This window comes from Nyctibius grandis, chromosome 1 (assembly GCF_013368605.1).
Source record: "Nyctibius grandis isolate bNycGra1 chromosome 1, bNycGra1.pri, whole genome shotgun sequence".
NCBI lineage: Eukaryota > Metazoa > Chordata > Aves > Nyctibiiformes > Nyctibiidae > Nyctibius > Nyctibius grandis.
The window spans coordinates 50,745,928-51,034,285 of record NC_090658.1 but is presented as its reverse complement, the minus strand read 5'-3'; the positions used below and the strand labels follow the sequence as shown (position 1 = coordinate 51,034,285).

General features: G+C 39.4%; 1 protein-coding gene across 1 annotated transcript; it reads right to left on the bottom strand.

The window, feature by feature from the left end:
• Window positions 1-64,013: 64,013 nt before the first annotated feature.
• Window positions 64,014-268,894, bottom strand: PDE10A (phosphodiesterase 10A). The gene is made up of 22 exons (XM_068402835.1): window positions 268,045-268,894; window positions 178,881-179,009; window positions 144,479-144,507; window positions 134,775-134,895; window positions 132,803-132,852; window positions 118,096-118,236; window positions 115,718-115,873; window positions 112,894-112,944; window positions 110,928-110,986; window positions 105,925-105,976; window positions 102,222-102,364; window positions 99,929-100,021; window positions 99,091-99,277; window positions 97,510-97,652; window positions 95,430-95,513; window positions 93,277-93,427; window positions 90,025-90,180; window positions 86,630-86,802; window positions 84,034-84,145; window positions 79,451-79,531; window positions 75,410-75,498; window positions 64,014-69,211 (listed from the first exon to the last, which is right to left on the bottom strand). The coding sequence occupies exons 1-22, from the start codon at window positions 268,892-268,894 to the stop codon at window positions 69,094-69,096; spliced, it is 3,168 nt and encodes a 1,055-aa protein (XP_068258936.1). The 3' UTR covers window positions 64,014-69,093.
• Between the last annotated feature and the right edge of the window lie 19,464 nt (window positions 268,895-288,358).

Here is a 288,358-nt window from a genome sequence, read left to right as displayed (position 1 = left end):
ACCAACGTAATTTCAGCTCAGGTAGAATCTCTGGTTTTAAAAGGCTTATTGCTTCACTGTTTCTGAGTCATGTTATTATGAAATATCTTTCCACATATAGAATTTTCAAAGCATTCATCAAATCCACAATAAGCATCAGATTTAGTATCCGAGTGAATTAGTTATTCATCAGTGGAGAAGGCTTTTCCAATCTAAACCCTTTGTTGATCTCTTTCAATAATGAGCATAATGGGCTACTTTTTCTTCCAGCTCATCCCACTCCCACTTCCTTCTAACCCTTGGCAGAGCTGCCTGCAACGCTAACATGGAGAGCTCTGAAGACTTTGACATCTGGGATAACCTGAAAAGCAGAGGAAGATGGAAATATTTAACAACAGCAGCTGCATCCCATTCAACTGGCTTGTCAAAGTACATCCTGATTGGAATAAATTACATCTCAGCCTCTGAACACTGGAGGGGAAACAAGGTGTTTACAACATAACACCTAGTTGGATGAATTCCAAACTGTGACATATGTCACACAAAGTTGCCTTGATGGAGCTAAGCACGGGTTTCTTTCCAAGGTTGAAATCAGCATATTAGCATTAAAATGTTGATCTTAATTTTGAGTGACAGCATCATCACATTAGCACATAATCAACATAACCTTGTAGAGAAATGCAAGATTATGTTGATGCAAGAGGGGGATACATCTTGAGGAAATGTGTTAACACTTAAACTGAATAAAGCCTACAGAAAATTATCAAATTCCCTAGATAGGATACCATTTTCCTCAGCTACTATAACATGGTCACTCTTTAGGGGAATGGCTTTTGGAAAACAAAGAAACAAAAAGTTAAAATATAAATTCTGCCATTGGTAGTAAGAGCAGTTCAAATGCCAGACTCGATCCAAGTAGCTTCAGTGAAATCCAGCTGCAGGCTTTCAATGCAAGTTTCTCTTCCCCTCCCTCCAAAGTAACAAGTGAATTTTGTGACTTGTCAAACAAAGACTAAGAGTAGACTGGAAGTTAAAGCCAGAGACTGCCATGCTACATGAATTCACCATAATATAGCTCAAGGCAGACTTCTTGCATCTTTGTTAGCTATATGTTGTGCCTTTGCTGATCAGAAGAAAAGTAGAGCCCCACTGCATGTAAAACACACAGCTATGCCACATGAACATAAGGAAGGTAGGACCCTGAGACAGACAGGTCTTACATATCTCCAACTCTTGTTTTTAGGACTATATTAGAGTATTAATCATAACAAACTTAGCAATGGTCAAGCACAACAACCTCTGCGCAAGTTGCCTCTGCTTTGCACACAGACCTCAATCATGATCAGCAAAAAAAAAAAAACAAACAAAACAACCAACTAATTCTTATGTTACAGCGTTACAAACGTGCGTGTTTTTTCCTTTGGTGCAATAAGGGTTTAGTACATACTTCAGGTATTTTACAGTCACACTGAAGAGCTGCATCTGCTCCAAGAGAAAAATACCATTTCTTGTGACAGAGAATTTAAAAGTTGGAAAGGAGAGAGACAAATGTCATGGAGTCTTCATTTCAATAGATTTTTAGCACAACAGTGATAAGATTATAGCATTAACCAAAGATGATGTAACAAAACAGAGGATCAGGTCCTAACCCCAAGTTACGGGGACTTATATACATTTGACAAGCAACATGAGCCAACACTGAAAAATCACATTCCTTCTTCCCTACGCCCTCTTGACATTTATCTGGTAATTTTTGGGCCCAAATCAAATTTGCTGGAGCATGTGTACAAAGGTGACATTAAGCAAATGTAAATTAGTAGCACAAAAAAAATATTGGTTTTTTTTTAAGTTATTTATCACTTAGCTTTCTAATTGCAGAATTTTAATACTAATTGTTATTTGTTCCAGGGTGACAGCCTGCAATGCAGTCCAACTTCCTCAATTTTGAAGGGCAGCTCATGGCTGAGACTGTCATCTTTCAGCAGTGCACAGCCCAGCTGGCTGCTTTCCCCAGTACTCTTCCCAACAGGTAGTTAAGATTATGCAATAATGAGTGGTTTTGTGCTGATTTGGTGTCCAGGAGGCTGTCTCTGCTCAACAGGGACAGTTTTATCACCAGTCCTTTCAATCCCTAACTCAATTACTGCAGAAAGGAAAATTCCTCTCCGTTTGCTACATCAAATGGCAGGTTATGGCAACTACCCTCCTGTCTCCCCCTCTCCCAGTCTCACTCAGACCAGTTTTAACAGTCAACTTCCCACCCTCTTTCTGGACCCCAAGCATTATCAACAGTACAAATAGACCCCCTGACCTAACCCTTTTGCTTCCCCTGCATCATTGGGTTGCTTGCTGCATTTACAGATAGGCAGCTGAATAAATGTATTGAGCTGTCTGCATTTAAGCAGAAAATGACACTGATTGTCACTAAATATAATGAGTGCCATATGTATGTTTCATTGAAACCACAAGCTCAAATTAGCCTGTCAGAATTTGACTGTACCCTGATGCCAGCCTGTCAAGTGACACAATTAGCTCAAGAGAATAAAGAAAAGGCTTGTCAAAGCCATCAAGGCCTTCCACTTGCTCAAGTCCCATCCCTTTGCTCACTGCCTTTATTAAATCTAAATGCATTTCATATTTGCAGACAGGTAGATGCTGTCTCTTTGCTCCCTTTTCCTCAACTCCCTCATCACCTCAACTTTCTTACTAAAAACCCATCAAGTCTGTGGAGAGGAAAAGGAAATAATTTCTTTACAGGTCCCTAAAGTCTAGTTTTCTTACAGTGAAAGGAAAAGTTTACCTGTAGATAAAACCTTATCAGTGGCTCAACTTTGTTTTTCTTGTAGAGCACTAAAAAGCATTAGGATAATATTGGATTTAGGGATGAACTGAAAGAGCAGAGACGTCAAGCAGAAGAGCTGTCTTATAATTTTATCTTTCCCCACCAGCGCATACAGAGGTGCAGCATTTCTTGCCACAGAGATCTCAGAGACCAGCAGAAAAAAAGTGAAATCAAGCTCAGAATTGCTATCTGTTTCTTCAAGGGCACAGCCGTGCCTAACGTAAACTGCAAACTCACTAATCCTAAGCATGTCCAAAACTGACTCAGAGGCTGGCAACTCCAAGCTGCAGTTGGATCTACAAAGCAGGCAGCCTGTTCAGACTGCTCTTTAGCAACAGCACTTGTGTCTTTTCCCGAGGACCCCCTCTCAGCCCCTTTTGGCCCTGACTCCAGACCACCTCTTTGTAATGCCAATGATTCCATAAAGATACCAACTCATCAACAAAGAGGAGAAAAAAAAAAAAAGAGAGAGAATGATGGGATGATCTATCCCCTTAATCAGTATTTTAGTGGTTTTCCTCCTCAGACCATGGGAATATTCATATTTGTACAATTGTTTAAAAAAAATAAAAAGGTATCCATGATCTCTTTCACAGACTAGACTCAACCACATTCACTGCTGATCATGAAGCCAAGGGCACCTTGTAAAGTGCTTTGGAAGGCTGCCCCAAGCTGCCTAGTGCCTCCAAGGGTATAAAGGAGTAGGTACCTGTGTCCTGGTCTTTCTGTGCCAGTGGGATCACAATCCAACAATGCTAGTTCCTATACTGGCCTTGTAGCTTGGCAGAAGACACTTTCCAGCCCATTACACACTTCTCTGAACAGTTTTCCCAATGATTATCCTCTTATCACTGTATTTGGAATGGTTTCCTTTCAAGAAAGAAACACCCCAAATGTGTCATCTCCTGTTGGGGCCACCTCCAGCAGAATCTAAGCATTAAAAGCTAAATTGGTTTCATTAAGGAAATAAAATCAAACTTCTAGCTCTAAGACTGAAAACCAGGTTACAAATAAAACATAGCACCTCACACCAAGATCCAAGTTTGTGCTTACAAGAAGATGTCCTGCCAGGTCCTGACTCTGATGTTGAAGTTCCTGCATGCCAGGGTAGGGGTCTTTGCAAAATAATCTAACAGTTGTTTTGAGAACCACATATCATAAAGAGGTCGCACTAACTTACACGCTGTTTGAAGTGCTGGTGCGGGAAAGTACCTGCCAGCAGAGACCAACCTTCCACTTTAATGGCACAGCAACTGTACTGTAGTGGTAAGAGAGCAGCTCTTCTAAGCTGATACCCAAAACTTTTAGCCAGTGCTCTTGGCCTCACCTGTTGTGGCTTGGCTTCCCCAGGGAGAAGGCGAATGAGTACTCTGGCAAGTCTGGGCTCAGTGGCTACTTCAGCTTCCCACTGGCCCCTTTGCTGAATCACTGGCCCCATGGCAGCAGAGCAGGGCACGCAGCAGTGCTTCCACTGCCCCAGTTTGTCAGCTTGGCATGCCAGCACAGGCCCATGGTCCTCAGCAAGTCCTCACTCGCCTGGTGAGGGTAAACGGTAGAATCAAAGGTACTACAGATCCACATATAGACCATAGACAGCTTTGGGGATCCAGGCAGAAAGCTGAGAAAGAACCAAGTCACCTCCTCAGCTATCCGCTGGTTCTGTGACCTAAAGGAGGTGGGAAATGCTGGCACTGAACTGCTTGCTTTGCATTTCAAAGCACCACCTGATCACAAACACAAGCTTTACTCAGAGTCTAGCAAGTTTCCATCCCCTTCATGTACTGACACAAAATAGTGCCAAGAGCAACCAAATGCACATATGGTAAAGATGAGTTGGCCTTATATTGATGGCCTCTCTTGAAATATCTTGTGTGCTAACCTTTCAAATTAGAGAGTTTTCCTCCTTATACTTTTTCTTTTATTTTTTTCCCCCCAGACAGGCCTTCAATACTTGCCTAATACCAGTGAAGTCTACTCTTGTGGCTGTCACCATTAAACTCAGCTCTCCTTACAGGGGAGGCTTACATCTCATGCCCTCTACACAACTCTCACTTAAATTTTGTATTTACTTACTATTAGACAATTTACCAAGTTGTTGCCTATGATGCAGGCAGACATTGCCTTTGGAATTTCAGTTATGTGAGGTTGCCATTTTGCAGCTATCACACAAGAAGCTTTTACCCATATTCTTCTACCCAATAAGTATTTTTCATAAAGGTGATGTCTCAGAGAAGAACCTGCCCCGTCTAGCATGTATGCACTATTTAATCAAAGGCTTCACCTGAAGGAAGGTAACAAATGAATTGGTGAAGCATCTAGGACTTTTTCCACACTTCCAAGATATCTGCAGGGGAGGAAAAGATAAACAGTGAAGAAACAGAGAAGGGAAGAGAAAGGTTGTGTGAAAGTTTCAGAAAGGAACAAAACAGGGCCTTCCTATATCTTAATACTGCTTTGGGATACTTAGGCTCCTTGATAGTATCACTACTTGACATCAGTGTCTATCAGGGAAAGATTGCCCCTGTGTCTGCATGCCACCAAGGGAGGACAAGAGTAAATTAACTGATAAAGCAGCAGTCACCCCCAGCAGGACTTCTATTCCATTCAGATGGCATTGTTTTGCACTTGAAATATCTTTTCACCCAAAGACACATCGGGTCTTATTTTGGTAATGACAAGACTCATAGATGAGACTATGAGAACATGTCATCTAGCTCAATCTGTATTTTGTCTATACATTGCCCAGCTTAGAACCAATATTTCTGCACTTTAACAGATAACAATTGTTCAGCTTAAAGGCTTCCCCTTCGGTTTTGCTCTTGAATAGAATAATATGCTGTCAAGTGCAGCATGTCTTTCAGGAACTAAAATTCAAGAGGGCATTAGAAAACTTGCTCCAGTGCACACCTTTAAATGCTAGTCAAGGCAAACCAATCTTCACTGCTTCTGTAGGTATGCATGAAAATGCAGGTCTGAGGGATGCAACCTTCTTTAATACACACATTACCTCCCAAACCCTTTTCTGTGTATTTTTGTGGTGATACAAAATAGCTCATGCTCGTCTGTAACAGAAAACATGACCATTCCTCATGAACCTGACTTCTGAGGTATCTCAGGATCCTCAAGTCTACACCAGGCAGCCTGTTTACTCTGTTGTATGGTTTGTTGAAGCAGACCTTCAAACAAGGTCTGCTAAACAAAAAATTTCAGTTGCATAGAGTAAGAAACAAAAGAGCATAACTAGTGCACTAACATTTAAATATTAATTAGACATGACTGGAACATGGAAACATTTAAAATAAATGTTCTTGGTGGTATTATTAAATGTTAAATTTTATGCATACTAAATCATTTTGTAGCCTGATAAAATAGCTTCTTTCTGTGGCCTAGGAGATGCATAATTAATATATATTTTCTAGCCATCAGCGTTTAATTATTAAAGAGTTTGACTAACATTTAGATGGCAAAAGTATAAAAGTCCTTTGAAAAAGCCTAACATTTTTGTGAAGAACATGACTGAGATAAGTCATTTTTATTAGAGACTTTTTATTATAATTCATATTAAAATAGCACATACTGGTCTCTTTAGGCCCTTCTGAAATCTGGGGTAAGGAGAGGACTTTTTTCCCCTCCCGTAGTTCTTCAATATATAACACAAGCATTTTCTTGTTGCACTGATGAACTAGTGCAAGGAAGAGCTAAATAAATGTGAGAAACTAACTTAAAAAATAACGGGAATTTTTATGCTTAGGTTGTCTTTGTATTTGATATTAGCCAAAATTGAGACTTTTAATAATAGTTAACACTTTTCACTACAGATTTCCATTTATAAACCTATATTCTGTATATTTTATAAATATATCCTGTATAAAAGAAATCAAACATAAGTTTATTAAGACAATAGACAAAGACCACATGAATTTGCAAGACTGGGAAGGGAATCCAGAGCAGTGCTGCCTTGTTTGACAGGAGGCATAGGAGGGTCCTGGACACTCAGCATACAAGGGCAGAACAAATCTCTGTAGGGCAAGTACTGAACACACAGCTGAGGGACACTACTGCTTGCACCACACAGCAAAAAGAAGCCTTCCATCTCCATAGCATCTTGGCACACATCTATTTTAAACACCTATCACAGAATCATTTAGGTTAGAAAAGATCTTTAAGATCATCAAGTCCAACCATTAACCTAACACTGCCAAGTCCACCACTAAACCATGTCCCTAAGCACCACATCTACACCTGGAGGTCTTTTAAATACCTCCAGGGATGGTGACTCTACTGCTTCCCTGGGCAGCCCATTCCAATCCTTGATAAACTTTTCAGCAAAGAAATTTTTCCTAATATCCAATCTAAACCTCCCCTGGCGTAACTTGAGGCCATTTCCCCTTGTCCTATTGCTTGTTACTTGGGACAAGAGAGCAACTCCCACCTTGCTACAACCTCCTTTCAGATAGTTGTAGAGAGCGATAAGGTCTACCCTCAGCTTCCTTTTCTCCAGACTGTATGAAACTAAGTACTCATATAATGAATTTTATAATATTAATGGTGTATCATTGCCTTTTCTGGATCTTAATATATACTGAAAACACTGAGCAAAATGAAATTGCTAGATACATAACAACAAGTGTCACGGTTTAAAGCTGGGCCGGCTATTAAACCTGTGGCAGATGCTCTCTGTTAACCCTCCCCCCCCGCCCCAAAGGGAAAGGGAAAAGGGAGAGAGACTTAGGGGCTGGAAAGTTAAAACAGTTTTAATAAACTATAATAATGAAAAAAAGAGTATAATAATAATATTGGAATAATCAAATATATATATAAAAATATATACAAATATATACAAAACCAAGATCAAGCTCCCCCAATGTCGGCCATGTCACCACCGGCACTGCAGGGCAGGCTGCGGGAAGGCCCAGGCTGGGCCCAGCGACTGTCGAGAGCTGGATTCAGGAATGCACGGATCAGGATCGGGGGCAGCAGGAAAACGGACAAAGTCCTCTTCGGACACTGGCCATAGCAGAAAGAGAGCGAGACCCTTGTGATCCCCCCGCTTTATACTGAGAATGACGTGTATGGGATGGAATACCTCGTTGGTCAATTTTGGGTCACCTGCCCTGTCCGCTCCTTCCTGAAGGTGCGACCCCCCTTCGGCTCTTCACTCGTAAGCAGGGAGGAATTTAGCAGTGACCTTGGTTTCTCTAGGAGTAAGTCCAGCAAGAGCCTTTCTGTATAACATCCCTACCGGTGCCTCAGTGATAACTACAAACTTTGAGCATTATCAGTCCTGGAAGCAGACACTGTCTGCAAAACATGCAGTTACTTTCAGAAAGTGCAGTTACTTAGAAGAGACTTAGCTGAAAGTAAAAATCACTGAAAGGAAAATTGGCCTGGTTTAGGCCAAACCAGGACAACAAGGCAGTGGATGGATGTTTCCTAATAGCTGTGGTACATATTTCTTGTCTTGTCTTCACACACCAACCTGCTGGTTGCATGTAACAGCCCATAGCATGGGCAGCCGAGCAAACAGAATATCAGCCTCCAAGCTTTAGGGTCTGAACCCAAGTGAAGGGGTATGTGGGTGTCCTGTTTTAATTTTCCAGCCCAGAAGTCTCTCTCCCTTTTCCCTTTCCCTTTCCCTCTGGGGGGAGGGGGGGGGGGATAACAGAGGGCGTCTGCCGCAGGTTTAATAGCCAGCCCAGCTTTAAACCGTGACAGTGGGCAAGGGTCTGAAAGCAAGGAGAAACCAGAGCTCAGCATCACAGCTGATGCCAGTCCATTGGCAGCCCAACCCATGGCAGCCCATCTCTCAGCAAGTTTCTGGTAGGTATCAGGGGAGTTTTAATGAGAATTAGAAGCAGGCATTTGAAAGAGAGCAATGAGGTCACTTCACAGTGGTGGAGGAGAGCACTGGAATTGCTCAAGCACCTGCGCTAGCAGGACACAGCACAAAAGTACTTGCCCGACAACATAAAAAATTAGGGTGAAAGCATCTGGCACTTCTGGTTCCAGATGGTCGAGCTCTCAGGGCTGGGAGAAAGGATAGTTAGACCTTAAGAGAAAAGCTATGGCTTATGTTTGACATGACACAAAGAGAAGAGCAGAGTAGTGAAGAATGATGTGTAATACAAATTAAGATTGCAGCAGCAGTATATAGTTGTATCCTATATGGAAGGGAAAAAAATGGATTCTTGGAAATAGCTTGAAATGGAAAAGGAAGAGCAATTCAGGGGAAAAAAAAAAGAAGTATTTTTTTTTCTGGGGAAAGAAGACCAAGTTAAATGACTGTATAGCTGGGAGTACAGATTTCAGCATAAAAAGAGACAGAGAAACAAAACATAACTCTGCAGTAACTTTCTTATTCCAGGCTAAAAGCTGATTCCTCATTTTCCTTGCTCTTCAAAATATCACAGCACCACCATTTCATGAGAGTCCAGCAAGAACCAGCCAAAGCTTGAATAAATGCAGCAGGAGCACTGCTACTTTACAGCAGGCTTTTCTGGAGCTTCCCCCCACACACCCCCTCTGAAGGAATAAAACAAGCTGATAGCTGAATAATGTAATCAACAGCAATTCACTGCTTTGAAATTTGGTAAATAAGCAGAAAATATGGACTATGGGGTAATGTACTTTAGAAAAAATAATTGTAAAGAAGCAGACTGGAATTTCTTGTGTTAACGAAAATTTTACATACTTTGTACTTTATGGATACACAGTTCAAATGCTATACTTCTGAGGATATATCATGATAGGTATGGAGTTCAAAAACATTAATGAGGATTCTGGTCAAATCATATGGGTTTTGTTAAATGATGTTTTGAATAAATGTGAAATTGCTAACCAGGAAAGTTTAACTCCCATCCAGAAATCAATTAAACGCCATGTTAATTACAAGCAACTTGTTTCACTGAAAGCAGCACTTGTTCTAAGAGGGTAAAAGATCAATCTGCCTTTGCTCTCCTGAAAAACACCAATGATGACAACTCATAACACAATATGGTTTTTTTGAGTGCCACAGCTGTTTTCTTACCATCCTGCTATACCCTACCTGGCAGGAGGGTAGCTTTGATGCCCTCCTGCTCAGGTTTCCCACTGGCAGAACCTTCCTGGGGTGGCCTGCCCTGTCCCGCAGCTCACTGTGCCAGCACACCCACCTAAGGGAAGTTCTGGGCAGGAAAATTTAAAATTTCCCCAAAAGGGTGGTGAGGAGAAAGAGTTCAACAACTTCTAAACAGAACGAAATGTATTTGATATGAATGGTCATAGAGGTTGCCCCCCTGTTTGGCTGACACCAGAAGTACTTCTGCCTAATAACAATTAGTGGACTAATGAATGCAGCCTATTCAGAAAAAGCCTAGGATAGTAAACACGTGAAAAAAAAGAAGTCTACATGCTTTTAGTGTAAGTAGCAAAACTATTTTATCCACAAAACTGTAAGGCATTGGTTACTGAATACAAGCTAATAGACATATAGGGAGTTTCATCTGAAATATAGTTTATAAATACCATTTCACCACTGATTATATGTCATACACTTCCATAAGCACAACCCACATGAATCTCTGATAAACATTTGCAAATCGACTCCCTCAACCTCTTAACTGAAAAGCGTAACACAGCAAAAAGACATCTTTTAAAAGAAGCTGAAAGCATTCCTCATCATAAGCAATAATGAGAAGGAACAAAAAAAAAAAATCCAAAACCAAAAAACCTACAATCCCCAAAGATTCTACAGAACTGCCAGAACGTTTTGGAGTGTACTCATTCGGGTTGTGTAACTCCAGGACAAAGCTGACCTGCCATCACAGAAGGTTGCACACATAGGAAGACCACTGAAAATACAAAAACAACAATGTAAAACAAAAAAAAAAAGTACTATTTAACTTTCTCTCCACTATCCACATTCTTCAGATGTGGAAGCAAGTAGTCAGCAAGTAAAATCTGAAAGCAGAGGAGGACACTGCTACATTGGAAAAGAGGAAAACAATGAGAGAAATAATCTTAACCTGGAAAAGCAGAAAAACTGATTCAGAGGGATCTCCCATTGTAAAGCCAGAATCTAACATGATTATTCATCACAGATCTTTTTTAATTCTTCAGTTAGGCCCACCAAAGTAAGAAAACGGAAGAAATCTGAAGTAAAACTGCAGAGTTGGGGGGGGAGGGGGGGGCGGTGTTTTGCATTCATTCTACATAAGCACCCAACAGTCAATAAAACTCAGACTCTCCTTATGAAAGAACACACACGGCATCTAAAAATTAAAATGTTACCTTTAGAAATGCAGAGTTCAGGCCTGACGAGCTGAAGTACTCCTTTCTTTCTGAAATGCACTTTGTATCATATCTGGATATCGCAAGCTAACTACTGTCAAGTCAGAAGTATAAAAGAAAATCACAGAAATGAGTTTTCCAATGCAAGAGGAATATTTTGGACTTGTTGAGCGTTAAACAGAGGTTTCATAACTCAGATCAATATCAGTTTGCTGAGAGCATTGGTACAATTCATTACAAATGCTACTCCATAAAACAAGTCCCTCAAATACATTATTTCACTCTGACCCTTGTCTTTGAGAAGTTGGTCTCTGTAACCTCTTGGCTTAAAACACTGCAAAAAAGGCATGCAGCCACCTTCTCAGGGTGGGTAGTAGAGGTAACACACTTAGAATTCTTGTTTTGTGAGAAATGTTGATGTTCCAGAGTAGGTTTCACCACAACTGAAAGCGAAATAAGTATTTCTTATTCTCAGCAATAAAACACATTTTGAATTTTCAATATTTTATATTGCAAAACATTCTAAACAAATTATACATTTCATGATAAATCAGCAGTAATGCACTACAGAATTTACTACTGCTATCAATGACTCCGGTTGACTTAATAACAAAAGCTAAAATACTTTCCCTTCTAGTTAATAAGGATTGAAACATCTGCTTCTTCATGAACAATATCTCCTGCTTCCATTCTTGTGGAATATTTTGACAGAAGCATTTGATTGCTTCATTACAAACAGGAGAAAATGTGAACAGGATTATATTCCATTTATTTTTTCACCTACAGGAAAGCTGGAGAGGGGTTTTTTATAAGGACAAGTAGTGACAGGACAAGGGGGAATGGTTTTAAACTGAAAGAGGGTAGATTTAGATTAGATATTAGGAAGAAATTCTTTCCTGTGAGGGTGATGAGACACTGGAACAGATTGCCCAGAGAAGTTGTGGCTGCCCCCTCCCTGGCAGTGTTTAAGGCCAGGTTGGATGAGGCTTTGAGCAACTTGGTCTAGAGGAAAGGTGTCCCTGCCCACAGCAGGGGGGTTGGAACTAGATGATCTTTAAGGTCCCTTCCAACCCATACCATTCTATGATTCTATTTCTACGGAGTGGCCTCCTTGATTGTTCAAGTAATTGTTATTTTAACATCCGAATTACACCTTCTGAGTTTTAGCTTTCAATAAAGTCTTCAAATACAATTAAAACCCAAATATGATATTACTGAAATATCACTAACCACCCAAACTTCCGAGGACAGAAACATGAAATTTCTAGGACTCCAAAGACTAGCCCAGACATAATCCATACCCACAAATAGATGCAATATTGTTTTACATTGGGTCCAAGGGCAAAGACCTACAAACCTTACCAGGGAAACTTCCCATGAAACCAGGCCAGGAGTTTTCTTTTCAGTTGTCACTATGAGGCAAGTGCCCTGATAAGACAACAAACCTGATTTCTGCTTATGCAAACATCAGCCTCTGCAGAATATTAGAGTGACCCTGGAGTAAAACTAAATAATATCTTTAGACATAAAAGTGTGATCAGTGTCCTCTTCACTCCATTCCTCAGATGTCTTGAAGGTTTTGCCTATACACCCTGTGCAGAGATATCCAAGCCAGCTCATAGCCTTCTAGTAGGACAGTTATATTTACTTGATATTCAGCCTACACTTGTCTTCACTTGTCTGCCTTGCTTAGGCAGAATATCATTTAAAACAGCTACCAAAGATCCAGATCCAAACCAAGCTTTAGCACCTCTAAGAGCATGAAAACAGTTATTCTCAGTTAAGTCAGAGATCCACCTAGTCCAGTACCTTGTCACTGACAGTGGCCATAAGCAGATGCCTTGGAAGTGGTACAAGAAAAGAGGAAGCACGTATGAATCACAACATCTCTCGTGCCTTCCCACTGCTCATGATGGGGTAGTTTCCCAGCCACATGTGGCGTCCATGTCACTGACATCCCTCAACGGATTTCTCTTCCAAGAACCTGCCCTTTCTCCTGAACCCCAAGACACTCCATCATTTAGCTTACCCATACGCTTTTGTTTCTTAAGGATTCATTGCTACAACTGGTTCCACAGCCCAGATTCTTACTAATTTGCCTTGCATGTAAAGGACAGCATTACTACCTCTCATAATTGGAACTCATTCAATTAAAACTAAATAACTTGTTAATAAACAGGCTACTGCAAAATGCAAGTGAATAAAGGCAGCTGCTTAATTAAACAGATGTTAAGCCATAACATGGATATTTCTTTGACACACACCACCCACACCTGTACCTGTAGTTTTGGATGTGAAATCATTTCTGCACTTAGGAAAATATATGAGTTAATAATATTCAGGTTATAAAAGAAATTGTTACGTTAAAAGTGTTGCTTTGATTTCTTTTATTTTCCTTTTTTTTTTTTTCCATGACATCCTCACCACACCAAAGGTCCAGAGCCTTCAGATCTGGAGCTGGCCAGGGTACACACTCAGATCCAGCCCCTGCAGCAGATCAGGGCTCAGATGTGCTCCAATCTTCTCCACTAAAATCCACATACTAGTCATCCAAGGAGAAAGAGAACATCTTGGCTGCAGGTGCTGGTACACTAGAGGCAGGAGTTGTAAAAGGTCCTGGGAAATTATTTTCTTACATTATATAATTTTTAAGGGTTTAATGCTACTGAAGACATGATTAAGATTAAAGCAATGTCCTTCTGAATTCATGCAGTCATTCATATAATCATTTCCAAAGAGGAAAACAATACTGCTTTGAAACTCCACTTGTACAAAAATGCAATTATATTACAAGGCGGGGCGGTGGGAGCTATGGCTATGAAGCATCTTGGCAAACAACAGGTATTTCAGCATGTATTATAAAGAAATAACATTGTCTTGTTCTAACACTTAACTTAGTTTTTCAGATACATGCACACACGTATTGGAAGGGCTATTTTCTGCCAGAGTTTTTCACTAATACAAACCCTGACTCCACAAGTCTCAGCCATGTGGATAGCTCTTACAAAAACTGTTCATGTGAGGAAGAAGGTAAAGTATCAGCCCTGCTTAGTGATTTACTTATTTAATTATACTTTACAAGTATCTGCAGTATGGGTGCTAGTCACCTGTTGAACTCAGCAGAGCCATGTTTTTGCCAGGAAAAATAACAGATCAAAGAAACAATTACGTGTGTAAGCTAACACATTTTTCAAATACACTGACTATTCCTAGCACTGGGCATGCAGATCCCCAGTGAATATTCAGGCTTTTCTCAGGTTTTACAACAGGATTGTCCTTCCCTTCAATTCGGCTTCTCTGGCCCTTACAAAATCACTTGTAGATGGTTTCCATACTTTCTGTCAAGGTCTCCTGTCGTCGTTAATGTGTGGGTTTTTTACTGATTAAAAATGCTTTCAACCATACCGATTTCCAGTTGAGTATGTCCATGTAGTAGCAAGAAGCAGATAAACTTCCCATATTTGTTCCCTTCCCAAGGGAGATCAGTGCCAACCACAGCATTTTCCCTTTGAGGCTTTTGTGTTCTCCTGCTTAACTGACCTCACTTATCTCTCCTTCTCCCTCGTCACTCTACAAGTGCGATTTATTGCAACCAGTATGAAAAGTGTGCTTTGAGACCTCTAATAGCAGGCTATGCCACCTGTGACATGAAATAGAGACACTTTGAAAACATTACTGCTACCTGAATTAGTCTCTCCTTTCATTTTGAGCTTCATTTTCAGCAAATGTAATCATCCACCCCAGGCTTTAGAACATTAACTTCTCTGACTTGCATTTTCAATATTGAATATCCCCATCAAGTTTAAAGATGAGTAAAGGAAAGAACTGAAAAAAAAAGATTTTAATTGTTCTCACTCCCAGGTCAATAATAAGGACTGATAAGGGCAGGGATACCAGGAGAGAACAGGAAAAATGGCCATGGCTTGTGAATGGTACCTTAGACCAGCAGTCTGGAGTATAATAGTCCAAATACTATTTCATAATTGCTCTGCCTGTGGAACTTCATTTCTTTTTCTTTTTTTTTCTGCCCCCATAATACCTTTACACTAGCAACCGAATAAACAACACACAGTATTGCCACCCAGGAGCTAGACGAATTCTTCTACATGCTACTTATTTCAATGACATAGAAAGGCATAACCTATTTGCCCTTAAGCTGCTAAAGCACGCATGCATGCATACACAAGTGATCGCCATTACAGTTCTGACACTTCTCTTTCTGCTAGACATGGTGAGAACACTGCAGTGACATTATTTACAAAGGAAATTTGCAAGTTTTTAATTGAATCCATGGGGTCTGTTTATATATACACTACAGAACAGACTTGGGGGGGGGGAATAAAATCCATCAGAAAGCTGAATTTTCCAGTCTGCACCAAAAATGAAATTGTTTTCATGCAGATGTTGCCTGCTGGGAGTTTTAATTAAGCACCTTAGGGGGTATCCTCAGCAGATAACTGTGTTCCTTGGCCAGACTGCCTCCGTTCCCAGCATGTCCTGCCATTTCCACATGTAACAAGTATATGACCTTCATGAAATGTGGGATCCTACTCCTGTTGGGAATGTCCATACCAGAGGAAAGTGAATGAGGGGAAAAAAAAAAAAAAAAAAAAAATCACAGCTTCCCGCCATGACATTGCCAGGTAGCCAAATAGACGCATTCTAGCTGACAATACGCATTTTGAGGAGTATTTCCTTTTTTTCCAGAGAAAGTTTGAAGTTTTATCCTGAGAAAGCTTGAAATTTTCTCCTGAGAGCGGGCATTTTTCACGCACCAAGTAACTGAGTGAAAAACTATTTTTCAAAACGAGAATTTACTTAGGTCTAATAGACACACAAAAAAAAATGTGTCTCTTCTAGAGAGCATCGCTGGGTTTTGTAACAACATAGGTGAGCTGGGGAGAGGAGTGGAAGAAAATTAGTCAGTTGGTTGTCAGGTCTCAGGAAAAAAAGAAAAAACAAGATTACCCCGGTGCAGACTGCTAGCATAATGCTTGGACACCACTGAAGTCCTACTTAAAATATCAGCATCAGTTTTGAGTGCATAGTGGTCCTCTTCAGAGGGGTGAAGATTACCCTCAACTGAGATAATAATATCAACCAAAATATCTGCACCTGCATCTCTCATGGTTATAGCACTATCACTTTTCTTTCCCCCACCACTCTGTGGCCTCATCGTACAATTTACTATCATGTAAAGATGTTTGTTGCAATTAACTACGTTGGAGACCTACTTTCAAAACTGTCAGAAACAGAATTTTGCCTAGTTCCCTATGTCACTGCAAATACTTTATCTGACTCTAGACATAACAACAAGTTTTGTTCAGCCATCTATACAATACAAAAATGACAATTAGTTGAAACAAATAGATGAATATTACCATAACAAAACACAATTTCATCCTAGTTCCAGGCTTCAGTTCTGTGTGAAGTTAGAAGTTCAAGAGAGCGATTAATTTGCTTAAACTTTCTTATACAACTATAGGCAAGTTGTAAACTAATTCCTTTTTTTCTGAAAATACTTTTCAGCTGCAGCTTTATTGTCTTTCCCCCCCACCCTGCAGCTAGTAGTTTCAAGCAGGCTGTTCTTTCCATTCCTTTGTTTCACAAAGTAAGTCTGTGAGACTGCAGGTAAAAATTCTGTTTCGAGAATGCATTTTTATTATTTCTCAATAAATACTTTATGCGTCTCATTCCACATCCAGCAGTACTCTGGTCACAGGGGTTAATAACAGAAGTCCACAATTATGCATGGAGGCTGGTTGCTTAGGCTTTACAGCCTTAGAAGTTCTCCCTGTGGTTGCCCCAAGATGACAGAAATATGCTGTAAGTGCCCTTATATTCATATATACTTTGACTTTGCAGCAAAGACCAACATTTGTTACGATAACAGTGTGGATGTATTTCAAATAGTATAAGATGTCGTTCAAGTTCACACAGAATTATGGTGAAACACAACACATGCATATTAAGAAATAAATTATTTTGTATGTTTAACGGTGGTAGTATATTTTTTAATAACACTTCGCCTCCATGCATGTATACACTTCAGACAAATATACAGGAACTCGCCCATCCAAGACAGAGAAACTGTGCACTGAGTATTTTCTTTCTCCTGGAAGGGCTAATCAACCTAATTTCCATGCACAACATCAAATATCCATGCCACCATAGTACACAGCTTTCAGAGGTAAAAAAATTTCTGAAGCAATAGGATAATTTTTACAAATAATCCTATTTCTTGGAGCACAGAGACATGCCCTTGCTAACCCAGCTAGAGCAGTTACAGTAGCAGTACCACTGTTTGTGACTTACATGTTCCCCAGTCTGTTTTTTTGCTAGGTGAAAGAATTTAAAATAGCAATGATGAAGCCTCCAAAATGGTATGATCAGAAGAAAATACAGTGGTTTCCTACATTTTTCAGTTGCAGATACAAATAATCCACCAAGTTAATTGTGTCCACATCATACTAAGCAACCTCATTATATCAAAGTGATCTTGGGCATGAAGTACCTTGATAGCTACCGTCTAGGCCTGGGCCATGCTAGCATTTTATTTTTCTGAGTGACGAAACAGTTTAGCTTAACTCAGATAGCAAGGATCAACCCAGTTACATAGCCTGAAATGCACAAAATAAACAAGATGATCTAGAGGTTCCTGTAGCCTTTTCTAAATAGTTTTAAAGTGCATTTCATCACATTACTATTATCCAAGTTCGGGTTTTGGCATGCCTATCCTACTATTTTTACTCGTCTTTTCTTACTATCCACAAGATTATAATTAAAGAAATACAAAGATAAGGATTCCAGCTGTTTTGCTGAAACCTCAAAGTGTAGTGCCGGACAGCGCACACTGCTGCTGCAGCCAGTCTGCAGCCTCAGGGAAATACCAATCCACTCTTGAATGCCAAAGGCACCATTTAGGAAACTAGTAAGTGCCTGTGTAGAAGAGAGTAACCAAAAATTCTCAGTAATCCACTTAGGTACCTAGGACACCAGAATTTTCTAGAAATTCAAGCAAAACCTGAAATTCTGCTACCCTGCAAGCCGACGACACCACCACCTTGCATAAGCAGATGCCTAACTGCTTACGTCAAGAGCTTGCAAAATAGGTGTTCACACATCTGAGAAACACAACCCAACAGGCATATGTAACACACAGAGAGATGCATGGGGAAGAACCCTGAGTAGTATCCACTGTTTGGCTAAAAGGAGCTTAGCAATTACAGGCCAAGGCAAGGAAGTTGGAGGCTAGATGTAAGCTCCATCCCCTGCCTGGACAGAGCTGCATCAAGCACAGAACAGGGACATGTCTTAGCCATGGCAGTGCTCTCTCCTGTGCATGCTGCTCAGATGAGATACTGAACTGTTCACCAAGTGTGGGAGAGAAGAGTAAATAACTGATCACTGTGACACTCAGCTGGGAATTGGGACACTTGGATTTTGGTCTTCACACCCAAAAATATTTCAGTATTATGCCCAAAGTGGAACAGTCCCCCCAGAAAAATTAAAAAAAAAAAACAAAAACAAAGCAAACAAAACTATGAAAGCAATTGAGGCAGAATACCCTACAATACAGAGCACTCACCTGCAAGGGAAAAAAAAAAAGAAAAAGGAGTGCAGGTGTCTTTACTCCCTTGTTCAGAGCAGGGATCTGGGATACAAAAACAAAGCATACTAGTGGTTGGAAGGTCTGTGTTTCCTCTCCTCAACTAAGCAATAATAACAAAAGGCAACATTTAGCAAGACTGACTACAAAGACATGGGAAGTTCTGACAGCAATGAAGGGAGTCTACTAAATACCTTTGTTTTTACACTGAGACAATATGTAGGTATAGATACAGATGGTAGCATTATACATGTGCACATTTGCATGCTACAGAAATCAGGTCTTAGCTTAAAACTTATAAAAACAGTGAATAAAACAACATCTGCAGTTCTCCATCCAGTGGTAGTGTTAGCAGTAGTATACACAGAACAGTATTACTCTATCACTATAAACTAAGCTTTAATTCCAAGTTGTTAGGTAAACAAGTGGCATAGTCATGGTTTACAGAAATTACCATTTCCTTTTCACAGAAGGAGGCAGGAATTCATTAATTTCACACACACAGGTAGAAAGCAGTCCCTCAGCACCAATCCTTCTCCCAGAAGAGATCTCCTGAGCATGTCTCCAGATGAGAGACTCAAATCGGTCATTTACAGGTCCTAGACAACTACTCAGAACACACAATGACTTTTAGAAAGAGATTATTCTTCCTAAAGAACCAATTACACTCAATGTTGTTCATCACTTCACCTTGAATCACTTATTTTAAAAGTATTACCTGCTTCACTGTAACCAACAGCCCAGAGAAGAACTGGAAGGGTACTGTAGGAGGCTCCTGGGCTATTTGGCAGCCCACAGGGAGACCCTTGGCTGCCTAGAGAGTACTGTGACAGCTCAGCAGCTGCCAAAAGCCAAAACATGCAAACAGCTTATGGCAGACAAAGAAACACCAAGGAAGCCAATAACCTAGATCAGATGCGGCAGGTACACACAGAAATCCTAAAAGAGGCTACCATCTAGAACACTACAAACAAGCCAAAAGCAATATACTGTGGCCAATACAGATTTCCCCTCTCACACACACTTCTGCCCCATAGCGAAAGGAAGCTAGGAGTTGCTATCTTTTAAAACAAAATAACAAGAGGATACACAGGAAAGACCTCTTCTTGAAACCCATACCCTTGCGGAACTCCAATACAGAGCTACAATTCAGCCCAAGTGGGTTTAAATCCCTGCACATCAAACTGGATATAACACGCAACTATAAAATGGTGCAGCACCACCTCCCCATGTCATCACTAAAAAGATTCACACAACCCATCACCAAAGAACTTCGAGTACTTAAAAACAAATCCCAAAGAGAAAAAAAAAACAGGTTTGCCTGTTTTTTGCAAACAGCTTCAGATGTCCCTGCAAGGCGAAGGCTTCTCATTTGCTGCCCTGCTTACACCACTTGCTGCCACTCTTCTTCCCATTATGCAGACTGAAACACACCACACCTTATTTGCATAGGTTTTCCTTTTCTAACTTGTTTTTTCCCTCCCCAGTACTTTTGTAGCATCTCTAATTAAAATCTCAGTAATTCTTTGGCACCTGAATAGTAGCTAGCTCACAAAGATTTCAGAACATTTTTGGATCCTTATTTAGATTTGAATGTCTCCCCACTCCTCTCTTCACTTAAGAAAAATGAGACAGGTTTATGCACAAACACTCTTTAAAACAGTAAAGCATACAAGTGTACTTACTCTATATAAAAGCCTACCTCTTCCAAAAAGCAGCTTTCTACCTTGAATTTATATTACTTCAGCAAGCTATGGATGTTCTCATTAGTGCATCTTGCTCTTGACAACTACACATTTTCCTCATTAAATTTTTTGTGGGATTAGCATACCTCCCCAACAAAGTTGTTCTCCATCTTAGTCCTGTCTCATAACAAGATCACATTTGCCAGACATACTTCAAGGGAAAACATTGTTACAGCCTTAAATATATGCTATGCAGGCCTAATACTAGGCAACACTGATGGCAATCACACAACTCTTCCTCTGTGTTACCGTCTTCCCCAGGTGCTGGTGCCCTTTTATCTGACACAGCTGCAGCTTCTTGGAAGGAAACTCGTCTGGAGCAGACCCAGGCCGCAGGCCCACTGGAGGTACAGGCAGCCCCAGCAAGTAGGCAGGATAGTAGGCTGCCTGTGTGATACCTGAAATGGGGAGGAGGGGCACAGCGAGCAGAAGGTGTGTGCGGGTAGAAGCGAATGTCTGCGTGGAGAAAAGTTGGTTTGCAGGTATCAAGAGGGGCTGTAGAGCAAACGTTTTAAAACTCAAATAGTTGAAGGGGAGAAAAGGGGGAGGGCAAGCTAGGAGAAAAGAAGAAGGGAGGAGGAGACTTAACTCACAGACCTCAAAGGTCCCATTAAACCATGTGATTTCTATCCACAGCTTTCTAAAAGCTGTATTATCTGTTTTTATACACTCAACCTTTCATAAAATATCACTAGCCATTCCCCCACCAAGCCCTTTGGCACTGCACCAATTCTTTCCATACCCACCTATAGGTCCCGAAATGTCCAGACTGCTCCCAGCTGTTACCCTGATGCCAGGATGTCCTCAACTGGCTTTACTCCACAGAATCCTGAAGAGCACACAATAGTATTTCCTAGTCCTCCCTAGTATTTCCTAGTCAAGACATTGGCCCAAAATACTGTGCTTTATGAGAACAAGCAAAGAGATAAGGATGATTGAGATTTTAGATACTTGAATCTGCTCCTAATTAGACGAATGATGCAATGTAGACATTAACAAGTGCATCACTTTGTTCACATCATCAAACAGCCGGTGGTAACTTAATAACTAGGTCTTCACTGCATACACAGACAGCTTTACATGTTCTGTTCTAAATTCATTTAGGCAACTGACTAATTTCATCATATGTTTGGGTTCTCTTTTTTTTCAATTAACAGAACTAAATGTTAATTGCAATATCTTACTACTACTACCCACTTCTTGCATTTCATTTATTGGAAAAAAATAAAAGAGTTTGACTACACCAACTGTTCGAGGTTAAATAATTTAATCACTTTGGATAATGGCTTAATTAACTAGAAAAACAACATAGAAGAAACGCATGCCACACTTTGATTGTATGTCATGTCCAGATTTTGTAATAACTGGACATAAGTATCCCATTCCTGGCAGCTAATAATGGGGAATTACTTGCTCATTTGAAGCAATATTGTGCTGGAGTTGCAATCATATAGAGCAGGTCCCTAGCAGGGGATAGATAGACATTGCAAAGATCTAAGGAGTTGAGCTCATTTGCTTTAATGTAGTAGAGAATAGTAAGCCTTTTTTGCCTACTGATGGTAATTTGCCATCCTGAAAGTTACCTCTGTTTCCCTTATGAGTGGAAAACAAAGGTTGCCTGAGATAAATGAGCCAAGCAATCCAAGAGAACTGCAGAACTGAAAAACCATCCGTGACATTGTATAGTCATGTATAAGGGCAAGCACTATGTAACATGAAAGGGGTAACAAAAACCCTTCCTGGATGGTTACAAAATGAATACAAGTCGATAATCCTAGAGAATGAGCCATCAAAGGAGACTTTCTCCACTTTCTAATGAATCCTGCCCACAAAGGTCTTCCTCACTCCAAAGCTCTCTCTGCGGGGTTCATCCCATTGGAAGCAGATGTTCTCCATGTTTTTCTACGTTTACCTCTTATAACACACAGTCTGGCAATAACCACAGTCTTCTCTCTGCATCATTTGGCCCATGATACTAAACTTGAGAATGAAATCGTAGTACTGCTGGCATGGTGGTGAGAATTTTGCCACTGAAAGAGTTCTGCTTTTATTTAAGACAAACTGCCTATTGCCGCTTTTGTGTTCTTGTGAGTATTCAGAAGGCTTGGTCCTTTTTGATTTAAATGACGTGTCTTTTAGTGAAGGGCACAGTCTTCTCTTCCCCCATCAAACTGCATGACTGAAACCTCCTTAAAAGGTAATTCCCCTTTCAAATAATGCAAGAAGAAATCAGGCAGATGTGCTCCTAAAAGGACTTCAAGTTGCATTTCAGAAAACTGTTCTAGCCTTCTAACAGTCAGGAAAGTGAAACACGAGATGAGGCAAGCTATAGAGGGTGACAATCTACTTCACCTTCTATATTTTTAAGATTTTAAGAACAGGTTAGACAGGTATTGGGACTCAGTTAAGTTTCATGTACACTCTTCCAGCACTGTGTTTCTGTGATTGAGGCACCCAACTCACTATTTTGATTAAAAAACTTAGCAAATTTGAACTTGCCGAATAAGGACAGTTTGATGTATCAGAATAGAATGGGGTAAGGAAAAAAAATAACCATCTAAGGCTGTGTCATCTTCATTACGACGCAAATAATATTGGCTTTAAAGATCATTCCTTTTCAATATAATTTCTGAGTTTATGAATAGAACAGGAACAAAATAATATTTACATGGCATTTATAATTGATTTTCAGACTGCAGGAGAATGCATCTCAGAAGAAAGAAACAATTCTGCTACTAAAGAGAAATATCTTCATTTAATAAAAGTTCCAACAGTACCTCTTTAAATACAATTAGGAGGTCTGCTCTCCTGGGACTTAATGAGAGAAACATTCTATTTTAAGGGTCCTGTGGACACTTCTAACCAAGAGCTTGAGGGTTCACTAGTAGAAAACATTAACCATATAGGCAAAAGGACACCTAATTAAAGACACTTTATAAGAGGTACAAGCATATGCAAAAGAAAAAAAAAAGTAAGTCGGTATCCTAGAAATAGCATCTGTATTACAAACACTACTATAAACACCATAAGCACAGTAGGAAAGAAGAGTGCCATGTCCACACCCAAGGTGGCCTTACATTAGTTTCTTGGCTCACCATTAAGGTGAAGAAAACCATCTAGACTACACAGAATTTACTAACTGTTCATATCCTAAATGTCACTCAGTTTTCCAGGGACTGTATCCACTGTGGTTGCATCCATGTTTTAGAACATGGATGGGATTTCGATCTTAGTTCCTTAAACTCTAACACTTGGCTTCAGGCTCTCTTCTGCTAAACTGCTTCCAGGTCTGTAAGATTTCTTGCTTGCAGAATGCATCAGGGCAGTGTCTTTTCTCTTTTAATACTTCATTTAATATCCTCTACTTCAGATTGTTTATTCTTCCATTCTTACCTTTTTCAAAAAACCTCTCCTCAGCGTATCCTCTCTATCTGATGTCATGAATCTTGTCTTATGCTTTCCAAGGATAAGAATAGCTTTTTTTTTTCCCAGAAAAGGGAGTAAGTATGACCGACTTAATTTTGTAAAATTGTTTGTAAATAATTAAATGTTGGATACCACCAACTTCTTTGAGGATCAGGCTATTCTATACTTAATACTGTTAGCCAAAAGAGGCTTCTTCCACACAGATCTCTATCATCAGCCTGCAAACTGGCCCATGCAGCTGGGCAGGTGCTGAGATTCCTTTTGGAAACGAAGAGCAATAGATTTCCTGGACATTGGGAAAAAAAAAAATCCTGTGGTCAAGTTTAAGGTTCCCTACCCAGAAGAAGTAATTGATCTTGGCATTTGCCAGCACCCTGAAATCGACCTGAACTAAAGTCAAATTAAGGCAAATGTAAAATAAACCATTTATTGACAGAAGCTGAAGAAATGCATCACAAAATTTACAGAAAAAATTAATAAAACATTAAAAGAAAGATTTCTACTTCACTCAGCTCTAAAGGTTCACATGGAAAACACTGTTAGACACTCAGAGCTTAAGTCCCAGCATCAGGTTGCTTAGTACAATCAAAGGAAATAAAATTTTTAAACAGAAGAGGACTTGATTTGGGATTCTCTACTTTCTGCTTCTCCCTAACCCCTCAGATCTTCTCTTTCAAATCTTCTTTTTCCCATCACTTCTTCCTTCAAAGACATCCCTTGATCTCCCACCCTCTGGCTGCTCCCATCTGCTTTGGAAACATTGGTCTCCCCTGGGCATGATTAGATGTGATTATCACTTGCCCAAATGGCAAGCAGTCAGCTAGTGACTGCTGTGGTGGCTTGACAGACTGCTAGCCCCTTGTAAAGCAAAAGGCCAGTCTGGGCAGTTTCAAATCCTTCTTCATGTTATTAATTTATATTCCTTTATACACAGGTAACCTTGCTAATCATGCTTTATACAGACACGCTGCTGGGATTAATGTATGCATCATATGACTGGATTTCATTTGGGAACAGACATAACAGTAACCAGTCACTTCAGGGTGATAACAGACCTCCACTGACTGCTCCCTAAGCCAATACTTGAGGTATCATCTCACATAGTTTTAAACAATAATGCTGCTTATTATAAAGAGAATTATCATAGTGTACCTACCCATCTTTTTTAATGGTTGTCCATCTCAGTGCCAAAATCAGAAAGAACAAGTTGGCATTTCTAAATCTCATAGGTTAGTAAGGATGGCTTTTGCCTGAGAGAATGTCCCTAAAATTTGGAAGTTATCACTATAGTAATGTACCAAGTTTTCTTTGGCACCACCTCCTCTCCAGGAGAAATATTTCCACAGCTTCCAGTAGTGTGACAACAATGACCCATTTTTCACATGGAAGTAAATCCTCCAGTGTCATAGAGTGACTACTGTAGTAGTGGTCCTTCTGCCTTTATAATTAATATCACATATAAAGAAGAACTGAGATGACCTTTAAAAAACACCCACGGAAAATTTTAATTACCTAGAGCTTAAATGGAAGGAGAGCAAGTGTAAGTACTAGAAGCTTTCCCTTTCTACCCACAATTAGATATATCACTTAGGTTGAAAGGGGCTACCAACAATACAGGAAGAAAAACTCTCCAACAAAAAATAAATTTAAAAAAAAATAAATAAAAAAGGAAGTTGTGATCAGTCCAGCTTAAGTGAATAACTGTATAAGAATCCACAAGAGAAAAAAAACAGCTCCTCATCCTCTTGGGCATGCCTCATCAACCACAACCATAAAAACATTAGAAAATGGAAATGATCTGTGCAACGAAAAATAAAACTAATTGAGGAACTGGAGAGATCAATTTGTAACATGAGCATGAGGAACTGATCCAAAAGCCACTGTTCTCAGTCTTAAAAGGGAACACAAAAAATTATTTGTGCTTTGCTTGCTATCCAGTGCTAGCAGCATACACAAATGTTAGAAGCAACCAAAGGTAAAGATAAACATTATCTTTAAGTATAAATACCAGCCTGAGTATGTGAAAGCTTTATTAAAAGAAAATGTTGGCAAGTTTTGGATGATTCAGAAGAAAAAGAAATGGCAACTTAGTTAATTAAAAATAGTCTCAAAATATAAATAAACTATGTGGCAGCATGCTTACTGGTTAGACCTGAGTGATGGACTGGGAGACAGTGTGAGAACTCTATTCCCAATTTGCTACATGATCCAGGCCAAGTTATTTAGCTCCTGTTTGTTTATCCATCTGTAACATGGGTGTAAGAAAAGTTATTTCCCAGATGGCAGCATGGTGAAACTTAATTGATGTTTGTAAACTTCTGGCAGAGTCCCTGATGAGAGGTGAGCAAAAAATAATATTGCATTCATCTTCTGGGAGCTCCTACATTTATTTCATAAATGTAATAAAGATAAAGTGAGGATTACAAGAAGAGAATTATTAAAAATCTGCTGTAATAATTAGTGAGTTCAAAACGTACATTCTTGTTCACAGAATACTAAGTACTTGTACATGAGTATAGATCAGACTTGGGTAATGGCTGTTTCATATTGTGAGATGAATGCATACATTGTCCCGGAAGAAAGTTCAAATCACTTTCCCCTGACCTGATTTCACTGAAATGATCAGATAGGCTCCAAACCAAAAAAAAAATAAAACGAGAAAGAGAGATTAAATATGGAATTTGGGACTTTGTGGCTATAGTATTTTAAGTTACCCTCACAGAGTACACTCCTGAGCAATCGCAAATTGCAGCAGCTCTCCATTTTCCATCTCTAAAACAGGACATGGGAACTGGCACCATGGGCCCAAATTCAGAAAGTATTTTCCACAGAATGCTGTCTCCAGCAGCAAGCAGCACCATATGTTGCTATATGACGTTCTCTTCCTACTCCACAGATTAGATATTACTGAGGGATTCTGGCTTACTTTCAACTCTTTTTCTGTTTTAAACAGTAACTGTTATAATTCTGACTACTCGTTACCCATAGAAAATCCTATCCTTCTCACTTCTTGGTGCCAATGTCATTCTATAGCAGGTTTCCACAGCCAAACGAAACCTTGGGCAGCAAATCACGGAGATAATACTACTGTCTTTGTCTCTTCCTTTTTCATCATAGCTTCTTTATCTGCTCTTTAGTAGTACACAGATGGCAGAAGATGGTAGATTCAAACAAAAACCAGTTCACCAGAAGCTGGAAGACACTGCTAATTCCCTTAATCACCCCTGTTCTTGTACTCTTCCTCAGACGACAGGATAAAGGGGCTACAGGTCTAAAATGAAAAAAAAATTAAAAATTAATTTAAAATACACCTTTTAGGACAAGCTGGAATCATGCTCTGACATGTCTATGTCTAAGAAAGGGACAGTAATGACTCATTGGTGGATCCCATGGGAGTCCAATGCAAGTGAGGTACTGAAATGCTGTGAGACCACAGGCACTGCTACAGTATTTGGACTTCATGTGTCTCTCACCTTACACAGCAGCTTGAGCCAGAAGGAAGGTAGAGGAAGAAGGCTAAGGATATTTTACTTCTGGCAGCTACAGGTTCTCATGGATCTGCACCTAAAACAAGGCAAAAACCTAACAAGTCAGCTCCATGAAGTAACTTCTTCAACTTGATGTCTTGCAATGTCATCTACTACAGTGACAACCTGTTTGTGAAATTTGATGAAATCACCTTATTAAAAAAGTAGCAAAAAATAACTGAAATAGCCTTTTAATTTTCCCAAATAAGAAACAACTTCAAGGAATTCCAAGACCCCTGTGTTGTTGTTGTTTTTCTTTTTGGGAATGGTGGGTTTGGTTGTTTCTTGTTTAATTTGTTTTGTTTTAAAAAAAGACTTCTCCCAGGTTGCCAGCAGTAGATTATGTACCTTGGTTAAACTGCGATGTACAGTCTATGAGTCTCTCAGATTGAGCATCCCTCCAATTAATGTAAATACATCCATTTAACACATTGTCATCTCTGAGTTTGTCTTGCTTGCAGCAAAGTGTGAATCTTCTCACATCCCCTTTCCATTGTATTACTTATTAAGTTGAAAAAAACATTCTATTGTCCCCATGTTGATCCTGCATGGGCCAAAATAAGATGTTCCTTTAGGAGGGATACAGCTACGCAGTTGGTATAATCTCTCTCCTTCCTACTTTTCTTTACATTCTTTCATAAACATAAACAATCCTCATAGCAAAAGTTTAATTATGGGTATATTCACAACAACACCCATTCCAGTTGAAAGGACTAGTTCTCTTCTTTGACCTGTTTTTTCAGGCTTTCTGCAAAATCTGGCAGATGCTTCCACTTGATCTGAACCCAACTCATGCTTTCAAAAAAATTCTGCAGCCATAGTCAGATTTCATAAAATGAAATGCAAAATTTGGGAATCAAGAAAAGACTCACACAAGCAATGTTCGTACGCCAGTATGTACCACCACAGTTCAAGGCCTGATTCAAGACTAGTATACGTATCTTATTTAGAAGATGCAGCTTCAATTTACTTAAATAACTTCCACTTGTGAATTCTGTCCTGCGAGTTTAATTAATACCTTCTGGTGCTCCCATAAGGAGAGGAGCCATGACGGAATGAGGGCAGGTGTCTACTAAAAACTGCACAGAAGAACACAGCTATTTAATATAACAATTATTAGCACTAGCTATTTTCAAAAAATGTTATATGAAAATAACTCTTTATGCAGACAGTATGGCTATCCACAATAATGTATGCAAAAATGAAATCACATTTCTGATTTTGAAGTTGCATTATAATATTTGATTATAAGGTCCAACAGTAGCTTTTCAAGCCTGGATTCCACTTGCACAACTTCAAGACTTTAAGAGTACATTTGAAGTGGTGAGTATTTATCTTCCTTTACATCTTTCCCCTTATTTTCTTCTGGATTCTCAGAAACTCATTCTTCATTTTCAGGTAACAATACTGTCTCTATTAGCTACCACACCTTCCTAAAATAAGTATAGCATACAACCAACAAAATCACTCAGCAGAAAATGAGATCTAAGTCAGTGACAGCCAACACCCCAATGCAAACACAGGCAGCACTGGAGAGTCTTCCCATTATAAGCCATACAAAAGGAGCTAAGACCAACTCATCTAACTTCAGGTACTTGAGGTTGCTTATAGAGACAGAAAGATTCATCTCCAGAGGATGATTCATCCTCCCTAACATCTTGCTGGATGATTGAAATTTGTTGGAATTGATCTAGGCATAAAGCTACCATCCACCTGCCTGTTCTCAAATGGATGCAGCAGCTCTAGAATGTAAAGATATGCTGTTCCCCCTCTACACCTTTCTAAAGAACAGAGATTCTTTAGAAAGAGAGAGACCTTTTCTAGATCTGGTATTAAGCACTGAAAGTAAAGATGGTTTATATTCATGGCACTGGTCCATGAGGTTTTATAATGGTGAGTATGGACGTCACTGTTACCACAGCATAGCTTGCTTTCCTGCTGCCTTCCTTTCCTACAATGACCTAGACATGGATCAACTAGAGCTATTAAGACCTGGCAATAAATACAGGGTTTTTTTTTCCTCGTAAATATTTACTCATGTTAAAAAGAACGTATTTGATCACATTTTGTAGTTGTTTCCTAGCCACCTTCTACAAAGTCCTGAGAGAGACAGTTAACCAGTACAAATGAGAATGGAAAACTAAGTCCAAAAGGAATTTCACTACTTCCACTAGAGCTGTGGATACAACTGTCTAACCAGGAAAACAAATAAAACCATATGACTTAATCCATCCATTTACAGCTAAACAATAGTGTTCAAACTTTTGTATTTTGAATATTTTTAATTTCTCAAATGAGCATTTAAAATAAAAAGTTTTTCATCAGATAGCTGCTAAGCCTGAAGAAATCACATTCTTGCTGCAGAAACAGTAGAAACTTGGCTAAGTAAATTGTTTGCTGCAAATTATTTGTTTAGCTGCAGACACAGGCTAAATATTTGCCCTAATTCACTGGACAATCTCTTAGCACCTGAGGGAAGCTTCTGCTGTAGATATTAAATAAGTATTAATCCATGCTTTGCCTCTAATTAAATGTCATCTAAGTTATCTTATGTGCATTAAGGGCAAAGGATGATACAGTTTTGACTTCAGATAATTAGACAATCTCCTTTAATTATGCCTCAAGATAGACTTTGATTCAGAAATCTCATGCTACTGTTAATGTTTCGGTCTCCCTGCCCTGTCCTGGACAAAGAGAATAATGTCAGCTCTAGGAATGTGACTCATAACATTGGAGGGGAAAAGGCAGAATTTTGGACATTCGTTTTGTAAAGCATCTTATTATGCAAATATGCCAAGACCATGTGCATCTTTAAAAGGTTTATACATAAGCCCCCTGGAAGCAAAATGTAAGAGTCTTTCTGTTACATTTTTTAAAACATTTAGTGAGAACGCTTCTGTAAGTATCCCAGGGCTGATTACTTTTAATTATTAACTTCATACAAATGAGACTAATTAACCTTGCATTCAACTGTATCTACTACTAATTACCTCAATGTTTTATTTCTAATAGCTTTTTGGCTGACCAACTATTCCATGTTAATAATGTTCCCAAATTCTAACTTTTCACAAAATATACCCTGTTATCCTCTCAGCCAAAACTGTGCTTTGTTTTCTTCCAAGTTTGGTCTGTCAAATGACATTGACTTTTATCTGTTAAGTTCCATACCTGACCTGCAGGTCATGCAACTCTCATTTCAAAATCAAAGAAATACCAGAAAGTAGGTTCATGCACAGTTCTGTAATTTCTAAGCAGATGCAAGTGTGATCATGGTTTATCATCCTGTTTGCACCTTTCCTGTTGCACATGTTCTTAGACCATGACCCGTCCATATATTTTTGAAGGGAAGGATCAAAGGACTCTCCTATTCATACAGGTCCTTTACGCCATCCTTACCACCTCAGCTACTCTGACTTATGTTCACTTCCTGAAGGGAACATAACTATCAGTAACCAACACACTTTCATGTAATTTTTACATAATTTTGTAATCACCCATAAACTTGTAGATCTACTAGCACTCAGCTCTATCAAAGCTAGTCTTGCAAATATAAGCAGAAGGCCAGATATATGCCGTTGTCTAGTCAGTGCTCTCCATGATGCTTGTGGGGAGACTGTTTATTTAGATTTCATGCTTTGCTTTACTGTTGTTCTCTTCCAATTCCTCCCCTTCCCCTCATTAAGCTTAATGAATGCATCCATCCAGGAAATTTTAACAACATAATATACAGTAACTTCATACCATAAAGCAGGTTACTTCCCATGTTCATGAAATTATCATATATTAGTGGTCTTAGATCATTAGGTAGCAGCTCCTGAATTAAGAGCTATTCACACTGCCACCCTCCAGCAAAAGTCTACCGTAACTGTACATACCACCTTGTGAAATCTTATGTTGGCAATTCTCAACTTAATCAAAGAGCCAGAAACAGTAAATTAACTGAAGCTTAACCTTAATTTTAAGAATCCATAGACTCCTAGAATTCATCATTTTCTTTTTTAAGCTAAAGTTAATTGAAAATCTTTATATCTCATAGGATCTGGGTTCAGGGTTCTCTTTCGCTAAGACCCATGTCTTATTTGAAAAAAAAGATTTTTCTTACTTTCCTAATACCATTTAAAAGTAAAAAATTCTGCCTGTGTCAGCAAATAAAACGTATCCCCTTTAACAACAAATGTTGACAATAAGATGAAAATAGAATCATTCTTTTCTATATTAATGGATTTTGTTCTTTGGAGTCTGTAAGTATCATTTTGGATTTTTACCAACAATCTCATAACTGTGCATGAAAGTGTATAGCTCACAGACAAACACAACGTGAACCTGCAGAGAATGTTCTGGGCCCTATGGCACAAAACACCACCTTCATCTAAATTTGAGAAATAGTGTTGTGTTAGAACAGGAGACAACTCCATAATGTCTGCCTAATGTCTGAAAACCTAAAAGGCTGGCCCAAAATGCACTAAGGTCAGTGAGCCTTTCTGTGTGTTGCTTAGGCCTTTTACTAACCTGCGATGTCCACCTCCAGCTGATAGATTAAATCATTTGCATTTCATGTGCAGATATAAACTAACAAATTAGGCATGCAGCAAACTAAGGAATTAAATTGATTGCAGCCTGCCACTACCTGGTTTGCCTGGATGCAGTGATTTCTTATACCGATAAATAGTATGTGCAAAGATGTCTGTGGACAACAGCAGGGCACATGAGTGAAAAGCTAGTTTCTGTTCTGACAATAAACTAGACTTTTCAGCTGTTCTGTGATAGTTTTTCAACTCATATGGAGCCTTAGTTACAGCTGACACTTGCTCAATTTTTGTAAAACTTTGTTGCAGGTATGAAAAGCAAACCTGTGAGCACCACTACAAACTCACAGCCAACCTGAAGATACGCCACATATGTTGAAACCTATAGCTACCTGAGTATGTGCATTTCATGGCATTAACAGTGGATAAATAAGTAGAGACAGGCTCTCTTCCATGCTGTTTCAGCTTGTATGGCTCCTCCTCCAAGGCTTTGAAACACTAAAAACATAGCAAGAATAAACAGTCTTGGGCTAAACCTAAATACTGAAAGCACCACAGCAACAAAGGTATTCAGTATTTACTTCTGACAGGCAGCATCAATAATCAAAGCTGCATGCTTTAACTTCTTAAAACGTTACCTCAAAAGCTTGAGATGATCCCATAATCCATCCCTTTCCAAGAAAAAAAAAAAAAGTTGTTTATGTGAAACAAGTCTAGGAATCTCAAGCCAGTTCCCAACATAAAAAAAATTCCACTTCACAAAGACGTTAACAAAACTGGCATGAGGGAGCAATGTCAGAACAAAGGACTGAACTCCTCCATGTCAGGTGTGAAAAAACATCAGGAGGACACTGTCAGAAAACTTAAAAGGCTTTAACAAGTACTTTAACAATGTGTCTGTTCTGTAACTAAATAAACAACTGAAGCAATCGGAGTTGTTAATCAAACACTATGCGTAATTCCCATTGTTAATTTTTCTTATTTAACACTCTGGGCCATATTGAATTCGAATCTATAATATCTGATTATGACTCCCAGCTGCTACTGCGTGTGCTCTACAACCAGCACTTGAACGCAGCTGCTATTAATAACTAATCTGCCTTACTTTGGCCTAGCAAGTTGTTACGACAGGCATTTCCATCACTCTAACACTTTCTGTGTAACCACACTGACATAGGTATTTGAACATTTCAGACTCACCTTTGATTTTCCTGAATGATTCTCAGTTTATCTAAAATTTCTGTGGTATTTCCTTCAACTTCCTGAAAAAAAAAAGACATAAATTTTGAGAAACATTGAAATATCCTTCAGGACATAAGAAAAAATCTGCAGTGATACTAATTGCCAACATGTCTGATCAGCATTTAAAATACTCCAATACTTTTTACTCCATTAACCTTGACATAAATTATAGTAAGTAGTTCCTGTGTGACAGGAGTTTTAATTTAGCACTACATCTCAAGTTACACACATCTTTGAGTCTAACATAGAGCTTCAGTTCTTGCCAGTTCTTGTACCCTGAGGGAAACGCAACAGACAGTAAAACCAGGTCTTACCATGTAAACAAGGAAGAGTGTTTATAGCACTGCTTTTGCTAAACCAATTACTTCAGTACAAATGGCTTGATTTTGTCTTTCAGCATACATGTCCATTTCTGGCTTTTAGATTGAGCTGCTAGACGAAACTCTGTTTGGATGCAAAGAGCTTTGTACCTCACGTTTCACTAACATCTGAAATGATGTTAGTGAAACTCTTTTGGCTACTAACACAGAGCTTCAGACTTAAGTGTGCAGCAGAATATCATCTGAACCAGATTGTTTTATTCAAGCTATTACTCACTTTTCTTCTCTCAAGACATCTGTTAGTTCCTACATTTTATAGAAGTCTTTCCAAGGTTTTCTTGCTGAGCTACTCCATGGATTTTATATGTTGGAAGTATCTACCACAGGCTCTGTTACCTCATTTCAGTGCCTTCAGCACAGCTGGAAGCAGGGAGGTTTGCAGCTTTGATTTACATATTTAGATCAAAGTACCCTGATAGCTCTCCACTGTACATTAACAAAAAAAAAAAAAAAAAGAGGATGTGGAAATATATCTGGTATCTTTCGACTTTCTATCTGGAAAAGCACAGTAGGCCTAATCTGGAACTTGCTGAAGCCAAAAAGAAGCTTTCCAGTGATTTGGGATTAGACCTAAGTGAAGGTAACTCATGTATAAACTAGTTTGCATTATGTGTGAACCACAGTGGGTTGTAAGGAAATCACTTACTTTTATTTGGCCTTGGAGAAACATGTTTGATGAGTTGATTTTCATAGTTTCAGCCTGAAAAGGCAGTAACAGATCAGTTAAATTGTCACGCAACATTCCAGCAAAAGCAAATGCATCAGACCCACTTATCTTTTTAAAAATGCAATCTGTGTGGGAAAGTACACATTGTACTTATGTAGTATTATGAAATCATGTTTTTAAAAAAATATGGAAATGCACTAGTTTAGTTAGATTGCTCTTCTTAAATGATAATGGGCTTACCCTTTCAAAAGAGGGGCTTTAAATGTTAAATTGCTGTTACAAATAGTAATAAAAATTCAGTAAGCCTACATAAGCATTCAGACAAAGTATGCTTGGAGGGCCAACTCTCCAATGGCCTGGAGAGGCCACTCCATTTTCCCTCATGACTACTTAAGGAGTATCAAAGGTTTCCCTCCCTTGATGTGGTTGGCTCCTGCTGGAATAACTATACAACATTGCCATCTGCTGCCTGTCCTTTTTCATTACAGTACAAAGCCCAGCCCGAAAAAAAAAATCCCACTCTAGAAACCAGTAATTTATATTTAAAGATCTTCTGAGTATTCATATTTGTTTTAAAAAAACAAAGAGAGGAACTTCTCAGAGTGGCTATTTTTTCAGAGGACCAGATTTCATATACTCGTTTGTTATCATGCTGTGGAAGCATATCTTACAGAGCATACACAGGAACATTTCAGAAGGCACATGGAGCCTAAGATCTCCTTTTTGCCAGCAAAAAAAAATGAAGTTGTCATGGCTAATTGCTGCTATTCACTGTTTTAATATCTTGATACCAAGTAAATTAGTCTAACTTAACAGAGTTCACCTCCTCTCCCAAAGCTCTCTGATGCTGGAGGCCTGCTATTTGCTTTAGAAACAAGTGACAGACTTCTGTCTGGTACTCTTAGGTAGCAGTGCAAAGGATTGGTTGAAAAATTTGGCAGGAAAAACAATTATTTTAAATATATCATTCAATTTAAAGGCAGCCAAGCACAGTACAAGAACACAAGGGCTGTACCTGTACCTGAACTGGTGAAACGAGAAATACAGACTTTGGGCAATTTTCATGTTATGTGTTTTTCACAGGTTTTTTTCAGCTTTCCTGTGACTTTCTGTCAGCTCTGTTTTATTCTTAGCACATTAATTAATTGATTTGATGTCCTGTCAACAGGAATAACTCTGCTTCAGGGTCCAGAAAGTTTGGAGAAATATTTGACCTTATAGATGCTTAGCCAAACATAAGCTGTGCATAAACAACTGCTGTTTCCCCACCATTAAGAGTGACACATTATTCCCTACTCACACTGACTGTACTTTTAGCATCTATTTAGCTGCATGAAATTACCTCCTCACTTCACACAGCTGGAACACTTATCAGTGTAACTAGTGACAAGGACAGGTTAAAAGTGCCTTCATTGGGATCATGTGCTATTTCTAACTGCACAACTGCCAGGAGAAAAGGAATACCGTTTTTAGATGCTGAATGCACTAATCCTGTAGAAATTTGAAAGCATCTAACTCTTATAGTTTAAGCGGTCCTCACACAGGCCACTCTCAGTGTGCAAATTTTAACACATAAACAAATCTCTGCAAGTTCTGTACCTTGGATTGCACAATATTCGATACAAGCCTGTCTCTCACTGTTTGCTTTGTACAACACCAGTGACAATGAGAGCTCAACCAATAATGATGGAGCCTAGTGAATTACAAAAAAAAAAAAAACCAAACATTTTTCTGTAAACAAGTATTCATGTTAATATTTGTAATTATATTAAAATCAATTATTTGGTATCAACAATCCATCATAGACTTCTTTTTCAATCTAGACTTAAACCTGACCTTCCTGTCTGTGTCTTAGATGTGTTCACAGCTATGGTCATTTATATACCCCAGTGAATAATCTGCAGTAATGTTCATTTATTTAAGTACCTAGAAATGGGATTTCAAACGGAATCAGGACTGTCCTGTATCTTGCACTTTGAAGTTACTAGGCATCTCAGTATTCATTTCAAGGGTAGATGATGCCAACTTGGAATACTTGAAAATCCCACCCAGAACCATCCCATTCTCCAAGCCAAGAAATACAATAGGTTAAAAATAACAGTGCTGTAGTTGTTTAACGGATATTTGATTACAAATCCCCAAAATTGGAACATGAATGCAGAAATAAGCCCTGTGTCTGTAGGCCATCATCTGACACAGTGAGGATCAACCTACAAGCCTCCTATTGCAGGGTCAGAGGCTGGACGCTGTGGTGATCATAGAAGATGCCTGGACTAGGCACATATTATGTTCTCAGAGGAAAAAATAAAGACTGCTGAGTGTCAATCTCAGTGCTAAAGGGTCCATCATGGTAGTTCCTGGACACCAGCACTTCTCAAGAAACCTTGCTAAGACATGTTTAGAATCAATAATTTCTTGCCTCTATTTCTTTAAGAGTGTTTTCCATTATATCCACCACCCCAGCATAACCCATTGTTTCTTTCTTCTCAGTCTCTAGTATGTTCATTTCCTCCCATTGATCGAGAACTTTACACCTCATAGATTCAAGTTGTTCAGAAACAGAAAGCAGTTTTCATGCTGTCCTCTTTGTCTCGTGTCTGCTGCAGGGTTCTGGAAGTATAAAAATTACATGCACAATTTAAAGGACAGGCTAGCAGTGGAAAGCTAATTGGCTTGTAAGGCTGTGTCCGTAGCGCTTTCAGTAGGCATACAAGTTTGAGTTAACCAAGCCAAGCAGTACAGACCAGGAGCACACATTGCCCTCAGTTGCGCTGGTACACACACCCACTGTACCCAACACTTCATTTCTACCAGTCTGAACACTGGCACATGAGCTATGCCACTCACCCTTCACAGCCACTCCAACCAAGGCCCTTTAGCGCTTCATGCAAAAACACAGTCAGGCTCTAGATACAACGGGAACACAGCCAAGGAGGAAATCACTGCATCCCAGCATGGAGAACAGATAACAGCATGCAAGGAGCAGAATAAACATGTTGTACTCCCTTAGGAGAGTCCAGAAAATGCACTTCGGAATTTTACAGGCCAACTTCACTGCCACCTCACCCACTCACCTCACTAAAACAAGTCAATAACATGATCCTACAAGATCTTACATGGCCAGCTCACACTCCTGCCCAGCCAGGGTCTTATTCGAGTCAAAGACCTTTTCAGCTTTTCACAGCTTGTCAGCGAGCTCATCTGCAGCCTGTCGGTGTTCGTGCTGCTGCAGCTGGAGCTGTATTATGGGGCCTTGCCAGCTCTTCATCTGGGGAATGAGGGGAGCTACATGCACAGACTAATAATGCTCCTCACTCCAAGGGTCTGGACTAATACAAATAAACTACCGTCTTGCCTGCTGACAGTGCTCAAGGTCATGCTGTTTCATCTGTCTACCATGCCTTGGTTCACCTCTTGGTGTTTGTTCACAAGGGGAGCTACAGAAAGCAGAGCAGACAGAAGAGATGGAAGGGTGCAGGGTTACACCTCCGAGGCTCTGCGTTTGCAGAGCAGGCAGAGAGGGGAAGGAAGGAGGGAGGGGAGGCACTGGCAAAGGGAGTGAGAACAGGGAGAGGAAGAACTGGTCTCTCTCTGCTGTGTGAGAGCTCCTTATGGTGTGGCCTGGCTTGTCTGACTGGGGCAGTGAGCAGGTGAAGAAAATCCTGGTGACTCAGGGGCTGTCCTGGAGCTGGGAGGGGCTTTCGGAGCCTGCAGTGGTTCATCAGCCACATTTGCAATGTAACAGCTTTGTGCCATGCTGTCAGATTCAGGACTAGGCCACTATGTTGGATGGTGACAATGTTTCAGCAATTAAAGAATGCCTGTTGGGACCCCAGGACACCTAAATTTCCTACTCTCCAAGCAGCTTGTCATGGGCAGCCAGCCCCCTCTGCCTCCCCCTGGTCTGCAGTGCAGTATCAGTGTGCAGTCAATAGGTCCAGTGAGAGACGACAGCTTTGATGAAATGCAAGGCAGACTGGTGGAAGAGACCGTGAGCCTGACTGGAGTGATGTGCTGCCTCATGTGGGGAACGAGCCTGACTGTGTTGCCTGCTGCTCCTCATCCCAGGGGCTAACAGCCACTAGCTTTTCAAAAATCCTGTCCTTTCGCGTGAGCCACTGAAAATGATAGAGAGCATATCTCCCCTCTGTGGATCAGGGTAGCTACTGGTCTAGAAGGACCTTACAGAAACGCTACCTGGAGAGAAGTAAATAATGCCTTCTTTTTTAGAAAAGATTAAGAAAATATTTTATTCCATTTTAAAGAATAATCAGGTCTCCATTTTTTCCTCTGAGAAAACCACGAAGTTCTCATTTCAAGTTAACTTGGATTAATTACTTTTTAAATTGCTTAGCACTTCACATCACAAAAAAAACCCCTCAACAAACAGTATTTGCAGGGCCTTGTTCCCTATAGTGCCAGCACATTAGCACATTTGGCCCACGTTTCTCGGCTTGGGTTTCTAAATACAGCTGTAACACAAAAAGAAGAACAGCAACATTCACATTTCTCTGACTTGGCTGGTTTTGATTCCTCAATGTGTAACTGAGGAAGGTAGGGAGGGGAAGTTTGAGGTTAACTGAGTAAGTATTTTTTAAATTAGAACCTGGTAGGGAGTAGAAGGGGAAAAACCTTTACCCATTGTTTAAATGTCTTTTAGCTCATTTTATGCAAAACCATTACTCAGATATGTCTCGGCCTAGAGAGTTCTGATTGTTTTATTCATTAATCCTGTGGGAGACCCAGAGCCAATGACTGATTTTATGGGTTTTTTTTAGTGGTTGGCTGCAAAGCTCTAGAATTCCAAACCTGTACCATGCTGTAAGAACAAACATAATCAGGGCAGCTGCATCCAGGCATACATTCATTGACGGGAAGACAGTTACACTAGGGAGGAATTTGGGCCAGTTTAATTGCTCAGAAGAAAAAAAAAAAAAGCAGAAGCTGATTTGATTGTTCAAGCATTGTTCCTGCTGAAGGTGTGTTTGTAAAATTGAGTTAGAGGCCAGTGCCAGGAGTTGCCCATGGTGAAGCTAACAACTGCCCACAGCCTGGAGCCGGACACTAGGACACTGAGACACTTCACAGAAAGCAGATTTAGATCTTCTTTTTTCCTCAAAGAGGAAATGCAAAAGGCATTTCATATCACCACTTAAACAGCTATTTCCTTATTTACTACATTACAATTTGATAAGTGGTACCTTCTTATGATCTGGAAGAAAACTGTGTTTTGAGTACAGGTTCTCAATGAAGGCATAAAATGCAAGCGTATTATGGTCAGACTAGTTATACTGTACTATGTACAGTACCTAGGTACTATACTGTACCCTGATCACATTTCACAGGATTTCCCAGTTCATCATCAGTCAGCTTTTCTTTTTGCTCTTCCACAACTTTCCAGGTTTATATATTTTATCTTACTCAAACGTCCTGACCCAGATTCCACTGATTCCAGGCCTTATCAAAAGACATTCCTTTCTCAAGCAGTACATAAATAAACTGTAAACCTCATTGCTGCTACTGAACCAAAGTACCCAGCAGGCATCCAAGAGGGACTGGACTATTTTATGGATAACTAGCATCCAGGACTGATACAGTGAAGGCTGAAAAGAAGCTTAGGAAGGGCACATGGAAGCACGTGATTCAGGGCTTAACATACTCATGATAAGCATGAAATCCAGTTATCGCGTTTCTGCCAGCTGAAGGGTTTCATGTACCATCCCCTGAGACATCTTTAACACACCGGAGTGCTGTGACTCTGACAGTGATAGAATCAGTCACAGACTCATAGAGATGATTTGGCAGCTCCCTAGGTTTCTTCAGCATTAGAAAGTCTCCCACTGACATCTACTGGTTTCAGATGAGGCCAGGAGTGAAAGAAGTATAAGAAAGATGTTATGTGCCTGATTGCATTAGTTGTCAGCACATTTTTATCATACTAACAGGAAAAATCTCAGCAGCTGAGGTAATTTTTGGTTGGTTTTCCTTCTGACCCTTAAGAACACCTTATTACCATAATTCATGCTGTATTTCTTTTCTGCTTGACTCATAACTGTTCTATCACTCACCTGTTTTATCTTCTGGAGTCTGGCTCATCTGTAGCGCCATTTCTAATTCATTCTTTGGTCTAGAATAGAACAAAAGAGAACAGTTTCACAAATATCTTTTCGAGATCATATACAAAGTTAGATGTGAGCAAATAGTTGTTACATATAATGAAGATTATTACACATGTCCAGAGGCCAAATGTTGCTTTAACAGGGCATAGGGCAAATTCAAGCTCACTGAATTACAGCAAAGTGACTCCAGGTCTGAATGCTCAGTGATGTAAAGGAGAGAAGAATTGACTCTCTGTGAAGAGCTGATAGAATTCAAACAATCACCCTCTACTTCACTAAAACTGCAGCTTCTTTTCCTAAGAGGGGAAACCTCTTGTTCACTGAATGAAAATACTGAAGCAATTACACGTTACTTAGACACATAGGTGTCACAATAACATAAGTGGACAGCTTAGTTCTTTGCATATACTTCAATATTCTTATTTCCCCTCTCCTCATCAGATCTCAAAAATCCTAGCAGATATTCTAACATCTACGAACCAATGTTATTTTAAAAAAGACATCAGTCTTGTATGAAAATCTTTTCCTTTGCCTACCCTCCAAGAATTAAACAACCGTAAGGTCAAACATTGAGGGTGGCAAGTCAGATCAGAGCTTGTATCAGGAGTAAGGAGATTTGGAAGCTGTGATATAAAATATTAGGGGCACACAACAGAGGCATGGAAACACTGAGTCAGTCCAAAGAAGACAGGGAGCCTCAGAAGGTTTGAGAATAAGCTAGTCAAAACAAGGAAGTCAAACCAAGCCCTGTCTTAGAGGACTGGACACAGGCAATCGAAAGCATAGGCTTTGTTGCCTCTGTAACAAGGAACAAAGACAACATCCCAGCAAAAGTGACACAATCTGAAATTTAACAATGCAGGCTGCAGCCTGTGTGGTCAGGAGACTTCTCTGTGATGACATAAGCTCTTTGGTGGGGGTCAGCTGTGAATGGCAAAAGAAAGCCCTTGTCCTGCTCAGAGCTAAACCATATCTCCCAGTGTGGTTGGTACAAAAGACGGAGGGTGGGTGGATCAAAAATATGTATTAAGAAATGAGAAAGACTTTTGCCTAGTCTAGTTGACTGATGCTGTCAACTGTGCCACATTCATCACCACCTTTCATTTTCATTTCAACATATTGTCAATATCACACAGGAACTCCCAGGCTCAATGCCAAAGAGAGAGGCTAACTAGGGTGAAATCCTCAGAGCAAATCCAAAGGATTGGCTGAGGATTGATGGAGAACACAGGCCTAAAAAGCTATCAGGAGCGGAAGGGGCTAGTTTTGGAGTAGGTGAAGTAAAAAGAGAAAGAATACAAAAGAGGCAGGGACTGACAGGTCCAAGCTGGGCTGAAATGGGGTCCTGTGCCATGGACAGGGTGGGAAGAGGCTCCAAGGGGGCTGGGCAGGGCCAGTCATGGACAGCTCTGCCCTCAGGGCTTGACATCTCCTCTGTGCTCCCCTTCTACTCCCATAGTCCATAGTTGAGCACACCTTTCCTGGCACGTCTTCCTTTTGCCAGAAGTAAGATGTCACCAGTGGGAGAGGCAGGGGGAAGGTGTGTGCGCACTATTCCTGGCAGCTGAGGCCAATGTCACCCTCTGTACAGCAGCACTTTTGCAGAAGATAGCACAAGCCTTATGTGGCCCTACCAAAGAGGAAACACAAGGACAATAGGTTTGATACTTCTGAAATCCAGCACAGGCTATTCAGTGAATGCTCTGCTTATTCTGTAGATTTCTCTACTGTGGGTTGCTCCTACAGAAACTGTTGTAAGCAATGAAGCAAAGGGAGCACTAGATCTCCTGTGTTAAAGGTAAGTTCAGGAAGTGGCCATATCTGACTTCAAATACTTAATTTCTCTGTAGCATCACCAAGGAAAACAGCTAATATTTTCAAGCAAATAGTGCCTGTTATTGTGCTATAGGCAGAGTGTCCAGAAGCATGATAATGTACAGCTCGTACTCACTCTAAATAAATTGAGAGGAAATAAGATAATCAAAAAATGTTTAACACAGTCCAGAGAATAGAGAGTCTTGTTTCAGTTTGGCTCCAGGAAAATCATACATTTTGTGCTGTGACAGAAGGTTTACTTGTGCTACCACACATGGGTCTGTTGAAAACCCAGAGATGATTGTTTGGATTTTGACTATGTCGATGTCATTCTCAGCATAGTTCACTTACCCAACTAGCTCCTCTTCCTCAAGGATTTCTTGCTTGTAATGCCTGCTCCCTCTTCCCTTCTCTTGCCTACAAATGCTGGATTTTAGCGGGTAATTATTTTGTCAACAAATATGGAAGAATTATTTTTCCCCACCTTAGTTATTATTGGGAGAGTCACTGTAGAATTTCTACCATCCCTAGTACCACATCACAGTGTACATAATCAGACGGCAACTTAATTTTTCGCTTATAATATTTCAGTTGTGTTCCACATGCAAATCACTGTCCTGAGTGCCCAAGAGGAGAAATAAACAGATTTGGTCCCCAAATAAATGATTTCAAGTGTCATCTTTCAGCATAGTGAAAAATCAAAAGGAAAAAAAGAATAAGAAAATGTCTGATAAGTCAGATAAGAATTATCACTAAGAATTATCACTCCTCACATGTAACTGTCAAAGTCAGAGGTGGAAAAATAATTCACCAGTAGGTTACAGTCTGGTTTTTTTTTTTTCCCCAAACATTTTAAGGATTTTAGAATTAGGGCTAGTGTTTAAAAAAAAAAAAAGTTAGTGAAGGTTGGGATTTTGAGGGGTTTTGGTTTGTTTGTGGAGGTTTTTTTAGTAATGTTTTTATCAAAGTGCTTAAGTGGTAGCCAGATGTTTGGTGTTTGTTTGTGTAACTCACACAGTACGTTAGGTGAAATCTGGGAAAGAACTCATACATCTTTCCCAAAAGCTGTTTGCCCTTCTGTCCTGACTATACAGAGACACCCAAGCAAGTGCAAATGAAGTATTGCATGTGATGCTGCTCTCTTGTATCCTGGGGCACACTGCAGGAAGAAAGAGTCATGGCTTGCTGCTATATGGTTAATTAAAAGGCATAAAGTCACAGCAGGAACACTGGGACACAGGAAAGGGCTTGTTGTCTCACCAGTAGGGCCAGAAGCAGAACTGGGAACACACTAAAAACAAAATCACATGGCTTTCATAGCCATGCAGTTTAGTTTGCTGGTCAGCTATGAAAAAAAAAATCAGGGAAACACTTAATGTACCCACAGTTGTGGCCCTAATTTGAATGAATGAAATCAGTGAGTGAAAACATGGCCTGCTCCTGAACCACAGAATATGAGCAATTTCCAATTCACCTTTCTCCCCAGTGCTATTTCCCCCAGTCTTGTGGCCTTTGCATCTGCAGACAATTTGCAGAGGTGTGATCTAGGTATAGGGATTGAGTGCACCCTCAGCAAATTTGCAGATGACACCAAGCTGGGTGGGAGCGTTGATCTGCTGGAGGGTAGGAAGGCCCTACAGAGGGATCTGGACAGATTAGATAGATGGGCCAAGACAACGGCATGAGGTTCAACAAGAACAAGTGCTGGGTTACACTTTGGCCACAACAACCCCATGCAGCGCTACAGGCTGGGGGAAGAGTGGTTAGAAAGCGGCCCGGTGGAAAGAGACCTGGGGGTGCTGATCGACAGCTGGCTAAACATGAGCCAGCAGTGTGCCCAGGTGGCCAAGAAGGCCAATGGCATCCTGGCCTCTATTAGGAATAGTGTAGCCAGCCGGACTAGGAAAGTGATCGTCCCTCTCTACTCGGCACTGGTGAGGCCACACCTTGAGTACTGTGTCCCGTTCTGGGCCCCACACTTCAAGAAAGATGTTGAGGTGTTGGAGCGAGTCCAGAGGAGGGCAACCAAGCTGGTGAAGGGTCTGGAGGGTCTGACCTATGAGGAGCAGATGAGGGAGTTGGGGTTGTTTAGCCTGGAGAAGAGGAGGCTCAGAGGTGACCTTATTGCCATCTACAACTACCTGAAGGGAGGTTGTAGTGGAGTGAGAGTCGGCCTCTTCTCCCAGGCAACTAGCGATAGGACAAGAGGACACAGCCTCAGGCTTCGCCAAGGGAGGTTCAGGTTGGACATTAGGAAGAACTTCTTCTCAGAAAGGGTCATTAGACATTGGAACGGGCTGCCCAGGGAGGTGGTAGAGTCACCATCTCTGGATGTGTTTAAGAAAAGACTGGACATGGCACTTAGTGCCATGGTCTAGTTGACGTGGTGTCAGGGCAATGGTTGGACTTGATGATCCCTGAGGTCTCTTCCAACATGATTGATTCTGTGTGATTCTGTGTGATTTCTCCTTTCTCCATTAGCATGATGATGCTTATAGATTGGAATGGTGTCAGCTCAAATCACTGAGCAGACTGGAAATCAACCTTCTGCAGAGGCATATCTCAACACTTCTATTCTCTGCTCTTGGTTGCTTACCTGTGTACAGTGGGAGAAGGAGCAAATATGAGGAAGAAATCAGCCACCCCCTTTGAGACCACAAGTGATTAAATAAAAGAAACAAATGGTGCTATGAGCCCATTAATTTTGTTAGGTGTGTTTGATTTTAAAGTGTGAGCAAGGGGGCTGTGAAAAGTCTTCTGAAGAATATAAATCCCCCAGAGAATCACTTCCCTTACTGAAGCTAAAAAGCGTTAAATGTCCCAGAAGCACTAAGAAAAAAATTGGCAAAAGGGCACTGAGAGATAATGCATTTAAAACAATAGTTAAGATACATCTAGCTTACACTGTGCTAAAGATCAGGAATATTTCTTACCTTAATTTCCTTCAGAAAATCACCAAATATGAGAGAGCTGTTGCATATATCTTCAAATACTTCCTCAACAACCTGTGGTCACTTGAAATGGAGGGGATCACAGCCACAGATTTTCTGGGTCTCCCGTACAATCATCAAAACGAATGACTGCACACCTGCATGTGCAGAAGGTCTAAAATAGTTACTGTCAGAATGTATTACTTTGTTCAAGTTCATGCCGTTTCTCCTGACAGTATGCAGTAAGAAATAACATGAGAATCCAGATCCAGTCATGGTCATATAGCATGAATTCTCTTCCCTGGTCCTGCAAATACCACTGCTTAATTCTCTGTACAACACTCCTGATAAATCCACCGGCATCTTACAAAGGTTGAAAAATCTGGCCATAAGTACCACAGTGAGGGATAAGGTGCCAAATTCTTTCAAAAATTACTCTCATTACATGAAATGAGAGTTCTCCAGCCCACATTAGCCTAGCCATTTCTTAGCTTACTGACCCTCAGCTGCTTTCATTAAGTTCCATCCCTAATTTCTATGAATCCAGTATCTTACTCTCACTCCTGCATTTGGCTCTGAGTGCTGATGAGATTTTTAGTGCTTCCCTCAGGGCAGCAACTCAAGCAAGACAAGCAACTTCTTCAAGGTGTGTGTGCTCTACTCACCAAATTCACTCCCCATCCAACCTATCATGAGAGGCCAGCCAGAGTCCAGCAACTGTCTGTGTGTAAAGAAGTAGTCTAGAGTAGACATAGAGAAGGTAACTTCTTTTACAAATTATCTCAAACATGCTGCTGGACAAGACACTGAATATATGGTTTCTGTAGAGATGCTGACCAACAGTGATTTCTCCCATACAGATCACAAGCTTGCAAGATCCTGCTTTAGTGTGTACTTAACACAACATTTAGACATGGCAATGGAGGGAAAGGTAAACAGACGTATACATCTTTGAACTCAGAGTTTTGGAGCACGTAGTAGATGTGTCTTACAAGTGCGTAACCAAGCAAACACGTGGGATCATCTCTGACAAGAAGAGAGAGGTGATTTTCACTAAACCCATTCCATTTTCCTGGAACACACATAACCTATCCATCCAGAAAGATAATGCAAAATTTACCTTTCCATCAACTTGGGGACTCTTTTTCTTATCTTAGCCAGCTTGCTTTCATTCTGCTTTGATACTTTGTTCCCTGTGAAATCATTCTGTAACAGTTCGTGCTTTGCTATGAACTCCTGCTGGAAATGTAGGAACTTGTTAAACTTCAGTTTTAGTTACACCAGCCAAGTATGATGGTATGAACTGGTATTCCTCCTTGGCAAGCTCCATAAGACACTGTCAGCTGTTCTTAACTGGTTTGTTTTTCAGCACCACAGTCTCCAACACATCTAATTCACCTTTTTTGAGACAAATATGGAGTCTGTCAGTTCCCTCCTCTACTTTCTTTTTAAGCATTTTCAACTTTAACATTTCCAGTGGAGTAGAAAAACCTGCTGAGGCAGCAACACCGGTCACAGGTGACTGTGGATGTCTGTTGTTAGGGCAGGAAGATTCAGCCTGTGCTGGAAGCAAAGGGATGCTGGAACAAAAGTTACCTGAAAATCTTTCATCCTGTGCTCTCATTTTCAGCTGGGAATTGATTTCTTTCTCTTGTGAAACTAGTTTGTTTCCTGACAGACTACCATCATCCCTGTTTTATTTTCTCTGAAGCCTTGTAAAGCTTGTTATGATTTAAGTGTTCAGAGGTGCAAAGTTCAACATCTTTTCTGTAGGCCGTTTCCACACTATCTAAGAGACGAGCCAGGCTCCTCACTTGACAGTTTCTCTCAATGATGAAATGGATTGCTGTAGCACACACTAAAAGCAGGAGGAAAGACAAAATACACTTAAAAATGGGAAAACTTTAGATGACAAAAACTTTCAACACAGAACAAAACTCTTCCACTTCTAGAACAGCGTATTTTACATAGACATGGCCTACAAAAATATGCTACCTTCCTTCTTATTCACAGCACTATACAAGTGTGTAAGGTGCAAAGTGTGTTTGAGTTCCTCTGACCTGAACATGAATGACAGAACCGTACATGGCATTTACTCATGTTCCCATTTTTAAGTGTTGAGCCAGTTTGAGTGATTGTAAATTAAAAGGACTTTTGGTTCAAAATGAAGTTTACTTATTTGAAAGGAAAAAAAAAATCTAATTTTCTGCCAAACTGTCATGGTTTTGGATCGAGACATTGGGTTAGCATAGGTCTGACATTGCCAGAACAACACTGGCAATGGCATCCCTGGAGCATATTAACCAAGAAAGGATGCCCATACCTACCACTAATATGCCTCAGCCTTAGACCATAGCTCCTTTGGGATGAAGATGGCATAGTCCATTCTGTGTCACTCTCATGACTCAAAAGACACACAAACATTGCAACTGATAAGTAGGTGATAATCGTGGTGGTAATGACTTTGTCGTCCATATACTCACACAGTGTTAAATAATGCAATAAACTCAGGTAACATCAGTATGTTACCAGGATGATCCTAACACTTGAGGAAAATTGTAGGCTGGTTTTCCTAATTTTTCCTGGAAGGTGAGTCATTGGTTGATTTTTTTTTTTTTTTTTTTTTTTTTGTTGGATAGGAAGTGAGATGATTGCCATCAAAAAATGAAAACTTTTTAGTAACTCATGATATTATTGCACTCTGGCTCAGACTGACCAAATAAATGGGTCACTGTTGCACTCCAATTCCAACAATATTTGGAATTATTTAGGCTTACTTACACAGATACTCTGGTCCTGCAGGACCTTGTTTTCCTGGGGCGTTGAGGCTATGAAGCCCACAGAGCAGAGTTAGTAGGACAAGAGGTTTATGAGCTGTCTCCAAAGGAACAGGAATTTGGAGGAAAACAATGCAGCTCCTCTCAATGCTGCACTGAGACAAAAGACCAGGCAGCAACTCAGGGGCAGGTTGGTGTTTAAGCTAGCTCTCCATACCTCAGGGAGCCAGACAAGACCTTAAAACAGCTGCACACCCTGGCAGACACCCACACAACATATAAAAGACACTGGAGCCTGCAGAAAGCCATACTAGAAAATCCGGGCACAGCCCAACCTCAAAATCTCAATCCCCAAAGCCAATGGCAGCCCATGAGAAAGCTACTGAGAAAGGCAAGAGTACATTTGCATTAATTGTCAGTGTGTGCCAAGATGTCCAGGCGGCATCTGCTCTCAATACTAGTAACAGGAAAGGCCAGCTTCAATGACCTCATATTTCCAAGTGGCTCTCACTTTTGACTCCTTAGTACAGCTTGCTTCACGTCCTCAAGACGGTTACAACCTAACATGGCTAAACCAGGTTCCTCTTAGCCCCTCCTGCCTCCCCAACAAAGCCAGTTTGCACGTCTGCTGTATTAGCAGCACACCAGTGCTTTTCCTGGTAAGCTGACCCTACCCAGTGGTGAACAGGGAGGGCTTGTAGCCAGGGAAATCTTTGATCCAGTGAGCCAAGAGTGCTGCTACAGTGACAACCTGTGTCCAGCAGTTCTGAAATGGGGGGGACATGTTTCTTCATGAAGGGATACAGTCCCTCCACAGAAATGCACGAAACCACTGCCTCTTCATTTCAAACTGTACAGGACACCATGAGTCTTCCAACCTGACTGATTCTGTGATTCTGTGAGTTGAATGCATAAACGTTCATAGAAAAAGGAAAGAAACGTGGCCACCCTGCTCAATACAGAAGGGGGCAGAGGAGGCCAAAAATGCCAAAAAGTGAGCTTTTTCCTTCACTCATCATTGAAAAGGTGAACAGGTGGCTGGTACAGGTAACATCAGCAAGAGAAGGGTAAAAAATGTTAAAAAAACCTAACAGCCTGAATGAGCAGATTAGACAGTACTTAGAGTAATGTGTTGCTAATTTGGCTGAACCTGATGAACACCTGTCTAGCATGTGTGAAAAACTGCCTGAAACAGTCTCAGATGCATTAGCAGTCACTTTCGAGAAGGACAGCTGGGGTCTGGTGAGCCACCAGTGATGGGAATAACATAAGTACAGGGTCTGTGTTTAAAAGAAGTGGGGAAGGGAGAAAGTTGACAAGTAAAAGCTCAGCAACTTTACCTTCAACTTCCAAAAAGAAAAATACATCCTGGAAAAAAGTAAACTTGTTCTAAGCATGGAGATGAAAAATAAGGAGCTGAGTAACAGCCAGTATGACGGTTTAAGAGTGTTAGCGCAGGGCAAAAGCAGTAGCTATTGCATATTTTGACTTTACCCTAGGTTTTTGGTATTGTCTTGTGTAGCATTCTTATGAGCAAGCAAAACAAAACAAAAAAAATAAAAAAAGAAAAATCATCTAGATGGAGATATGCTAGCATGGGTGCAAAATAAAAACAAAACAGAACTCTGTAAAACTATATTCAAAGAATTGTTATAAATGTTCCCTGTCCAAATGGAAGAGGTACCAAGCAGTATTATATGGAGATTCATCCTGAATCCGTACCTAATTTTCTCAAGATTTTTGTTTATACTGTGAATGATGGAATTCACAGTATGCTTGCAAATTTGCAGATGACATTAAATGGAGAGGGGATGCAGATATTCTTAGGATTGGAACTGAAAATGCTTTCGATAAATTGGAAAATTCTGAGAACAGCTGGATGAACTTCAATATGTGCAGAAACAGTCAGCTGCCCAGCAGTCAGCAACAGCTGGCTCAGTAGAAAATTATTTAGAAAATATCTGGGGAACATGGTGGATGACATGGTCAGCACAAATCAACAGTGTCAGTACGGCGAGTAAGAAAAACGCCATTCTGGGATATACAGGCTAGTGTTTAACACATAGCAAGTGGCAATACTCCTGTCAGTGTGCCCAGCATAGAAGAGGCTTCAGCCAAATGTTATGCCCAGTTTCAGGCACTGCTGTTCAGGAAAGATTTAGGACAACTAGAGGGTTCCAGAAGAGAGTGAGTTGAAACCATTAATGAGAATAAAATATATGTGGTGGAAGAATTTAATTTAGCCTGAAGAAGAGACCAAATGAGGGAGATATATCAGAAAACATGCTTGTAGCATGACTGCAAAGATTTTAGGAGTTCAGGTATAAAAAAAACATCTCCAGTGCTACAAAGCATGCCTTGCTTTTCCTAGTTTCCAAATGAGCTGCCTGGGGTGGCCAAGAGCAGACCCTGACTGCTCTTGCTGCCCAGGAAAACAGACTGAGGGCTGATAGACACAGCCAGAAAGTCAAACCCTGACCTCTCAGCCTAGACAGCATGATAACCCACAGAATCCCCTCGCTAGTAAATGGTATTTGAAGCGCATATCTAAATGTGATGTAGTTGGAGTCTTGATTTACATATCAAGGAACAATAAATTTAAGTGGGATTGACTCACAGAAGAAGGACCACTGTGGAGAGGTAGCAGAAAGAGTGCGGATATGGGTAGGTTTTAGGTAGCACAGAGTAAATTTTATAAACTTACATCTAATAAGGCAGAGCTATATTATTCCTTCAACAACAATATAATACAGGGAGCAAAGTGGGGGGGCGGGGAAGAAACCATTTAATTTTCCCTTCCTGCCACTCCATTCTTATCTCTGTTTCTTTTTTAATTGTCACTTCTAATTCCAGAAATGCTTAATTGTGCCCATGATTGACTTGTGCTGGAGGGATGGAAATGAGCATGATAATAAGGTCGTGATTTTTTTCATAGAAACATGCAAGAGAAAAAGCATATTGCAACATGTTGAGTAGAGGAGAAGCAGCAGCAGGAGCTGCTACTGAGACGGATCTGCCTAGCCAATTATATTTGCTCCTCTTTTCTGTCTTTAAACAGATACAAAATCCTCTTGTGGAGATTGCCGTTATTCATTCTAGAAATGTAACAGTAGGCTGGCTAGGTATAGGGCAGAAAAGGAGACTAATTGTGTTTTCCCATTCAGAATGTACCCTGGGATGGCCCTGAAGGGAAGTCTGGAGTTGGGTTGGGAGAAGTTCATACTCAAATGCTGTCCTTTCATTTTCTCTCTGGGCAGATCACGGTAGTCCAAAAAACCTCAATACAAAAGCAGCCATGAGCTTAGTTCTCATTTAAGCTGAAGCTTTAAGGTCTAAGTGGATAGGAGACGAGGCAAAGTACAAGGTAAGGCATGAAGCAAAAGAAAGCAAATTGTCTGTTATAAAATGGTTTTCTTGAACAGTTCAGGAGCAGAAATTCTCTAATTTGTCACCTTAGTGACTCTGTCAATGAGCAGATAGCAAAGGTGAACACCTCAGGGCCTGTGTTTCCTGCTAGGGGGTAGGTCTGCATCCTGTCACTACCATTTCTGGTGCTAAGTGGGAGGCCAATAAGAAAGTGAAAGTTTCCAAAGGCACTGGGCAACATGCTGGGCAGCACAGGTCCTTCCCTCTCCAAGACTGTACCTCCACTGCGAGTAAGAATAGTTTGCTTCTAAAATCCCATCCTACCATGCCTCTATAGTCTATAATAAAAGAAAACACTGCTCTGAGGAGGAAGTAAGTCTTTGAACATGTCTGTATAGCATAAACACAAGCACAAGACGATGGGAAACTACACGCTTAACAAAAAGTAGGGGATAGAAAAAATAGCCTGAGAGACCTTGACAGGCTGGAGGAATGGGCCAACAGAAACCTCTTGAAGGACAAAAAGGGGAAGTGCAACGTCCGCAACTGGGATGGCCTAACCCCACATAATTGTACGTGCTGGGTAGGAACTGGATAGATAGCAGCTTTGCTTGAGGTATCCTTTTGGGCAAGTTGCACAAGAGACAGTAGTGTGCCTTGCGATGAAGGCAGATAACCACGTACTAGGCTACATAAGGAAGTGCATAGCCAGGACACAAAGGAAAGTGCTTATTCCCCTCTACTCCACACTGGCAAGGCCATGCCTGGAACATGGTGTCCACTCTTGAGCCTTGTAAGGCAAGCAAGACATTGACAAACTGGAGAGAGTCCAGCAGAGGAACACTGAGATTGCTGAGAGGCTGATGCACAGATCACCCCAGGAAGAACTTTTTTGTATAGCTCAGAGATGAGACCACTAAGGAGAGGAAGGAAAGAAATTTCAGTTTACCACTGCAATGAGTGGTAGAGAAGAGCGAGCCTCTTCTCAAGGGTGCACGGTGAAAGAGCAAGGGGCCACAGCTGTGTGTTGCAACAATGCAAAAATAGGTTGGATGTAAGGAAAAAAAAAAGCGTCACAGCAAGAATGATTCAGCACTGAAGCATGTGCCCAGAGAGGCTGTGAAATCCCCATCCATGAAAGTACCTGCAACTTCACTGGATAAGGTCCTGAGCATCCGATCAAAATTTCTTAGTCTAGCATAGAGGAGGGCTGGACTGGGTGACCTCCAGTGGTCCCTTCCAACTTAACTTTTTCTATGTTTCCATGAGCATCTTTAAGCTTGCAAATTAAACACTGTAAAGTCCCCTCATCCTCTATCTTGTGCATTCAAGCTGTTCACTGCAGGTGGCAGAGAAGCAACAGGAAAGAAGTAGCAGCATTATTGTAGTCACAGTGCCTGAAGGATGTAAGTGAGGCAAGGTCTGTAGTAAGAGGTAATTTCTTTTATTAGACTGACTGATATAGTTAGAAGAACTTGGACAGGATTTCAGGCACATAAACGCTTCTTCAGGCTGAAAACAGAATCAGCCAACTTCAGTGCTAAACGCAGGTTGAAAACAGTTACTATTAATTTAGCTAGCTATATTTATCAGCTAGACCATCTGAGAAAAAAACCCACACAATTGGCACCTGCGGAGCGGAAGAGATGTTAACTACATTTTCATCTCTCCTTTCGATATACCTCCTGAGGGAGGCAAAGGGATATTTTTGCCTACAGAACATAAGGGCGGAAGAGAGGTTTGGAGCGTGACAAAGCGGCTCAGTACGGCTGAGCACGGCTTCCTGGGAGTCAGGGAAACTTGGGCTGCACATTGCAAAACACATACATGTGCTGGAGCCCAACGTGAGGTTTCGGACAATGCCACTGAGCAGGGGCAGCCCCGCAGCGTGTGCCACACGGATCCCCGCTCGCCAGCATGAACCACACAGGCGATGCTCGGCTTTTCCTGCTGCACGGAGAGTCCGTGCATCAGCCGGCAGGCTGGGTGAAGGCCTCACCTGCTGTATCCCTCGTGGCTTCCTCACTGTGCAACAAACGCCCCAGCTGGCCCTTCAACATCTGCTTGACAGGAACCAGTGCCTCAGCCCTGAGGCGCCTGCCTGATTCTCCTGCTGCCGCCAGGCCCTGGCAGAGGCTGGGGACTGCACCCACCACATGCCCCATCCACCACCACAGACACCTGCTGAGTGCCAGGCCCCCACCCAGCACCGGTGCTGAGCCCCTGGGCCTGAGCCTCGCCTTCCCTCAATCACCTTTCAGCCTGGGATGTAAGGCCCAGCCTGGGCTTGGTTTGGGATCAGCTCTGTGAGGTGCTTGTCTGCCACCCCCCTGCCCCCTCCGAAGCCACAGCAGGGCCCCCAAGCCCAGCCCGAACTTACCGCAGGAGCCCATTGCTCCTTCTGAAGCATTAACCTCCAGTTACGAACCGTCCCCTCCCCACTCTGGGTCAGCCCGACACACCTCTCCCTGCCGGCAGCATGGCCCTCCTGCCCACCCCTCATGGGCCCAGCCGCGTTGGCCGGGAGAATGGGTGCTGGGACATGCAATGCACCCAGCCAGGCTTTTGGGCTAGCCCCTCCAGCTCCCCAGGCACTTCTTCTGCTAATTACTACTGCTTCTGGCACCAGTTACTGTTTTCTCCACTTTTCTCTAAGAATGGCCTGACTGACACCATTTCAAACCCCCACAACCAGCATCATGCATCCCTTGTCTAAAAGCATTAGTTACCAAAGGAAAAAAAGGGGGAGAGGGGAAAAAAAAAAAGCATTTCTTCTGGCATGTCCTATTTTTGGTAAACTCCCCCCCACCTTTCTGTTCCCTCCGTGCTTAAATTAGATTTACTTTCAAAATTTGACCTGAATTTATATGTTCCTTGTGTAACTAAAGGTCAATTAATTTGGACACAATGCCTAGCTATTACTTTTTCCCTTCCTCCTCCTCTCCCCTGCTATCCTTGAACATGGGTGGCACGTTTGGTATTTTCTAGCTTGGTGATGATACCCTTCATCCAACAACCTTTTTTAAAAAGCTCTCGGGCTTGCAGAACCATGCACCAGTCCTTTCGACATCCATGCACCGCAACCATTCAGACTCCCCAGAGGCAACCTGAGCATGGATAAGCAGCTGTGGTTCCTGTTCAGACAAGGCTGACTCCTTTCCTCTTGACTTGGTCTCTACCCCTTCTCCTCCTGCCTCCCTCTCTTCTCCACTCACCCTCATTTGCCTCCTTCCACCTCATTTACAGAAAAAGCAGTGGCAAAGCAGGCTCAGCTCAAGGCCACTCAGGAGCATGGTTGTAGCAAATCCGAGGCACCCAGCACCCGCTTCTGAAGAAATTCCTGGCTCCTGGAACATGCGAGCATCCACCTGCTGCTTGTAGTAGGAGAGGCTGTGGAGGTCCCAGGCCAGCTGCAGGGAGCCAAGAGGAACGCCTACACCAAATGTATACTTAGTTTGGATATTTCCTGCAAATCTATGACACTGATTCTCTTCCCACTACTTAGCTCCTACTGCCCTGCTTTTCTTTCACTCCCTCACATGATTGCAGATGCTTCTTTTTCACTGGTACAATTTCCTTTCCAAGCCTTGCAGCAGTCTTCCTGTCAACGTAGGAGTGCAGAGGACCTCAGCCACCACCCTCACCTCCTTGCAGGGTGAGGTTTCATCTATTTCTAAAAACATCGTGTGACTCAGGTATTACAAACACAAGGGAGCTGAAGGACCAAGACCTTACATCTGGTCCTCCAATAACACTTGGGTTTTCCCTCCGCATTAGGGTAACCTCCAAAAAACATAGTGCTCGTCTGAGATTTCTTTCATTGACAGAGCACCAAGTCTTTTCATTATATATCAAAAACATTCTAATCTTTAAGAAAAGAGGGCTTTCTGCTTTGTTTTCCTGACAGCAGTCAGTGACTGAAGATTTTTAGCCTTGAATTCAGCTGAGGTGTTGGGTGGCTGCAGCGTGTCCTAAGGACCAGCAACAGGCCTAACCCAGCACAGCTGAATTCCCATATCCTCACGCAGCCACACCAGTATCTAGTGAGAGGCCAAGAAGCAGGATGAAGTCAAAGCACGAGCCTCTCCAGGAATTTGAAGTGGGTGAGAAGGACGTGACACATGGGAAACAAGCTATAGGCAAGTCTATACTAAGATTCATGGATGAGTCTGTACGCTTAAATCAAACAGGGGTCCAATACTATACAGTAAATGGCCTGCGGAAGAGGTGAAAGAAAGTAAGTGATAGCAAGTCTTAAGAGCACAATGTCTAGCAAAGCCCCAGCCAAATCAAGCCTCTGTGAGTGTCAGACCAGACTTCTGAACCCACGTCAAGTTGTTGAATCAAACTGTAGCCAAGCTGATGACATAGTGAGAGTGCATGAGAAATAAGATGGAAGATGCCTTTCCCTGACAGATAACAACAAGCACATGTCTGGCTTTAGGACCATGAGCAAAGCCCCATCTTAGCACAGTTGTCCCATCACACATACGTCAGCTTGAAAATCCCATAATTTGTTCCCAGTGCAGGTAGAAAGGAAGAACTACCAAAAATCCAAAACCAAAACCCAACAACCATACTAATGCCTGTACATTAATCCTACAAGCATACATATTAAAAGCCATTTCTCCTGAAGCTTGAGTACTATCAGACTGCGTGCCTGATTTCTGACAAAATAGATGACAACCACTTTAGTGAACATCGAGCACAGCACCAGTCATCACACCTGCCTGACTCAAAAGGCTGTCCTTAGGCTGACAGCCGTCCTGCAGATTGGCACACAGCAGCCCAAACCCCTCTTTCCAAAGGACCTTTGTTTTTTTCCTCAGGAGTCATAAAGCAGTCGGACCCAGTTATTGTTTAGAATAAACATGACACCTCCCATCTGCACCCAGCAGCGATCATTCCCAGCCAGCATTCCTACGTGCAGTGACCACAAACCTAGCTAAGTCAATATAGCTTTGTTACTAGTGAAACATGTAGGTGCCAAGCTACAAAGCCTCTCTTACCTCTGAGCTATTGCTCCTGCTCGTCAAACTATGTTTGTGTAAGGGGAAAATAAGCGGCAGCATTCCTTCCATTACTGTTGGTGCTACAGTGGGACTTTTGTTTGCAATGAACAACAGAAAAGGCTGCCAAGAAATCAGATCTACTGCTACAAGTTATCTTTCCCCTCAAATGTCCTGAAATGCAAATATCTTACGGTTGTTACATACTTCGTCACAGTCATGAGTTCCATTTACTTTGATTTCATATTATCCATTTGAAGGGTCAGAGGTATTTGTTCTGCAAGCCTCTGTGAGGGGCCCAAACCAGACTACTGCAGCTGGAGTGACGTTGTGCTCAGATTCGTGGAGCAGCTTAGAGGCTGCATAGGTCCGTTGTATTAACCATTGCAGAGGCAGCCCTGTGGTGTATGGAAGAGGCAGAGTTTGCCCTCATCCTGTCTCGGTTACCTCCAGCACAGAAACAGGCTGGACGCTGTGTTGAGCCAGATATGTAATCTAGGCCATGTAACGGGCCTGGGCACGCTCAGGCAGGTACCTGTGTCAAAGGCAAGCTCCAAAGCTCAGGAAAGGGGGCAAACAGCATTTTCGTTATTAGGGTAGGTCTTCTGAGGTCACTACCAACCATCACTAATTACACTGCTACCTTTCGAGGCTAAATGGACATTGTATTTTAGGGATTGATGATGATTCAGACATTTACACCTGTCCCAACTCCCCTCTAAGACTGGTCTTTATGAAAGGAGTCAGCAGGAGCTTTCTGTGAAAATCCTCCATGAACTCAGCCAGGATCCAACTCCAATTTTTCCACATGGACCAGGACAGAGCTGAAGGCTCTAGGGTGCAGAATGGAAACAGCAGGAGGCTGAGGGAGGCTTACTATAGCACTGGGATAAATCAAATCTGTCTGCTGTGCAGGGCAGGCTTTATACAAAGTACAAAATGGAGCCCTTAAATACAGCCTATGCATCAGAAAGTGTTTACAGGATCTGGGGACAGCACCGCAGTCCAGCTATTCAGCAGTCACAGCATTCAGTCTTATCAGTACCACTGGGAAGGCTGGTGTCAACACAAGCATGCTCCAGGATTAGATTTAAGAGAGTTTCTAAACTTAAATCCTTAAACAAAACCAAAAGTCCTTAACAAGTAAAAATCTAAGATAATTTTTAAATATGTGCTACTTAGTTATTTGTCTCCATCCCAGTTTCATAATCACACTTTTGTCCCAGAAATAGAACCTGTACGTAGACCAAAGCATAGCTGCACTCAAGGTTGAAACCCAGACTTATCTGTTAGGAAGCTTTGTTCCACACTGCAGACAGAGGTAAAATATCTCTACATAAGGCATCTTAAACAGAAAAAAACCAAGATAGGCACAGACTTGTTTTGAGATACTGCAGGCAAGTTGCATTTTTTAGTTTGTGTATTAGCAATGCCAAAAATAAAAGTTTGCTGGTATTTATACAGTATGTGGGGCTTCAATAGATCTTATTCTTTTACCATAGTTCTGAAGTCAAAGTTTAAGCTGTAAAGCACAGTCTGGTATCTTAGGTGGCTTTCCAGCAATGTCAGACTAGACCTCCCACTCCCTGGCGCCTTCATTCTCCTCCCATAAAGCTTTTGAATGTATTGGCTGATTTCATCCAAACTTCAGAGGGGAACAGTCTCAAAAATAACAAAGTTCCATGTTCTATAAAACAGGTGGCTGTTTACAGAGAGGACTGGAGTCCACCCCGTAACTTTTCATTCTGTTGGCCAGTTTCTACAGAATATGGGAGCCTGTGTATCACAGCCAAAGCACAGCAAGAGATGGATTATAACAGGAAACAGAGAAGAATTTCAAAGTTATGTGTGAAGATAGATAGCAGAAAGCCTAACTTTATTTTTTAAACATAAGAATAATAATGCAAACCCATAGGAACCCAAGTGTCATCACCCCCGTGGGTCAGAGAAATAGCTGTTTGGGAACACCGTGCTGGTTCAGGCCCTTCAGGTAGGATTTCACATCAGCTCTGCTCCTGCAGATTCTATCAGTTAATATTGCTGGCAGATGAGTAACACCATGGACTCCTGTCCCAAAGTCTTTTCTGCACAGGGGTATATTTGGTTGTGTCTACTGCTTGTTGTTTTGGTGACTGGCAGAGATCACCTTACCACTGGTACTTACCTCTTCCTTGTCAAACAGAGAGAACTCACAGTCACACTGAGCACCTTCTGATCCTGTTAACGCAGTGCCAGTGATGTGCAGAAGAGTTTCTGGGTTAGATAGCTCTAAACAGCCAATGCTAAATGAGGTGCAGTATCACATAGGTGTATGTGACTACAACAGAGAAAAGAGACTGCAGCTTTCCTAAGGCTTTCCCTGCCCTGCCAACATCCCATTTCCAACAAGCTGGGAATGTGCCACATGCTAAAAGTAGTTGAGAGTTATTTCTCAACATTTCAGCATTTTAAAACACCAGTGTTTTGCTTTTTGTAGTTTATTTTTCATAGTTATTTATGAAGTCTGTTTCTACCATAAGTTTGAGATTATATTATTTTCAACAAGCATAATAACTATTTGGAGTCTATATAACCCGGAGAAGTAGTATCCAGGCAGTTTATTATCAAGTTAAATGCAACTATCCTCAGAGTAAAAAAGGCTTTTTTCAAAATATTAGTCTCTCTAATGGAGTTTTCACAAGCACTTCCCTCTCACCATTTCTTGGCCTGTAAAATTATAGCATGTCACATTTTTCTCCCAGGCTATTTGTGTTTGAAAGGGACACTGAATGCAATGTTGGTATAGTGCTGGAGAACCATACAGGCTGTGGGATAATCACCCATTTAAAAAATGTGTGCTTCTATGTACATACACATGAAAAAGCATGTGAAAGATTTGGGCCAACCTTGTAGGGTCATGTGGAGAATTACACAGTTCATATTTGGTTTGTAATCTTATTGCAGAATGTGGCATATTCTATTTTTTTTTTCCCCAAGGTGAAAGCAACACTAGTGAAACTGATGTTCCCAACCAGTGTATCTCCACAACAACTTGACGACACAAGCTCTAGAAAGGAAGAGAATTCAGTTTGTCCCAGCCCATCCTCTCTGCTGAGGTTACCAATATCCCCCTCAATTCAGGATAAGCGTGGCAGTAATGTCACTTACAGAAGGAGAGAAAATGGTTTACAGCCATCAGCCTACCCTGTAAAGATCATAGAATAGACGCTTTCAGACTGTGTCAACCTCACTAGCCTTGATTGTGGTAGCATAAACATTAAATTACAGCATTCTCAGTCACAGGACTTTCTTGTTTAAAATGTAGAGTTGTTACTAAAACACAGCAAAAACAGTGACAAATCATTGACACAAAGCCTTCCCACATCTGCAGAAGAAATAATGTTCTGCTCCAGTCTTCCCATGGTGTGGTTTATATTGACTGACTTAACCGAAAAAGATGACACTGATCCTCTCTTGACACACATTCCAGTTGAAAGAATGTGGAAAAATGTCTTTCCTGTTTACCATGTGGATGTCTGCCATGACATTTCCTGTAGCATCAGTATTCCTGGGGAGGGGAACTCTACCAGTGTCAGAAGTGTTTTGCCAGACTGAGGTCAGATACCACACAGAAAATGAAGCTCAAGCAAAATTCTGCAAACTCTGCTCTGTTTTACTGTCACTATAAGCTGGCAGTAAAAAGCAGAACATACACAAATGGCTTCATCTGTGACGTAGGCTATGCAGGATCAACTAAATTCAGGAAATTGGTAAAAGGTCTTGCAAATGGAAAACCCTCTTGATCTCACTCTGTAGTCCTTTCTTGTCACTTCCTAATATAGCTTCAGCTTCAAAAGAAAAGCACCAGGATCCCCAACCACATTCATTTCACCTATGCCAACTCTGCATAGAGACACTGTCCAAAGTACTTCAGAAACTCTTCTGCGTAAGTATTACACGACACTGCTATGAGGCAGAGGGTGATTCTGTACGAGGCCTTTACGCAATTCAGGGCAAAACTTACTGTGCAGGAACACTGGGGAGCTGAGACTTCAAATCAGCCTCCCTACTTTAGGCTCGCCAGTAGGTGAGAGAAGCTTTCCCTCAATGCAGAGCTTGTCTTTCATCTTAGTTCTGCCCTCACTTTACCCTGACATGCCACAGCATTTACTTTGTTCCAGGCTTTTCAGTATTACATTTTCATGTAATACTGCATGCAAATTATTACTCTCAGGGCAGAAAGAAACTAAGGTCTCCTTTCCACAACTCCAGCCCATTAACTCAGTATTTGGTACACACCCCGTTCTCTGTGCTTTACATAAACCTTGGAAACATAGCCCTGCAGAATAGTTTTACACTTTTAATTCCCAGTCACTGGGAATTAATTCAGACCACAGAAGTAGAGAGGGTAGAAGAGGCTGTAGAGATGGCAGTCTGTTTTACTCATGCTGTCCTCAAACGTGAAAGAAAAAAAGAAATCACTCCACCAGGAAAGCAAATTCATACGACAAAGGAGGAGAAAGGAAAAAGGCAGAAAATGAGGAACCTGTCAACCTTATCAGCAAATTCTATTTAATGATTTCAAGGAATTGATTTAGAAGCTTTCAGATAGCAACTACTGAAGTCTCTACTAGGATGTTAGTTTTCCTGTGTGAAGCTTTAAGTCTGCAGTACAGTATGCCTTGCTTTTCTGGCACTGTGACAGCTCAGAAGTTGTTAAATATGAAACTATAATATGAAATATATGTCAGCTTGAAAGCTTGCACTGTAATTTCTTAAGACTCCCCTCACATCTGGAGAAGATGGAAAAGGAGGTACTCATCTATGGTACTCATCAGCAGCATATCTGAGGGCATCAGAGCTCTGTGATATTTGTCCTCACCTGAGAGGAAAGTGAACACCATTATACATATTATAAAGTGATCACCTGAATGCCTCTACATATATTTTGAATTCTGGACTGCATGTAACCAGGGATATTTCCAAACACGCATAACACAAAAAAAGTGTTCAGAGGCTTAAATAAGTTAACAGAAACCAAAACCATCCAATGTTTGGCAACTTGCAAAAGGTTATAATGGAAATCTGTCATGGAACAACTTGGTTCCCTCAAGTCCATAAGTAGCATGTTAACAGATGTCCATTGTCTTTCCAAATGTACTGTAAATATTCTTCTCTGCAAGCATCAGTACATTTTCATGTTAAGAGGAAAGGCACAGGTCACTGGTCTTTTTCCCAGGCTAGTCACATGAGAAACTACATTTTTTTTCAGTGAGGTGGGACTTTTTTTTTGTCACAAGATGTAAAATATACCCTATATTGAATACTTATTTTCTCTCCACAAGTCAGCAGCAGAAAACAACTTGGACTTCACTAGTTGGAAACTAATGTTAGTTATCATACTGCTTCTCTTCTTTTATGATGAACTTGTCCATCAGCACTAACTCCAAACTACCCGTATTCACCACTGCACCACATTCACCACTGCTACTAACATTGATGGAAAAATTTTCAAAGGCTTCTGACAGATACTGACTCTCTTAGGTATTTCCAAAAGTTTCTTTTGTTGGGGCTTTCTTCTGGTATTTTACAAGCCCTATTTTTTCATCTCCATATGCTTATTAGTGTTTATTAACAACTTATGTTGCTTCCATAAGCAGCACAAATACAGCTCAAGGAACAGAAGTAGCTCTACAAACATCATCTTCTCACCTATATTCACAGGGTTTACACTGCTGTAAAAAAGAAAAAATAAATAATGCCAGCTGCATGTTAACAGAGTATGTGGTGAAAATCATTTAGCTCTTCCAGCAATGTTACAAACAAAAAAAAACATGAAAGGAAAACTTTACCTGGTATAATTCATTCTTTTCAAAGTTCTTGAGTCTCAGGTTTCCGCTTTCTTTTAGAAGGCTTTTAAACAACAGGTCTTACGCACACATGAACTATCTTCTGAAGCATTTCTCTAACTCATTCTTGACCCAGAGACAAAGATCTTCATCTTAGTAAGCAACATCCACAGTACAGGTGGCTCTTTCTAGAGTACTACTGAAACACATTGAAAAAAACTTTTCTCCCTAATCTGAGGAAGAGGGACTACAGATTGAGGAAGAGGAATTTCTCCTTAGCAACTGTCTTCAGCAAAATAAGTACAACAAAGTAATTTCCAACAGTTGTTGAGCAGGTCCCTTACAATTGACTCAAATGAGCACAGGATTTTACAGAGCACTTGGATACCTTCAACTAAGCCTAATTCAAAGTTCCTCGAAACCAACAGAAATACTCCTCTCCTCCTTCAGTGAGCTTCAGTTAAGGTGCTTTTACATTTATATTTTCCAGTCTCTGCAAGGGAATATATTCAGGTGTTGATTTTGCAAGTCTCTGATTATGTTTTTCAATAACAAAGGGCTAAAAATGTTAAGGAAGGCATATCAACTGGGCAGAGACCATCAGTGGCAAAGCACCATGCTGTGCTACAATAGCTAAGTCTGCATGACAAGCAGAAAAATACGAAAAGGCATGTGATTGACTGCCATTAATTTGAAAAGCTTAACCAGAAAGTCATTAATTGACTTCAGCCTACAGTTCCTTGCCAGCAAGCAATACAGAAACAAGTGGAAAGGACCAAATTAATAGTATTCACAGAAACATTCCTTTTCTATTGCCTGTCCCTCAAAATAATTCAGAAAGTTTTAACTTAAATGAATAAACCCTAAAAAATGCATTAAATGCCAGTGCAGTTTCTGTTTCATCACAACAGTTAGCCTTAGCAGCACATTCCTTGCAGCAAACAGAGCTTCCTGGAAAGGCTGGTCGCAACAGCACAAACCCAGGTATATTTTGTAAAACTCGTCTTTGACAACTGTATGCAGTAGTTAAACTGCAACAGTTGCCCTGGAAACATGCTTCTGTCCAAGTTGCCCCAGCAATGCTGAGTTCCTTCAGTGAGGAGGGAGACCAGGAACATTTGGAGGCCACGCTGAGAACTAGAAACAGGGCTCGGGTTGAGCTCTCTATCCCGGGCTCAGTATCTTTTTCTGAGAATGGAAGGGTCATGCACAGTCATAGACACAAGGGCACTTTGAGGTCTATAAATGGCCCTGTTTACTGAGCACAAACAGTGCAAGAGATCTTTGAAGCAAATCAATGTACTAGGTAGATAAATACACAGGATTTTTTTTCCTTATTTTTTTCACCTATTTTATAAATATCTGCTAATGTGTTGTTCAGAATTTTGCTTTACAGTTCCTTGAACCTACCTTGTGTTTTTGGGCTATTAGCAGCTGTCAAAGCCGTACATCACTTTGGACTAGCAAACCTTAAAAAATTGTGTGCGGGATTATTTTCCTACAATTCAGCATCTGAGTATCTCTGTAATTCCCAAAAGGTAGCAAATGATCCTGCATTAGCTGCACTGACGCTTGACAGTAGCAAAGCAAGGATCTGGGTGGAAGTATCTGGCAACAGCAAGGTAAGCTCTCTGGCAGCAGGAGGGCAAATGGGAAAGTGGATGCCTTTACAGTTTGTGACAATGTGAACTTGCAGTAGGTGATAAATTTTTTTTTTTTTTTTTTAAATAGAATGAACTTATTTTGGGAAAACATACCATAAGCAGTAAACTGCAATTACAGGGAAAAACAGGTGCTACCTTTTTAAAGGACTCCGTTATGTTTTGGATCCCTTTCTCCTGTGGTTTACTTGTGGTATAACACACATATACGCACACACCTTCCCATCTCTCACTTCCACTCCCAATAACATCAAAAATAAACATGAAAAATAATATTAAAAAACTCTGTATTCAGTAATATTCACACCAAAGTATATGTATAGATATATCCATTAAAATTATGAACATTTCTAAATATATTTTATGTATCATACATATATTTATATGTATAATTACATATCCACAGAAGTAGTCTTGCTGTGCTAAAGCCAGCAGTAAAAGCAAAAACAGGTTTCACAATAGGACACCCATATATGCATATGTACTGGCTGTTTGGTTTGTGAATTTATTTACAACTTAATTATATCATAATAAATGTTTACTGTTCTATTGTACAAACGTAATAGTAAAGGTTTAGGTTTGTTTTTTAAATACAAAGACTGCAAATGAATACATGAAAAAAATTACACACCATGTACAGTATTTATAATTTATAAATGCAAAGTTAAGACCTCTTTAAATTATTGCACTTGCATATTTTTTGTTTTTTTTTACAAAGATAGTTTATATGTATCCCACTCACTGCTATGCAAAAGAGATGCTCTTAAGCCTCTCAGTCCAAGGGTTGGGTGCTCCTAGGGCAGGGGGTTGCATGGGTTTTAGTGGGCACAGCTCTACAGCATCGGTTGGACATGACCATTTGCAGTTCCCGATCTTGAATTATGTCTGTCACTTTCCCCAGGTTTGAACAAGTTTGTGTGGCCATGGGGCTGGAGGGTTTCCAGCCCTGGTCCACCTGTAGGCTCATACACTATTGCTCCCTCCAGCGCATCCCTTAGGGATAATTCAACAGGGCTTAAGCAACACACTTTCCACCTCTTCCTTGGGAGTGTTGTCCCATGGACTTGAGCTTTTAAAAAGATGCTTTTGTCCAGGTGTCATCCTAAATTTTCTTTTAAACCTTTATTCCCCTACTCCATTTCATTCTTACCTAGGCTGCGCCTTGGATTAGCCAAAAGTAGGCCACAAGAAGTGGATAACATGCAGATAATAGTTTTAACAGTTGCCTTTGACCTGGTCATTCCATTTCCTCTCCCATTGGGACCAGTCCTCATATGTCTGAGTGCTCTTCCTCAGCTCCATCACCGTCTCGAAACCCAGTCGTTCAATATGTATCATATATATATATATATATGTTTGTGTAAATATATATATATATATAAAACAAAGTTTTCAGCTCACTAAATGTAGTAAAGTTGAATGTTGTTACCTTGAAGTTCGTTCTTCACATAACAGCCCAACCCGAATTTTGAATATATATTAATCTACTCTACAAATCAGTTTGATCTACCCTGGAAAGCAGTCTGTTATTTTAGGTTTTTTGACAGAGTATACACCCGTATTACAATCGAGCACAGTTTTTGGTCAGAAAGCAAAATAAGAGTTTTGATGTGCCTTTGCTAGACTGGGGTATATAACCTAAAGTTTGAACGTGAACTTCCTTATAGTAGTGTGCAGAAAGCCTTTTCTGTGGTTAGAATGAACAAATTAATTGTTCCACTTCACAGAACTGTTCCTATATCACAGTGTTTGAGGCAAATGCATTATTTCAAGAGGATCATAATTGTTTTGAGCATCTAACAATCTCTGCTTTTTAATATGAATAGTGCTATTTGCTATCCCTACAATCTTAACACTAAATGTTCTAAATGCAGTCACAGCAGTGATCACACTGTTTAAACACATGAAAGAAGTCTGTGCCACATAAAAAGATGAATTCTGCACTGCATGTCCCCTCCAATGTAAATATGTTTTACCATATACTCCAACTAAAAAATGTATTGCATTTCTCTAACGTAATAACTAAATGGCCACTTATAAAAAAAATACTGCCATGAGTTGAACCATTACAGCACAATGTTGTACTACTGTACAAAATTCATTGATTAATTATAAGAGTGGAGTTTCTGTCAGTGCTGTAATAAAATACGCAACATCTCAGATGAGTATCATGCTATGTCAACTATTTTTCTCACTTAGTGCATACCTTTCAGGCATCATTTAATACTACATTAGAAATGCTCAAATACAGCTTCAAACACTCCTTTTAGCTTTACCAGGCTTAGAACAGAAAAGTAATTGGAACTATTAACAGAAATAATGCAGTTCTGGGAGTATAAAGTCTCACACTTCTAGGAAAGGAGAGATCTGTTAGGGTTTTTTATACATTCTTATTGATCTTGGGCAAGATCAGTTTTAGCAGGATAAAAATGCAAGGAAGGGCTTTTGGTAGTTTAACCTCATGAGCCTGATGTCTTACAGCTTTAGATGTCTTACTGCTCTATTTGTGAGTCCAAGTCCAGAATTTTGAACAATTAAATCTCAACATGTACTTGAGCCATGAAATTCAAATGTAGCTTCAAAGTTTTAATTTTTGGTGTTTCGACTTTGGAAGTGTGGGTATGTTTGTTTCTACAAAAAAATTACACATCTGAATCTACACTTTGTAAAAGCTAAGACAGACTAAATTTGCTTAGAAAATACAGCCCGTTGTGGCTATTTTTGTTGGTCTAGGTGCTAACAAAAAGTAACATTTTGTCATGACCTTTCTCCTTTTACACACCAGGAAAACAAAACAAACCACAACCACTGAGCCAAAATTTTTAACTCTAATGGACATTATTCTATAGCAAACATTTTTATGTGGTTTGGATAGTTCTATATTAGAAACAACACCTGATTGACTTGAGACATTAATAGAACAACTTATTGCCAATTTGACAAATTTGTTAGGGAAACATAAACTTCAAAACATAAAATATTGTGATACTGCCAAATATTTTGAATGGTAACAGAACTAGTGAAGTTATCTTTACTGTCAATGAGTAAAAGATGAATTAAAAGCCTTCTGTAACACAGACACAGTGTGATAAGGAATACTTTTGCAACGCTTGTAAGATCAGCATTCAAAGAGGGAGAATAACAGCAGATATACTTAACCCATGAAGGAAAAATGTTCCATCCCGTTGTTGGGGTATCTGAATTTCAGAGAGTATTCTTGTAGTCACCACAGATTTGGATAATTTTCATGCAAATATTAGGAACCTTGGTTTGTGTCTCAAGTACTTAGTGAATGAAAGGTTGCATCTAAAAGATTTAGTTAAAACAGAATTGCTAAGGAGTAAAGCAGAGGGGACAGCATGAGATTCTACTTATTCACAGCATTCATTCTACTTTAGTGCAATTGTTTCCTGGCATTTTTTTTCATTCCAAAATAGTTTGCTGTGGTTAACAATGAATTTCTGCACCTAGAATTCGCAAAGAAACTGAAAAAAGATATAGGGCTGTTGCTAGGTACCCTGTATCATACAAATAAGATAACTTCATATTGAATTCTCAACCTCTGGGATGTCTACGTACTGCAAAGGCTTAGGTGCATTTATACATTTTGCAATTATGTATCACATACTGTACATATGTACAGATACTGGTGTGTGCTCGACCATAACAGAAGGCAAAACTCAAGAATCCAAATAATTTACACAAAACCCATAAGATGGCATGCTTATTAGAGCAATACAGCTCAACAGACACGAGGTGAAAAAAGAGAACCTGTATTCTGTCTTTAAGTCACTACTATCATTCGTTGCAGTTACACAAATGGCCATGTTATCACGGAACAACTACAAGAGTGTATTATCTGTGAAAAAGCATATAATGCAGTATAGGCTGTATGTGAAAGGTATGCAAAGACTGTTTTCACCTACTGTGTGGATCAACATTAATATTTTTTTCTTATTATTTTTAAGAGAAAGATGAAGGCAAATTATGTGTTGTTGAAACACACTCTGTACAATTGCACTAAATTTAAAAGAGTGGCATTAAATGTAAGGTCTTAAAGTCTGTGCATAAGTTCGTAAGGCTGAAGCCTAAGTCAGCACAGAGCTCTAAACACAATATTTTAGAGTACTTTTCTTCAGTCAGCTATTCTTTCATTGAGAAAGGCAGTTCCAAGCCTGGAAATTTTGCTGAAGTAGGGAGAAAAAAGCAAACGCACAGATGGAGAAGTTTCCTAATTTCACTCCTCTTGGGATGGGGGAAGAGAGCAGTAGAAGACATGCAGTGTTACTGTGCAACACAAAAGCTAGTCAATACAAAAACATTTTTGATTGATTGTGATGGTACCACAATCCCTCTTATCAGTCCTGACTTTTCTGACAAGCCTTTTGTTCCCAGCAGATAGCATACTTCAGGTATGTCTCTAATACCTTTTAAAATACAACTCAGCAGGTAGAAATCAAAATGATGACTTTACTTAATTGTGAGCTAGGCAAGGAAATCTTTGCTGTCCCATTTAAATTTTAATCTGATACTTCTGTCACTATGGATACAAAAACTCCAACCTGAAACTCTCTCTCATATCAGAGATAAATATCCAGTACTTCCAGTGTTTTAAGGGAGGAGTTGTCTAGGTTTATAAATCATTCTGAAGAACACAGCACCATCACTAGTTCTTTCAACGTTTGCCTTGTGAGTGACAGAAAATTTGTATCATGATGCTTAATGAAGTACTTTAAACCTTTAACCTGAATGTTGGTTTTCCTTCAGTTTGCAGCAAGAGAATTCACTGTAACCTAAGCATGAATTATAGTCTCCAAGGATTCTGCTGGAGTTCAAACTGATTACAAGTAGGTCACACATCAACATTCACAATAGCAATGGGTATATTGTTCTATTTATAGCCAAGAACTCCCAAGTGACACTGGTGTTAAAGCCAGCCACAGTACGGTATAATAAAAGTACCATTGAAACCCTTACTAGAAAGATACAATTTAGAAGTACCCCCTAAGGTTCCCCCCGCCCCCCATCAGTTTTAAATTAAGGCCTCAGCAATGTAGCCCATGAGATAAGGCCCGTCTTTTATATTCACAAGTTGTAAGTTCTCTTTCGATAGCTGATTCCAAAACATCTGGGCTGTCATTTTCCCCTCTGTTCACGTTGTGTCACTGGTGTAGATCAGGAGATTGGCTGCCAGAGTCATTTAGCTGAGGTAACTCCATGGGTGTTACCTTTCTAGGCAGATCTGCTTCTTAGTTAGCATTTCGTAGCTTTTCTCTTTCCTTTTTTTTTTTTTCCAAATAAAAATGAAACAAAGCAAAAAACAACCCCCAAAACAAGAAGGGATGCTTTTTGGGTTAAAGCAATCTGTTGCTGCTGTTCAGTCATCGATCTTCACAGGAAGTGAATCTGAGGTCCCAGGAGCAAGAGACTGGGAGGGAATCCATATAGAGGCTTCCTCACCTCTGGTTACTTTCTCCCATTGGTTGAGATTGTCCCTGGAGATGCAAAAAGTCAGAGGTAAAGCACTGTTCGTAAGTTTACTAGGATTTCTTCCTAACAATACTGTCTGCTGTACTATACTTTGAGATGTAGCTTTATGCTGTATATAAGTACCTGTATGTCCTCAAGCTTTTATCATCTTTACCTTATTTCATCCTTTACCTTCAGTTATCCCATTCTGCAATTCTGTGTGGCTCGTATACATGTTGACTATATGTAAGCCTACAGCATACCTTCCCCAGAACGAGCCCTGGAGCTAGAGACTAGCACCTGCTTCCATTACAAATTTCTAGCCCGTGTGGCTGTGGAGAAAACCCAGCTGTGTCCCAAGAGACATGTCTGCAGAGACTCTGAAACAGCAGTCTGGAGACAAGAGCCTTCGTCACTTCAGACTTCAAGGATTTTACCACAGCATACTTTGGCCCTTTTCAAAACCATCACAGAGATCAGGACTTCTGCCAGTAAACTGCCTTCACTGGAAACCACAGAAACGCATTAAGCCTTCTGAAACTCTTGCACATGGGCTGCCTGACAGTGTATCAAATGTTGCACGCCAACATCACAGTATCAACTTTCTGTAACTAATGTGGTGATCATAGTTATCAATCTACTACATTTAAAGAGTACTCCTCCCTCGAGATAGATAGAATTTTTTTTTTTTTTAGTGTCTCACAGCCTGGCCAAGCCCCAAGCACAATTTTGGTTCACAAGCTGTAAAATGATGAGTAATGTTCTAATGATCTGAAGGGAGTACAGACCCATAATCTCACTTTCTGTACACTAATACCACTCCAGTGACTTGGAAGTCTATGCTGATGATATCCAACAGCGGACCATACTTGCAACCTACAGCCAAATCTAGCATTCAGTCTTCAAAGACAGAAAGAAAGAGAGCAAGCTCAACTGTTTCAATTTCATACCATCAAGTACCTAGTTACTACACCAACAGTTCTTAGATGTCTTCAGTAAACAACCAGGATGGTAAAAGCACTAAGGTCTTACATGCTATGTGTCATATTATTGTATTATGTTGGAATTTATGTGGCAGAACTCTTCTGATTTCTATGTCACAGCTTTGCTGAAACAGTTGATAAAACAGCAAATAATGAGCTGAAAGCGCAGTGAACATGTAAGAAGAGAAAATGCAGCATTTTCTGTGGATGGGGGAAGGCAGGATCTGATGGATCTACAGAAGAAAGCTGGTGCCCTCTAGGGGAACACAGACACCTTTTGCTGCAGGCAGATGGAAACCTGCTTGGCCAGTGCACCAGGCCAACTGGAAGTCATGAAGCCAGCCTTGATATGATGCTGAATCTCAGCTAATACAATCAGGCCCTAAGGATCAGAAAAACTGAACCGTCACTATCTCCAGGTCCCTCTCCTGAAACTGGGAAAGGAATGAGAATTGCAGCCAAAATATTTTTAAATTATATCAATTTCAGCAAGAATTGAGAAACCTGAAAGCACATGAAAAATTGTTTAAAATTATTTGGTCTGAAATAAAGGCAAAAATAAATCACTTCACCTCATCCTCAAAATAATTATACTATCACAGATTTGCCACTTTGGTAGGCCTACTGAGTACATGGGCTACAAAACACACATAGTAGTTGTTCTGAACACTGTAACACAGGTGGCTGGTAGTTTTGATCTACACAGAATGACAAAAGAGTATTTAAAAATGTGGAATAAATGACTGGACAAGAGCACCTTCTAGATTTTTAGCTGCTACCTTACCTCAGGGAAATCAGTGACTGATACTTTTTTTTTTTTTTTTTTTTTAAGATGCAGATAATAGGATTCATTTGCTTTTGTGCTCCCAGTGAAGCCCTGGCTCCTAAGTGTCTGGAATAAATGCCCAGGGGCTCTCAAAATAAAAACCTTGATGCTGACACGCTGCCTTGGCTGCTTCTGCTGCTATTATTTGCAGCTGGTGTCTGCGTTCCAAACAACTCAAGGACACAGCAGCTTAAACACTGCGTTCCAAGAACAAGCACTGTTGGTGAAGGGGTGATATCAAAATCGGTTCGGTCAGCAGCTGAGGCAATACCAAACAGGAAAGAGGCTGTATTCCTCTCATCACACTGAATAACAGTTACCCGTCAAAAATAAAAGGGAAAAAAAGTGTAGTGCAAAATCAGCTATTTGAAACCCTCTGGAGTAACGTAAACCCTGCAATAACATACATTTTAGTAATTGGGTAGTTGAAGTTAGATCTGTGCTCTTGATTTCCAGCTCTGCATCTCCAAGTCTGAACTCTCAACACTTCCTCCTCAACCCCCTCAAACAGACAGGAGAGGGTAATTTCAAGGCTAAGCTAAAACTATCTAATCGCTCGTCAGAAGACTTTCTGCGAGGGTGTGGATTTTTAGGAAGCTCTTTAGTCTTACGGAAATCTTAAACCCCATCCACACATCTATGACCCAGTGCTTCATCAGTGCAATCTTAATTAAGGAATGCACAAGAGCAGGGTGGGGAGCTGTGTCTGAACAGAGCTGTGCCCAGTCTGGAGGTTGTGCCAGTGTAGCTTTCAAAAGTATTAGTATTATAACTGTAATTGGAATTCCAAACAACAAACATAATTTCTAGAATAGAAAAACTTCATATAACCTCTGCCAGGAGTCTGATTGCTTTTACTTCATATATCACACCTTTTGCAGAGAAACCCTTTTGCAGAGAAATATTGTGTCCAGTTCTGGGCCCCTCAGTTCAAGAAGGACAGGGAACTGCTAGACAGAGTCCAGCGCAGAGCCACGAAGATGATTAAGGGAGTGGAACATCTCCCTTATGAGGAGAGGCTGAGGGAGCTGGGTCTCTTTAGCTTGGAGAAGAGGAGACTGAGGGGTGACCTCATTAATGTTTATAAATATGTAAAGGGCAAGTGTCATGAGGATGGAGCCAGGCTCTTCTCAGTGACATCCCTTGACAGGACAAGGGGCAATGGGTGCAAGCTGGAACACAGGAGGTTCCACATAAATATGAGGAAAAACTTCTTTATGGTGAGGGTGACCGAACACTGGAACAGGCTGCCCAGAGAGGTTGTGGAGTCTCCTTCTCTGGAGACATTCAAAACCCGCCTGGATGCGTTCCTGTGTGATATGGTCTAGGCAATCCTGCTCCGGCAGGGGGATTGGACTAGATGATCTTTCGAGGTCCCTTCCAATCCCCAGCATTCTGTGATTCTGTGAACCCACTCGTGAAAAGATGTTCATGCTTGATCTTCAGAAGCATGAAGAACCTTTCATCTAGATCCCATATATATGTAGGTGCTTCATACTCTACAATTCAACTTTAAATCTCCTCAGCTGTGTACTGAAAGATGGACAATCAAGTATTACAAGTCACTTTTGCAATAAGCCTCATTTGGATATTTACGTGGCTAGAAATCAAAAGGTATGGGTCTTCCCAGACCCCTGCTCATGAAAAAGATGCTGTGCAGTCTTAAGCACTCAACCGAGCCTCTCTAAGCCTCAGTTCCCATCAAGTGGAATAACAATGCTAACTTCTTATCAGAAGTAGTGGCAGGCTTATGAAAATGGTTCTACATTAAATACAAACCCATTTTTAAGACCTCCCTTTGATTGTGCTAGTAACAGAACTTTCCTGACATCCAGTGCTGAGGTTACTTTATTAATCATACAGACTCTGCATGACATTTTCATGTTAAAAGCATATAGATACTGATTTGGGGAGTAAAAGCACACCCAGATGTTGACACATAAGTAACACAAAACAAAATAAACTTTCACATATATAAAGCAGTTTGACAACATCTGTCAGCTTGAGTAGAAACAAGTAACCGGAAACACTCACGATAAGCATTACTGCATTTCTAACAGTGGGTATTATAGTTGATGCTGTTTAGTCCATGTAAACAGTATAAAATTCTTTCTGACTGAAAACATGGTTATGCAAAGCACAACCTGTGTTCCAGTTACATGGATCGAATAACCAACCATTTAGCTTTCAGCCATCAATACAGTTGAAACAACATGCCTTTAAGCAAGGATTACAAAGAGAAAGAAGTTAGAAAACTTCCAAGATTCCAGACTACCTCTCAGTAAAGCAGTTGAATGACTCATGACCTTGTAAAGACTGAAAGGATTAGAAGCAGTTCTGTAGTACAGTTCATGTTCTCTGATTTCACACTGAAAGCAACTCCTTTTTATTTGTCAGAGTACACATTATTCAATTACCTATAATCAAACTGTCAACACATATATTAGGTCAACACGGCTCAGGGAGTACACATTCCTACCCCGTACTGTAACTCCGAATTCCAAAACAGGATTTGGACTTCGATACCATTGTGATAGTAACTCACTCTACAACATTTTGAAACTAGAGAAGAGTTTAATGCTATATTGTAACTGATGGAATCACTAAAATATGCACTTATGAATACTTCCACATTACTCAATTTAGGATAACAAATTACTGCCTATTATTTACCAGACACTGTTACTTTCATAACTTCTAAGAACAAAAAGACATAAGAGTCACCTAGCCTGACTGCCTGGAAAAGACAGGCCTTGGTAACTTCATCAGTCACTGTGCCTCAGACCTGTATCCCTTTTACCTCTCTCTTTTAAAAAAGTATACCTAGCCTTGGTTTAAGATCTTCAACTGACATTCCAAATGCTAAAAAAGACATTCACCATATTCCTTGGTTAAACCTTTGGGCTTTAAGTAGTCTTTACCTGCTAAATTAATGAGCTTTGTCTAATCAGAAAACATACTATGGAGACAATTACAGATTTTGCTGAAGTAATTCTCTTGGATAAACTAAATACATGATGTCAGATTTTTTTAGTCTCTCACTACTAAGACCTCAAAACATTCTTTAAGCTGTTTCTTAATCTTCTCTTATTTGCTCCTGTCTTTATTTACTCTTCTTAAACCAGAGACGCTAAACAGGATTCCAGCTGTAGCCCCATTAATGTAATAACTGCAGACATATAGTCTCTAATCCTGCTTAATATTCCCTCCATATCCATCTAAGGGTTGCACAGCCATGCCCAGCAGCGGGAGCTTAGAGGCAGCTGACTATTATTGACGGCCCCTAGATACTCACTGTTTTTTGTAAGATAGTCCTCTTTCCCACTGGTACAGACCTACATATTCTTCTCATAGCTATGTGGAACAGTGTTTGGGTGAGAATGAAATTATTTTGCTGACCACTACATTAAATTTCACGGTGTTTTGTATACATTGGGCACCCTTCTGTTACTTCACACAGATCACTTAGCCCACAAGATCAGGAAAGTGACAGAGGAGGTAGATCTCCCATACAGGACAAAGAAAAAGTTCAATGCAAGCTAGAATTTAATGACCACAAGAGGAAAAAAATATTATGAGAGAGGTGCTAGTAAGAGCATAGAAAACAAGCCCTCTTTTCCCTGGATGTGACTAAAGATTGCTGGCGTTTTATGAACCAACTGTTTTTCCTTAAAGAATATTGACTAACCTGAAACTGGAACATTTTCATGAAGCATACTGGTGTCAACAGAAGTTTTGTTAGGAAAGATTGCTAATGTCCAGAATATAATTATTGGACAGAACTACCTACAAAGAGATCCACCATCATTCCCGGGTAGAAGCAGCCAATTGGTTAACGACCCTTGACTCTCCTCTAGAAGATCCCAATCCAACCAAAACTATTCTATGATTCTATGATTAAAAGGACAAAGTTACATTTGCATCTCCCACATCCCAGTGGTACTACCCTTATGCACCCAATTACTGAGTGTTCTGGGGATCTTTCTTTTTCTGCTTTTTAATAAAAACGTTCTGACGTGAAATAAAACCACATGCCAAAACCACATTTTTTAAATGAAATCAAATTCTAGTCAATCTTAGTTGTGAGAACCATGTTGAAGTAAAAAGGACAGAGAGGGAAATTGCACTGAACTAGCCTAGATAGGGATACATAAGCACTGAATCTGTTTCTCTCTAAATGCTTTTGGCATCAAACACATTTTAATCAGCTGTGTCTGTAGATCTGCACTGGATAGTCCCAGCCAGTATTACTGCCTCTGGGTGTCTGCATAGATTAATGCGAGATGCGTATCCCTGTTTATCTGCATGCAAATTCTAAAATTAAAAGTCTGTATTTCCGGACAAACTTGCAAAGCGTGTTTTCTTTTTTCTTTAACCAAGTTACACGCTGTGCAAAAACTTGCACATTTACTCACCTACATGCTCGTAGTAGTGGCCCAGTTGGAGGAAAGATCTGTGCAAGTGTGGTGTAACATGGGATGGCTACAGCATTGTAGAACCCAATCTATGAAAAACAACAATGAAAAAAGATAGTTAAATGTTGCCAAACTACAACACTGAAAGTTAACAGCCAACTAGCTCAAAGCTGTTGACTACTTACTTAATTACTGCTTACGTTAGTACTTCTTACTTCTGCATCTCCTCTTAATATCCGAATACTTTAAAATTAAGCACTAACAGTGAAGTCCCTGGCAATTAGAACTTGGTTACATGCCTCACTTTTTATGACTAATATGGCTGCTTCAGCCAGGATTTCCTACAGGACCTTTTATTATTCAATTGATTCAGTTGATTTGCTTAGGATCTCTCTGGCTTTTTTGTGTCAGCAGTGGCAGGAAGTAGGTGCAGATGGCAGAGCCACTTCTGCAAACATTATTCTTGTGAGGAATTTTTTTTTAAAGGAAAGTTGTTCAGCATTGTCAAAATACAGTCAGATTCTGGATTGTTCTGATGTCCTCCAGAGTATGTATTCCATAGCTCAACTTACTTGAGATGCTAGAGGCTTTGCATCTTTGGAAAGTTTCTAGAAGGTGTGCACTGTGATCAATAATTGGTTTGCAATTTCTTTTCATGTATGTGGTTCAGTGATATATTTTTACCATTATCATATAAATCTATTTAGAGAATATCAAATGAGCACCTTTCTAATGATACCTTATTCATACAGGCTTAGGGGCCTATGACAGCTACCACGTCACAAGCGAATTGTTATGACACAAGCGAAGTTTTAGAAAATGCTACTTATATATTAGCAAGGATGACAGGTTAAGTTCAGATCCATTATAACATCACTCATTTATCCCAGACTCTCATGATAGTTACAGTAGTGCACTATGATCCCTTTCTTTGGGCAGAGTTTTTAAATGCCTTTTAATGAAATACCATGTATTGTACTGTGACCAAAGTATTTGATAATAAGTCTCTTTTTAATAGTCTAAACATTGACCCTTAATCAGAAATTGAAGAGTAACTCTTGTCCTCACCTCCATCAATACAGAGATTCCTCCCATACTGCTATGTAACCAAGTCCATAAAATAAGATACATTTTCTGACCTGAGAACCCAACAGTCTGATTTGAAATAATCATGATGTAACTGACAGAAAGAAACTGCAACTGGTGAGAAGGCAAGGCTGCACACAGCTGTGACAACTGTTCAACAAAAAGTTTGCTGGTTTGCATAGTGCATTGCTTTCTTCCTATGTGTTTTTTCTTGTGTTTCTCTTTCTTGTTTGTTTGTTTTTAAGGGGGAATATTTTATTTTGCTGGAAAAGAGCAGATTACTCCATAGCTATCAAAAATCAAAATGGGACCTTAGGTACAGTCACACTGTAGACTTTCCGGCTCAATGAGAAGTGTGTTGCCATTGCAAAACATAAAAGACTTCAACCAAACCAAGTTCATCTGCAATATATTCCGAACAACCTTCTCTTTGGAACCCCGGTACTCAAAGTAAAATGTGTCCTGTAAAGTCCTGAAAGCTTTTAAGTTAAAATGCACATCAATCAAGAATGGAAAACCCTAAAAGGCTCAATGGATTTAGGTTTTGAATAAAGCCAAGCTAATTAAAAACATTCCTTCGCAAAGATTTCCATTTCTGACCAGAGCAAACTCATACCAAACCCTGTTGTAAAAGGTTTAGGTTATCTGAATAAATTATTCCAGACTGATTCTTATGTTGCTGTGGCCAGCCAGAAAGCCTAGAGTTCACTCAGATATGAGCAAACTATTGAAGTCACTGCAGGAAAGGCAGTGTATGTATATCCTAAGATGCATAAGAAGGAGGAACTAAAGAACATCTTTTGTTTCTGAAATAAATTGTTCCTGTCTCTTCAAACTGTGCATCCTAAACATACTGCTAGCTGTAAGAGTTGTATCTGTAATGATGGTAATGATGATAAACCTTTTATTTTCAACACGAAAACTGTATTTCTGGGATAACATTTGAATGGCTGAAGCACAAGAACTGTTCCTTCTCTCTCCCTTCATTACTCAGGCTGGCTTGACCTGTTTATCAAAAGGGCTTTCAGGTCACTGCATAGTTTTGTCATTTCTATTTTCTTCACAGGTTCCAAAAGGAGGTGCAGAAAAGAGGGTGATCTGCAGTGCAGGCTCCACAGCAGGAAGACACCAAACTCAGAAACCTTACATGAGTTGTGCTGCAAAGAGTGTAAAGCACAACAGAGACCAACTGATCCAGTCAGCCAAGTGAGAGGAAGAGCTAAGTACAAGCTATTCTCATCAAAGATGAGCACTTGAGGCAGAAGTAGGAGAAGTTAAGTTTTTTCAGAGATTACATGTTTATACAAATCCTTATTTCCTAAACATCATTCGTCATTTAAACAAGGTATTAATGCCTTAATTAAAATCCACATAGAAATACCCATTAATGCTTCTTGTTAGAGTCCAAGGAAATGGATGATAATGCTTTATTAAATATTCTTCAGTCTCTACATAAATATAGGAATGGTTACTTTCACAGAATTATATGTCCTAAATCTCACATTTTGCTGTAACATTGTTGTAAGATACAGCAACTACAACTATACCACTGAAGTTGGCTTTTAACATCCTATTTTGCTTAATATTTTACTGTTATACTGTTAAGAAGCATGAAATGGAGCACAAAGTAGAAAAGAATGTGATGAAGACAATACCTGGAACAATACTTACTGCGTTTTAAAGGGAAAAAAAATAGCTTACTTCTTAGATCCATGCTTTCACTCCATTAACTCAATTTCTTTCACAAATGCCAAGATAACTACATACTATAATACTCTGTACTTTTCAAAATGTTAAAAGATTATTAATTTAGTGTGTGGAAAAAAAACAAATGCAGAAAAATGTTTCTTCTCTTTTTGGGCTTATACTAAACATACAAATTTAGTAAATTAACTGCTAATTCCTCACTATAATAAGCGTAACAGTTTTTATGCTAAAATATGACAGAGCATATGGAGTAAAGTGTCAGAATATAAAAATTTCCACAGTCTTGCTTACCAAGTAATTAATCTACAGTAATTTTGAGATACTTTGTCATTTCTAATTTATTTTAAATATTATGCTTAATTTCAGAGTTCGTTAAATGCTTTGTGACAATTAAAGCATCAGAGGCCATTGAAATAAAAAAAAACCTTACACACATACATATATGTACATGAATGGACAATGGACAATTTAAATTTCTTTTTCTCTGCTCAGATAATCAAAGGACAAGCTACCTTTTTCATTTACCCAAAAAAAAGTTAGTTCAAAGACCTTTTTTCCCTCTCGAATTTATGTTTACAGAATACCTATTTTCCCTAGGGAAAGCATAAAAAAAGCAGTAATTTCTGCACATTTGTGCACAGGAAAATCAGTACTCAAAGACTTTGAAGAGCAGACAGTTGAGGCTCTTAGAAATACACCTTTTATTGCTTATCCTCAAGAAACTCTTCACATAATTCTTCTTTTTTTTTTTAGGAATGTCAAAAAGCAGTGTTTCAAAAGTTAGTTATTCAAAAAAATAAAGAAGTAGTACTGGTCTAAAATTACAAATATTTCAAAATCTGAACCTGGATATTTTAACCAGAAACAGGAGACGAAGTTCATTTTGAATTCAGGATAAAACAGTGAAACCTTTTAGCTAAGGGCTGAAGCAACCACTTACTAATTCGAAAAAGTGTTATTGACACTTCTCAAAATCACAGGTGATTGTGGTTTTAGCTAGAGTTCCAATTACAAAGAATGGAACAGGTGACAACAGCAAAGAGCACATTGTCATTTAAGTCATGTCTTCGAAAACAAGTTTTCCACTGCTACTTAAAAAAATTAACCCTGTTTTGCATGCAGAACATAGAATTCAGCAGTCCACATACCCTAACATCAAGTGAAATATTCACTAATATAAAATGTTTTTTCCATACATGTTTTATTAACACTATAAAACATGTATCATTTTACAGAGAGAGTTCATACCTGACCCTGAGGGACTTCATCTTTCTTGTCTCTGTCCATCATAGGAATAGGTTGAATACCCGTTTTCTTCATTTCATCACCCTGGAGAAAAACAGAGCCAGAGATCAGGAAAACAAAACTCAAGACTACTGAGATCTGAATTAATTTCTATCTTCTATTGTATGTCAATCTAAAAATCCAGAATTTAAAGTAATGTGTGGTACCAGTCTACAGCAATCTCAGAAAACTGACTAAGGTGGGGCTCATTTTACACATTCACCTAAATGATAACGTAAATACCAGATCCTGAAATCTTTTGAGTCAATGTACACTCATTTTCCTTGTTTCCAAGGGCGTCTTCATAATAAAAAGCAACTGGAAAAATAAAACCAAATAAATAGTTTTGTGCTATTTTGTTTTGTTCATAGTTAGTCTCATCTTTCAAAACATTACCTGTTTAAAGCACTATAATACAATGACCAGTAGAACACAACTCACCTGTTCAAGGAAAAGCTGAGCAAAACAGACAAATTTACAATGTGCCCTCTTTGTCAACAATCCAGTCTTTCTGACCATGCTGCTTTGAAGAAGCTGCCTGTCCAACAGCCTTTTCTTTAAGTACGTTATCCCTCTACGTTCATAGGAGGAATACTGGGAAAGATGCAGTATGTCCGAAGACCAGATATATGTAATGTACGAGAGAAAACAGTCTCCTTATATTTCACCCATTACCAACAGAGCAGCCAAAACACATTTCTGAGTACTAATACTATGCCTGAACACAATTACTCCACAAAAATCTGTTAAGTACCTGGCTACTTTCTGTAACAAACTGAAGTTTTCCAAGTCTTATGCCTCAACTGTGTTGTCAAAACACCACAGATGTTTAATCTTGAGGTTATAAAGGCAACTACAGCCGTAGCAATGTTGCTTTTTGCTACTGCTCGTGTCTGAGATTCCAAAGTCAATGTGATCTTCAAACTGCTAACCTTATGCATCGGGTTTGTGTGGTGAGGTTTTGGTAGTGGGAGGGCTAGGGGGGTGGCTTCTGAGAGAAGATGCCAGAAGCTTCCTCCATGTCTGATAGAGCCAGTGCCAGCACTGAGGACTGCTATGGGGAAAGTTAACTTCACCCCAGTCAGACCCAATACACCTTAGTTAGGGAGAAAGTTTATGCAGGATAACTGCTCGTACAGTATTTGCTTATCTGTGTCCTTTAATGTGAGATTCAGCTTACATTAAAGGACACAGGTTTAGCTATCTGAAAGCTTGGGATGTTCCCTAAATCCATGTTCTATGTTTCTGCTACAGTTAGCGAAGGCATCTCCAGAAGACAATATATTACATCTTTCTCGTAAGATTTTATCAAGCCACGTTTCAAGTGTCAACATGCCCTTCCAAGTGAGTATTTTGGCACCTTTACTCAAAGAGAAGCTTGCAATATAATAAATTGATTCTGGTCTGAGCAGAGCATCTTTTTGTTTGACTGCCTTGCAACTATCTTGAGTGGAGAAAAGATGGGGGCTTCTAGAAGTCGATCACCTCTTGCATATTTGGCCTCAACATCACATATTAACTATGATCCTGCTCAATTAACCAACAAGAGATGTAATCAGGAAGCTATTTTTGAATTGGTGTCTGTACTATTCTCTCATATCACATATTTCTTTCACCAAGTAGTTAGAGAGACTAGAATCATCAAATCTGTTTCTGTTAGACATTTTACTGTTGAAAGAAACAAAAGGAAAGATCTCCTTCCTCAGCTGATAAAAAAAGATGCCTGTAACAATTCCAAGCACAGAAATTCAGTGGATTGTTATTTAGGAACTGTAATCAAATTTTGGTTTTATGTGCCCGCAGTAAATAATATTTAGGGTTTTTTCCATTTGCTTGAAGTACTGCAATTGATTGATCCAGGACTCTCTGCAGCTAACAGTCTCAATGGTAAGAGCCTCAACACTAAACCATTTAGCATCATATGATTTTAAGCTTCTTGATTAACATAATATCAAGTGCCTGAAAAACAGGCTTTGAGGAAGCTGTCCAGCCTCTAACTCATTATGCCAAAACTCAACAAAGCTCAGATTTATGTTCACCTTTTCACCTTGAGAGAAAAGGTATCACAGAATCACATAATGGTTTGGGTTCGAAAGGACCTCTTGGGATCATGCAATCCATCCCACACACCTACCCCAGCAGGATCAGCTAAAGCAGGTGATCCAGGACTGTGTCCAGTCACATTTTGAGTGTCTCCAATGATGGAGACTCCACAACCTCTCTGGGCAACCTGTGCCACTGGTCGACCACCCTCACAGTAAAGAAGTATAACATTTAGATGGAACACAGCACTAGAAACACAAGTGTTTTCTTGTGTTCAGTATGTGCAACCACATACATGATACACTGTTGTAAAAAATACTGCTTTTATCCTCATAGTTATCATCATGATCAGAAAGTTAAAAGTTGAAATTTTAAGCAAAGAAGTTTGTATCATGCTTCCAGTGCAGCTATAATAAGTGGCTTATGAGTCTCTCAAAAAAATACTGCAGGAAAGGTTTTAACAACTGCCTACTGTCTCATACGTCACAAAAAAATCACAGCAGACAAATCTTATACAAGCTTGTAATCCTATATAATTGATCACCAAACGTATTATTTTGCTGGAGTTGTAGCACTGTGGGAAAGCTTCATGCTGAGTGATATCAAGGTAGATCTTAGCTGAAAACACTAGCTATACTGGGCTTTGTTCAATGAAAAAAGATGAGTGCGATATACCACAAAATTGCTGAAATCTCTTCTGCAGTCATTGTTTAAGTTAATGATTACACAAAGAAGAAATATTATAAAAATGTTCTGATTAAATCAACATATTAAGATTATGAACTCAAGTAGTAATTCGAAGCAACATTTTATCCTACTTTTAGAACTGTAACCCAACCATTCAATCTAGTCAAATATACCTTTCTAGATTTTACCTTTTTTCCCCATTAAGTAACAATTTCTGCAGTGAAACACAATCTAAACTTCCTATTGGTTTAGCTTTCCTAGGATTTTCTCTACATGTGTCTCCAGCCTTCCAGGGTCCAGAAGCATTTAGACCTGTAGCTGGATTTGTCAGCCATCCTGACTGGATCACAACACAGCCAGCTTCTGCCATGCATCAATTCACCTCTTCGTTAAGATGATTCAGTAAATCACCAATTACAGAACTAAATTTCTGTCAATAACTTCTAATTTACATTTGCTCCATGAAGTAGCAATATAACAAGATTCACCTTTATTAACTCATCCTTGGATTACAAAACAGGTTAAAGTCTGGGCAGGCTCAGTTATGTCCATAATTCCATCTTTACTACTGTTGAGTCGGGAAAATAAGTTTGATCCTTCCTTCTCCACTAAATTCACAAGTTTTGCATTAAAAAGTCTTTACTTCTAAGCAAAGAAGTTAAGTATGTAATCAGTGAGGCACATCAACATTATACCTCCATTATATCACTCATAAGAACACTCACTTTTTTCCAGTGCTGACATTTTAGAAAGTGAGTACTGAACTAGATCTTTGAGCTTATACCGTCTGTATTTTTCAAATATTTTTTAGTAGTCTGAGCTGTTCTTAATTAAGAGAACAAGAACACATGAATACAAGAAACACCCACATGCTACGCACATCTTGAATTTCATAATGAACATGCAACAGGCAGGACAACAATCTCCACACTATATGCATGCTACATCAACTCTGTGGGTCTGATTTCCATTTTATACCTATGCAAAACAGAAATGAGCCCACTGAATTCTGCAGACTTCCACAGGGCACATAACAGAAAAGAACACTTTATGATACACACGTGCAATAGTAGTTCTGAAAATACAGTGTATCTTCTAAAATTGCATAATTCAACTCTATGCAACACACTCAGAATTTATTCCTTATCCCTAAAGTAGTCACTTCCACATTAAAAATTAAACTATTAGAACTTTCACGCCTCAGCGTAAGACACGTGAGAGATTGCATCTTTATTTATGAACATGATTACATTAGCACAGCTCAATGCCTCCGCATCTTATCTGTGGAGTAACTTTCAGTATATGATAAAATCAGCTCTCTCTCAGACCCAGTTGTTGAGCTAACTCACAAAGAAGATTCAAATGGTCGGATCAGAACAGTTTTACAGTTTGCCATATTTGCTTTAGCATTTCCTGGACTCATAGTACAGCTTTATAAGTGTGTTTCAAGGCAGCTGACCTGGAAGCTGGTTTCATATTTTGGACTTCTAGAATACAAATAGATCCTTCACAAAACTACAGTTAGTGACTCAAAAATCCTTACAGATTTTCTTCTGTGTTCTGTTGCTTGGTCACTTTATCTTAAGGCATACTTTCTAAATTCATCTTTAACAGAGAGAAAAAATGCTGCCTGAAAATTAGGAAGCTAACTTAGCTCTTTAAATAGCTTCAGAGTAAACAACAAAACACGTGCATGCAGCAATGAACACTCTTTAAATCAAGCACATTAAGGTATTGATTGAAAAATACTTATGGTTGTTTTTTTCTTCCTACGTACTTCCATTTATAAAGAGAGTAAACAAAAGAAACACACATACCTCAGCCCAGAACTCTGCATATATATCATTGGCCGTCAGTCTGGTAACTGGCCACAACTTCGTTACAGAACACAAATCACAAGCAGTCATCATCAGACCGATCACTCTATCTCTAAAATAAAATAACATTAAATTGTAAGTTTGGTAAAGAATTAATGATCACACTGCGAAGTTTTTATTTGCCCTTCCTCAGTTCAATCAGCAGCGAAGTATATTTACTACAAAATTTCTCCCACCTTGCTTGTTCCTTCCTCACTTGTTTATGATTCATTGGTAAGGCATCACACAAATTGTATATTATATTCCCTCCAGTATTCCCTGCATTGTTTGCAACCAGAGTTCATTGACCATCCTCTGCACAATCACATCCACAGAAAAGCACACAAGAATGCCTGACTGTTAGAACACTCACATGCCCCTCCTTAATTTTCTGAAAATAGAATACAAGTCTATAAAAAGAAAGATGGCATATTCTGTTGCTGCATTTCTTTCTGTTCCTTAAAGACAAGAGGAATACATGCTCCAGAAAGAGGAAGAAGTAGTTCTGAGTCTATCTCAAGGTACTCTGTCATTGCTTTGTTGGAATGAATTCTAACCCTGAAAGAACAAGGATCCTACACAAAACTCTGTCCTATACACTGACAAACCTGTTCACAGAATAACTGAACAGCATCAGTAGGATTATAATTATTAGAATAATGCACATACAAAAAAAATCTTATTTAAACAGTTTTCTAGCACTTGTCTACTACCCGTACCTATGGTTTATGAATCTAAGTTTTATAAAGAAAAGTGGCAATTTAATGAATGAATTCATGTGTTTTTCACCCAATGAAGAATTTAAGATGACGCTTAAGGACATCTGCATCTTTGTTAATAATGCCTATTCCATGAAAAAAGCAGACAATTTGCTAACGTCCATGCCACTGTGATGGCAGTCATTAAAACTGTACCAACAGGCAAATATATCAGGGAAAGTACACAAATACACAATATAATCAATAAATGGCAACGTGCAATTCCCCCGAGTTAAGCAAGAGGATTCATCAGCTATGTAAGGGCCAACTTTAGCATTCCACTGCATGTACAGATACCAACTAGAGGCCTTGGATTCTTTAGGTACATTACAAACTGATGTCCTATCTTTGGGCACATGGCTTTGCACTGAAAATGCTTTGAGGGCAGGTAAGATAAAGAAAAAAATAAACATAACTGAATATTCAATCACACACTAAATATTTGTGATACTATTTAAATTTTGTAAACCCTAAATTCAAGAGTTCTGTTAAATTTCATTCTGAGATTATCAGGAGCTACTACATCTTTGTCTTTTTAAGATGTAGGGGTTTATTCACAGAATCAATCAGGTTGGAAGAGACCTCTGGGATCGAGTCCAACCACTGCCCTGACACCACCATGTCAACTAGACCATGGCACTAAGTGCCATGTCCAGTCTTTTCTTAAACACATCCAGAGATGGTGACTCCACCACCTCCCTGGGCAGCCCGTTCCAATGTCTAATGACCCTTTCTGAGAAGAAATTCTTCCTAATGTCCAACCTCCCTTGGCGAAGCTTGAGGCTATGTCCTCTTGTCCTATCGCTAGTTGCCTGGGAGAAGAGGCCGACTCTCACTCCACTACAACCTCCCTTCAGGTAGTTGTAGACTGCAATAAGGTCACCTCTGAGCCTCCTCTTCTCCAGGCTAAACAACCCCAGCTCCCTCAGCCGTTCCTCGTAGGTCAGACCCTCCAGACCCTTCACCAGCTTGGTTGCCCTCCTCTGGACTCGCTCCAACACCTCAACATCTTTCTTTCTTCATTCAAGGCTGATAAGCTTCAGTTCTACTCTGGGAAATAAGCTTATAAGCTTTTAAAAACTGCCCTTCCTACATTGTTGTAATAATTTATTCAAAACTACTGGCAAAATCCTGTAAAACTCCTCAGAAAGAATACCCAAGTACCAAAGTTCCTTTTGAAATCAGTCATGACTCAGTATTTTCACACATTACCTCTCTCATTTTTCCCTGCATTAGATTAATGACAGGATCCACTTTCCAGTAAAGAAGCTCTGAAGGGCTGCAGGAGCACTTTAACGAAGCCTGTTATGAGACACATCTCTCATCCAGCATGCACTATGTTTTGCTTACGTGGACCGAGAGCATCATGTATTTATGAATAGGAATATATGCACTTGTATATTTTTAAAACTTAGAGCTATCTTAATTCACAAAGGTTGAGATCTGAACAGAATTCTTTCTGAAAAAGCACGCTGACAGAATGATAAAAATATTGACACAAAAATAAAACTAAGTAATTATTGCACTACACCTTGTTCCCCACCACCTAACTGCCTGAGCACTACCTTTCCTCTGCAGATGATCTGTCACTGAACTGTGCAGATGACATCCAAAGGCAGTGACATGCAAATATAAAACATTGGAAATTACTGTTACATACTTGAAATTTTACACACAGCTGGTCTTAGAAATCTCATATGTAAGAAAACTACTGTGTACACGGAATTTTTTTTGCAAAAATAATGTTTTTCATTCTAGGACTAATGCCATAGTGAACTAATACTAGTTTGCTGCTTTACCTGTGTGCTTGGTTCTTAAGGTTTAATCCTCCTGTCTGATGCAGCTCTTCAAGCTGTTTTCTATTTCCAAAATACAGGGCAAGGTCTGTGGCAATGATGGCTTTCCGGATGATCTCAAGTACTTGCTCATATTCGCTGGAGCTCAGATTGGAGAAGACATTGTGCCCTTCCAGCTATGAAAAAGTAAAAAACCAATAAAAAGCACAGGCTCTAATTCTGAGATGATTTTAGTCTTTACTTCATCAGACAGGTCACAATGGTTTCACAGCCCAATGAAAATTTTTGTGGCAAATTCAAATGTTGACAGCCTGAAATGCCCATTTTTATCTTTCCTTTTTAAATACTGTCATGAAACCTACGACTAAGCCACTGATTTAGTTTCAGGATTGCTCCTTCTGAAGCCTAAAGGTATTAATAGAGAAAAATGCTAGCTTTTTCTTCTCTAATTTATAAGCACTACGGACACAGCACTTCCAGACAGTATAGCTTGGGAACTTGTGATTCAATCCTGATCCAGAGTACTGCATTGCCAAGTTGGTAAACTGAATGTCTGATTCACTCAGAAGTACAATTTTGATACTGCATAACACATAATATGGATAAGGAAATATCCAAGTTAAAAGTACTAAAATAATTTTGTTTTTCATAGTGTTCCAAGTGAAATGTGCCTGAAATTGTTGCCTTTACTGATACAATTTTCTCTATAGAAATAAAGTTAATTACAGTATTTTAATGTATGTGAACATTTAGGGGGAAAAGCTGCTTTGTTCAACCATGAGTTGACTGACTCATAAACTAAAGACAATAGTTTTCACTATGGAGGCTCTGGCAACATGCCACTGTCATCCCTGTTCAATTTCCATTATGTATTATTGCGCATTTAACTGACAATATCCATGTACTGTGATCGCTCATTAAGTTATATCACATTTTGAAAAGTCAACACTATTTGCTGTCTCTAAGATTTGGAAAACAACTTGTCAAAAATCTTCCCAGTGTTGAGAGGAAACAGAGAAAAATAAGAAAGAATAAGCTAGCCATGTCAAGGTGTGCACATTCACAAAGAGAAAATACTATTAAAATATATCATATATAGATGTGTTTTGACATTTAATTGGCATTTGGGCTGAAGCTCCTAAAAAGTTTCCCTGACTTTTGTCAAGCATTTACATAATTTGTTCAAAATAAATCGCCGTGGTACAAACAGGCTTGGTTTCTCTCACCATCCGGAATGTAAATGTCATTTTCCAACAGTTTCACTTGGACAAGTAGATTTATTGTGAATAATGAGTAGAAAATACAATCTGTCTATGTCTCAATGCTCCTTTGACAGACTCCTAAGTCATAGAACATGATATTTAAAAAAAAAAAGTTCAGAACACTTTAACCCATCATCAACACTTTGGGAGCAGGAAATGACTACCACTAGTTTTCATTATTTAGGCTTTTGGGGACCTTCTCTCCCTAACCTTGCTGCCTAATCCACGAGAACTGGCTATTTGTCCTAGTATTTAAATTATTGTAGATTCTGTTCTGTAGGCTTTAGAAGCTGCACTATCAGACAGACCACTGTGTCAGCTTCTGTTCATACTACTAGAAAATAACTGATTCTGTCAAGCACTGACAGAAGCTGCCATTTCTGAGCATGTCACTTGGGCTTTTGAGTAGTACATACAAAACACAGCTCCTAAGATTTTATTCTTTCCCGGCTAAACTAAAGCTATTGAATAGAATCCTCTGTATTCATAAATTTGGTGTACACTAGAACTGCAGGTGGATGAGCAAAGCAGCTACTAAGTTTCAAACAGTGAAAAATTACTGAAGGTTACTAACATAAAATTAAAACTAATTGAGATAAAGCCTAAAGGGTTTGGTGGGTTGGTTGGCTTTTTTTGGTAACAGTCCAAGAATTCAGTAAGGCTTTTTGATTCAAATAAAACCAGCAAGTCCAAAAGGCTGCTCTAATCTGCCCTTGCTGCCAATCACCACCCATGGGCACCTCTATAGCCCCGACCACCTATCTGCCTTTCCTCACTCACACTGAAGGCCAAGGCTAGGAGGTAGCAGGGAAGCAAAAGGGTTCCCTGCCGTCTTGGCAAATGGGACTTTCTCCGATTACAACATTTCTGCAGGAAAAATGCAAAATGGTTTTAGATGAATGACTAAAGTCTTCTTCACATAGTCATAGTGGGACAGAGAAGTATTAACGACTGAGGAACTTGCTCACTGTGAACAAACTCACATGAAGAATGAATACTAGAAATCTCATGCCATACCACCACTGAAGGATTCAATTACATCCTCCTACATGGAGGAGCATTCAGAGATAGAGCTTCCATTCTCTGATGAAATGTATATGATACCTAAAACCACAATCACAAGATGTGCTTCTGAATACACTACAGAATATGTATTTTTCCTAAAAGGTGATTAGGTATTTAAGAAAATAAATATCTTCCCCCTGAAAGACCAGAAAGAAAGAAAAGTTAACAACAAATTAGTGGCACAGTAGCATGGACAGGCTGTGCATTGAGCGTGTGCATGGTAAACTAAAACCAGTGAGCACAAGTATGGTATGGACTGGCAGTGATTTCATAGGTGAGAGTTCTCACTGTTCTAATTGAGCATGAAAAAATCTTCACTGGTGAGAAAATATCTATGTGTCAGTAGCACACTTGGATTTCCCAAAACGTGTTTGCCTGCTTTCTTGTAGTTTTCTATTCATTAAACATACAGACACATTACCTCATATTAGGAACTCTCTTTCATAGAATATTACCTCACTCAGGTTTTTTTTTATTTCAAATTGCTGAATAACAAAAAGCACATGATAACATAATGAAACAAGTTTAAACTTTTCATGCGTGCAAAATTAACATTTCCTTCTTCATGCCACACATTTAATGTTCACAGAATTTATTACAGCAGGTTTTCAAGCTTCTCATACAAACTTTTGCCAGTACTTGAGTTTTTATTCAGGATGGTTGAAGATTTCGTTGAAGCACACTATGCTGGACATATCTAAGTAAGTGAGAAACTGATTTTTCATTTTCAAAGTTCCTAATTCCATATGGCTATAGGAAAACCCCTCATTGACCCAGAAGCTAAAAGCTCCAAAGGAAGGCCATAAGCAAAGACCTTCAAATACACAATACTTTTTATAACATCAAGATTTTGGGAAAGTCATGTTTTGCATGATTATTGAATTCTTGGCTTGCTAATTGTGGAACCCGGCTTGCTGTAATAAATCTTCCACTCTTGTAAATGAGCACTACAATCCAGAAATTAAATTAAGCATGCTTCACAAAATCAACCGGGTAATGATGCGACTCCTGTTTCCACCACTAGGCTCTACTGCACAGACGATACAATTTCAAGAATTGAAATTGTCCTACCTGCAGGATGGACACAGTCTGTGAGAAGTGGTGCTGTTCCATTGTTGACGTGGAATAGAGAGCAGCTAAGGGGTGATCAAATTTCTGAAGATAGCTGTTGCTGTAACCTCTGTGATCCAGGTCATGACACAAGCATGCAACTAAAAGACCTTTTCGCTACAAAAAAAAAAAAAGAGATAAACATGAAAAGTAAGATGTATTTCCTGCCCCTAGATGTCACTCTCTTCCCAAAATACTGTAAGAGTAGTGCTATGCTTACACTGCCTTCAAAAAGCACATGGAGAAACATCCTTAAAATTGCGAGAAACACCAAAGTGAGGACATGCTGAATTAAAATTCTCAGTTCAATTGTAATTCAAACCTTTTATATATTATGAATTTAAAAAACATTGTTGCACAATCACATCTATTGGAGGGATTCTGCTTCAGGAAAAAAATCTGAGTTTTAAACAGATTGTCTGGTCATCCACTGAATCCTTACCATGTTTATTTAAAAAATTAAAAGTGCAGTTATTGAGGGAGAGGAAACAAATAAGATTGTTTGATCTCCTGGTCAAGGCAGCTGCACCAAAGTCCAATGCTAGACCTGCCTCTGCAACACTCCTAGAAGACACTGACCAAGTCTCCCAGGTGAAACTTTTCCTAGGAAGTCACGAATGTGAGCCACAGAAATGCTGGACAATGGCAATTGCAAACAAAGTAAGATGGTAACCAATTTTTTTATTTAATTAACTCTTAATATCCTGAAGAAATTGAGTCCCTGAAATCTCTCTTTCAACACAGAAAATATGTGAACATTTGCAAAAGTTTTTCACACAGCAGGTGCGTTTTGAAAACACATTCATTAATGTTTGTGAAGCAGTCACTGTTGGCATGGAATATCATGAAAACGTCTTTATAGACTTAACAGCTCTGTCCTATAGTTGTTTCTGATGAGTGTTCAGTAAACAAGGACAAGGCTATAAAATGAAGCAGAAAAAGAATACTGATTAACCACCTATTAAGTGAGCAACATCCAACCTGTATACTGTACTGAGGAATGTACTGAGGAACATGATTCTGTGGTAAAACAGCAAACAATGATGCAACTAAAGATTTTACCACAAATATACAATGTGCAGAATTAAGGTTGTAGCAACCTTAACTGTATTCCTGATTTTAAGACCTTCACTTTAATTTTAAATCCTTCACTTTTATTTTTAATGATGTCTTTTCAATATTGCATCTTGTGAAGTACATTTTTAAAAAGCACATAATAAAACAGATGATGCAGCAGCACACGTTCTCACGAATCCTCAGCACAAGTGGAAGCCTTAGGAACATAACACACACCTACATTACTTGAAGTCATGCAGTAACAGCTGTAGGAATCTGGTATCCCCTTTTCACTACTGTCAGGAGGGGCAAGACATGTAACCAATAAACTTGAAAAACAGTCTCTGACAGCAAAAGAAAGATGAGTCTCAGAATCTTTTGTGCTACATGTTAGATCTAGTGGGCATAAGCTTTTCTGTCCTTCCCACACAAGTTTAATTCTCCTGTTGCATCCTTTACAACCTGTGTTTTTTCCAGTCTTAAAATTCTCACCAGTCTGTCCCTTGAACCAGATGATTCTCTTGTCCCAGTCTCCACGCCCCAGGAAGTCATTCTTGTCTCAGTCCTTCAGGATTATACAATGTCTAATCCCAGTACTCTTGACCTTGTACCCATTGTCCCTGCTTGGATCACAACTCTTTGACCACTGCAAACTGCTGGATCTATTTGTCTTTAGATCAGAGTCCTCTTTACAGTGTTTCATGCTTCTCTTCCCATCTCTAAGTCTATCGAGGTTCATGTCATCATCCCTCACCTGAGACCAGCCCATCCTAGTTCCCCAAACTTTCCTTCAGGAGTTTCCTGTGTTCTTGTTGGATTCATCTCCAGCCTCAAGAAAGGAGATTGATAGAAAGAGCTGGAACAGAGACTGAGATAAGGCATTCAAACAGGTGAAGGCTGGCTGGAGTTTGGCAGGGAACAAAGACTGTTCCCGCCTCTCTTAAACAGCTGCCTCTTTGGCTGTCCCTGTCTTTCTTAATCTGCATCTCCAAAAACATGGGGCTTACTACTTGGTTATTACTGAATGTTATCACGGCTTTAAATATTCCCTGAGGCTGCAATCCACAGATTTTTGCTGTTAAAGGAATACTGATTTTTTCGAACTTGTACAGCTTTGCCAACTTTCAGCAGATGCCTGGCAAATGCCACTTTCCTATTTCAGTGTCAATTTTCAAGTCCCTGCTTTACAGCAGAATAAACTAGACCTTTTCAAATGAAAGACCATCAAATTTTATTTTACTCTTATACACTGAGCAAAAACTTGATTTCTCCTCGCATATTTCTTTAACAGAGCCAAACAATTTTGGCTGAAATTTCCCCAAATGAATCAGTTTGAGGAAGTCACAGAGCTTGGAAAATAACAGCCCAAATGGCTAGTATTTGGCAAAGTTATACACAACTGAAAACAGGTTCTCCCAGTCAGAAGTTTCAGGTAGTATTAACAGTAGACAGCACTCCCAGTTGCATCTACCATAATTCAGAAAAAAAAACAAGTGAGTTCTTCATAGTGTATATTAACACTTAACCCTTCTAAGCCTTCCATTTTTATTATTACAACTTTTCCAGTTAGTAATCTAATTAAAGTCTCTTTTTTTCCCCAATTTTTTTAAACACTATGCATTTATCTTTAAAATATGTACACGAATGCTAAGGAAAACTGTTGTATAATGAAAGTTAATCAGTGAATTAGCACATTTGTTTTCCTTCCATCCTTTCTACTCTTCTCCTTTACTCACATCTCTGCAACACCAAGTCCTTCTCCCTTGTCCTCCTATTCAGGATCTCCCAGATCGCACAGGGTTCAAGATCCAGAGTGTTTCCCTCCCCTCAGTACAGGTATGACAGTTAGTTAAATAATTGAAATAAAGACTGTGGTTGTAAGCGAGCAGGGAGAACCTCAAAATGTGGACATGGACTTGTAGTAAATCTGCTACTGCTTCTTCAGTTTGCAAACCTGAAAAACGTGAAGGAAACACTAGGATTAGAAATCTGAATAATTCTCCTTCCTCAAGCTTTCTACTCACACACATTCCTCTGCAGGGACCTTTATATACACTCTGCCCGACGGGACAGCAAAACTCCAGCATAGAAAATGTACTTCTACAATGGCTGATACCTCTGATGAGGTCTAGTAACTGATATAGTCATCTCACCTACCTCTAGATCAGTGAAAAGCCCCTGGTTGTTCTGAAGTATGGCATACATGCAATGTGCAACAGTAACTGCATGCTTCCAGTTGTGGTAGGGCACACGGCGATAATTCTTCTTTACGGACATAGTAAATCGGCATAGCTTTTCAAGTTCAAAGCTAGAAAGAAATTAATTTTGTCAGAGACAAGAAATAAGAACAGGAAAAATAACCAACAGAGGAGAAAAGATGCTCTTTGATTTACTCTTCTTGCTAGGATTGACTCTCATTGCAGATGACTCATTGATTACAAGAGTCATTCAAGTTTTGGCAAGGACAGAGGAGCGTGAATACCTGACAATGCTCTTAGTTTAATCTATGAAGTTCTGGAACATAAGTCAATCTACCCAGCTCAGGCAACACAATTGCATAACCTTCCCTGCTCCCAGAAACTTGAAGTGGGGTTTCTTTAAATCGTTATCTATTCAACCTGCCAAACAGTGAAACTTTGTATCTAATGGACAAGTTGAAACCATCATTTGTGATCAAAACAGAAAACTACTGTTTTTTAAGCAAATGACACAGAAGAAATAATCCTGTTTAAATTAAAATTTCAGTCAAATGCTAAATGCATAAGTTGTTTTGAACAAAAGAAGTTGAGATGCTCCATATTGACATCATGAGAAGAAGAAGATTTTACTTTTTCCAAGATTTTAAGATTTTCTTCCAGTTTGGCCAAGTGAACAGAAATTCACATTTCACTGTTTCTTTATTTTTCATCAAACAATATTTTCTAAGTAATTGCTGGTCAACCATGAAAATGCCCCAAATCTATTGCATTTATGAGATTATTTCTTAAATAATTATTTTAAATATTTTTGCTGTTAATATAGATAAGTAAAACAAATTTATGATCAAGAGTATTTTCATTAAGGTAATACTAAAAAGCGGTAATAAAGTAATTGTTAAGTTTGGTTTATGTGCTCATCAAAAACACCTCTGAGAGAGTTCATATGCTGTAGTACCTTACTCTTCAATACATTAAAAATCAAATTTTAGTCTTAAAATAGTTGTACTTGTTTCAGAGGGTTCAGAAGTTTTGTTCTTTCAGAAATTAAATACAAGTCCAGTCCCAACAGCCTCTTTTTCAAATATTACTCTCACTTTTGTTTCTTTAACTTTATATGTGAAAGCTGAGACTCATTTGAAAACCGTGAAGTAGATATCAATTCTTTCCCATCAAAGTTAAATCTTGAAAGAAAGAGACTGGGAGATAGACAGGGAAGAGAACAGAACTTAGCTGGAAATTTGAACCCCAATCCAGCATCCACAGCCATTCATTCAGGAATGGAAACAAGCTATCTACACTGAGTGGCAGAGAACTGCATTTAGAACAGTCACCCACTTAGCAGTATTGAAGAAGACAGGAGAAAAACTCTCAGGCTTGACTGTATGCTTTGAGGGCATGGAGATTCATCCAGTTACTAAGATGAAACAGTCACTAGCAAATGTTTCCCAAATGTTTTTCCTTTTTGCAGGGAGATACTTTCCCTTTCAATTGCCCATCTGTAGATTTTTTCCATAATTCATAGCAGCTCCTTTCTTTCAGCAATGGGACAGACTTAGCCAAGAGACTACTGATCTTAGTAATGATAATGGACAATGAGAGAAAGGACAATAAATGAAACATTTCATCTGAAAATCATTCACTTCCGTAATTAATGCACAATGATGTCGATAATTGATTTATTTAGCAAGATAAGATCTAACCTTGGATTCTTTTAACCATATACTACATTAATTTCAGCAACTATATATTTGAAAAATCAGTATTCATGGACCTTCTCTCCTTTTTTGGCAAGAGTGCCTTTAATATCTTCACCATGTTCTATGTGAAAAGCAATCTCATCTCAGAATCAAACAATACTTCTATATATTGAAAGGACAACTGTTTGGATGATATCATTAGTTCTTTCACCTGGCTGTTCCCAAATTTTATTAACTGAAGATTAAGAAGCTGGGTCAAGAAATCCAGCCTGCTTATCATAGCCCTGTACAGACCAGACATAGTAAATAACTCCAAAGACAATAAGACCTTGAATTAGAAAATAATGATCTCAAGGTTTCCTAATAAACAAACACATAAATAATAGAATTAAAGCATAAATTGTGTACTTCATACCAGGCTGTCCCACAGGACTGGTGAACCATGTAGACAAAAATGGCAGGCCAGACATCCTCATACGGACTGATATCAAAGTGGTATCTAAGAAGAAAGTTTCAACTTAGTAAGGACAAACACCTTTTCATTCATATTAAAAGGAAGTGAAAAGGACTAGGTAATGTATATCCAACAGCAATCACTTGTTTCTGAATATACACAGAAAATTGACTTTGCAGGCTATGTTTTCCAGCCTTGCAAGTGAATGTATTTCCGCTAAGGTCAACAGAACTACGCTGACAGAATCACAGAATCATTTAGGTTGCAAAAGACCCTTAAGATCATCGAGTCCAACTGTTAGCCTTTGGCTAGCCTTTGGCTTTGTGTAGTTAACAAAAACTTAAATCTTTATTTAAGAATCCAGTAATGTACAAAAATCTTTGTTCTACAGGGATAATGAGAGCTTTGCAGGCACTCCTAAAATATTCTAGACTTTCCTCCCAGGAACTGTAAAGATGGTGTCTCTAATAATATATTTACTGGCTTTTTTTCAATAATTTCTGTCATGAATTCTGTGAGATTCGCTCTAATTTTCATAGAGGAAAAAGTCAACTTTTACTGGCTAATAGAAATTAAGCCCAAACTCCAAAAATAAAACATTTAATACTACATTTTTTTATGTTTCATTAGCTGAGGACTTCTCCCCTCTCCCAATATCAACATTTAGGCCTAATATTATGGACCCACTCAGCAGAACTGTTTGTCCTTCGATTATTAATTAACTCCTTTCCCTGCACCTGCTGTGCTGCAAGTCTTCTATTTACTTTCCATTGAACCCAGCTAAACGCTTGCACGTACGTGCCATACTGAACAGAACAGCAGGTGCAAGAGAGCTGAAGGTAGCTGAATTGCTTGGAAAATGGTTAAATGTATTCAGATTGCTCGAACTAAAGGATGTTAATATAATTTAGAATGAAACCTGTCATCTTGGCAAGTAAAAGTCATTTTTGCTGAGGAGGTGGGTTATATAATATCAACCAACAAAGCACAAGAAATTGTATTGCAAAGAATAAGCTTCTATTAGGGTGTAATCCTGCAAGCTGCTAATACTCTGCCTTCTAAGCAAATCACTTCAGCATGTAATGAACTTTAACTGTAAGCAGCCCCTATTAAGCATACACTTGCATGCATGCTTTCCTCGCTCATAGCTACAATGCTCAGCACCTGACAGGAGTGAGGGAGCTCTGGAGATTAGGTTTACAAAGACAAATTAGATTTTGTGACTCAATATCATAGAGTTTTGATTTTAGGCACCTGGTCACTACAGTAGAATTTATTGTCCTGGGCCAGAAAGAGTGATGAAAAAATGAGACGAGTCCCAGTGTTAGCGTTGAGTGGAGACTGACTGATAAAATACAGATAGAGGTACATCTTCAGCACACCGCAGACCCTTGAGAGCTGAAAGTAATTGAATTATTTCAGAGAAAGCCTAAGAGGCTGGATGGGAAGTCCTCCTCCAAATTTAGGCCGCAAATCTAAACTCCCGCACCTGGGATTTATAACCCTGAATTATCTTCAGAAGTTGAGAGATCTACATCCATTTTCCAAATCCCAATCCCCCTCGCCAAACCCAAACCACACACAACCCAAAAAATCCCACGAACGAGCTGAATCGTTTATTCTAAAACATATACAAGGGGATGAGATCATGCATTTGGTCTTAACTACTGATGCTCCAGCTCAGCCCGCTCTCTGGCTCCGAGATGTTGGTGACTTGGGACTATTTGAAAGAAAGCTCATCTCTACAATCCTTAGATACAAACTAATGCTGCTTAAAGCAATACTGTAGCTACCCATGCCTGAGGAAAATGCTACCATTCTGAGTAAGTATTATTTTACATCTTTGATAGGTAAATTTTGTTCACAGGTCATTAAGTATAACTAAGTCTAAGAAAGCCACAGATAAACCTCTATGATTTCGAGACAGTTCAATAAAAAAAGTGCTGCCTACAAAACCCTCCACTACACCTAGGAAAAAACAAATTTTTTTTCCACAGACTGATACAAGATGCAACTGTCACTATATGAGAAAAATACTTACAGTTCAATATCTTTATAAATATGTGGAGGCAGTGTACAGTGCATGAGGTTTTGCCACTCTTCTGCTGTACAAACACTGTGGTAGGATAGCTTCTCCATCGTCACACGGTAAATACACTCTGAATGGCGAATTCTGTGGTACATCTGAAAAAGGGAAGTCATTCATTAGTGTGAAATTTTAATAAAGGAAAAAACATTTCTCTCATGTATTCAAGCACTTATTATTAACATACACATCTGCAAAAATGTTAGTGCTTTTGGCTGCTCAACTTCACACATCAGAAAAGCGACAGATTATATGAAATTCAGTACTTCTGGAAAATTGGGCCTTCTATCACATCATTCTGCATCTACTTTGTCAGGTAAATATCTAAGGCTCAGCTGATTTTTCACTCCATCTGAGCTCTCCCAAGAAAAAGAATCAAAGTTCAGGAGTTAGAAACAGAGCTCAGTCCCTTGCAATACGCTAACAGAAAGAAAACGGATAACAGGGCACAATTCATATTTTGTGCCAGTGCATGAATTCAGCTATTAATTGGTACAAATAACTGCTACCTATGCACAGTAAAAAGTACATGAGATGTTTATCATACCTACATTACTATGCAATAACTGTGAAAAATAAGAACAGTTAATTATTGTGAGGTTCAGACAGCTATTGCAGACACGGCATGGTTTGTAAACAAGTGAGGCCACGATTTTGCTAGTAAAGATAATCCTCTGAAGCAGTATGCCCCGAATAGTAACATTCACCATCTAAAAAGAGTGAACTCGCACACAATTGAGTGATTGCATACTCCCAAGTTTCATTTCTATGCAGGCCTTTCTACTTGCCTTGAGTCATGTGGAACAAGTTTAAGCAATTGTTAGTAAAATTTGCTGCCCCAGTATACTGACAGCATGATGCTGGTAAAATGGCTTACTGTAAATCACCAGGCTTAACTGGCATTGCGTTGTATCTTACCTCCCATGAATATGACACATTTCTTCTGCATTGCATTTTTATTGCATTTATTGCATTTTTATACTTATATAGTAACGATCATTAAATTGTTTATGCTTCCTATAGGAATAGTAATTTTTGTGATGATAAAGGGTTTGAAAACAAAAATAGCCATCCACTCTTATCTAGCAGCATGGATAATTATGAGTATATAGCACAGCATATAAATGTATAAATTGATAACTTTGAACATTGAGCATACGAAATCGAGAGAATATATAACATCTCCATCCCCCAATTTAACTTGTAAAACATGTGATCTGAATTTATAAAAGTAAAAAAGAGTTATACTTTCTAATGGAAAAGAGAAGACAGATATCATTCACATTTCAGAGCTTGCTTTCTCAGTTTAGCTACACGAAATTGATGTATCCAGAGTACAATTATTTCAGAAAGCATCAAATGAATCCCTATCATCCTCTTAAAATACAATTATTCAGCAAAGAATTCAATTATTCCTGTTTCCTCGTTAATTCAACGAAACAGACTTATGAATCACACTAATAATCTGGAACATCAAAATCATTCTAAGTCTTCTGCTTATAACCAAGGGCTTACAAAACTGTAAATAAAACTTACATTAGCACAGTGTAAAGCTAAAGCACAAAAGACTGCAAACATTTTAAAGTTGTTCTCATCAGTTTTAGAGAAGGCACTTCCACTTATTTTGTTCACCATCTGCACAACACCTATTACACTTCCTCGGCTTACAATAGGCATGCACAGGATATTTCTCGTTGTGTAGCCTGTGTAGAGGTCTACTTCTCTGGAGAGACAGAAAAGAGAAAGGAAAAAAAGAAAAGAGTGAATATTATTAATTAATACCTATTCCTTGATTCTCAGAAATGTTGACGTACAATATACTAAATAGTTTTAACGTAGATGTAATTAGTACCTGCAAGAAGTTCGCCTCCAAAGCTCTCAAATATTTCCATCTACCGTGTCATATTTAGAAAGAACTTTTTAATCCTTTAATCTCCATTTGCAAGATAAAGAATTAATACTTCCTCAAATGTACAGTCAGCTTATTCATAAAATTAAAGCATACATTCAGGTACTTAGGCATGCTATTTGTTAGTGAACTTTTTTTTGTCCCCTGAAACTAATCAGAGCGCAGGGAGGCTAATAAAGAAAATTAGCAAAAGAAAATTAGCAACAGTCTACCTAACCAGGCAAAGTTCCATAACAAGAAAAATAACTAAACTCTTCTCCATTATATTTCTATTTGTTAAAAATAATACTTTTTATTTGTATCTTAAAAATACCTCCAATGGCTAAAGCATTTAAATAGATACCTATAGGTTTTCTCCTCATCAGATGATCACAGCTCCATGAATGCATCCTAATATGAAATTTAAGTAGTAAATTTAAGTAAGTTTTGGTGAGCTATCTTCCCCTCCCATGAATAACATCCTACCTGTTAAAGCGTGGATCTGCATAGGCATCAGGGATGTTAAGGACTTCTCCTGTTCTTGCCACTTGACCAGCTATTCCTTTTTCTATAGAAAATCTGCAGAAAAAAAAAAAAATGTGTGTTAGCCACAATATGAACTATCTGTACAAACATTTTTCCAGTGGAGTCTGTCTTGGGCATGGTAATGGATATTTGTTCCCAACCAGCGTCATTTTGAAGCTTTCAGGAGAAAAATCTTACAAGACAACAACTAATAGTAAATGATAAAATAAAAAAGCACATACTAATAGATACTTTCTGAAAACATTTAATATAGCTACATAGTTTAATACAAAATATGCCATAATATGACCATTTTAGTGACAAAAATTTGAAGTCTTCAATAACCCTGGGGATTATGCCTAATAAACATTACATTTGTACAGAACCTGAGACTTTCGTTTACCTTTACAAGCTATTGATTTTATCGTTGCATTTACATATTCATTGTTTCTTTAGACACAGCACAGGCACTACAGAGCTTGTTTCTTCAGGGCGGGGGCAAGTGGATTTGGTAAAATAAACTTTGGAAAAAGACCAGTAGAAATTTCAAAGCTAAACATCATACGCTTTGCCAGGTACACTTCAGAATAATTAGTTTGTTTTATCTCATGACATGCAAACAGTGCCATGGTACTAACTGCATTCCTTAACCACCACAAGAAAGTTAAACAGAGCAAATACATTCTGGAGTTGAACCAGAAAAATCTACGAGTCTGTCTTGCGAGGAAATAATTTTCAATTCTTTGACATAAAACAGTTATGACATACAAGCACGAAAGAATTTGTGGAGAAAAATAAGTAGGAAGAATCACACGTGGAACACTTTCATATCTAAATGTACCCTGGTTGTATCCTGCCCCCACTGAAGTTAGTGACAAAGCTGACAGGATTTCACCCTGTACACTCAATTTTAAGTTAGTTTCTTCTGCTGCTTGTTATGATAGATATGTACATCACATCAACTTAAGGCTCCTTCTTGATGACTGACTCATTGTCACTTTCTTACAGATATTTAAGTTGTACTTCTCTTTCATTATATAGCACCCGTTAAATGGCTCACACCCTTGCACTCAAGAGTCAACGTTTCAATAATTTTCATACAGAAAAGACAGAAAGTTATAAGCAAGAAAAACAATTATCAAGGAGTATGAATGTGTATGTTAAAGGAGGACACCTTCTTTAATTTACACCACCTCCTTGCTTGTCAGTATGTAAATTGCACCAATTTTGACTCCTTTCATTCTCACTCACACAATGTAGTAAGTGGGAGTAAGTTTGTCTAAAGGAGTCTAAGTGAAGACATGAATCACATCTCATATTGGCCTAAAACTTTAAAAGTCTAAGGAGGAAATAAAAAAAAAAATCTGAGAAAATCTATGCTGAGTATTTTCACAAAATTTTTGTGCAGGATATTTAGTCACGCATTTCTTTCTTTTTAAGAAGCTGCAGATTTAAAACTTGTGTGTCTTTGAAAAATCTCGATCTGTATCTCTTAAGGATTCGTAATTTTTGGAAAGTAGAAAATATTATGTTTACTTTGTTGTTTTGCTTCTTTCATTAAAAAAAAGTGCTTATGTGGAAAAATTATGTGCTTGTAACATGAAGCAGCAACACACATCAGTTTTAGACAGAGAATCCTATGTATTCATTACGAGCCCATCTACATTTTCAAATTCATCACCTCATGCATACTTCAGAATCACAATTATTTAAAAGTTTTGAAAATATTCTAAATTCACATGAGAGAAAGTAAAACTAAATTACTGGACTTGAAATCTTCAAAATCAATGACCAGTCCATACTAGATTCTACATATGCCTAATCCATCCGTAAGAAGTAAAAATTGTGATTTCCTTGCTTTGGATGTGCTTGAATCTCACAAATTTCAATTCCTCTTGGGAACCCTCTTGGGAAAAAAAGTCCCATACTGACAGACTATGGATTAGGTGCACCTTTACCTGCACCTTTACCTACCTCAGACACCTCTGTTTTTTTCCCAACATGATTTCCAAAAGGACCGCCTCCGGAAGACGGCATTTCCAGGAGTGACGTTATAGCTTCAGAGACGTTGTTTCGATGGCACTGCAATGTCATTCCCAGAAGTACTACCTTCTGGAGGCGGGTCCTGGTGGGAATGATATCACAGTATGACAAGTATTGTCAGGGTACCTGCAGATAGGCACAGAGACTGGGTAATAAAATGCCTGCACATCTGTAGTTACAATGAAACTGCATTCTTCTGCTAGCTACTCACCTTATTTCTTTGGTCTTCTTGAAGACAGGTTTCCCATCATTTTCTTCTCCAATATCAAAAAGGTCTGAATACAGCTCCCTATTTTTGTGGTCAACCTGGAAGAGTGCACACCTATCTGCATTCACCAGGTTTTTTGCATATATCTATAGACAAAAAACAAAACTAGAGTTAACGGTCATGAGTTAGATTATCTTCAGTCATTTATCTGATAAAAACATAAGTCCCTAGAAGAAAAAAGTTTTGAGAAATTACTCAGTATGAAAATCTGTTTGAAGGAGTAGCCACCTTCACAGCAATCTTTTAGGGTACAATTCAAAATGAAAGTGTGTCTTTTATTCAATATTTTTTTTGTAAATTAGAGTGTTGTTCTCTTTGAGAAACGTGTGAATATCTTTAGTGTCTTGAATGTTTGCTAAAAGAAAAAAGGCTTTCCTATTACACTGTTTTTCAAGTACAAGGAATGCTTTTCAAAAATGGTACCTTTCCTCCTTCTATGTTTAGATATTATTCACCTTTACTTGATTTTAAATGGATAGGATTTAGCAAGACATAAGAACATTTTTGGGCTTTTGTCTTTATCTTCAATGCAAATATATTGGTATGGAATATCCAGCAAAGAAAGCCATAACAGAGAGCCTAGTGTTTGTTTCTGAAAAAAAGCTAAATGTGCCTGTAATACATAACAATGAACAAATAAGGAAGATTAGAAGTGTCATTATGGATTGCCCTATGCAGCAGTATAGGTAATGGCTGTGCCTTCCTGATGCTAGGGACAGCTCTTGCACAAAAGTTGAGACTTAGTTGTACATGAACTAACCAAAGCCCACAAGATACCACCCCTAGCCAAGAAAGTACCACAGTACAGCAATAGACTTGCATAGTCTCCAGACTTTGAACCAGGTAGTTTTATCTTAGCAAAACTAACTGCCAGCCAGCACTGATTGTCAGAACAGAATCTTGTCCCAGGAACACAGCAGCTCTTTGCAGAAATGTTTCTCAGACATATAATAGACTTTCTGAGAACAAGAGGAAAGAGTGAACCAAAGTTGAACAATGATCACTGTGTTAACTTAAGATGTCATACAGTCAGGTTCAAGAACCTGCTCTACCCAATTCAGATACATCTCCTATGTTTCTTATCTGCTCAGAAAGTATAGTAACCGCATGGCAGAGCATGATCGGAGGTAGATCTCGCTTAACTTCTTAAAATTGTGTATAATAGCTATCTAGTGATTCAGCCACAGAAAGAGGCTGACTACATCTTGGTGGTCAATGCATGCAGGTTGCACGTCTTAAGAATTCTCAAGACTTCCATATGAATGAATTAACTTCCCCCCTTGTCTCATCTTTCAAAAATAAAAACAAAAACCTAAAATATTTCATTTTGTATTAATGCAAATAGACAAATGTTAGACCTTGGCAGAAAAAAACCTGTAAGACAATAAATCATTAGTTAGGAGACTCTAACCCTGTGTCGTATGAGCTGTGTAATGGGAACTGCACAGAAACCGTTTAGACCAACTCTACAAAATTTGGAGGGCCCTCCCCTACTGACAGGATCTGTGGCTGGAAAGATTCTGTTGCTTTCTACTCCATTTGCTTCATCAGAGGAGTAGAAAGTCAGGGAGGTTGCAAGCTAAGAGGTAATTTTTGTGAAATATTTCCCACTTTAAAGATCTCAACCACTCACACCATCTATTCCTTTGCTCAAAACACACTGAATATGAACTGTGCCAAAAAGGACAAAAGGTCCAGGTTCAGAAACTGTATTAGATTTCTTTATAAAATCAACAGCACAGTGTTGATTTTATACAATTAAACTTCTGTGTTCTAATGCATATGACTCACGAACCTACCTTGGTCACAACTCCTGCTTTTCAAAAATAACTGCTTAAACACTACTAATTGAGAGAAACAGTTAACAGGGTGAGAAAGTCTTACTTCTCTAAAGCCCTAGCTCAATACCAGGCCAGTGGCTGAAGGGGAATATCAGTACAAAAAGTACACTTTGTATTGTCAATAGGGAGGCCAGGGACCACCTTTTGGGGAGGTTGCTTGTAACTACTCCAGCATATTGGTAAGAAAATTGGCAAGGCAACTTGAACTTCTGCTTCCCCTCCCTGCATCTATAGTCAAAAACACCCTTATACCACTAACTTTGCTGAGGGATTTTAATGAAAATAAAAATGAAAAGAATGATAAAAACCCTGTACTTTTTTCTTTATAATTACAAGAACAAATCAAACTTCAAGTGCAATCACCAAAGGGTGAAGTAGTGAGGAGAAATTGAGTTCCACTCTTTTCTCACTGAGACACACAGAATAAACCACATAATGATAAAATTACACTCCCATAAAATGGCAGTAAATGTGCAAACATGTAATTCAATTCATTGGCCCAAGAAACAGCCAACTGCTACAGCTTAAAAAGGAAGCTGAGTACGAAACAGTCATGCAGGGTTAAAATGCAGAATCATGATGCAGCCAAGTGTTGGAAAAGAAGAGGAAAGAGTAAGTGTATTCTACTGCCAAGTGTGTTTTCCACCAGACCTCTATTCATAGGGAAGAACAGGGAAGAATATCAATATTTGTTCTCAATGCCATATGTTATATTACAGTAGTTCTTTTAAATGTTAAGTTATTTTTAAGTAGTTCATTTAAATTGGAAAAGTCAATGTTCAGAAATGTGTCCTATGTGCAGAATTCTTGACTGTGTACTAACTAGAGTAAGACAAACACTGCAGAGTATTTTCCATTACTAATTCAAATTTCTAAATAAAACCACTTTGTTTGCATTTTAAGTTTGTTGTCTTTGAACAGTCTAGCTGAGAATACCACTTTGAAGATTGGAACAAGTATCGCAGTACTGTTGGAAAGTAAATTTTTTAATATGCAAATTGAAACAATAGTATCACAGACCCAATTAAAATTTACATTCAGGAAAAAGAAGTGCAGTATGCAATGAATGTGCCTAAAGCTAATAAGCATAACTCATATATCAAACACTCAAAATGTGCTATGAACAACCAGTCCATATGTATTGGTAAACACTATTCAGGGAATAATTCTTAATTCAAAATTATTCAGATTCAGAAAATTATAACCTGTCTCTGAACTGCAATTAATTGATCAGACAGTCTTGGTTATTTCAATGGACTTGGCTTTAGAGGTTTTTATAAAACTTTGACTGACTCTGTCACACTAGTTATGGGTGTAAATACTTTTGCAAAGCAAAAGGGATGTCATGTCTTGCACATCTCATTCAGCAACTGGAACAAATACTCTGCAAGTGATGTTTCACCTCTAGTCCTTCCTATAGACAATAACTTCAGGAGTGTTTTGCAGCATGTAGCAAATTGAATTTAGGAAAAAGGAATCAATACAACAAGCTGAAATGAAAAGAAAAACCAGAAGCCTTCCTGTTACAATTTTCAAACCTTCTCTAAAACGCAATAGTAACTATTTAGTTCAGAGACAGTCACATTTCATTACTTATGAAAGCTGTGAAATGAAGATGTTGCAACAATGAAAAATCAAGCTGACCTTTGCCAGTTTCTTCCATATAGAGATGTTAATACCGTTCGTATTACGTGTCCATTATAAACAACTCATATATTTCGATGATGTAATACCTTACTTCAAGGAAAGGAGAAAGACTTTAATAATTAAGACTAATAAACTTAGAAGTGAAAAAGACAACTTACCATTATATGTTCAAGTAGAGAATCTATTGCAACTATATTATCAAAATACGTTCTGCAGAGAAAGATAAGTCAGTAAATATTAGCATTTAGTCAAACACTTCTCAAATGGTCCTCGTGGGCTCTTGTTTCACAACCACTTAACAGTGGAGCCCAAATAGGTGAGGACAAACCTGTGCATCTTGAAAATCACTGACTGGCTTGCTATAGCACAAGTGAATTGAGAAATGGTGCCAGCTCTGTTTCTTTAAGCTATTATTCTACAATGACAAAATTGTAGAATATTCTCTATAATATGTAGAATTTTCTCCATAGAAAAGGAAAAGCCTTCCAAACATTGCCTGCCATGGACTGAATAGGCTCCCGCTGAGCAACACCAAGAATGTATCAAAATGCTTTGGCACCCTTTACACACTGAAAATTTTAAAAAGAGAAGAAAAAAAGGAAAGGAAAAGCAATCCAGAAGATTAAAAAAAAATTTATTTCTTCCATTGTTGATATATATTATCTACATGCGTTCAAAATACATTAGGTTTATGCATAGAGGACTATGTAATGAGAACTAATGAAAACTATGTATTGTAGCTAAATTCACATCATATTATCCAGCCCTTAACACTATTTAAAAGGCAACAATTTATAAAACTCTTAATGAGTCTTCTCTATCAACCCAGGTGTAGCATGTTGAAGTTGCAGAAAAAGACTGACTTGAAAAAAAGAAAAGGTATCTCAGTTTCACAGCAAAGTGGTAACTGTCCAAGGACATTCAAGAACATTGAAAGATAAAGGTCAAACTTTTACTAATAAGAAGTCTAAACCTTCCACATGCCAAGTCTTAATAACCCTCAGATTACAATGTTCCCAGCAGACAGAAAGACATTGTCCCATGGCCTTGAACATATACACAGCTCAGTTCTGTTTAGGTCCACTGGAAAGGAAATATATAATACGCTAGTCTTACATTGTCAGGGACATGAAGAGGTGGAGCACTGCATACTATGCCCTTTCTAAAATGTTACAGAACATGTCCCAGTGACATTGCAGGCTAACAATTTCCTCACTGAATAGGAAACCCTCCTTCCATGTAAGAAAAGGTACAGACCATTTCTAAGAGGAACCTAATTATCTTCTTGCTAGTGCAAGTCTTTACCTACATGAAGTTCATAAAGTTGTTATTAAATAATATCCCAATTTTGTGGCTCAAAACATAGGGTTTCTTTTTTGTTAAAACTAAACAATTTTAGCAACTGATAATGCTGCATGAGAGGTATTTTCTTATAGAAATACGTATTCAGTATTTCTAGTATTTATTGTAATTTTTATCTTAAAATTTTAAAACCATTACAAAGTTCTTTATAAAAAATAGTAAACTAGCTCAGTACAGACATTAGCAAAATAAAAGCACTCTGGAAAGAAACATAATGGCGCAAGACATTGCAGCAAGTGGGCAGTTCTGGCAAGGGAATGACAAGAGTGCCCTTTAGGAGACACACTCTGAACCTAAGCTGAAATGAAAAAAATAAAAAAAAAGGTCATCCCTGAGGAAAAAAAGCTAGGAAAAATGTCTGGATACAATCAGCTTGCCCTCCTTGCAAGGGGTAGACTCCTCCATGCAGTGTATCACTCCCCATTCCAGCCAGGTCACAGAATCACAGAATCAATCAGGTTGGAAGAGACCTCTGGGATCGAGTTCAACCATTGCCTTGCACCACCCTGTCAACTAGACCATGGCACTAAGTGCCATGTCCAGTCTTTTCTTAAACACATCCAGAGATGGTGACTCCACCACCTCCCTTGGCAGCCCATTCCAATGTCTAATGACCCTTTCTGAGAAGAAATTCTTCCTAATGTCCAACCTGAACCTCCCCTGGCGAAGCTTGAGGCTATGTCCTCTTGTCCTATCGCTAGTTGCCTGGGAGAAGAGGCCGACTCTCACTCCACTACAACCGCCCTTCAGGTAGTTGTAGACTGCAATAAGGTCACCTCTGAGCCTCCTCTTCTCCAGGCTAAACAACCCCAGCTCCCTCAGCTGTTCTTCATAGGTCATACCCTCCAGACCCTTCACCAGCTTGGTTGCCCTCCTCTGGACTCGCTCCAACACCTCAACATCTTTCTTGAAGTGCGGGGCCCAGAACTGGACACAGTATTCAAGGTGTGGCCTCACCAGTGCCGAGTACAGAGGGACGATCACTTCCCTAGACTGGCTGGCTACACTATTCCTAATAAAGGCCAGGATGCCATTGGCCTTCTTGGCCACCTGGGCACACTGCTGGCTCATGTTTAGCCGCCTGTCGATCAGCACCCCCAGGTCTCTTTCCACCGGGCCGCTTTCTAACCACTCTTCCCCCAGCCTGTAGAGCTGCATGGGGTTGTTGTGGCCGAAGGGTAAGACCCGGCACTTGTTCTTGTTGAACCTCATGCCGTTGGTCTCGGCCCATCTATCTAACCTGTCCAGAGCCCTCTGTAGGGCCTTCCTACCCTCCAGCACATCGACACTCCCACCCAGCTTTGTGTCATCTGCAAATTTGCTGAGGGTGCACTCAATCCCTACGTCTAGATCATCTATAAAGATATTGAACAGCACCGGCCCCAGAACTGAGCCCTGGGGAACACCGCTAGTGACCGGCTGCCAGTTGGACTTTGCCCCATTCACCACCACTCTCTGGGCTCGGCCATCCAGCCAGTTTTTAACCCATTTAAGAGTCCACCCATCCAAGCCCTGGGCAGCCAGTTTGTCTAGGAGGATGCTGGGGGAGACAGTGTCAAATACCTTACTGAAGTCTAGATAGACTACATCCACAGCCCTGCCCTCACCTACTAAGCAGGTCGCTTTGTCATAGAAGGAGATCAGGTTGGTCAAGCAGGACCTGCCTTTCATGAATCCGTGTTGGCTGGCCCCGATGCCCCAATTGTCCTGCATGTGCCGTGTAATGGCACTCAGGATGATCTGTTCCATCACCTTGCCTGGCACCGAGGTCAGACTGACAGGCCTATAGTTCCCTGGATCATCCTTCCGGCCCTTCTTGTAGATGGGCATTACAGTTGCTAATTTCCAGTCAGCTGGAACTTCTCCAGTTAACCAGGACTGCCGGTAGATAACAGAGAGTGGTTTGGCAAGTTCATTTGCCAGTTCCTTCATTACTCTGGGGTGAATCACATCTGGGCCCATAGCCTTGTGGGTGTCCAACTGGCACAGCAGGTCACTAACTGTCTCCTCCTGGATTACGGGGGGTTCACACAGCCCCCCGTCCCTAACTTCAGGCTCTGGGGCCTGAGTCTCCTGAGGACAACTGGTCCTGACATTAAAGACCGAGGCAAAGAAGGCATTGAGTACCTTGCCTTTTCCTCATCCCCTGACACTATACTATCCTCCTCATTCAGCAAGTGGTGGAGGCTCTCCTTGACCCTCCTTTTGCTGTTAATGTATTTGTAGAAACTTTTTTTGTTATCTTTGACCATAGCAGCCAAATCAAGCTCTAACTGAGCTTTAGCCCTTCCAGTCCTCTCCCTACATGACCTGGCAACATCCCTATAGACCTCCCAAGTTACCTGACCCTTCTTCCAGAGCAAGTAGGTTCTCTTTTTTTCCTTAAGTTCTAGCCTAAGTTCTCTGCTTAACCAGGCCGGTCTTCTTCCCCGACAGCTTGTCTTCCTACACACCGGGACAGCCTGCTCCTGAATATTTAGCAATTCCTTTTTAAAGCACGTCCAGCCTTCCTGGACTCCTTTGCCCCTTCCTGGACTCCTTTGCCCTTCGGGACCAACTCCCAGTGATTCCGTCCACCAACCTCTTAAACAGGCTAAAGTCTGTCCGGCGGAAATCTAAGACAGAAGTTCTGCTCTTGCCCCTCCTTACTTCCCCCACTATTGAAAACTCTTAACATTTCGTGGTCGCTATTCCCAAGATGGCCACCGACCCTCACATCTCCCACTGGTCCTTCTCTGTTCACAAACAACAGGTCAAGCAGGGCCCCTCCTCTAGTGGATCAACTGGGCTGCCTGCATTCCTGATCAATGGCGTATGAATCTTGGATGTCCTCTAATCTCATTAGTTTGAGAATTGTTCATCAAGATCCACAGAAGTGTTTGTAACAGGGAAAATCTGAGACATCTCATTTTTCCACAGCATCATCAGTTCTTCGTGATGCACTTAGAAATTCTTCAACCAACTAGTTTGATAAAACACTGCTAAGCACCCCAAACTATGATTTACCAGAAGTACAACTTTGGTTTGTCATTTAATTTATTGGCTATCTCTACTATAGAAAGATGCTAATAGCAGCAACAAAGAAAAAGGGATGAAGGAAGAGCAGATCACCTAAGACACTAAACTGACTTTGCAAGTCTAAGCCAAGCTTTCATACTCTTACTGTGTTCTCAATTTAATCTTAAGTTTACTGTGACAAGAAATTAAAAGAAAACATATTACATGTATTTACAGTCTTTGAAAATGAAAACAGAGCCTCCAGAAAATGCAGGGGAAGACCAATCACGTGGCAGCCCTGATTCTTCAAGGATATATCCCTGAAGTGTGTATACTCATGTGTGTGTTTACATACATGTCAAAAAAAGGGGGGGAGAAGCTGAAGCAAGCTAACTAACTTTTCATAAAGTCCTTTCAAACCTTTGAAAATTGGCCATGAAAAGAGATGGCAGGCCTATTTGTCACTTCTCAAAACAGGGCCAGATTTAAGTCTGATGGAAAAGGAGGAAAAAAAAGCAAAAAAAAACCATGCAAAAGACCACAAGAGTAAATAAATTATGTACCGTATAATCAGATGTTACATTTTCTTCTGCACCACCACCAACAAAAAAGTTTCACAGGTATACACCACTGCCACCCACATCATTCATTCTTGTCCCTGTGCTGAAGTTTGCCCAGTCTCCGAGCTGTGCCATCGCACCTGCTCGTGAGCTACAGCGTAAAACACAGCTAGATTGGAAGAGCCACGCTAGAAAAGCTCATCAAAATAAATCTATGATACTATAGTGCAACTCATACTTACTTTGATACATCAAGCAAGAAGTCATTCAGTTCAGTCTGCTTGGCAAGGCCCCGGCATACCTGGAAGCACAGATCACGTTATCATTTGCTCCAGAAGAACACTGAAGTCAGAGGGAAACGCAGCCTACCCATTTGTATGAAAAAAATACCACTACTAGTACATACGTATGTTACAGCACTGTGCAAAATTAAAAGCTGCATTTATGTGCTGGGCTTCAAGCTTAGCTATCTAGTTGCTGAGTTAAAACTGTCAAATACAAGTAACATCTTTCTTAAGACTCTTTGAAAGATGTTGGTTGTTACACTTGTTCATGCTGCCTCAAAGGCTGCCACTGCATCTGGTTATGGAATCAGCTTAATGACACCTCCTTATCCAGACCCTCAGCTCTTCTGAGAATGTCGAATATTTTGTTTTCTTTCTTCCTTACCATACTTTTTACCACTTTTTTCCAGGTTGCAAAGTAGCATGTAGACACAACTGAAGACTGACATCAGGCAAGTTCAAGTAAGCTAACTAGCGGGTGACAGAAACTCAGCTTTGGGAGAAATCAGCATGAACATACAAAATAGTATGTATACTACATTTTAGAAGCAAATTATTAGATGAAGCAAAGCTTTGAACTGTATTTTTACTTCACCTAATTGCATACTCTGTAACTAAAGTGTGATTGCACACCTGTATATTACTGGAGCAAGCACTGAGGTCAAAAAAAGAAAACAAGCCTCTACTGTTTGTACCTTTTACACAATAAAATATCATTCAGAACTAGTAGTATCTTTCATTTGTGCAAAGCAGATATAAATAAATACTCAAAATATGACAAACTACATCCACAAGCCTTACTCTTGCATATAATTAGGTAGCTAGGTGAAACTTCTTGATATACACTACTTCCTAAAGCTCATCTGTGAGCCTGGTAGGTACAGCCCAATGCCAGATCAAAACTCTTTCATTCTTCTCATGCAAAAACTTGGGAAGGGCAAGCCTTCTGCTTAGCAGAGGAGAGAGAAATGAAAACGAGCAATGGACAGGCTTAAACTAAAGTTTCCATGGGTTGTTTTGTTAGGTGTGAAAGACTTCTCAGTTAAAGAGACAGTCATTGCTACAAAGTGAAGCTACAACTGCATCCAATTGCAATTCTAGTAGTGTACAATAGTCTACGCCAGCTAATTCTGCCCAAATGTGCCAAGGTGAATGACCATCCTAAACAAAGTCAATGACTTCCAGCACCAAGGTGGTAAATATTAGAGCCTAGAAAGAAAAGCAGGGAGCACTGTGTGAGTCTTCTGCCAAATGTATGAAAGACACCTTGAAAAAAAGAATGTCACAAACTTCCTCCTGTGAGTTGACAGAAGAAGCTATTTTAGCATCTCCTGTGAGCTGATGGAATACGTTTAGCTTCAGTGTTACCGTCTTCTATTAGCTGAAGTGAAAAAAAACTATTAGCAAAGCTGCTGGGGTTTGCTAAAGCAGCTTGCACTGTGTGGAGCTTCATTAGGCACCCGACTAGGGACAGCATGAAGCATCCTTAGTGGGAATAGTTACAGGACCATGAAGCAGCTAGCAAGGATAGCTTAAAGTAGGCTTAGCCAGCAACACCTAATAACTTCAAACTGAATACCAAAGCAGAAGGAAAGCAACCAGTTGCCCTAGTAGTTGCCTTCTTACAAGAATAAAAACCTGCAAAGTTGTTATAATGCTGCTTTAACAGTTATTTATCTACTTTGTTTAAGTTTCTTTTTCCTTTAGTAAAAATACTGTTTGTTATTTGATCCATGGTTGCAAGTGAGGTAAACTAGCTCAATGAACACCAAAATGTTAGCATATTTTTCCCAAGTTAAGGAAAGGGGCTTGAATCAATGTTTTAGTAGTGACCTCCACTTAAATTTGATAATCCATGTTCCTGCTAATCAAGTTCTGGCAGAAGAGTTACACAACAAAAAAATGAAAAACCACCGACACTTACTTGTACTTGATGTATTGCTACTGAAGCCCATGCAAGATTTGCTGTTGCAACCTGAAACAAAAGAGAAGAAACTAACTCTGAAGAAACCTTGAAAAATGCACATCAGTTACGTGCTTGTTTTCTCTTATCTAGTTGCTAAGTAAATTGACTGAGCTGTTGTAGACAGGCAGGCAGTAACAATTTGTGGGAATACATTTTGTGAAAGACTCGGTACACTTGCGAGTGTTTCAATTTTAGTAAGGTACATTCAGTCACAAGAGAATAATCCTCATTTTTGTATCAAAAAATGCTTACCAATGCTCTTCAGAAGCAGTACTGGGAACCCATCAGCTCAGCAATACAACATCAAAACAAACATCCCATAAGCCAAGGGCTTTAAGAATTACATTATGTACACTGTTGAAAGGCATCAGCCATAGAAATAAAATATCCCATTACATCTTTCTGGGGCTGTATCTCTTCAGCCACAGCTATTTCCAGCTGTGAACAGGCACTGTTTCTTTCATGACCGTTTTGGTGGCAGAAGAACCAGACCTGATCCCTCAGCTCAAGATTAGTGTTTTAAGCATGACAGTTTCCAGGCAACATTTCAAACAAACGTCACATAAACTGCAGTTAACTAAGATGTGCTACCATGCATAATCTCTTGTCCTTGAAACACGGGAGCTTTATAGGAATGCAGAGGACAGAAGTACAAGAGGTCTGCTGCTGTATAACCTCCTAAGGTACTTCTTTTTAATTTAATTTTTGTTTTTTTTTTTTTTTTTACACAGAACACATTGTACACATTTTATAAAAACTCCTAAGGCTATTCAAAGGCTTTCTGAAACCTGAAAATGAAAAGAATGCTTTAGAACACTCAGAAAGTGACCTTAAAATATTTTTAATTTACTAATAAAATACTTTTATTTAGCAGCCAGTCCAAGTAGGACATTCATGAACTTCAGTTACAGAAGGTATTTCACGTAACAGAAAAGATTCATATTTGCACAGAATGATGCACGTCTGAGACCTATCTGAATTGTAGATTGATTAACGTAATAGGATAATTTTAAAAATACATTCTGTGTAAGCAGCAGAATTAATGAAGCCTGGTTTTGTACGAATGCCTGTTCTTTGTCTGCGAGCAGGGACACTGGCACCACCATACTAATCCAGTCCCCTACGATGACCTCTACTGACTGGTGAAAAAATACCAGGTGCGACACTGAGGCTGAAGCGACATTGACTGCCCAACTAATATACATATATGAGCATCACATGTATGCTAGGCTACTTAGGTTACTGATAAACAAAATATACAATTGAAAAATATTGCTGGTTTTTGCTTCCTTGGAAGGGCTAGTTTTAATATGTCGTCTGCACATTTTCTGTTCTTGTCACAAGAATAATTTCTCTTCAGTACAGCTAAACTGCTCCATGGTGCATCTCGTACCACTATGGAGTCAACAGGCCTGCCTAGAACTCATCCCGTTTTGTCCTAACCCCTGTGTTCAGGTTCCCTTCCCTGAGGAAGGGTACAAAGAGAAATGAATGCTACATTCATCTTAATGTGAGAGCCACCTTATTGTGTAGATGGGATACAACAAGGATCCTCACCCAGACATGAAAGCTAAGATGCACTTCTAACACCTTTAATACAGCAATAGCCTTTGAGATGTCTGCTCCATTTTCAAATTTGTTTGTACTTGGCTAACAACTCATAACTGTGGACTGACAAATGGCCGAGTATGGACAAGGTAGCTACACAGGTTCATACAAATACACTAAACCACGCAGTGTAGAGAACAGTCATGGGAAGATGGTTATGAATGGGAATATCTGGATGGGGAACCACCAGAAGGAGGAAAAAAAACCCAGGAGCTTTATGAATGGCACCTAGATTAGCAGGTCATCCAGGTACCAGCACATCTACACATGGTTTCTAAGGACATGTAGGTCAGGAGACAAAGGACAGTGAGTAAATCTTGATGACTCACAGAGATGGGACAGGCTAGAGAGACAAAAGATGTCAGCTCCTAAAAGCTAAAGAAAATACTGACCCAAAACCAGCACACGGTTGTCAACCTAGGAAGAAACCAGAAGACACAAGGACTCAACAGCTGGCATCCCTTGTCCTCCAGGTCATTGGAAGGCCTCCTAGAGATACCACCTGGAGACACACCTTGGTGCCTGAGAGTGTGTGGATGTAAGAATGTGAATGCAAATGCATGAAATCTCTTTTCTTTCGCTTTTGTTTTAAAATAAAATCACTTTCCCCTCCTGTGAGACCTAGCATTGAGACTTGCTACACTGCTGCTACAATGTTGCAACATTATGTTTCAAAATAGGGCTCATTCACTTGAGAAGCCACAACAAAAACCTCAACTAAAAAAAAAATATCTTACCACACTGTAAAATAAAGCTTTACTGGAATGTTAAAACTGAGACTCAGGATAACTCAGCAGTGTCCTTTTTATATAAAGTGATTTCGTTTTTTGACATTTGATTTACGCTTACATTTCATGCACTTGCTCTGCATTAACCACTTTAAAAACTCTGTATTGAATTTATAATCAACAAAGAAATCTTGAACCTGTTTTTCCACAAAAGAACACAAGGTAAAATTCTTAATGTGTCCCTCTACTTGTATATGTATATTTTACCTACTGTGACTGAAAATACAAATCACTACGTATTTTTTTCAATACGTAATATTTGATGAGAACAAAAATAAAGTACAAAAAAGGTGAAAAACACATGAGAAGAGTGAGGGAAGAAAGCTGCAGGGGGCTGAAGTGCTGACCATTGTGGGAAAGTGGGGAAAGTCTGGGCATGAGCTCACCTCTTGGTGACTAAGGTGGAAAGCTTCTTTGCCCCAGTGACGGTAAAGCTCCAGGATACCAATCAGATCACCAATTGCAGTGACAATTGGCAAACACAGAACAGATTGGATACGAGTCCCTGATTCCAGCCCAGTACCTTTGGGAAATCGTTCATCCTAGAAAATGTAAACATAATCTGATAAAATGTAAACATCATAACATTAACATGAAAGATATACTAATGTTTTCCTCCCTCTCCTGGCTGATCAAATCTGCAGGAAAAATGATAAAATTCACTAAAACTCACATCTCTCAGCATAATTTACACACAATATTAAGATACCTACTAATAAAATGCAATTAAAAAGTCTCAGCATTAGTTTACAGATACAGATAACCTTATTGATATAAAGTCAGAATTAGTTGATATATTAGACCCAACTTTGGGTTTGTTTTTATAATACATTCCTGCTAATCTCACAGGCAGCAAAACCAGCGCTGCATTGCTAATGCCAATCCAGATTAAATAAAAAAACAAACAACACTACCCCACCACCCCCCTCCCCCTCAAAAAAACCCCAAAGCATTTGTAATTATGAAGCGGACTGCTCAGATTTCAGTGTTACCAAGCAGACAGCAGTGCTTGCAAGAGAACAAAAATCAAAACTTGAGGCTAAGGCTTTAGGTTATACAGAGTTATAATCCTCAACTGACTCATGAGGAGGAATGTGTTCCCCAAAATTATGTATGAAAGTATGAATCTTTCTCCTTCCCTTGCTTATGCATCCTGAATAAACCAGTGCAAAAGTTATAGGAACAAATATTAAAATAAGCTAATGGCTGCTATAAAAGACCTGAATTCATAACTTTTTATCTACACAGGGAATGTCCAACGCTTTATAGCTTCAATTCCCCATGTATGAAAACTCACAAAGACCTGAGAAACCACCTGGATGTTACAGTTAGTAAGGCACGAACTAGCCTATCTGAAGTGTGAGACCCCCACTCTGTTGCACATCAATCCTTCAGTCCTTCAGTACTTGATTCCTACCAGATGTTCCCTGCAGGCTGTGCTTAGGCAAGACAGACACTCCCTCAAGGCTGATCAAAATCTCTCCTTTCTAAAAGAAAACAGCAAGTAATCTCTACCTTAATTACTAAGATGACAATCAATCTGAAGGCCTAGGAACAAATGACAGACAAAAAGAGAGTGGGAAGCATTTTGCAACAGCAGCCTCCTGCTTTCACTTTTTGATTCTGTTCTCCCAAAGAAAAAAAAAAAAAAAGGGCTGGCAAGTTTGTCTGCAAGTGCTTCCTTTCACTGTTGATAGGCTCCTAAAACCCCCGGAAGGCAAACCATGTCACCGAAATGAAACTGGTCAATAATCCACTGATACTGTAAACCAACAAAAAGTTCAAAACTCTTCCCCACTAAGTCCCCCTGATTTTACTACGAATTTAAAATCAAAACATACAACCCTCATATACAAGGATATCATGACATTAATTGGAAATTACCAGTAACAATTTAAGCCCTGTATGTGACTGAAAAAAACCCTAACAACATATAAAATCTTTACAGTCCAGGGTGTATAGAAAGTACTGACTTACTACAGAGAAAGAGGCTTCTGCCTTTTGTTTTTGTGGTTCTGTTTAAGTCTACTCACATTAGGCATTTGGTATTTTGTTTAAAGCCAGGGTTTACCCAATAAAGGTCATATATTTTTTAACAAATATTTTTTACAATAGTCACAGCAATGTCCAGTTTTGGCCACAGTATTCAAAGATTATTATTGTTAGAGGGCCAAGAATGATCAGAATATCACCGCAGGATTTTCTGAATCCTTTTACAGACAAAGGCCTGTATTTTGATATCTGTTACATTAGTGTGCCTTTGATGCAGGTCTACTGATGTTTTAAGTATTCTAGCTTTACATTAGTGTAAGCAGAGACCAAAATCCTGTCTAACAATCAGAATTCTGACTGACATTCTTGTCAGTATGAGCCATGCATTATAATTAAATCAAACTGTGATTGACTATATGGAAGTCTTCTTGTTCGGGATTAGCACACTAAGTATTTCAAGACCAGGAGGACAGGAGTTTTGACTGACAGATTTTTTTCTCTCCAAGTGACTATAGTACCATTACTTCCCTTACCTGACAACAACAAAAAAAGTTAAAAGACAAAAAAAACCCCTAAATTTAAATTTAAAAATAAGTGGGATATTCTGCAATTACTCCATCAAGCTCCTCCAAACTTGCTAACAAATTTCTCTGGTAGCAAGACAGATGTAAATTCTGTCATTATACATTCAGCTCAATAAACATTTCAGCATCAAAATATTTATTCTAAGAACATGCTGTAATCATCTCATTAAAAAGAGAAAGCTTTTTACCCCCAGAATATCTTCTACTAACAACGTTTTTCTGGATCTGGCTACATAAGCAGATACTGTAGTGCCATGTGCAATGGGCCCTGCAGGGATGAGCCGTGGTTGTCCTTCTTTAGCTCCTGGTGGTGTAAAGATACACAGGCTCTAGTTAGAAGGAAAAAAAAGAAAAAAAAAAAGCATGCAATTAGAAAGTATGGTTACTTTTACAGAGTTACTGTGCTATCTATGTAATGAAAAGGATTGAATAAAGCAGATAATGTAGAGAAACACAGGTTTTGTGCTTTTGACAATGAAAAGTAGTTGGATAAACTCCACTTATGTGTTTTGAAATCTTAGGAAATCCCACTCTAAAGTCACCATTCAGACAGTGGATAACTCTTCTGCTGAAGTCAGTCATTGCTAATATCAAGGTTGGATTGTGTTTACCTTGAACAGACAGTATACCACATAAAGACTCACAGAGGAAAATATTACCTTGTAAGAGAAAGATTTTTTTCCCTAGGATGCACTCTTTTATTTCAATAGAAAATACTCAAAAAGTAGAGATAATCTTTAAACTTCTTGTTTACCTCATCCCAAATTATCCTAACACTATATTTTCTGAAATCCAAGTGACTGCATTCATCCCCTGTACTAGAAGAAACATCTATCTTGTTGCCTAACTAAAACTGTCTCACTTGTTGAAAAGTCAGGTATGACAACATTCACATCATGAAACTCATCCAGAAACATCTGATACTTGTTCTATAATAAAAATATTAACCAAGTTAACAGCACCAGAATTAATGGGATTTCAAATACTATTTTATAAAAAGAAAATCCAACACACAAAGATGTCAAACCTGCAAACCCTTCTGTATGCCAAACACTCTTCAAATCTAAAATTTCATTCATTTTTGGGTGAAAAATATACTTTATGAAACAGTAGAGTGCTGGGAAACAATGTCCTTATCACAGTCTCTTTAAAATTTTCCTTTATTTTTCCCCTTCAGACAACCTGAAAAGAAGCAGTCTGTTAATGACAACTGATTTTAAAGTCACAAAACCACAAAAAAATCCCTGTCTCCAATGCAATCAGCAGGAACAGTTCATTTAACAAGCAAAAAGTTTCATATTCTGTTTCATTTTTCTACCTTCATCTCATTACATCCATCGATTTATGTGTCTCCTAATGCTACAGAATGAGACTCAAAATTTTAAAGCATTTATCACTGCCACACCCTATTCAGCATAGCACAGCCATTACTCTTTAAACACAAAGGGAATTTAGGCACATGAAGAATAAATGACATGACAAAGGTTACACAAAGTGTTAGAACAGCAGGGATCAAATCTGTATTTCCAAGACTTCAGCTTAATGTCTAATCTCTTGAGCCATCCCTCCTTATACATTCTTAATATTAACACAACTGAAGCACCACCTCAGAGACCCACCTTCTACTGGCAAACTGTGCTTTCTTACTTCCTATAATTAATGATCCAATTTATTTCACTGATAAATTTGTAAGACCAGGAGTATATATAGAGAGCTCCTGTAGTAACTCTACTGCTAAACAGCTATATGATTTTAAATTATGAACTTAACACATATGAACTTAGATGAAACATTTTAAGCAAAGACCCCTACTAGGAACAGAATTTTTTTTTTTTTTTTTTTTTTTTTAATTTACATATATAATATCACAGATGGTAGTGCCACCACACAATGTATTACTAATGTTCCTGGTAAGAACAGCCACATGTTGTGCCACTCCTTTGTATTGATTAATTTTACTATCAGACTTTGTTTTCATTAGGGTTGTTACAAGGATCAATCACCCAGAATTCTAAAGCATTAACAGCTACAATAATTAATATTAATTACATCTAATCTGTGTCCTACATTTACCATTCACAAAAGTTTCTGTAGCCGTAGACAAAAGCAGGTGCACAGGTAGTCCACATTCTGGTAGCTCAGAATGCAGCGCTGCCTTGGAAGACCGAACAAAGAACTTTAAGTTTGTTCAAATAAGATTTCAGCTTAGGCTTAGCAATAAGCAGGGAGCTTTGCACTGGAATTACTATTATAATTTTATATGATGCCATTATAAGCATACTTAATTCCCTGCAGAAAAAAAAATCAACAGAAAATCTAAAAAAAAAAAATCTATAGCCCTGATTTATTAGAGAAATTAAGTGAAATCCAGGCACTATGAAATCAATGGTTTTTCTTTTATTCTACTCTGCTCGACCTGTGAGGTCAGTATCACTGTAGCACGTGAGTACCTCACAATCTCTAACTATGCATTATTACAACTTCCCTGTAAGTTGGGTGGTGACGCTACCCTCATTTTATAGATGGAAACTATGATAAAATTTTTTTATTAATACAGTTGTTTTAGCTGAGGCTCCAATTACCATTTTGAGTAACTCCACAGCTCACCACATAGCCTACAGAATGCCTTGCACTATGGCTTAGAGCTAGAGCGAGACAAATGGATCACAAGACAAAAGAAAACTCAGGTGTGAAAGAAAGGAGACAGACTTCGGAGATCGATAGTTACTAATTTGGGCCCTGTGAGACTGGGTAAGCTACTAAACAGGGGCTGTTTTCTAGCATGGAATATTAAAAGTACAATTTGCATGTGAAAATTCAGCATCTACTGTCAGCTGTAGAAAATGAAGTGATGATATAAGATGCATCCTCCCATAATTATCATTTCTTTATTCTGCAAACATGCAAGGCACATTATAAAAAATACTAAACAATTCCAAAAAGAACACACTGAAATGTTCAGAAAGTAAGGAGATGCAACATAATATGAGGTACTCCTGCAGCGATGAAGGTAACTTAGCTGTAATGAATTAACAGCATTTTGGAAGGAGAAAGTTGGACTTCATGCTGAGGGGAAAACAAATGGTCAAAGTACGGAATTCATAGCCAGAACAAGAGTGAAGTCTATCCAAGAAGAATCAGTAGTCCAATGGTCAGGGCATTTAGTGGTTCAAAAGAAAAACACTCAAGATTCTGACAAAACCAGTAACTAAGTATTTGTCTTGTTCTTAAGCAGAAAGTCAGGCAGTCTCAAAAAGTTCAGCAAGACACAGAACAGAGTCTTCCATCCAGTTATTCATTGACTAATATTGTGATCCAGATGAGAATTAAACTACCTTAAAAGAGAAAATGAAGCTGCCACACAGTATTTTAGCTCTGACAAGTCATTTCAGCATATTTATTTTATACGTCTTATGCAGCTGGAAGGAAAGATACTTCCTCCATGGAGTAGCTTTACCAAACATGCACAGTATTCACTCCATTTTGATGTCTTGCATTATGGTAAAAGTGCATGAAATCTTGAAATTTTCTGTTGTCCTGGTTTGGCCTAAACCAGGCCGATTTTCCTTTCAGTGATTTTTACTTTCAGCTAAGTCTCCTCTAAGTAACTGCACTTTCTGAAACTAACTGCATGTTTTGCAGACAGTGTCTGCTTCCAGGACTGATAATGCTCAAAGTTTGTAGTTATCACTGAGGCACCGGTAGGGATGTTATACAGAAAGGCTCTTGCTGGACTTACTCCTAGAGAAACCAAGGTCACTGCTAAATTCCTCCCTGCTTACGAGTGAAGAGCCGAAGGGGGGTCGCACCTTCAGGGAGGAGCGGACAGGGCAGGTGACCCAAAATTGACCAACACGTCATCCCATACACGTCATTCTCAGTACAAAGTGGGGGGATCACGAGGGTCTCGCTCTCTTTCTGCTATGGCCGGTGTCCGAAGAGGACTCCGTCTGTTTTCCTGCTGCCCCCGATCCCGATCCGTGCATCCCTGAATCCAGCTCTCGACCGTCGCTAGGCCCAGCCTGGGCCTTCCCGGAGCCTGCCCTGCAGTGCCGGTGGGGACGTGGCTGACTTCAGGGGAGCTCAATCTCGGTTTTGTATATATATTTGTATATATTTGATTATTTCTATTATTATTATTATACTCTTTTTCATTATTATAGTTTATTAAAACTGTTTTAACTTTCCAACCCGGAATTCTCCCTTTTCCTTTTCCCTTTCCCTTTGGGGGGAGAGGGGGGGATAACAGAGAGCATCTGCCACAGGTTTAATAGCCGGCCCAGCTTTAAACCGTGACATCTGTTTATTCTGATCCCAATCCTCAACTTTACTCTTCAAACCCTTTTACACTCACAGCTTCTTTAAAGAGTAGCCTTTAGCAGTGAAAGACAGTGGAAAAGTCAGAATGTTTATTTTCCATATAAATTAACGAGAATGTGCTACAAAAAAAAAAAAAAGCAACATACACACACAAAACCCAAACAACAAAAACCATTAAATTAGTACATTGAATCTGCCAGAACAAGCCTGCTCAATTTACCAGAATAAAAAGCTCCATTTATTCTTACTTCCTTATAATCTAATAAAGATACATATAATTCTTAAATGAAAACTTAGTTTCACAGTTACTTGCCTTTATAAGCTTCAGTTTCATGTTTTTACATGCACTTAAACAGAATGATAATTAACATTTTACATAATAAATCCAAGAAAAGCACCCCATGATCTGAAAAAAGTACATTATTCTAATAAAACTGAAGAAGACACAGTTCACGATTTATTTAAAACAGTGTTCTGATATAAAATATTTTTTTAAAAAAAAGTTAAGTTAGTAAAAGGTTTAGGATATAAAGGGCATAGAAATACTGAAATACGTATCTTCACAAATGTTTGACCTGCTACACTATATGCTTATAGGAAAGAGAGTTACTATTTTAAAAGTACTTTTATAGTAGGAACAGTAGCACTATAATGGGTTCAATACTGAAAAGGTGTTTCATACTGCAGAGTATTGCAAAATGTAGGAGACGAAACACAATGCTAGAAGTCTGAATTAAGTAGTCTAAGTAGTGGAATGAGTCAAATTAAATTAACAGGACACTGGAGACCAAAGCTGATCTCTCCAAAGATTAACACTTTGATTCACACCATTCTTACTTTTTCTTAAGACGTATTTGGTTCTTTATGCCAAGACAGCAATGTGTGATGCTTAGCATCACGTTATTTAAATTACGTGTATAAACTGTGCTTTTCCACACTGGCCTCCTGAGGCATGCCCATAACTAAGTATAAAACAATGCACAAATCTTCCTCTTCTCAGAAACAGCTTCTCAAAACAACGTACAGGAAACTTTTAAAGACAAAACCAAATGACCACTTTCACAAGAAAACAAAGAACTCACTTCTTCCACACATACATATTTTTCTCCAGAAAAGGCCTTCACTGGATCTTCAATGGTCAAAGAACTGTGTTGACACCATCAAGTGTTGCTAGCAAAAGCTGCTTTCACCAGCAGAGTCTTTCCTGTGTCTTTGGGTATCAGTTTGGCCGGTAAACCCCTCTGTTGCTACCACCATGAAGTACTGCTGTGAATAGGCATCCCTATATTGGAAAAAGCTCTTGGACATTATTTTACTCACAGTGACAAAAATAGTTTTGCAGAGGCAATCCCATTCCGCTTCTTATGGGAAACTACAAACCCCACTGCTTAGGAATCAGTGATCAAAAACTTTTCCAACTACCCAGCAGGTTCTAAATTTGCCACTATTCCTCCTGACTCTGTACAGGTAGAAAAGTATGACTGTGCAAGGACAGACCTCCACCTAGACCTCAAACAACAAGCCTTGATCTCCAAGGCCATGGAACAATTGATAACCTTATCCTGATCATGCAGTACTATTAAAAAGAAAGACAAATTTTCTCATAACCATATATAACCTGCAATTAGTCCATAAGCTTCTACCATTTTACGCTGACTTTATACATACACCTAAAAAAGTTTCAGGACTGTTGATACATTCCATATACGATCAACTCAAATATGAATGAGTTTAAACATTTATTGCCAGTTAAGGATGTGGAAATTTCTCGAGTTTTGTTAAACAAAGTTTTTGAATCCTAGAAGTCATCAATGGCAAGGAGGCCAAACAAAATGCAGTAAGAGCAAAAAAGCTGTGCTCTGCTCTACTATGGCATGTTACTGAAATAATCTCTGAGGCATCCCACAGACACATCTTTAAGGGAATCTTTTTAATTACCACTGTCCAAAACCACCAAGTTTTTCACATCACCTATCCAGCTCACATTTCCTGTTTTCCCTTTTGCTTAAGAAAATACTTATAAAATAAAATGTACTGCAGTAATAATAAAATTTGGGGCTCACCTACTCTCTTCTAACCATGAATCACTGCAGCACTCTTTTAATTTGCAAATGCACATTCAAATCACCCTTCACCAGCTCAAAGGGTAATAAGAAATGTTCCTATGCAGACATCAGATATATTGTATACAGCTTCACAAGCAAATGAAGAAATGATAGACCGGGCCCTTTCAAATTACTTGCATTTCTTTAGTGTGTTTAAATATTTTACTTCAAAAACAGACTAACACTTTGCATTTCTCGTAATGACACTGAACAGTGATTAATAATCAAAATAAGGAACCAGCAGATTCTCAACCACAACTTAAACAATATATAGTCAATAAAAAAGGAAATATGAGATTACAAAGTCCCATAATTTCCCAAATACTGTACTGATAACTCACAACGTAGTAAAAGGAAAAGGTTGTGGAGACAGCAGGATGCCTGTGCACTGCTCACAGTATCTTTTGCTGCTATAACCACTTGCAGTGAGAATGTAAGTCAGGATCAGAAACAGATAAACATGAATAGCTTTTCACTGACATTGCAATGTCACTGTTTCTCTCCTGGTAAAAGTTAAGTAATAAAAGATATCTAGTGTAGACAGAGCATTAGATGTCTCTACTGCCGACAAAGGAGAAGGCAATCAAGATGGGAGAGTCACTCTGGGTTTGATAAACTACCAAAAGAGCAAACATTGGCTTGGAGAGTTAATCCTTTGGAAGCTTCCAGGTTCATGCATTCTAGCACCTGGCAGCCCACGGGACCCTGCAATTCCCTATTTTGATCTGTTTCCCCTCCTTCCAGACACAGACAGAATCTCCTTACCTACATCAAACTCAATTACCTTATTACCAACCCTTTTCCAACAAGTTCCATATGGCGATTGACTTCTTTCTTTAAATGTAGTTAGGCAGGGGAACACTGAAGTCTGACACCAGAAACATCCTATACTTTGTTGGAACCTCAGAGCACATGAGGTCCTTTCCTGCCTTCTGTGACATGACAGATTGTTCCAGCTGGGCCCAAAATGTTCAAAATTATTCTTCCCTCCTAGTTTAATCTCTTAATTCACTTCGATAAAGTCTCCAACGAAAAAAACTCCCAATTATTTTTGGCTGATGTTACAGTGTGGCTTGGAATCCACTAATGGCCTTATCGTGACCACAAAGAGCAAGAGACGCTTAAAAAAACCAAACTGAAACAAAACAGAAAGTCCAAAACAAATGACAACCATAACAAAGGTTCAACCACTGGTGAACACAGACAAACGTAACAAAATTCACCCTTTCATATTTCATAGGCACTTTAGATATAGGCAACATACTGTAATCTCTAATGTCTTTTTAAAATGCTAATATATTAACAAGTCTTCCAGTCTACAGGAATACAGAATGATGTACACTGTAATCAGTTCTTGAAGGATATCAACATGGCAGCATTCTCAATTCACAGTTAAACACAGCAAACTTGGCTTTCAGATACACAGCAAAATTAGTATATATCCGAAAAGCCATGGCTCTTGGTGCTCTTTTCTTGGTGCCATGCACACAATCTGTTGAAATTATGAAGTAATTTATCTCGAACTCCTTTTACTGTGGCTGAAAAACCCCTCATTACTCCTCTTTTGTAACAGGTAAGAGCACGCACATGAAGAATTACTCACGTTCATCTTGTCATACTGTCGTAACTTGGCCCCATGGTTGTTTTTCTAATGAAAATCTAATGCTTGACAGAGGAAGCAAATTAAAATCCCGGTGAAAGAAAAGATGAGGAGTAGCAGCTAAAGTCTCGTAAGACAATAGCATCAGCACCTCCTGACAGATATTCTTACAGTGATAAGAAAGCACCTACAGTTTTCAGGTGCTTTCAGTCTTTGGCTCTTCTGATGAAGAGGTCAACTACAGGTGTAACTGATGCTATTTTTCTAGTGGCTGTTGATGTGTAGCCTGTGGGAATCTGGCACAACACCAAATCCCAACCCACAAAGGCTAGAAACCACTCAACTAACTATATAAAGTTTGCCAGGGCTGGATTTGAACTGGAAACATGTATTGCTTGCCATTTGACTAACTGCTCAGTTGCTTCTCCTTTTTTATAATACTCCCTATAACTAAGCAAATACCAATTATAAACTGATTTTTCTAAAACTTCTTTGCAGAAAAGAGGTTTGGATAAGAATCTGGTTTAATGATTAGAATGAGGGTTAAAGTACACGTGACAAGCATTCCATTAACAAACTGTTTTGGTGGTAAGGGTGACTGGATCCTGACCTAGTTTCTTCCACAGCAAATTTTGCTCATAAAACTGGCCCTAAAAATGCTTAATGGAAAACCATTTAATATTCAACTGACATTAAATGAAAGCCTTGATACTAAAGCATTGCTATATGACTTGATGCTTGGAAAATAACATTGAAGAGAAATGGGAATTAAGCAAGTTGATATTAAGTGAGCTTAATGGTTTATGCTGCTCACATCCTTTTCTGTTTAGTAACAGCAATAGATTTTTACTCTTGCTAAAAGATGTAACAACCTACATGTAAGACCACACAGCCTAATGATAAAATTATTTGCAGATAGGCATAAAGGCTGTGCCCTAAGGCCAGTTTTTTTGCAGGAATAAAACTGATCACAATTAGCAATGATGACCAAGAAAACGAAACAAACAGAACTAATTTGGAAAGTATCCACAGGCAAAAAACCTTGGATTTGTGAACTGGCTAAGTTGAAGTAGTAGCCCAATACTACCATGCTAAAATCTTAAAGAGCTACAGAAAGTATGTCCTAGGTTTAAACACAAGTGCAGCAATCCTGCTACATGAAGCACACAGGGATAAAATAAGAAAAAAAGCCCCAGCAACCACCTCCATTGCTTATAAAAACTTATTTCCTTCTTGATAACTGACAGTGTACTTGACAGGAGATTTGCATTTTCAAACTACATAGTATGTACAAATGTTGGATGCTTGTGAAATGAAGACGATGCACTTACATGCTATAAAACAACCAGTAGTTGTGGGAGGTTTTTTTAATGTTTTCAGTCTTCTGAATGGTATCAATTTCAAACTGCATTTCATTCCTGGAAACTTTCCAGTTGATTTACACAACTGAAAAACACCACAAGAGTTATACCAGTTCATTGACATGGAAAACTAAGTTGACATCCCTTCCATTTTAAGGCATGATCGGCTAACCATTTTTCTGAAAGATATTTGTCCAGACAGTTCTCAAACACCTCCAGGGATGAGGATCCCTGAGCTTTCACAAGCAACACACTGTAGGGCTTCATTACATCCACAACTGGGGAAGCTTTCCTAATGCCAATTCAAGCCCACTACTTCTTGCCCTACACACTGTAGGTATGGAGAAGAGATGACTCCCTTCCTCTCTGCCTTATCCAGGCATATCTTCACCCCTCAACTTTCTGTTCTTTACACTAAACAATACCAGTTCTGTTGTTTCCTGACCATTTTTCCTGCTCTCTCCTGGACTCACTTCAGCTCCTCCAATTTTTTCTTAAAAGTGTGGTGCTTAAACCAGACATATTATTTCACTGGAGACCTTAGCAGTGGACAGAGGAATGGGAAAATTACTTTACACCAAGGCTGAATTTCTGCTTCTGCTACATACAACAGTCTCTTTTTTTGCTACAGTAATGATATTGCTGACTCATGTTTACGTTCAAATCCACTGCAAACCCCAGAATCTTTCTCGAAGTCATCAACTGCCCTACACAGAGAGAGCCCAGCACTTGTCCTCACTGAATCATTGTCCGGTTTCTTCAGACCATTTTCTCAAGATCATTTTGAATTCTACTCCGTCCCTACAAACACATCTGCATTGCTTCCCAATTTCACGTAATATGCAAATTTAATGAGCCTATATTCTTTCTTAACCCATGCATTAATTAATATATTGAGCAAAAGCAGATCCAGGATAAATTCTTGAGGATTTATGCAAAATACCCTCCATTTTTAGTGAACCACAAACTAGTCTATGCCTAGTTTTCTAACCAGTTCTTCATTCTACCTATAGTATATTCATCATGAACATATTCCACAAGTCCATTTATATTAAATGAAACAGGACCAAAATTTCACTAAAATATATCTTCACTGTTATCTAATTTCTTTCAGTTTGATAATTTATTGACTGAAAGTTAAACTCAGACACTATAACTCATCAACAGCTTTCCCTCTCTTCTGAGTATCACTGTTCCCTGGCAAATAAGAAAGCAACAGATTTCCTCCACTTTATATATAGAAAGAATATATGATGTCAGAATTGATTCAGGATAGAGATCAAAATTTTCTAAATTGACTTGCAGCTAGAAAAGTTTCACCTGGAAACATGTTTAAAAGACTCAAATTTCAGAGAACATGTCTACACATTCAAAATAATGTACCTTAGCCTGGCACAAAAACCTGAGACAGTTAGCAAGCAGTAGATGTTTTTTCCCTTGGTTCTTAATAATTCAAATCACCCACCCCATAAATTCACTAGGTGGCACTGCAGATCAAGCTGCAACAATTTCTGCATGACCAGAAATTATAGAATAGCTTAGTAAAATACACCCTGAAGCACAGAGTATGTGCACATATTTGTGGCCTCACATAATTATTACTTACAATAAAGCTATTGGAACCTTCTATCTGAAGCAAGTATGATCTGTTTGTCAACACAATTTGCAGATTCAGGAACTAAGTAACACTCACAAGACCTAGTAAAAACTACTTTAAGTGTATGCCTATTACATTCAAGTCATACATCCTTATGTAGGAATCACAATGTAATCATGAGGTGAATTACTCACACAAATAAGGACTATAAACAAGAAGCATATGAAGAATCAGATAATATAATAATACATTAGAAACTCTGTAGCTGTGATAAGTATTTTCGAAATATTGCCTTGTAAAGATGTCAGTTTATGAGCTTAAATCCCTGCCTAGCTAGCATGGTACTTAGGCACGCTGATTTACACACACACCCCATCCAAAACTAGGATTTCAGTAAATCTTTTAAGTCATGTTTGAAGAAGATATTCAATCGAGGCCATAATATGAGAATTATGTACTATATATTCATCCTCATAAGGAATAAAACAGAAAACTGAAATAAAGTCAAGTCCTTTGCTGGAGAGTTGTGAAAAATTCCTGTTTGATTTGGAAGTGTTTCTGGTCTCCAACGTTTGCAAAATGTTATGTACTTTAAGAATAAATAATTTTATTTGCGTAACTTCACTAACCCATAGACAAAGATAATTTCTTAGATATGGAGGAAGTTCGAGAACCAGAGGCAGTATGGGCACAGGTCTGTTCAGATCACTCGACCCTGACGAAGAAGCTCTATTCTGAGTATTTTGCAACCTTTACATGTGGACAGGTATTTTAACAAACTCACATTTGGAGTTTAGCAGCACAAAGAAATTTTTTCTAAAACAAGGTCCTTCTTTAAAGGCCAGTGTATCATCTATGGTTTTCAAAAAGAAAAGGACCAGATAATCTAGAGTTTTTCTTCACATTAAACAAATTTGCTTTCCGTTTTTATATAGTCTTCATATAAGGGAAGTGCTGTCCATATTAAAAATTGCACCAAAGAAAGATTTACAATGAATTCTTAGTAACCCATGAAAAAAAAATCGCAATGATATGACAATTTTCTCCATATTAAGAAATAATAGCACACAGTATATGCAGTAATCATTTGCTGGTTTTCATTTTGTAAATATCTAGAATTTCTGTAAAAGGAAGTTATCGTCTATCTAATTAGAAACTCACTATTTAATCTAGGGTAAAAGTAGTTAGGGAAATCTCATATTGCAAAAACGTTCCTTAGCTGAGATTAACACATGTCAGGATTCTCAAATTTGGATTTCTTTAAACAGGCACAAGTGTACCTACACATATTTACAGCAGGAGCTGAAATGAAGCAGAGTTAATGCTTTTGCTTCAGTTTCGATCCTAAATTTCCTTACAGAATATAGTCAGAACACACATAACTAAACATTCCAAAACCTTTTGGGAGAAAGTAGATATATACTTATTAACAGGATTCCTCCATTCTTACACAATCCCCTCCTGGCACCTAATTCTCAAAAAGACATAAACACACACTCCAGAAAAGCTGTATTCAGGCACAAATTATTTCTTCGAAAGCATGGTGGAAATAACTGTTACGTCAGATCTAGTTCCGAAACATGAGGCTGCTGACTGGATAAATACAAGCAGATTTATGTATATTTCTCAAGCTAACAAAACAAAAATTGAAAAAAAAAATTTTCTGAATTTGTGAAACTTAAGTCACAAACCAAGTACCAAAAAATGAAGCCACCAAAAAACAGAAGCCATTCTTCAACATGTGGCCATAGGTGTTGAGCAACTACTTTCTCTACGCTAATGATAGGGTTTTTTATCATTTTTGAAACTTCAGTTTAAAGAATTAGCTTCTTTCTGCCATTTATGCTATGCAGAATCTTTTTGTTCCCATTTAAAAAAGATATTTAATAAAATTAAATAAAAATACATTGCCAGTATTTGCTGGACAATGGTTAATCTTACTTGGACACATCATTTAAATTAAATATTCAAGAGACAAAGATATCCAAATTAATTTTCAATGACAATTTCTTACAAAAAGTAGGATAATGCATTACCATTTAGTTACAAGTCTACAAACATGAGTCTGGCCCAAAGCCCACTAATGTGAATGGAAAATTCACATTAACTTCAAAGGACTTGGGATCAGTCCCTATAATTACGTGAACATTCCATTTTGGGAGATGCAGCTACATAGCAGTGGTTAATAAAGTTAATGTGTGTTTTTAGTGGTTGGAACTTTTTTCAGGAAAGAGTTATACTGGGAAGAAGCAAACAGATTCAACTGCCTAATAGGCTATTTAAAAAAAAAAAAAAAAAAAAAAAAAAATCATAAGGTCATAAAGTGCCCAGGCCCTCAAGGTATCAGAAGACTGGGAGGAATCCTGTATTGTGCCACACTAATCTAATAGGAAAAAACCTCACCATAGTAAGAATTCTCTAGGTCTCAAGCTGTAAAGTTAATTTTACGATTTAAAAAGCATTTAGAGATGAACACACTCAGCTGGCATGCAGTTACTGCCACTGAAGCTGCCCAGCACTGTGCGTTCAGGACGGATGGCTGCGCCTCCTGCAAGCTCCTGCCTTTGGCAGCAGGAGGAAGCTGTTCAGTGACCGTTTGCATCATCCCCCACCGATTACAGTGGACGCTGTCACCTACTAATGAGAATCAAAGATTGCATTCACAAAAGATGAACAACGTGTTACTTAAATTACAGCCCTCAGTGTAAGGGTTATTAAAAAAATATATGCTATTTACATACTTAAAAAACTCATTCAGAGCAGAAACAATTTCTGAATAATAAAATCGGTTACTTTATTATATGAAATAATCATTAAATGAAAAAAATGCAAAACCCATTTCCATTTCTTTTAGGAAATTTCTGTATGGGCCTTCTTCCACATCCTTCAAATTAGACACTATCTTTTTGAATAAGTAAAAGAATATTCTCAGGCAAGGCTCAAGTCACCTGTAGGTTTGTACATCTTCAATGCTGTTTCCATTTTTTCAAAAATATCATTCTTTCCCTTTTTCTGAATACAATTATTTCACAAAGAGCAAAAAAAATTGGCTAATGGACTATACAAAAATAAACTATTGAAACTGGTTGTGTAAAATATGGAAACAAAAAAAATGAGAAAAATATTTTCCTCTCTAGTCATTTTTCAATAAGATGAGTTTAATTTGTTTCTTGAACCAAGGAAAGACATAAAATTTCTGTCAGACTGTGATTTTTAAGTTGATAGAACTGACTGAAGTATAAATTGCATTTCCTTCTTGGTAGCCATTCGAGGTAACTACCAAATCTTGTATAACGGTAACTGTACAAATTAATCTGGATAGAAAAAAATGTAATGCGATCTAAATGCCAAATAACAAAACAGCAAATAGTGGACTCACAGTTATTCAAGTTATTACACCAGAAACTAATTTCATGTACAATTTTAAATGTACAATTTATTTTATGCTAACTAAAATCCACATCTGAAATTTACATTATCTCACTATCAAGTTGCAGCTGGCAGTTAACAGAAGACCTGATAACATTTTTTTAAAAAATCGAAGAGATAACTGGGTGAAAAGAATACGCTATGCTGAGAGTAAATCCAAGTTAAGTTTTCTGTTTGTTTTAGACAATTAAGAATGGGGCTAAATCACAAGTTAAGCTGCTAGTCAGAGAAACAACAGCACTATAGTCAAATTTTAAAAAAAAAAAATAAAAGGCCAAGGACTTAAATGTAGGAGACATTTTTTCATTACCACTGTGTTCAATAAACTTCTATTTTACAGAAATAAAGATAACATAAAGTTAATACTCAGCAGACAGGTAATATTTCCTGCTAAATGACGTACAAAATAAAAATACCATTGTCAAACTGGAAAATGCATTTGTAACTGTACAGAAAAGCAGCATCTTAATCCAGTATACTTACATTATTGCATTCTCCCAGGAAATATAGTGCAAATCCATCAGCTTTTGTAGCTGCCAAAGCAATAATAGAAGAAATAATTGTACTCACAGGGGGAAATCGAACTTGCACAAGATCTCTGAGGTGAAACCACAGATTCAATTCCACTTAGGACAAACATGTAAAATTTTAAAGGAGAACGTCTATTGCTGTGTCCCTTGAAACTTCCCAGACTCCACAAAGTTAGAGGTAAGAGATAATTCTTGTTTTCCCCATTGTCATTTACTACATTCTAAAAGATAATTAGAAACAATCTCTTTATACATCTTATTCTTATTCCAAGGCTTAATGTCTGTAAATTCAAATTAATTCATACGACAGTATAGCAGTAACATAAGAACATGTATTTACAATATAATCAGCCAGATAACATTATAATTTCCGTAAATAAAATAAATACCATTCGTAGACTGTAAACTATATTTGTCCTTGCCTTAATATAGAAAATTATGGGAAAATAAAATGTTGCAAATATTGCCACAAAAATGTGTTTCAAAACCAGCTGTTTCTATTTTCTGAACCTGCTCCATATTAAAAACACTGACACACACCAGAAAGTTTGTACTTGTCAGCTTTCTGCCAGATTCAGATTGTTGTATGAAACAGGGTAAAGTCAAGTTCCTTAAACTCTCAAAAGTTTAAAGTCAACTAACCATCAAAACATTGCTTAAATGAAAACTCTCAAAATCAGAAAAGGATACAGCAGTCAGTGTTTTTTACCCTGCTTTACACAATTGACTTTGATACTTTGAGTGTAAGTCTGTCTGTCTTTCCAACAGTTAATAAACATTCTAACCAGTAAATGTACACATCTGCTACCCAGTTTTTAAGAATGAACACAAGAATTCATTCAGTACATTTCAGGGCAGTGATTATACTTGTGTGTGATCAAATAAATTGGCTTTCTGCACGTCTTTGACAAAAGGAAAAAAATCCCACTGTGGAGTTACTTTCTTATTGTCAACTGTGCAATACCAGTGAGAGTTCAGAGCGTGGTAATTTGCATTCAGATTTTAAATCCTTCAGCTGTAGTATGTAAGCACATTGAGTTACGAGTCAAATGAGCACTGTTAAGGAAATATTAAAAAATCTCATCTGCTTTACAAAAAAAAAAATTGTAAAAGATAAGCAGAACCTGTCTCCTATGGCTTGTCGCTTGCTATGTGTTAACCAAATCCAGTCTGATTTGCTGTGAGCTGGACATTAATATCCACACAACCACTTGAGTAAAATCAGTAAACAGAAGTGGTCCTTTTAAAACGTCATGTATATAAACCAGAACTATTACTCATCATTACAAAATGATGAAGTAGCAGGGACGATAAAACCTTTCTGAAGAGTTGACTGAAAGCCATACTAACAAAGCTACTAATACTTCCTATTGAAGTCTCAGTACACCCACTCTGTCTAAAAAGAAGTCAAATTACACTTATGTTACTGGGAATTTTTTTTTAAACTTTTTATCATGTATAGTATTTTCTTACCACAAAAGATACTTACATCAGGTAGAAAAAAATGGTTGAACAAATGAATGTAATCTGAGATCACTCAAAAGAGATGCTTTCAGTAACACCTGTTTTGTTTCAAAAGGAGTTCAAGTATGCAGTGATATTACCAATAGATTTTTTTTTTTTTTTACTTTCAATATTGACATTGCAACACCACCATAATCAGAATAGTCTATTATTTGGTTCATTTAACAGGGGACTCTAATTTTGCAACTGGATACACAGCTCTCACCAAAGATGAAATTCACTTAAGTGTATTCAAGGATTCACTGAGGGACAGAAGGCGAAGTAAGTTCATACTGAGACAATATCCAAAGAAAACACTGTTATCCATCAATACCTGTGTCTTTACTAATTAAACCACGTAAGAAATGTGCTGTGCGCTGATGCTAAGTAACAGCTGAGAGACATTTGATTCTCTTTCTTACCTATTTTAATGATGCTGCTCAGTTCATACAGAAGTAGCTGGTTATCTCCTCCTGTATCCAGGCGCTGTTCTATGTAGCTGTTCAATTCGTACACTACACTTTGTATATTTGTATCCTGGTACTATGGAAGCAAAGACGAGAGGAAGATTTTATAATAACCTGTATTTTGTAGGTTTTAAAGACATGAATTCATTAAAAATAATATGTTGAGATGTCAATACAGAGTCAATCACGACTGTCCTAATCCAGCTACCTGAAGAACTGGGTCACTGCCGAGCAAGAGGCACAGCACTCCACGCTATGCTCCATTAGACATTTGTTAAAAGGGTACCAAGCACACCAGTAGTCGCCTAAACTTGGCCAAGGTCACATGACAATGTCTCAAGAAGAAACTGAGAGATGCAATAAGTATAAGGTAAGTAGCCTTCAACTCCTTCCTTTTAAGCTCCTACTCCACCACAAAAGGAGGCAACTAGTTCCCTTTGCCAGCATCTTCCACCTCAAATTCATGAACCAAATGACAGAACTGTGCCAAGCACCAGAGCTTTGAGATAGTAGCTCAAGGAGCTCAACCTTTCAAATACAGCAGCAATTAACACCAACAGACTGAAGGACAGAAATCACGAAACAAAATCATGCTAGCCACTGTGGCATAATAGGCATTTGTTTCAACTGAAGACAACAAAGCCACAAAGAGATTACAAATCAGTTAGGATATTTAGATGGGAGCAATCAGGTGATGGTTGCTGGTATGATGAAACAGCATGACATGGCTAAAACCTCATAGGAAAGGAGATGCAGCCTCCCTTCAGGGGCCCGGCTGCATTTCGTTATCCAGTTCCTGAGTCCTGAAACAAAGTCCTGAAGGGCTGACAAAACTGGCAGTAAATATGCATACGTAGTATGACAGCATCACAAACAATAATTTCACAGAAAGCAATACTTGGCAGTAAGTAAAGATTCATTACCCTGCCCCAAACTGGTAATGTGGTAACTGAAGAAAGTAATATGGTCAATTACATATTGAACTCAGTGATGCAGTAAATTATGTGGCTTAAACTAAAAATGAAGCTGGCAACATTTAGACAAATTAACGTTGCTTGAAAGACTAAGACTTATTCTCCTGCTCATTCTTATGTTAGAGTCAAATATAATACAGGCCTGACTAAGGTAAACAAGTACTATGGAAAATGCCACAGTCTACCCACCACTCCCACGTTTATGTGCATGTAACCACTCCATATCTCTCTAGATCTTCTCTATCTGTAACTTTGGGTAAACCTGTACATGTGACACTTACTGATGGATTAAGCATGTAACTTACACAACACATTCCATGATATAACTTTTATTCCTACTATTACTTTCATGCATTTCTATGTACAACACACTATGTCATGAATACAGAGCATACGGCCATATATTTAGGATGCATTTGGCTTCTTCATCTCAAAAAAAACCCCATCAAACTCCACCAACAAAAAACCTCAAGTGCTTGCTGGATAATATCTATTCCTGATTCCTTTAAATTAAGCAGATCTTAATCTTGACTTTAAAATGGCTCCTGAGAACATACAATCTTTGCCATGACCCGTTCTTAACACGATGTTGTATTAGTCTATTGCTCCAGATGGACATATTAGAACATCTGAGACCTAGGGTGACCAAAATGTTCTCAATATGTAACAACATTAACACTTAATAATTCTTTCCATAAATTGATCTGATGATTATAAATTTTGACAGCGACGTAAGGTCACACTGCATACATGCATAAACTGCTGTAAGTCTTGAGTTTACAATACAGCATGCCATTACCATTATTAGCACCGTATGGCAGCTGGCAAGCTTCCATTGACTGTCCTCTGTTGTGTCCCACGTTTACTATTGTATGATTCTTCAAAGTGAGAAAACAATCGCATGGTTTCATGAAAGTAGAATTTTTATACTTACGATACAGCCGTAAGTAGCCACATAACAGGAAAATGCTGAACGAGAGCCTATATTATTAATACTTGTTAACCTAGATCTGCAAAAGTATGTGTAGCCACATATCCTAAATCAACAATAGCTAACCAAGCATACATGCACAAAGCCTTTATCATGTAGAAAAATGCCTTCTCAGAACTTGGAAATGAATACGTATCTCTTCACCTGTGATGCACAGTCAGGATTTAAATCAAATCTTCAAAGGTTAAAGCTAAGACATTAAGAGAACGCATCATCAAAATGAGCCCACTGGCATAACAGCCATGGCAGAATAATAACTTTCCCCATAATCAAGCAGCAGTTCTGTGTGCATAGTAATTACATAATAAGCTGTGTGCCCTTTATCCTCACCTCTGCAACATATGCTTGCAAACATTTTGTAAGTAGGGCAAATCATTGTATGCATCCACGTTACTAAAAAGATGGTAGCTGTGTAATACACACAGTTGTAATACAGAAGATTTCTATTACTGTCAATCTGTGGATCCACAACTGGCCAGATGAATAGAATTTGTCTAGATTCACATGTAAGTAATTCTATGAATTACATCAATCACCAGCAAAGAATTACTCCATCATGTTGTAAAATGGTTTTATTTTTATTACAGTGGAGTGAGAGAGGTTTACTTATTTGGTTCTAGGCATTTTAGATTGGATAACCACAATTATGTTTGGTTCAAAAGCCACAATATTCTTTATGAAACCATGTATTTAAAGACTGAATAAGTCATCAGCAGATCTTGGTACAAGCAATATCCAATACTGTTGCTAACACAGACCTGTGCATATTTGGTGTAAAACTTACTTTAGGAAAGTAATTCCTCAAAAAAATTCAACACACTCAGGGGGAAATGAGTTTCTATTTGTCATCAGATACAGCTAAGTAGTGTTTCTTAATTTGTTATGGTAGTTTAGTTTGCAATTTAAACATTATTAAGACTCAACTCCTTTTATACTTACTTCATTCTTCCCTTTGCTGATTTCCTTCTATTTAAGATTCAGTGTCTACAAGTATTTTGGCGTATTTACTGTAAAACTCTGAATTTCACTGATATTACATTAAAATAATTCAAGTGGACTAAAAACTAGTTCAGCACTATCATAACACTATCATACTGGCATCATATTTCTGTAGCTGCATATATTGCAATGCTATGAAAAAGAACTAACAATTGAGAAGGGAAATCCTGTTTTAAATATTCATATTCAAATTTATAAATATGAAAGGAGGACATTTTTGCAGGATTTATATATAAATACTTCTATGGTTATTTGTCTTTAGAATATTGTGGTGCAACAGAAAACAGCAACCCATGACAGGTGATTTAAGAATAGTGCTGTGACTTAGATCTAAACAAAGAGGCTGAGAATCACAGACATTTTATTCCATGTAAGGAGATACTGAAATATCAGAGAGTGAGATGAATTTTAAGCATTCATTCTGAACAATTAAGACACACAAAAAAAATATTCAAAGACACAATTTAATATCTAAAGTAAATTTTATGTATGACAAACTGCAATGAAGATTAATTTCCATGCTTACAGGGTAGCTGTGCCAGGGGCATTTTATTCTCCTGCAGAAAAGAAAAGCCTTTCTGCTGCAACAAAAAGCCTTCATTAATACAGCACAGGGTCAGTAAGTGCCAACATAATCCAGAAGTTGATCTGTTTTCTCTGTAACTTCTTAAAATGTCTTCTGAATAGCAATGAGAAGACCAAGTTCCTATGTAATACTTACTCCCCACTACAGAGCTCTTTCTCCACAGCAACAATCGCTTGGTTCTGCAACAGAAACATCTCCTTTTACAGACCTCATAGTGTATGATATTATCGCAGGCTAGGAGGAGTTAGAATAAACAAACAGCCCAAATTCCAAGTAATTTGGAGAGGGATAGCCAAGTGTACTTTGGGGATGCAGAGCTTCATTGGATGAGGAAGAAAAAAAAAACAACACAACAACAAACTCCACCAAAAAACAAAACCAAAACCCACGAACTGTGAAAGCCACAAAACGTGGGGCAAATTGGCCAAATCTAGAGATTCATCTTGATGTTGTTTATTTTTTGGCTGCAATTTAGGCATCTTAGGCTGGTTTCAGAGGATGTCAGAGAAAACCATAAGACAGAGTTCTTTGTCAACTGATGCAGGCAGCCTCTAGCCAACCACAGGGCTGTGAGGGCCAAAGCAGTACCACCTTCTGGGAGGGGGCTGTAAACTGGCTGCAATATTTTGCATTGTTTAGCTGCACTGATGGCTAGTTCACCTCTTGCATAGAAACTGGTGTTTCTCATTTTGGGGCACAGTTAACTAAGAGATAACTGTGTGTTCATAACAGTGAAAACACATCTAAACTGCACATGTGAAGAACCAAAAATATGGATGTGGACTTCATTCAAAAAAAAAAAAAAACCAAACCAAAAAAAAACAAACCCACAAAAAAAACCCTACAGAAAGGGAATAAAACTGCTTGCTTGCTTCAAGGTGGAAATGCTGAGCCAAAGGATGGCAAATCCTCAGACTGAAAAATAAAAGTAGAGACAATGTGGTAAACAAGCTTACAGAGCAGAGCTGACTTTCAGAGGAGCAGTGAGCTTGGAGAGGAAGCTCAGAAAAATCTCTCTGCTCCAAAAAATCAGAAGAGGTAACTGGGGTTGGCTGTAGAAACCAGTTTCATTTAAACTTGGACACTGGAAAGCAAGAACCTATAAAGAACAGACTTAGCTGAGGTGATTAATTTTAATGCTTGTACGTAGCCTCAGAGAAAACTGCTTCTACATGCATTTGTCTGACGTCTGTTCTTCTTGTTTTGACTGGAGAGGACACCGGTTAGAACTTGTTGGGTCAATAAAGTTTAGCATTGGCACCATACACAGGTATTTATGAATTGTTTGTTCGCACATCAAACACTGTTCATAACAAAAGCAAAGAAGGGAAAATATGAGATGACATTTGGCAGGACAGGCCCTATTATGTCAAAAGATGCAAACCAGCTCTCGCTCTGCACAGAAAGGGTTCACTAATTTCGAGGGCACGTGTTTCCCAGCCGGTTTACGTAGCTGATTTCCAAGCCTTGGAGAGATGGTGAACACCTTCCCTAAGAGAAGCTTCTTGCCCAATAGCCCCCATTCACCAGCATCCAATTCTAATCTTTCCATCAGCTCCTTCCCTGTTATCAAATGGTAACACTGAAATAAATTGCTTCACTAGTAATAGGAAAAATACATAATAAAAAGCAGAGGCTTGGCTTACAAGAAAATAATATTATGGTTATACAGAAGTGACCATATAAGCTGTTATTAACTATAAGGCTCATAAAACTGCATGAATATCTCAATTATATCACCTCTCCAGATTATATAATAAAACAGCATAATGAGCTTCATTTTAACTTGACAAGGCTGAATACTGCTCCTCTTTTTAAAAAGCTTTTTATAAAATCACATTCCCTCCTAATACTTGACTTGCAAGCACTCTAAAGACATCATGTACAAAATTAAAAATAAACTTCCTCGTTCTCCTACCACTGTTGCTTATCACTACCCCCAGTATCCACAAGATTTTCTTTATAAAGCAATCGGCTTATACAAGCATCTTCTTCTCATGACAATGCGTGCAATGCCATTTGCATCACTTCTAAAGGCTGAATATATATGTTTGCTCTAGTTCCCCATACTTTTTGATTAATTCGTTTCAGTCTTCAGTTCTTGGACTGTGCAAAAAAACTTAAATCCCATCTTTAATAAGGAAATACTGCAAAGAATGAGCTTGTTTTGCCAATGTGTCATAGAAAGCACAAACTTTTATTATCAGTTGCACGGTGAAGATGCATGCAATTACTGCAACTATTTACTGAAAACACACTTGCTAATTCTGTAACTGTCAGCGACATACTGTGCTGGGTGCTAGCTGGTGCCAAGGCAGCTGCCAAAAGCTCCAAGTCCAAAAAAGGGGAAAGGAGAGGATTAAAGTATTATTTCTGTTTCCAAGAATAAAGTACTGTAAATGAGCTAGTCATTTGCTAGGTAATAATTTTCTGGTGTTTACATGGTAAACTTCTGCAAAGTGAATTGCTGTTGGCATCACTGGAGTTTACAAAGCAAAGGTACTTGCCAAAAGGCAGCTTCACTGGAAGTATTGTTCAAGTAAACATGGAATAGAAAGTCATTAAGCAAAATGAACAACAGCTAATTTCTCTGTGATCATATCAGGAACATTAAGTATTTTTGTTTAAACTTCAGAATCTGAGGTACAAAAGTGCACACTAATCATGGGAAAGTTAGCAGCACGTAGAACAAAATCCTGGCTATAGTTCACGTAGGAATGGGGTTATTTTTGCCAACTGAAAAGAATAACATGTCTCCAATGCACTCTGTTTTCACTAGTATTGTCAAAGAGATATATCTTTAGTCTAGATATACATGAATACATATGCCCTTAGTGCTCAAACTCACGCTCCTCTATTTTCATTTCTTTTGTGGATACAGCAGAAAAAAACAAAGTATAAAATTCAGCTTGAGTTCCCTTCATCAAAATAGCTCAATAGTTGGTTTTCTTTCTGAAATTCCTCTGCCCAGAAAACCACTTCTGTAGCTAGGACAGATGGGATCAGCCAACACACATCTGCACAATAAGCAGAAGAAACTCAGCATTTCCAAGGATGTTCCCAATACTACATCATGTGAAAAGGAGATTCTGTCCCCAGTTACATATATTTCATAAATACTGGAATCTAGCATGCAGAAAAAAGTTCACAGGTTCACTCTTTGGTCACAGATGCTCATGACGTATTTTGTAACTGGAGTTGTTCTTAAGCCAAAAGCTGTCTCCAGGAATCAGGACTTTTTTTTTTTCCCCTCCACCTGTCAGCTACTATGTCAGGCCAATCTAGGATATCTTTACATATAACTTCTGAACACCAAAATATTGATGAAATTGCCATTAGTAGACTGGATTTAAAAATAATAAATTTTGAAAAGCTTCTCTTCTATTCTACAAATCTCAAAATTTAAAATATGTGGAAGGTTTCTCTTATTCTCTCCTTGTTTCAAAAGCATGCAATGTAATGCTGTTAGCCAAGGTTGTTACTTTATTTTGATTTTTCTACTAAACTGCTAAAAATGGCAAAAGATTAAAAATTCAGTTCCTCTACGACAGCATTTTTCAAAGTATGAAACTGCAATACAAACCCTTGAAAATACCAAAATTTTATTCTAATAATTCAAGAAGTAAAAGATTTTTTTCAAAAATCTGGACACCATTCATCCCACTGCATTTTGCTGATAAAAAGAAAAAAAGGCAAATGAATGACAAGTTCAGTGTTTAGAGCCCCTAGAACAATCCTATAATCTCTTATGTTCATAAAGAAAAAAGGTGAGGCTTTTTGAGGGAGAAAGAGATTAAATAAATTTAACAAAAAATATCCTCCCCCAATTTAATTCTGCTGTCCTGTATAAGCACAACAGAAAAGGAGACTATTGAAGCAACTGATGGCACAGCATATGACTATGAATGTTTTAACGTTTTCACTCTGCCCAACACTGAAAGATGGAAAAAAAAGATCCGGCGATGAAAAACATGTTTTTTCAGCATACTTCTACCTTGGTTCTTAACTAATAGAATATTTTAAACCAGTTGGTGATTTAATTCTGCAATAAATTTCCTTTCACTAACCTTTATTTTTGCTTCCCTAGAATATATGCTGCTTCTTACAGACATTTTCAGGAATTAAAAATTTAACACCTAATGACTTTAAAACTCATAATTCTTCAGTCAGCACGAACATGTGTTTTTGTCTGAAAAATGTTACTCATGTACAGGACTTTCCTAATTTAAATTCTAATTTATGTTCAGATTTTAATTAAACTGGCATCTCTTTGAGCTGCTGCTGAAGAAGGAGGATGTATTACAATGGACCACATTATTATATACAGCATTATTCAAAAATACTATAAACAAACATGTTCATTTGTAGCATGGTGTATTACTGAGTGCCCTCAAGTATTGTACTTAAAAAAAAAAAAATAGTAGTGTAACACGGTATACACACCAAGTGCACAATGACTGATAGCTAAAAAGAACAAGGGAGAAAATGTTTACTTAAGAACATCTGAAGTATCACCTGCACCCCACAGACCCCAGGACTTGAAGTGACTGCCCATCCATCTTCAGGAAAACTCTGTATATGACTTTTGAGGGGCTGAGACGACTGGAACCAGCGTGTCAGAGACAGAGGGGGTGACTGGCAGGGCAGCCTTGGCAGGGGGGTTAAGGTTCCAGAGCTTGCTTTTTTTGCCTTGAATACCTCACATGCGGTAACCTAGATAAGTTTTGTAACTCCATTTTGCAGAGTTTTAGGTAAAATGTGAATCTATTTACCAAATTCATGATAATTAAAAGGAACTTTCTTCCACATAAATAATTATGGCTTCTGAACTTTTTAGGCAGATCTTTAATTATTTTGAAATCAAAACACTATATACAGATATTCACCACTAGGTATTTACTCAAGTGCCATAACTGTTGAATACTAAGGGGTGACCAAAAAACGTGTTATAAATTAATAAATTACTAAAACATATTAATTTTCACCTAAATTGTCAACACCCTTATTACATCCACAGCACATCACGTATATGGAGAACTTCTGCTTGAATAAACTCATTTTAGACATCATTTAATCTCTTTTTTGTAGTCTCATAAAAGGTGAACTGCAGTTCACCCTTATGCCAGCCCTCTGCTCTCAGGGTTACCAAACCAAGGTTTCCACTACCAGCCTGTTTCCACTCCTTCCATACCCTAGTATTTTCCAAAGGACTTCTACTGAGAGCAAGACCACCCAACCAGCTTTTGCAGTCTTTCAGTCAGCCTTATTTTTAATATATCTGACACTATTGTGTTTCTCCTGGGAACATGAAATAGTTTATGCAAGACATTCAAGAAGAGGAACAAAACAGGGCTATGATTCCACCTCAGAAAGCTGTAAGTGGCTCCCTCATCTTATATGAAATAACATTTGGGTGCTTCAGGCTGACTGGACACATCTGAGGGCAACAGATTGTCCTGTACTCATCTTTTGTCATTCCCAGCAAAGGCACTAGTTTCCAACAGATGCCCCTAACTACTCCTCAACCATGGACTGATATTCTGCAGGACACAGCATCAATCAGATGTAAGGCTAGAGTTGAGAATTTATTACTGAATAAGTTTTTTAAGATTTTACATTACATTTCATACAATACACTGCAAAATATTTCAAATTAAAGAATTTAGCTCATCTATGCCACAGCACATCTCAGAGGGAGCTATTAGATAGGGCATATTCCTTCCCTTGTTTCCTCTTAGGCTTGCCATCTCTCGAGGCAGTAACACTGATTAAATAGTCTGCTGTTATGCTCAAAGTCCCATGATTTTCCTAGTTTCCGTGAAGTACCTTTTTAAAACTGGATCATGAAAATAGCACTGTGAGAACTCTAAATTTGTTAAAGCAAAATACCCTTTAATTTATTTACAGCCAATCAAGTGTTCTTAATATTTATTTTCTTTATTAACTGTTCTCTAGTCAGTCAGTATACCAATTTTTTTTCTCTGGAGATCCACTATGTCCAGGGAATAGAGTATAATCTTCATCAGAGGCTGCACAAAAATCACCTCAAGTGAACAGTGGGCCTCAGAGACTACACTTCTTTTTAGAGAGGATAGAGAGTAGCACTTACCCTGCTGACTTCTTTAGGAGTCGATTCATCTAAGAGGAAACAAAACAAACAATTAGGCACTCTGGGAAGTTTCTAGACTGAATGAAGAACAAGATACCGCACTTCAAACAATTTCTGTACCTTTGTACAAAACTCTTCTAATATAGTTCAATAAAGTAATTGAAATATCCTGAGACTGGTGTGCATTTACAATCTTTTAAACTTCTAAATTTACAAATGAATTAAAATCAGGATAAAGTATTCAGGAATTCTGTCCTGATTTAATAAGAATACAAAATTTCCTACATTTCATAAGTCAATTCACAGGCCAGCTAAACCAGTAAGTCCTACATCATTGTCCTACATTTATATTACAATTCAGTAAGTCAAGTGTTCATACTGCACAGTCTGAGAAGTAAAGGCCCTTTGCTACAAAATATAAGCCACCAACATCCTACACATACGAGCAAGTTATTGAGTAGACTTAGACTTTCTGTTCTGAAGATGAAAGGTGCTATTCCTGTTGACTTCTTTGGATGGGGAAAAAAAGCCTTGCAACCGTAAGAATAGAAGATTATCACTGACGTGATCTGGCATAACACATTAAAAGCACACAGGTTACAAGGTTTTGTATTTTTTTATATACATACACACACACTATAATGTTTTGTCCTTTCAAATGCAAGCAAACTCTCATGCATTTTTTTGTAATTTAAAAATAAACACAGGTACAATACCAGAGCACTAGCTAAAACACTGAGTAGTATTTCTGAAAATAAAGGGAAAGCAGTTACGCAGCACAAACGCATCTGCCACAGGAAGAGTTTACATCTTCCAGTTCAACTACACCAAAAGCAGCTTAAACACACCCTTACAAACCTCCAGTTGGTTAGTTATTTCTGAAAACATGAAGGGAACTATTTGTAACCTTTTATTTGATACTAGGAATCAAATTACTATGCTTTGGAAATTAATTTTAAGTCACCAAATAGATTTAATCTCACAGAGAAAAATCACATGTTTATATTTGTGGCCCTTAATTTACACATATTTTGATAAATATCTACTGAGTGGATTTTCAGAGATCTCTGTCAGATACAGACACAGTATCACCTAGGCTGCTTAACAGCAGATACAGTACACTTTCTCCAAAATCATCCCCAGGTGAAGGAGGGATTTCAAGGTGCCCCCTGAGAAGGGCACATTTACAAGTATTTTAATGTTATCACCAGCAACGGCTCTTCATATATTGCCATTTAAGATGAACTTTTAAACAATAAATCTGGAAAAAAAAAAACAAAACAAAACATTTTCCAGAAAACAGATCCAAGACCCAATTTCCAATGAAAGAACTCTCTGTAATCATACAGGTTTCTCCGCAAAATTGAGTGATACCAAGTAAAATAACATACTTCACAACTATGAGTGAATATTAGTCTTCTCTTAATCCCAATCAAATGATATACCAGTAATTTACACATGCAGAACACAGACATTAATTGAGCTATTTAAGGTAGTTCTGTTGTTTGCAATGCAATGTATAACACATTCTCTGCAATGTTCAGTGATGTTATCTTCCTTGACCAGACAAATATACACACCAGTTACAAGAACAGCCAAAGCCAGACTCAAAATCCATCTCCCCTACTACCTGATTTCTGACAGTTAGCAACAGAAGATGTGAACGACAGAAAATCGAGTGACGACATAATGACATTTTCCCTGGAGTACACTCAGTGTTCAGTAACAAATGGATCAAACATTTCTTGAACCAGTGGTGATATTTTTCTGTTTAAAAGACTAGGATGGGGTTTTCTTCCTCACACTTTGGGGAGTAGGAGGGGTGTTAAGATTTTGTTTGTTTTTTAAACCTGAGCCACCATCCTTCAGCATTCACAACATTCTCTGAGTTTCTTGGTTTAAATACACATTAGGAGAAAAACTATATTTTATTTTGAATGTGCACATAATGAATTTCATCTGATGCCCTCTATTCTATGGAACCTGTGATTCTAGAAATCTCTCAAACAAGCCCTTCTCTGCTTCGCACCCCATCAAAACCTCTCCTGGCTTGAGAGGTCTGGTCTGGTTTGCTGCTGGTGCCAAGCAAGACACCAGCGCTGCTGGTCGCTCTCACCGCTCCTACCTGCTCTATCCCACTGCAGTCTGCCGGAACGGGAAGTCCAGAACTACAGGCAATACTGCAGCTCTGGAGAACACAACAGGGACTTACACAATGACACAGGAATGATTTAGGGGTCTGCTCTCTATTTGAAAAGAATAATTCCTAACATTTTACTTGTTTCTTGATGGTTACTAAACGCTGGGCTAACATTTTCAAACATTTATATTTTGTAATACCAATCTCTCTCTCCAGAGCACTAACAACTAATTAAGAGCCCACTACTGTATATGTAAAATTAGAAACATCTTCCCCCATGTAAAGCAGTCAGCATTTATCAGTATTAACTTTGTCAGCTGTTTTATCTCTGTTACTCAGTACTTTTATAGCACACTGAATAACATCATACCCTAACAAAAGAAAAAAAAAATATCTCAGTTTTCAAATGAACTTAAACTCTGCATCCTCTTACCCAAACCATGCATGTATACGCTGAAAAGCATGGGTAAATCATACTAGTGATCTCCCTCTACTGGAACTATAATACAATTTATTGTATTATATCTAGTATAAATTACTACCGTCACAATCCTATGGCTTTCACACCATTGTGAGACATAACTGCCATTGCAGTTTCCAATGACAGATAGTGGAAAGATTAAATGCACCAAATCTAAAGCCTACTACACAGTATAAAAGTCTACATAATCTCTATTTGAGCCACCATAAAAATAATTTCAGTGCTCCAATATCAGAAAGAGCAATTAATGAGTTCCTATTCTTTGAGATCCTTGATAATGCAATATCATAGTCTGAGCAAGATGTTACAAATGCTATCAACCCAACATGAAACTTCCCACGCATATGTAATACTGTGCTTTAATTTATATAACATGAGATACACAGGTGTCACTCCTGCCTTCAAATTCATTGTTTATTCCTTTATTTGCAATAAAGAATAATTCCTCTATTTATAATATTTATATTTATTTATAATTAAGGAATCATTCATTCTTTTATTAAGAATGTATAAGCCCCTGTCCAGGTCTGGGTCTGTTTTGCTAGCACAAGACAGGAAAATTGCCAGATAGTAATTACATCAAAAAACTTTTGATTTCTTCCTGTGAGGAAATTAAAATAAATATGTTAACAGATCATGAAGGAAAAAATAACACCTATGGTATTCAATAAAGATCATTTTTATGGAACAATTATTAGAGACACTACTTTTTCAGAATAAAAAGGATATAATCAATATGCCATTTTTTCAGAAGAAAGATAAACAATGTGTTTGGGAAATTTGGTATTAGAACTCCACAGATAAGGTTTGCAATTCGGGGATCATGAACTGGTGGGAAAAATGGGAGATATTTTTAGAGGAAGGAGGAAAGCAAAAGATGAGGGGGAGAAGGGAAAAAATAGCATCAAATACTCTGTTAACACATCTAGATGCAAGTTAAATTACTACACAATGAGCTAGAAAATAATTTTCCATATTAAAAGAAACCAAAGGCCTAACAAGATACCCTCCCGCCCCCAAGAGTAAAGGAAGAAACATGACCTTGTGGAACCTGGAGTGAATCAAATTGCTCTTCTGGAGATGAAATCTTTAAGGCCCAGGTACACGCCGAGTGATAGGATGCACATAAACCTCACCACTTTGCTGTGGTTTTATCCATATCACAGAGTATGATACTTCACTTACGACTTAGTTTCTGTGAGCTAAATACAGGGAAAATCATTGGAAAAGCAGCTTTTCCCACAAATTATTTTATTAGCCAAAATACAAGATTAGGTAATATATGAAAGTAACAGGGGGCTGATGAAAAATGCCCTAAATTTGCATACTCCTGTTTATTTAAAAGCCATGAATTCTGTTTGTTTAAAAGATACAAACACGCCAATCTCTTGTTTTTAAATCAAGTTCCACCCCTGTAAAATATGAAGCTTTTAAAGAAACAGATTAACCATTACAATAAATTCAAAGACATTAAGTACAACAATAAATAGTAGCTTGCTATAGAGTTAAATCTCACAGAATAATTCTGTGCTTGAATATAAAGGTCTCCATTTATTATGGCGTATTTTGTGGGAAAACAGCCAGACAGGGGAAAGTGGCTTATTAGTGTCGGCACTGAGGGAAATAAACACCCTGGGAGAAAGCAAGTGTTTGTGAAAGAGATCATAGAAATGCTCCAGCCTCTAGAAACTTTTCAGTTGGAGTTCACTTTTTCTTTAGACATCAAATACAATCAACCATGATACATGAGTAAGTGTCACACTCTCAATCCCATTTATTGGTAGCATTGCCATTCACAGAATTTAGGAGGATTGTGTTTATTTTTTGTGATACCTGACATAATTATTAACACAGAGTAGTACAAGAAATGTGTATGATTTAGTTCTGGCATTCTGAATATGCCAACATTGTACTTAACAGTTTCAAAAATAAAGTGATGAACTCTTGAAAAGGAATCACTATACACACATGCATTAACTTGGCTGTACTGCTCTACTGAGGCTGTTGAAAGGTGTATTTTCAACACCATGATTCTCAATGTGGCCTGATGCACAGTGAGGTAGGTAGTCAGCAGCAATGCAATGGGAGCAGCTCAGAAGAGCACATGACCCCAGCAAGAGGTAATTCTGTCCTCCAGAAGCACTAGGCACACATCAATAATCTAGCAGAATGCCCTGGTTTAGCTGATGCTATAAACTCCGTTATGTTAATATCTTGTTAATTTGAGCATAAACATGCACTGATACCACAACTGGAAAAACAGGAAACAGTGGGGAATAGATCTAAATTTCAAGGGCTTCCCCACCTCTGTACACCAAGTTTGCAGACCAAAAGCCTTGCACCAGCAATAATGTTCTTCTACCCCACAGTGAGCTGATCTGGTTCACTTTCTAAACTTTCAAAACCAGGTAACTATCCTAGACCACAAGAATAATGTTACACTTGGTTTTATCTTGACTCCTTTGCAAACATTACTATTTAAAAAGCTGTCTTCAGAGGTTAGTGACATCGGGAGGAGGCATGGAAGAATGAGAAGAGTTCCGTGGTAAGATTTCGGTTTTAAGAAGAAAATTACAATTTAAGAGACTTCAATACCTCCGCTTTACTACCTGTACAATTCTAATTAACAACTGCACAGAACACCACAGATATGCATAATAATTGGTACGGTAATTAAAGACAACATCCATCTGGGAAAGCTTCTATACTAAGCCAAGACAAGGAAGTTAGGAAGAAGCAGAAAACAAGAAAAGGGGACAGAAAAAAAACTCCACAGAAGGTTTGGCATTTGGCACAGTATAAAAATGAGGTCAGGTTTAATATGGTTTGGGGTTCTCTTTTTTGGGGGGTGTGTGAAGGGATGTTAAATTGTGTAACAGTTCATTTAATAGGAAAAATTCAGATATGCACACTAAAAAAAAAAAAGCAAACAAACCGCATTTCATACTTGTATTTCTACGCATGCTTTAAAAAAAAAAAATCGTCTGACAATTGCACGATGCTAATCCAGAGTAGTCACAAAGACAACTTCAATGCAAAGCAAGCTTTCAACGTCTCAGATGACACATTTATCAAGGAAGCAATAATTCTAACGCCTAGTTAGTTTTATCATAGGAACTCTTTTGGAAAAACAATATTGCACTTTCTCCCTGGTCTTATGCTGTTCTTTGTTCTGTGTAGTTAAATAGTGCTGGTCCACCATTGTTGTTGATGACAGCAAACAAATGCTTAGGATTAATTCTGTTTATGAGATCCCAGATAGCTGTACAGTCACAGTTTCCCAAGGAATGTTTTCCCACACAGCAGATGTCAGATTAACCTAATAATGTTTCTTCTCAAAATTTGCTTTAGGCTCCTTTTCCTTCAGCTAATAAGACATAAGTTGTTTGGAATGCAATTAGACCAGCATAAATATCTTTGCTGCCTTTTTTCCCTTGAGAAGTGCCATACACCCACACATCAAGAGAAATTCCACATCAATAAGTGTGGATTGGTTAAAGATTGATCTCACCACCACGAAATAAAGTTTACCAGGTTTAATTTATTTCTGTGGTAGAATGACATCAATGACATGAGTTGGTCAGTCTATTTTAATTTGCATCCTTATTTTCAACACCTTGCATCTGGCAGCTTATGCCTCCACTGAATTTGTAAGATCTTTCAAAGGCACCTTAGCTGAGGTTAAGTTTCCTAAAGCAGCAGGAACTATCACACATATATAACAGACATGCTAAAGCTGACATTCAAAAATGTCCTTTCTTCTTAACACACAATCTCACTGGGAGCACCTGAACAGCTTTCCTGACTTTCAACTGTGTGGATTTATTTCATAATTCAGAAGCACTTGTAATGTTACTTCATAGAAAACTAACTTAGACAGTTTGTTTAGACATAGACTTAGACATTGAAAGGGAATATTCATTAGTATTGATCCCCAGTGGCAAGCTAGGTTTCCTTCCTTGAAGCAGGACAAAACATCAATTCTAGCTTTTTTACATCAACAGTAAGAACCACATTGTTAAAAGTTCCTGAAAAGGGATGCTCAGTTCTTCCTCTTCTTAAACAACAAAGTAACATGGATCAGAAAACAAATAAGTCCTGAACCAAGACTTCATTGCAGATGGTACGCAGAGAAGCATATTGTCTGCCCTGTGTCTTAAAATTTTTATACACTTCTTTGCACATAAGCAAACAGGGCACTACACAAAATAGGAGCCAGGAGACAGTGCATTTGACTTCATTACAGACACCTGAATGTTTGGAAGCTCACTGTTTTCTATGGTCTTAGCCTCACAGAACTGATGAAACATTTGTAGCAATTTTTCAGGACAATCTGTTCTGGTTAGAAAATTTCCAAAAGGGACCCTCCGAAAGTAACACCAGCCCCTCTGAGAACAGAAAGGCATACGGAAGATTAGCAGTACAAAGTATACTGATAGTTGCTCTGCCCTTTCCATATCCATGGACAAAAAATTCTCAGCTGTATACTTGATGTGACAATTTAGGCTAATCTAATCAGGATATGGATTGTGAACTGGCTGAAGGAAAGAAGCCAGAGAGTGGTGGTCAATGGGACAGAGTCCAGTTGGAGGTCTGTGTCTAGCGGAGTCCCTCAAGGGTCGGTACTGGGACCAGTTCTATTCAATATATTCATTAATGACTTGGATGAGGGAATAGAGTGCACTGTCAGGAAGTTCGCTGATGACACAAAACTGGGAGGAGTGGCTGACACAACGGAAGGCTGCGCAGCCATTCAGAGAGACCTGGACAGGCTGGAGAGTTGGGCAGGGAGAAATTTAATGAAATATAACAAGGGCAAGTGTAGAGTCCTGCATCTGGGCAAGAACAACCCCATGTACCAGTACAAGTTGGGGGCAGACCTGTTGGAGAGCAGCGTAGGGGAAAGGGACCTGGGGGTCCTAGTGGACAGCAGGATGACCATGAGCCAGCAATGTGCCCTTGTGGTCAAGAAGGCCAATGGCATCCTGGGCTGTATTAGAAGGGGTGTGGTTAGCAGGTCGAGGGAGGTTCTCCTCCCCCTCTACTCCGCTCTGGTGAGGCCGCATCTGGAATATTGTGTCCAGTTCTGGGCCCCTCAGTTCAAGAAGGACAGGGAACTGCTAGAGAGAGTCCAGCACAGAGCCACGAAGATGATTAAGGGGGTGGAACATCTCCCTTATGAGGAGAGGCTGAGGGAGCTGGGTCTCTTTAGCTTAGAGAAGAGGAGACTGAGGGGTGACCTCATTAATGTTTATAAATATGTAAAGGGCAAGTGTCATGAGGATGGAGCCAGGCTCTTCTCAGTGACATCCCTTGACAGGACAAGGGGCAATGGGTGCAAGCTGGAACACAGGAGGTTCCGCATAAATATGAGGAAAAACTTCTTTACGGTGAGGGTGACCAAACACTGGAACAGGCTGCCCAGAGAGCTTGTGGAGTCTCCTTCTCTGGAGACATTCAAAACCCGCCTGGATGCGTTCCTGTGTGATATGGTCTAGGCAATCCTGCTCTGGCAAGGGGATTGGACTAGATGATCTTTCGAGGTCCCTTCCAATCCCTAACATTCTGTGATTCTGTGATTTCCACAAAATTATGATCAAGAAAATTGCTTTGTAATTAACATAGACTTACCTTCTCCCTTCTGTTTAAATACCGGGATGATGCATGTGCCTCTGAACTCATGGAATGGTATCTTCCCCACCTCAGCTAAAAGTTTCATAAAATTCTGTAAAAGTCTCTCAAGTTGAATACACCTCAGCAAAAATCATGTTGGAACCTGGTCTCTGACCACCACGAAGAAACTTAATATTTTCCAGCAGTGAACGTACTTCATCAAGAAAGTCTACAATTGTGTTTTATGGTAATTAGCCAATGACTTCATATCCTATTCAATATGACTGTTGAACAAAGAGAGTGTTAAATTGGTTAGCTCATCCATCTTATCAATCAAGGAGGTGCAATCATCATTGCTTATTACCAGAAAAAAGCCACCAAACAATGGGCTGAAGAGCATGTATAACAACTTATAATTTTTTTCATACTTACCAGTTTACAGCTACACTTTTTTGCCTTTATCTATCACTTTTCTTGCCTGACACTCAATTCTGTTTGGCTTTCACTGCACTAGCTGTTGCAGGCAGCTTTCTTTAAAATTGATTACAGGTCTTCAAACATGTTTGGTGGAGGAAGTCTCTCATCCAGTATTAATACAATTTCAGTATCACTTGTTAAATCAGATTTGATTTTCTCCTATTTTTTGGTCCCAGAACCCTGCTGGTTGTCAGGTATAAAGTATCCTCAAAGTCTACTGCAATTGATATATTTCAGAAACAGCATTAACACTACTAAGCTGTTCTCTCATTACTGAATAGAGCTGTTCCTTCACTTTTGAATGTGTTTCAAACACACCGCACAAAGGTTGAAGTTTTATTGTGTTCAGCTGGTGTTTTCAATGAGAAGGAAAAAATTACAATCGCTGTTGGCTCAAATACTACTCACACATATACCTTAAGCAATTCCATTGAAATCAATAGAACTGCTACAGCATGCACTGGAAACCAGAACTGCTTTTATGTACTACATGTTGTGGCATTCCTGTTATGTATAGTGATCCAGGGCTGAAGAAGATCATTAAAAGAGGATGCTACTTGAAGCAGGTCCTACAAAGCTCCAACAACGTGAGAAAGCCACGCTAGATCTTGCCCATTGCAAGACATTTGGATATTTTAAAAACATGTATTATTTTGCATACTCTTTGGACCCTGCTGGGCCTCTTGGGTTTGGCTTGTTTATTCCCAGTCCATGAATACCTCTTCCTGAATGATAAGCCATCTGGAGGATTTTAAGGAAAGGCATTTTCTCTGCCTTCCCTAACATCTGTATACAGCCCATCTTCCACTCTCAGCCCTACGAGGCAAGGGAGGGGATCACAGAGTGTACACAGCTCAGTGCCATGAAGTTCCAATCCCTGGCATGGAGTGAGGCTTTAAAGGTTTGTTGGCCCAAACAGGTCAAGAAATTTCAGCACGTTCTCTGCTTCTGGAGCAGGAAATACTGCCTATGGCTTAGTGACAGCAAGAGAATATAATAATCTTACTCCTCTGAGAAAAATGCAATATTACACTTACCTTGGGGAAAAAGAGTGTCAGATACCAATGTTTTTACTACACTTTTTCCCTTTAATTCTTTCTATTTTCTTCTCATCCCTACCTTTTTGTTTACTGTATTCTCACCTCTTTCTGTTTAGAAACATATAGGAATTTTTATGTGAAAAATGTGTCCATGTAATAAAACTGTAAGCTATCACACTCTTATGAAGTTGTTTAAAATTTTCAGATTCCAGTGTTTATCTGCTATAGAGAATCTAAAGTAGAATATGAAGCTTTGCAGCCTGCCTGATTTTCTTGTTCCTGTGTCTTTGACTACGTTGAAAACAAATGCCATATTACTGAACTTTGCAGTAAAATCCTCAACATCTGCAGAAAAATCAAGACTGAGCAGTTTCCTTCTCTTTAGACCAGCTGACAAAAGAAACAAAAGAAAATGCCCCAGAGGAAAATTTTGCTAACGTCAACAAGGGTAAGGGATCATTAGAGCTTGAGATGATAGGTTACCACATGGGAGGGTGTAGTGATCCGGTGTGAAACATATTTACGTCAGGGGAATAATTTCAATCCCTCTGAAGAAACCCTACTGTAACTACAACATAAGTACATTTGTATTAGAGTTGTATTTTATTTATTTTACCCTGGCGACTGGAAACTGAGAAACTGTTCAAATTAATCTAGATAATGCTGAAGAAGAAAAAGTGACAGAATAAAATTTACAGATTAAGCCTTTTTGCTTTTAGGATATTTCAACTGATTTGTTTGTAATCATAATCAAGCTTTCAGTGACTGTGTGTTGAGTGTTACAGAATAATGATGTGCAGATAATTCAGGACCTTGGAGTCTTTGAAAAATGACATGTTACACTAACACGATAAACAGATTGAAACCAAGAGAAGATTAAACTATTTAATACTTATCAGTACCACCATGAGTGAAACATTTTGCTTGCAAGGAGGAGACTGTTAGAAAAAGTAATTATAACTTCAGTGAGTGTAAAGGAAAAGAATATGTAACTACAAAATTACAGATAGCTCTCTATGAAAGATAATGACAGTACCATTTGAATTTCTAAACTAGCCAGTTTTACTATAAAAAGATTTATAATGACAGATAATTATAATCCACAGGAATTACACAAGAAAAAAATGAAAAAAATTAACAACAAAATTTATCTTTTTGGCTGCTGTACAACAAAAAAAAATCCCAGACATGGTGTGGAGTTCAGTATTCTTATACTGGCATTTCAACAAACACAAAATTTTAATTCTCCCTTGCAGCAGGTACAGTATTAAAGATACAAGGCCAGACTTAGATATCTAAGTTTTCAGGCAGCTATACATGCACTAGGATTTCCAAAAATCTCTAAACAAGTCAGGCACCCAATTCCTTGAAATGAAAGTAAATTAAATACCTCAAGTATGAGTAGGCATGACAATTTACCACAGCTCAAGTGAGAATGATAATTCACTAAGTTGTGGGGAAGCAGCCACTTGTGACCCTATAGCATCATCTTAAGGCTCTGCACTATGTAATGAATCTCTGATTCAATGTGTGAAATAATTGATGAAGGCTGTAATATTGGACAGTGTGAGCTTACTTAAAAAGCAACATAAAAAAATGTGACACATACCAGGTTTTCCTGGCTGAAAACAAGAACATTCCAAAAGAAACTCTGTTTATATACCTCTGCTGATTGTTCTTGTGTAAACTTCGAGGACACACTGTGACAGCTAACATCAGACACTTCAGCACCAGAACACATTGCAAAGTCATGGCACCTAACAGTCTACATACATCAGCAGTTACGGTCAATAAATACCTTGGCACATCAGCATCCAGATTACTCAGTCCTTTTATCCACAGTGGTTCTCTAAGAGATTCCACAGAATTCGATAGGCAGAACCCAGTCCTCAGTGTACTGATGATTTTCTCATTTCCGAATATACCTACCACATCCTCACACTCCACTATGCCAACAAATCTACCCCATACCAACTTTAAGGACAGAAACTTTGACACAGTTTTCAAACAGAGGACTGGCTGTACTATCAGGCACGGGTGGTCGCCCCATCATAAGGATCTAGTTGACCGAAACATTCGACCATAAGCAAGGGAGGCAAGTCACAGTACCTCTGCAGTTAGGAACATGAGAAAGACTTGGTGACCAAAAGCATCCCATTTTTAGAGATTGCAAGGCAAAAGTGCCTCAGACACACACCCATACAAAGAACAGATTACACTGGCAGTTTCAGAAGGAATTCTCTGCTCACAGCCCACATGACAGATAGATATTAAGGAACAAGGAAAAAAAAATTATAGAAGCATCCAAAAGAAAACTACAAATACAGATGTACAAGATTAGAGTGAATGAAGAACTGGATGTGTTCATGCAAGACAAAATTACTTTCATGCGCTTTTTTATTTAACTAACAAAATCCAATGCAGATGGTAAATTAATTGAAATACTAATAAGTGCTCAGAAAATACATAAAGAAATCATCTGGAAAGCTAATAAACTATATCTAACACAGCAGTAAGAGACAGCAGAAGTACCACTTCTGTCGGTGGAATAAAGGGAACCAGAGCCAACGGCACCTCTTCAGCATGGCTGAAGTTGCCATCTGCTGGGATAAGGAGCTGAGTCTATCTCCCAAATTGTCAATCTAAGAGAACTACTAATGATCACACACTTAGAGCAGGCAACCAAGCGAGAAAGCTGTTCCTGCAAGCATGAAAACCATCATTCATAATCTAAGTCCCTTCTCCCCATGTCTTCAAAATAGTTTTGAAACAGTCATGATTGAGGAATCTCATATTTTGTCAGTTACAGCATCATTCTTCCCAGCTTCCTTCATCAGGCCTGCTGTAGAGTTCTGTCAACACCAACATGAGTTTCTTACATAAACAAGCACCACACAACTACCTGGGAGAGGAACTTGGAAAAATAATCCCGTGACGCAACTGCTCCTTAGACGCTTGCTTTGTAGTCTGCATCTACCTGGTTAAGGAACGCCAGAGCTGCCTTAGTTAATCCGTTTGGGTCTCACGTCCATGTTGGCATACATATAAGAACACCTGATTTTCACAAGCAATAAATGGCCAGCAGCACTAATTCATTCAGGAGCTGCTAGGGACTTGACCATTTCTAAACATCACACGCCATTTGTTTTGACACTCAATTGCAGGAGTGAGATTAAGTTACAAAACAGTACACCAAAGAGAACAGCCTAATAACTACATAATAAGCTGGTGGTTCAAAAGACAAACATTAACATAATTAAATAAACAAGACTGCAGGTGGAAAGAACAGCCAAAGAAAAGAGCTTCAAAACAGACTTTCAAAAGGAGGAGACGCAGGGAGAGAGGGACAGAGATGCCAGTATGAGTAAGAAGCTTGGACAAAGACGTCAGATGCTACTAACTGTGATGGACTTTACTGATCCCTCTAGGATTATTTAATTTCTGCCATGGTAGAAAACAAGTTCAACTAAAAAGGAAAAATAATACTGTTTATTACTGATCAAAAAACCAAACTGCATCTAAAGAAAATCACACTTGTAACTCATAAAGTAAGATTTGCACGATAACATATCCTTTTGTTTGCAATACTGTTCACTGCCACTGTTCAAGGAAAAACTGGAAACTTAAGCTTTAAAAATACAGCTGTCAAGAAAAAAAAAAGGTAGCTGCTTCAATGTGCTTTGCCATTTTCCATCAAGTGAACAGATGGCATTATTAAAATTCTAGTAGAATGAAGTATTTATAAGTTCATTAGAAAACACTAACTATACAAAAAAAAAAGTAATATTGCAAATAAAGCTGTAGGATTCAAAATAGCATAAAAGTACAAATGACAGTTATAAACCCACATCTACGAGTTAGTATATAAAAACAATGATGCCAAATGAAAGAAAAGCACACGAGAAATGCATGAAAAACTGTATAAAATGGTAATGTATTTTCCAGGGTTACTTCCAAGTTACTCCATGCATTCTGAGCCTGAATTCTATACAAAGGGCTTCAAGTTAGACAATCTATAAGACAGCTGAGAGGGAAAAAAGCCTGTTGGTTTCGCTACATTTACTTTTCTTTAAACACATATGTAAAATTCATACTATGAAATACAATAAGTAACAATGAAATTACTCTAGAAATAATCCCCAGAGAATTTTCAGTCTTATTCTCTGCGGTGATGTTCCCAGAAAATAAACAAAAGGTCAGCCAAATGCGTCTAGCACACGTGTCAGTGCTTTTAAATGCTGTGCCAGACTGGCTTATTTGATACCTGAGATGCTTCATCTGCTGTTCTCTTCACCATCTTGAGTTATTAGCCTACACAGTATTCACTTAGGAATCGTATGATTTGTAATTGCTTGTCTCTACTTTCCATTGTCTTTCTTCCAGCCACAGCAATGTCTCGACTTGGTAAAGCAGTGTCTGTTAGTATTCTAATTTACTTTAAAAAGATGCAAATTCCTGTCACCTTAAAAATGTGACAAAATGGATTCACTATAAAAAGAGATAGCTAACACCCTGAAAATTCAGCTTTCACTCCAAACTAACATATACCAGTTCCCATATGTGACGATTTATTCGGATGTACACCACTTCTCTCTACAATTTTTATAAGTACAATCTCTGTTAAGGTTTAACTCCTTTAAGCACCCTGTCTGCTCTGAGCATATTTTATCCAGTCTAACACATCATTCTTGGAAAGTCTTCACTTCAATACCTACACGGAAAATGATTAAAAGAGGGAAGTATATTATTTCAAAATGTGTATTTTTTCCAGATTTTAAATAATTGCATGGCACTCTTTTTTTGATGGATCTATTACCCAAACCTTATCCAATGTTTTGCCAATGTGCGCCTATTACTTAATCAACTACAACTGATGCAATCTCAGATTAGAATATTTGAAACTGTTTCTTCATGAAGAGCCAAACCTATCTAGAGGAATTGCAAGGTGCAGGTCCACACCAGCAGAAACCAATTTATGCCTGAGCTGCCACCTCTGCACTCTCCCCACTGTCTTGGGGCAGTTTTCAGCTGCAGCAACTTAGTGAACTGTAGATATAGTCTACAATTACATAAGCACCAGTGCAAGGGAAAGGCAGGATATACACACCCAGGGATGGAAGCTGAGGGTAGGCAGTGCAGGCTTAGATGAACCACAGAGTTATTTCCTGGGAACCAAGAGGTTCTGGTTTGAGTGAATACTGCTTGAGCAGACAGGACTCATTGGCATCTCAGTTTCTTAATAACTGGGCTATTCAAGACTAGTTGGTGCTACTAAAAGAGCCTGAGATTCTGAAGACTCTTAAGGAGGCACTGAAAGTTGTCTTTGCTAAGATGATAGTTTGTTGGGTTTTTTTTTGAGCACAACAAGGTCCTCCATATGTAATAGTTTCATATTTAATAAAAAAGATGCAATTACGGCTGCCTTCAGGCAGGAGACACAAACAGAGACATCCTCTTTAGTGAAACGTAGCAGTTGCAGAGATGTCTAGATTTAATGGGTTCTTCCATTCAAAGGGTATGATGATCTACAACAACATTCATGCCTATTTATTCATTTCCTCTAGCACATTACTCGAAAGAATAAGAAGTTTCAATATGATTTAGATATCCGTACATCATTCAGAGAAAGGCTTATGTAAGAATTCACACTATTATCTTCAAATCTTAAAACACTGTTTTAACATTCAAGATAAACACAGCTAAATCATAGCACTGAGTAGCTTCTGTTGGTCCATCCTACTTTTAAATGATTTAGGATTGACTCTTTAGATTAGAAGACTTCAGGAACAGTCAAAGGAGGGAGGGGATTAAGATTTAGAATTATTGTTAGCTTCCTGTTTTGAATTATGTAGTCAAATCTCAAGAAGAAAAGAAGCACGGAGAGAAATTCGCTTTGACAACACAATGGCAGATTCCCTAACTTCATTCTAAAAGATGCCTGTGATTCCAATTACTGATTTATGCTGTATTACCACCTCTATTGCTTTCTTTTTCCATTACAATTCCAGGTATAATGAAGGAATGCAAAACTACTCCTTAATTTACTTTTGTTTGCTTGCCTACCACAGTATGGCAGCGAAATTGTATAAGGTATGCCTACAATGTCAGTGACAGGGTAAAAATGTGTCTGTTTCCAGGAAAAATCCTACCTAGAGACTACAATTTTTACAAAGACACTTTAGGAGCGAAATGAGTCTATTATGTTTCAGCTTTGACTTGGGAGAAACATGACCTATATGGCTAGAGAAAATTCATTCCTGTGAGTATCTAATACAAAAGATTACCGTAAAATAAAAAGCTATGGCTGAACGCTGTGAAGGGTTGGATGCCCCCTACTGTGCAGTCGAAAGTAGAAAATAATAGCTGGCTTTCCAGTGCAAAGACTTGGCAGTCAGCCACATGGTGCAGGCTGGGTTCTGTCCCCAAAGACACATTCATGTTGGCAACATACTGGGAGGTTGTTTAGAGTCTAAAGATGAAGAAGAACAATCTTTCAATTTAATCTATCACCTGGTCAATGCTAGTCATAACCATATTGTATATAATTTGATCCAAAGAAAACACAGTACAACAAATACTCAAAAGGCACTACTTTAATGACAGAATCCTGTGTTCTTCTACTAAACATAATTTTGTAATTATGAAAACAAGCAAAAAATCCTGATTAAATGCTTCAGTTATGTTTTAAAATATTATCAGTCACCGGACTTATTTCTCATTCCATATATCATTTAGCAATAGCGTCCTTTAATTTGACATATAAAAGGATTTCCCATAACCTTAAAACAAGTATGTAACTGCAGGCATTCTTTTAGAAACTCGAGGCTGTTTAACTTAACAGCTAATATTAACATAAATAGTACTTATTACTTGAATTACAACTTGTTATATTCTGGAAATTACATTTTCTTTAAGTCTAAAGAAACCCAGGCTCTGTAGCATCCTACTTGGTCAATCTACTAACAGCTGGAAATGAAAATCAGCAACAAAATGAAAAACAACAATAAATATTCCATATTTGTTGGAATGTATGAGGTATTCATTAGTTGAAAGGGATGAGTTTCTCAGCCCACCATCAGCAATACGTTATACAAGCCGCTCCTCCTTTTTCTAGTCCAAGTGTATCTACTCCCCCTGTTTTTGTCCATTTCTTATCTGTCCTATGCTACCCCAAAAGGCTCCAGTTTCAGTACATAAGGGAATCCTTAAAGAAACGACTAGATAAAACCGCTTCATATTCCTGTCTTTACTGGGAATGTAGCCAAGGATGTTTACAAAAAGCATGAGTGGGATAAGCAGGTAAGCTGTTTTCTAAGCTTCTCTACTGACAGAGCAGCTCAGTCTGTCATGTATTATGCCACAATGTCTTTGAAACACTAATCTTCAGAGCAGTAATTTTTCTAGTAAATGCTAAACCTAGTAGTGGAAAATTTATAAGATTCTGAATTTGTACAAGGACTCAACAAGGTGAGGATTTATAAACAAGCTAGGAGGGTTCTTCAGTTACAAGTCCAGTATGAAAGGCAGGAGTAAATGCTTAGGTACTGACAATTTCTTTAACACAACTATTCTTTGCATACAATATATTTCTGGCCAAAGTCACAGACTTCATCTTTAGATGTGTTTTAGGAGTAAAATAACAAGACCTTTGTATCCTTAACTCAAAGAAAAGCATCGTTGTTCAGCATGCATTCTCCTGCAGGATTTCAATTTGCCATAAGGAATTCCACGTATATTTTCTCTGAAAAAAATACACTCTGCTTTTGCATAAACATAGACTTTTTAGTAGAATCCACAAAATTAACTGGAGCTATGTGATTTTTTTTCCTGTCTATATGGATGCCAGTATTTGGAACTCAACATATACTTTGTGCAACCACTAAAAGAAAAATCTGTTAAGATTAAAGATGACAAATGAAAAACATTTAATTAAATATGATCTCTCTTGCAACTAATGAGAGGCATTTTCAAAGCAGAGGTCAGACTGAGATGATAACAGTATTACTGGAAGGTCAGAACAGAAATTCAATACTGTTTTCTAGATTCCTAATCTGTTTCCTTGAGGAAACACAAGAGTTACCAAGCCAGTTTTCACTGATTCCTCCTCGAGGTTTGGATCCTGGACACGTTCCAAAAACATTTTCAAAAACCAAAGTGATATCTGATGCAAAAATCCCAAAAGAGGCCCTGATATGAAGGAACGCCTGTCCATCTTTTACTTGATGCCCCTTATAGAAATGTCTGTCCTTGTCACTTACCACAGCAATGGTTTTCCTTAACCTTTTGAGAAGTACAGATGAAGTCCCAAGGATATGAAAATAGTAATGACAGAAGCCCTTATTCATTTTTTTTTTGTAAGATGTAAAAGTAGAGTCAGAACTCACCAAAGCTTTCTTAAATGAAGCTTACTATCAGTTAGAAAGCCCCTGACTGCCGGGCTCTGAGAGAAATCTCATCTAACTGCTGTACAAAAAAAGGCTTCAAACTAGTGTCTACATTTCTGCACTCTTTAAATAAATTCATCTTCAGAAAGAGCATTGAAAGACAAACATGTCTGAGGGATTTGGACGTATCAAGAGACGAAGAACCTTGAAACCAAGGGAAATCGTTCCATCACTGTGACACATAAAAAGAAATAGAAGACCTTGAAATGAAAACCTACTAAAAATTGTATATCTCCCAATAATCTTAGGACATGGTTTAGTGGTGGACTTGGCAGTGTCAGGTTAACAGTTGGACTTGACAATCTTAAAGGTTCTTTCCAACCAAAACGATTCTATGATTCTACAATTCTATGATAACTACACAAATATATTAATATACATATAAAAAAAAAAAAATGACAAGCCTAGGGAGGCAGAGGAAATTAAGGAACACCAGGCTTTATTCTGACCATTTATCAAAAGGGAAATAAGGTACAAATACAAACAAGCTGATGCTGACCTAAGCAGGTATCTATTTCAACGCCTGAAGAGAAGGTCTACGTAGAGGCAATCACTCAGAAAAAGACAATCATTTCTTAACAGTCTGTAGAAGAGAGAGCTCTTCAAAAACTCAACGAAGAAATTCTGGAGTTGAGAAAACTTCCAGAGAAAATATTGTATTATTTGAAATAAGCTGTTACTGTATATTTTAAAATGCACCACAAAAGTACAAAAAAACAAGTATAATAACTCAAGTGCTAAGATACATTTATCCAAGATTTTATGCACATTTATTACGAATGAAGAAAAGCTAAATGAAATATCTTCTCTTCCTTTAACCACAGATTTCCAAGAAACAAAGAAGAATAGAAAAAAGCTGAACTGCTAACCTGATATTTATTCCTGAGGATTCTGTGTATATAGTTTGCTTCTTTCATTGTTCCTATTAAAAAAAAAAATGGTGCTGCTAAAAATCAGAAACCTGCCCAAGGATTTTGTTTCAGCTGATCCCACAAGCACTTCTAGATTCTGTCAGCATTTCTGCATTCCTAGAAGTGCTCCAGAAGCATCTCCAGATAATTAGCTGATGGACAGCTACATAAACTAACAAAGGACAAGTTCAGAATGACGACAAGTCGTCCACATCTGTGAACAGGAACATCATTGCCACCATCACGCTGCAAAGAAAATGTTCAAATGACCTACACCATTCAGAAAAAAAAAGCATAGGTTTGGTGAGTTTCTTCCAAGAGTGTTTAAAAGCATCTTATTTATGTCCATATATCAAAGGGCCAATCTTGGCAATGCTTAAATAAATCTGCCTGTGAGGAAACATATAGTTGTAGTATGTATTCCAAAATTCGAGTTTATCCATTATCAAATCATAAAGACTTATTTGTGAAATACAAGCTGCCATCATGGGGCAGTGGCCTGTTCATCAGTATTGAGCTCTGAAAACAGTCAATAAAACATGCTGGACTGGACCACGTCAGACAACAGTATTTCTGAGATTTCTTATGTTTTTGTGACTCTCCAATACTGCTCTGTGCCACCCTATTGTGGATGGAAATGTCAAACACTTTGAAGAGCCTAAATTGTTTTCAGACCTGCTCAAACCATGTTGATTCATAATTTGATAACTGTTATTTATCAGTGCAACCAAGACTTTTTGATGGAAAAAAAAAAGAACCTGAGAAGAGACTTGTAATACCCTTTTCCTATATTACATGCTGCCATTTTCACTGTACTTGGTGTATACAGTTGCTATACCTATTGTATGTCTACAATAGGTACCCCAAACATTCAAATATATCAGAGATTTACTGTCACTGATGACTACTCATAAGTAGAGCTTTTTGAGGAATACAAGCATGTTGGCAGAGGGGAGGGTAACAGTTATTGTTCTATAAAAATGTTTTTGGCCAGAGAACACTTGAAAAAGGCCATCTGGTAATAGTGCATGCCTGTGAAAACACACTATCATTTGTAGAACTAATTTTGCTTAAGAAAAGTAACAGGCAACAGGGAAAATTCAGATTATTCCTAAAGCACATTTATATGATATACCATGAAATATATACATGATGGTAAACCAGCAGGTGACACAATGACATGGCTTCCTAGGTTATACAATGCAAAAAGACCACACTCCGGTAATATAAAACTTCAAATGAAGTAACCTTCTCTTGTCCTAAAGCACCATTCACTGTGTGGGTCATGACAACTCTGATTCAAAAAGGTGGGTCACTGTGTAGTTACTAGCTTTAAAAGTTGTTTTGATAAACCTCCACAAGTGTTCTACAGTAAATCTAAAATCACTGCCCAGCAAGTCCGCAGGAATAAACATCTCTCTATTGCCATACAAATAAATACTTGATGCACTTCATGATGATATTTGAGTGTTCACAATGAACTCACTTGAACTGAATTAGTATAATTGTAACAAGTCTGTTGTCACTTCCCCACCCCAATCACCAAAATCTAATGCCACTGTTACACCCAATTACTATAAATCCTTCAAAAACTCACACATTCCCTCTCCCACACCTATTATTGAGTTGTGTCTTGTTAATTTCCTAACCCTCATTCCTCATCAACACAATCATCTCTTTCCCTTTCACTCCCCATACTTATTTAATGAAACTGTAGCACTTTGGGGTGAGGACCAAGCACCCTGTAAAAGAGCTCCCTTCTGTTAGCTGAAAAACCAAACAGGCACACAAAACACTCTACCTTTGCATTAAAAAAAGAATAAGAAATTTATTCTATTGCTCAGTGTTACTCAGCAATTTCAACTGGATAAAGATAAACCTTCCCTTTTTCTGCAAGCCAAAGAAGATTCACAATCATCATTTATGGGTAATCTCTGCATAATGCAGGTTGGAAGAAAGATTAAAATAATTTAGTTCAGCACTGCAGCTAAGTAACATGAGTCTGGATAAGGTACTGTCTCCAAAGGGTTTGAAAGATGCCTTACTGTTACAACTGAAAAGACCGCTTGCAGCTTATCTAAAAAGATCCATAAACAATGTGTTACAATATAAAAAACATTATTTCTTTTTCAGCATATTCAAATGTTTTATTAAGCCAACTTGACTCACAATTCTAACAATGGATGGTATATAAATCCCGGAGAGGCAGCAGAAGCGTAATGACATAGAAGAATGGCCCTACTCTGCTAAACGAGAAGTCCATCTACTTGAGTTCGTTGTCTATGACAATGGCTAGTAACAGCTCATTATGGAAAAAGTATTAAGAAACTACACTATATGAAAAGGAGAGAGAGCACAGACTATAGATGCACAGAATATACTTACTCTGGTATGTCCTCAGAGCAATCAGATGCTTACGAATTTTCTCAGCTGGAGGCTGCATCAGGATTGTATGTAACAGCTCTTGATGAAGCATTTCTTCCTTGGAATGTGTCTAATCACTTTTTGAACCCATTTACATTTTTATCATCTAAAATATCTTATGCTAATGAGTTCACAATTTAGGCATGGGTTGTGTGAAAAGGGACGTCCTGTTGTTTCAAATCTGTAACCAATTCATTTCACAGGGTGCCCTTCAGTTCTTCTGTCATGAAAAAGGTAAATCTGTCAACTGTCTTCATCACGACAGTCATAATTATAAAACTTCTGCAACAGTTGAGGTCTTTTGCAGAACGAAGAAACCCCCCATTAGCTAGCAGCATCATAAAAGTCATAACAGTATAAAGATACCAAGCAAGGCAGGCTTTATAAAAAGGTAATAGTGTTACCAGGAGCGGGGGTGTTTTTGTGGCTGAATTGAACCAGATGCACTAGCCAGTGCAAAAAATTCAGACCTTGCTAACCTCCCTCCACCACAACTACAGGCCCCCTACAAAAGAGCACGAGATCTATGGATAGAGGCTGGATCGACAGGCTTAGACCAACTGCATGAGGTTCAACAAGGCTAAGTGTCAGGTCCTGCACTTGGGGCACAACAACCCCATGCACTGCTACAGGCTTGGGGAAGAGTGGCTGGAAAGCTGCCTGGCGGAAACGGACCTGGGGGTGTTGATCAACAGCCAGCTCAATATGAGCCAGCAGTGTGCCCAGGTGGCCAAGAAGGCCAACGGCATCCTGCCTTGGATCAGAAATAGTGTGGCCAGCAGGACTAGGGAAGTGATCGTCCCCCTGTACTTGGCACTGGTGAGGCCGCATCTCAAATACTGTGTTCAGTTTTGGGCCCCTCACTACAAGAAAGACATTGAGGTGCTGGAGAGAATCCAAAGAAGGGCGATGAAGCTGGTGAAGGGTCTAGGGCACAAGTCTTATGTGGATGAGGGAACTGGGGTTGTTTAGCCTGGAGAAAAGGAGGCTGAGGGGAGACCTTATCGCTCCCTACAACTGCCTGAAAGGAGGTTGTAGCGAGGTGGGTGTTGGTCTCTTCTCCCAAGTAACAAGCGATAGGAGAGAGGAAATGGCCTCACGTCGTGCCAGGGGAGGTTTAGATTGAATATCAGGAAAAATTTCTTCACCAAAAGGGTTATCAAACATTGGAACATGCTGCCCAGTGAAGCATCCCTGGAAGTATTTAAAAGACATGTGGTGCTTAGGGACATGGCTTAGCGGTGGACTTGGCAGTGTTAGGTTAACAGTTGGACTCGATGATCTTAAAGGTCTTTTCCAACCAAAACAATTCTGTGATTCTAAACAAGCATCCTCAAATGTCATATATTTAGTTCAACAGACGTAAGTGTCTTCATGGAATTTATAAAGAACAGAAACTCAACGTTACTGTAGAGAAAATATTAATTCTTTAAACAACTAATTTTTTTTTAGTTTTTCAGTCCTGATGTTTAATACAAGTCCTTCAAATAGAATTTATACCTGTTATTGACTCAACACCAGTTGACACTGGTTTTATAACCCATTATAATTTCCCCCAAAACCTCCTTACACTGAGTTTCAAGTGTTCCACATGAGAAAAAGATCCATCCCTCTCAGACCCAGAGAAGATTACAATCTACAGTCTCCTCCTGTTCCATAATCAATAGTCACTCATTTCACTCAAATTGTCTAAATGACTAAAATAATTAAAAATAATTAAACTCAGTGTGCTGTTATCCAAGTACATTCTCCTTTGACAAAGTCAGGTTGAGTGGTTCCTCCAGTCCTCACAAGCTGCTAGTCAAACAGTTCATTGCCCCCCTCAGATGTGCTGATAGAACTGCTAGCTTGTCACATATTGAATTAACAAAAAGATCTACATTAAGAAAACACTTCCTTTCTTGCTTGTTTTTTGGACTTACAGAAATATAGTTTATAGACTTCTACACAACTTGTCATCTTTGCTCTTCTATGTACCCTGAGAAGGTGACATTACCTGTACAGAACATCTGAACTTCAAATTAATCGCAAATTTCCACAATGACTTAATGATGTTTCCTGTTTGGTTGCATTTGGCTGAGCTATCTATGTGTTGCTAAGCTCTAATGGCTGATTTTTCCACTATATTCTCAGCATCTCTCCCGGAGCTGCATTAGCTAATTCAGGCTACGCATAAAGTAACAGAGGAAATAGGGCTGGAGATTGGGCTTGAACATCACTAGTACCTGATTAACTGTTTGCACCCACAGCATGGCTTGGACCTTGCCAATTTGCACTTTCCCAAAACAACATTTGGGCTCAGATGAGAGGACTAGCACCTGCCCAGGACCATTCCAGGAGGTAGTTTGGATGTAACGTCCTATTTGGGAGGGAGGGAAAAGTAGTTTAGCCTTGTAAGTATGACTTGTGTGATGCAACTTGGCCTCAGAGGCAACGATCAGTCAAAACTGATTTTTATCCAATACTTTATTCTTCAATTACTCAGCTTTTGAATCTCTATACATCTGGTTTTAATTTTCAGTATGTCTGAAACTTTATCATCCTAATATGCATCCACTTTTCCAGAGAATTCATAAAAATAAAAATCCGTCTCAGACCACTGATGACCTCTGTAGTGAAAATTGTCTAGGCATTCTTATAGTTTACTTCCCAGTTTTTAGCAACTTAGTAATCTATAGGAGAACTTTTTCTCTAACACCTGTATCTTTGAATACCGTGGAAGAAAGTTCATCTCAAAGCTTTGCAGGTTTTTTTTAACTATCTGAAACTTAAGTACACATTTTGAACCAACTAATTTCCATCTATGTGCTTAATATCTGCAAAGTATTTGAGTAATATTTGTGACACAAGTCTTCCTTCAACAAAAGTCTATAGCAGCTAAATAGAGGTTGTGGTGTTCATTTATGTGTAATACATGTCTCCCTCCTACAACATACTTAAACAAGTATCATCACCTGAAGCAATAAGTTAGGGAACGTATAGCAGTAAACCAATGGGAATTAAGTTATGCTTAGGCCTTCCTCTTGCTAAATGAAGTGGGAATGTAATTTAACATGCATTCATAAAACACGCAAAAAAATTAGTTTATTATAGTCCCGTTGAAAGTTAATTGCTAGGATTTATTTCACTATGCATAGTATGAAGAAGTCGTTTTTGGACAAAGCTACCTCTTCAAAGCACTTGACCTACCAATGGTGGGTGTCAGTCTCTTCTCCCAAGTAACAAGTGATAGCATGAAAGGAAACAGCCTCAAGTTGCGCCAGGGATGGTTTAGATTGGATATTCACCGAAAGGGTTGTCAAGCACTAGAACACGCTGCCCAGGGAAGTGGTTGAGTCACTATCCCTGGAGGTTTTTAACAGATGTATAGATGTGGTGCTTAGGGACATGGTTTAGTGGTGGACTTGGCAGTGTTAGGTTAACGGTTGGACTTGATGATCTTAAAGGTCTTATCCACCTAAAACGATTCTATGATTCTCTGACCACTAGGACAAATATAGTGAGTATCTATGACTCGCCATGAAAAGTACACTCTTTGAATCAGCTGCACTAAATCTGATACAGAAGCACAGGACAACTAGTCTGAAACTCTATCTAATCACAGATACTTTGAAGGATAAAGTAACTGAACCACCACCATCAATAGCTAAATCACTACAGGATGACACATTGAAAATTGATAGTCTTCATTAAGCTCATACTATTAATATACTGATGTCTGTGCTTTACTTTTCTGTCTTTACAATCTGAATTCAAAGTCTTAAGACAACAGAGCAGTTTCAGCAGTAAACTTTCTGCTGAAACTCTTCACTAATAGCCAATATGAGGTTAAGACAAATATCATTATTTGCTTCCACCCACAGAAACATAAAATCATCCGTGAGTATGGTGTTATCATTTATATCCAACTAGCCATCTCCACAGTAAAAGATGAATTTTCACTCATCCTCAGGGCTTCTTGTACTTCCTGGGAGATAAAAGAGATAGCAGAATTTTTACATATATATTATATATGGACAAGGTATTAAGAACTTTGCTGAACTGAGTTTTCACCACTGTCATACAGAACATCCTTGAATAAATATGTTACTCATCCTTTCTTTGTGCACATGTAGTGTAACAGACTATCAAACTGCATGATCACGTACTGTCTTTTCACCAAAGATGCAAGTCTCATTTAATGGACAGAACAAGCAATGCTAACATATATAATTATTTTACATTTTGTCTTTTTATCCTTATTGGTCAATGTTTGATTACAGGCTTTGTCTAGTCAACATTTCCCAAGTTAATACTTCTATACTTGGATTAAAAAGCTACTGTCCTATAAAAGTTAATGACTATTCCCTTGTTCTTATTTATTACTTTCTCAGCTTACAGACCATGGGAATGTTCCTACTCCATTTTAATGCAGGTAAAACAGGTTAGCTTACATCACCATAAATAATCATTATTAAAAAGTCTTCACACATGTGGTCAGAATGAAGATTCTTCATCAACTAGTGAGGTTATTTTTTTCTTTTGCTTGCTTGCTTTTTACTCTAAAACAAAAGATCCCATGTACAGGAGGGAAACAATCCAAAAACAAAGAGCAGCAGGGCCAGACAACATTAAGGAGTACTGTCTTGCATAGGAGGGAAATGGTTTTGTATTGCACATAATACTACTGAACCCATTATTGAAACACTCTCTCTCTTACACTGCCCACACTTTATAGAAGACACTGATAATCTGGCAAGGTTCAAAATTTAAACTGATAAGAAATAATAAGAAAACTGGGAAGCCTGTTTCTCAGTAAGATACTAAAAGAAGTTCCATGCCCTAATTTACTTGAAAGATTGAGAAATTACAAAAATCAGACTCTGTTTACTTTCTAATATAACTAGCAGATACGGGCAGAAAATCTTTCAGTGAAACAAGGCTTATAAATAAGGAGTAATATTTTTGAGTAGACAGAAAAAAACATAAAAACTCTTAATTCAACTCTTAATTATAACAAAGACACAACAAACATCAGTTTAAGTACATGTTGAGAATAATTGCTCTAGATATAATGTGATTAACATAATTAGTTCAAGAGGAAACTCAGACCAAGCAGTGACGTCTACTTCCTAAGGCCAAACATCTCATCCTTAAAGGATTACCCTCTGCAAATCTCTGACCATCTAAACAATTCTAAATATGCAGGAGAGCTCCAGAGAAACAGAAAAATCATCTCCTTCACCTGACCCACTCAAAGAAAATTTTTTCAGATAATAAAGTCTCATATACTTCACCAAATTAGAAGAAAACAATCCAGAAACATTTAACTAATGTACCAGGCTTATTTTCACAATTGTTTGGAGCTTGCTAGTGACAGCCATTCAAATAACAAATAAAATCAGTAACTGGTTCAACATCAAGACACATATCATCACCACTCAAGACCTCAGTATTATCTACAAAGAGGCCACTGCTCCGTATTTCTGTACTATGAGTACATAAAAACAATTCCTGATCTGACCTACATAACCTTTCCACTAACCTTTTTTTTCTGCCCAAAGGAACAGCCTGACAACACAACAGAGAGAAACTTTTTCACTAATATGTCCTCCTCAATATTTTCACAGCCAAAATGGACCCACTTCTAAGCTGGCTCTCTTCAGATTAACTCAGGGAAAACAATAAAAACCCCATTGAACTGGACACACAGCAAAGAAAATTTCACCTTGGACAATTGTACTGTCTGTTTCGGGAAATGATGCAGCGATAAAATAATTCTTAAAAGCAACGGCACAATACAACAGCCTCCCCAGAAATCAGTTCCAAAATTATTCTGTACCTGCGATGGATGTATGTCATTTTCACCATCTGGACTAAACAGCATTCCCATGTAGAGCTCTACCACAGCTCTGGGAAGTGCCATCATTTCACCTGTCTGCCTCTGAAAGACAGATACACCAACATACACTTTCTAGACACGTGAAAAATGGCAACCTGTAAACTACTCCCTACAAAAGTCTACCGATCAGTTTATCTCTGCAGAAGTAAGGACTATATCAAACACACAGAGGAACAGGGTCTATGCAGTCAGGTCCCCAGATATTACTGCAGCTTTTCTGAGGAAAACATTCACAATAAAGACAACTTTTATCAGTCTGGATATTATTCCAGAAAAGTAGCACCTGTCAGCATCATAACAGTTACATGATTCAGACTAGCAAGACCACCTAGCCCAACATCTTGTCTCCAACTGGCCATTGGCAGGTGCTGAGGGAAGAGTAAGAACAGGGCAAGCAATTATGCCACTTGTACTGTGGGGAATAGGACTGAAGGATTCATCCTTTCTGTCTTATTTCAATTAAAAAAAAACTCCAAGAAAGGCATCAAAATATGTAAACAGTGAGGTCTGGTAATAACCATTAAGAGCTACTACTGCAGTGTCAATGGTGCAAAGTCACACATTACTCAAATCATTCCCACATTCACTCTTGCTTTTTGGCAAGTATTTGTCCCCTGCTTGGATATCACAAATATAAGCACAGCAGGGCTGCATCAGAATGAAACAGCATGTCTGCAGCATCAATGAAATGTTAAGACACCCTAATTTTAAATCAAGGAGGTCATTAACACACTGCCATAACAGTTCATCTTGCCTAGGCTGGGGAGATGTCAGAATTGCAGCAAGCTGTGGAGTATCACAACAGTGATAGTGTCCAGCTTCTGAGTGCCCTTCACCTGCAGTGCTACAACTACTACCCTATGCTACAGAACAGGTATTTCTGATTAGCTAGCGTGGAAATGCACAGTTCTCAAAAACTAACAAATCAAGCAGAGGCTCATTTTTTTTTCTTTTTAATTCTAGCAGCAAGACGATATATATTTAGCATACGCTCTTCCTGCTTACATTTATCTTTTCATATATTCTATCCCTGCTTATGGAAATACACATTATTTCAACATCCTTTTGCATATTTAACAACGTTAGCCGAAGTGCAAATAACATTCCTCTACACAGCATCATTTAAAACCAGGAATGAATTACCTATTTAAAAGAGCAAAACAAGAAATAACTACAATTTATTGTAGAAATGGATACTTTAGTATTGCTTAACAACAAATAGCCAAGTACACACTTGCTCCCTAAAGAGAGCCACACACCATCTCTCCAAAACTCACTACTTTCTCTCTCACAGGACTGTAGCAAACTTTGAAGCACATTATGATGAAATCTCAATATCTGGAACCGCAGCACCAGAAAATAAACAATTTTCAGTCTATTTTAGATCACAGAACTTTTTTTTACATTTTAATGATGTCGCTTAGCAAAGTTTTCTTTTAGTATCAGCCTTAAAGGACTAGTAAACAAACTCTCTCTGTATATAGTCTCAAAGTCTGAGTATGACGAAGTCTTTTGCCACAGATCCTATTCCTCCAGTTCCTTCTCTAGTACAGAAAAAAAAAAAAAGATCAAAAAGGAAAAAAGACTTCTTTGTCTAAAGACCACAGAAGGTATCAGGCTTAAACAAACTATCTCAGACACCAGCACAATTTCAGTCACCAAAACTTTCAGATCAGCACAGACGAGAAAGTAAGAAGAAAAAGAAACGTGTTTAACCTGAACAGAGATCTAGCCTCTCTGTTCTCAATTAGGTCACTGAAAGCTATCACAGGTATTGCTAAAGCATATTGAGATCTATATATATAAGTATATTGGGAAGACCTAAAGGAACATGTGGGTGAGGGGGAATTTTACGCAGATGTCTTTAATCGTGAAGCCTACTCAATTTTCTACCAAAGGGAAGCTACGGTGATTTTCCAAATGATTAGAATGAGTGTATGCAGAGAAGACTGCTTCCAGTCCTCTGCCAAACTTGAAGCCATCCAGTGCACCAAATCTGATTGCCATCTTTGCCCACTTCTAAGGCACGTAGTAGAAAGGAAGGGGAAAACCGTGACACACGAAATGGCTGAGCTACAAAAAGGACAGAATCAGGGCTTAATCTGAATTCTGAACCCACACACAGTTGTCCTATTTGCTTCACGAGAAACAACACAAGAAAGAGATATGCCATGAGAAAATCATGCATTTAAATGAGCAACCTGGTCTAGTGGAAAGGTGTCCCTGTCCATGGCAGGGGGGTTAGAACTAGATGATCTTTAAGGTCCCTTCCAACCCAAACCATTCTATGATTCTACAAATTACATTTTACACTGCAGTCAGCCAGACTGCTTACAGTAATTACATAAAAGTAGCAATGAGTACCCTCTGATTGTGTAATGATAAATAAAAAAGAAGAAAAAGTACTTTGAAAGTTCACAAATGTCCTTTAACTGAAACAACCAAATATACTCATTTAATCATTTGCATCATATTAGCAACAGCATATCTAGTGAACAGCACTTATTTAACACTGACAGGAAATTAATGGATACAGTAAAGCACAACAGGAAAAATCAACGGTCCACAAAAGAATATATGTAAGATTACTTTAAAAGTCATTTCATATTTCTGCTTAAACAACTCATGTAAGGAAAGATCAGAAAAAGCTAAATATTTTGGTCACATTACATAATACTTTCTCTTCTTGCTTGAATGTACAGCAGGTTACAGCACAGTATTACATTACAAAGTCCACAAATGGAAATACTAGTATTAGGATGGCAATACCTTGGACTTACCCTAAGACAATCAATCCTATTGTTTTTCAAAGCCCAGGAAAAATTATGTGATATCTTCTTGAGGTCTATACATCCTGAATAAACATTACAACAATATCACGCTATTATATTAAGAAATTAATTTTCTAATTTCTTCTTTTTTTTTTTAACAGGTCAATTATGGCATTTTGGGTTCCTGTAAATGCAGTAAGTCCACTGCACTTAGCAGACAGTAACTTCTGACTGTGTATAATCAGTGCCATATTGTGTACTGAATGTACTGTTCTACACACAATTTTCCATTTAAAAAATTTTTAAAAGTTGTATTTAAGAATTACTTAACAACAGCATTTGTATGGTAGCAAAGCACCTTAAGTTCCTATTATACATAGTTTTACATGGTTTTGGCAAGTATTGCTGGAAGAAAATAATGTATAAAGCTGTTGTTGATGTGTCCAGATTCATCAGTAATTAAGCACATGATCATGCACTTCGATGAACATGAGGGCCATTCCCATAGTGAAGTGGTAACTTTGCTCCCACAGAGCAAGAGGCAGCTTTCCATGTAGAAATTCTGTGTCAGTACAGTTTGTCCTTTCTTCCTATATAAAAATGCCATTAAAAAATTAGGAAATAAACCTGTGAAATTTAGTATCAGCAGTGTAAAAAGAGGCACATCTGGCTTATAACCAATGTGCTTAGCCTCCTCTTACTCTTGTGGCGGTGAAGCTTCAAATAATATAATTAAGGATGGAGTTCATAAATATTTTTCTGAGAAACTTGTTGGGAGATGAGGATCTATCCAGCAGAGCCTAAAACTTCCATAATCTTATGGCTCTTGCTACAATCATCTGTTACTTTTGCTTGAATGATATGGAAGAGGACAAATGGAAGAAGTCTTGTGAGTTCTGAGAGCATTATATCTAGGCATCTGGAAAAGAAAAGATCTCCTCCTGACAGATTAACTCTTAAAGTCCGTTGAAAAAATCTCCTTCTATCGAGATGTACCTTTAATGATTCTTTAAAGCAAGATCATGTATCTTATTGGTATAACTTACACCAGCACCTCAAGTAAGATTAGATATACAAGCAAAGGCACTTTTTACTGTGCCTACATGAAGATGTTTTTCTGATCTATAAAATTCATAAAACATCCCATGAGATCATAATGCACGAAGCACAGACCAGACCTTAGACTAGAAGCAGTAGACTTAATCTGTAAACAAGTTTCTTCCATACCTAATACATAAATAACTTTGAAGAAGAGTTAAAATGAACCCTGAAATATCTAATCAGCTTCTTTAATCAAGACACCCTCTCACTTGGTTAACTTTTGCTTGCAAAAACCAATCAAAAATACTTTGCATGAGAAGCAGTCCAGTTTGTGCTCCAATTTCATTCAGAGTCCTGCCTAATTTAGCCATGATCTGGGTATGAAAACTTTAAAACTCAAGTGTTAGTTTATTACGAATAGAGTTGCTTGGAAATGCTGTGTGCAACAATGCAACACCTGGGTATGTTTTGAGCCTGTATTTTATTGGTAGATAATAGAGTTCAAAAAGTTGCAGTGAACACCCAAATCTCAGTATGAGCAGCATTCCTTACCAGTGCTACCTTTGCAGGTTTTCTCCAATGTACTAAAAAAAAAATTTACAAAAAAAAAAAAAGTCTTATAATCCCAGGTAGATCACCATCAACCTGTCATGTACAACTTTCAATCTAACATTTACTGTGATAGATACAAGATTTATCTGGTACACACTGATGACACAACTCATGATATTTTGGGATATAGTTATACCTTAAACACTACAGTATTTACTGATTGCCTCCCTTTTTAATAGTTTGGGTTTAAAAAAAAAAAAATCCATCAAGTAACTAATTCAGTGAATCTCAGTCACAGATAAATTTTGGTCCATTTAAGTCCAAATCAGACATTTCAGTTTACTTTCATGCTAATGAAATTCAGATAAACTACCCTGGCTGCAGGCCCACTGACTTCTGGCTGAAGAGTCCACACAGCTGGATGCCAGTAAATCAGACAGGACACAATTTCTGCATATAGGTTAATGACTGTGCTGCGTCACCAACGTGTAAGAGTACAGACACTAAGCCAGAGATCTCAAAACAGCCTTTTGCCTGCCTGGCAACTTTCTAATAAAAACAAAGCTTATTTTTCTGTCTGTATCACATTACATGATGTGAACATTTGTAAAGCAGACTACTCTAAAGCAAGAGGGATAGAGGGAAAACTATACCTCTATTGATGTAAAGTGACTCAGGCTAGATATTCTCTTTAAGTCACCAAAGATCCATGCTGACACCAAACGAATCAGTTCCATCTTCTCCTCATTTCTCACTGCCACCATTACTCAGGCAGTAGGATTTGTACATACATAATGCAAACTGAGTAAATCATCTAAGCAAGTTTCTTTCCTAAAAATGTTGCATTCTGACAAATTAAGATGTTTTGTTATCAGAGACATTTTATATGGCTATAGCCTTTATCTTTCTAGAAGGAAATCACAGATAAGGCTAATCAGTATCTGCTTCATTCTATAAACAAAACACATTCAAATTCTTCTTTTCGACTCGGCAAGTGTAGTTTTAAATCTGGTTCTGCTCATTTTCATCTAAAAATCCAACACTAAAAAAAGCCTCATCTGCATAACTGCCTTTAGTGTAATAAATATAGGCACCTTAAAGATCACTGTCAGCAAAAGAGAAGTAGCAGGGAAGGCAAAGACCTGCTTGACGATAACAGATACAAAGCTGAATGATAATGGCTTGACACTTTTAATTCAACAGTTTGGGGTGACTCAGCCCTAAACCAGAAGTTTTAAAGTTTAAGAAAAGAATGGACAAATCACACCATTGCAGCTATTCATGTTAAAACTTCACTAAGACAATGGTCAGCAGTTACTTTGCTTTTGTGGTTGACTCAAAAAATTTTATGAGCACTTTCACAAAAATGTATTTTCAGGTCACACCCCCCCCCCCCCGCCCCAAAAAAAGGGGAAATTTTGAGCAACTGGTAATAAATTCCACTTAGCAATATAAGATTCTTGAAGCCAAAATGTTATACAAAGCATTCATTCAGTTTTAGCATCAAGATCCTTGACCTTCACTTGATTCATAACACTGTTTTTCTGATTGCATTTGTGGATTATAATGATAGCCATCCTGCAGTGCTGCAGTTTGTAAACCACAAAATAAGTAGGAAAAATGTGGTCTACTGCTACATATTTCTACTCTTCCATTAGGTAACCTCTTTACACTAACAAAAATGTACCACCACCTTAGTATCAGATATATAGTCATCACCACCAAAAACCTGGCTTGATATAGCCTCTTCTGTCCCTTGTCCACCATTTTCTCTTTCTATAATTCTGCAGAAAACACTCAGTTATCTCCTAGGAAGTAGCAATAGCTCCTCTATTTAAAATGGGAATTATCACCAGAACTTAAACCCCAAACACCTTACAAGTCAGCCACAGAGCAATGCACACGCAGAGTAAAATCAGTGTTTCTTTCTTCACTTTCTTGGTAATCTCTTTTGCATTTTACTTTGTACATCGCAAATCATTGTCAGAATTGCATGAATATTATGCTTGCACACAAACTTACAAAATTTAAGATCATGAAAAAATTTACAATCATTGTCAACCCAGGCCGACTCATAAGGAACAGTTTTCTGGGTCTAGTAAGTGAGGGATTATACCAAAAGCAACTCAAGAGAAATAGCTCCAGAATTCAACACAGAGCTTTAACCTCTGTGTCAACGTTCGTATCTAAAATTGACTTAATACGTGTTGCAAGTAAGAGCTTTTGAGATGGTATATCCGGCATTTTACTGAGGCTTACATCCTTCACGTACTGCATAATTTTAATTCAAAATTTACCAATTTTAGAGCCAAGAAGACCAAATTATGTTCTCAAAACATACACTAATGTAACAGATATTATGGGTTGGTGGAATAGTATTTGCAACTCAAAATGGGTAAACTGAACCTCCAAAACAAATACCAGTATATTCCAAAATAGAAAAGCCAGAAGCCTGAAAAAATATTTTTAAAAATTGTTAACCTCTTTCGCCTTTCAAAAAATGGTGGAACCTAGACATAAAATTTATAACAGTCAAGTTTTACCAAGACTCGGTTTCCTTTTTAATTTTAAAAATAAGAACTGAGCTATTCAAAGCTAAATATTAATCGCAAATAAAAAGGACTTACCTTCCTGTCTGTTATTTTTCCTTTTCAGCCATTTTTCCACAGTTTCCGCACTTACACTTTCCGACACAAACTCATCCAGTACCTGGGGGTGAAGAGAAAGATAGGCCTTCACTTTTTCATCTGTTAAACCTGAAAGAAAGAATATTAATTGATTACATTATTGGTATAAATTTCCTTGTATTAAACAATACCTAGACACCAGCAACAATCAATATTCTTTTGTTTAACAAGCTGATTGAATACATGCCTATTTAAATTGTCTCCTCCCAAACAGAACAACATCCAGTCAAAAAAATGATTTGTCATATAGAAAATAGTAGAAGCAAAGCATATCCATGCAAGATACTGTGTACAAAAAGACCCCTACAGGAGTACACATAAACATTACCTGGGAGAAATGGCCAGGAAGGAATTTATGACTATGATTATGACTCTAAAATTACTTATTTCTGAGATATGCATGATGATACATTGATAAAGAAACCGGGTGGAAGGAGACAGAAGAAAGTGAACTGGTATTTCTCGTAGAGCATCAAATTCAGCATTCTCACCGCAAGTGGCAGCAAAAGCAACAAGAACTATTATGCAACACCAAAATCAAGTGCAATTTTAAAATACTGGAGTTACTTAAGTAACTTTAGAAAAATAAACTGCTTTCACGTGCATGCTTCCATTGCCTTAGCAATTCAGTTATCAAAACAGAGGACAGAGCTGTTGGAGACCAGCGTAGGGGAAAGGGACCTGGGGGTCCTAGTGGACAACAGGATGACCATGAGCCAGCAGTGTGCCCTTGTGGCCAAGAAGGCCAATGGCATCCTGGGCTGTATTAGAAGGGGTGTGGTCAGCAGGTCGAGAGAGGTTCTCCTCCCCCTCTACTCTGCCCTGGTGAGGCCGCATCTGGAGTATTGTGTCCAGTTCTGGGCCCCTCAGTTCAAGAAGGACAGGGAACTGCTAGAGAGAGTCCAGCGCAGAGCCACGAAGATGATTAAGGGAGTGGAACATCTCCCTTATGAAGAGAGGCTGAGGGAGCTGGGTCTCTTTAGCTTAGAGAAGAGGAGACTGAGGGGTGACCTCATTAATGTTTATAGATATGTAAAGGGCAAGTGTCAAGAGGATGGAGCCAGGCTCTTCTCAGTGACATCCCTTGACAGGACAAGGGGCAATGGGTGCAAGCTGGAGCACAGGAGGTTCCACTTAAATTTGAGGAAAAACTTCTTTACTGTAAGGGTGACTGAACACTGGAACAGGCTGCCCAGAGAGGTTGTGGAGTCTCCTTCTCTGGAGACATTCAAAACCCGCCTGGACGCGTTCCTGTGTGATATGGTCTAGGCAATCCTGCCCCGGCAGGGGGATTGGACTAGATGATCTTTCAAGGTCCCTTCCAATCCCTAACATTCTGTGATTCTGTGATTCTGTGAAACACCTTTACAATATCTGCAACAAAAAGAAAACTCCAGTACACATTCTTGAAAAAGAAGATAAATTCAGAATCTCAGATCCCTGACACAATCATAAATACATCCCCAAATTCATAAAATTACAATCAGATCATACTCTTCACAAATCCCCCGAACAAAACTACTGGCCGCAGGGATGTGAACCCACGAGTGCCGAGGCCTGCCGAGGGAGGGCAGGAAAGAAGCACGCCTGTCCTGAGGGACTAAGCTCCAGGCTGCCACAAAGGGAGCACCCACTCCAAGTACAAAAGCCTTAATGAGATCTGAGGGGAAGAGGAGTAACAACCGCTGTAATGACTTTAAATACGCCGCCTTCTCTTGTGTTGTGTGTATATAAAACACAATTGTAAATTCTCCACAAAAAGCAGCCTAGGTTCAGCAGAAGAGAAACTCCCCTCCAAACAACACTGACCTCTTCTGCAGAGTATTCGTGCTATAAAATAAGATCAATTTTCCTATTTTATGCTTCACACAGTATCAGAACATGCTAAAAACAGCTAGAGAGTAATTTAAACGATAGTCAGTGACTGTAACCTTCAAGATGTCTTACAAATGTTTACTATGAAAGCCTTCAGGAACCAATACCAGAACACAAACCAACAACTCACGCCTGCAGAGCGCCAACCACACATGCCACTCTCCCCACACCAACTGCACCACATCAGCTCCCACCAGCCCAAACCTGGTTTAAAATACCCTTTCTCTTAATCCACGTAGGCTGGAGTCCCTGGTGGATATCATGGCCTCAAATAACAACATTCCCACTTACAGGCAAAAATCTCCAGATCTGGATCACACGAATTGAGAGCGCTAAGTGAGCATTCTGATTTTCATTAGTAAAGAAGAAAAGGTTCTTCCTAAAATCAGTAAGAGCATGAGACGATTAGCAAGCGGGGGAAAAACAAACAAACAAAACACCACTACTTTGATTGTTTAACCTTAGGTAATAGTTTGTAAATTTAGATCATAATGCATCTATAAAGAAGTACATTTGGCACATGAATGAAAAGATTTTTTCAGTTCAATTGCCTCACATATTGAAAAATCAGACTAAATAATATAATTTTGTAATTTGCTCAACTAAGAAAAATGTAACACCTTGAAAAAGTAAGTCTTTCTAATTTCATAGTAATAGAATTTGAAAAAAAAAACATGTGTTTGGAGAATCATTCATAAAGACTGTAGCATTTTGAAGATTTACCAGAGTTAACCATCAGAAAGTCATGAAAATTTATCTGCCTTTTAAGTTCTGGATGAAAAATGATCAATACAAGTTTGTCACAAAACGCCTGCTACTTCCAGCTTGTCTTCAGACTGCAAACACTTTTTGCTTCTAGTAAGAAACTAGGAACTGAAAAGTCTGTAAAATTAGGAACTGTAATTCTACAAGGGTTGATTTGTGTTTTCAGTGAAAATAACCTTAACTTTCTCATGCGTGCAGTCTGTATTCCTTGACTTCAATGGAAATACTTCCTCAATTCCAACCTTTATAGGTTGTGGTTTTCATAATATACACATCAAAATTCAATAAAATGTCAATTTGAAATAAGACTTCGGTCTACGTGTCAGGAGTTTAATTTCCATTCCAGATATCCCAACATTTCAGTAACCTGAGGGTGAAAACTCTGGTTTAACCTTATACGGAAAAGTAACTCATGGAGCTGATATAAGAAATCCTACAACAGTCCTTAAATTACCCTCCTTTATTTCACTACAGGCATCTACGCAGATACGCTTTTTCAATGTCAGATTTGTAGATGGGAGCAAGCAGAACAGGATTTACAACTACATTTGCAGAGTTAAAAAGAAGTAACTTAAATCTATTTTCTACACAGATTAAAGCAGACTTATTGGTCCTTCGAATTGTTAGTCTACCATGTCGAAAAATACATGCTACAACCATACACACAAAACCCACAATCAAAACTAAATTGGAGAGACATGGACTTGATGGATGGACCACTCGGTGGATAAAGAATTGGCTGGATGGTCACACTCAAAGTGTTACGGTCAACGGCTCGATGTCCAAGTGGACACCAGTGACGAGTGATGTTCCTCGGGGGTCGGTATTGGGACCAGTCCTGTTTAACATCTTTGTTGGCGACATGGACAGTGGGATTGAGTGCACCCTCAGCAAGTTTGCCGATGACACCAAGCTGTGTGGCGTGGTCGACATGCTGGAGGGAAGGGATGCCATCCAGAGGGACCTTGACAGGCTTGAGAGCTGGGCCTGTGCAAACCGCATGAAGTTCAACAAAGGCCAAGTGCAAGGTCCTGCATGTGGGTCGGGGCAATCCCAAGCACAAATACAGGCTGGGCAGAGAAGGGATTGAGAGCAGCCCTGAGGAGAAGGACTTGGGGGTGATGGTTGACAAGAAGCTCAACATGAACTGGCAGTGCGTGCTTGCAGCCCAGAAGGCCAACTGCACCCTGGGCTGCATCAAAAGAAGCGTGGCCAGCAGGTCGAGGGAGGTAATTCTGCCCCTTTACTCCGCTCTCATGAGACCCCACCTGGAGTACTGCATTCAGCTCCGGGGCCCCCAACATAGGAAGGACATGGAGCTGTTGGAATGAGTCCAGAGGAGGGCCACGAAGATGATCAGAGGGCTGGAGCACCTCTCTTATGAAGACAGGTGGCCAAGAAGGCCAATGGCATCCTGGCCTCTATTAGGAATAGTGTGGCCAGCTGGTCTAGGGAAGTGATCGTCCCTCTGTACTTGGCCCTGGTGAGGCTGCACCTTGAATACTGTGTTCAGTTCTGGGCCCCGCACTTCAAGAAAGATGTTGAGGTGTTGGAGCGAGTCCAGAGGAGGGCAACCAAGCTGGTGAAGGGTCTGGAGGGTCTGGCCTACGAGGAACGGCTGAGGGAGCTGGGGTTGTTGAGCCTCCTCTTCTCCAGGCTCAGAGGTGACCTTATTGCAGTCTACAACTACCTGAAGGGAGGTTGTAGTGAAGTGGGAGTTGGCCTCTTCTCCCAGGCAACTAGCGATAGGACAATAGGACAGAGCCTCAAGCTTCGCCAGGGGAGGTTCAGGTTGGACATTAGGAAGAATTTCTTTTCAGAAAGGGTTATTAGACATTGGAATGGGCTGCCCAGGGAGGTGGTGGAGTCACCATCTCTGGATATGTTTAAGAAAAGACTGGACATGGCACTTAGTGCCATGATCTAGTTGACAGGGTGGTGTCAGGGCAACGGTTGGACTCGATGATCCCAGAGGTCTCTTCCAACCTGGTTGATTCCGTGGACTCTGTGTGACAGGCTGAGGGAGTTGGGGCTGTTCAGCCTGGAGAAGAGAAGGCTCCAGGGAGACCTTCTAGCAGCCTTCTAGTACCTGAAGGGGGCCTACAGTAAAGCAGGAGAGGGGCTTTTTACAAGGACAAGTAATGACAGGAATGGTTTTAAACTGAAAGAAGGTAGATTTAGATTAAATATTAGGAAGAAATTCTTGACTGTGAGGGTGATGAGACACTGGAACAGGTTGCCCAGAGAAGTTGTGGCTGCCCCCTCCCTGGCTGTGTTTAAGGCCAGGTTGGATGGGGCTTTGAGCAACCTGGTCTAGAAGAGGGGTGTCCCTGCCTGTGGCAGGGGAGTTGGAACTAGATGATCTTTAAAGTCCCTTCCAACTGAAACCATTCTATGATTCTATGATTCTAAAACCAGCAAGAACATATTGTAACTTCACAAAATACACAATTAAGAAAATGTAACAGCAACTGAAAGCAGCGTTTTAGAAGCAGCTTAAACATTTTGTGGTTTATGTACATTAGGGAAAAAAAGTATTGTAAAGAAGCTTGAATGTAAGAGCATTCTACAGATGTGTAGAAATAATTATGGCATATATAAAGCTTTCTACATTGTAAGATGTACACAATAGTAAGATTTTTACATAAGAATATGCATAGGTTCAATGATAGACACACTGGCTCTCTTGAACATCCACTTGTTCCTGAAAACTTCTGGTACATATATTTTTGTTAAATATTATCAATCTCTCTTTGAACTGTTGTAATCTTTTAATTCTGAAATATGCAAAAACAAATATTTGAGAATTCAGAGGCACTGATTAATAACATCTGAATAAACAGGAAAATAATACTTACACCCAAACTCCAGAACCAAGAGTTTATCATGCCAATCAGGTATCATTTACAGAATTAGAAATAAACAAACAAAATACAAGCTAATGCTGGTTATTAATTTTTCTATTACTGATGTATTGGTCCTGAGTATTTTGGGCAGTAAACTTTTCTACATGCATTCACATGAGAAATATTTCTCCACTACTCCTTTCTTCTCCCCTTACTACTACTGGACCCGTAGACTAGTAGAGACAGTAGTCTACGTCTACTATTTCCACAGCATGCTCTACACAGCAGGGAGCTTCCCATCACCTCCAGCAATGCCAGGACTTCCCCTGTTCGTGTGCAACAATTCTTGCATGGAGCATAAAGTATACACATCAACAGGATCTAACAAAGGGAAAGGTAGTAGTGCACACGTTTGTAACTGTGTGCTACACTTTCTCACAAGTGGCCCAAACAGAAGCTCCCCTTGCTTCTTTCCATGCATCCACAGAAAGCACTGCCTCTTCTACCTGGAACCTGCCTGTCCTCCGACAGAGCTGTGGCAGTTACCAAGAGGGACCATCACTCAGGAGGGCTGAACTCCAGCCGGCAGCCTAGCACGCAGCAGGACAGAAAGACTGGAACGACCCTAATGCCTCCAGGAATTAAAGGAGGAATCTGGCATTGGGGTTGAATGTCCATTCATTTCATGTATGCATCATAGTTTGCCTTCCTGCTTCATACATATATACTGTTTAATTAAAAACACACACACTCCAAACCATCTTTCTCCCTCGTATGCTTATTTTAAAGTGAAAATCCCACATTTCAGTGCTGATCTCTTTCTGGCGCAACTTGCTCTTGCCGTGTTTTACGCACGCATTAACTGTGGATTTGTTATTAAATAATGAAAATGATAACAAAAATATCATGCAAAAGGACACACGCATATCAGATAAGCTCTTCCTTTCTTTGTTTGCCTCTGAACAAACCACAGGCAAGAAACAGCTCAGGCTGCCCGCCGCTTGTGCTAGCTCAGCAGCTCCTCGCTTCCTGACCAGCACGCCTGTGTTCGCTCTCTTTGTAGATCTCAATTTGAAATGTTCTCTTTGGCCACGCCACCTGCTTTTAAAAGTTCATTCAAACTCACGGAAAACATTAATCAAGGTTGGTTTGGTTTATGTCCTGGTTTGGCCTAAACCAGGCCGATTTTCCTTTCAGTGATTTTTACTTTCAGCTAAGTCTCCTCTAAGTAACTGCACTTTCTGAAACTAACTGCATGCTTTTGCAGACAGTGTCTGCTTCCAGGACTGATAACGCTCGAAGTTTGTAGTTATCACTGAGGCACCGGTAGGGATGTTGTGCAGAAAGGCTCTTGCTGTACTTATTCTTGAGAGAAACCAAGGTCACTGCTGAATTCCTCACTGCTTACGAGTGAAGAGCCGAAGGGGGTCGCAGCTGCAGAGGGGAGCGGACAGGGCAGGTGACCCAAAATTGACCAACGAGGGTATTCCATCCCATACACGTCATTCTCGGTATAAAGTGGGGGGATCACGAGGGTCTCGCTCTTTTTCTGCTATGGCCGGTGTCCAGGGAGGACTCCGTCTGTTTTCCTGCTGCCCCCGATCCCGATCCGTGCGTTCCTGAATCCAGCTCTCGACCATCGCTAGGCCCAGGCTGGGCCTTCCCGGAGCCTGCCCTGCAGTGCCGGTGGTGACGTGGCTGACTTCAGGGGAGCTCGATCTTGGTTTTGTATATATATTTGTATATATTTGATTATTTCTATTATTATTATTATACTTTTTTTTCATTATTATAGTTTATTAAAACTGTTTTAATTTTCCAACCCAGAAGTCTCTCTCCCTTTTCCCTTTCCCTTTCCCTCTGGGGGGAGGGGGGGGGATAACAGAGGGCATCTGCCGCAGGTTTATTCGCCAGCCCAGCTTTAAACCGTGACAGATTTATTGGCGCCCAACGTGGGGCACAAGAGAAGCTCTGACAGGTTGCTCTGATAAGTCGAATCCCAGCTGCAGTGGGAGGAGACCCGGAGAGCTCAGCCAAGAGAGTATCAGATTTCTTCCTTTGAGATTTACGAGGGGTTGGAAATTAAAACAGATAGCTAAGATGATAATGTTATTTGTGAGCCTTGTGTTACCTCTTTTCTTTATAAAGCTTGTTTTAGAGTTATGTGTAATGATACCTTACTTGCCGTATGCGCTGTGTGTTAGTGCTTTCATGTGGTTTAACAGGGCGTGCTGGTCAAAATGTGTCTTTTTGGTATGGGTTTTGATACTGATTTATGTCATGATAAACCGGGCAGTTATTATTCCGATCTCTTATCTCTATGATACAATGATGGGCAGCTTTAATCGCGAAGCCGTAGCTGCGCACACTGGGCGTCTTTTAACTGATTTTGATAGTATCTGCTCCTTTTTTGCCAAGCTGATTCCTGCAAAATTCGAACAGGGCATGTCGTTATTTTCGTGTGTCCTGAATGCGTTACTGGTGTGCTATGTGATTAGATGTCAGTGCAGCAACAGCGGGAGGTATCATGCTGCCCCTGTAACCAGGAGAAAACACCGAAGGAAATCAGCTAGTAAAGTGAAGGATGATGACTCAGAGGCTTCTAAGGCAGAGCCAGCACGGGACCCAGGTGAGGGCCCTTCTCAGTCAGAGTCAGGGCCTGACACAGAGGGGGGTTTCCTTGATCGTCTTTTTAAAGAAGGCCCATTACACAAGAAGGACAAGAAAGGTCCTTCTAAAGCAGAACAATCACAGGAGGACTCGGACTCGGAAGTAGAGATAACCTACCACTCCTTATTCCTGAAAGAACTGCGAAATATAAGAAAAGATTTTAGTCGTTATGACGGTGAGCCAATAATTACCTGGTTGCTCCGATGCTGGGATAATGGGGCAGATAGCATAGAATTGGATGGCAGAGAAGCCAGACAGTTGGGATCCCTGTCCAGAGATGGTGGTATTGATAAGATGCTTCCAAGAAGGTCAAACAGTATCAGTCTCTGGAGGCGACTCTTGTCAGCTGTAAAGAGCAGGTATCCCTATAAAGATGATGTTATGAGCCACCTAAGCAAATGGACCACTATAGAAAAAGGTATTAACTACCTTAGAGAACTAGCTGTGCAAGAGATCATTTATAAACACCCTCAGGACATTGTAGATCCTGTAAATCCTGATGAAGTGGAATGCAACCGATCCATGTTCCGGAAGGTTGTGAAGAGTGCTCCACCAACACATGCCCATATATTGTCAATATTAGTCTGGGGAGAAGATGCTATGGCACGACCTAGTGTGGGCGAAATGGCTAACTATATGCGACAGTATGAAGATAGTATTTCTTCCCCACTGCAGGCCCGTGTCTCGGCTGTGGAAAAACTGACTAAGGAGAACAAGGACTCATTGAAACAACTGTCAGACAAACTGTCCAGGATCGAGAATAAACTTGACTCTCTACCTACACAGGCCCGCGTTGCAGCCTTTAGGAGGCAACGCCCTCCTACTGGACCGGCTCAAAGGAAACAGAACACGTCACGAGGTATCCTGTGGTTTACCCTGCGTGGTTATGGGGAGGACATGACAGATGGCATGGACAACCTACCAGTACCCTACAGGCACGAGTACGTGAGTTGCAAGCTAACAGAAATACCAGAGAGAATTTTTCTAGGAGGATGGCTGCTCCAGTTACCAGTGAGCAGGACCCCAGTCAGGGTAGATGGGCCTCAAATCCTTTTTTTCCAAGAGTGAATAGGGGAAATGAAGGTCCAATCCCCGTGAGCAGCACGAATCCAATCTTTAATTAGAGGGGCCCTGCCTCTAGCCAGGAGGAGGAGAGGGATAACCGGATTTATTGGACTGTGTGGATTCGATGGCCTGGCACATTAGAACCACAAAAGTATCGAGCCCTGGTAGACACTGGTGCACAGTGCACCCTCATGCCATCGAATCATAAAGGGACAGAATCTGTCAGTATTTCGGGAATAACAGGGGGATCTCAAGAGTTATCTGTATTGGAGGCCGAAGTGAGCCTAACTGAAAATGAATGGAAAAAGCACCCCATTGTGACTGGTCCAGATGCTCCGTGCATCCTTGGCATAGACTACCTTAAGAAAGGGTATTTTAAGGACCCAAAAGAATATAGATGGGCCTTTGGTGTAGCAGCTGTAGAGACTGAGGACATTAAACAGCTGTTTACCTTGCCTGGCCTCTCAGAGGATCCTTCTGTTGTGGGGTTGCTGAAAGTTGAAGAACAACAGGTGCCAATTGCTACTGCCACGGTGCACCGACGACAATATCGCACCAATCGAGACTCCCTGATCCCCATTCATAAACTGATTAGACAATTAGAAGATCAAGGAGTGATTAGCAAGACTCGCTCACCCTTTAATAGTCCTATATGGCCAGTGCAAAAGTCTAATGGAGAATGGAGATTAACTGTGGACTATCGTGGCCTAAATGAAGTTACACCACCGCTGAGTGCTGCTGTGCCAGACATGCTAGAACTTCAATACGAACTGGAGTCAAAGGCAGCCAAGTGGTATGCCACCATAGACATTGCTAATGCATTTTTCTCTATTCCCTTGGCACCAAAGTGCAGGCCACAGTTTGCTTTTACCTGGAGAGGTATCCAGTACACCTGGAATCGACTGCCCCAGGGGTGGAAACACAGTCCTACTATTTGCCACGGACTGATCCAGACTGCACTAGAAGAGGGTGGAGCTCCAGAACATTTGCAATATATTGATGACATCATTGTATGGGGTGATACAGCAGCAGAAGTTTTTGACAAAGGGGAGAAAATAATTCAAATTCTTCTGCAAGCTGGTTTTGCCATAAAAAGAGGCAAGGTCAAGGGGCCTGCCCGGGAGATCCAGTTTTTAGGGATTAAATGGCAAGATGGGCGTCGCCAGATCCCGATAGAGGTGATCAACAAAATAACAGCTATGTCCCCACCAACTAACAAAAAGGAAACACAAGCCTTCTTAGGCGTTGTGGGTTTCTGGAGAATGCATATTCCAGATTACAGCCAGATTGTACGCCCTCTTTATCAGGTGACCAGAAAGAAAAATGATTTTCAGTGGGGCCCTGAACAACGACAGGCTTTTGAACAGATTAAACAAGAAATTGTGCATGCAGTAGCCCTTGGACCAGTCCGTACGGGACAAGATGTTAAAAATGTGCTCTACACTGCAGCTGGGGACAATGGTCCTACCTGGAGCCTCTGGCAGAAAGTGCCAGGGGAGACTCGAGGTCGACCCCTAGGATTTTGGAGTCGAGGATACAAGGGCTCTGAGGCCAATTACACTCCAACTGAAAAAGAGATACTGGCAGCATATGAAGGAGTTAGAGCTGCTTCAGAGGTAATCGGTACTGAAGCACAGCTTCTCCTGGCACCTCGATTACCAGTACTAGGCTGGATGTTCAAGGGTAAGGTTCCTACTACTCATCATGCAACTGATGCTACATGGAGTAAATGGATTGCATTAATTACACAGAGGGCTCGAATAGGAAACCCTAATCGCCCAGGAATCTTAGAAGTGATCATGGACTGGCCAGAAGGCAAAGACTTCGGAATGCCACCAGAAAAGGAGGTGACACGTGCTGAAGAAGCCCCACCATATAATGAACTACCAGAGGATGAGAAGCAGTATGCCCTGTTCACCGATGGATCCTGCCGTCTTGTAGGAAAGCATCGGAAGTGGAAAGCTGCTGTATGGAGTCCCATACGATGAGTCACAGAAGCCACAGAAGGACAAGGTGAATCAAGTCAATTTGCAGAGGTAAAAGCCATCCAGCTGGCTCTAGACATTGCTGAACGAGAAAAGTGGCCAAGGCTGTATCTTTATACTGACTCATGGATGGTGGCAAATGCCTTGTGGGGGTGGTTAAAGCAGTGGAAGCGAAGCAACTGGCAGCGTAAACGTAAACCTATTTGGGCTGTTGAATTGTGGCAAGATATTGCTGCTCGGCTAGAGAAACTAGTCGTGAAGGTACGTCACGTAGATGCTCACGTACCTAAAAGTCGGGCAACTGAGGAACATCGAAACAACCAACAAGCAGATCAGGCTGCTAAAGTGTTCCAAATAGATTTGGACTGGGAACATAAAGGTGAACTATTTTTAGCTCGGTGGGCTCATGACACTTCAGGTCATCAAGGGAGAGATGCAACATACAGATGGGCTCGTGACCGAGGGGTGGACTTAACTATGGACTCTATTGCACAGGTTATCCATGATTGTGAAATATGCGCCGCAATTAAGCAAGCCAAACGGTTAAAACCTTTGTGGTATGGGGGGCGGTGGTTGAAATATAAATATGGGGAGGCCTGGCAAATTGACTACATCACACTCCCTCAGACCCGCCAGGGTAAACGTTATGAACTTACCATGGTGGAGGCGACCACCGGATGGCTGGAAACATACTCTGTGCCCCATGCCACTGCCCGGAACACTATCCTGGGCCTCGAAAAGCAAATCTTGTGGCGACATGGCACACCAGAGAGAACTGAGTCGGACAATGGTACTCATTTCAAAAACAGTCTCATAGATAACTGGGCCAAAGAGCATGGCATCGAATGGGTATATCACATCCCCTATCATGCACCAGCCTCTGGGAAAATTGAACGGTATAATGGGCTGTTAAAAACTACCCTAAAAGCAATGGGGGGTGGAACCTTTAAAAACTGGGATAAGCATTTGGCACAAGCTACCTGGCTAGTTAACACCAGAGGATCTATCAACCGAGCTGGCGCTGCTCAGTCAGACCTTTTACATACAGTAGAAGGGGATAAAGTCCCTGTGGTGCATGAAAGGAATCTGTTGGGAAAAACTGTCTGGGTTCTTCCTGCTACGGGCAAAGGTAAACCCATTCATGGGATTGCTTTTGCTCAAGGACCTGGATGTACTTGGTGGGTGATGCCGCAGGATGGTGGAGTCTGATGTGTCCCTGAAGGTGATCTGATCTTGGGTGAGAATACTTAATTCTGAACTGCATGATGTTAATTGCTGCATAATACTAACAGTGTTCATAAGTGTCTTTCAGGTTGAAGCAGTGGTGATGAGACCGGAGCTAGCTGCAAGTGGCGTCCAGTAACCTCCTCAAGACTGACATCTTTAACCTGCAACCCGTGGGCACGAACTGTGACAAAGCTCATATCATCTCTCTTACCCTGGGAGACTCCTAGCCAGATAGAAACCCACAATCCTGAACTAAATGAACTTGATGAACTTTTTTTTTTTGTATAGAGATGAAACATAAACTAATGTTATCTGTATATATTTTAAAATGAAAAGTTAGTGGTGATCTGAGTATGACGTGAATGGTATGGAATAAGGGGTGGAATGTCCTGGTTTGGCCTAAACCAGGCCGATTTTCCTTTCAGTGATTTTTACTTTCAGCTAAGTCTCCTCTAAGTAACTGCACTTTCTGAAACTAACTGCATGCTTTTGCAGACAGTGTCTGCTTCCAGGACTGATAACGCTCGAAGTTTGTAGTTATCACTGAGGCACCGGTAGGGATGTTGTGCAGAAAGGCTCTTGCTGTACTTATTCTTGAGAGAAACCAAGGTCACTGCTGAATTCCTCACTGCTTACGAGTGAAGAGCCGAAGGGGGGTCGCAGCTGCAGAGGGGAGCGGACAGGGCAGGTGACCCAAAATTGACCAACGAGGGTATTCCATCCCATACACGTCATTCTCGGTATAAAGTGGGGGGATCACGAGGGTCTCGCTCTTTTTCTGCTATGGCCGGTGTCCAGGGAGGACTCCGTCTGTTTTCCTGCTGCCCCCGATCCCGATCCGTGCGTTCCTGAATCCAGCTCTCGACCATCGCTAGGCCCAGGCTGGGCCTTCCCGGAGCCTGCCCTGCAGTGCCGGTGGTGACGTGGCTGACTTCAGGGGAGCTCAATCTTGGTTTTGTATATATATTTGTATATATTTGATTATTTCTATTATTATTATTATACTTTTTTTTTCATTATTATAGTTTATTAAAACTGTTTTAATTTTCCAACCCAGAAGTCTCTCTCCCTTTTCCCTTTCCCTTTCCCTCTGGGGGGAGGGGGGGGGATAACAGAGGGCATCTGCCGCAGGTTTAATCGCCAGCCCAGCTTTAAACCGTGACAGTTTAATTTTTTCCATTTCTTGGCTACCCCTGTCTGAACAGTAAGTGGAAATACAGCTTTTCAATAAATGCCGGGTTTTATGCGAGTGTTTCATCGTATTGTGTTTTTTGTGTACCTCATTTATTATAGGGTAGGATGATACAAACTTGGAAAAGCTTCATACAAAGCAGAAGGCAGAAGACAGCCTGTCCGCCCAACACCACCAAAGAGGCAATTCCTTGATCAGCAAAAGGCCTTTTTACTGCCAGAGGGAACGATCTTTCTGGCAGGACATTCATTTTGGGACGTTAGGGTGAATCAAATGCTGGAAAAGAAACAGTTGTATTTACTTATAGTATTTCTATAAACTGATGTATTGTCACACTCTACCAAATAAACAATAGCCTTGTTTTTCCACAGTGCATATGCCTGAGGCTTGAGCTGTTCATCTAATGTGGCATAACCCATGGCAGTCTATCAGAATTTTGGTTTTGTGGTTGCTGGGGGTTTTTTTGGTGGTGGTGTTTGTGGCTTTTTTAAAATAACTCCTTGGCTTTCAATGGAGCATGTGTAAGAGTGTTTTGGGTTGTTTGTTTTTTTTCCTTCACAAACTATAAGAAATAGTTTGTTTTTCACTGAAATTAATGGCAGAAATATATATAGTTGAAGATAGAATTATGGGTGGATTTCTTCCCTTTCTTATTTTAGTAAAGTAACTATAGAAAATAAAAATATTGCTACCAAATATCACAGTCCAGTAATTTCAACGTAAATTAGAAAGCTAAATGTCTGTGATACTCTGGTTCAACAAATAACTATCTTCTCAGTGTTCCTATGATTAATACTTTAAAACCAGGCTTCATTTCACTAAGGGAAAAGAATAAAGAAACCTTTATCTGAAGATAATTTAGCAAGTTTAGTAGAGCCATTTAAAGAGGAAGTTATTCATGTAGATTCTGAACCGCCACAAGAAACTTATCTTTTCTTTTTATTTATTTCAACAGCGTACCAGGATGAGATTATTCAGGCTTCAAAAGCATAACTAGGACATTGATTATTTTTGTTAGTACTTATACTAAAAGCCAAACAAAACCAAAAATCCCAGCACCACCACCATCACCTTCCAATATACCTGTATTTCTGTGTCCCATGCAAAGCCACTGTATCACATCGCAGGCTGTTTGACTTAGCGATTGCCTGGCCTGCTTGAGCTTGGATTCCCCTTTTCATCTACTGGTAAAGTTTTCATTTCAACAACTCCAACATTTCATTAGTGGTAACATCAGGTAGAACCCTAAGAGAGATCAACTGAATTCACAGAGCAATCTCCCACTGTCCAGTGTAAGTAAATCAACAGTTTCAGAAGTCAAAAAGAAAATCTGTAGTATCAAAAAAAAAAAAAAAAAAATAATTAAGCTGAGAGAAAATTAGGGAACTTTCATTGCAGCTGGGTATACTATTCAAGCAGATCATTTTACAGTTACCGGTACAAATATTTTTCAAGAAGCCTCATGTGACTGATGACAGTTTCCAAATGAAATGGATATTGGAACAACTAACAAAGAACAAAGCATAACAGTGGACAGAGCTTATGGAATAGGAAGATTCATGTAATAAATGTGTTCATATTCACCCTGTTGATTACCACAATCCTCATAATGTCTATGTTAGGGTTTAGGAGAGACATAAAACTATAAACACTGTCAGAGTCTTACATGCTGCTGTCCTCTTCAGATGCCAGCAAAATATTATTTGGAAAATAACTGGATATCAACACTTTAAAAAAAAAAAAAAAAAAGTACAAAACACTGTGACTTCTATCTTAAGGAAGAAACTGCTTTTTAAGCAGATGTGACAAAGTATACCAAACTCAGCATCTTAGAAACTCACTTTACTGGTTTAAATTGTAATGGTACTGCAAGGCAACATTGTAGGTTTGTCTACACCAGTAAACTCAGTATGTCTAGGGCTGTTCAATGACCTGAAACCAAGTGGCTTATAACTTCCTCCATCCTTAATACTAAGCTCTCTTGACTTCTGACAACGAAGATGAGGGAAAACTGGAACGGGAACACATGCTGATTGCCTGCTGGGAACCATACCCGGCCTGACCCTACTCCAGAGCAACGCCTGGGACATCACCAGCTGGCTTTGGCCAATGCACTGCCAAAAACTATTCTAACAATGTAACATCATAGACAAAAAAAAAATCCAGTATATAAGAATGCTCCTTCGCACTGTTTACTATCCCAGATATAGCATAGCTGGATTCAAAAATAAACTCAGAAACAAGACCTCCCTCAAACATCAATTATCAGTAATTACCCTTGCCTTTCAGCCAGTCTCCAGCCTTCCCATTTTAAAAAAAAAAAAAAAAAGCCAAAAATCACTTGAAAACTGTATTTTTGCTTTCAGCTTTTTATGGTGCTTAAAATATTTAAAACATTTCTTAGATATTAGATAACCTGTGTAGTACTGAATCGATTAATGGCTCCACTCTCTGACTCAATCCATATCGTACCGCACTCTCCTCTGAGAATAGCTTCACTGAGCTCAGTAGGAAGCAGAACGGACTGTGAATGAGCTGAAAGAATTGAAGCCTAGAGCTATGTTTAAAAATCTGCTCCATTTAGCAACATGAGTCAGTCACATCATTAGCAATTCTTGTGATTTTTTCATTAGGGTTATGATATTTGGTCTTTTTCTAAAACCACTAGCTTCATCAAATGTCATGATTCGGCAAGAATTTTAGTTTACACCTAAAGTTTCTGGTTCCCAGGCTGGGGGGCGTGTGGGGAGGCAGGGCAGAATGGATAGAAATTGATGAGCCAGCCTAATACTTATCGAGGCTCAGCATTTTATCCTAGGACAGCCACACTCTGAAAGACAGACTGCAGTCGTTGCTTTCCTCAAAACCCTTGCAACAGCGTTTGATGCACACGACATACCTTTCACCCAGTTAGACAGCATCCAATGCTTTGAAAACACACTGTGAGAATACACACTGGTCAATATATGAAATTGGATGGATTTTATGTATCAAGAAAGCTTTTATTAATAAAGATGAAATGAAATGTTGTAAACGTTACATCTGTTAACATTGAAAAAAAAATTTAAAAAAAGAAACCAAAAAAAAAAAACGCAACACAAAATGGCTTGTTTGGTTTAATAAACAATTCTTCCCTGAAATTAGAGGAGCCATGGAGTCACAGCACATGTGGGCAAAGTTATAACTTCTCCAAGTAACTAACAATATATTGTGCCACATGGACAGTCTGCAAGCCAATGGGAAAAGAAAAAAAAATAAAATCATGATGATAAACACTTTCCAGATAAGGTGTTATCTGAAACAGAAAACAATCTTACCTCAAATACAAGTAAAAAAATATATAATATTAAAAAAGATCTTCTCATCTGGAATATCAAATGATGAAGTGAGATGTGTAATACTTCCTCAAAATCAGCACTTAAATATCATACTTGCACAAAAAAAGAAGACTTAAAAATATCTGAAAATAATCCAGCAGAGCTAATTTGAACACAACTTTGCCTGTGTTCTCCTTTATTTAAAGCTGTCTTGCCCCATCTCTTTCTTACACAAAGATCACCTCTCTGTATCTTTCTACAGAACCTTATAAATGATATTTGTAGTTATTCTCAAAAGCATTCAAGGCATGTGTCTACATTGCTTCATTTGGATTAAGCATTAATCCCATTAAATCAATCCCTTCTTTGTTCAAAGCATCAGGATTCAAAACCACAGGCACAGTCAGTTTTGGAATATCCTTTTCAAGTCAGACTTGTTATCTTAATCCATTTAAGTATACAGGAATGTAATGCAACCAAGTGCCCAGACTCTGTGAAACCTGACATTACTGGTCTGACGAAGAGTGTAATCACTAACAAGAAGCAATCAGAGTGGTCAAACCTCTTTTTCATTTCTCTTTTCTTGAAAAATTAATTCACAAACTCATCTGTGAGCAGCTCCATTCACCTTTTTTGCCCCTCCTCCTCCAACTCCTGCCTGCATTGCTAGAAGAAAAACAATACACAGCTCCGGTGTTCACATTGTTAGCAGTGAAAAGCAATAACGCGGTACAAGAAAAGACTACACTGTCGATTTTGGTATTTTAAAAGGGCATATGTTTGTTTCACATATAATAAATTTTAATCATTAAACATTTCAAATCTTCACATAAAGATGAATGCTTAATTATGCCAGCCTCCAGTCACTGCATAAAACTGCAAGCTCTGTATATAGATTTAGATCACAGTTTCACCTACAATCAAGTGCAGTCACTCGTGTGGTGGCTACAGCAGCCAGCAGTACGTGATGCAACATTTCAGACAGGACACCGGCAGCACTGCTTAAGTTTTAGAGAGAAAATAAAGACCAGCTCAGCCAAACAGAGCGTGAACGTGTTTATACAGAAAGAATACCAGTAACGACCTCATCCTGTATCCTGTAATTCAAATTCCTTATTCCTGATGAAAAAGCCATGGGTGCACCTTTGCATCTGAACATACCAGATGCTGAGCAACACATGGACATACGCGCCTTTAGTTTCTACCCACTTCCACAGTGGTTTTTCTGATATTACCAGCATCTTGCAAGCTTGAGCCATAGACATCTACAGATACTCAGCCAGTTAAGTCTCCCAAAATCTAGCACTCAAGAACCACACAGTATTGTCTGCTCTGAGCAGTTTCAGTATTAAGTTGACAAGCAAAAAGCCATGTAAGAGTGTTTATGAAAGCAGTTTTCATCAGGCAGAAGGCCTATAACATTTCCATAGGAAGTATACATGTGCTCAATGGGATGAATGAGTGTTCCTAATTTGAATAATTGTTTTTCATGGGGTATCAATACACACTTCTAATTGTCTGAATGGCATAATCCTGCACAGCACATATAGTGTTACGCTGCAATACCATCCATTATTTGACGTACGTGGCTTTTTAAAACTCTGAATGTTCCTTTCCTGGTTTGAGAGTAGCTTCTTTCCAGTTCTAATTAGCACTCTGGAGTAACTCTGAGGATCTGTAACAAGCTTTATTCTCCTTCCAGGTGCATGATGGGACCAAATTTGGGGATTTAATTAACACTCAGCAAAACGCTAACAAAAGGAATACAAAAATGCTTTAGGAGTTGCAAATTCATTTCAAATCTTTGCTTGAAGAGAAAGCTATGTATGATCTTAAGGTTACTGATAAAAATAATTATCAACATACTTTAAAATAATACATCACACTAAAGCAAGCAAAAACATATTTGTAAACATATAAGGAAAATCTCAGTATAACTTACAATCATTTGTTCTTTTTTATTCTCTTGTGCAGACACACAGCTGGGGTACCTTGTCTCCTGCCCAAAATATACCAGACCAGTAATGCTCAATTTTACAGTGACAAGTACCAAAATACAGTTCATTCATAACTCATTATGAAAAATGCCAAGTCACTCAGGAGTTGCACGTACCTAATCCCTGGGAAGATCATATGCAGCTGCAAACTAAACTACTTAGAATCTAGAAATTATACAAGTTAAGAATGGCTTAACTCTTCCCTTGAATACACGTGCTGGGACAAAGTTCTTGATTTATCACTTCTCTGATAATACCTTCTGGCTGATATATCATCTTCTTCCCACCTGATCCCTGAGTAGCTCCCTATTAGAGTGAACTCTTCTGGCTCAAGAATAGTCCCATTGTCTTTAATACTGAAGTTTTACCACTGATTTTTTTCAAATGAACTCACATGAATAAAGTTCTGTAAATCCTTTATAACCAGGACATATACTTACCAATATATAGTGCTGTTCCCTAAAATGCTACTTAACTTATTCCACGAACAAGATCCAATATGACGAAACCTCCTTTGAAGGATACTACATGCCTGTGCCAAGTCTCACTCTGTTATTTCACTAAATAGGACAGAGAATGTTCTTCCTTTTGAAAGGAGCATCCCACTTCATCTTAACACTTACATTAGTAAACATGTTAGGACAGTTTCCCAGGGCACAAGACTCTTCAATAACAACTACATGTAGTCAAATAACACGTTACTTACCAACAAGATCGGACACCTGAGTGTTCTCTACTTTGGCAGTACTAGGACCGTATCTGCAGCAACACAGATAAGGTTTTGTCATTCTTTTTTAATCCCCTCCAACCTTACAGTCTTAGGAGGCTTAAAGAAAAATACAGTCAAAATCCTTTACAAAATGAGAAGGTACAAAACCCAGAGAAATCTGTCACTAAGTAGCTTTGTTAAGAAGAAACCTAACGTGCCTGTGTCCAGAAGGTTTGATCTTGTTCATGGGAAGCGAGCTCTTCAAAACCAAACCATGTTAGCCCACCATTTTTCTAGAAATCATGTCTAAAACGAAACATATAGAAAAATATGTCTCTTAAATTATGTATTTTGCAGATTCTGTAACTGTACTATGCACAAGCCTGATGAGTATTACAAATGGAAAACTTCAGAGAGGATGCAAGCAGCAGGCTGCGAGGTGCTATTCTTTCCTGATCTAAAGCTCAGCCATGATGTTTATGGGTTCATCTGGTTTAGGACAGATAGAAACCACTGTCAAGATCCTGACCTACTGATTAAGAGTATCACTTGCTAGCTGTACATTAAGCTTAGTAAATTTAAGGCTGAACTAGTGCATATCTTTTTTTTTAAAAAAAGACACCTGATTTTAAATAAAATACTTAAGCTGCAGAAGAGTTTAGCACGTTTCCCAGTTAATCCCTTCAGGTTACTAATGGGTACTAAATGGTACCTATTAAAAAAAAAAAAAATCACATTCTAATTTCAGTATCAACTTTTCTTACTTCAGCTTCCAGCAATTAAGGGTTTTTTTCATATTTTAACTATTAGCTTAAAAGAGTTTTCCGTATTAGAAATCATCTCTTTGTAAAGGTACCATTAGTCTGAATGAGTAACTTCTATCCTCTTTACAAAATGAATAGGCTCGCTTTTCTAAACTATAACACTGTATTTTTACAGAATTTCACAATTCCAAAGAGATTTAACTCCAACTATTCATATGCACTATCTTACAGTAGTTTCAGAAGAGTCTCTAACCTAACTCAAGCATCTAGACCGAATTTCAATACTTGCAACTAGAAAAGAAGTTTTAAAAAATAAAAGCTTCCAGAAGTCTCTAAAGAATCAGTTTTTGTGACAGAAATTCTGGCTTTATCACTTGAATTTAGAGAGTACAACATAGCCTTCCCTCAACTCCACCAAAAGTGCTACAGCAGATATTTTAGCAATAGTTGAAATATGAAACGTTAGTACCACATAATTAATCTTGGAAACTGCTTTTTTACCTTACCTTCGGTATTACTACAACATATAGATACAAGATGCCTCTTTATACAAAATTAAACTTTGACTGACATTAAAAATAACAGAAAACCTATTTAATTCTTTTGCGAGGAAAAGAAAGCATTAGTACCTTCAGACTAATTAAGCACTGGAAGTAAAGCACTGACTCCATCAAACTGTCAGAAGAAAGTTAGAAACTCCAATTTAAAACACAATAAAGGAAGAGAATTCTTTTCTTTTTCTGCCACCCCTTTTTTTCAGCTGTATAAATGAACAGAAGGAAAGATGATTTTTCAGAGATGCTATCTCTGCTCATTTTTATGGTGATGGATGTAATGATATCTCCGTGTCAGTAAAATATGGCCTAGGAAAAGCAGTATAATTTGAGAAATTTAAATGAATATGCCACTGAAGTAAAAGAGGTTTCAAGTGATAATTAAATACTGTGTTACCTATGCTTGTACATTACAGACAAGGACACATTGTGCAACCCTTACTTGCACTGGTGAACACTTATAGGAGTAGTCCATTGACGTCAATGAGACTGCTTACGTGGGTAAGGGCTCACTAACATGCAAAGAGTTGTGCAACAAAGCCCCAAACACGTTTCATTCCACACATTGTTTCAAGCTTTGTTCCTCAACCACAAGTTTTTCCCTAACAGTGTTAATAATGTTATTTCATTAATGTTACCATTCAGAAAAATATGTGAGAACATACAACTTGTCCAGTGGTATCTGGCATCTCCCAGCTAAATACCAAATCAGAGGCACACAAGAGTCACAGATTCACTGAGGCTGGCAGACACCCCTAGAGATCATCTAATCCACTCCCTGCTCAAGCAGGATCAGTCACAGCGGGTTGTTCAGGGTCCTGTCCCATCAGCTTTTGAGTATCTCCAAGGAAGGAGACTCTACACCCTCTCTGGCCTGTGCCAGTGTTCAATCACCCTCACAGTGGAAAAAAAGTGTTCTCCTGTGTTCAGGTGGAAATTCCCGTGTTTCAGTTTGTGCCCATTGCCTTTGTCCTGTCACTGGGCACTGCCAAGAAGAGCTTGGCTCCACCTGTTTTACTTTCCCCTCCATAAGGTATTTATACACATGGATAAGATCCTCCTGATTCTTCTTTTCTCCAGGCTGAACAGTTCCAGTCCCAGTCCCAGTCATTTTTATGGCTCTTCACTGGACTCACCCCAATATGCCCATGTCTCTCTTGTACTGGGGAGCACAGAACTGGACCCAGCACTCCAGACATGTCTCACCAGGGCTGGGTAGAGGGGCAGGACCACTGCTCTCGACCTGCTGGCAAAGCTCTTCCTAAGGTAGCCCAGGATGCTGTTGGCCTTCTCTGCTGTGAGGGCACACTGCTCGTGCAGGTTCAATAGAAAGGAATCACAGGACCCAATGCTATAGGGATTCCTACTTCCTAGCAGGTGAAATAAATGGAAATACCTTCTACTGACTCGGACGTTGGCACAAAAGAATAAAAAACAACATATGAGGTTGGTTGCTTTTCCACAAGCTTTCACTAGTGTGGCAACTCTCTACTCACACAAACTCATCTGGCAAAACATCTTCCATCAATACTGTTTTAGACAAGAATTCAAATAATCTATTTGTTACTATTTTAACATTTCTTTGTTGGCAATCACAGTAAAACAAAAATGCAGTGTTTCAGTTGGGCCTCTAGTTTTTATTATAAAGTTTAAGAAAATGCCACAGAATTCAAGGTTAGTTTCAAAAATTAAAAATAGGCAGCTGCATCTTTTCTCTGTCCTCCTCCCCCTCATCATCTCCCCACCCTCTTTTGTTTGTTTTGAAGACAGTGTAGCTCACTAACGTGTTCAACTCCAAAAAGCATCCTTAGAAGAAAAAGGCGGTGGGAAGAAGAAGAGTTGGAAAGAGCAGAAGTGAAAAGGAAAAGGAAAACAGGAGAGATGGAAACTGAGAACTTGGGCTTGTATAGGACTCAGGAAACACTGTAAAAAAAAAAGAAAACATTTCAGTCTACATTCCTCCTTTCACAAGATGCATGTTCTGCATTGTGCCTTTGCTATAATGATTTACACAAACTTTTCACAGGCAAGGACAATAAAGTACTCAGAGAAAAAAAATTCTGGAAGAGTCGCTTCATCTTTCAACATAATTCAGCTTTATAATAACCTGATTTTATGAAAACCCTACTTGAACTTGGCCATTGACTACATTCAGAAAACAGTTTTAAAACTACAAAGACGTCCATATAAGACAGACACTCTAAAACAGGAAATTAAGGCACATTTCCACAGGGCTGGTCATAAATTTTCACTTTAGCGTGTTACCGTCCTGGGGGCTAAGATTCCGATTTCTGTCCACCACGCTGACCGACTGAAACAGCCCTCATGAGACTTAACAGACCCATTGCAGTACCATATAATGACAAAACAAAAGCTCTAAAAACATACCTAAAAATCACATTGATAGCAAATAAACAGACCGATCCACTGTCAAAACCAGCCAGTTAAAAGCTGTATCATTAAATATCTAACAGGAGAAGTAAAAAAAAAGAACTTCAAAAATTTCAAATACGACAAAATAAAGAGATTTAACAAATAGGTAGCTTTCAATATTTTTAAACTCCTTCAGATTATCTCTGGGAAAGCCTCCAAGACTGCAACTTCTGTAGGCTGGAGAATGTAAATGCTAATAGTATTCAGTTTAACTGACAGTGACATGAAAGATCTGGAGAAAAACCCAGTGCACCCCAGATAACTAAAAAGTGACTCTGTGTCGTACTGCAAGAAAAATGGTACTGGCAGGTCTCTCAAGGATATGGTATCAACACTAAAAAGCAGTCATAAATGACAGCACATTACTGTTTCTCCTTTAGTACCACTGTCACATTATTTTACGGAGTAATGGCTTAGTAATTTTGTGAACAGCAGTTTCGGGGACTTAATAGTACTGGTGCTTTGTTCATGTTACTTCACAAGCTAAGGAACATACCTGACAGTCAAACTCCTCTGAGTCCCCTGGCATCTTTCCAGCAAACAAGCAATCCTGTAACGCTTATGTTCAAATGACAGTGACACACATACTGTAACTTCATTGCAAGATATCCAAGCATACTGAGGTCAGTAAACACAAAACATTTTCATAAGCAATTTGAGTGTGCTTAGCATGAAAGCAGCTGAGGAAATCTTAATCCGTATGTATTTTGAATTGCGGGGCGGGGGGAGCAGAGAGTAGTGAAAGGAATGAAGAAAGAGGCAAGCAAAGGGCTAAAATGAAAAATGCATCGACTCAAAGTTTTTAGGCGCAGCCCTCCTCTCTTGTGATAGGCAGGCTCAATAAATACTGGATATATTATCAGCAGGAAAAGGTCACAGAGCTCCATCCGTGACCACTCTTTCATCATGGATAAATGGGCAGAGTAAAGCTGGAAGAAAGCACAAAGAGAAGATGAAGCAAACTTGAGGGGCATGAGGTTGAACACAGGTCAGAAAGAGTACAAAGACTGTATTCAAGAGGCAAGGGAATAACGCTTCTGTGTGGGTAGGCACCACACAGAACTGGAATGAGGAATCCACAAGGAAACAAGTTCAAAATTAACTAGGGTAAAAAACCACCCAAAACCCCAAAGTAACAGCTTTTGCCACAATCAAGTCTCCCTGTCTACCTGTGTGAACCTTTATGTTGTAGCAAAGAGTGGGCAGTATGAGGGTGGGAATAAGCAGCCAGGGTTGAGGGAAGGCAGGATGGATGTCATCTTACAGAAACATTGTCCACCTCCATTGGTTTACAATGACTGCTAATCACAGCCTAAAACATGGAAGAATAAAAGTATGCCAGCTGAGAGGCTGTATAATTACACTTTAACTTGTAAGTATATAACATACAGAAAAGATCAGCTAACACACTTTCTGGATACAATAAACAAGTAACTCACACCACAACTCATTTGACAGAATATGAATCTATTGTATACAGACATTACAAAAAATGCCAAAGATTACCAGATGTCACCTGCACCCAAAACTTGAGCTGTTCAGCCTTTCTGGACCACAAAAACAAGCAGATGCAGGGAAAAAAAAGGGTTTTCTGATCGTTTGCTCATTGTACAACACTGTCTTACCTATTGCACATTGTTTCCCTGTCAACAATTATAACAGCAAGCTATTTTATTCTATGTAGTCTACTCTATGAAGCTCCTTTGAACATTTTTTTTACAAAAGGAGAGATCTCCTAACCTTGAAAGTCTGAATTGAAGATACAATATATGATCCCTCTTTTATAAACATAAGAAATATGAGTTTTAAAAAATTGATAGAAACTGTGGAAGGAATTGCTTTAACAGCCTTGGAAACAAAACCTCTCTAACACAAGAACAAGATGATTCAAGTGTCTCTACAATCACCTGATTTAAAAGGGTCATTTACAAGTGTGAGAGCAAGGCTTGCAGTTCTTCGTCAATGATTAGTATCTTTAAGCTCTTTTGAGAACCGCTGTTTTACCAAGGACAATCTAGCTAGCCTAAGGTTTGAATTGATGGAAGCTATTGTCCCTCTACCTCCCTATCTGCTTCCCTGGAAAGACAACTCCACTACTCTGTGAAATCTTGGGGCAGAGGGAGGTTGGGTTTTATTTTCCAGAAGGTCTGAAGGCAAAGAGAATCTTCTCTTTGATATAAATTTCTAAACTCTTCTGCTCATAGCTTTTCCTATGATCACTTAAGATTACCACCAAAGGGGACAGTGCTGCTTCATCTTCCACCCCCAACTGCATATTCCTGATGCCTTTTTTGTATCTTTGCAAGCTTCTGAGCAATTGTGAGGTGAACTGCATGGAAAATCCATCCTTTTGAAAACTGATGCAGCAAAAAAGTTTGGTTTCAGCAGACATCTTCCCTGAGAGTGAAAAGAATAGCGAGGACAACTCATTTGATGGCATCCTATATTTGTGTTACTTTAGATCAAACTTCACTTAGGGAAAAAAAAAAAAGCTTTAAAATGTTGTGATTCTCAACAGGTTTCTGATGACCACAAGAGTTCTGAAAGATAGCAAGATACTTGAATATAGATTTCTTCTTTTATTTTGAAGCTGCACAACAAAGTTGTGCGTTTGGAGGTACTGAATCTGGATTTTGGAGGTATTGAATATGAATTTTTAGTACTGGACTAAGTGCCTCCTAACAGCTGAAGTTCTCTTCTCCTCTCGGTCAAGAAAGGTATGGGTACCAGTGTTTTCAGGATATACAAAATACTTATTAAAAATATCCAAATCTAATCAATTAGCTTCTCAGAAGTATTTGGAAAGCAGAATTTCCCAAGAAACAAATATTCCAACATCCTTAAATTTGTTTTCATTCATAATCAGTATTTGAAAAAACAACTTCTGGTCATTTACAGAAGAATGAAAATTGGGGGCTGCTTTGTTTGGTTTTCATTTTCTACAACACAACAAATTGCTCCAGTCACATCAAAATCATACGCTACTTAATACTTAATTTTATTTAGAATTATGAAAAATGAAAAATGAATTATTAACTCTCAATCCTTCTAATAGAACTAACATGCTTGTACTTTTATTTCAACAAAGCTGCATTTTCCGGAACCTACAAGTGAGTGGTGACAGCCCACGTCTCCATGCCACTCAAAATCCCTCTATTATGCAATATGCAGGCATGTGCTTGTTTCTTTAACTTTTCCTTACTAGAAGCACTGGAATGAGCTGAACCTTACTAATCAATTTACTTGGCAAACCATAAAAAAAAAAAAAAAAAAAAAATTACAAGCAGTGTGGTCTCGTAGAGACAAAAACAGAACTGCACTTCCTTAGAGTCAGACAAAGAAAAAATAAGCCGAAATCAAGCAGTGTTTTCAACATAAGAAGGCTACCTAGTTAAGCTGACAATGCCATCCAAGAGACACAGACACACTGGAGTCAAAACTGCCACTCAAGAACTGTTTTCTGCATAACCATCCCTCGTTGAGCACTTATGTGTTTAATTATGACCTTTCAAAACTTTAGTCAATCTGTTAGTGAAAACCATCATTTAAAAATAAAAAGATTAAAACTCAATCCGTGTTCCCCTGTCCATTGAAAGGTTTACTGGCAGAGTGATGTGTGGATTAGCATTTGTAGCTTTTCTTCAAGAAAAGAACAGTGTAAGATCAAAAAAACCCTGCCCATAAGAAGCACTTTTGCTAAAAAATAAGTCCTAAATATTAACACATGTGACACATGAAAAAGGAATGGTTTTACTGATGTAAAAAATAATTATCTTGAATAATCAATTTAAAGAAAAATATCATTTTCCATATAGTACAACAGCTGCTAGGTAAAATTAGTCCTTAGTTGCTTCAATTTTGCAATTAAGTATAGAAGCGGAAAAACATAGGGTAATTTTTTGTAACAGTTTTTTACTTTACAAACATTAGAAAAATTTATTTGTTGGAGCTCTCCATGTCAAATTCATTTTGAATTTAAAGCATTTTGATAAAGAGTATCAATCTTTTGTCAACCATAAAACATGTAGTGGATACTTCCCAAACTTACAATTACCATGAAAGGAAAATTAAATGTCTGGGGTTTGGTGGGTTCTTTGGGTTTGGGGTTGTTTTGGGTTTTTTTTGGGGGGGTGGGAGGGTTGGTTTGGTTTTGTTGGATCTTTATGCTAGATGATAATACAAATTTAAAATGTGTTCTCTGGAAATCTATTGTATTCATCAGCATTTTCTTTATTTCAAAGAATTTATGTCCTAAATGTTCATAAAATGTACATACAGAACAAATTTTTTTACAGAGTGAAAAAAAAAAATCATCTGAAATTGTAATTAATCCTCATAAGAAAATACCAAGTTTTAACTAAGTAAAGCTGTAAACCTAAGGCATCACTGCGATATCCTGCTTCCCCTTGATGTGGTGTGGCATGTCTTTGAATTTAAAGGATAAATTAGTAGACTAATGGTCAATATTACATTATTTCAAGTTATTATAAGTATGACACAGCAACTTACTGGGTTTATGTTTTGTGGTCATCTTCAGGTTTTTTTAAAAGAAAAAAAAAAATGAAAATCCTTGGCGAGAGATCAACTGCTAAGAGATTCCTTGAGATGTATCTAGGAATACATGTAAATGGGACAGGCATTTCTCCTGTTATCCAAGCTGAGAAAACAATTTCCTTCTCTAGTATTGAGAAAAAACATGTCTGAGCTTTGCTTTCCTTCATGCTTAGGGCATGCATCTACTAGATCTTCTGACCTATCTTAGTCAGAAAGAAACACAACATGAAAAATGCTAGGGAACACCATCACTGCTTCTGTGACCAGAGGGTTGCAAAGGGATGCACAAGAGAGTCTGAAACTATGGACATGGTCACTATATTGCTAACATAGCCAACAGGAACAATCAAAACCACCTCTACAGCCCAGTAGCAGGAACACCTGCGGAGAAGGTAGGATGTGTAGTATCGTTAACCTCCGCAGCCAAAGCTATTTGAACGAACAACTCTTAAATCCCTGCAGACTGCCTTAACCAGCACGCAGTGAGGAGCTCTAGCTGGAGGCAGGCGAAGAAGGGAGGTATGTTTCTGAAGCAGGTCACAGTCCTTCCAGACATTGAGAAGCGACAGAGCCAGGAGCAGAGTAGGCAATAGTATTTCACAGCACAGGGACTGCAGCACTCAGCTGGCAGCGGGGCTACCCCCTGGTCCTGGTGTGTTCTCCTGAAACTATTTCTTGTTCCCATACAGTGACCTTTTAGGGTACAATATATATAAAAGCTAACAATATAGGGGGGTTCTGCTTTAAGTAAGCCTCCTAGAACAACTCACATCCATGATGCACACACACACATTTTTTTATTGGGACTTTATTTTAACATGTTGCAGGAAATGCTACTAAACTGCTGTACCAGTTAAGGACTACACTTTCCACTTTCCTAAAAGAAATGTAATGCCCATGCTGGAAAGATGTTCTGCAGTTACAATCATAAACATGGCAAATCCAGAGATAAAATATTAATACTTTGTTCTCAGGACCTAGTGCTCCCCTTTCACCACCCTCATAGAATCATAGAACTGTTTTGGCTGGAACGGACCTTCAAGATCATCAAGTCCAACCATTAACCTAACACTACCAAGTCCACCACTAAACCATGTCCCTAAGCACCACATCTACATGTCTTTTAAATACCTCCAGGGATGGTGACTCAACCACTTCCCTGGGCAGTGTGTTCCAAAGAAAAGGTCCTCACACTCCCCCTAAAAAAAAAGAGAAATTCAAACTTTTTACTGTAGGAAGCCACTATTTCAGAAAGTTACTGTACAAACATCTAAGTATGCAATCATTACACACACACGCTAGAACAACTATTCCCTTGATGGAGCTTTAATGAAATGGATAGAAATCTACCAATGATTAACTTCCCCCTATTACTAAGGATACATAGTCATGTTTGCCAAACTAATACAGCATTTAATGATTTTATAGATTTATCTGCTTATTGTATTATAAAAATGCATAAAGCTTATTTCATTTGCACTGTTAAGCAAAAGTATTAACTGAAACATTACAACTATGGTTATAATGTAGCACCTACGCATGACATGTACCTGTCCGGTCATTTAAAGAAAAAGCGTCATAGAAATGGAAATATTGTGGGCAACTGTGATGATTTAATCATGGCAAGTGAAAGAACAATCAGAAATATGTTCACTCACATTATTGTAACAGAAGCTTTCATTATGGATCGCAGCAACAAGCTGGTAGCTCTAGAGTCCCCATTTCAGAGAACTTTTGATTTGAGATGAAGTAGTAGGCACACACACAGCTCGCTTTGGGGAGCATCAGGAATTAGCTGAACAGTTGAATTCAGTATACTAAAACCTGGCTCTGACTGTTTTGAATAGTGGCACTTTTGCTGGAACACTAAAAGTGAAATAATTCTTTCCATCCAATCAGATAAGAGAGCAAAGGAAAAGCATCAAAAGATATACACTACTCTCATGTCTGCTACAGCACTGATTTCACCTTGCTTTTATACGTCTCAGTTTCTTTTAAATAGCATCATGAAAAAATGTGCTATTTAATTAAAAATTACAGCAGAACCACATGCTGTCACAAAAAAATAGCCAATGTCACGGTGCCTTGATGCTGAAAGTTGTTTTCTACTTCAGAACAATGATACTGAAATTAAGAGAAGTGTCTTCTCTGTTTAATGACTGGCTTATTAGAAGCAGCATCTTCAAAACATCCTCTGCTTTTCTTTGCAAAAAATAGATTGCTTCTGAAGACAGAAAAAATGGTGTTGCAGAGGTTTGTATACGCTTTAATGTCATTCCTTTTTAAACAACATGAATCATGTCATAAGCAATAACTAGTTCTTGAAGTTTTGTCCTCCTGCATTTCCTATAATTTTACTCTATCAAGCTGTAAAAAACTCTGTGTAAACTTTGATTTCTAGGGCCCACAGTCACTACGTTATTTCAAAATAAAGCATAGACCTCTCTTAAAAAACTGAAATACAGCTTTTCTATGTTTGCCTAAAAAAGTGTCTTCTAATTTAAATATCACCTCAATGTACTATAAACATTAATTAATTAAACCCACAGACATTCAAAAATATCAATTTTATGATCATATAAAAGAAACAGAAAGGTTAAATGATTTCTGCACTTTGTTTTCCTGTAAGTTTGGAGGAGTCCAAATTACTACTACTTCATTATATGAAATAAGCTCATACAGCTTTAAAAGCTTATAGTATTCCTGACACTTAAAGATGAACTCAGGCTAGTATTTTAGTTTTAATGTTATAGCTATACACTCATATTAAATAAGAAATACTTCAACATCAATGTCTCTTACCAGAAACCTTATATATTATTTACAACTCCTAAGACAACATCTAACAGTATTTATACCCCTGTATACATGACTTTGCTCTACATACCCTGCATAAACATTTTCAAATGCGATTTGTGTCAGGTCCTTTTAATCATCTGAAGTACTGTCTGTCTTCCATATTCCCAAACAACTAGTTAGCACAGCTAAAACATTGGCTGCTCATAAGCACTCATCTCCATTAATTTAACAATACGCTGTTACTGACAACAGAAGGAAGAAATGTTTTTGCACACAGTGATCAGTTGGATTATAAAGCTACAGCGTACTCGGCCCCTAGCCAGAAATGGAAGATGATGGCTTTGGTCTTGAAAAAGGCTCAAGAAAATTCACTCCCTCACTTCCATGTGAAAAGCATCTGTAATGGCATTTGGCATGGCAGAGATGAATTTTGATTCTTTGCTCTTACTTTGCTTTGCTGTCAAGTATACCAGTGAAACTGAGTGCAGGCTTCAAGGATTCCCCCACCCTAGTTAACTCACTTCCTTCCTTTAAAAGACTTCATAGAAGACAAACATTCCTTTCAGTCATTTTCTTCTACTTTCCACATTATTATCCATGCAGTAGTCTATCCCAAGGGCTCAACACCAGTCAAATTATCAGTACAGACATCAATTCTCAGTAATACACAGAGTTGCATGAAAATACATATCCCACACATAAGAGGAAGGTAGTTTTTTCAATGGTGCGTGAGGGGCCTTATGTTTAGGACGCCAGCATTTTTAAGACTCTCTTCTAAGTGACCTTATTTTCAGAAGTGCAAAGCCTTCTCCATTAACTTTCACTTAACTCAATGGGAGTTACCTGTAATGTTGCCATGTCCTGAAGCTGCAGTCCACTTTTTCAGTGCTACTTATCCAAAAACAATATCATTAAAATATTCAGAGCCTAGTGATTTTTCAGATCACCTATAAACTATGAGAGCAGTGACAAGTTTTCACACTTTCCAGTTCACTCCAAAAGGCAGACATGTATCTAGCAAAATCAATGCAGTCTGAAACACAGCAATGATTCTATGAATGTTTCTAAAACCATATTGTATTAAATAGAGATACAGAACAAAGCTTGTTTGTGTCTAAATTTGTGATTTCGCTTATAAATTCTATTGAATTTTAAACTTGCAGAAGGTTATACATTCTGAATGAAAGATCCTCTTAGACGAGGTAAAGGAACGTGAATCAAAAACTTTACAATAAAGGGAACTCTTACTGTTTCTGGAAAGACTGAATTGTTCCCACAGATGTCACATCCACAAGAAAATACCCTGACGCTTTCAGAAAACATAGCACAGAATGACAATAACTGGGATTTAATTTGGGACTTGAAAACAGTAAAGGCGAACGAGCCAAATTTGCAGAGATTTTACCCTCGCATAAAGATAGCAGACGCTTTACTAAGCTTTTTAAAGGAGGTATAGCCCTGTAGAAGCCTAAGAAGCATTTATTTCTATGACAGTCATCCAGCCTGCTTTGGTTCTTTTGTAAATCCTACTGCTTAGTGGAAAGAAAGAATTGTACGTATTTAGATAATTCATACCAAGTTATAATAAAGTGCTGTAATAACATTCTGGCTTTCAAGTGATAAAAGGAAAATTGTCAGTTTAAATTAATTTAAATCATGGGTGTCCAAAACTTTTCTTTCTGATGTGCAGGCAGCGCAAAACAACAGCTGGAGGCTCTAGGCAACAACTGTCCCATCACTGTTTCCCTCTAATCCACACATTACATTCCTTCAGTCCATGAAGTTTAAGCTTGCCTGCCTTTAATTGTAACCTCGCACCTTCTTGAAACCTCCTATTACCTCTTTTTATTATTTTTGTTTTAAGGTATTTTCTTCAGTAGTTAGTAAAGGAAGAAAGCATATGTTTTGCCAGCCACTGAAAAAAAAAAAACAGCCAGCATGGGACTGCACATTCAGCTGCTGCAACTTGGCCTAAGCCCTCCATAGAGCACTAACTATCCGAAAACATCATCCACCTTGCTGAACTGCTGAATGCTATTTTGAAGAGTTGCATTATAAGCATTGGCAGCCTATGTACTATGTCCACCAAGATCATATGCAAACACATACCTGTTTCCTCCAAAGCTCATGTTTTACATTTACATCCATTATTCCGTATCAGTATAGACACAATAACGCGCTCCAAACATGCGCTACAGTATCCCGGACATCAGGCCTCCTTGATACACCTTTATTCACACCTAAATTGTTTCCTGTCCAGATTTCTGCAATTCCCGTACTAAATGCACACATTTTTCAACAAGTTTGAACGTCGTGGCTATATTCTGCAGTCATGCTAGTCAGCAAGTTTTCTGTCACCTCTCTCCTCCCTCTCCACCACACTTCTCTTCCACCTCCAGCAGACTTTCTACAGCCGCTGTCAGGGAGACAACGTGAAAAAGACATGCTGGTTTCCAGACTTTCCATAGTCAAATTCTCTCATTAGCTGAAATTCAGATATTCACCTAATCTCTTTGCCAGCTCATTTTGCTGCTTCTGTCTCGGCTCCTTCTCTGTCTTCATCTTGCATTCTTCTACAACTGGGGACTGAGATATTGAACTTTAAATTGTCTTTAGTTTACACACACATCAAGAATATTTTGTCCCTTCTGTAAACGATAGGTTCCTATTTGAAGTTAACATTTAAGTAAATACTTGCCAAATTATTGCCCTCTCCTGGGATATAAATGCCTTCTAATGGATTTTGGAAGACACATATAAAGAGTAGAAAGTAGAAGCAAACCGAACTGCTTAATCACATTACTTTAACAACAGCATAGTGTTCACATACCAAATTCTGTTTTGGAAGAAGTAAAAAAGCGTGAAAAAAGTTTCAACTATCGTTCTCTGTGAAAGAAAAAAAAAAAAACAGGAGGAGACTTAAAATCTCATAAATCTTGCATTTTCCTATTTGCTGCCAAGATTCAGGGGAGATACTAAAGGGATAAAATGCAGGTCACTCACTAATTGTCTCTCGTCTTTTTTTTTTTTTTTTAATTAGTGAAAACATAAAGCCAAAATTTTCATTTTCACTATTACAAAGCTTCTGGATTTAAATTCTTATTTTTATAGATTCAAAGTTACACAACAGAGGTGATCAAAAAAAGGGCTCAATTACACAGTAAAGAGTACAAAATATCGACTATGAGAGAATCTCTAAGTCTCTCTTTCTGCTCTGAATCAAGACCAAATTAGTACTTTTAAGCGCATCCCTTTTCAGATATCATTTGAAAGCTGTTCCTAAAAGTCTATGGTTGCAAGCACTCCATTAAACATTGTTTTACTGCCAATGTATTTCTTACTATTTAATCACCATCTCCCTAATGTTTTCTCTTGGGATACCATGACCTCCTATGGAAAACAACGGTCTTGCTTCACGTACCGAGTTCTCTCAAACTGACTGCTATATTCTGTATCAACCTCTTCAACCCATCTTCTCTTTTCTAGACGGATCAAAATTTCTTATGTTTTATAAATATCTTACAAGTTCTGTTGCTTTACTTTGGATTCTAACTTGTTCATAACCCCCCCCAGATCTTGGTCTTCCAACACACATATGTTACTTTGGCTACAGCCTCACCAGTGGTGAAGAGAGGAATAATTTTTTTCACATTTCATTTGTAATGTTTCTGTTCATAAAACTTTTGCCATATTTGTTGACTTACTCGTTTCGCTATCCATTACTATCCCCATATCTGATTCCGCAGTACGTATATCTACCTATTTCTGATTTTACCTTTGCATATGTTGTATTTAGCATTATTTAGCATACTTTATTTGGTTCATGAAATATATGTAGCCAAAGAAAGGGTTTGCATGTGCTGTCAAGTTCAAGAGCAAATGACTAATAATTATTCTTTGAGTAACATTGTTCTTCCGTAAAGTAATCCCATTATAATAATTTAAGTGAGAGTTCCCTGTTTTACTTGTGATAATGCACAGAACAGCATTAAAGTTGAGATAAAGGTTCTGTAAGTCACCATAGCAGCTCTCAAACTGAGAAGCAGAAAAGCCTGAAATGCTGTAAGAGGAGAAAGGAGGAGAGCAAAAAAGGGCCCAAGAAATGTTCAGTTTATCATCACAGAGTCCACTATCACATACACGTCACATCAATGATGAACAGTTATTGTTGGTATCCCTTCTGAATGCCTGAAGGATGAGAATCGGGGAGTGCCTCTTAGAGGCACAGAGGAAGCACACAAGGGCATGGAGGGAAAAGGTACATCCCATTTCTGAGCAGTCTCGCCATGCTGCAAACTTATTGCCTCACAGGTAGCAGCTCTTCTCACTGCCCAAGGTGGCAACAGAGCACACCTGGGCACAGGCGCAGGCACGTGGTGCTTGCTCTGGGAGAAAGAAGCAGCAGGCAGACGAAACCCCATAGTGACTGGGAGGGAGAGGGCAGCCCCCACAGAATTGGAGCCTCAAACAAAGAGATCAAGAAGAATTTCATCAAATCCTACTGCTTAGGCTGCACCTAACTTCCAGAAAAGTTCCTCGTCTGCTATGTTCCTACTATGCACTGTTCATACAGCTGTATAAAATGTTCGGTCATAGTTAACCTTCCTACAGTCATTAGTTCAGCCTTAAGTGCTCACTTCATTTATAACTTCCCTCTGGCTCTAATGGCTAGGCTTTTCCTAAGGAACATCTTGGGGTTTGTTTCACATGAGCTACAACTCATTTTACGTCTCACCATTTCTGGTTTGTTGAGTTTTTTTGTTTGGGTGGTTTTGGGGGGTTTTGGTTTTGTTTTTTTTAAGAGTGATACAGAGTAACTGGAAAAATGTACAACATAACTTTCATCCTCCTTCTTTCATGTCATGCTGTTATGTCCTGTATTAAGATTATAAAACATCCAGAATGTTACAAATAGATTACTAAACCATCCTTCACACAAAAAACCTGTCTTTTTAAATAACTAAGTTATTCTAAAAGGGGTTTGATCAGTGAGATTCAGTATCTGTTTTAAAGTTGCTTTTACTCAGAAGAAAATGATTTCATGAATTTTAAGTAATATAAGCAATACAAAAATCATTATAGCAAAAGCAAAAGAAGAGTATGGAGCCTGGTGCTTCCCTTAAAGACAATGAGATCATGCTGCTGACTATAATGAAATACATTTCGCCTCCAAATTGCTGAAGGACCAAAATTATATAATTACTCACATTAAAATGCAATTATCTTTTCATGCTATTATTAAAATGCTAAAAGATAAAATGGAATTTAAGTTATTTTGTATTTTATAAACATTAACATTTTGTGAGCATAAAGTATTTAGAGTCACATTACAGAGGAAATTAATACTATGTATGATAGCTTCCCACTGAGGACTCGTGAAATGTTTTCGACTTCAAAATAATAATCATAATTCTTTCCAAAATTATCTGGGGATAGTAATTCTTGAATCCCTAGGGTGAAACATCATTCTGCTGAAGTTGGATGGTGAAATTTGGCCTCTATTAATTACAGTATCTATCTGTACTTCCTCTTGCAAAGTTTAAGCAGAAGAAAAGATTTGTCAGAGAAAGGCGCTCTCTAAACATGACAACTGTGAAAAATATACAGGTATGTGTACAATATTTGGATCTATTTTATTTTTGTTGTCAATAGTTAATACTAGCCTTTTAAGTCATGCTTCATAATATACTCTCTTTAATAGGATTCTACAGTGAATACAGTGCCTAGAAACCAGAAGCAGCAGAGGACTAAGGGAATACCTCTCCCTTCTTTTCCATAAAGAGGATCCACAAAACACTTTTCGCAGATTTTGTCTTGAGAAAGAAGTATACAACAACCAGATTGAGAAAGGGAAGAGAGCTAAGAGAAACCCTCCCATACAATCAGGAAATAATGCCCACTATCATATGGGAGAGAGGAGGGGAGATGGGAGAAAAACACTGAATATTGATGAAATTCACTGCATAATTTATTTCTAAATAATAATTCCCAAAAAAGTCAGAGTTGCACATAATTTAAACAACACTCTATTAATTCTTATTTCTTATGCAGTCCAAAAAATACATAATGGATCACTTGATATCTAAATCATCCCGAAGTGAAATTGGGTATCTCTTAAAACAACTAAGTACTTTAGAAGTAAAATGGTCTTTCACAACAAATAATATTCTATCTAGTATTCCTATCTTAATAAGACATCACATAAACTACTAATAATACAAAGCCCCATCATTTCTAACACACCTACGCATCCAACCCTTACAGAAATGAAGCATGTTTGTGTTTTAGACTTAAATGCTGTGCATCCAACCCAACTCCGAGCCACTGAGGCACTAATCCTGCAAGCTCTTCCTGATTAGAAATTCAGCTGAACTTTGCAAGCATTGCCTACGTAGCCAGGGGAGCGCCAGCCCCAAGAGAAGTTATATTTTGAGATACACAAAATAGCACTTTGAGCGGCACTGAGAGCTACCACCATTCTGCAAGTGTGAAAAGCCATTTTGCAGCAGACTTTCACATTTGGCATTTTAAACATACACAGACAGACACACACACACTTCTCAGGCTATTTTTGGTCTATGATAAATGGATGAAGTTCTACAAATGGATGATGAGAAAGATATATGGCTTTATATTCAAAGTAGCCCAAAATGAGTCCAAATATTTTCATAACTTCTGTACACCACCTGTAAGATGGCACATATACCACACACACTCATGTTCTCTTTACCTTCACTGAAAATAACACGTTAAAGTCAGCATCAGTCTCCTACTTCACAACGCACAGACATAACCTCTTCGGTTCAGGGAGCACTAAAAGTAGAGCCCCAACAGTTGTATGAGGTATTCCCTCAGACAATGAAGCTTCCCAAAAAGCTTTGGATAAGGGTTTCAACCATTAGCCCAGGGCAACCATGTTAGTGCCATTCTGCCTCTGCTTCACTACGCGCAGCAGCAACACTTCAAGGCTACCTCTAGAAGCCTTGGAGAGGCTTCAACAACAGTAGCCACTGCAGTGGCTACCCAAGCCTTTGAGACCTGTGATTAGTTAGGTCATCTTGGTATGTCTGGTTTGGATTTGGCTTTACAGCAGCATAAAATAAAATTGTCACTGTATATTCCTATAAATATATCTGCAAGTACACTGAAGTGTGAAAAAATAAAAATACACATAAAAATGGCAAATAACAATGCAAATTTTGAAACATTTACAGATAGATGAATGTACCATTTTTCAAACAAAAGGCTTATATAAATATACAAAAATAAGCATGTGATTGTGAAATGTGTTCAATTTCCTGTCTTAAGAACACTATAACTCTTAAAGCTTTGAAGTCATGTAAGCTAATGACCCCATCTTATTTCTAAAGGTTTTAACATTCTGCAATATTCAGCAAAAAGTTATTTTGTTAAGAAAAAAATCAACAAGAGAAAATATAACACTTCCAAAGCGTGAGCATATCTTTCAAAATCTAAAGTACTAAAACTACAATTTAATACAGAAGATCAAACAGCAAGAACTATAAAAATTAACAGAAACAATAAAAAAGGTAAAGGACTTCAGAGTACTATTCTTCTATGTTTATTATGGAATCATTTTGACAGCTAACTTTTTTTTATCATAGATGTAGCCTTAAAATTGTGATTTTTTTTTTGTTCTGCTCTTAAGATATTAGGTTCTTGAAAAGCATGCTTCATATAGCTTTAAACAGCATTGTAACTTAGGCTCGGCTATCACGCTTTATAAACACTACATACTGTATTGTGTGTCTGATGCTGCAAGTACAGTCAAATATACATCACGCATGATGAATTAAACACACTTTTTTGAGCGGACATCTATTCTTGCCAAACAATTCAGAAATAATACTAAATAGTTTAAACAGACAGAACTCTGGCCTGAATTCAAGAAATGCAGCAAGATGTTAAAAAAAAAAAAATCTCAACAGAGCTGCCTTTTCCAGACAAAGAGCCTTTTTTTCCCTCTTGGCACAGAGGTTTGGAACCAGAGCCAAGGTGCTACTTATCAGCTGTTTGACATCAGGGGAGGACTGCATGCGTCAGTGGACCCAGTAGGGATCCCTGGCTTATGGCAATGCACCATGTGGTTCTTATCTTATCAGCTTGCAGGGTCTGGCACTTCAACTTCTGCAGTGTGAAAAGAAAAGTTAAAAAAAAAAGGGGGGGGGGGCGGGGCGGAAGGAAGGAAGGTGTGTATATAACTGGGAGGGAGGAGGTCAAAGGGGACTTGTGAGCCAGGTCGGACTGCAGAACAGAGCCCAGATTATACTTTGGCCTACTGTGCTGTGTACAGTCGCAGAAAATCCTAAGGGGGATTTCTCCCACTTTCCCCCTATGATTGTAGGGGAGAGAAACTACTTCTTCTCATTTGGTTTCAGAGAAGGCAGAACAATGCGTGTGTCGGGAGGACAATGCTCCCTTTCACACAGCTGATAGCGGGGGCTGCCAAAGAAATGAGGAATACGATACTCTCATGAAAAAGCTTATCAAGGTAAGCGCGTCCTCCAGGAAATCTCTGAACTGGTGCAGTTTCTTATTGCAAACAAGATTTAAACGGCCCAGATTATTTCTTCAAATGCACAGCTTCAGTAAGATTTATCATAGCAAATTATTCTCGGGCACAAACAGGACTCAGATACAGTATAACTCCGAGCTTAAAACTTGACTGCACAAATGAACCTTTGTATTTAGTAGTAAGAAAAACATTCACCCAGGAAGGCAATCATCAAGCAAAACACCTACTTTCCAAGGTTTATTCCAACTGAAAAATTAATATAATTACTCAGAAAAAAATAAGATCTGTCTTACTCTACTTTTCCTACACAATGTGTATGAATCAGACAGCAAAAGAAAAAGTCACCTCCTTCAGATTAATTTCCTTAAATTAAGCACTATTCTACCTCTAAAGCTGCATCACAAGGTATAAATTACATGGAAAAATGAGAAGCTGCTAAAGTATCTGTGGAAATTAGTGGGTTTGTACCCCTGACCAATCTTTATCATTATTTGCAGGTATTTCCCTACAAAAATCTTTCATCTTATACTGGAGTGAGCCAGACTAACATCAGTACAGAACAAAAGAGACCTGCTCAACGCTTGCACAGAAACCTTGTTTGCTAAGGATTCAGCAGAGCTCCAAGAATGCCTCCTTGCTGTGGACCAGGACTGGGCAGCCTGTCGCAGACTTCTGTTCACTCTAATACAGGTTCCAGTTTTGTTACTTCAAAACACTGTTTTCATAAACTGCATAGTCAAAAATTATGTTTTGCTGCATACAACCATCCTGTGCTTCAAGTTTCATTCGTTGTGTTACGTCAACTTCCTGAACCACAACTGTGTAGTCTGTGGGACAATCGTTCATCTGAAGAGGCAATATGCTTTTATGGTCAAAACGCACTAGCAGAAATGAAGAATTAAATGAAAACACATCCTAAGCCTTTGTCAACATTGCCAATAGGAGAATAAAATCTGCACTGTGAGTTTAGTGTATTCTGGGATATTTTCCAGGACAAGTAGTACATTTTCTTCTCCAAATATGACCTGACTATTTATTAGGTAAATACTAATAATGTATTCTTACATAAAATACAAAACAAAAATTTATGATCAAGGATGCTGACATTTAAAACACTGTCTATAGAGTGAAATACTACATAAGTACTGGTTTGCTATGAAAATCTGAAATTACTACAATGACACTTTTTCTGATTCTGATTTCTTTTTCTGTTTTCTTATTTGTTACTTTATTCTGGTCAAGCGGGTTGTTGCTTTATCAGGTTTAGGAGACAGAAAGAGAGAAAAAGAGAATCAGAAACCTGAAGAGAAACATCACCTTTAGACACTAATCTGCAGCCTAACCTTTACCGATGGATTTCTGCACTTGGATGAAGTTACCGCTGCGCTCGTGTCAAAGGCCTGTGCATTCAGACTGGGATACAGAATCAGTGGCTTGCAGAGCATGCTGTTTCCACTTGAGTTAAATGATAAATATAGAAGCTATTGGCAGTGATCAAAGATCACTTGGTGTGGGAACATGTCACATGACTTACAGAAGGTGGTACATTTCTTAGCTTGTGTGATTTTTCAAGAAACAGTACTCTTTCTACTTCAGTTATAAAACACAATTCACAAACGAACTGTAAGTGTAGTTACAGATCTATGACACACATACATAAACACCGGATGTGATGCTTCATTAGCCAAGAAAAAGACACACATGAAAAAATAATGTGCATCATCTTTAAAGGCAATATCTGACACATTACGTGGCTGCTCAAGCACCAAAAAGGGCCTACCTTGTATATGCATTTTGAAATTCCCCCTCTTCTTCCTCCTTTGTTGTTTTGGAATAAGACAACCATCAAGATCTCAGTGCAAATATACAATACCAAGTCATTTTATTTAAGTGCTAAACTTGAACTTAAGTCATTTACCAATGCTTTGCCAGCTGTTGCTACCACAATTAAGTCATTTTTTTACGTAATTAAATCAGATCAGAGGCTCTACGGAGTATATATACTATGTACTATTCAAGCGTGGCTGTCTTCAAATATGAAAGCTGATTTGTTTTTATAATAATGAAAATTCAAAGCTACATCCAATTAAGTCAATGACCAAAAAGTCATGTTTGGATAACTCTTTGCCCCACTCCTCAAGTCCTGCAGAACCTTGAAGAATGAACCAGATGACACTCCTTGCACACTCTTGTTCAAGTTTTTATTTAAACTGTATTCAAATTCTAATTAATGAAAATGTTATCATGCCTGCTGAAGATTTCATGTCGCAACTGGCACATTCTCACCTACCAAGCTTCTGTTGTTAGTATTGTCATAACTTACAGAGAAAGAAGGACCTCAATTTCCTTTTCAGCTTCAGATTTTAACTTGCTGTCAGACACAAAGAAGTGGGTTTAGGAATTTTGCTGGTTTTGTGTTGAGGTTTATTTTAGGTTTGTGTTCAGATTTTTAGGGGATTTTTTGGCTTTTGTTTTTTTGCATGGAGAAAGAAGAGAAAAGAAAATAAGAGGGGAGGGGGGAAAGGAAAAAGAAAAAGGATATTTTTTTTCTAGAAAATAACAGAAAACTAGAATTCAAGTTATTTATAGGGAAGAGGTTACTGTTCATGATATTCATAGGACAAGTAGTTCCCTCTCTACTCCTATCCCAGAATATGAAACAAGAACAGTTATAATATTTTTTTTTTCTGGAGAGCTCAGTTTGGGGGACTGGAACTCTGGATCCAGACTCTCAATCCACCATGAAGGCAATGCAGCCCTCCAGAGGAAGGCATCTCAGACCTTTCTTACTATGGCTAGATTCCTTTTCAACTGAAGAAATGTACTTCTGCCAATCATAGCCCTATCCCAGAGGAAGAAATTCTGATGACACATTGGCCTAAACACCGCAAAGAATAAAAAAAATCTGGCCCTCTGGTTGAGAGTATGACCTGCCAGAATCACACACATGACATTACTGGAGAGGCACAGTACAGCTAGCAAGTTTGTTCAAACACAGTCAGTCTTTCAACACAACTACTTGTAGCTGCAATCCTTGAAGGAGTAACAAACTTCACAAGGAGGTGGAAGTTCTGGATTAAAACCACTGATTTTTAAACTACACAATTTCAAAATACTCTTTTCAAAGTAGCACCCAAGCTGGCAGAGGAATGATACTTACTTTTTTTTAGGTACAAAACATTGTTTCATTTTTGATTTTAATATAGAACTGTAAAAGATGTTACATTAATTTCTCTGAAATTTTAAACAGACCAAAAATTAGCAAAGATTATTTTATATTCTTTGTTACTGAAACAGAACAAAAATTATAGATGAGTAGCTAGAGCATTCATTTAGATGACAAGTTACATAAGGAGGGTGGGAGTGGAGAGCATTTTATTTACTGAACTACCGAATGTTTTACGCAACAAAGTCAAATTTCAAACTGAAAAAGAGGAACAGTTCTTTGGTAACCAATAACCCGAGAATCAAAAAATTTAAGTTTAATTTCCTAATTCTTGTGTCTGACCATGGACCACTGCTTGACGCTATATACCTTATTTTTGTATCTGTAAAATGGATATAATTCTTTTCATTCAAACTTTACCTCTTTTCTTAGGTTAATATCCCAATCCTTACATACTATTTCTACTTATGTATTTAGTATAATGAAATCAATATGATCTCATCACATCCTTAAAGGTACATCATATTTGTGGTCAGCAAGAAGAAGGACATCTGTTTGTACCCTGCACAGGTTGAACACCCTATTTAGCACAGTATGGCCTTGATCTTAACCACATCTGCTAAAAATACTCTAATAAAAAATAAATAAAAAAACAAACAACACACAAAAAAAACCCCAACCCCCCAAAAAAACCTTTCCATTGATCATCCTTTCATAAGCACTTTTACTGATTCCTTTACTTTTCATGACTCTTTTTTCCAGTGCAAACAGTGGCTGAAATTAAGGCTTCCAACACCCATGTGAGACGGATGAAGTGATCCCCAAACTTCCCTATCTCGTTAAAGAAACTCCATCAAACCTTAAGGCAATACTGCTTTTTTGACATTCTGATGTAATTCCATTCAATAGCTTTATGTATGTAAATAGGAAAGCATTAGGAAACCAAAATTGCACAAAGAATATAAGTCAGAAGGAAAAGAATTATGTGAGCTAAAATGGCCAAAACAAAGGATTAACATACCCCAGCTAATGAAGTGTCATGAGAAAGTTAACAACCCCATATAGTACGAATTGTTATCTTACCCAAAGATAAGATGTGTCCACAGCTAGAAGAATGATTCAGCACAGACTGAAGGAAAAAATTGTTTCCTTAACCGTATGAAATTTCTTAAAATACTCGTTAGCATGAGATCCCTCAAAAGATGATAGCATGAAAGGTATGCACTTGGGCAAACACTATCTCAAAAACCCCTAGAATGTGCTCAAAATATATTAAAAGAACAATGTAAGAAATCAAAATATAAATATGTGGTCTCTTTAATGTAGGTTTGGGGGTGTTTTTTCCTGTTTTAAGTCTTCATTTTTTACCCACAGAGATCTTGGTCAGCTTTGGCAAGACAAACAGCTGTAGGGATGTACAAAAAAAAAAAAAAAGACAAAATTCTTTGTGTATAGAAGGAATTTTGAGTCTATTATGACCATATTGTACTTGTTTTTAAATATCAATTATGTAAAAACATCTAAGATATGGAATAACTGAACGTTTTGCTCTTGCATTCCACCATGGAAAATACTACAGAAGCAGCAGAAGAGAGTCTACTGTGCTATTATTTTAACAAGTCTGACAACATGAAGGTCTGCAGAAAAATAAACTTTAAATAAAGCAACATAAAAAAATGAAGTCTTTTATGCAGACTCAGTAATATCTATATAATCTTATGTTTTTATCTTAATTGAACTAGTAAGACTGCCCCACAAGACATTAGTATGGGAAATTAAGCATATTATAAGGTATATATGGATGCATTGAATCTTCTATTGCTATTTAGACAAAATGTTTATTCCTCCACAAATTCAGAAGAACTGCCTGGACAGGTTACTTTCAAGAAAACACCACCAACATGTTCACAACTATGACCATTGGTTTTAGTTCTAATATGAAATTACAGATTGTCTTAACACCCATTCCTATTTTCTCACAGAGAAATATAGTTTATAAGGTTAAAACCTCAAACTAAACATCTTGCTTCAAGACAATTTTAAAAGGACTGAAAGAGCACTCATACCAAAACCATTAGCTGTTAAGCACTCTGGTAACTCATTTTTTCCACCTTAACAAAATCTCTTCTAAAACAAACAATGCTGTCTTCACCACTGTCAAGTAACAGATACGGTTCCAGACCTACACATTGTACTACCCAACTTTATATTACATGTCCAGATTATACTTTTCTGGAAATTTAGACCCTGTGCACCCTAGACAGTTTGGCAAAAAAAAAAAAAAAAAAAAAAAATCAACTAGACTCTCGCTAGCAACCAAAGTGCTCCAGCAGAACATTCCCTGTCGGCTGCCTTTGCTTGGGCAGTCTTCACAACATCAGGTCAGCTTGGCTGAAGAGATCTGGCCATATTTGTGGGCACTCTTTCATCCCATGCGCTGCCAGCTAACATTCCCCTTCAGGGAAACCTTTCCCCGGACGGCCAAAGCTGATGCAGCACACTGCAGAGGATGCTTATACCCTCTCGGGGGACTGTAGCCATCTGCAGTCAAACTCCACAAAGCTCTATTTCAACTTGTTACTTTTCCACCTCATTGTTCCTCGATATGGAAAACACAATGACATACAGAAAACCATAAACTCTCAAAGAATAGTCTCTAGACATAAACATTCCCTATGCAGAGGGAGAATAACAAACTGTTTGGCATTAGTAAAGCAATTCTATTAATTGCCTTTTATTAATTGCATCAATTAAAGTGCCATTCTGCAAGAGTGATGTCTCTACCTGATTCTTAAAGAGTTCTCAGTGGTTAACTGACCTGGTACCATTTTTCTGCCATTTTTATTTACAGGCTTTTGCTCAGAAGCTCCAGGCTAACTACAGTGCATCATCTACTGTCTTACTGGATGCCCACATTGATAATACCATCGTAATTCAAAATGACACTGAGCTGCCCACTACAGGGGCAAAGTGCAAAGTTAAAATTTACTCATTTACCTTTCTGAAATACACACAGGGATTGTACTGTTCACAGTGATCTCCGGATCGAGAGTTTAAGATTTATCCAGAACACTCATTTCTGCAAGGAGACTGCATCGCCTGTTCATCCCTGGAGAAAGGGGTTTACTGACACAGGTACATACATTAACATTCCCAGTGCTAGTGAACTAGAAAAAGGCTTCAGTTAGTTCATAAACCTGTCAGCAGATTTGCCCGCAAAATCTAACAGTTTTTTTTAAGACTCCCAACTTTTGAGTGGGGAGGCACATGAGATGATGCTTACAGAATAAATTTTTTGCTCAGAGAACATTTTCTATGCTGAAGCCTAGAACTCAGAACCTGCAAACATGTCAGCATGTGTCCAATTTTAAGTATTACTGATTTCAGTAGGCATGTTCACATATCTAAGAAATTTTAAGTGACTCCCACGCACAAATGTCTAGAGGGATCAAAGGGATCAAAATTGTTGTACAAATATGACTTTTCATCTTCAAGTTTTAAAATAAGGAATCTTGCAAGCTTTTTAAAATAGAAAATGTAAGAACTTCACCCAGTGAAATCTAGCCACAGAATTGCAATGTTGTAGCTCTGTACAGGGCTTGCTTGTTTTTAAAGCAGCCTGGCTCTTAAAGGAGAGCAACATTCAGGATTCCACCTGGCTTTGTTTTTCATAAGGTCGGCCCTTCCTCCCAAACTCAGGCAGGGACACTTAATCCAAAGCTGGGCCAAGGGATGGCTGTAGAGATTTTTTTCTCCAAAAGGTATGCCCCCCCTTGCGCTGCAGTACTACCTCTCTGCTTCTCCAGCTAGACAATAAGGCCTTGTCTGCAAGAAGCTTGGAAAGGTGTCAGCCTTCCAGCCTCAATAAAACAAACTAACCCTTAGCCTTTCAGACCTCAAAGTTCTGGTGGTTTCTCTTTGATTTGTGGCTTGTTTTTTTAAGCTGAGTGACAATTAGGTAGAAGTAATCAACACATTTGTCATGCATGTTTCAAGTAGTTACCTGAGGCTCAAGTATCTGTGGTTTATCCAAAAGGATTCCAAGGCAAGCCACAAGTGTTTGTAGCTGGGAACAAACATTTGAAGAGTGTCCAGATGATCCTTTCAAATGTGTTGACAACCTTGAGAAAGTAGCATGTAATGACTCAAGTTGCAGGTCTGATGAGGACAAACTCACACAGAACCGTTCTGGGATACAGACCCTGGTAATTGCTTGGGCCTCTCTGTAAGAACAGTCATGCAAGTGGCAAGACCCAAGGAGCCCCCAAAGGTTCATGCAAACTTTTAATGGATGCTTCAAGCTGGTCACACCCTTCATTTCACATGCCAACTCATTCACCCATTTTAAAGCCACAGCCCTTTACACAGCAGAAAATACACTGTGCTAAGAAATCCTAGGCTGATACAGGAATGCCACATGAAAAAAAAAAGTTAGTCTTGCATGTTAACAAAGGATTTTTTACCATCAAAGCTATTAATATTTTCATGTGAACAATGGGGAGGCAGTTGAATTCAGGCCAAGTACTGCAACAAAAATGCTCAGCAATTCCATAGAAATCAGTGGAAAGTACATGCACAAAATGACAACAGGATTCAACTTCAAACACCCAGGATGTTACACAGAAGACCAAGCTTTAATTTTTAGGTTATTCCTTTTTGAATGTAACACAAAGAATAAAAAGAATCCTCAGAGTGTGAAAATTATAGGACCTATATTTGATTCAAGTTAACATGTCTTTAAAAGACAGCAAAGCAATTCCATAAGCTGATAAATGGTCTGTTACACAAAGGAGAGATTTTTAATTCTTCTGACATTGAAACCCCATCTAACTGCGTGCTTGGTACCATTTTGTCCTTTAGAGGTTATGCCCATTGCTTGCTCTTAAACTAGATTCCATGTTTTCTCTTTCCTTCGCTGTACATATTCTTTTTGTTTCCCCCATTTTCCCCTCCCTCCTTAACAGATAGACATCTATTATTACCTGTTATATGGGGCAAACAGAGCTTGGATACTTGGGAAATGTGAAAAGCACTGACAACAGAGGAACCTGGTAAACTGGGCAAAGCAAACCTACAACTGAGTAGCTCCAGGTGAGGCTAGCCACAGTCTGGCATGGATTCCAACATCTGGAACACTGAGGAACTAGACGAGACATCCAATACTACTCACGTACGTAGTATCTGCTGCCCCATTGGGCTAAAGGGGCATCAAACGAAACATACCAAAGATAACTGTTCATAAATGCAGCTCTATCATGTATTATGAAGTGTATTTCCTGTGAGATCCTAAAAACTCAAAAGATGACAATATGGCCCAATTGTCTGAGATTTATCTTAGCTGATCATCCTCACTGCAACATGATTTAAGAAGCCACAAGCAAGCAATACAACAGAGAACACAGCAAATACAAGAATTTTAAGAGGCTAGTCGAATTAACTGATGTAGTACAAGCAAAGGACAGGTTTTTAGAAGCAGCAAGAAAAGTGATGTACAGTTAACTTTTAACTTTAGCCAAGTTTTATGCTCCTTGCTTTCCCAAGCCCAAAATGTTAACACAACTCATGTACTGCAAACACTATCCTTTATTCAAAACAGCTCAGTTTGAGCCTATGTAATATAAGTAATAACTTTCAATTCCAAGTCTAGGCTGACCCCAGCCTCAAGCACGGAATGAAAAGCTGCTTGTTAAACATAAATAAGTTTACTACATATTAAGCATATGTGCTTAACTATATTAAGACACTTTTAGGCTCCTTTTAATCAACCTTCTCCTACACAAATGTTCCCCCTTGCATAGAAAAAATTATCACCTACAGCATGTTAGGAGACAAAGATTATTCCCAAATAAAACTGTGCTTGATTTTATGCAATTTAATTATTAAGAGACTCTTTCAACACTAAAAATGTACATAAACTTATACTTTGACCTAGTCTATACTTGACACCAATTCTGCTTCAGCTTGCCTTCTTAAGGTCTCATATTAATCATTCCCATGAAACATTACTGATAATGCTTGCACAAAAAGAATAAAAATAGGTTTTGGAAAATAAAATTATCATTAGCATAAAACAGTAAAAAAAATTGTTTCTAACTATTACTGTTGTGTGGATATGCATTTCATGAGTTATGTCGTTAACAGGATAACTAAACAGCTTTATCAAATATAAAGTTGGAGCCCACCTTGGCATCAGTGCTGTTCATGTGTCTGAAAAAAATTACAGTGCAGCAAGATGACCACAGAAGCCACATTCTTAATACAGCCACGATTTCTTTCACTCATTTTTAATATAATAATTATGACCTCTAACTCACATACCCTCAACTTAGTTGTATCACGTTTTCACCTTCACCACAATGTTCAGTCCCCAAATCCAGTAATGACTGTCCTGCAACTGAAAGGCATGAGTATTGTACAGTCTTATAGAAATAACGACACTAAACGCCTATCAAATTTCTTGCACAAGAATGACTTTACAGTAGCGTTCATTTTTGGAATACAGTATTAAAGTTCCTATTACACACAGAAAAGAAAAATTAATATTAAAAGTTCATCCATTTTTACAAAGAATATACCGTGTGCCTGTAGAGTATAGCATGCAAGTACTGCACAACACTATGGATTAGAAGGAAGAAGCACTAAAAAGTTCTTTTGAAAATACTGGCAGTTTCTCTACAAAACGCATTAGTACTTTTCAGCTGACATTTCTAAGCCTCCACAGGTACATCAGTAGTGCATAACAACTGCAGAGAGAATCTGGGAAACTATACATTTTAAATCCTAAATGCATTTTCTGCTCTGATCCAGAGATTCATATTGTTAAATCCACAGTCCCATACAGAAACACAACTAGTCCACACTGCTTGGAAAGAATTGCCAATAGGTCATAAGAAATTGAGCATGAACGCTCTTTAAATAACTATTTAAAACATAAAACAAGATCTCAAATGAAGTTTCCATTTATCAACGCAAAAAAGAGAAACTATATTACAAAGAACTGCATTAAAAACAACATTAAAATAACTTCTGCCGTCACATATTGTCAATATTTGCATTCAGGTCTCTGAGTTCCAGTGTTTCCTCTGCTGTAATTGGCAGCATCAATAGAACCTAAATCAGCAGAAGGAATGCAATTCCCCATAATTTAGGTGTGACTGACGTCAGCAGCTGTTAGAGAAAAGCAGTAACCCTTTGGGCTTTGCTCATGTGAGGAAAAAGCCTTTCAAGTAATATTTAAAATTAAAAGCTGCAGCATTATTTAATTAAAATAATGTGGCTATTTGGCCCTATTCTGGCTATAGTTTGTTAGAAGTTCTCTCCATGAAGCAGTCAGCAGCGTCAGTTCATACGCATCCTTCTTATAGCATAAGGAGAACACAGAAGCATTTAAAACACAATGACATACAAACCTCACAATCAGCAGAAAGATCCAGTATTTTCAAAGTCTTTTGGGAGGGCTGAAATTATTTTCAACTCGTTAACCTGAAACTAGATCCCAAACTGATGATTCTTAATTTTACTCATGTCAGAAAAAGCTTTTTTCAGTTAATTGTAATTTTCACTGTTCAAGACAAGTTTAGCAAATCATTTGCAGCCAGTGAGGACCAGACTTACAGATAAATAGTTCAATTTGTTTCAGAAATGGTAAAATAAAGTATACTTGCCATTTACGGTGAAAAAAACAAAACAACACAAAACCAAAACAACAACAAACAAACAAACAAAAAACCAAAACAAAAAACAAACAAACAAACCACCAATACTGTCAAACTTGACAGTACCTCAAGTACTCAACCAAAGTATTAACAAATTGAATTTTAGCTTCAAGACAGATCTCCATTGGTGAAAATCTGTTTTGCATTTGGTCAAGTTGGAAGGTTTTAAAAAAATCAGAATATGTACATCTACTCTTTTTTTTTTCATTAGTAAGTGCTTAACTAACTCGTCAAAAATGTAACAGAACTTTAGACCACACTAGCATAATGTTATCCTTTTTCAACGCCTGAATCTCAAGATGTGAAACACAAAAACATACATTTGTAAAACACAAGGTTATTGAAATGTGTAAGCAGCAGACCCTCTCTAGCTACTCACTTTATACACTTAATAGTGCTTCGAAGTGAATCCTGCACATACATTAGCTTTCAAAGTTTGTATAGTAGTCAAATCAAAACCTGAAGCACTTCAACAGGTTATCTCCTTAGTAAGTACAAGCTTCAACATTCAACTCAAAGTTTTGCTTTAATTAAAAAAAAAAAAAATAAAAAAGATCACTGTCATCATTCCCTGACTCTCCTCTCCCTCAGAAAACTTTATTAATGCAAATTCCGAAAATAACCATTCTCAGTCAGAATAAAAGCCTGGGAATTGCTACCTAAAGAGCATTAAGTTTTAGACATCAATGAGCATTTAAACCAGGAACTTTGAGTGGAAACCATGATGAAGCTTTAATTATAACATTTTTGTTAATAAAAATAGATTTGCTCTAGAGAACAAAATTCTGTTTCCACTTCTGACATCATTTTCCCATGAGATCTTGAGGAAGTTCTAAAGGCCAAACCACTCAGTAGGAACCAGCAATTCCAGATGTCACGTTCTGGTGCCCATCGGAGACTTCTTCAGCCTGATTGTCAAAAGGGCTAGTTTGACTAAAAAAGGCCCAGAATCTTCAGGAGAGATATTTTAGCACAGAGAAATATAAAATTTGTGGTTACATTTCACAATGACCTGTAAAACGGCCTTTGTGCTAAAAGACTACAGTAATGAGCTTGACCAGAAAAACGTGTATAACAAACCAAGAGACAGTTATGATCTTTACTGCCATTCACTTATTTTTAGAATTTTTTCTTGGAACTCTTTCACATGGAGGAGTGGCTGTTGAATGCCATGATTAATCTATGGTGAATAATTCCATTAGTCAATCAACCAAGTAAGAATATAAAAGCAAAGCAGACTGAGTCTTGTTTTTTCAGTCAGAATGATCAAATAACCTGTTACTTAGTCAGGATGCAAAAATCCCTATCATACTTAGAAGGTTAAAGTTAGTTGATTATTTTATTGCTAGGAATTCGCTGCTTCTTTTTTTTTAAATCATTAGCCTTTTAAAACCTAGAATATTTTGATAAGTAAGCAATGATCAACTGCTGCTGTGTTACAGCACAAATTTATTCTGTAAACAAAGCTGCACACTTCATTCAGACTCTTTAGATACTAAATAAAAACTTTTAAAATACATGTTATTGCCTTATTTAAGGTTATCTTCTCATATGTTTTTTAAAAGCTAACTAAACCCAAACATTTAATAGATATGGATAATAATAAAACAGGAATTGGAACTGCCCAAATTCCTCAAATGTTAGGTTATTTAAGAACACTTAATATAAAAAAATTATTAAAAACATGGAAAGTGTTTTCCCTCTTCACTACTTACATGGCTTACAGAATTCATAACATTGGTATCATTTTTATTTTGAGCAGTTCTAATTGGCTATTAGCTTGGATTTTTTTTTAAACACATGAATACCAAAGCCTGTTACTAATCTGCTAGTTTGTACACTTGTTGACTGAAAGAAGCAACGTTTGTCTAATATGACACATCTGTTATAAACTCTTGAGATTAACATTTAACTGTGAACTGAGAATCAACTGGATTTATATTTTACTCAAATTTCTTTGGCCTAACCAATATTCTTCCAACAACAGAAACTATTCTATTCCATCGTTTCTGTTTTCTTTAATATTAACCTTAGCAGTACATATTGCTAATGGTTGCTACATACGTACCATAAAATAGCAATATATTCAGCAGGTTCATATGAAAGCATCTATAACTATCTCAGCTTCAGTATGTAAACAATATTCCTTATTCTTTCCCTAACCTTTGCTCCAAAGTTATAAGTAAATTGGAAGTGTCACACGGTCACAATTTACAACTGATCTTGCAATGAGCTGCCTATGAATGATCCAAGTATGGATTCAGAGTTAATTTTGGCTCTCTGGAGATGCAGGGTCTGCCTTTGTGGGGCTGCTATTAGATTATGGACAATTTTGGACAGTATTTTGTCTGTGGTCATCTGAAATTAATTTCATGATGCAATGCTGGGGGAGTGAATTGTGGCATCAGTCCCTCAACGAACTGTTTGCACGGAAGTATCACTGAACAGAGGCTGAAAACACGAAGGAAAATTAAATACCATAATACACAGTCACACAGGTGTTACTGTGCAATTATTAGCACCCACGGAAAGTGTCATAGGATCTCTGAAGCCCGTTTCAAGACAGTTCTGGAGCACACTGACAAACCAAGTTGGGAATCCTGAGAAACGCTAGGCAAGCTCTAGCTAGAGAGAAGAAGCTGGGGCTATAACTAGTAGATTAGCCCTTCTCTCTAACAAGCACTGAATTAAGTACGCCAATTTAGTTTTCACAGACGTACATATCATTTAAGCTTTAAAGTATTTCTCTCTGGAAAGTGGTTAAGATTCTCTCCAAAATATCACAAAAAGACAGAATTGCAAACAACTAACCCAACAGGGGAAAGAAAACAGGGAGGTATTTTCATCTGTACATCTAGTGCAGTAACTCTGGAAAACCAAAGGAGCCCAATTACAAACACTTATAGTTATTCCTCTCCAGTTGTAGATTCAACAGCACTAAATGCACTCCAAGTAAAACATAAGCTTACAAAGACTGTGTATCAATATTCTTGTTAGAAAGGCTTAGGAAAACATTGTTTGACATTCTGTTTCTATGTAATAGCACTACTATTTTTTTGTTATAAACTGCAGAACGTATAATACTAAAATTTCAAGAACTTATACAGATGCATCTGTTAGTAAAGAAGGCACTACCTGTAACCTTGCATCAGATTAGATATGCAGTGGTGCCCCTGGCAGTGGCAAACTGCCACTGAGCACATAATTCGCTGCGTAACCTTAGTGGCAATGTCTAGAAGCATTTACAAAGTTATCACAGTATAACCAGAAAAAAAAAAAAAATTACATGAAGGGCATCTATCCTCTACATCTTCACCTATCCTCTACTTCATACTTTAAAGTGGTGCAGGCTATTCTCTTCTTGGTGTTGGTTTGTCAGTGTCTGCTAGGTCATTTTTTCCCTCTTGCAACTATGTGACTCCCACTATCCTTTTAGGAGCCATTAGAATAACTGTTGCTGTAGCAGTAGTATTAGAGACATTACACTGCTCGTAGCAGTCAGATCACTTCTGATAGTTCAACAAAAGGGAAAATATGACCAGGGCTGCAAAAATAACATGAAACATAGAAGATAAACAGAGTATTACCCAAAAGCAGGAGGCTTTAAGATTAGACACATTCTCCTAGTCATCTTTCCAGCCCAACAATCACCACAGTTCTTAGCAGTAGGTGAAGCACAGAAATGAGATATCTAGTATCAAAGTTGTGTGCAGTCCTTGCAGTCCTTCTAGTATCCCAGTAACAGATGGTATTATATCTATACTGCAGGCAGGAATTAAATTATATTTTTTAGTATATTCTTAAAAAAAATATTTTCTGGCTTGGAAATGTTCCCTCAAGGTTTGGGTTGTTTGCTTTTTTTTTTTTTTTTTAAAATAAACTTTCCCTTCTGCTTTTTCATGTGTACACGCAGAAGGTGAGCAAATGAAAATATTACGAAACCTCACGCATAACATCCAAAAGTACTGACATGTATTTTTCATCTGGCTTGTGAAATACCACCTTGTCTACACACTTTCCCATATCCATCATTTGCTTTTTTGTATATTTGATACTGTTGCTAGAAGTTTATGAAATATAGTATTATAAATTAAAACACCAGCAGTGTTCATTTTCAACCAGAACAGTACTTGCAATCGATAAATTGGTGAAAAAGAATGCTGTATAATCCCCTTGGTTATCAGACATTTTGGATTAGGTCAGTTTTAAAATAATAAACTAGGGGGCTTATTTTCACAGCTGGGTTTGCCTTTTATCATCTACCTCGGGAGTGCAGTAGAGCCCCCTGAGAGGCACCTTGCTATAAAGCATTTAACTTTACTCTGGGAGCAAGACTTTCAAAAGGAACAAAACTCCGTGGACTGGACAAACCTGGGGGGGGGGGGGAAGAGAAGTTGCTTCCTTGCCCTAATACAAAAGTACCAATTAATTCTACTGTGCTACTCCTGAACACCACACAATGAACAGTGAATTGTATTCAGAGGATTTATTTTACTGCCAGGTTTTTTTGCCTTTAGCTGAGAAGCAAAACTGGAATAAGGAATTTAAAATTTCTTAGTCAAAGCTGTTGCCATTGTCAAGCTGATAATGCTAATTTGTTTTATTATTACTAACCTGCCAGACCCCAGCTGTTGTCTTAGTAAAAACCTGAGTTTTCCAATAACTAGGAACTGCAGCTGCTCAGAATGGGTCGCCAGGGATTTGAACCACCACAAACATTACTCATCTGGTCCTGGCCTGATCAGACTTCTTTGGCCAAAAGGCAGGGTCAGGCCTGCTTGAGATTCGAGACATACAAATTAAAGGATTTTTTTTCCCCTGATCTTCAGAAACATAATAATTTCTCATTCAGCCTTTGAAAAGTTAACCATGATTCTCACCTAACGTGCATCCAATCTGGCAAGGCCTACTTTTTGTGGATACTCTACACTAATTAGCTTTTGGAAAAAAAAAACAACATGAATTGTAGCTGAACATATCCACTAAGTTACTGTTCCCATCTATCATTCTGTCAGTGCCAAAAACTCAGACCCAAGAAAGTATTATTTATTTCAAATACCTTTACTTAAAACAACTGAGACCCATAAGTATCTACACTATGTATTTGCCAGCTGCATCTAACAGGTGTAACCATAAACATTAGAAAATGCTGCATTCTGATGGGCAAACAGCCAAAGCACTGCTCAATTTAAACATCGCAAACTGGAATTGTTTTTGTTTAAAAAATGCTCTCACATGAAGTACCTTCAACAGAGCCCCAGAACTTATGGGAAATGACTATTTAATGTTTAACATTTCACTGATGTTTATTGTTGTTTTTATTCTCATTTATTAGTTTCAGATTGGAATCCTCGCCAAAAAAACCCTAACTTTCCATTGCTCCAACTCTTATTAACTGTTTCTGTTTGGATTACCGACATCACACATTCTAATTTCTTCCTTTCCTTTCAACAAGTTTCTCTCCAAAAACATAACCAAGCTATCCTGCTCCCTGAGCTCTGCAGCCCTCTACTGCTTGTCTTTCCTCCTCCATATTTTCTTTCCTGTTATTCTGGCTTTAACTCCGAAATACCACTCTCCTCGCATTTTTCTACCATTTCTGCATTGTACAGCACAGTAAACTCTCCTGCAAAGTAGAAGCACTGGCTAATGAGTAATTATCTAACTGGAGAAGTCAACGTGGCTTGTTCAAACTCACTGAACACAGAAGTGTTTTAACCACAGAGACAGTATAAATAGGTATTATCCCTGTGGCTCTTGAGATACACGTACATGCATTGCACATAGCACAGGCTAGAGACCACCCAAAAACCGGGGCCCGTTTCCTGCAGAGGAGTGAGGAAGAGCTCATCCCACAGACAAAACATACTGAGCTGAGTTTAGCAGAGTACAAGCAAACTGGTTCAGAAAACACACACACTTACATACAAAGTTATATGAATGTTTCTTAACCATTGGACTGAAACCTGGCGATTTCAATGCTCAACAGCACGCTAACCCTTAACATTACGCTAAGCTCCTGCTCCCTTACAGACACAGGAGAAAGCAAGCCACGCACTGGCCAAACCAGTTCCAACCAGTTCAGCTGGAGACCCTTTTTTCTCTTCAGCATTACCAGGCTTTCCATGTTCAAAAGCTGCATGACTAGAACTGATACTGTCCTTTGCATCTCCAAGATTTTGAAGTTTGACAGAAGAAATAATAAGTTATTCATTAATCTCCACACAAAAGTAGATGATTTTCAGTGATGGAAGTGACAGGTCAGTCAAGCAAGCAGGCAAGCCACATCTGGTCACAGAGGCAGGGGGAAGAAATGGGTGCAGGGACAGAAATCTCTTTCTGAGTGAAAAAGTTCAAAGGCTTTCCCTTTTGCTAAGTTTATTTGCCTCTCATATTTTTTTAAGCTGAAGTAGAAAAACATGAACAAGCAAACCCTGAAGAGCAAATTTTAAAATCCACCTTTCACTGACCTTGTAGAAACTGAAAGAGAAAAATTTATAAATTCCAAAGCCATTGAATTGCCTCCTGCAAACAGGACCTGAACCCTCTTCAGGCAAAAAATCTGTCAGTCACAAATGAATCAGTGAGGCATGCTTATTAGCAAAGGTTTCTCACTTTAAGTCCCACAGTCTCTACGAGCACTGCCAAAATTTTTAATCCTAGAAAAGCGGATAATTCATCCCATTCAGCTGACCAGCTCTACCTTTCTCCCCCAAAGGAGCTAACACCTTCCCTCTCCCCATAAAGCTAGCTAACCTCTCACTAGGAGATGCCGAGACCATGAATGGAGTTACTCAGCAGTTACTTAGCTCTTTTCTCCTCACACAGAAGACTGACCTTTCCATCCCCCAAGATCTGGCTGTCTCTATGTGTTTTTTCTTTCCCTTTCACTAGCTTTCTCCCCATTGCACCTCACTTGGCCCTGCTTTTGGTCTTTGTATCTTCTGGTGGTCTGCAAATACCTGCCAAAACCTGTCAGTGGTTGCAGTGCTTATAGTTTGGGATGTGTCCACCAGCTTTGCTGCTGAGGGCTAATCACCACTGACACTCATCTTTGGCTTCCTCACAGCTACCAAACCTTGGAACTTTAAAAATATTACTTTTTTTTTGTTTTTTTTTTTTTTTTAAAAAAAAAGACTTTAAATGGGACAAGTGAAAATACTTCTTTTAAATTCACAGAAGTAACTTAGGACCTAGCGAAGCTTCTGGAAAGAAAATGCAGACAGCCAGCATGCATTTATTTCAGCTAAGAGGCTTTTGTAGCCTCTTCTCATCAGTGGCATATGTGTTAATTTTAAAGCCAACAATCCAATGAACCAAACTGCTAAAAGAATTTCAAATAGAGTTACGCCTGCCCACTTGGGCAACAAATGCATAAAAAGCAAAAAACAGCCCTGATTTTTGACCTGTGAAAGCTTTCCTCCCCTCGGCATTCATTTTCCATCACTCTTCCCTCAGCAGGCCAGCCCTGCCCATTCGGTGCTGCTCCCAAGCCCTGGCTCCCAAGTATTTTTTCCTCCCCCATTTCTCCTTCCTTTTTCTGGTTTTTTTTTGTCATCTTGCCCATGGGTGCAGGTGTCACTTCTCAGTCCCCTCTGACACACTGCTTTACACTACCCCATTGAATCAGCGGTCAAGGACATAAATGCTGCCAGCCCTATCAGGGCTGGTGCCACACTCAGGTCACTTAGCTGTCAGCAAGGACAAAGGATGGGGTGGAGCAGCAGTGTGGAGCAGCTAGCGCCCTGCCCCTTGCCTGCTGACAGGCAACGCTGGTACACAGAGCCACTGGCCTCCAACCCGCCATCACTCACTGGAAGCTTTCACTGTGGGCCTTCGCAAAGCGTCTGCAGCCTAAGGCTCACTCACGAGGACAGCCCAGCACCACCACCTCTGCAGCCCATCACAGACATTGGAGGCAGGGAAACCTGAAGCAAAGCACTATTAGAAGATTCCAGGGGTATCCAAAGTGCTCTTTAAGCTTGTTAACAGCACTGCCAGAGGCACCCTAGTATATCCATGTTAGAGTCATGCTAGCACGCTATTCATACATCATGGGCTCAGCAGTTTGCTTCTGAAGTGAATCTCCTCATTTCCCCCACTCACTGCACCTCGGTTCCCATGGCGGAGCAGTCTCAGAGCACATGCATGGAGGCTCCCCTGTAGGCTGAGCTACACAGAAAGATGCACTCCAGGAACTCCAAGGGTATTATAACGCACAGAACTGAAGCAGAGCCAGGCTGAAATAAACCTCACTAAAACACGTAGGATCAATGTTGAATCCTTAGCACAGACTGTTTTCCCCTACAAATCCACCTCTCATCACAGTACTCACCCTCTTTTCCACATCACCTTCCCTGCAACATCCTCTCCACTGTCCCATTTCTGTGAATACTACTACGTACCATCCTGGAAAGTGCCAGACTCACAGGCACTCCTGAGCACTGTGATTCCAGCTCTTCATCAATATATTTGGAAACTTTGCATATCACCAATAGCTTTTGCCTGAAAGAGCACTTTGTCTCTAACACAAAAAGCACTGAAACAATAGCGTGGATGGCGAATGAAAACAAGACTGAAGACAGACTTACCTCTCAAGCTAACAGAATTCCAGTCCATTTGCTCACATGATTTACAAGTCCTGAGAGAGTCACATGCTAGGCACTCCTCTTGGTACCCTGGGTCACACACCAGGAAGGATCATTGCATTTTTAACTAGTTATACTGCAACACACTCACATCCCCTCCAAAACACAGGAATAGTCAAGTCTGTTGACCTGCAGAGTCTGGCACATCACCTTCTCAGGCAGGAAGGACATGCTGCCCTGCAACCTGAAATCAGGGATACAAATGCCACAACATGAGAGTGTCAAGCAGAGGCAAGAAGAATGAACGAACTCTGCATTTGCCCCATTAGACTTATGCAAGTCTGGAAACATCCTGTGCAAGTCCAAGCCACTGCAGGAGTCTAGAGGAGAAAACACCCGGGCTCCACAGTGTTCACACCTTCAGCCCAGTTCCTGTCTGACTGGCCAGATCAGCAGCCTCTCTGCTTTTGTCCTTTAATAACTTCCGGGCTTATGAGCCAATTTCAACTATAACCAACTCAGGACAACAGTTATCCAAGGATAACTACATTCCTGAAAGTTTTATGGCCACTGGCAACTGGATAAGCTGGCATGCCCATGGTTAAAAAAAGCTACAGATTTTCTTTTGCCTGGCCAGGGTTTAGTCAATCAGCATGCTGGCAACCAGTCAACCCACACCATCAGTCATGTCACATCTTCTCCACGTGGAAGAGTATTTGGGAACACAGGCCAAAAGCATCACAGTGGGGAAGAGGTACCTCTAGAGATACTAAGTTCAGAATATTTAATTCAACTCCATGTGAAACAACTTTAGTTTTGCATGATTTCCAAAACTAATGAGCAAATTCAATAATCAATATATGTGCAAATATGCACATGTATGTGAGAAAATATTACATTCTATTCATTTGCAACTAAAAATATTCATCTCTTTCAGGGATTTAATCTGTTTCAGATTACCATAGAATACTTGTATTAATGATCAGTCTGGTAGAAAAGAGGGTTTATCTGTGCCTCCACTGAGAAAAAGGCTGCAGCAATCAGCTAAATCCTTACAACAAACAAGGGCATCTACAGAGGGGGACGGGCCACCAGACAAAAACAGAGGAAAAAAAAAGCTTTATTAGTCCCACTGTTCAGTCTCATGGGGCTGCTTAATCACTTGTCCTCTCACTCAAGAGCCGACCAACACTAACTTTGCCCAGCCAGAGGCTAGCTCAACAGACAATGTGATATATCAGCATCTCTGAAGCACCCCTTCCTCTTCTCTCAACTATTCACTCCTTTCCCCACAAAGTCTTCCCTGTTGTTCTTAGGCACATCAACACGCTCTGTCCTTGGGGAAATGTTTTGCCTTGCCCTCCCTTGAGCTGGCAAGCAGAAGATCTCAGAAACACCAGCATCGACTCTTTCAGCAGCAGTGTTGGCATATCCTGGCTTGAAGTATTTGTCAGGCTGCCCTAAAACATCAAAGCACAAGGTTTCCGTGGTCCAACTGCTGTCTAGCTTTTTTCTTTTCTTATTGGTATTTGTCTTCCCAGAGCTTAATGAACACAAGTAGGCATCACACTTAATTATTACTACTATAACTACTGCTAAATCATTAGGCAATTTATCAAAGTAAAAATAAAATCTACAGTTAATAAATTTTTCAAAGTGGATGACTGGGATAACAGTGTCTGTCTTTATAGTTAAGACTGCCCAACACTTTTCTTTAAAATCATCACTTCATAAATCATCGATTTTAAATAAAAGTTTTCCGTGACTGGTTTTAATTCAGTGGAACTTACACTGAACAGAAAAACAAAAACAGCAAAGAATTATTTCAGAAAACAGTGATAGAAAATGTACAGATTTGCTCACATTCAGTAAACTCTACTCATTTGCACATTTGTCTAATTAGTTCTAATGTCTCACGGGGTTAAAAATAGGAACAGGGATCACAACAGAAGTCAGAGTGATACATAGCTATGCATAAAGACTTCACCAAGTATGGTTAAACTGTAACTAATGGATATTCTTAATTGACTACGCTCAGAACTTCCAACACTTGTCCCAGAAACTTCTTGATGTTCCAACTGCATTAAATATGTTCCCAAAGTGTGGTTAGTCTCAGGAAAAACATCCAGCTCCACAGAAATCATGGTAAAATTGGTAGTTCTGCATTTTATAAGCATGTTATTTAGCCTCACAGCATGGTAGAACATGTTCTCTTTGAAATCCTCACTTTATAATGTTCTGCTCAGCTTCCCCTCACACTCGCTTGGGTTGAGGCTTCACTTCACCACCTTTGTTAACAAACAATGCCACATGCTGCTAATTTAAGAGGCCTCATTTTACAAGCTGTATATCTGACTATTTGTTGCCATGGGAATATAACTAAATTTTGCTGATTCTTCAGTTTTCTTTTTTTTTTTAAAAGGGAAATGTAAGACAAAAACACTATTTCATGCCATCATTTCTCATTCGTGCAATGCCAGAATTCAGAAGTTAGAATACACCAACTTCAGGCTCATCATTCAAACCTAACCCCATTTTCCTGTGCCTACATGGCATCATTATCATCATTAATTACAAGAGCATATACTACGCTATCCTAAGGACTCTCTTAGTGGGCACACAAAGCATACGTTTCTTGTGGAAAGAGACAACCATGCACACTTATTAAATCTCTGTGAAAGTGTGATCTCGACACCCAATGTGCAACAGTTAATGCAAGGGATGTGGAATTACTACTTTCTCTTGATTTTGTTTTTAAACTACATTTAAAGAAAGAAAAAATTAAGATTTCAACATAAATGCAAATCAATCAGATAAGTGCCATAAACAGTTCCCATATATTCCACTGTCTTTTAAAATTATTTTCTTTACAGGTAGTATTGATGTTACACACAGCAGTCCTCCTTCTGTCCGAAAGGTTTATAGCTGTGTGCTTCCAAATTTCTACCGGAAGAAACATCATCTAAAAGCAAGCACGCTGTCTCAGGTGGAGTTTTCAGATCTTGCTAGTAGGGCGGGCACCTGAGCTTTATACCCTTTCAGAATTAGAAAGTACACAACGTACAAAGTATATAAATCACCAAGACTACCTTACAAGTTAAATATCATTATACTACAATGACTTATGTGTGTATTTATTAAAGCATCATTCCCGCAAACTCCTTACAATACTCAATCTGCTTCAAAATCAGCATGTGCAAAATAGACAAGACCTGAAGTCAGACTGAATTAAGTATCTATCCTTTTCAGGTAACCTAACCTCTCTCCTGCCCCCTTCCTAACCCCCCAGCTCCCCAATTAAAAACAGTCTTATGGTGGGAAGAGGCTTAGATAATAACCTAACATTTCCGTGACTATTCTTTCTGCAACAGCTCGCAGAGGAAGAACATTTTGTGCTTACATTTATTTTCATGATAATGGTCAAGTGCAGCCTAGCAGTTTACAGCAAGAACTGCTTTGCCTCGAGAATGGCTTAGAATACCAAACAAAACATGGGCTCCAGAGAAATGGACAGTAAACAAGAACAAACACACATATTTTATACGTTGGTATGTACAAAATATAATGCTGACAAACCTGCATGAGAAAACTAAAGAACATGTGCCCAGCCAGACTCCTTCATCACCACCAATCATTTCAACGTAGTTTAAATCCTATTCAGGCTCTACCATAACTTTTCAGGAAAAAAAAAAAAAGGGCAATTGACAGTAACTGTAGCAATTATTACAACTGAGAACACCATTCTCAGAAACAGATTCTTACTGCTGGTTTTTCCAAAACACAAAATCCACACCTTGGAGGTAGAATTCAACATATGTCTATAGTGCACAAATCTTACATGTGACTATAAGATAACAGAAACAGGTGGGTTGATGGTTCAATTCATCTCAAGAGCGCACGTATCTGCTGTGTGCACAAGTATGTTCACTTACAGCATTGCATCACATTCATTGCTTCACATGAGCACACTCATAAACTCCACTCTTGTATTTTTCCAGCTAACAGCCTAGAGCCTTGTGCAACAAAGCACCTCTGTAACAAATGCCACAGCTGTATTTTTTTTAAATATTCTCAGTGTATGCAAAACAGCAAAGACAGAACTATAATAAAAAGTACCAACATAGTACCAATGTAAGTAACATTACACAGAAGAGCAATTAATAAAACCACCTCATCTGTGGTTAAAACACTGCTGCCAGTGTCCTGTATGTGAGCTACGCAGCACTACTAAAATTCAAAAATGCCTAGCTAGTTAGCTTATATTGTTGGAGCTAAAGGCAGCCTTGGATAACTTAGCTGAGACCAGTATAAGTACACCATTTATCACACAAGAGTTTGTACAGTTTACTTCCTAAAGCAACTTCACATCAGAATCTCTGGATATCAAAAACAACTAATAAACAGCTAAAGTTGCCACAGCAGCATTGACAATGCTTGGCTTAAAAGAACAAAAGAAAACAAGACACAACAAAAACCCCAACACACACACACACTCACTCCCTAACATTACGAGCACCGAACACTTAATATAAATATGTCAGTGTACGTGACACTTCCTGAATGCTCTACTGAATTACTCCAAGAAAAAGTGAGATAACACCAAACTTTAATGTTTCTGTCAGTGCAGTGCTCGCACTAGAGATTATTATAGCGTTAGTAATTAAATACATAAAATTGCAAGATAGAATAATGATTTGTTATCAGTCAACAAAACTCTTGCAAATAACTGTGACCACGGTTACATAAACCACAATCATTAGGAGAGCACACCGCACCTGCTGAAGGTAAAACCAGTGATTTACTGAGAACAGAAAAAGAGAAAAACAGTATTTAGGAGTAGAATCAATTACAACGCACACTGTTTTTTTATTTTGTCTTACTTGGCATTACAGCAAATGTAACAAAAAGGCTTCTCATCAAAACACAAATTATATAAATCCCAGCAAGATAGCTAGCACCATCCTATGAACATCTCCCCATGCCATGCAAAGAGAGGTAAGGTGGTCCCAGTGCATCAGACCTGGAAACAGCCATCAAGGGATTCATCCCAGCTCCTGGGAATCAGGGAAAGCTTCACTATAAACTTCAGTGAGAGTAAGGTACAGCTCACGCTTACTGTAATATTGGTTCCGTGCTTCACTGCTGAAACACACACTGTCTTGACAGCAAATACAAATTCCTGTTAGACTTATAATGCTACACTAATCAATGGCATAAGACATCACATCAGACTGGTCTTAACACAAACAGGAATCTAATTAAAATGGTTATCGGCATAGACCCCAGCAGAGTACAAGATGTTGAGTTGTACTTATTTTTGCAAACATGGATGTCCCTATGGCCTGCCAGTGACACTGTGCACTGCCAAATGGGAAGTAAAGTTTGAAGCTCGAAACTGGCCTTTTGCTTTTCTGCTTGGGAACAGGAAAGGAGTAGCTCCTGGTATGTGATCCAGCTACACACCACCTCGAATACCACACTCACTCTCTTCCAATGGCTGCTTTAAGAACCAGGCAAGCTTTGGATGATTCACATTTAGCTTACCTAGCCAAAAACGACACTAAAAGAAAGACGAGAGAATGCAAAGTGAACCTTATTTATACAGACAAAGGACAGTCTGAAGATTAACATAAAAGATCTATTCAAAATTAAATTACACCACTGGAAACTGAGAACAAGTCCACTGGAATTATTCTGTACATGAGAAGTAGCAGCTCAGAATCAGGATCGCACAGTTCATGAACATGTGTGTTCTTCAGACCTTTCAGATTGAGGCTATTTTATTTTTAACTAGGTCAGACAGTCAGAAAAGGGGGCATAAATTTGTCCATTAGCCATTATGAGGCTAGGAAAAAATGCACTTGGCTAGATAGAGGAGAAAAAGGAAAGAAAAACCAAAAACCCAACACTCACAAGTTTTGTCAAGAAAATTCTCATTATGTGGTTTAAATTAGGACTCTTCTCTCAGACTCAATATTGATAAAAATACAAAAAGAACACGCAACAAAGGGTTAGTAGTTCAGTCTACAAAATCAGTTATGAACCAGAAAGTACATTGAGTGGCACACCATTATTTAAGCATGGGGAAGAATGTAACATTCCTCTCTTGTCATTTGTGTTTTGAAAGTATATTGGATTTTTCTTTTACTTCCTATTTCAGAGTCATAGCATTTCATAACCACACATATTCAAACTTCATGTAACTACATCCGACACAGTGCATAATGCTCTTCTCGGCGAAATAAAAATTCTGATTTTCTTTGCAAGTCGGCTTAGTTCAGCAGGATCAAATTTATAACATTAATAAATCACCAAAACTCAAGATAGCATTTCAAAACAGTGTAATAAAGCCTTAGCTATGTTTTACAAACACATTAATCATGAACAGATTGAATAGGCCCACGGTAAAGTGATCCTTCATTCGCATCCATCAGATTTCCTTTCAATGGTTGATGAAATATTCTTAAAGCAATATTCTACACTATTTCCACCATGCTTTGCCAAAGCTCTTCAGCAGACCTTGGTCTTCGGAAGTAATTTTTCAGACACTTACGTGAAAGCAAAACATAAGTCAATGCATGACATAACACCTTGGGTCCCCCCTTCTGCCGCCACTATCACCGTAAAGGATTCCTGTGGCACTGCTGAATTTTCAAAGCAGAGTGAGCTGCAAATCAGATCTGTGCCTACATTAGCACAGCCTGCCCAGGAGAGGATTTCCAGATCAAAGCAGGTGATTACGAGGACCCAGCATTCATACTTTTAATGGTTTGGTGGGTTTTATTCCAAACTAGGTCTAATCCGGTCCTATGCACCAAACCTGCTTCATTAGGTAGAATTTTGTAGCTCACATCCCAGTTTTGTTTAGTGTGGAAAGAATCCAGTTAATGGATGGATGCTCTGTTGGACCATTTCCTGATGCAAACCAAGAGCTAATGAGAACAATTGAGACTGTCACTTCAAAAGCACACTTCTGACCTGAACACACTAATGTGGACGTTCTCCCAGTCACACTTCTCCACTTAATGTTAAATCTTGATGTCTGCCAAGGAAGAACAATCCAGCAGATGGTGGCTTCAGCAATGGGCAATCTAGTACCCTGTCACCACAAAACAGGCAGAACCGAGCCTCTAATAGGACAATATTGTCAGTGGTTCTGCCTCACCTGGCCATATAAATCTGCCCCAAATGTCTACCCTTCTCTCTGCTTGATCTTACACTTCCTTAGACCTAGGCTGAAACTGCTTCCTCCATGGCCCAATCCTTATCCTTTCTCACTCAACCCATGGCCTGAAATGCTCTTCCTCAGCAACCTTCCCACTGACTTTGTTCCTTTTCTCCTTAAACTAGCTGTAAGTAGAGCAAACATTCAGGGTGCTCTCTCATGCAGGCTTCCTACCAATCTGCACAATCATCTCTCTCTCATTCTTTTAAATCAAAACTGAGGCTCCAGCAGACCTGCACACAGTCCTGAAGTACAGCAATGATGCTGAAAGAACAGATGAGGAAGAGAAGTCAGCCTCTGGCAGACCAGAAAGGAAAAAGGTCTCAAGCTATTCGGGTAACGAAAAACACTGCATGAGTTCAACAGTCAAGGAACAGTATTAAACTTGAATTGAGAGATCATCAGAAGTAAGACATTCAAAAAGTGATCTTAGAAAATACAAGGGGAGAGGGACTCCAGAGCATGAAGTTGCCAGGGACAGAATGAAAATGGTTCTTGGAAAGTACTACACACAATGCAGAAACATAGGAAAAAGTGAGAAAATAGGACAGATGCAAATAATTCATATGGCTACTTTTTTCACTAGAAAAACTTAATATACTATTATGATATTCTTTAACAAAGTGCTTCTCACTAAAATATCACAAAATCTTCAATTTATTGCCAACAAACTTATTGCAGAGCTTGGGCTGGAGGTGGAACACAGCCAAGCTATTGCTCAGTAATATTTAATACATTGTTTAATTGATCGACTTAATGCAAACAAAGTATTAGTGCAATGTATGAAGAAAAGCATAATACATACATTTAAAAAAATTAGTGAAATGTAAAAATAAAATGAACATACACTTTATTTTTGTTCAAACATAGACATTTTTATTCATGTATGTTTTTATATTAATTCTCCTTGAAAAATGAAACTATTACTGCAAACATCACCTCCAACAAATAGATTTATATAAAGAAGGAGGAAAGAAAAATATTTATTTTTATCTGGCTCAGTTATTTTTGTTAGCTGAACCTAACCTAACCTCAACTTTTCACCTGGTGAAAAAGTGGTCCAATGTTTGCTATGGAACCACAAGCAGATATGGATTTTCTTTTCAACAGGTGATTAGGTATTTCTGAAAGCAGACAGTGGTAGTAAGAAACTATTTTGCAGCACTAACTGTCTTTTGCTTTCAGCAAAAACTATAATGGTAAAAACAGGAAAAGGGTTAAACTAGCTCAATTTAATAAGAAATACAAGAAAATGCAATAATAGTTTTCACAGCTGAAGATCTGTGCAAGGGTTCTAAGTCAGGTCTATGAGAAGAAAACACTGTAAGACAACCAGGAAACTGAAACACTCACTGCTAAGTTTAAAAAGCAAAACAGAAACAAACCATTTATTTTTTCAATTTAAAAAATGATCAGAAAACAGAAATCAAAAGTAATTGTTGCTCAGAATATGAATATAAAATCCTTAAAGCAGCGAAGCCCTTTCCCCACAGCGTGGAAAATACTCAAGGTTATAAATATAGGCCAGAAATGCTGAGTTTGACCCACATCAATCTCCTGTTGATTGTAGAGAGTCAAGCTTACAGCATCCCACACATTTACAGACAAACTATGGAAACTGCATTATTTGATGTCCTGCCTGGTAACGCAGTCAATCTGGGCACTGTTCCTTTATAACACTTAAACACCGTGGTCTCAAAGACAGGATGCATGCTGCTCTCTTCCCCTATATCCATTCCTTCCTCCCCACTCTTTAAACATCAATACTTTCAGTAGCCAAAGATATTTTTATAACCTTTTTTGACCCAACCTGTAAGACAACAAAAAAGTATTTAAGGGGATTTCCCTAGATTTGGGAAGATTCCTACCTACTGTCAAAAAGAGAGATCATTCAGTTTCAAGCATCTGTCAAATCTAAGCAATCTGCTGTACAATATTTAATTTCTGTGTAAGAAATTCAGCCGAAATTTTCAGTGATGCCTAAAGCAAATCAGCTGCTCTGTTCCCACTACCCTTCAAAAAAGAATAAATTATGCCTACATTCTCTCATATACCTTCTCCTTCCAAGAACAGGTAGGAGAAAAAAAAAAAAAATAAAGCTGCTCTGGGCTTTAATGTGCCAAAAAAAGTCATCATCATCATCAAGACTGTCAACACAACTCTAAGTGAGCCTCCAGAGCAATAGAACAGTTTTAGGGAGGATTTTTGCTGTTCAGTATATTTCATGATCTCCCCTAAGTCAGAAGTAAACCAATGTCCCAACCAGGGTGCCCATGGGCTTGACAACACAAGCACTGGGACAAGTCCCACACACAGTCTCTTATCAGAAATCAAGGACTCTTTCTACGGTCCCTATTCACCAGAAATCAAGGTCTCTTCTACTACACCTGGAACAAAGATATTAAACATAAAATATTGTAACCAGTTGAAACTATATTAGTAGATACAACATAATCCTGCAAACATGAGTTTGACTTATTTCCCCCCGTCCCCCCCCCCTCACCGCTTCCTGTCCTCAAGTCTGTCATCTGATGAAACGCAGAGATAGTGGCATTCCAACAATGGCTACACGAAGCTCATTTCGTGGTGCTTTAGGATCCATCCAAGAGAAAACTGTTTCAGTGCTTCCCCACACACATACTCTGTATTTCATAGCGCCCTTGAGTAAAAACAGAGGGGACTCCACATAAACCCCAAACTTTTTGAATGACTAGAAAATAACACCACAATTCTGCATTCAGTTCAAGATTTGTCCAGCTGTTCTTGGATCTCCTACGTGATAATGATCAGTCTGAACCTCCAAATTGTCAAGGAATACTATTAAAGGTCTTCATATAACAATAAACAAGCGTACTGCTGAGCCGCAGATGATCAAAGGCTGAAATAATCTTTCTTGTATTTAACTTCTCTTTAAAGATCTTCCTAGCCTTTAACCCAAAACTAAATAAAAAGGCAGTGAAAGCCTACAGGTCTAGTCTGCACCAGCACTGGTCCTTCTCAAAGAAAAGGCTGCCAAACAACTAGGGTAAGCAAAGTGCACTTACACGCTTAACATCTACAGCTGCAATTCCCTAACGGGCTTCCAGGGTACAAACCTGAGCCCGTGCTGTTTTGAAGTGTGTGGAAGCAAACAACCATTCCCTGTTTTAAGCTAGACCTCTGCTTGTAAAACCTTCATTTTTCCAAAATCCTGTAACATTCTATTCTTCCCTGAAAGATGACCGTTTTTACGCAGCCCGACAAAAGATTTGTCCATATATGGACAACCCCGCAGACAACAAATGGCTCTTTTCCCAGTCTATTATCAAGCCAGGAAATTAGACTGCCTGAGGTACGCTGCCTTACTTACTCGGTTCAGAGCGGAGAGAGGAAACATTCATGAGTTCGTCAATCACCCAGTTTCACACGAAGGTGAACGGATGCTTTTCCTTTACAGCTTTAGCAGCAATCACCACCACCAATTATATAGAAGATTAAAGTCCTCACATAGCCCTGTGAGATAACAGAGTGCTCATGATGACAGTCAAAGTTACAGGGCAGACAGCTGTGTCCCCTAGGGCTTGGCAGAGGGTAGAAAAAAGCTAAAATAATATTTTTTGTAAAAAATAATAATAAAAAAAAAATCACACATCAATAAATTCAGCAACACTGAAAGAGGGGAAACAGGAGGAAAGCAAAATCCCTTGCCTGTTTTTCAGTAAAGCCTCAGACATTTCCTTGCCATTGCTAATATATAAATCCAGTTTTAATATTTAAATCCAGTTCTATATAAACCTGAAGTCTGAAGAACGCTATCGGTATGAAACACTTTGCCCTCTGATACGCAGGTGTCTGTAAAGCTCTTTTGCCTTTCGACACTCAACTTGCGGTTGAACTCACTTTCTTTAGTAAGAAAACATATATATGATGACTCTATACTCTGAATAGCTCTGAAAAACAGATTCAAGGTCCAAAGAGGTTAACATTTCTTAAATTGCCAAGAAATGCCATCCTCCTTTCACACTGGAAATCCTGCAAAGAAACCCCTCTCACAGAGTCAGCTCAGCTGCCTAGAAATTTAGTGGCAGGCCAGTCTTTGCCTTTTTAAGCGGCAACAAAGGAAACGATTAAGGAAGCATTAAAACCTAAGTGCACCATAAAAGGCATCTACCAGAAAACTAGCTGCTATTTTCAATAAAGAACATGCCTTATTTACACGACAAAAAAACACCATAGTCCCTATATCCTCCTAACATATAGAGAAAAAGAAAGTATCACAAGAAATATTACCAAAGGTTGGTATTTCAGCTCCTCAGACTGGCAGAATTTCTTTCAGAAACTGGAGTAGGTGGGACTGTGTCTCCTCAATGGAAAAACATGAACTGATGTGTCATAATCTATTTTTGTTTTGTTGGGGTTTAAGTCTTCCTCTTCTGCCAGAAAATTCATTATTGCCCCTTCCATTTTCTTGATGTCCCAATTGTCTTTCCAGCTATGTTTATTTTCTGATTGGCAAGGAAACTATGAAATTCTATCTTGTTTCTTTTATATGCTTTCTTGCTCTCTTCCGTTTTCCTCCTATTAACACATCCTGCGCACGTTAATCTTTCAAAGTACACTTCGCAGTGGAATCAAGCAGCCCTTTATGCTGCCAGCATTAGTCGAGACAACAAATAGCTGTAAGATGGCTGCTTAAAGCAGTCACATAATTGTAACTACTAGATATCCATTCCTGATATTGCTCAAAAAGATTATGGGTATCTACAAAACTACCGATCTCATTCATTTGACAGCTTCTCTCCTTTGGTAAAGCTGTCAACACAGGGGCAGGTGTTTGGTCTTTCAGAGAAAAGTCTCTTCTGAAATGGAGTTGTTATGGGATCAAAAACAAACCAAAAAAAACTATCTTCCTGAAAATAACTGCAACTACTGTGGTAGGAATCAATTAACAAAACATATGAGAAGTTTTGGAAGGAGGAAAGGCCACTGAAAGCTCTCTCACCCTTTCAGCAAATAGCCCTAATAGGGGAGGCAAAGCCGTCATCTCATCCCACCGGAAATCCCATCTCTGTATTTTAAGAGGATATGAACAGATCAGGTTATGTTGTCAAAAATACTGTTACCAGCACTCAGCAGTACTCTATTTCCTTCCCTAGCTTCCACCAGCTGCCCACCTTCTACATGAAGGATACATGGCGATTTCACGAAGGTACAATACATTAGTACAGAAAAATGTATTTACCATAAATCTAAATCTAAAACATGCATAACTTAAAATCAGCAAGGGAAGGGAGCAGGTGACTAAGCGAAACTACAACAGCTCTGGCAGTTCACAGTTTCACAACAGCATTTAAAAGCAGTATTGCCCTTCCTCCTTTTGATCACTAAATCAGTCAGACGAAGGGTTACTTTACTGCACAGCACAGTAGTCCACTTCAAAATGCCACAGCACTGAAAAATAACTGCTGTCTACAACAACCACTGTCTACATACAATTATGTGAATACCAAAAGAAAAGCTGTAGAATGGTAAATTAGTTTACACTCGTATTTTGGACTCCAGGCTCCCAACCATAACCAACAGCACTGTAACCTCACCACAGCCTCAGAAACAGCAACTACCATTTCTTTTCACAAAGCCTGCAGATTTTCAAAGATGTCACAAGCCCATCTGTTGTCAAAGGAAAGTCTCTGTAACTTTTAAAAAAGAGTCAGAAAATTTAAGATAATTCAAATCAAATGTAGCAAGTGCCTGAGTATGAACTATTGCTGTGAGGTGAGCTGAGCTGAAAGGGTAAAGGGTCTTAAATATGCTGTAAACCAGACACTCATTTCCTGAAATACAGCAGCATCTTGCTTTCCACTTTCGAGAGAGAAAAACTCAGTTAAATATAATGAACTAAACATACTCAGATGTCAAATATTCTGGTTTGGGCAGATCCATTGTGCTTCCTTCAAAACCTGAAGTTAATTAAATGAATTATCCAAATCATTATCCTAGCAGCTTTGGAGTGTGTTTGTTAGGAAGCTCTGATGGTCTGTTTCCACAAGTGTCCCCCGCCCCCCCCCCCCAAAAAAAAAAAAAAATTATGTTGACAGACATTCAGCCCTGAACATTGCACAACTGGCTGAAAGGCAAGCAGGGAGTTGCCTGTCCGCAGCATCCGATCAGGAGAACCATCTCTGTGCTCTAATATTCCAGCTGCTACAGGATCAGCATTGTCCTTAACTCATTTTTATACTTGCCAAAAACACTGGGCAAATAAAAAGTCTGTTTCAAGTCCAAAATGGAACTTATGATTCAGAAATACACCTCTAGTGTGTTTTATGAATGGCACCCCTTTGTACAACAGCTATTTCATGTTTTGTTTTCTTAAAGACTTCCATAAAAACATCACAATCCTTTCATAAGCAAAACATGAGCCGCCATCCCCACCCCCTCAAGCTGCAGGCCAGGAGGGAAAAAGGGCCTATTTTTTATCATGGGGGAGGTGGTGAAGGGAAGGTGTTTTCCATTTTCTGTCAGACATGCACATAAGTAGAAATCAGCAGCAAAGCTGTGCCGAAGTTTCATTAGAAAAACCCATCACCGCTTGCAATTCCCTCCTTTCCCTTGATTTCCATTTTCTTTATAAACACAAAATGCAGTTCATGCCCTTGAGCTTGTGCCAATGTACGATTTTACAGAAAGGCCATGTGAAAAACTTAGTGGTTCAATAGGATTTGAATGCTCAGAAAAAACAGATAAGACAATGACGGTTGTTTCAGATGAGATTGCTATGAAGTAGGAACTGAGCTCACCAACATCTGAAAAAAGCAAGCTTTCACCAGTTTGACATACTTTATTCATTAGTTCAGACCACCCTGACAGTGTCCATCCAAGTTCATTTTCCTGAAATCTGAAGCTAAACCAGTCTTCATTTAATTCACAAATGTGTTTAGAGACACATCACCCCACTTAAAAGAAAAAAAGTCTATTTAAAAAAAAACACAAAATCTATGTACCATTCTCATCTGCGAATCCAACTCTTGTTTAGAGAGTTTTATTGGGATTTGAGTTGCAAATACATCTTTGGCCTGAAAAAAACGATGACCATAAACAGAAATATCTTCAAGCTGTTACAAAAACAGACTTTGTTTTATTTTACAAAATCATTTTATCCTACCGTTTTTAAACCACTTGTAGAAGTTTTCTTCAGCAAGATTTATGCAGAGTTAAGCATATAAAAACCCAACCATTGAGTCTTCTGCCCTACAGCACACAGAAAGAACAACTGTCTGTCGAGTTACCATTCCCTTCCTATCAAGCCTGCCACAAGGTTCAGCCAGTGGCTTGCAAACTTCCTTGAGATCATGGGCTATAAAACAGCACAAGGAATTACACATAACATAAATAATTACCAGCACTTTTAATAATACAGAGCCATCAGAGCACTGTTATGACCAACAAAGAGGGAAACCTTTGCAAGCAGTCATTTGTGCTCCCGTATCTGCATACATAAGTAACTGATAAAGTGCCTAAAAAGTTCTACAGAACAACATCACAACATCACCGCAGCAGGTCTGGCTGAATTATGAAAACATCTTTGTGAGCAAAGTATCTGTACACAGGAGTGAAACTTTTTGCTTTACTATTTTTTTTATTGGCTGTATGCTTTCCCACCCCCTATACAACCATTGCCTTAAATACAGCAAAAGTCAGCTTAAGTTACTAAGTACCAAACCTGTCTTCTACTCCACTTCTATGATCCCCAACAAAATTAAGGATAAACAAGAGTAACTAAGGGAAGACTCTTTCCTTTGTAGTGTTCTTGAAGATTTTCTGGTCACAAATTCGTTACACATAATTATTCACTCTACAAATTATCACTAAGGTAAATTTCTGTGTTGTATTCTAACAACTGTTCCCAGATAAAAACGTTTGGACACCTCAAGCATTCAGACCAACCACTTGTATAACATGGAGCTCATGTTCTTACATATATTGCCATAACTTACTTTTTCTGAAGTCAACACAGAGGAAGCCACATCAAAAATTAGCAAGACAGTCATCATTTTCCAGAAGCCAAAAACTAATATTCAGAAGTCATCACTGAACATTTCTGTTTTGAATCTTTGAAAAAATGCACAGCATTTTTGCAAGTGATGAAATGCAATGTGTTTCTACTTCAGCTTAAATGAGTTTTTAGACAAAATAGTTGAAATAGTGTATAATACAGCAAAGTCGTCTGGTCAAACATATACTGTTGCAGCAGACAGGATCAAGGTGACAGTTTCAACTTAGTGCATTTTAGTTTCCAAGCCAGACTGAGAGGAAACAATGCATCTTCATCAGAAAATATACTACTGACAGGAGTGATACGCATTAGATAAACATTTAATCTATTTGAGGAATTTATCTATCAAGTCCATCCAGCTTTATGCATCTAGCCCCTCTTGCTGTATCAGTTATATTGATTCCCTGTTTTAGCATAGTCTGCAGAGGAAGACATTAGAAGTTTTGTTGAAATCAGATTTGGCTGCACTGTATTTCAAAATATTCTGTAAAATACTCTTCATGAATAAAAACTTCCAACAGTGCTTTGAGGGACTGATGTCAGAAATCAGATTCATAAAGCATGAGCAACCCATTACAACAAAAAGATCAAATGATAGGAGTAAATATCATGGTAACCAAAACCAATGACAAATCTTGCATTAAACAGAGCAAAGCTGCAATTTTGTTCTGTTTCCAGGAAACACAAATGCATTACATCAGTTGAGATGCACTTCCCATCACAATGACTCGATTGCAGAGTCCCTTGGTAAATTACACTTGAGAAGGAAAAAGCTACTGAAAACATCATTGACCTCTCCCAGAAGTCATGTATCTCTGCCTTGTGCATAAACACTAAAAATTTTAGGAATCCAAAGAAATTAGCGCCATCATTAATAGAACCTCAGTGCTACCGAGGGAACTAATAAAGATGCAATAACAGAAACCCAACAAATCTTTAGCAGGTCAAAGAAACAAGATGTGCAATTGTCTTACTTGCTTTTCAGCTACAAAATTTGTCCCAAAACAAACACATTTTGACCTTATGACTAACTGCAATCAATTTGACCAAACAATACATCAGATGAGTTCATGAAAACCAGCAGCTAGGAAGACCACAAAGACATGAACGAGCCGCCGCTAAAAGAGAAGTTCTGCCCACCTTATGATATAGCAGAGGTTCCAGGGAGCACGAAGGCTAGGCAGAAAGAAATGGCTGGAGGAAGCAAAGAGAGAAGACAAAGCAGTAGGAACATCTAGACTTCAGATCTAATGCCCACTGAATTGCTTGCTGTTTAGAGGTTATTGCTCTTTGTCTTACTTAATTTGAATTGCTCTGTCACAGGTGCAGAGTTGAGCAGATTCCCAGTGTTTCAGCAGAAAAACCATGCAAGCAAAGTAGCTGAAAATATGAAGACATATTAAATCGGAGAGCAGCACTTTGGGTGGTACCCAAATTATGCATTGCTCAAAAAAAAAAGTAAGTAGTACGGCAGTAAGATGACAGTATTTGTATTACAGTGTTTTACCAAAAATAATTCATAAATACACAGCTATTTTTTTTAGAACAGCATTATTACCAAACAAGTGTGGGACAGAAATAAACTGCTAGAAAAATAAATAAATAAATCACAAACCTGAATTCAAAAGGTTTACTGATCTGTGCATCACCTGATCGGTTGATAAAACTCAAGGACCAAACCTTCACATACAGATTTTGACAGCCTGACAATACAAAAAACACCAAGAAGTAAAGGACCACATATAACCTCCAGCAGTACAGTATAGGAAGTCACTGTTATCCATGATTCTGCATGTAAATGACAGTGTGCATGCTGAATAGCAACATAGGAAGGTATCAGCAACCATCATTTAGACTGAAGATACATTACAGTCACTGTACGATTTTAAACATGTTCACCTATTTCTCCTTATTTTCACCCTTTACTGATACTCCTCCCAAAAAACAATAATAATTTTGAAGTTCAAGAGCTCTTTAAGTAGTTCCACAAAGATTTCCCAACTGAAGTAAAGATGCAGATTTGAGTTATGAAAACATCCACCAAAAAAAAAAAAAAAAAAAAAATCACATCACCGAACTGCCATTCTCCCTCAGTATAGCTTAACACGTCACTCTTTAAGCAACATCACTGACTGCACAACAATTAGCCATGGCCAGAACTTATCAGTAAATACAAAGGACAAAGAAACTATGTTTGAAACTCAGAGCATACGACAGTGTTGCTACAGTAGCTGAATTCGCATTAAAAGGTGAAGTAAAACAGCTGCAAATTCTAATGCTCAAGATTGATAAATTAGGCAGAAAATGGTAAATGCCCAGAAAACTATGAATTGCAAATACAGTCTAGAAGCACCTGAAGGACATCTTCTCTTATCTTTCATCTTTTTTCTCCCCTCAGTCTTATTGATGCTGGCGAGGTAAGTTTGTCATCTTTATCGTTCTTACCATTTCTCAACAAATACAACGTTACTTGCCAAAACAGTAATTCTTCCCTCAGTGACAATGTATCTTAGAAAAGTGGCAGCAGCAGAAGCAGGTCTAATCAAAACTGATCATTACCTTACTTCATGGTTTTAATACAAGCACATTTAAACTGGTTTCACTGTTGGCCTTGAAGAGAACGATGCACCATTATGTTTTTCATTCAAAGCTCCTCAATTCCGTGTCTGGCAGCTGTTTACAGAAAACAATAACCACAACAACAAATGAAGCTACAGCAATGTTCTCCTTGGATCATTAAGGCACTGTCATCTGGCAGATGGATCCTCAGATTAAAAGACAGGTCATGAAGTCTTATTGTGGCTCTGCCATTTTTCTACTTAGTAGCCACTCATCTAATTTGAAATAGTTTCCCCAGCTGCTTGGAAACATGACAGAGGTGCCCATGCTGTCTAAGGTTTAGACAATCTCCTGGTTTAGGAAACTTCCAGGTTTGTTGTGAGAACTAGTCACTGCTCACTCAGCACTTGGGGGGTGGTGGTACTGGATATCATTATTTCAGGTTATCTCCAATCACTGACATACACAAAACTAGTGGATATTCTTGTACTTCCATCTAATCCCTTTCGCGTTCTTCAATAATATGCAGGTGACAAGAATCTATTACTGCCCCATAGTACAAGAAAAAATATTTCACGCCCACAAAACTTTCATGCAACCACCACCAGTAGAAAAGCTCACCAGACAACTAGCAATTCCATGCACTGTGGAGGGTCTTCACTACAGAATTAGAAGAATCCAGGTTTTGCTAAGAAAAAAAGAGAAGATACCAAGTAACACTTCCTGTCATCAACATAATGCACATTCTGGGCTGGGTAAAGTACTGGGCAAGCAAAGCAAAAGTCCTGGGGCGGGGGAACAAAACAAAAACACCAACTGAGGATGCAAGTACAGACCCTCATAAAGCTGACTTCCAAGATGGCAAAATCTACGTCACATAAATAATGCTATTTCCCCATCTCTGAAGGACCCTTCCACCTTAACACATTTCAAACACGCACTTCCAACTTATTTTCAGAAGTCATGAACCCTTTAAGGCATGTATCTTCTCCCTTTTTAATCCTGGTCTGTTTTAATTGAGAGCAGCTCCTCAATCTAGATCACCATGGGGCCACACGAATGTGCCTGCACAAGGGAGGGGTACGCATGTATAGGAAAGAACAGCCTTAAGGAGGAAAAATTAGGCCATTTCTTTAAACAGGAGGGTTAGCTTATGTGCACTTCAAGTGACCATGAAACTATGGTGTAACTGTATCAAGTACAGTCACGCAGATCTAAGATGAGCTGCTGATGAAAGGGGTTATCCTCCCATCGGCTCCCAGCAACATGCTGATGTGGCTTGTTTTCCCAACAGCACTGGTGATCCTCTGAATCCCACAGTGATCTTATTCAGGAAGTTAACCAGCAGAAAACTTACCCTCCACCAGAGAGAGTCAAGAGGCACCTACCATCTCAGCTCCCTGGAATGTCTTGCTTTGGGGTCAGACGTGTTCCAGCATTAACAGACAGAAAGGGGAAGGAAGCAAGTAGGTGTAGTAGTTTATGCCCTCATTGCTCCTAACAGCCTCTTGCAACCTGCTTCCAGAGGTTACCAGCACATAAGTAGGACCTGAGGTCACTTTGCAGTTTGTTCCTCAGTCACAGAAGCCTACAGCTCAATATATTAGCAGAAATTCACCTCTGCAGGCATCACAGGTTAGGAAGCCAGACAATGTGCTTGAGCCTTTCTTGTGCTACCTCTGCTGAGATGGTAGTGACTTCGAGCAGAGAAGCATAGGTTAGATCTCTCAGCTGCCACTAGTAAGCTTGTCAGACCTCATCTCTGAGCAGTCTAAAACGTACCAAAATAGCATTAGTTTAAGACAATATAAAAGTCTTTATACAGACTTTCCAGTCAGTTTGAGAGCTCAGTTTTACATTTCAAACTGAAGTTCAGCACAGCACATTTCTATATTTGAACAAAGCTTAAGTCACTTGCCACTTACCAACTTAAGTTTTAGCAAAAGGATTTCAATATTCCAATATTGCTCAATATAACTGCGTAACTGTTCTCGTGCTCTCTTTTCAATTTTGATATATATAGCAGATTTCAACTTCCTTACCATGCTTCCCTTCATCTCCATAAACACCAAAAGAATTATTGTCAAACAAAACCTCCTTTCACAAGTGGTTGGGAAAAAGTGTTTCTTGGCACAGCAGAGGGGCTAGTTGCTTTGATTCAAACACAAGTTGTTAAAACAAGGTGTTGCAAGGTGCTAAGTGAGTAGTTCAACATGTTTTTTAAAAAAGGTATGCACAGCTGAATGAACAAAAACAACAGCCAAATCAGAAGGTAACAACTGCAACATCATCTTGTAAGCAAGAATCAAGGCTTGTCATGGACAAGTAAGAGGTCACCATCAGCAAAGTAACCAGCCACAGCGATGTTAGCTATACTCACATATCCATGGCTAGAGACAGCCAAGACAATTCATGTTAAGAGAGACAGAGAAGGGGCACGCGCTCTACATGTAGCCAGATTTATGCTTTAATAAACTGTTAGAAAAAAACAGGAACAAGGTGGATAAGTTATTAAACTACAAATAAAGCTTTTAAAAAAAAAAAACAAAACCAAAACAAAACACCACGCAGTGTAGAAAAGTAAAACTTTCAGAGTGACCTAGTAAAATAATGGTAAAAGACATGGCCAGCTGGCATACACAGGAGATTGTCAAATCTCTTAGCCGATTGGTGAAGATAACATTAAGCTACAAAAAGTGAAGAAATAAATTAAAAGGTTATCTGTAAGTACATTCATAAAGTACATAAGATTCACCAGGCACTGTTTATGTTGTTACTAAAGAGAGGAAAAAAATTATAGTTAAGCAGAAAGCATTTGTGACATTAAAAACAACCCTCACTTAAAAAAACTGCACTCTTACACTTCAATGAAATCTTACAGTTCAGTGAAAAGATTTCTTCAAGATTTGATGACCTGCTGAGAGATATTTACATACCAAGTCTTTCATCTACCCCAAAAGAAACCTCTCAGAGTTTATAAATAGCTTTCCCTATAAGGATGAACATTTTATTCTGCTGTAATTGCATTCTTCTGAGCAATAAAAATATTTAACTTCTCTTACCATTCCAATCGTCTTTTTCTGCTTCTGATTTCTGTCCCTTCAATACTACTGCCATGGATGGATAAGCATCCATCATTTTTCATTAACATAAGATATGTGATATCACCACACACACTTCATTCATCCTTGTCAACTGACAAACTTTGTGTCTTCTCATTCTCCTGTGAACACTCATTTACAAATTTTAGCCGCAACTTTTAAGAAGCCTCCCAAAGCAGCAAGTTGAGGAAACAAAGACAGACAAGCTAAATAATTCCAGAGTCAGGCAGCGAGCCATGTCCTCTAGCAATGATCCCTTATTCGCTGGACACATCCCTGACTCATGACTTTGTAGAACCCGTGGTTCATTCACTAGGAGAACTCGGTCTGTAGAAACAAGGTCTGCCTTAGTGCCACAAACAGTATAAACATTCCCCTGCTGGTCCATATGGCTGCGTCCCTATACAAGTAAATAAAACAGCCCAGATCCTGTTCTCTAGCCAGAAAGTAAAGGGGCATAACACAGCTTGTGTCCACAAAGCTAAACTCTGCTCCTTACACAAGGTCAGAAGAGACAAGTACCATTCCCACTACCTTTTGGGAACGGCCCCCCTTTGCTTTCTCCCAATGCACATGCAGGCAGTTAGGCATCAGTTCAAACTGGACCAAGGAATATACTAAAAATTAAGCAGAATGGACAGGGCTAGAGCTTGAGCCCACGCTCGCTCTGTTAGTGCTTAGTTCACAAGTATAAGCACTGCATATAGCTCCAACAAAAGTCCAAAAAGGCTTTGAAAGAAACAGGCAATCTACAAGCACATTCCTACCCACAAACAGCCTATGAAAGTTTCTACAACACGCCAGATGATCCTGTTCTCTCTACGACCACAAGAGCTAAGCCAGAAGTTGTAAGGGGAATGCACTGTTCTATAAACATTGGCGACTGCAGGTCACCCATACTCTTTGAGCTCTTGAAAGCTCTTCTCAAATTGACACCTCTAATCCCAAGACCCTCTTGCATTCATAATCATGAACTGAAGGCCACAGAACTACATTTAAGACTCAAGACTCATGAAAAAGCAACTTCTCAAGGGTAGTTGTCTTGGGAGTCTTTACTGGTGAAAACTTTTGAATTTTGAAGAAAGAGGAACAGTGAGACACTTCCACACAAAAGCGATTTGTTCACAAGCGTGAGACACGGGAGCCTGGCATGATGAAACCTGAGCATACTGGCTAAGACAGTGCCTGTTTTGAGAACAGATTAGTTCAGTTTCCTGTTACATCAAACAGTAACTTTCATCAGTCCTACGTTTGCTTAAAATAAAAAGGCAAGCAAAAAAAATATCTACTGACATCACACTTAGGGCTGGGCAGACAGTGGCAGATTAGGAAATACAATGAGTCACTGCAAACACAGAACACATAGCAAGAGTTTGCAAACTGCCATGCAAAATTTAGTCTTACCAAAAAAAAAAAAAAAATAGACAATACAGCCAAAGTGAACCACACCAGAAGAAGAGTAACAGTAGCATAGTGCCTTCACACAACCAAAGCAGTCGGGGAAAATATGAACATTGTAAAAAGGACAGGGTAAGACACAGGACCACTGCAGGAAGGAACAAAATCAACACAATTCAGCAATCAAGAAGGAAATATCAGCTAAAATAAGCTGATGGGTGGACAAGGAGGAAATAATATTAAGCCGAAAATACAGATACAACTGAAAGAAAGAGAAAGCCACGCAAAGAAAGCACAGCCAACAGAGCTATGTTCCAAGAAAGAATTCACTCTGGAGAAGTTGCCAAGGTCTCTGTATATGCAAGAAAGAAAACCAAAATATAAACATTAAAAAAAAACAGTGTAAGTAAAAGAATGAGTTATCATAAACTTAACTGCTATGTGTGAGGGAAAAAAATCATTAGTGAAAGACTAAGGCACGTAACTTTTTTTTTTTTTTTTTAAGAATAAGTCAAAGACCATTAGAAGAGAGGGTAGTAGCTCTACCCAGTTTGAAAGTAAATAAAATAAGACACTATGGAAGACATACAACGGGAAATAAAAATCAGGCAGTGAAGAAAACCACAAAAGAATAAACAGGGTGCACGCTTAGCCACAACAACTCAGGATACACATCTTATTCTCTGAACCAGAACACCCCAATGTTGTAGAAATGCTACTAAAGTATCCAGGGCAAAAAAAGTGGCATCTTTCCTGCCAGTTAGGAAATTTCCTCACAGTGTGAAGCAAAGTAAACAGTATTATTAAGGTGAACGTGGCCATGCCTGTCAGCAGCTAGATATATCTGCTATTTTGGGTACGCATGGATCAGAAGGATTGGGGATGTGAGGTTTCTGTACAAAGTTGTTAGAACTTTGGATGCAAAAGTTTTCTTTCCTTTAGGAATTATTTGTGGTTTGACATGAGAGGATTTCTTTTTGATGCAACTGGAAGGGTAAGAGGAAGGAAGAATGTTGGAATTATGAACAGCTGAATAAACTTTGTTAAGAGAAATACAGTTCAGCTGCACAGGAGTGTGTTGATAAGGCACAAACAAGGAATCAGATCAATAAGTGCTAATGAAAGCATTAAATCTTCACAGTTTCCAGAGGGAAGGTGGATTAACTGGTGTCAGATCCTGACAATCTCTTCTTTGGGTCCCAACATCAAAGAAGGTGAGATTACTACTGCTGCTTCTATGTTGAGGTTTTTTATTATTATTTTAATTAGAAACCACTAAAATGAGTATGAGTTCTCTAAAGGCAGTGAGTAACACCCAAAAGCCTTCTCTTTTGGTATTCTTGAGCCAGAACTACTTTGGAAAGCCTTCAAGTGATACAGAGACTCCAATTCTAGCCCTACTGAGCTGTAAGATTTGGCATCTCTTAATGATGTGACATTTTACTGTTAAAAATCTCACTCACACTGACTAAAACGTACTATCAACGTATTTTTCAAAAGCATATGAAATTTGGAAACACATTTTTTTTTTTCTTCTTTATGCCACCTATGACAAGGTGTTTAGGAGCTGAGAATTAAGAATGCTTCCTGCGGCGATAGATCACTGGGCAGAAGATACATAAAAAGAACTCCGAAATAAAGGAGTTCCTTGTAAATATGTAAATGATACACTTTTTTGAACTAATTCATACTCTTCCCAAGTTTTTTTCCCCCTAAGAACATAATTAGCATCCTTCTAAGACGAAATAAAGCATTCTCAGTGTGCACTAACAGTAAAGATTAATTCATCAATTTACCATAAAAATTTAGAACTTGTTAGACAGATTGTCCTTCTGCCCTGCAAAAACAAACACACCACGAGCATTTTGGAATGTTCATTTGTTAATAAAGTCACAATTGCAAGTCTGTTACCTGCCTTTTGAACTGTCTTATTCAAGTGTGAAACACATCAATACGCTGTCTGGCATAGCAGAAGCCAAAGTCTTCTATAAACATCAGGCAGGCTGGTTCCTCCCACACTAATTATGACAGCTTGATAAGAAGTGATGATGAAACCACAGAAATACTCTGCTTTCTCACAAGCTTCTAAAAAGTGGACTAGGGAGAGCGGGGGGCAGGAGCCTACCTCCCAGGATGAAAGAAAGAAAAAAATAGCATCATTTAATAGAAGAGGTCAAAGCTGAGGCTTGATTCAAACAGTTGCCACTTTCAACCACATCAACTTGTCACATCCCACAAGATAAGCGAGGCTGAGCTGTGAGGGCCTTCAGATGGCAAAGGAACCAAGTACTGCAAGGAGCTGTCAATCAGTAGGTGGCACTCTTCAAACTCTGACAGTGGGAAGCCAAGTACCAGCACAACTGAGCACACATCACATAGCAGTCTGGATCTTCAGCAGAAATATCAACAAGAAATATGGGACAATTTTAACCACAAATTACACCCACGGGGAATGGAATGGCTTCATTTCAATAATATATTCAGCAATTCTTGTATGTAATCTCTGAAGTTGCTAAGAATTACAATTTTTGAGTGCTATAAATATTTTGGATGAACACCACTGTATACTAGTGTACTAAAACAGTATCTTAAGAAATTACCCATTACACCTGCAGAATACTTTGAGTGCAGCTTTGTAGCTAATTATGTATATGTAAATCAAACTCATGAATGATAAAAAAAATTTTTTAACATAACAAAACATAGCATAATTATTTAGGTTTTGCCACAGCTGTTCTTCAAAGCTGGGCAGTAAATTTGTGACAATAAATAGAATATATAACCACATCTTTTGAAACAATATATGAATAGTTATTTTTGTGATATTTACTGGTGATGTGGCGCATGCACCGAAAGATTCAATTGTTTCTAGTTCAAATCAATACAAGGTATAACAAAAATGAAAACATTGCTCCATAAAACAAGCGTCAAATTTTCCGTTCCTGCAAATAGTGCTTCTTCATTTAACAATCATAGACTTTTTTTGTATTTTAAATACAGATTGAAATCAATACATGTTACTGCTCATTTGATAAAACAGTAAAGGAAGAGCAGATTTAGTAATAAAGTTTGAGTATAGGTACTTGTAATTGAAACAGCCAGCAGAGGGAGTGTAAAAACAAAACAAAAAACCCCAAACAACCATTTTTCTTTATATATTTTTATTTACTTATGATCTTAGCTTTCTTTTAGAATTATAATAGTGCCAAAATTTGAAAAAACTATAATATTGTAAAAAAACATTGAGTTTTAAAGTATTAAACATAATGACTTGAAACTACAATACTTTTTAAAGGAGCATTAAAAAATTTAGCTCATATTAGTCTCACCAAACCAAAATACGATTTTAATCACAGACAAGGTTAGCATCTACCAACAAGCTGCATAAGCCATTTCCAAGTTATAAATCCACACTTACAGACTCTCATTCTTATTTTCTGAATCTAAAACTAAGTTCATGATTTGAGAATACTGAGAGAATGTTAGGTATAATCTCTTTGTATTAGAGAACAGCACAAAATCTTAAAACTGAACAAAAGGTACTGTTGTACTGATCTGTACAACAGATGACTTAAAAGCAAGTAAGCCAAGTCTACGCCCTAGATCATTAGTGGAAATGAGTGTTTATATGACTGTTTCAAAATCAAGTCACTAAGTCATGTATATGGTGAAATAAAAACTCATCTTTACGCTTTCATGTTTTCACCATGACCAGCTGATGAGCGTGCCTTAAACATGAGCAAAAGGAAGAAGGACACGAATGGGGTGATTGGAGCCGCCGGTCTTGTGTTAGAATCGGCCATCCTCCTCGCAGAAGTGACAAAAAAAGATACCATCTCCCAATTCACCTACACTACCCCACCGTGCATAACCACACCTTCCACAGTCCATCTTACACCAGGAACAAGCTTACTGAGTTAACAGTGAGGGCGTTATCTCCCTTCTCAAGGCCTATGAGCGCTAGGTACCCCCAAGTCATCAGGTAAACGTGGGCAGCAGAGCTGAGGAGTCAAAGGGACAGAGGATTAGTTATTTCAAATGCAAACTGCATGCTTTATAGATAACCATTTGTAAAACACCCAACTGGGACAAACAAGCCCTCCTTCGCTGTTAACTTCTTGCCCACACAGTTTCCATCCCCTTCCCACGCCATTCCCTGCTGTCTGTCTCATGTATTTGTCCATTATCCCTCTAAATAGAATGGCAGTGCTTCAGGACAGGATGTATGGTGCTCCTATACATTAATGCAAAATGTGGTATTATGAAACACCAGTCCTGATGGGAGCCACTAAATGACATCACTTATCATCATAACTATACACCGTTTTAGTGACAATTTTGCTTTCAATTAATGCAGAGCCAGAATCCCTGGGGTGAAAACCAGTTCCATTTTCTACATCAGCATCTAAAGTTTAAGGGTGATTTAATTGTAAAACCAAGCCCTGTCCACCTTTACACATGGGATTCATTGCTGAAGATCAGTATTTGGCTTACAAAACCCTGATTGCAAGTAATGAATACACAGACGAGGCAAAAAAAAAAAAAAAAGGGAGTCAAGCCAAGATTAACTTTCTCATTAGCGCAGGTAACAGGAATACTTTTAACTTTACTTAAACCTTAATTGCTGTTGTCTTACACAACTATGGATCTTACTACATCTACTCTTTCTCAGAGTACTACTCAACTGGAAAGTGCAGGATAACCTTGCTGCATCCTACACACACACAAAAAAAAAAAAAGCCAGATAAAAGGTAACTCTGTATAAAATAACAATACACTGATAATACTCTGAGAAGCAGAAAGCCCCCACACTGTAAAACACTCATACCTGTGAGTAGACTCATAGGACACAGATGAAATATGCTATACATGTGCAGCGTGAGAGACCTTGAGCGTAGAAGGAACATGGGATGCTCCCCTGAAGGTAAGACATTTCACAGAAACCTGGAATACCTGGCAGCTTGCAGTATCTTAAATGTGGTGGAACTCCACTGGAGAATTGATCCAAGATGTTAGATACTGAAAGTTTCTCAAAACACTATATGTTATGCACCAATTTACAGATTTCAAACAGTTAAGAACAACAACACACACCACACAAAGTTCACATAAGCTTCTGCAGTCCAGTGCTTTATTAGCAATCTTAAAAACAAAAATAGCCAGATATGGCACAAACTGAGTATTACAGAACCTAAAATTTTACTAATATCAATAAATTTCTAACAAAATCCTAACTGGAGAGAATGCAAGTCAAAAATGCCCATAAGAGAAAGCACATGTCTCTAGCTATTTCATTGTTTTCCAGTCTTGAGGATTCTGTTAGGTCGCTTTTAAATCTCTCTTCCAAAAGAGCTCACCTCAATTCTCTTCCCTACAGGACTCCTCAGTTCCCCTGTAAAAATATTTAGACTTTTTTGTCTTTACAGTCAGTGTACGTATGTATATATGTATGATTTAGGATCTAAAATACAATTCAGGAAACAAGAGCTATGAGATGCAGCACATTATCTTCATTATTCTACATGACCTCATCCTCTTCAAAACAATAATAGCCTTCCGGCTGCACTGTAACCAGGACTGTGCACAGCACTCCAAACAGTTGGACAAGTGCTCTTTGCAGTAGCTGCACTGCAACTGAACAGTATCTCGTTTGACTTCCCTCCACTCCTTTTTTCAGCCTGGTTTCCTAAGGAAATCAGACTTATGCAATAACTCGGCAAGGGAGGGAAGTGTACGCGTATGTATATACGGACACACGTGGATGTCTGTCCGTCTGACCTCACTAATACCTTTTGAGCCCATTGGCCAGTTTCAATCACATTCAAAAGAGGAGTAGAAATATCAGACATTTAGGTTCTTGAAAGTTTCATGAGAGCAGTCTGAAGAGCACAGAGAAGTGTCTCCACAGAGAGAGGCTGCATGTCTTCTTAGACGTCAGTAAACTCGCAGGGGAAAGAACCGTTCTGCTCCTTTCCTGCCTGCAGGAAAATCTTCTGCCAGAGGTCACCATCAGTCAGAGACTACCACGTTTCTTGTGTTCAAGTGTTCATAAAATAGCTTAAGTTGAATTCACCACTGCTTTTGAAATGGTGTTTTGAACAGAGCTGATGTTTTCCGTGTCATCTTTTTCTTGGTCTAGCATAGGAGAGAATTGCCCTACATGACACACATTCACTGGCTCGGTCCCTTGCTCCCAAGACCACTTATATTAAAACATCAGAGTTCTACCACACACATGACAGCATTCTACCCCTTCTCAAACACAGAGAATACAAAACTGCAAGAGTTTAAGATTCCCTTCAGGCCTCAAAACGAAACAAGTATGTGGCTCTGTAACATAATCAACTATTGAATAAAGTTTCAAAAAGACAATGCAGCAAATATACAGTCGTATTTATTCACCTCTACCGTAGAACAGAAATAAGTACTGCCACGCTTGCAGGCTACTGTGCTAAAGACAGCTGTAAGCCAATAAGACAAATAATGAGGTTTCAGCTAACATCTCTATAGTTCTTCTCGCATCCCAGCAAAATACATACATACATGAACTACATACTGTTCACCTGTATCCAAAAAGCCAGCTAACAGAAGTATGCTAACAGATTAAAATGCAAGTTTAGCAACACTTTAAGGCATAAATCCATAATTTAAGAAATCGTCACAAAAAGAAGAAAAAAAAACAAAACAAAACAAAAAAAAAAAGATAACCACAGCTGATTGCAGTCACCCTAACTAACCATCAAAACGTCAGGCGAGCAAAAAAAAGTTTCTGATAAAAAAAAAAAAAAAAGGATGTATTTCAGCCCTGATACACTCTCCGCTTGGAAATTCACTAATCCCACGAGCAAACAACCCCAGCACATTTCCCGGCGGAGCGCTGGAGCTGAGGGGCTGGCGGGAGGGCACGGGCAGCCCGACCCCGGGAGGCTTCAGCCCTAAGCCCCGGCCGCTCCGGGGACGCCGCAGCCCCGGGGGCGCTCACCCGGCGGGGCGCGGTGTATCAGCGAACCCCCTCGGAGCGGGGAAGGCGGCGGCAGGCTCGGGGAGAGACACCCCAGAGGGAGCCGGGCCGCGTCCCTACGAACGGGGAGCTTCTGCCATGCGAAACCCTCCCCCCTCTCGCAACCCGCCTCAGCGGCTCGGGCCGGCCAACGGCCCCCGCTGCCGCCGGGCTCCCCGGTCCGGCGCCGGGAGGGCACTCGCCGAGCCCCGCATCGAGCGGCCGCTCCCGCCCCACTCCCGCCTCCCGGCGCGGGGCGAGCGCGGCCCCGTGCCCTTCCCCGGCGTTCGGGCTCCGCCGGCAGCGGCAGAGGCTCGCTGCGGAGCGCCCTTCAGGGAGCGCCTCCATGTCCCCCTTGTTCCCCCCTCCCCGCCAGCCGGTCACGGGCCCCGCTGCAGCGCCAGCCCCCCGCAGCCAGCAGCACATGTTTCCTCTCCGGCTTCTCGCCCGCCTCGCGATGAGCCACGGCCGGGGAAGGAGGCACCCCGTACCAAAGCCGGATCACAGCCACGGAATTTGCAGGCGTGTGGCAGATGTGACAGGGGACGCAGAAAGAAGCGACACATTTTGCCCTTTTCAGGCCGCCGCCGCCGCTTTTCTGTCAACTGCCGGTACAATAATGCTTCCTCACTGCTACTTCAGGTATGCAGGAGTGAAAGTCTCCATTCCCCTACGTATCATTCCTGAGCAAATTAAGCATACACCAAGTGAAAGGCTGACACACACACACGTAGGCTTGTCTGATCCCGACACGATGCCGAAATCCCCCAGGCGCTAACAGCCGCTCCCACAAAGGGCACTCGGTTACATCGAGCATCCCCTTTGTCCCTGCATCCTCAATACACACCCGGCCGCTCCTCCATGCGTCCACGCACGCCCCATGTATACGGCCCCTTTGTGTCTTCGCCTCCCCCTCACTCACAAAGAAATGCCCTTTCCTCAAGGCATGCACCCAGCCTCGGACACGGCCCTTCGCCTCCCCCCGACACACGCGCGACCCGCCGCTGGGACCAGCGCTCCGGTACCTACTTGTGTTCAAGAAACAATCCGTAAACCTCCTAAAGCAGCTTGCAGAATTAGATCCATCTTCCATGTCTGGCCCTAGGAGCACGGGAGACGAGAACGAGAAGAAGGCGCCTCTCTGCCGCTGCTGCCGCCTAGGAGTCCTGTTCCAGCCGGGGCCGTCGCCTCCCCGGATCCCGTCGCCGCGGGCTGCTGCTGCGGCTGCTGCAGCACCGAGGGAATTGCAGGACCACGGGCGAGAGGCGGCTGGGGAGAAGAGGAGCCGGGAGTGGTGCTGCCGGGGGCCGCCGGCTGCGGAACGGAGCAGCAAGCCCTGGATGGAGGAAGAACAGAAGAGTCTCCTCCTGCCGCTGCCGCCTGGATGGGCGATCAAGTGAGCTGCTGCTGCTGCTCCGCCAACATCTCTTCCTCCTCCTCCTGCCGCTCTCGCTACCTCTCCTCCTCCTTCCCTCCCTTGGAGACTTGTGAGGTTAAAGGAAGACGAGGAGGGGAAACGAGGAGGCGGCGGCAATAAGTAAAAAGAAGATGGAGAAGCGGAGGAAAAGGAGGGGATTGGAGCGAGGAAAGGAGCCGCTGCCGCTCTGGGGACGATGCTGGCGGAGGCGGCGGAGGAGGCTGTCCCTGCAGCGCGGCTCCTGCTACTGCTGGTGGTGGTTAGGCGGAGAAAGAGGGAGCTGCAGGCAGCCGAGCCGCCTCCAGGAGCGGGGGGAGGAGGAGGAGACCCGCCGCTGCCTCCACCTCCGCCGCTCTGGCCACGGGAGTGGAGCGGGAGGCTGCCGGCGCCGCGCTTTTCCCCGGGTGCTGCAGCCAGGGGGGCCGAGGGGCGGGATAAGAGCCGCTTCTCCGGGTTGGACATGCTGCCGCTCTTCCCTCCCTTTCGCGGTAGTTTAAGGCAGGACGTCTACGAGAGATACCGAAGTACAGCGAAAGAGAAAGCCGAAAAAGGACGGAGCCAAACGAGGGGCAACGGCGGTTCGGTCCTTCGTTCCCTCCAGCAACCCCCGGGCAGTATTTCCTCCGCACCCCGGCTCCCCGCCCTCATAAAATCCTCACATTCCCGTTCCCCCTTTAGGCCGGAGGGGACAGGGCGCTACCGAGCGCCAAGCGGTACCGATCCCCCTTTAAAGTCCGGTTTTCCTCATGCTCCCACCTCGCATTCAAAGCAAGAAAACGGCAACAATCTGTATTTTCTTCGAGCAAGGCAAATATTGCCCTGTACGTGCGTGCGCGTCTGGAAAGAGGCAGATAAAATCACTGCAGTGCCGCTTCCGACACGAGCCCCGGCCGCCAGAAAACGCCCACTGGCGGGGCCGGCCCTCCCCGGGCTGCCGCCCGCCCTGCCCCTCATGACCAGGCGCGCACACAGAGGAGCTACGGCACAGCGGCTACCGAAAGGGAACGCAGGGAGAGGGAGAGACACGAGAAGAAGATCCTCCCTATGAGGCCTCATTATTTTAAACAGATATTTCTAGCCACCGAGATCAAAAGGCAGACGCCCTGCGGCGCCTGGGATGAAGATGCCAGAGAGCTGCCCCTCCGCTTCTGTGGGGCATCAAACCCCCGTCCCTATACAGAGATGCACAGTCCCACCCCGACGCCCCGCATCACAAGTGTTTGCTCCAGCCCCACTCTTCCCCACCCACCCCAGTCTGTACCCGGCACACCTGCAGCCACCTACCCCTCAGCTCCAGCCGTCCAAGCCGTCCGGCTCCCCGAGGGGCTACCTCAGACCCTGGCCTCAGGTGCGGCGTCGCTCCGGGGACGCCACTGGCCTTGCTCCACGGGCACAGGCGCCGCTGTTCACCAGCAGAGCCTGTCGTGCTGGCCAGCTGCCATCCCAACTCCGTGGCGGGGTCCCCGGGCAGGCGGGTCCCGCCCCGCAGCGCCCAGGCGGCCGCGCTCCCCTCGAAGGAGCGTCCCGCCACCGCCGCCGGCCCCTCGGCCGACGCCTCGCAACCCCACCCCGCCCCGACAGCCCGGCCCGCAGCCCGCCCGGCACGGCGCCCCGGCGGGCCGGCGCTACGGCGTCCCTCAGCGTGGCCGCCGCCGCGGGAACGCCCGGCCAAGGGAAGCCCGAGGGCAGGCTCGGAACGGCGCGGGGCCGAGGGCTGCGCTGGAAGCCCCCGCTTCACGTATTTCGTTTTCGCCCCGAACTCGCCCTGCCCTGGGCGCCAGCCGCCGCCGGAAGGCGGGCGAGGAGGTCCAAGTCTACCAGAGTTTACCTCCGGCAGCGGGAAGCCGCTCCGGCATCTCCAGCCGCCCGCGGGGCTTCTCTCAGCATGGTCTCCCCCAGCCGCGGCGCTTCCTTCGGGCCGGGCCGGGCCGAGCGGGACGCGGCCGTTGGGGAGCCGTTGCCCCGCGCCGCCTGTCAGCCTTAACGGAGCCCCAGGGCAGCGAGCAGCCCGCCGCCGCCCTCGCCTCCCGGGACAGCGTCTCCCCTCAGCTCCGTTAACCGTCGAGAATCGTTCGTGACTCGTGCGGCTGGTACAGCCCGTGGCGCCCCTGCCCTCGCCCTGAGGCGGCGGCGCGCACCTGGCCGGGGGCCCCGCTGCCCTCGCCTCCCCTCGCCCGGCGGGCGGCTGCCGGGCAGCGGGGCTCTTCTCGCCCTCCGAGGGGCCGCTGAAGCGCAGAGCCTACTGCCCGAGCGCCGGGCTGGCAGCACCCAGCTCCCTCCGGGGCAGCCTCGGTGCCAACCACCAGCCCAAGGGGAACCTCCCGGGGCTCCGCGGCGGGGCTGGGCCGGCCCGCGCCGCAGTGCCACCCCGCCTCGGCAGGACGTCCCGGCCGAGGCTTCCTCTCCTGAAATACCTGGACGAGGCGGAGGGAACCGCGCTCCTCAGGTTCCCCAAGCGCTCCCGCCCGCCAGCGGGTGGAGAAGCGGCCGCCGCGGCGGTGCCCGCCCGGCCGGGGCTGCCGCCGTGCTCCTGCCGGCAGGTTTTGTTGCGTTGCGGCGGGGACCGGCACCTGGGCGGCGGGGACAGGGCGGCCCGGGCGCTGCCCTGCTCGGCGGGGCCGGGAGCGGGCACCGCGGAAACCGTTGTAGGTATTCGAGGAAAAGATGTTTCTTTTGCTGTTGCCAGCGGGGCACCCGAAACGCGGGTGATTCGGTTTTCCTCCTCTGTCTTCCGGAGAGCAAACCTCCGCGGCGTCTGGTGGGACTCCCGGTGCTGCGTTAGCGGGGCTGCCATCGCAGGTGTCTGCCGCCATCCTCATCGAACTACCGCAATCTTCCTATTTCCGTTCAAAATTAGGCTGTTCTCTTTCGAATTTCGACTCCTGCTTTGAAAACAATATAAACTTACGCTTTTGGGTTTTATTTTAAATCATTCAAGTATTTTAGATGTATCATTTCAGGAGTTCTAATGCCAGGAGTTCTAATGGTGTGTTCTAACTCCACACACCAACTCCAGTCATAGTTAGAGTCTTTGTGCGTCACTGTGAATCTGGAAGACTGCAAAATAAGGTGTTCCTCTAAAAATTATAACGCTTTCAAATTGAAATGTGTTTTCAGCTAGTTAAATGTTCTGTAGCAGTGGGAAACAATCCACAGAGTTTGCAAAAGGTTTAAAATGCTAAAACAGATCAAAGACTCTTATTTCAAAGGAAAAAAAAAAAAAACACAAACGAACCTCTACAAAACATAACAAAAAACTCAGAGAGAGCAGGTTTTACTAAACTGTTTTCATCTGCATGGTTCTTAAAACCTGCTGTTGCCTAAAAATCCTGAACTAAAATACAGAAAACAGCATCTGCTTCTGTGATCCATTTTACTTTAGTATATTTTACTTCACCAAAACAGTCTAATAACTTCAATTTCATACATCTATTTGTGCGAGGTGCTTTTATTTCTTTAAGTCCAACCATTATTTACCTAACATTACATGTAGAGCCTTTCTCTCATAACTGCAGCAGGATGACTAAAGATCCAGCAAATATTTAAATTCTCTGAGAAAAAGCTTAGCTAATGGAAACAAAACTTTAGTGAATTGTGTTTTGTTGTAGCAGCCTATTTGCGTAGCAATTAACAACTTATTAGAAAATCTCTTTTACTAAAATGTTTAAATTGAAAGAGATAATCAGACTGAAATGACTGACAAAAAGCAAGAGCTATTCACCTGGAAAAATTAAAAGTGCTCCTTTAGACAGATTAGTCCCAAATTGTTCTGTCAGTATCGAAGGTAAATTACTGAAACTTTACATCGTCGAAATGTAATTGTAGAAATCTTGTTTCACTATGCTAATCTATGATAAATTCCTCAGTTGTCGTTCATCCAAACTACGGTTGTTCATATATCACTGCCTGAAACTGGATATCTGTGTATTTATACAAGGAATGTGAATTGTGCCTGTGTAAATATCTATGTGTACGTTCAGCAAACCAGGCAAAATACATTTTGATTTGTAAGAAATCATCAGATATTCTAGACAAGCAGCTTTCAGGTTAAGGGTTATTTACAAACTGTTCATTTGATTATTATTCATTAGCCATTGGCCATTCATACCTGATTGTCCACCTGCTTCTTGGCTGGGCAAGCAAAAGCAATCACAGAAGAAAAGTTAGACAACAGTGAAAATTAATTTTCAAGCTCTGTGCATATATATTTGTAAAATACACGGATTTGCAGACAAGTCAAATATGCTTGGTGGCCATCTCAGTACCTGGCGATAAATTAGTGATGAATCACGTTCGCTCGTTCCCCAATGCATCTGTCAATCTGGGTTTTCACTGCTCACTCAGCTCATGACAGTTTCCATTGCCACCAAGCGGTGATGTCACTGGTGCTACTGTGGTACTAACCATATGCCCATGTCATTTACTGTAAAAGTCTCACCTACTCCAATAGGAATTTTTGATGTAAAACAGTGAGGTTTGCTACATCATCCCAAAAAAGGATTTTAAAAACTCTGAAACACAAAGAAATTCAAATTAAAATACTCTGATGCATCCACTTGCATCAGGTCCAAGGGTTCTGGTATGAATGCACTGCATCAGTGCAATGATGAGCAGAAGTCTTTGGTTGTATTTGCACAGGTAAATGTGATTTCACAAGAGTTCAGGAGTCACGAGTGCCCACTGAAGCCATCAGAAGGTCTAGCGTGCATCGTACTTACAGGAACAGGCCTGGTCTGAAAGCAGCAAAGAAGACTGGCAAGAATTTGGCAATATTAATCAAAATACTTGAAGGAAAACATTGTGAGGGGAAAGTAAAATCAAGTTATAACAATTTATTAAATACAGTTTAAAACCAAACACCTGTTATTTCCCAGTCCTGCCTGCTACGTTTTAAGAATTACAGTGATTCATCTTTTATCTGGTCCCACTCCTTTGCCTGGTAAATCCTCTTACCTCGCTCATCATCCTTATATCCTAAGAGTCCTCTCTATGATGTATGATCAATTCCTTGAAAAAAATAAGGAATAAGACAGATTATGGGGAAAGGGAGTTTGGAGAAATATAGGACAATGGCAGTAGAGGAGCTGACAGCACCAGACACCTGAATGGGTGAGGCAGGAGCAGGCATAATGAAATACAGAGAAGGGAACCTGCTGGAAAGATGGGGCAGGAGGAGCAAAAGGATAAATGCAGGTAAAATGCAAGCTCTAGAGCTGAGTAAATACAGCCACAAATTAAATCCTGTGTGTAAAAGTCCTGTGCAAGTTAATAAAAATAATTGATTTTTTTTTCTAGGGATTTTCTGCTAAATGATTTTACAGGATATAGTAATTATTACCCAGCTACTGAATTGCTAACACAAATTAGAAACCTACAGAGAAGACATTGTTTCCTAAAGCCTTATCCTATAAACCTTTAGAGTAATTTATAGAGAACCCTATTTCATAAGGGATTCTTTTTACAAAGGATTATTCTCAAACACTGTACACATGCAAGGAGTAAATTTGTTTAAAGGGCATGTATCAGCCATTTTCTCTGATTCCCACAAACACTCATGCAAGCCACCTCTTTTCCACAAGAACATTAACTGCAACTGCTGATAACATGCAACCATACGCTAGCAGCCATCTTGAAAGTGGTTTTGGGAACTACCTAGTCGAGACACAGAAGAAATAATGAGAGATCCAAAATGAAGTGCAATTCACTCAGCAAATCAAAACAACACTTCTTTTTTTAAGAAGTCCAGGTTTGTTCAGAGACAACTGACATACAGAAAAAGAAAAAAAAAAAGTAAACATATTGTTTGCTTTCAGTAGGTTGTTCAGCTCTGCTTATGTCACTTCACTTTCTGCTCTGCAAGGTGACAGCTGAAAGGTTATGTGGCTGGAACTATAGATAATAAAAGTTTCTCTAGAAGTGCTATGCTATGTGATGTATGACGGTGGGTACATTAATAAAGCTGTGAAGACCATGTCTTTTCCTGGCAATTTTTTCCTTTTAGAAACACACAAAACTATGCAAAGTTTTCAGTATTATTTTTCAGGAAAAAATTGCAATTCTTTATGGAAAGAAGATACCTCATGTGCAAGGGCAGGAATTCTTTAATCTCAAGATTTTCAGGTAGACATATTGCTGCATATTTTGTTGTAATAAAAAGCAAAATACATTTAATTTTAAAAGGGAAAAAAAAAGCTAGTGCCAAGGTACAAAAGGAAATATTTACAATAATTGTACTCAGATTTGTTTCCTATAAAAGACTATGGAAGAAGCTAAAGAAAACCTTATGATGCCATCTACCATTTGTGCTGTCCTATGCAGCACAAAGATCAGATATTTATTGGTTTTATTTAAAGAGTGTTCAGAAAAGGAAACAGCTGTTTAGGCTTACGTTACTTTTGTTAAAGTAAAGGACCCCCCTACAGAGAAACTCTCCTCTAAATAAATTAAAACTCCAACAGCAGCTCTCTTTACCGAGTTGCTATATTATAAAGCCAAAGCACCACAAACATTGTGAGATCTTTGATACAAAGACCATATTTTGAATCATGTCCAGCTCAACAGGATCCTGGCTTGGGACCAGGGCCTCTCAGGTAGTAATGAAACACAAACAGCATACGACGTAACAGTTGGCATGGCAGGCAACAGCACTGTTGTTACCTAATACTATTGGAATCGCCATTTTTATTGCAAGAAAAATAGAGTTATCGGGATATTTGTAATTTTATCTTTGTTTTCATAATGAAATGTAGAGTCAATTTATGGCAGAAGAATATTGTTATAATTTGCTATCTGCTAGAGACAAATAAGTTATTTCAATTCTGGGTTCGATTGGAACCCAGAAATTCTAATGTTTACATGAATTAAAGTTTCTTTATATGTAACAGTTTTAAGAAAAATGCAAAAGAAGTAGTTAATACTGACATCTTTTACTCCTTCACCATGAGCACAGACCATACACTGCTGCTGTCACAACAAAGATGCCAGCTTTCACCCATAACACTCTCTTGCAACCCTGTTCTTCACTTTCCCAAATTTTCCAACCACTAAAAGCAAGCAGACTTTTCCCCAACACTGTTTTCACAGTTCATGAGAAATCCTACTGCCCCATCACTAGCAAATTCTTTGATGGAACTAGCAGTCTCAGCTCTGAGTTTAACTGTAAGGCTTTGTTCTAGTCTAAGTCTACAGCTGATTCCTCTTTGATATTAACAGCAGGTGCAAAAATAGAGACTGAGTCCAGCCTTTAGAATTATGTACAAAGAAACAAAATCTATGTTGAATTCAAGCACCTTGTTGTGACTTCTGAGTATCACTCAGAGGGAAACAAGTTTCTTTTTAGAACAGTGCTTTGTCCTTTTCACTTGAATTTCTCCTTTGTTTTACAGATTCTGACAAGTCCCATTTTGCTCAGTTGCAGTAACTACCAAGTTACCCCCTGGGAAGACAGGCCTTTTACTCAATCCCCAACTGTTAAAGAAGTCAGTCCTGAAACTGTGGTTATTGATAGTGAAATGCAGTCATTAGCTTTCAGAGTTAACACCCTGATGAGACAAACAGTGCAAAGAAATGCATACCTCTAGCAACCACGGACTATTTAACATGTTTTCTAAAGCAATTTTGTTTCAAATCCATGCTCTGTTTCCATGTAGAAACATACCTTGGCAATCCTGAAAACTAGTAAGCTTGACTTTGAAATGAAAGCTTGAACCCTTCAAGTTTGTTGTGCACCCATAGCTCTCCTGTGTGGGCTCTCAGGCTGATGCCATTCATTCAACACCACAATCAAGCTGGTAAAATTGAGAAAAGTTTATTATATAAGTAATTTTTCTCTATCCCATGCTCACTTTAGGCAGCAAGAAATTCAACCCAACTTAACTCCCTACAGCAGCACACATGCACACACTATGAACATGTACCCGCTGTCCTTACATCCCACACTAGGACATACTTGCTATCTTTTTCTTGCCTGTTTTTCACACTTCTCCCTCTCTTTTTTAATCTTTTTTTTTTTCTCCCCCCCTCTCTCACACACACACGGAGCCAGTATTTCTCTAGCTGCAGAATCAATGTAATGGTACAGAATTCCTTTGGAAAATACTTTCATATCAACATGTGAAAAACACCATGAGAAGGCTGGGGTATTACTGCCATCACCCCTGAACGAATACTGTCTCACATATGCAACCCTAGACCATTGCAGACAAGCTTATTTGATTCAGTACAATTCTCCTCCAGAAATAAGACCTTACTGCCATGTACTTTTATTCATTCTCTTTTATCTGTCTGTTTACTTATGCCCCATTATCTCCTTTGCCATCATCCAGCAGCCCCTGTTACTGCAAAAGCTTTCACTCCCTCATGCACAATCCATCCTTTCATCCTTCTCTCCGGTTCCCCATTTCTCCCCACGCTACCACACCTGCCAGGTCTCAGCAAATACACTTCAAGCCAGCAGCATCCCTGATGTCTCATCAGCAACAAACTCTTCACCTCCTTTCCCCTCGCTGCTTCTGAAGTCTTTCCCCAGCAGAAGCACCTCCTCCTGCCCTTCTGCTAGCCGGGTCCCACAGAAAGCTCTGGTACTCACTAGGGGAGGGGGATTCTTCCCAAGCCTTGGCTCTCAATAAAGGTCAGCTGGTAAAGCAGAGGAAGAGGAAGGACAGAGACTGCTTGTGCTCTACCAGAAGCCTGGGGCTGCCTATGGAGGAGGCTTTAGGATGGCAGAAATGAAGCAGCATCCTCTTATTAGCTGGCCACAGAGAGTCCAGACCATGGAGCTCAAGCAGAACAAATAGGACACATCCTACTCCCATGGTAATACAGGATCAGCAGTTGCTTCAAAACAGCTCAGAAATAAAATAAGCATAAACAATTTCTTCATGAGTTTTCCTTAGAAAGAAAGTAAAGTTACGTTCCATAGGTATAACTGGTAGGAGTCCTGTTCAGGCTAGGAAGCTTTGTATTCATGCTAGCCAAGCAGGATGGGGATTTTAAAATAAAATCAGTATTGCTTTATTATATAGAAAATAAATACAAAGCAGCATACTGCAAAATACTGCAATCACATTTGGAAAGAACAGACCTGAGTATGTAGCAGATTTTTACAAACAGTTTATTTGAACTGATCATTTTTTTCTTTTTTCTGCAAATCTCCTGCACCTTTAGGACAAAAGCAGAAGAGAATGCACAGTGTAACCCACCTGAAGCAATCTCTACAGTGTCCTCAGCTCAGCTTTCTCTTGGTGGATAGAGTCTGCAGAGATGCAAATACTGCACCTGTGGGTCCGACTCTTTTCAAGACAAAGGAATGTGGCTCCCACCAAATCCCGTAACTCAGAATCTCTACACTGAGAAAGCTTCTGGCAAGCCCTCTAGATTGTGGTTTCCAAGAGCAGAAAAAGTAAACCACACAGTAGTCCCAGCACCCAAGTTACATCAGACCATCTCTACATCTGATCTGGTTCATGCACAGTCAGATATAATTATCTATCATTACCTTTTTTTTTTTAAGTACAAATTGACATCCAGACTAAACAAGCCACTAATGCAGGAGCAACTCTGGGTTTATTTCTGGAGAAATGGCTCCTTTGTGAGACCGCAAACCTCCCATTTAACTAAAGCTCTATGTGGGGTTTTTAACCCGTGATTACTCTAACCTAAGTTGTGGTTTGACTGGATGCAGCTTCACTAAATAAAATCGAAAGGATTTTATTAGAAAATCAGAATTTTTGCTGCCCATAGCTTTTGTTGCCTGTCAGCCCTTGTCCTGTGCACGGCTTATCACAATACAGACTCAAAATTGGAGACCATTTTTCTCACCTACAAAACTATCAGAGTTGATTTTCTAACTATTTCAGCGCCATGGAGCTCCAAAATAATAGTCTACTATTAGTGCACCTTTAAATGATCTCTGGAGCAAGGCTTTAAATGTGGGGGAAAGGGAGCCACAGGAACCTTTAAAGGGGGAAGAAAACAAAAATGAGACAATCAGGCAGAATTTTGGTGTGAGGGAAAACTTGGGAAACAGTGAGTGCCACAGGAGGGGAACCCACCCACCGCCCCCTTGCCTAGAAGCTGGGCTCCGACTGCAGGCGCTGCCATGTGGAGCCCGTCACGCTCTTCCAGGTCAGTGCAGCTCTGAACCAGAGACCTGTGAGGGATCCCCTGACCCCTGACATCAGTCCCTGCTATCGTAGACTGGTCACACATCCAAAAATCAGTTACATGGCTTCCAGTGCCCCAGTAAAAAGGTCATTCAGAATTTCACTCTTCCTCCTCCTAACTTCCAGCCAAAATAAATGTATGGCCATTTCTTTTGGACTAGCTTTTTCTTCTGGCTTTAAATATCTCTTCTGCCTTCTTGACCTTTGGTATTTAAAAGGAGCAGTAATATCTTTCTCAGACTTCGTCTTCCTTGACTAATCGAGGCACAATCTTTTAGTTCTTTCATACAATAGTAGCTCCAGTCTCCTGATGTCTCACCTTACAAGACCTTCTCTACACCTCTTCTATTTGGAATTCTTCTTTCCTCAGTACAGGTGACTACCGTTGCAGACATGCTCTCGCTAAGGTTTTACAGATGGCTTAGACACTTGCCCAGGTCTTTTGGAGAAATTTTGCCTGGTATATCACAGTCGCAATACTGGGGGGGTGGGAGGGCTCACTGTTGCCCAAGTAATTTTGTGATGCACACAGACATGAGGACTTACTTTCATCTTTGTTGTTTCCAACTGATGAGCTCAAAGACAAAATTCATATTCGTCCCTAGGTGAATGACTTTGCACTTTATACTGCTACGTTTCATTCTGCTTCCAGTAATACAGACTTCAGAGCTCTCTGAATCATCCCAAAATCTGCTCTAGTTCCCCTCTGTGCAGAGAATGGCCTCTCAGACTGTATAATCTATAAACTCTGCTAATGCACCCTTACTTGCATACAGGAAAGAAAATTCTTGCGAAATTCAACTCGTAACCTTCCTTATGGCCGTGGGGCAATTGTCCTCCCTTCAGCTATGAGCACTTCATTCTCAGGTGGTCTACAGCACCCAACGTTTCTGCAGACTTCACAAATGCTCAAGACATTGCCTGACAGCTCTGCAAAACAGGGAAGTATTGTTCATGAATGCTGCCTTAGAGAGGAAGAAACACAGAAGTTTAGGGTTTTTTCCTTAAAGTCATGCAGGAAGTTTAAAAAAAGAGTTATAAAAGACCGTTGAAAGAATGACACAAAAGTATCCTGGTCCCCCCTCTATTCCTCTGCCTGCAACATCACCCTCTGTTTTCTCATCCATCGCACGTACGAGGAAGGAGTCCAGGCTGGGGCTGGCTTCAGGCAGAGGCAAAGCAAGCAGATCCCGAAAGCTGCAGACTGCCAGAGGGCACCTGGCTGCCTGCTCTGCCCTTCCAGGAAGGCAAGCAGACGAGCAATTCCAGCAGGGTAGCCACCCAAAGAGCACAGCTCCAGCCCTGCCTAAAAAGCCTCCTGCTGTCTTATCCACCGAGGGTATGATCACAATGCATGGCTTCTCCTTAGTGCCTGCTCTCCTTTGTTTTCCCTCTTCCCATGGCCATTTTTCTTTGTTATATGTGACACTGAACAGTTTTTAAAACAAGCCCTCACATTCAACAGAAGTGTAATTTTTCAAAACTGCACTCATCGCTGAGATCAAACCATCCCTCCTCATCTGTGAACTACCAGCCTTCCATGCAAGCCCGCTCTACCAAACATTAAATTACAATGTAAATAAATTACTTAATTTAATCTGAGAAGAAATTCAGAAACTCCAAGCAACAGCAACTGACCTGTTATTTGATTAAAAAAAAAAAAACAAACCCAACCTCTTGGTTTATTTCTTTGTTCACAGTGAGATGTATAAAATCCCCCACCTCTCCAGTTATACATACCTTCTCATAAGTGAGAACTTGTTCTCTGTAATCAGATATCTGGCCTGGCCTGTGAGTATAAGGAAGATTCCCACCTAGAATTGCATTGTCAATATTAACAGCTTTCATGAGATTGCTGCATTATGCTGCCAAGAGAAAATATTTGATCCACGTGACCCGTGTTGAAGCCTGGTGCGCAGTTTGAGGTGCTTCTGAAGTTTTTCTTAGATTTTTCCAACAGTTGGGTTTTAGGCAGCAATATGAAGGCAACTGACACAGCAGCAGCTGCTGCAGTTGCACTGACCTGCACTCCTTTTTGGGACACAAATGATCCAACCACAGCAGGATTTATTACAGCTGCTACTTCTGTGTACACTGTGTGTCAGAGTAGGTTTTTCAAAAGACATTTTGAAATGGCTCTTGTTTTAAGTAACAACAATAAAAAAAAAGTTAATTCACATTACTACTCTTTCATGAAAATCAGCATAGCTGTGTTTCAGCAAAGATGTTTCTCTATAGAAAAGACATCTTAGTGTACACTACTTCCCCAACTCTCTATAGCACTTTAAGGAAATGCAAGAATAAATGTAGGAAGGAATGGAAAAGATCTAGAAATCTGATGCCTGAAAGTATACAAAAGAGAAAGGAAAACCAGCTGTGTTATCAGATGGCAGGTTAAAATTTTGAAGGAAGGGAAATCTAGAGAAAGGTAATGGAAAAGTAAGTGGAGTCAAGCGGAGTCACCATCTTGGAGTTCTGGGGGACCGCCGGGAAAGGATGCATCATCTTTATTGAAAAAGCAGAGCACTTTTTTTAGCCTTTTAGCTAGCAGTTATTGTAAATCTGACCATACCCTTGCAGAAGATCCAGGCAATCAGAAATAGGCTTTGTCTAATGGACCCTTCATTTTCTTACTTCCCAACCCATAAAACAGTCATCTTGATGAGAAGTTCAAGCTGAACAACAATAATTCACTCATTTACCCATGAGAAATATTGTGTCTTCGCTATGCCTGAAACCTTGTGCCTCATTCTTTTCTGCTTTGTGCCAGCATAAAGCCATGGACTTCAATGGATTGAGTGATTTCTACCGCAATCAAAGAGAAGAGCCAGACCGCATGTTTTTGGCCTTTCCTTCCAACCCTTCCCTTCCCTCGCCTGCCTGCCTTATTCACTCTTTGAAATACCTCTTTTTTTACCATTTCAAAGTCTCTCCAACTGCAGCTTACAGGGATCTGACTGAGATGAGGTTCTCTCTCTTTCTAGGGCAAAAAATGCTAGAAGTTATTTAGGCCTTATGCTGCAGGTGAGTACTTGCTACAGTTACATGGGACAAGGAATAGATCTGTTTCTCGATGAGCACTGGAAGTGGAGGGAAATTTAGGAATCCCCATGCAGATAACACTGTGAGCAGCAGCGAACAACTTCAAGGCCACCACTCCAACTAGATGAATCTACCAGATGGAAAATTACTTAAAAAGCTAACAAGACTGTTATATTTTGCTGATTCGTCAACATGTGCCTTCCAAGCATGTTTGAAAACAAAACAAAACAAAATCCTCAGAAAGCCAGGGAAAGCAGAATTACAACTGGGCTTTTCACACATGAGATCAAAACAAACTGCCCACATTTATAGACTCAGTCTTCACTGGCTATTTAGATGTAAGGTAAATTTTTCAAGCCTTGCATTAACTGCAGAATGAAAGGGATTTCTTTATAGTCTTTACAGTAAGCATGTTTTTAAAAGAGAATCAGGTGGGACAAAAGGAATAGATGCTATATGAAAGTCCGTTTGTACTTAATACACCAAATAAATTGTTTAAGGTTCATTACTCCCTGGTGTCACTGTCTGATTAAGTAACCCATCGTAAGTTACAATGGGGATAATACTGACTTTGCAGATATCTTCAAAACCATTACGTCCTGCTGTTTGGAAAATGCTTTGTTTACTTGAAAAAAAGCTTTTCTGAATTTCCTGACTTTTGGCATCATTTTTTGTATTGTACTTCCCATAAGGGCCCAATGGAATGGGCTTTTGGACTCCATTGGTACACATTATCATCATGGTTTTGTTAGAGGTTTGCATATTCCAAGCACAAACATTGACCACCCTCAGCCGACAGGTCATTTCAGCCTACATTTAATCCTTGGAACATTTTGTTCTTGTGTGTTTAAGGACTCTGTGAACACTGTGTTCGTACAAACAGCTATGCACACAGAACTAACTAAATAATTAACACTAAATACTGAGGTATAACTAAGCACTCGTGCATGGTGATGGTACCTGGTTGTTTTCAGAAACTTGAGGAGTCAGGCTACTGTAGTGTAGTTAATAACCAAAAGGGTTTGCTTCTTTTCCAGAAATGATAAAACTGTATAACTAGTTAAAACTCTTTAGAACATGCAATGTGTAACCACGCTATTGGAATCACTGCTATTTAAAAAATGAGGTTTTTATAGACAGCTAACAAGGTTAAACTTGAAATTAGAGAAGTTCACCTAAGTTTCAGAATTTAGGCTGGCAATTCAATGAATGAGGCTAGGAAAAATCCCCTTCCATGAGTAGTTCCTTCCCCAGGTGCCTCCACTGAGATTTCTTGCAGACTCTTTCAAAGTTTCTAAGAGTGGACCTTCTCAAAGCGGGGCAAGACCACTAGACATGCTTTTCTGCAACGGCTTCTTCTATGTGTCTAGCAAGCCTAACTTTGGGGAAAAAAATAATTAGAAAAAAATGCTGAGGGAAAGGACGCATGGTTTAACCAGAGCAATGGAGCACTTCACATGAAAAAGGAATCTGGCAGAACAGAAGACAAATCAGGACTTCAGAATATAGCCCGACGAACAGACTGCATTCCCAAACAGTACCTGGCTGGAACAGTTGGTTTAACTTGTTCTGTGTGATATAACAGTACCTAAGAGTAGAAAGCAATCTAAAAATATTAGTGTTCATATGTTAGCAATAGTGTTTTTGCGAAATATTAAAATATTGTCAGAAAGTAGATACTAAAGCAGGCAGCATAAATGTAGTCGTTGCCAAATGTCTCTGTCCCATATTGTTAGAAACTCTGAAATGCGCCTGTTCGCAAATGCCTTCTGGACATCGATTTTCCACCTCACTGTTTCGCTCCTTCCCCCATCCTCAGTCATCAGTTTTCCTTTGCAGCTCCATGAATCACAAAACTGAACGTACTCTGAATCACCCCAACACTCATCCAAAAGGTAATTCCCCAAGAAACAATTTGCTTGATGTGGTGATTGCAAACAACAGATACATGGCTGCGGTGCAAGGAGCTGCGTGTTACCACCAGACAGTTTTGGCCACCAAGGCCAGCTGAGCTCAGCTGGGAAAAACACTCCACCTTTGAGAAAGTTTAGCTATTTCTCTGCCTTCATTTTTTTTTCCCCAAATTAATCTGTTTACAAAAAAAAATAAAATAAAAAAAAGTTGTTTTAAAGCTGTCTAGAGTAATAAAATGTAAACAAGAGACTGAAAGTGACACATGGATATGGGCACACAAAGATCCCCAAAATCTCTTAAAATGTTAGCTTTTAATGACCCCATCTTCATATTCAAGAACCTGCACTTCATGGTCATGCTGGGAGACATTTTTGTAACACCTTGATACATCTAAATATAGATATAATTTTTTTCTGATTTTCCTTCCACAAATTGGAACGGGTTTAAAAAAAGAAAAAAAAAGTTGACTTTCTCTCCCAGTAGAGCAGCCTCTCTTGGGGGTGGATGGGCTAAAAAAGCATACTCAGGGTGCACAGAGGGCACTCCTGGGTTGGGGACGGCACTCTGCTCCAGAATTCGTTCTGCCTCTGACAGCCCATCTTCTTCCACCCCACAGGACAGGAATTCCTCTCTGCTGCCTGTCCTCATTCAGTCACTCAGAGGGTACCCTGTTGGCACCCTGCTCTCTCCTCCTGCTCTCTGCTGACAGGAGGACCGTTACATTTTAGCTAGTCATCCAAACTGTTAACAGTTTAGGCCTTTCCCCTCTCCCTTCATTTAGTAATGGCTTGCAATGATGAGGCAAAACTGACGACCCCAGTTTGCACTGCCTGCTCCTGATTCTTAATGCAGCCTGGCAGACATTGCCTCTACCAGGATGCAGGAACTTCCATCACCTCAGCAACAGGTGATGGAAGTTCCTTACACCTTACTTTTTATGTCGGAAACCTTTTAGGCATGTCTGCTCTCCATTTCCGTAGGTGTGAGTGTTTCTAAGTTCGTTTTTATCTCTCCTTGTCTTTCATATCTTTGTACATGGAGCTTCTCCTCTTTCTGAATCGTCCCCTTGACAGATTTTGCATGTTTGAGTTTGTAGGAGCTGGTACCTTGTTTCGTTTTAACCTCTGAACGCCTTCATCCTTTCTCCCCGTGCACTCACTGCAACTCTGGAGCGAGGCCTTGGTCTCTAGGGGTGCCGAGTGGGCTCTGGCCCTGGAAAGAGGATTCATTCCCCTCCAGACCCACACAAGCTTGCCAGGGTGCTGAGCTCCACACCATCCCCTGCATTCAGCACCCAGGGGCTCCCTGTGCTCTGCCTTGCCCCACCTCTTAGCCAATGCCAAACTCCTGACTTTCACTTTCCAGGGTCTCTTTACAAGCAAATCCCCATCCCGCCTGCCCATCCTCCTCTCACTGTCTCCACCTGCTCAGCCTGGCCCTCCCCCATCTGCATTCACCCCCTCCCTCCAGCCCCTTTGTGTTCCCCTCACATGCCTGCTTGCAAGCTCTTTTCATGCTGTCTCTGTGCCTGGATTTCTCTTCTCAAACCCCATCTGCCATGCATTTGCTCTCTCTTCCTCCCACCTTATACCCCTTCACAAAATTAACTTCAATAAGACTTAAACAGTGGCCTTTGCCACATTCAAAAAAATGCCTTTAAACTTATTCATATTAATCTGGAAAACTCACTGGCATCAGTCATCTGAGTTAGTTTTTCCAATAATCATGCCAGTCTCATCTTCATTCACTTTCTCCCCTCTTCCCTCTCATCCCCCTCCCTGTTGCCCTTCCCTCCTGTTTGTTGTCCTTTTAATTTGGGCTGGAAGCTTTTCAGGACATCTTTATCTCAATCAGAAAGTGCTGTGCATGTTGATGAAAGAGAGGATTGAGCTGAATGGAACCAAAAAGTCCTGCTAACTCCAGACGCTGCTGGAGATGCTACATCTGAGCTGTCTTAGTATCACACTAGCCAGAAAGGATGAGTTGAGAAATTATAACTAGAGATTTGGCTTGTGTCAATGAGTGATTTCCTGAGATAAAGTCTGATAACCCTTTCTTTGACAACAACTGGTGTTTTGCCCTCCCAACTGAAGGTGACAGAATCCATCAGGAACTTCTCGCTGTCTTCCAGCACACAGGAGCAGTGTACAGAGTAACCCAGTCTCTCCAGCACCTCCAGACCTGCAGTGGGTGACCCTTTTTAAAACTCAGGATCATTTTGTGCCAACAATGTGCCCTTGTGGCCAGGAAGGCCAATGGTATCCTGGGGTGCATTAGGAAGAGTGTGGCCAACAGGTCAAGGGAGGTTATCCTGCCCCTCTACGTGGCCCTGGTGAGGCCACACCTGGGCACCCCAGTTCAAGAAAGATAAGGAATTACTGGAGAGAGTCCAGTGAAGGGCTACAAAGATGATCAGAGGACTGAAGCATCTCTCATGAGGAGAGGCTGAGAGAGCTGGGTCTGTTTAGCCTGGAGAAGAGAAGACTGAAGGGGGGATCTTATCAACACTTACAAATACCTTAGGGGTGGGTGTCCAGAGGAGGGGGCCAGACTCTTCTCAGTGGTGCCCAGTGACAGGACAAGGGGCAATGGGCACAAGCTGAAACATGGGAAGTTCCATCTGAATATGAGGAGGAATTTCTTTACTTTGAGGGTGACAGAGCACTGGAACAGGCTGCCCAGGGAGCTTGTGGAGTCTCCTTCTCTGGAGATACTCAAAACCCGCCTGGACACGACTCTGTGCAACATGCTCTAGGTGAACCTGCTTTGGCAGGGGGTTGGACTAGATGATCTCCAGAGGTCCCTTCCAACCCTTAACTATTCTGTGATTCTGTGATCGCATTTTACATGCTCTCCACATCACCATGCCAGATCTGGCATTCGTCTCCCACAAACACCAGTCACTGAATTTCACTGCTAACTCTGGAGCAACGAGCATTGTGCTGCTCAAGTTTTGCAGGCAGGTAACCACATCTGTCTGCCCCGTCTTCTCCAATTTGAACTGGAGATAATGCGTATATACCCAAAACCAAGCTGTGAAGACTATTTTTTCCCTCCTAACATACAGAAGAGAGTAAAGATGCATAGGTCACTTGATTATTTGTATAATGGTAGCACTGAGGAGGGCCTGTGGGGACCCAGGCACTGTGCAAACCCTACTCTGGTGAGTCTGTCACCCAAACCCACTAAGGATGTTCCCAGTGGGAGCAATTACACTGCCGGGAAAAGCACTCTGGGCAAGCAGAGAGGGAAGGTGCAGAGGCCAGGGACAAGAAAGAGAGGCGAGGATGGCTCCTGACCTGCTGTGAAGGAGGAAGGAGCCAAGAGTCCTGTGACAGAGGCACAATTGACTCTCCTGCCTATTCCTTGAGCAATCCCCGATGGTGATTTGAAACCATAGAATTAATGCGTAATGGGTTGCATCAACATAGTAGTCTAGCATCAAACAGAAAAAGCAGCACGTGTTTGCATGTTGGCAGTGCATTACTGAATTAGCATCTTCAGTAACAAGAGAGGAAGAGCAAAAAGATACCAAACCAACTTCCTTCGCAGGGCAGAGCATCAAAATCAGTGCAATTGTACAAAACTAGAGTGGAATGGTTATCTCAGGAGGATGGTAATAGTAACAGCATTTCACCTTGAGGCTGACCAGACTAACAATTGAGTTATTCATGCCATAAGACTCAATACAGCACTCCTCACCCCTTAAGAAAAGGGATCTCATTTCATTTGCAGGGAGATGTTTCTGTCAAGTACGGCTCAAACCTTTCTCTGTGCTCTGATGGCCTCCTGGTTGCCTGTAGGGCATTACTGGTTGCAATTCATTTTTATAAAAGGGAGGGTAACCACACTTCGAAAACACATCTCTAGAATGAAAAATTATTAACAAGCCTTCTCGGTAGTTTCCGTGGAAGAAACTGTGGAAGAAACAGGGCTGAATTGGCTTGCAGACTTAACTCTCTTCATTCATTTGTAAGAGTCCTTCCAGCCAGCACAGAAGAGAGAAGGGCCATGACACTGCTTCTGTGCCTAAATCTCAGTCCAAGCCTGCCAGTCTCAAAGCTATTGGTGAGGAGCAGCCAGAGTTTCCATAGCTGGGCTGACTTCAGCATCTTGGTGGCATTTTCATGGGCCAGAATTTCTATTACAAAGAGCAATCCCAACCTCCCATCTGAAAAGTAACTTTTGGGAGATTATCACTAACCATTACCCTGAGAGGAATCTCAAGACTCTTCCTTCCAGTTTATTGACCTTCAGTTATTAAGTGGTTGTCAAGAACTGGACTTTTTTTTCATGGAGATGTTTTATGAGAAGGTGTAATTAATCAACGCATCTGACTGCAGGAAAGTGCTAACACCCATGAAAGCTAATTTTCAAGGACTTGTAAAGCCTCATGCACATTTTTAACACTACTAGAGAAATCTATAATAATAGCCCAACAATCCATTCCTCAGTTTTTATCTCTGCTAGGCCAGCAGAACGCCGGGGGCAGTCCTACAGTTTGACAGAGTGATGACAGCAAACTGTGTTCAGCAGCCACCATACATTTCCGTAAAAAATCACCAGAATTTTACTGCAATTTTTTTTCTCTTTCACTAAGAAGAGCCTTGAGTTGTATAGCTATGAAGTAGCAGTTGCCTGAAACTAGCTTTATATGGCTTTTTTAATACTTCATTTAGACTATGTATTTACCAGTTTGCTTGTCAGGGCTTTGAAGCAGGGACAGTCTACTGTTCTGTGTTAAAGCAGTATGAAAAACTATCACGACAGACCTCTGTTCTGGGTTACTCCAAGGCAATTCTGGAAA

Excerpts from the sequence above, each read along its gene's own strand:
- PDE10A (XM_068402835.1), bottom strand. The coding sequence starts at position 268,894 with ATGTCCAACCCGGAGAAGCGGCTCTTATCCCGCCCCTCGGCCCCCCTG. Across the intron at positions 110,987-112,893 it reads TAGCAATACATCAAGTACAA|GTATGCCGGGGCCTTGCCAA; the intron begins GTAAGTGTCGGT and ends CTGTGCTTCCAG. Across the intron at positions 95,514-97,509 it reads ATTTATAAAGATATTGAACT|ATACCACTTTGATATCAGTC; the intron begins GTAAGTATTTTT and ends CTTTCTTCTTAG.